The 288358-nt window shown below is 32.7% G+C and overlaps 1 protein-coding gene and 1 long non-coding RNA gene across 6 annotated transcripts; one reads left to right on the top strand and one right to left on the bottom strand.

Moving 5' to 3' along the window:
• Window positions 1-47422: 47422 nt before the first annotated feature.
• On the bottom strand, window positions 47423-221217 carry HNF4G (hepatocyte nuclear factor 4 gamma). Of its 5 annotated transcripts, XM_074278921.1 has the most exons (12): window positions 220876-221181; window positions 187016-187145; window positions 133781-133877; window positions 68324-68495; window positions 66247-66341; window positions 63099-63205; window positions 59034-59189; window positions 56282-56369; window positions 54598-54750; window positions 53758-53994; window positions 52647-52769; window positions 47423-49541 (listed from the first exon to the last, which is right to left on the bottom strand). In XM_074278921.1, the coding sequence occupies exons 3-12, from the start codon at window positions 133857-133859 to the stop codon at window positions 49420-49422; spliced, it is 1332 nt and encodes a 443-aa protein (XP_074135022.1). In that variant the 5' UTR covers window positions 133860-133877; window positions 187016-187145; window positions 220876-221181; the 3' UTR covers window positions 47423-49419. The 5 variants fall into 5 exon arrangements, with proteins under 5 accessions (XP_074135022.1, XP_074135021.1, XP_074135024.1 ...); XM_074278920.1 differs by lacking the exon at window positions 187016-187145 and having other exon boundaries at window positions 220876-221217; XM_074278923.1 differs by lacking the exons at window positions 133781-133877; window positions 187016-187145 and having other exon boundaries at window positions 220876-220991.
• A 42599-nt stretch (window positions 221218-263816) lies between these two features.
• Window positions 263817-271941, top strand: LOC141553998 (uncharacterized). The gene is made up of 3 exons (XR_012485756.1): window positions 263817-263935; window positions 264648-264717; window positions 271688-271941. It is a non-coding gene; the product is annotated as an uncharacterized LOC141553998 (long non-coding RNA).
• Window positions 271942-288358: the final 16417 nt, after the last annotated feature.

Below are 288358 nucleotides of genomic sequence, written 5' to 3'. Positions count from 1 at the left end.
TAAATGTGTATTGGGAGATTGCTGGTCAACAAAAAACCATTATTTAGGAATATATGCAGTGTACAATGCTTGATGCAGTAATGACATAAACTTTTTCACATATACATTCTGTGATAGTTTGCTGCCAACTCACTGTGTGGTGAAAAAGAACATTATTTTTATTAAAGCTTTTTATTTACAAAACATATACATGGCTAATTTTTTAACATTGACTCTTTTAAAACCTTCTGTTCTAACTTTTCCCTTCCTTCCCCCCATCTCCTCCCCTAGGTAGTCCAATACATGTTAAATATGTTAAAGTATATTTATACAGTTATCTTGCTGCACAAGAAAAATTGGATCTAGATAGAAAGAAAAAAAACTGATAAGGAAAACATATGCAAGCAAAAGCAAACAATAACAGAAAGAGTGAAAATGCTATGTTGTGGTCCCCACATAACTTCCACGGTCCTCTCTTTGGGTGTAGATGGCTCTCTTCATCACTGAACAAGTGGAACTGGTTTGAATCATCTCATTGTTGAGTAGATGAATACATCAGAATTGATCATTGTATAATCTTATTGTTGCTGTGTATAATGATATCCTGTTTCAGATCATTTTACTTTGCATCAATTCATGTAAGTCTCTCCAGACTTCTCTGAAATCATCTTGTTGGTCATTTCTTACAGAGCAATAATATCCCATAACATTTATATACCAAAATTTATTCAACCATTCTCTGATTGACGGGCATCCATGCAATTTCCATTTTCTAGCCACTACAAAAAGACTGCCACAAACATTTTTACATATGTGGATCCCTTTCTCTTCTTTAAGATCTCTTTGGAATATAAGCCCAGTAGTAACACTTCTGGGTCAAAAGGTATGCTCAGTTTGATAACTTTTTGAGCATCGTTCCAAATTACTCTCCAGAATGGTTGGATCAATTTCCCCACATCCCCTCCAACATTTGTCATTATCTTTTCTTGTCATCTTAGCCAATTTGACAGGTATATATTGGTTGTCTTAATTTGCATTTCTCTAATCAATAATGATTTGGAGCACCTTTTCATATGACTAGAAATAGTTTTAATTTCTCCATCTGAAAATCGTCTGTTCATTATCCTTTGATCATTTATCAATTAGAGAATGGGTTGATTTCTTATAAATTTGAGTCAATTTTCTATATATATTGGAAATGAGGTCTTTATCAGAATCCATGCTTGGTAAACCATAGGACCTTGATGACATATTGAAAGAAGGGACAGCTAGAGACCCAGTAACTGAAGCAAAAATGATTAACTAGCATCTATATCTGGTGATATACCAGTACCTGACTGATCCAGTGTGGTAAAATATCTATAGCAAACAATACACTGTACATTCTAGTAAACACTTATTTTCCATTGTTAAGTCATATTTAGAGATGAGCTTGTTAAGCCAAATTCTTTGTAGTAATCTCTTAAAGTTTGTAATGACCTCTTAAAAGAACCAAACTAGTACATGGAAATGTCTCCTTAGCTAAATGGATGATATTGGTACTTCCATTCTTGCTTTATCTTCTCAGAAACATCCCTATTTTGAAGGCTAATTTGTGTCAATTCATTAAATATAACAAGAAGTTAATCACCGTGGAAGTTAAATGGGGACCACAACATAGCATTTTCACTCTTTCTGTTATTGTTTGCTTGCATATGTTTTCCTTATCAGTTTTTTTTTCTTTCTATGTAGTTCTAATTTTTCTTGTGCAGTAAAATAACTGTACAAATATACTTTAACATATTTAAGTTAGAGTTAAGAAGCAATTTGTAACAACAGGAAGTTACTATTTGTAACTGGCTATTAATTTAGAGGACTACACACTAGAATGGAATCTCAAATTATTCAAATTAGAGAAATCATCACTACCTTTTACTGGTTACTCATAAATTTCTAAAGAGGAGATGATATTACTTAATCCTCTGAGAATCCAATTTGTTCATGTAAATACCAGTTGGGATAAGGACTCCTTAGATTTTATGGGCTATAAATGTATGCACTAATGTCAAAATCTTCCAGACCTTGAATGTCTAAAGAACTCAAAAAATGACTGCTCTTAAAAGAAGGAAAATCGTTCACTTGCAACTTTAAATATTCAGTGGGTTTCAACTCCTTACAGCAAAAATACTTGTTCAGTAAGCAAAAAATCTTCAACAACCACTGCAATACAATCTTTCAATTTCTTCCTAATAGGTATGTATTAAGGAATTAAAGCACTTGACTTATTCATATCTCTTTAGACAACCAAAGACACTCCAAAGGTAGATGGAAAGGATTCCACAAGACTTCATATTCTGATCCTCATACGTAGAATGCATTTTCTCTTGTCCTCTGAATCAGAGAATCTCTAACTTCCACTAAATCTCAACTCAGGTGATCTGCTTCTGAAAGTCTATTTTGATCTTTGCTATCATCAGTGCCTCCTCAATGGATATCACTTTGACTATATTTAGAAGTAAATTTAAAAGTATATTGTAGTTCTCCCGATGGAAGGTAAGAACCTTGAAGGCAGAGAATGCTTAATCTAAATTTATATCCCCAGTACTTAGCACATTTCCTGGCACATGATAGGTACTCGGTGAATATTTGTTGAATTGAATGGAATCATTTTGTCACCAACTCTCTGTACCTTGGGCAAGTCATTTAACCTATGAGCCTGACTAAGTTATTCTTAAAATGATAAGGTTTCACATGATGGTTTCTGATCTCCCTTTTGGAACTTTGGATTCTCTGATTTTTTAAATTTTATATCACCCTATGGTTCTGTATATGTTATGGCAGTCCTAAAACAATAGTCATTATTTGAGGGATATTAAAAGTTAATGATCTTTCCTAATCTTCTCTACTGAGGAGATGCTTTCGTTCTTTCTGAATCATTCCTTGAAACTAGGAGAAAGGGGAAAAAAAAGTAAGAGGAGGGGTGATAGAAGATAGGACAAATAGAGGGCAGGGTGGATTAGCACATAAATATTACTAAAAAAGGACAGAGTGGGAAGAGAGAACACAATAATATATAGGGGAGAAAATACAATGGAGGGAAATACAGAGGTGATAACCATAATTGTGAATATGAATGGGATGGATTCTCCCATAAAACAGAAATGATTAGCAGATTGGATCAAAAATCACACCTATAGTCACATTCTATTCCTATACCTGGTCAAATTCTAATTAACTAGAAACTGATTTCTTTTATTTAAATACTTGTGTATGGCACATTAATATACAGCTGAACAATTGCTATTCTTCAAAAATCTTCCTACTCTCTGATTTAATAAATCACAGCTCAGCTCCTTGTATAATTCTGGGCAAAGTAGTTAAAGCTTGGACCTCCGTTTCCTCATTTATAAAATGAGAAATTGGATGAGATCAAGGATTTTGAAATTTTTTTTTGTTATTTTCCTCAAAGAGGATTAAATTGACAACACTACATTAGAGTGAAGTTACATTGTGTCTGACTGGTTGATTAGACCAATCCAATACAGTCTTGGAAATGTTGTATCACAGGTGAGCTACAAAAAGTCTATGTGAATATTTTGGGTGGATTCTTTAAATTTGTGCATATTGTGTTTCTTTTAAGCTACTTAACTTTGCTCATAAAGTACAGTATTTTCTCTGATGAGTGCGTACCATCCTGAGAAGCTCTGTACCAATGCATCCCATATCCCAAAATCAATTCTGAAGTTCTTGAGACTTTGAGTGTCCTTATATGACTTTTTCTGACTACCATGTGAGTGCTTCCCCTCTGGAAGTTCTCTATAAAGTAATCTTTTTCTCAAGTTTTTGTTTGGCATTTGAACAATGTGGTCAATCAGTGGAGTTATGCTCTCTGCAGAAAACTGAATGTTTGGCAACTTATTTTGAGAAAGTACCTTATCTGGTACCTTATTCTGCCAGTTAACCTTCAGAATCTTGCTAAGATAATTCAAATGGAAGTGATTCAATTTCCTGGCATGGTACTAGTATAATGAACACAGGTTTCACAGGTTTATAACAATAATCTCAGCATAATGGTTCTGTGGGTCACAGATAATGTTTTAAATATAAAGGAAAATATATGATTACAAAGAAAACTAAATCCATTGGTATACACATATGCATATATATACATATACAAATATATATGCACATGTCTACATATATGTATAAATACAGAGGTGTATGTGCATTTATATTCATATAAATTTATATACATAAACATTTATTTATTTCAACATTTTATGTATATCAACTTTTGCTTCATTAGTACCATACACTAGTATGTTGTGGTCTTCTCAAAGAATTACGGAGTCAATGTATAGTGTGTCCTATTGTGGCTGATCAGATCAATATGAGCTCAAAAGGCTCTACCACATGTCAAGAAACAAATATCCCTTATGTGGACTATACCACATAAAGAGCTTCCTGAACAGTGTTTTTTGTTTGGATTGATGGTATATTGATAGTATAGTTGTCTTTGATAATCACTCCTTGAAACTAGGAAAAAGGGAAAGAAGAATACAACCTAACTAAAACTTCTTAGTGACAACATCCCATTTTCTCCTTTTATAATCACTACTTTATGATGCTTTTTAAGGAACTATAAATCCCTTGTAACTTTGTTCAATGTAATCCATAGTGTCAATACATAGTACTCTATGGAATTCAATTTAATTGAATTCATCAACCAGTAAATATTTATAAAGAATTCACTATGTATCAGGCATGCTTTTTATTTGACCCTGGATTAAGTATGAGGGATACAAAGGCAGAAATAAAAAAAAAAAATAGTCCCTACACCTGAAACGTTTATATTCTAATAGGGCAACTTATATCTGTCTTATGTAAGGAAAAGGAAATTCAAATCAATTTAATAAAGCTTTAGTAACTGAAGTTTTAAGCAGAAATTAGACCTAACCTGATTTTCTTCTGGTTTTCTTGATCAGCTCATGTCACACTAAGACCTCTTCATTGTTGGCTAATTTATTTATTTTGTCCTGAGGCAATACTATCATTTTGGACCCTCTATCCCTCCCCCAATCTGAAATTGCTGATTACATTGAAGAGCAGCTATAACTCTAATTTAAAAAAAAAAAAAAAAAAAACAGAACATAGAAATTGTGTTCTTTGCGTGGCAGAAAAAAAATTAATGATCACTTATTATATTCTGCTGTCTGACTTTCCACATTTGAAATCTGAAAATAACATTCTGAAACTTCCAAAAATATTTTTCCCATTTGTTAATCTTACAGTTTGGTTATCACCTCTTTCCTGTATTTGGACAAAAGCTCATATCTAACTGCTCTTATGAAAATGAGAATTCTTTTCCTTGAAAACATTATCCCTTTACAAGGTCTCACGGGATATATCCTTAGGTACCTCATTTTACAAATGAGAAACCTGAGTCCTAGAAAGATTTAATGGCTTGCTCAAGATTATACAAATAGTAAACAACAAAGCAGTATTTGCATTCAGATCTTCTAACTGATATCCAGTGCTTTTTTCATTGTGGAGCATGGACTACAGACCCTTTCTTAGTATTTTGATGTGTAGTATCACTAAACTATGTTAAAGTTCTGGTAGAGATACCCTGTTCTAATCAATAATCTGCATTGTTTTCTTGGTTAAATGTATTTTAGCATTATTACTGGCATTATTACTGGCATTACTGAATAAGAAACACTCAGAGAATGCATAGTAGAAAAGAAAGTGAAGGAAAGACTTTCCTACTTCATTGCTTTGAAATTATTATCAATATGTACATGATTTATTCACTGCTACCATATAAACCCTTTTCATCAATATAAGAACAATGAATGGTAGCTACATTTTTTCAATGACAATATCATGGAGTATGTTTTTTTTTCCATTAGAACATATGCCATTAAATGCATTAACCATTCTTGTTTCTTTGTCAAAACAATCTGTCTCTTTGCTTTGCCACTATTAATGCCATGTTGAAAAATTGAATATGTTCCTCAGTTAGTCTCTAAACTCCTTTTTCTTTTATTTGAAGGAGAACTTAATGTTTTTGGATGGTCTCAGGGAAAATGAATTTTTACAGGGTTCATACCAATGGCCCAGAGTTCTTAACAAAATTCTTCATCCTATTTGAGAAGGTTCTTGGTGTGAGACTTCATAGTAGTCCAGGTCTTTGATTATCTCATTAAAGATATATTGCATATACAATTATAAATATAGAGATTAAAAGTACTGTGGTTATCTTCTTATCCATTCTCCTTATTGTACAACTAAGGAAACTGAATTCCAGAAAAGCAAAAGGTCTTACCCTATTTCACTTAGACAGAACACTGCAGAGGCTGGATTTGAATGAATTCTCTGACTCCAAGACTGAAATTATTTCTATTTTTCTACTAGGAAAAGATGAGGAAGAATAAGACAGCTTATGATCATACCTATTAGACTAGTAGAAGAGAGGGCAAAAAACTAGAAGAAAGGGATAAAAGAAGTGAGAGGAGGAGTGATAGAAGGTAGGGTAAGTAGATAGGAGGGTGGATTAGAAAAGAAACACTACTAAAAAAGGGACATAGTGGAAAAAGAGAACAAAAGAATATACAGGGGAGAAAATATAATTGAAGGAAATACGGAGCTGGTAACCATAACTGTGAATATGAATGGGATGGTCTCCTATAAAACAGAAATGATTAGCAGAGTGGATCAAAAAACAGAACCTTACAATATGCTGTTTACAAGAAACACATTTGAAATAGAGAAATACATAGTGAAAAAGAAAAAAAAAAGGCTAGAGAAGAACTTATTATGAAAGGACCCAAATGTGCAAAAATATTTGCAACAACTCTTTTTGTGTTAGCAAAGAAGTGAAAAATGAGTAGATGCCCATCAATTGGGAAATAGCTGAATAAGTTGTGATATATGGAGTTAATGATACATTATTGATTTACAAAATATGATGAACAAGATGATTTTATAAAGGCCTGGGAAGATTTATGTCAATTGATGCAAATACAAAATTGTGCAATGATCAACTATGAAAGATTTGGTTTTGCTCAGTGCTTCAGTGATCCAAACCAATTTCAACAAACTTTGGATAGAAAACACCATCTGCATCTGCCCAGACTTTTTCACAGGAAAACTTTGGTATCAGCTTGAGTCACTCAGTCACTCATGGGTGAGGAGTGATGAGGCAGAACTCATGAGGAAAGTCAAACAGGAGTCCATTTATTCAAAACATCTTCAGCCTTATAAATCTTATGATTACATAATACACTTAAATAACTATAGGATACTGTGCATGTGGGACCACATAAACAACTTGCTATTGAATGCAGATGTTTCCTTGCCATATTGGCATAACTCTGCTTCAAGTACAGCACAGGTTGTCATGCCCCCTGACTTCTCAGGAAGGTTGAGACAACCTTAAGGGGGAAGCCAAACCAGACATGTCAGCAGGATTTCTTATGAGACTAAAGGGTCTAATGTCTCACCCAGGGTTCCCCAATATCTGTGGCCCTCTACATGCATCCAGAAAAAAGAATTATGGAGACTGAATATAAATCAACACATGCTATGATAATTTCTTTTTTCTGTTTTTGATTTTCACTTTCATGGTTTTTCCTTTTTGTTCTGATTTTTTCTTCCAAGATGATTCATACAGAAATGTGTATTTAAAAAGTTAATATACATAGATAATCAGAACAATTAAAACAATTCAAAGAGAGAAAGAGAAAAAGAATATATTATGCTTTAGCTGAAGGGGAAAAAAAAGGCAGGGGTAGCAATTCTGATCTTAGAGGAAGAAAAAAATAAAAAATAAATATAATTAAAAGATATAAGGAAGAAAAATGTAACTTGATAATGAGTACCATAAAAAAGTCATGTTAGAAGTAATATATGTGTGCCAAATGGCACAGCATCCAAACTCTTACAGAAGATGTTAAACCAGTACAGGATGAAATAGACAACAAAACTATGATAGTGGGGGGGGGGTCTAACCTTTCCCTCTAAGATTTAGAGAAATCTAACTACAGAATTAACAAAAAACTAGGGAGATTAATATAATCCTTGAAAACTTAGATATGATAGATCTCTGGAGAAGAGTGAATAAGAAGAGAAAGAAATACACCCTTTTCTCAGAAGTACATGGCACCTACAAAAAATTGACTATGTATTAGGGCATGAAAACCTCAAAATCAAATGTAGAAAGGCAGAAGTAGTAAATGCTTCCTTTTCAGATCACAATGCAATATATATATATATATATATATATATATATATATATATATATATATATATATATATATATATATATTTTTTTTTTTTTTTCAATAAAGGACCAGGGAAAGCAAGACTAAAAACCACCTGGAAATTACATAATCTAATTCTAAATAATGAGTGAGTCAAACAACAAATCACAGAAACAATATATAATTTCATCAAAGAGAATGACAAGGATTAAACAATATACCAAAACCTATGGGATGCAGTCAAAGTGGTCCTTTAGACAGATTTTATATCTCTATAATTACATAAATTAAATAGAGAAAGAGCAGAATCAATAAATTGAGCATGCAATTAAAAAGTCTGGAAAAAGAATAAATTTTAAACCCCCAATGAATATCAAATTAGGACTTCTAAAACTCAAAGGAGAAATTAATAAAACTGAAACTAAGAAAACTATTAAAGCGTTGGTTCAGTATCAGGAAAATATTGCCATCATTGATCATATCAATTACAAAGCCAACAGAAATAATTTGATAATCTTAATAGATACATAAAAATATTTTGACAAATTACAGCACCCATTCACATTAAAAACCCTAGTGAGCATGGGTATAAAGAAATTTTTCCTTAAAATAATGAGCAATATCTATCTAAAACATTAAACAAGCATTATTTGCAATGGAAAGAAGCTGGGCACATTCCCAATAAGATTGAGGAAACAAGGATGTCCATTATCACACTATTATTCAACATTATACTAGAAATTTTGGCTTTAGCAATAAAAAAAGAAATTAAAGAAATTAGAATAAACAGTGAGGAGACAAAGTTATCACTCTTTTCAGATAATATGGTGATGTATTTAGGGAATCCTAGAGAGTCATTCAAAAACATTCTTGAAGCAATTAACAGCTTTAGCAAAGTTGCAGGATATAAAATAAAATCACACAAATCATCATCATTTTTAAATATTACTGATAAATCCCAGAAGTAAGATAGAAGGATAAATTCGATTTAAAATAACTATGAACAAAATAATATGTTTCAGTATCTAGAGCAGGGGTCCTCAAACTACGGCCTGTGGGCCAGATGCGGAGGGCTGAGGATGTTTATGCCATCAGAAGGGTTATGGCAAATGGGCTGAAGGGCAGAGACAGAGTGTGAGGTTTTGTATTTACTATAGCCCCGCCCTCCCACAGTCTGAGGGACAATGAACTGGCCCCCTATTTAAAAAGCTTGAGGACCACTGATCTAGAGTATCTACTAAGACAAAACCAAGAAGGGAGGAATTTATTAGTAAAGAAGAACTAGAGAGCATTATGAAATGCAAAAATGGACAACTTTGATTCCATTGAACTAAAAAGTTTTTGCACAAACCAACACAAACAAGATTAAAGAGAAAGTACAAATCTGGAGAGGGGTGAAATTTATAGCTATTGATTCTAATAAAGGCCTCATTTCTAAAATATTCTGAAGAATTGTGTCAGATTTTAATAATAATGTAATTTCCAAATTTATAAATGGTTAATGGATAGGAATAGACAATTTTCAGATGCTGAAATTAAAGGCATATATAATCACATGAAAAAATGCTATAAATCACTACTCATTAGAGAAATGCATATAAAACAACTCTGAGGTACCACATTGTAACTCTCATATTGGCTAAGATGACAGGAAAAGATAATGATAAATGTGTTGGAAAACTGGAATACTCAGTAGAGTTGTGAAATGATCTGATCTGACCATTCTTAAGAGCAACTTGGAACTATACCCACAGGACTATAAAATTGTATATATGCCCTTTGTCCAAAGCAGTGCCAGTACAAGGAAATCATAAAGGAGGGAAAATAATGCACATGTGCAAAAATATTTGTATCAGTTTTTTTTTTTTTTAATGGTGGCAAAGAATTGAAAAATAACTAAGTGCCCATCAATTGGAATAAGTTATGATATATAAAAGTAATGGAATGTTATTGTTCTATAAAAATAATTAACAAACTGATTTTAGAAAAGCCTGGAAAAAATTACATGAACTGATGCTGAGGGAAACAAACAGAAAGAGAAATTCATTGTACACAGCAACAAAGACTGGGCAATTATCAATTATGAAAAGCTTGGTTCTTCTCAATGGTTCAGTGATCCAAGGTAATCCCAATGAACTTTAGATAGAAAATGTTATCTACATCTATGAAGAGAAATACAGAGATGATTAAACGTAAATGAACACATTCTATGTTCACTTTTCCTGTTTTTTGTCTCTCATAATTTTTCCCTTTTGTTCTGATTTTTTCTTTCCCAACATGATTCATAAATAAGTTAAAAGGTTAATATGTATGTATAGTCAGAAAAAGAAAATGATGATTTTTTTTAAAATAGTAGTCTTTTTTAGACTAGTAGTTTTTATTATGTTATATTATATATTTTATTATATTCCGATTATATTTTACTTTTTCTTCTGCTGAAAATGAGGAGACAAATAACAATTTATCCAAGGGTATAGTTGGGGACTTTCCTAAAGTTTAAGAAAAAACATTTACCCTGTCAGAAGTCAATTGATGGACTTGTTTGATTACTATGTTGGGTATATAAAGGGAACTAGTGAGATAAAACTACATGACTAGAACAGAGACAATGTAATATAATGACTCTGTAACAAAATCAGATTGTGTGGACCCCATGTAACTGGAATTCACCAATAGATATTGGTGAGACACTGAAGTTCCACCTTTATGAGGAGTATGATGTTTGGCCATCAACTCCTTATTTTCTTATATGTGGGGAGCAGAATATGACAATCGGAATCAGAACAACCAATCACAAGCAAATATTTGCACCCTAGGCAAATGATCTAATTTGTAAGTTCAAGGATTAAAAAACCCACATCATCTAGGCATTAAAAGGTGGAAAGGAGAGTATTTCTACCTTAGACTTAGAGGTTAATGGTTAACTTTATCTTGATAGTTTAGCTTCAGCTTCCCTAATAAACTCATTATACAAAATCACAGGTAGATAGTGAGTAAATATATTTATCAAAGCAAAAAGAAAAACAATAATTTGAGAAAACATAAGATTAGGTTATAGGATACACAAAAGTGAGAGAACTCTGGTATTTAAGAACATGATAAAATCTCAGGGCAAACAAGGAGAGAATAATGTCACCCTCACTCTTAATAGTATCTGGGATTGTTGATGCTGAAAATCAAGATATAGCATGCCAAAATTAGCATCCTCCTATTCACCAAAGTTTCCTCCTCTCTTAACCAATCTCCTATTTCATCTCTGCATCTCTTTCCAAAGTCTCTCAAGCAGTTAGAAATTAAAATTCTACATGTCCACAGCTTGATAGAAATATCCAGAGGGTATCCAATAAATTAGCCTGATTTTAAAGAGAGTTGAAAGGAAGAGATAGGTAAAAAAGATATTATGGAGGCAGAATCAAAAGAATTTTATCACTGATTGGACTCTGAGCTTTAAAACATTAATGATTAAGGGTGAAATAATGTCTAAAGAAAAAAAAAGCATTGCTTAGACATATTGAATTTAAGGTGACTATGGAGCAATAAATGAATTTATATAAGAATACCAGACCTGGCATCAGGAGGATCTGAGTTCAAATCCAGATTTGGATACCTGACACTTATTAGTTAGTGGGCACGTCACATAACCCTAATTGCTTCAAAAAACATTATGAAGATGATAGTTCAAGATAACGGACTAAAATTCAGGGGAAGAACAAATGTTTAAAATTTTAGACAGTTGTAGTTGGCAACACTGGACTGCAAGAAATGGAGAATAATCAAATCATAGATTTAGAAGAAACCTGAGATGCCATGGAGTACACTTTTCCCTCATTTTAAGAGATAAAGGATATGAGGTACTTAATACATGCTTGTTGATTGATTGAAATCATGTAGAAATGGATAATTGAGCCCAATTATTAACTGAGACACTGGATAATTTTCATCTCTGCAGATTTTAAATGCTGGATTTGGAATTAGGAAGAACTAGATTTCAATCCTCCCTCAGATATTTACTTGTTCTTTGACCCTAGCAAACTTATTAGCTCCTCTGGGACTCATATCCTTCATCTGTTGGTGCTAATCTTGATGCACTGGCTTATTTGGTCTTTACTTTTCTTCTCTTTCCAACTCATCTTCTCCCTAGAAGCCAAAATGATTTTCCCAAACCACAATTATGCTATGTTGAATAATACTCAATGCTGAGAACTCTTAGAGTCTAGTTTCAAAGTAAAGAAATTTGAAAGTTAGAAGGGACCTTAAAGATCATTTAGTTCAATTTCTTGATTGTACAATTGAGGAAATATAGGAGATCCTAGAAAACTTTTGTAATTCATCTAAGGTCACACAGTTTGCCCATTTGGTTAACAATCATTTTACTTAGATTCAGTTTACCAGTTCTTTCCTTTTTTTTTAAACAATCTGTGACATAGCTGTAAGTTAACTAAATTATATTCAACACAACATGAAGGTTAATGTTGATGCTGAAGTAGTATGGGAAAATCAATATAAAAAAGAAAAAGCCTCCTGGCATCAAGGGTCTCTCTATTTGGGAAACTAAAGACAAACTTGCCACATATATTTAACTTCTTTTCTTCTAAAAATAACTTTACTGGTGTTTCTGTCTTGGAAAAAAAGATTAGACTAGGTCTCTAAGACCAGGAGTAGAATGCAATTAGAATTAATTTCTATTATTTAAATGTGGAATTTTTTGTATCTGTAAGCTCATGTATGTTGGTGATTTCTGAGTACTAGCTGTGCTACAAATTCATTGGAGTAGCAATATTCTTATTTATATAGTGACAGAATACTGTGAGAATTATTATCTCAATTTTCATTGAAAGTGGCCAATCACATTTTCAGAACAAGCTAAGCTAAAGCTTCTCATGTGCGATTTTATCAGTAACACTAAAGGGTTAGTTAAAGCAGTTTTAATCACCATTTGACCTAATGAGTCTTGTTGTTTTTACAATTTATTTGTTACATAACTGCATTGCTCCTTTGCTAAAGGATATTACATCTGAACTACAGCAATTATAGACTCCTAGCTCAATCAAACATTGTTTTTTAAGATTATAGGAAAATCATGATCTGGGCTCCCATCACTGAGTCACTGCTCTCCCTATCTTTTTAAGTAAATAAGGCCCTATACAAAAGAAGGTATACAGAAAAGAGGTGGTAGACTACCCTACTGAAGCTTATCTACAAACTATACACTTACAGTTTGGCCCATTGGGAGGTAAGAAAATCCCCCTCCCCAACAGCCCTATAGTTCAGAGACCAATTCTTACACTTTATGAACAAGAGAAAGAGTAACATTTCTCTATTTGGTGGGCCGTTTTCATTGCAATTTCATCATTTCATGCTCAGATGGATACTGAACATTCTCAGTTCTATCTCAGTAACCAAATCAAAAGCCTATTTTTTCCACTAAGCAGGAAGAGAACAGAAAACAGTTAGGAAATACCTGTTCATATTTTGAAGTGACAAGCCATTCCAGTTATCACATATTTCTGGAAATAGGATCACCAAACATCCATATGGGTTGGTGACTGTCAAAGTCCCCTTCACATGTTCAAAGGACTGGACTCCTATTACCCAGATCCTCCTTTACACAAACATTGTTCTTTCTCTTGAATAAAATGTAAACTCTTTGAGAATAGGAACTGTTTTCATGGTATTATTTATTTGTTTTTGTATCTGATATCTTGGATATAACTAGGGCTTGATAAAAGTTTGATAAATAAAATGGAATAACTTTATTGAAGATCTAAAATAGCAGTCATATTAATTAAAGAACATTATTCAAACTCATACTACTAATTGAATTTTTATTTATAAATATTAATAAACTATATTATAAATTTGCTATGTTTAGTAACACATTCTTGTATTATGGAAATGCATAGGAAATTAAAAGTTTCACAAGGTCTACTCTACCTCCTTCTGCTAAGTTTCCCTGGGAAGAGACAATAGGAGCACAGTGTTCTGCATATAGTAAGTGATTAATTAATGTTTTAGTAAAGAATACTTTGTCTGTATATAAGTAAGACTTCTTCAACATTTTCTTCAGTTCAATCTTGGTATGGAAACTGCCTCCAATGATGTAAATTAGGAACTGGTCTACAATTTCTCATGAAGAATTTGGAGGCAGGAGAATAATAGGAAGTTAATTACTTGCCCAAGTTCATACAAGTGAACTTACAAATCTTTCTAACTCTCAGACTAATCATTTATATATTACATGAGTCAGACTAATCCTTTATATATTACATGATACAAGTTCTATGAAAATAATAATTTGGTTATGAAGAGATATAGTTTGATAGTGAATTCCTTGAATCATTAATATTGACCTTTCTACTGCATTTTTAGAAATATACAATTATTTAAGCCAACAATGATTTGTTTAGTTTTTGAACTATATTTTATTTTATATTATCTTTGTAAACTTGTGAATGCATTTAGGTTAGAAAAACACACATTACAAGTTTTAATGACTTTTATTTGCATGTTTATTCTCTTTCCATAGGCTGACAACCCAATTTACTTATATCAAGTTCTTCTAAGTGACTTTTGACCTTTAGCCTTTGTGTTACACACAGATGCACTGACTATAAGGGTCAACCAAGTGACAGATAGGAAGACATTGGAAGTGAAGTAACTCAGAACATTGCAAAACACCCAGAATACCTTGCTAATGCATGGAAGCATTGTGACATACAACTTGGGAAAAACAATATCCAACATTTCTGTGGGAATATTACTATCCTCTCTTCTATAATAACCATGCTCTGGTAGTAATAGATCTTAATAAGAATCTGTCCAATGCCTTAAATCTGGTTATCTTCAAGAACATTAGTACTGGTGATTCTTGTGTCTTTAATGATCCATTTTATTCATAGAGAATGCTGATAAAATATATTCCAAAAACTGAAATACTAAATCTCTGTTTCAACATCAAAAATAAATAAACAAAAATAGAAGGGTTTTCTGTTAGGCAGCTTTTACCAGTGTTAGGCAAATTATCATAAGTATTACATAGTAAACAATCTGCTATATTACTCTGGTCTAGGTGAGGAAGAAAGTCTCTTTACTACACATAGCAGAGGTAGGAATAGAGAATAGAATTTGCAAGGTATAGGTTTGATGTAAGAAAAAAAAAAGCTTCCTAAGAATTGTAGGTAACCAAAAGAGTAGAGTTGCCTCTCAATTTGGTGAGTTCTACTTTTAATTGAGTATTCTACTAAAAGGATATTAATGCTCAGATGTCTATTATATTATATAGCAGATTTTTTCCACATATGAATTGAACTAGGTGTAACTCTGAACCTTTGATTCTGTGAATTGTCAAGATTTTTGTGCACAATTCACTCCATAGTTAGTAAATGAAGATACAATCTCAGTGTCCTAGGAAATTACCTTTGCATACATAACAAAAAATAATCTTGTATTTATATAATGCTTTACATGATATCTCAGAGTTGTTTATAGCCATAAATAAAATGTATAACTGAAATGAATACTATATAATTCACTGGTTTGGTACTAGGATACACCCAAGTCCCAAGTCCATATCAGTCAAATTAGTCATTACAAGTTCCAGTGACATCTCTCAAAGGCATTGGCAAACAAATTGACTCTATACTTTATTTCCTAATGTGCTAACATTTACCTCCCCAAAACTACTTTTCTAATATATTGTATCTAATATTATATATATATATATATATGTATATATACTATCTGTCCTTCCCCATGTCTGCAAAAGCAAAATGCCTAACTAAAGGAATTACATGAATTATTAAAGATTAAAACAACAAAAATAATAACCTTGATTTATCTCTATATTTTTAAAAAGTTATTTTCAAACAAAAATATCAAAACAACCTCAATTTTTCACTTTAATTTTCATTTTGATTTGAATGATACTCACAAAGTGAGTTTCTTTTGAATTAATTTTGTGATTTAGAACCTTAAAATGACTTGTTTAATAGTTTGCTGTAACCTTCATTTCCATAAGCATTTAACATAGTGAAATCAAATGTTCTTTCTCAAAATAATGTAAAACATAATAAGTAATTGCTATGAAGAAATAAAAAAATCTAATCATTCAGAAGGAAGAAATGCAGTAGGATCCTTTTTTTGAAATTATCACTTCTTATGTTCCTTGTACAATTTCCTTTTTCCTCAAATATTATATAAAACATCTACAGAAAAAAAATAAACAAAATAAAGCTAAAATAGAAACCACTGACTCAGACAAGCTGAAGAATGTCAGTGATTGATGGGAACTCAAAATTATATCAAATAAGAATATATAGAAATGGACCAAATGCTTGTGACAATGACTTTTTTTTCAGGAATATTAAGAAAAAAGGAGAGGTATAGTCTGATAGAACTGGAGACAGGAGCAGGGTTCAACCTGTTTATAAGCAGTATAGAAAGAGCCAATGAATATAGAGAGATTGGAGATTATAGTGAAGAAGGGAATGATTGAAAAAGAAAGCTCCTGTAGAAGATGAAAGTGGAGGAGATGAAATCATTTGCAGAGATCTAAGGGCTGTCTTTAGCAAACAAAAGAACCACTTTTTTTCCTTGAGACTAACAAAAAAGTCAAATATATTGAAATTATTTGAAAGGCAAGAGTAGGTCAAAGAGAACTCCTAATGGATAGCATTAATTTTCTTCATAAATTGTGAGTATGAAAGTGCATTGAATTAATTGTTCTATTCCAATCAAATGAGAACAATTATATTTAATCAATCAAAAATTTTATATACTAGGTATAAAAATCATAAATTAAGAGGTCTTTAGAAGCTATCAGACAAAATGGGGCAACTTGAGAGAGGTAGGTGATGCATTCAGATTGATTGAGGATATTTTGTCACCCTTTGTGAGCTTTGTATAATTTAGCAATCTATTTTAGATCTTGAGGATTTCAGTAATTTTTGGGGAGGGCAATTCCAAAAAGTCTCTCATGAGAATTCACTTTTTTTGCAAGGCAACAGAAAATCTTAGTCTCAGACTTGGTCTCTACCTCCTTCTCCCCTCCACATTTGGTCTGAAGAAGACATTGTAAACTTCATAAAGTGAGAGGATTTGGGACTTCTAATATCTTCCTTATTATTAACATACTCCTTGGAACAGCTAATGAGGCAGCTGTATCAGGAACAAAAAAAATAAGTAAGAATATGTTTTGGAAAGATGGTTCTAAGATTCTAAAAGGCAAAAACTTTACCAAAGTGCAATTTATTGAAATCCCCAAAAAAAGCACTTTTGACAACTAATGACAGAGAGTTATTCCATGTTCATACATGATCTCTGAATTTGAGCTCACTTTCCCTTGACTCTGTATATGACAGGAGAAGAATTTGATATGGATTTTGGGAAGTGGGATAAGGGACATTTTGTATTATGTGTTTGTGCCTTAAAGCAGTTAAATGTTAAATGGGCACAGTACTGGGCCCAAAGTCAGGAAGAGAAGTTCAAATCCAGACTCCAACATTTACTAGCTATGTCATTCTTAGTAAATCATTTCACCTTTATCTTTCTCAATTTCTTCATCTGTAAAAATGAGGAAATAATAGCACCTACCTCCAAGCATTATTGTAAGCATCCAATTATTCTTACTAAAGGGCTGTCACATTTTTATATCAGTTGGTCCTATTATATGGACAAAAATTTTTATTAATAATCAGTTTTGGAGGGATATAGGCTTTTTCTTCATTCTATTTTCTTTTTGGAAGCCTGGCCTTTGAAGGATATTACTGACCTCTGCCAAAATTTTATTCCTCCTAGATCATCTTATCTAAAGTGAATTCCTGTTCATTTTGTTCCACCCAAGCAAGTTTGGATGGAGGTAGATCTTTCTTCTAGATTGCCAAGGGCTGGGGATTCTTTGATTGTAGAGGTAGTCTCTTTGTACAAAAATTACTTGATGTCCCTCTCAGGGACCCTACTTCTCATTGTAATATTCATTTTTTCATTAATTTTTTTAATGTAAAAATGATTTCCCAATTTATTGCTTGCTTTCTGATCTTGTCTGCATTAGTTTTGTTTGTACAAAAGCTTTTTTGCTTAATGTAGTAAAATTATCTGTCTGGTATTCAATTATGAGTTCTAGTTCTTCTTTGGATACAAATTCCTTTTTTCTCCACAGATCTGAGTAGTAAACTATCCTATGTTCTTTTTAAAATTCTTTTATTAATTTTATAATTATAACATTTTTGACAGTACATGAGTAATTTTGTATAACATTATCCCTTGCACTCACTTCTGTTCCAAATTTTCTCCTCCTTCCCTCTACCCCCTTTTCTAGATGGCAGGCAGTCCCATACATGTTAAATGTGTTATAGTATATCCTAGATACAATATATGTGTGCAGAACTGAATTATTTTGTGGCACAGGAAGAATTGGATTCAGAAGGTAAAAATAACCTGGGAAGAAAAACAAAAATGCAAACAGTTTACACTCATTTCCCAGTGTTCCTTTTCTGGGTGTAGCTGATTCTGTCCATCATTGATCAATTGGAAGTGAATTAGATCTTCTCTTTGTTGAAGATAGGAAAATCCATCAGAATACATCCTCATGCAGTATTGTTGTTGAAGTGTATAATGATCTCCTGGCTCTGCTCATTTCACTCAGCATCAGTTCATGTAAGTCTCTCCAAGCTTCTCTATATTCATCCTGCTGCTCATTTCTTACAGAACAATACTATTGCATAACATTCATATATCACAATTTACCCAACCATTCTCTAATTGATGGACATCTATTCATTTTCTAGTTTCTAGACACTACAAAAAGAGCTGCCATAAACATTTTGGCACATACAGGTCCGTTTCCTTTCTTTAGTATTTCTTTGGGATATAAGCCCAGTAGTAGCACTGCTGGATCAAAGGGTATAACTTTTTGGGCATAATTCCAGATTGCTCTCCAGAATGGTTGGATTCTTTCACAAATCCACCAACATGCATCAGTGTCCCAGTTTCCCCACATCCCCTCCAACATTCTGCATTATTTTTTTCCTGTCATCTTAGCTAATCTGACAGGTGTGTAGTGGTATCTCAGAGTTGTCTTAATTTGCATTTCTCTGATCAATAGTGATTTGGAACATTCTTTCATATGAGTGGAAATAGTTCCAATTTCATCATCTGAAAATTGTCTGGTCATATCCTTTGACCATTTATCAATTGGAGAATGGCTTCATTTCTTATAATTTAGAGTCAGTTCTCTATATATTTTGGAAATGAGGTCTTTATCAGAACCTTTAATAGTAAAAATGTTTTCCCAGTTTGTTACTTCCATTCTAATCTTGTTTGCATTAGTTTTGTTTGTACAAAAGCTTTTTAATTTGATGTAATCAAATTTTTCTATTCTGTGATCAATAATGATCTCTAGTTCTCCTTTGGTCACAAATTCCTTCCTCCTCCACAAGTCTGAGAGGTAAACTATCCTATGCTCCTCTAATTTATTTTTGATCAACCAAAAGTTTAAGATTAAATTATTTAGTCTCCAATTAGTTTTAATCAGTAGTCTTATTTTTTGGTGTAAAAAATGAATTCATTAGTTTTACTTTGCTTCATTCTTTGAGATTTTTAAGCTCGAATACATAGGCAGATATTATAAAGGTGCTATGCATAGCTTATATATATAAATATATACATAAACACATGTTGATAAACTTATATATGTATATGTAAATATGTACATATATATACACACACACATATATATATTCCTTTCTATTTTCATTCAATAATTGCTAAAATCTATTATATTCCATTTTGTAAAATTCTATTTGTCTTTAACTTATTTTAAAAATTCATTTAGAAAAGCATGTAATGATGCTTCCCATAATCATAGTCTTACTATTTATTTCTTCTTTTAACTCCTAGCTTTTATTTAGATGCTATGACATCTGGGTTTGGCGATTATATGTTAAATATTTATATTTGGTTTTCCATCTATTATACCTTTTAGAATAATGAATAAATATGTTATATATTTTATTTCATTCTTTTTCTAATGCTGTCTCATCCAATATCATGATTTGAAACTTTTCTCTTCTCTTTAAGCTGATGCTTATTGTTTTCCCTAATTCTATATTTCAAATATATTTCTTTTAAACAATATATCATTACATTTAACTTCCTGAACAACTATCTCATTTCAATTTATTAGTGAGTTCATTTCCTCAACACTCACAATTATGACCAGTAATTTTCTATTTCTCTTCACTTATTAGTTCATGCTTTTTTCTATATGATAATGACTTTGTCTATTACTTCTTCCCATTTTTCCACAGTGTCTCCTTTTCTCTCCCTTTTTTGTTTTTTTCTTCTTATCATAAAATATTATTTACATGTCTTCTATATGCTGTGATTATCTCCATGACCATTTATTACAACAAAAGAGACTACAAAACAATCAAATAGATAGGAAGAAAAAAGTAATGCCATGAAAACCTAGAGAAAAAAAAATCATCACAAAAAAGAGTAGTCAATAGTTTCAAAGACAGGACAGGATGAGGACTTAGAGAAGACCATTGGATTTTCCATTTAAAAGTTATTGATATTTTTGGAAAGAGCAGTTTCATTTGAATGTTGAGGTCTGAAGCAGAGATTTAAATGAAAATAAATGTTAATATCAGTTGTAGATGTCATTCTCATGATACTTAGCTATATCTCTTCAACAGTAAGATGATTGAAACCAGTTCTACTTGTTCAGTGATTTTACAAGGGTCAGTGTTGAAAAATTACCCATGCATATGTTTTGTAAATAAAAAGCTTTAATAAAAAAAGGTAATTTACCACAAAATAGATAGTGCTATAGGATGATAACTACTGGGAATGTTTGGATCAAATGTTTTATTTGAGAATGAGGGAAACATGTTCATGTTTGTGGGCAATAGGGAATAAACCAGTAGATAAAAGCAGACTGAAAGTAATATGTAGAGAAAAAGTGACAGGGGTCAAATCTAGAAAAAAAAAGACTAGAAGGAGTTCACTTTTATATCATTTGGAATTTGCCTTGGAAAAGAGGAAGGCAAGAAGTCCTTTTTCTGAGATTGAGGTGAAGGAGGAGATAGTGGATGATATCTTAATGGTGTGGAAAAAAGAAATTCTTGGCAAATAGATCCAGTTTTCCCCAAATGATTGTAAATAAAAGATTTCAGCTGGGGGGGGGGGGGTTGGGGCAAGGGCGATTTGAAAAGAAATGAAAAATTTTGGAAGAAATTCTGAGGCAAGTAGGATAATGAACTGATTATGGAAATATACAGAATTGCCTTGCTTAACGAGGATCCAGTTGATATTATATAACAATTAATGTATATCCAGTTAGCACAGTTGCATTATTTTCCCCTGTTTTATTCAGCAGCATGTAAATAGGACTGAAAGCAGCAGATTGTAGAAGTTACCCAAGAATTAGGGTTAGCAAAGATATTACTTGGTGAATTATTGATATTGAATAAAATATACACTTGTTGTACATATAATCTAAAGAGTTCCATGATTTTATTTTTTCCATTTCATTCAGCAACTCAAGAATAGGTGTAAAGGAGGAAGACCATGGGAACAATCCATGTCCAGGGATTTTCAGGTTGTGATTATCTGTCTGACAACAGCCCAAGGGATTTGACTGTGGAACATAATGTAAAGTTGAATTGGCTGAAAAATGGATCAAGATCAGGGAAAAACAAAAAACAAGGAGACGAGAGATTGGGGTTCATGGTGAGAGAAGGAAAATCAAATTACTTTATAAACCACAGAGGAAAATTAAATTTTAAAAAGATTACAATCAGGTTTTACCTGAGAGTTTACAAACTTGAAAGTATTACATTTGTGGGTTAATGCAAGATCAAGAGTATCACCATCTCCATACCTAATGAAGTTGCACTGAAGAAGTAAGTCATGAAAATCATGTAGATTAAAATTTGAAGAAATTAGGGTCATTGAAGAACATCAATAATTATATTGGAGTTGTCTACTATAAGGGCAGGAGTTTTAGTGAGGAAAACTAAACTAGGTACTGAATTCATTAGAAGAGAAAGAGATTATCCCATGGGATAATAATGGCCACTGAAATCTGTATTAATTAATATATTTGGGTATTGTGAACTTCAAGGAAAAGGATGTTGGTGAGTGGCGGGATAATCTTAAATCAACCAAAGGAAACATGGAGTAATCCAATTCTATCATTATAAGCAATAAGTCAGGGGTATAAGTAAAAGTGTAAGTTATATTTTTTAAAATTGGGTGCAATCAAACATATAGTGAAGTCAAAAGGAAACTAGGTCTTAGTGAGTCTCTAACTATAGAAGAAATGAAAAAGAAAAAGAAATGCAAATAGCTATGGACTAGACAGTCCAAAGAGCACAGATAAGATCAGTCATATCTGAATTAGAACACTGAAGAGTGGGGAGAATAGGAGCGAGGCAACACACAGTTGGACACGGAAGTGAGGCTTTAAATTGAGAATCAGATGTTCAAAATCTCTGTAATTGAGGGAATATGAGGGGAAAAGAATATATTCACCATTGAGATATGAGTTTTAGTGGTTAAAAAGATGCCTGTTGAGGAGCCAAAAGATTAGCTTTTTTACAGTCATTCCTAAAGTTAACAGCCTGTGACAAATGGTGAAATTTTGTTCTGTAATACCTTGGGAAGCCTTCCTCAAAGGAATAGATATGGTCTAGATGAGTCAAGTCTGAAGGAAGGAGGTGGAAACACTTGGCTTATAATATTGAGTTGGTAAAGTCTGGTCCATGAGATGGTGTCAAGAGTAATGAAATGGGTCCTGGTATTATGTCAGTGGATAACAGGTTTCTGGGATACCAGGCTGGTGCTGGGCTTTGGAGCAAAGACTGAGGCTTATGATCCTAAGATAAATTGTCTTCTTCTATAAGATTATCAAAGTTTCTTAAGAGTGACAACAATCTTACTTTGTATTTAGGTCCCTGGTACTTAGCATGTTTCCAGCACATGGTAAGTATTTAATGAATTATTTTTAATTTATTTCTTTCATTTATTCCAATTGTATTGGAATAGATGACTGTTGAGTTCCATTCTTATTGAGTGATCTCTAAAAGATGCAATTGTTGAATCATCTCTATAGGTAAAAATATGAATAAGAGATAAAAGTAATTTTGTTTGGAAACTGCATGATTTTGTGTACAATGAAATTGCCATTATTGACCCTTCTCAGAAAGGGAAAATAAAGTAAATGAGCATTTATTAACATATACTATGTGCACTGTGCTAAGCATTTTATAGATGTTATCTTATTTGATATTTACAACTCTGTGAGGTAGACACTAATATATGTTCATCTTATAGCTGAGGAAACTGAGGCAAACAGAAATTAAATGAGTTATCCAAGGTTATATACCTAGTAAAAATTTTAGTCCAAATTTGAACTTAGTTCTTCCTTAACCCAGATCTAGCACTCTCTTGACTGCCATATCTACTGACTTTTTTTCTCTAGACAGAAAAAAAATTGAAATTGTCTGTCTCTCTCACTCAATGGAATAATTGGAAATCAGAGAATGACCCAAACGATTGCCACTAAAGAGGCTTAGGTTCTAAAATAGTGGTTATGGCATCAAAGTGATAACTTAAGTTTTAGCATAAAAGAGGGGGAACCATTGACTTCTGGAGCTTTGTAGAAAACATTTCTTATATACTAGTTTAGTATTGTCATTTGTGATTATGTTTTCCCAAGATAGCCCATAACTCAACTTTCAGAGGATCCTGAGATGTTAGGTATATATTTCTCCATTACTCCCAACCCACAACTTTTGCTCTTAGGCCTATCATATTTATTTCCTTTCACCCTAGCCCATTGTTTATATTCTATCAGGACTTTTCCAAAAATCTATGTTTTGCATATGACAGGACATCATATTAGGACAGTTAATTCCTGCTAGAATAAATTTCAAGTTAACTTTCAGCAATGAGTAGAAAAATAACAGTGATTGATTTACAACCTTTACTCCAACAAAAGGTTTGGGACTTTTAGCTACAAGCATACTTGAAAAGATTACATATGTGTATATGTATATATATAAGTATGTATACATATACATGATAATTATGTGTGCATACATAATATATAGATATACGGACATATACCTATATGTATATACATATATACACATTATGCATATTATACATATATGTATAGTGCATTTAACTACATTATAAACCGTAGCAAAAATTTATAAACTTACTGTTGACTCACAAAAAAGTACTTGCTATGTATCAATGAAAGAGTATGTAGCTCAAAATCTGCTTGTTATTTCCTATTCTAGAGACAAGGAAGAACTGAAAATGAAAGTCCTGATATTCACACAAGAGAGAACAATAAACCAGTACAGTGGTGGAAAGTGGGCACAAGAGAATAATGACAAGTAAATGTCTTTGGGGATAGTTAAAGAGCAGCCAAAGATATGCAAATATTCCATTGATGGTATTTTTAAAATATCCTACTCAAGAGGGTTTTCTTACTTCCTGGACCAAAGTCATGGTTCAAAGTTTCAAATCTCTCTCTCCAAACTTAGCTATCACCATTTCCCTATTTTCTTCACTCATCCACTGCTTTTCAGTATGTCTATCAAGAAACTTGAAAGTGCCAGTCATCATTGGCACCATTTCTTTGTTATAAGAAGTATGCTTTCTTTGCCTTTTATACTCAGACAATTTTTATTGTGCTGAGTGTTCAATACCTTGGGGGCTTTACTAGTTGGAGGGCTTATATTCTTACCTTTAAGATTAATGTTACAGTTACCATGGATCCTGACACTTTAAAAACAAGCAAACAAACAAACAAAACCAACTATATACCACTCTCATGGGAGATTAAGCTAAAGGAGATGAAAAGTGATCTGTTATCCTATTTTGAGTGTATTATGCATCTTTAAAGTATTTTTTTTTTTATTTTAGAAACATAATTTTACATCAGAAAGAGAAAAAATGAATAATAATGCAACCTCTAGACATCAGGCCTAAGTCCATTAACAATTCCAAATTCCTTGTGGTATTGATTACCATAAAATTAAAATAAGAGGCCAGTGGCATTCAAAGTGAAACTAATTTTCAGGATCATTTCTTCCCCCTAGCTTTCATTTTTAAGTTCTAAGACATTGCTATATGTACTTCTACTTGATGGGCTGCTAGAAGCCTGACTTAATGAAGCTAACACAAATATGTTTTTGACATGGTGCTTATACGACAAAGTTGTTTTATTTACAAAAAAAAAAAAAAAAAAAACTAAAAAGTTATAGGTTCCCTACAAAGGTATGAATATTAATTGATATATACTAAATATATATTAGATAACTTCAAAGCTACCTTCAAAATTATAAGGTGACAATATTAAAAGACCAAAATTATGGCAATACACCAGATTCTCTATGAAATATTTTAAAGACATTATTATCAGGAAATGCTGCTAATAATTAAGGGAGAGAATAGCCTTTAAATGAATTTGCCTTGCATTTTGTGCAATATTTTTTGAAACTCATGAATACTATTAGAATGTTGTATAGAGAAGAAGAATAAAAAGAATTTGAATCAGACTAGAAATCAATCAGTTTATAAGCAAGTATTTATTGTATATACTATTCATTCTTCTCCAAGCTGTAGTAAAGATGGTCTCTACAACGCCTCAGATCTTCATTCAGAAACCTCATTCCAAGCATGGAATTCATACATGGACCCTTTTGCCCCAGTGAACTCTTTTTTCTGATTAGGTGGCTCCTCAGAGAATTTCCATTTAAGAAGAGTCCCCATGTCAGCCATGCCTCATTCATTTCCAGGCTTTCCTCCAAATTTCTCTACCAAGCTGGGTACCTTCTCTCAGACACCACACCTTTTCCATATTTATTTTTTCTCTATTCTTTCTCTATTAAAAGGTAATTATTTGGAAGAAGGGGCTATCTTTTTACTTGTATTTTTATTTCCAGTGCTTAGCACAACGTCTGTTAAATAGTAAGTATTTAATAGAATAGTTTTGTTTGTTTCTATGTGTGAGACACTACACTAAATCTATAGACACAAATACAGTTTTCTTTCAAGAAGTTTACATTCTTGCTCAAGATTGAACTATTAATAGAAACATAGGTGACACAATGAAATGAGTGGCAGACCTGTAGTCAGAAAGCCCAGAGTTTAAATTTAAATTCAGACACTGATTAGTTGTATGACTTTAGGCAATTCATTTGACTTTCTTTTGTCTCAGTCTCCTTTATGCAAAGTAGAGATAATACTATCTACAAGGGCAGCTGTGAGGATAAGCTGAGATCATCAGAAGAATATTGAAATGTTCAAAAAGCAAAACAGAAAAAAAATCACTCAGATTTCTTTAACCTGGCTTAAAATTCAGAACCTCTTGAACTGCATAAAACTGTTTTTGTGCTTTAAGTCTCTCAAAGATAAAAGATTATCTCCCAGTAAAGAGACCTCTCATCACATGTAGCCTTATGAACTTAAGTGACAACACTCTGATCCATGGGGCAAGAAGCTTGTGAAAGACCTATACGTAACCTTAGTTGGCTTATATTGGTTTAGCAGAGGTGAGAAAGTCAATTCTTTTAGGAGACACTTTCAAAGGAATTTGCCAGTAAGTGTAAATTAGAGAGAGGGCAATAATTAGCACCTTGAACTGGAAAAATCCAATGGTACTCTTGATAAAGACTATACCATTTCCCTTGGAAGACAGTTTCAGATTATCCTCTTTTATTGTGATCAGACACACTGAACACCCAGAGTAGAAAAATGTCTCCTCTGCAGAGTGTTCATCTAATGAGCATCTTATGAATGCTTTAGTTTTCTGATTGTACACATTTTGGACAAAAGGGATGCAATAATAGCTCTTAATTTCTACCATATGCATCTTCTCTCACATATTTTTCTTAATTTAATTTTAAAGTTTTTTTGAGATAGTTTTCAATTTTCACCCTTGCAAAATCTTGTGTTCTAATTTTTTTCTCCCTTCCTACCTCCCACCTCCTCCTCACCTGTAGTGTTCTGGTTGATTTTCTGGAGGTCTCTGGAAGGCTTCATTTCAGTTGATTAATCACCTGAGAATAACCAGGTGCTAAAGTCAAAATCCTTTATTATGTCTTTCACAATCTAGTTTCCTTGCCTGGGGCCCAGACCAGATTTCTTGAAGTCCTCTGGAATGTGTCTTGGTTTCTGTGGGGGAGGCAGGAGGACCACCATGATGGTCTCTGTCTTGAAGTCTATCTCAGTCCAAGAGCTTGTGCTCCAGCCTCCAGTCTTTTGTCATCTCTGAGTATGTCTCTGAGCCCTTTCCAATTCTGTGCCTGGCCCTTCTGAGTCTCTCTCCAAGCCCTTCTGAGAGCCAGTCTGTCTCTGAGTCTCTCTCCAAGCCTTTCTGAGAGCCAGTCTGTCTCTGGCTCAGATAGGCCTCGGTCTTAGTGCAGAAATGAAGGAGGACAGGCTTGCCACCACAGTGGTGTGAGATGGAACGAATCTGTCTGGCTGGATTTGTCCCATTTTATAAGCTCTATTATAATTACATCATCATAGGTGTGAATCTTGTAGAATAGGTGTCAGTCTTGTAGAACTATATTGGGTACTAAGTATATGTACTGAACTAGAGAACTATTAATCACCATGTTAAACTAGATAACTATTGAATTTACCAATTCCACTGAGTTAGCACTTTGTAAGAATCCTTGTTTCAAGTATGGGGTTCTGGCCCATAACACTCACCTAGATATCAAGTAATCCAATATATGTTAAACATATACAAATCTTCTACACATATTTCCACATTTACCATGCTGTATGAGGAAAATCAGATCAAAAAGGGAAAAAAATGGGAAAGAAAACAAAATGCAAGCAAACAACAAAAAAGTGAAAATACTGTGGTGATCCACACTCAGTCTATATATACTCTCTCCAGGTGTAAATGGTTCTCTCCATTAGAAATATATTGGACTAATCTAAATCACCTCGCTGCTGAAAAGAGTCACATCCATCAGAATTGATCTTCATATAATCTTGTTATTGCTGTGTAAAATGCTCTATTGGATTTACTCACTTCACTTTGCATATTTTCTTTTTTTAAATTAAGCCTGTTTATTTTTTAAAACATAGTCGTGGATAATTTCTTCAACATTAACCTTTGCAAAATCTTGTGTTCCAATTTTCCCTCACTTCCTCCATCCCCTCCCCTAGATGGCAAGTAGCCCAATATATGTTAAACATGGTAGAAATAGATGCTAAATCTAATGTATGCATACATATTTATACAATTATTGTACTGCAAAAGAAAAATCAAATCACACCAGTTACAAAAAAAAAAAAAAGAAGCAAAATAAAATGAAAGTGAGCAACAAAAAAAGACTGAAAGTGCTATGTTGTGAACCACAGTCTGTTCCCACAGATATAGAAATAGATCTATCTCTGGATATAAATGGCTCTTTTTAATAATGAATAATTAGAACTGATTTCAATCATCTCATTGTTGAAGAGAGCCATGTCCATTAAAGTTGATCTTCATATAGTCTTGTTATTGCCATGTATAATGATCTCCTGGTTCTGCTCATTTCACTCATTTCTTTTGGGTCTCTCTAGGCTTCTCTGAAATCATCCTGCTGGTCGTTTCTTACAGAATGATAATATTTCATAATTTTCACATACCATAACTTATTTAGCCATTCTTCAATTGATGGGCATCTACTCAGTTTCCAGTTTCTTGCCACTACAAAAAGGGCTGCCACACAGAAACTAGGCATTCACCCACACTTAACACCGGACACCAAGATAAGGTCAAAATGGGTTTATGACCTAGGAATAAAGAATGGGATTATAAAAAAATATATATATAGGAACATAGGATAGTTTATCCCTCAGACATGTGGAAGAGGAAGGAATTTATGTCCAAAGAAGAACTAGAGATCATTATTGATTACAAAATAGAAAATTTTGATTATATCAAATTGAAAGGTTTTTGAACAAACAAAACTAATGAAGACAAGATTATAAGGGAAGCAATAAACTGGGAAAATATTTTTATAGTCAAAGGTTCTGATAAAAGCCTCATTTCCAAAATATATAGAAAATTAACTCTAATTTATAAGAAGTCAAGCCAATTGATAAATGGTCAAAGGATATGAATAGATAATTCTCAGATGAAGAAAGTGAAACTATTTCTAGCCATATGAAAAGATGCTCCAAGTCATTATTAATCAGAGAAATGTAAATTATGACACCTCTGAGATACCACTACACACCTGTCAGATTGGCTAGAATGACAGGGAAAGATAATGCAGAATGTTGGAGGGGGTGTGGGAAAACAGGGACACTGATATATCGTTGGTGGAATTGTGAATACATCCAGCCATTCTGGAAATCGATTTGGAACTATGCTCAAAAAGTTATCAAACTGTGCATATCCTTTGATACAGCAGTATTATTACTGGGCTTATATCCCAAAGAGATTTTAAAGAAGAGAAAGGGACCTGTATGTGCAAGAATGTTTGTGGCAGCCCTCTTTGTAGTGACCAGAAACTGGAAACTGAGTGGATGCCCATCAATTGGAGAATGGCTGAATAAGTTGTGGTATATGCATATTATGGAATATTATTGTTCTGTAAGAAATGACCAGCAGGATCATTTCAGAAAGGCCTGGAGAGACTTATATAAACTGATGCTGAGTGAAATATATTTCAATGACAATACTATATGATGAGCAATTCTGATGGCCACCAATAGAACAGTAATTATTTGAACCAGCTATACCCAGCGAAAGAACTCTGGTAATGACTATGAACCCAATCCCTCTAATTTTTGTCCTCCTGCATTTTTGATTTCCTTCACAGGCTAGTTGTACACTATTTGAAAGTCTGATTCTTTTTGTACAGCAAAATAACTGTTTGGATGTGTATACATATATTGTATTTAATTTATACTTTAACATATTTAACTTGTATTGGTCAAGCTGCCATCTAGGGGAAGGGGTGGGGGGAAGGAGGAGAAAAGTTGGAAAAAAAGGTTTTGCAATTGTCAATGCTGAAAAATTACCCATGCATATATCTTGTAAATAAAAAAAAAGCCATAAAAAAAGGACTACCACAAACATTTTTGCACACGTGGGTCCCTTTCCCAACTTTTAGGTTTCTTTGCAATATAATTTGAGTAGAAATCTACATATCAAAGGATATGAACAGTTTGATAAATTTTGACCATAGTTCCAAATTGCTCTCCAGAATGGTTGGATCCATTCACAGTTCCACCAACAATGTATCAGTGTCCAATTTTCCCACATCCTCCCCAATATTCTTCATTACCTTTTCCTGTCATCTTAGCTAATCTGAGAGATGTGTAGTGGTATATCAGAGTTGTCTTAATTTGTATTTCTCATTATTGGGCCAGAACTCTGTACTTGAAACAAGGATTCTTACAAGGTGCTAACTTAATGCAATTGATGAGACAATGGTAATCTAATTTAGCATGGTGATTAATAGTTCTCTAGTTCAGTATGATTGATTTAATCTTACAACAAATAATGGTTCCCTAGCAATATAATGATTGGTTTATACTCAATATACTACATATAAACTGGGACAAACTCAGCCATAGAGATTCACTCCATCTCATAAATGCTGGCCTATACTCCTGCATTTCTCCACTGAGACAAAGGCCTGTCTGAAAGACCTCAGAAAGCTAGCCTGGGCCCCCAGCAACAAAACTAGATTGTGAAGGATATAATAAAGAATTTGGACTTTAACCTCTGGCTATTCTTGTGGTGATTCCTCTGCTGAAATGAAGGCTGGTCTAGGAACCTTGTGAAAACCAACCAGAACACTACAATTTGGCATCTGAAGCTGGGTGTAAGTCCATACTGGCACAATCTTAAGTTCAGTGGAAAAGTCTCCTTAATCCAGAAATTAGGGTAAATACAAAAATAGACAAGAAGGGCTTGTCTATTTGTTAAAGGTTAAACTAGTGTTTCAGCTTAAATGGTACAAATATTTAGAAAGAAGCCTTGTCCATCTCAAAGAAAATGTGTAGAAAGCATAGTTAGGCTGATAAAATACAAGGTTTGATTGTAACTCAAGAGCAGATCACTGGACTTTTAGAAACAGTACAGTACTTGTCTCCTTGGTTCTCAAAAGAACAAGAATTAGAGCCAGAAGCAGAAATTAGTAGTAGAGCAACTAAGTGAATATTACAATTATAATGGTTCTGATTCAATTCCTAAAAAAACAAAACAAACAAACAAACAAAAAATTCTATACATATACCTTTACAATTGGCTTTAGGAAATAATATTAGTCATAGAATCAGGAAAAAGAAGAAAGTACAGGAGGGGGAGGATACTAACAAACTAGGTGAAGAAAGAAAAATTAAATAAAAATGGAGTTAAGTACAAGGCTGATGAAATTAAGGAGTATGATGTTTCACAGCAGGAGCATTCCCCATCCTCTGACATATCCCCCTCAATTAACTCTTCATGGGTGGAAGGAGAAGGAGGAGGGGGAGGGACAGTGACACAATCAGCACCAGGTGTGAAGAGCCTATTATAAAAGGCACTAGTTTAAGCTAAAAAGAAGGACAGGATATATTTAATTTAATAGAAGCATATCCTGTTATTCAAGAGTTTGACTCTTCAGGTCAAGAAAGGAGAAGATATACTCCTTTTGATCTGGAAATTATTAAAGATTTTAAAAAGGCTTTCACTCTTTATGGAGCTACATCATCTTACGTTAAAATAATATTAGAGAATTTGGCTTATGAAACTTTAACTCCTAATGATTGGAAATCTATATTTAGAATATGTTTAGAACCTGGACAAAACTTTTTGTGGCTTTTGGAGTCCAATAATCCTTAAATTGTCTCTCCTAAATCTATTTTCCAGGTCACTTGTTTTCCCAAAGAGGAATTTTACATTTTTTTTTCTATTTCTTTTCATTTTGGGGGGTTTGCTTGACTGATTCATGGTGCCTCATTGTGTCATTTACATTTGTTCAGTTCTGATTTTTAGTGAGGTATGTTTTCATTCATTTTATTTTTACTTCTTTTTGCACTTGTCCAGTTGAATTTTTAAATGAGTTGTTTTGTTCTATGCATTTTTGTTTCCATCTATTTTTCAGGGAGTTTTTTTTTTTTTTTGTTTTTCCATTTTATCAAATCTATCTTTTAATGAGTTATATGCTTTTTTCATTTCACTAAGTCTATTCTGTAGTGAATTTTATTCAGATAATTTCTGTGTTGCCTTTTGCAAACCCTCTTGAAGTTTTCATTTCCTTTCCCCATTTCTCTTCTAGCTCTCAATTAAAATCCTTTTTAATTTCTTCTAGCAGAGCCTTGTGTGATAGGGGCCAATTTGTATCACTCTTTGGGGCTTTATCTGGACACAATCTGCTTTTATTCTCCTCAGGGTTTGAAATCTGTTCTTCTCTTTTACTGTAAAAAACTGGCAATGGTCAGCATTCTTTTTGCCTTTTTTACTCTTTTTTTTTTTCCACTTTTTTTTTTTTTTTTTTTTTTTTTTTTTTTTAGTTTGAGATCTATTTTTAGGGCAAGGGAGATTGTCCAAGATTCCTCTATAATGGCAGTGGCTGTGCTGGATCAGTGCTTACTTTTTTCTGATGCTTGGTGGGCGTGGCCAGGTCCCATGAAATTCTGACATTTTGGGGTTTACTATTTACTTTTTTTGTGTTTGTGTGGGATGTCTTATAACTTCTCTGTTGATCTACTGGCTTGCAACCAGGGCAGAGTAGCCAACACCATATAGATTCCTCCCCGTGGATTCTCCATTGTGGGAAGTCCCCACTGCCCTAGGTTTGTGTGCTGCCTGCACTCAGCATCTGTGCTCAGCCTGCTTGTGTTTGTTCCACCTCCCTCTGTCCTGATTGAAACAGACCTTTTTCTGGAGACCTTTGAAATTATCATCTGCTGGTTATTTGTTGCACTCCCAATGTTTATGGGTTCTGCCATTCTAGAACTAATTCAGAGGCTGGATTTGGTAATTAACTTTAGGAACATGAGATGAGATCAGAAAGAAATGTGTGTGTTGTTCACCATCTTGGCTCTGCTCTTCTTTACATGTGTTATTTTCAGTTCAAAAAGTTATTTGTTGGGTTTTTTCTCATTATCTCATGCATATATATATATATATATATATATATATATACACACATATATGTATGTATATATATATGATTTATTTTTAATTTCATTTTTTCCTTTAAAAATATAGAAAATTTAATGGCCAAGTAGCATTATATGTAAATGAACTTTGCCTCTTTCTATCTTCAACCTTTCAAGCCATGTAATGTGCCTCTTTAGGTTTAGAGTTATCACAGTGTCTGACCAATTGTTTTCCTTTGTTAGAGAAATTAAAATAGGTAATCTAATATCAGATCAGTCCCAGTGCTTCTCCCATTCCCAATATTCATCTGGACAATCTGTATTATTAACTTTTGAGAAAACAAGCATGTGACTTGAACTCCATATCTAGAAGGTATGGACCTCTCCTTGATTCTTTCTCTGGTCCTGTTCCTAGGGGTTCTGTTCCTTGAGATATGCCTTCTTGATCCTCACTCAATAATCTTTCAGAGAATGGAGTCATCCTTTTGATCATAACTTCAAATCTAGAGTTTTGCTCCCTGTTGGCAGACCTCCATGATGTATATACTGACCAGACTAAATTTCCTAGTACCAGAGCTTCCTGATACTCTGTTACCTTTTCCATTGAACTCTAATCATTTTATTTCACATTACTTCTCTTCAGGGAGGAACAATTTAGTTTAGTAGAAAGAATGCTGAATTTGGAGTCAGGAAAGCCTTGCTCAAATACTGCCTTAGTAACTTATTAACTATGCTATCATGAACAAATCACTTAACCTCTCTGAGTTCAGGTAACTCTCAAGACTTATCTATTCTTATATACAGGTTATAATCTGCATTTTGACTAATTTTCCAGCCCAACTAACCAATTTGCTGTTCCTTAAACTCTTCATTCAGTCTTCTACATGCTTGCTTTTGTATAGAAAAGTTTTCTCATCCTTTCATAATCTTTAGCTTCCTTCAGATTGCCATAAAGCTGCAATTGTTTTGATGGAGGAAACTGGCTCAAAAATCAAAGGAATTGGCCTCCTATCCAACCTCTGGTATATTTGTAAGACCTTGGGCAAGTCATAAAACCAGGCCTGGGTTTCCTCATTCACAAAATAAATGAAGTGGACAAATCTGACCCTGAGGTTCTATTCAAATCTAGATCTATCTCCCTATATTGCAAATGTTTGTCCTTGGTTCTCAAAGAGGACCATGACATGAGGGAAGCGATGCCATGTAAGTGAATTGGATTTAAGTGAGAGAGGACTATCTTTGTTAAATCTTCCTATCTCTTAGTACTCTGTCTCTGTATATCTTTCTCTTTCTCTGTCTCTCTTTGTCTCTTTCTCTTCAAATTATCTTTAATTTTACTTTTCTGTATGAATGAAGAATTTAAGCAACATGAATGCAAAATGTTTTCCATTTTTATATTTCTACAATATAGTATGATACTTTATAAACTGATTGATAAATAATTGTTGGACTGAATTAATTTATATACTCTGGACCACAGTGTTGAATACTTATTAGGAGCCAACAGCCTGACCTATCCCTTTACAAATAAAAGAAAAACCCCACTGGCCCTTCAAAACAGTTGCAGACAGAGGCCTGCTTTCAACACTCATTGACTTCTGATACTTTCTAACTGGTTTCCTGACTATTAACCTTTATACTTCAATTTTGTCTGATACAATTTTTCTCTTAACTCATCATCTAGTAAACTCTATGACACCTCATTGTGTTAATAAACCATATACAATCAAATTATAAATATTATAATTATTAATTGAGAATACCCTATTAGAAAAGGGCTAGACAATTATATGAGAGATATCTTAAATTTTCTATGATGTTCAGGCATATTTTTATTTTATTATCAGATTTCTTTTGAACCCGAGGTACTTTAATCTCATATAAGCTCTTTGAGCATCAACATGATGAAAGGAAGGGACTAAACTACTCAGGTAGCTGAAGCATCATCTCTCAGAGAAACAATAGAATGTATCCACTAGCCCCATCTAAATGTCTGAACAACCCTGCTGTTCTCTATCAGAACAGTAATCAAAAGAATAAAAAAGGAGCAGATAAGCACTTTGTTGCATGTACCTATAGAATTCATACCACTGGAACCACCTATTATATTAATTTCTATGATTCTTTTTCCCATAGAATGTAAATTACTTGGTAGCAGGGATGTCTCATTTTAAATTTTGTTCCTTCAATTGGTTGGAATCCAATGATTCCTGGCATGTAGATTTTTTAATACAAATTTGTTTTATTTATGGACTATAGCTTTCCTCTGAAATTTCATAACAATGGAATAATCATCAGTTATATGAATGGACTTTCTTTCATAACTTCTACATGAACAATTGCAAATTGTATTGTTCTTTAATTAAAATTGTGAAATTTAACCACTAAATTTTTTGAAATTTCAAATGTAGAAATTTGGGGAATTAATTATTATCAAATTATATATGATTAGCACTTCAAGGTCTATATGCAAAATTCATGGAAATATTTTCCCATATTATTTTTGCAGTAAAATCTTCAATTTTAATTCATCTTTTAAAACACTATATCTTCACAAGCAATTGCTTTTGCTTGCATTTAATGCATTTGCTCTTTCAAAGATTTTATCTCTGGCTTCTCTTTGCTGAAATTTTCATTTTCTCTAGTGTTTTTGCATCTGAAATATATTCACTTTCTCAAGGCATTTACAACTTTGGAGTGATTCTATAGTGAGTATTCTCAGTTGTCTATTGTACTGTTTAGCTCATTTAATTTCTGCCATGAGAGTTTTAATGTTATATTTAATTTCCATACTCATATCTTCTTAGTAAAAGTTATATTTTTTTCTTTATAGAGCTATGAAATGTTTTAAATGCTGCTATTATTTATAACTAAGGAAATCAGAGAATTGTTCTTCATTAAGGATTTTTGTTTCATTTTCCTTCAGTATATAACATTTATTCAATGTGTTCTAGCATAATACAAAAATTCATATTCATTTCAACTTCCATCTATATGAATCTTATTATTAATATATCTGTCTAGGATTGAAGTTTACATCTATCTTTTCTCTCTTAGATGTATCAAGTCTAGTTTTTCCTAAATATTCCCAATATGATTTTTTTTATTTTCTATTCTCACTTTTTGTTACTTCTCCTTTATCTATTATGATTCATACCTTTTCACTTGTGGAGACTACAGTGAATTACTATTTTTTTATATTCCCTATTTAGATTTACTTTCCTCCTAAGAATAAAATGTGTGAGAAGATTACTGACTGAAGGTCAATTTCTAATTACATATATCTTCTCTTTTGCTCCCCTTCTTCATAGGTAGAAATACAGTGTTTTCCTTCTTTTGAAGGATTAGATGGATTCAGATTCAGTGACTAAACTTTGGGATGGAGGGAATGAAAAGGAATTTTCCATAGTTAGATCCTAAAACTAAATGTTGTGAGATGACTTGTTCTAGCAGATCCTAGTTCATAAAAAGAGTGGATTAGTATAGTAAAAGTGAGGGAAATTTTTCAATATTAATTTCTGTTGGGGGCAGCTAGGTGCCACAGTGGATAGAACACCAGTCCTGAAGTCAGGAGGATCTGAGTTCAAATCTGGATTCAAATATTTAACACTTCCTATCTGTATTATGTTGGTCAATCATTTAACCCCAATTGCCTTCCAAAAAAAAAGAAACTTAATTTCTATTCAATTATTCAGAAGTTGGTTTTTTTCCCTCTTTCTGGGATGTTTCTGTCTTTTTCTTCTGGCTGATACAGCTTCAACTATTATAAATTTGTTATATATTTCTTTTTGGATGTTATGATCTAGAAACATTAGAGAAAATATTTCATTTCTTGAGAAATTTATTTATACCTTTATTATATTTAAGTCATTTAGAATATTTCCAAGGCAGATGTTCTGCTTGTTTCTTTTATTGTGGTTGTGATTGTTTTATTACACTTTTTGTTTTTAGACATGGCTCAAGTGATTCTAGTTTATTGAAAATTCATGCTTTTGTGTTGTTTTAACTGATAGGGAAGATGATTAATCTGACACATTGAGAAATATATGACCTTCAAGCAACTTTCTCAGCATTATGCACTATAAGAAGGAAACCTGGGATTATAATGAAAGTCTTTTGACTCTGTATCAATTGCTCTTTCTACCATGTTATGGAGTATTTCTGTAAATATACACTGGAGATAAGCTGGTATAGTTAAACATAAAAGACATTGAGAATTTTGTGGGAAATGAAGGTAAACCCATGGTCTTCTAAGCATTGGAATTGTAAAAATAAAAAAAAAAACACTGCCTAATACACATTTTTTTCATGAATTTTAAAATTAAATTCAAAATGTAACTGATATCTATTAAGTCCCTGCTTAATGATCATCCCAGGGCCAGCTAGATAGCACAGTGGATAGAGCACTGCTCCTGAAGTCAGAAGGACCTGAGTTCAAATCCAAATCTGGCCTCAGACACTTAACACTTCCCAGCTGTGTGACCTGGGCAAGTCACTTAACCCCAATTGCCTCAGAAAATAAAATGATCATCCCACATTGGAAATGAGGACATCTCTTGCTGAGATTTTATGATCAGGTAGACAAGGAATAATTTTGTGTTCTTTCTCATATTAGTTCAATATCATTGAATGAATCCTATTCTGGCTCCTCAATGTCCTATCCCTTTCAGATGAGAAAAATACCAGTATTGTAAGAATTTGGCAAAGAATTTAGCAAATCACTCATATTAACATATTAACATATTAATAAATAACTCATTATTCTCATGGTCAAGATAGAAACAGGATAAAAAATGCAAAGTTGAATTTGTTGAATTTGAACTGTTTAGATGATATAACCAAAGAATAGACCTGCATATAATTTTGATATAAACATTGTGGGAGGTCTCTAATATACTGCTTATATTCTTGCCCTTGGTCTCATACTATTGAACATCTTTTATCCATAATTTGGATAAATTAAGCAAATTTAATGGTAACATGGGGCAATTCTGTATCACTCAAAATTATGAAAAATGTCTCCAGATATGAATGGATGAATCAAATATGATAAAATTTTAATGAGGGAAATGTTAATGTTATATCAATTAAAAGTCTTAAGCTTAACACAGGAAAGTCTTTCTTGAAGAACACCGAGGAAATAAAAAGAATGGGTAATTAGTAATTTGGTAATTCATGGTTAATGCTATATGGAAAGGCAACAGAGACTTTAGGAAAAGGGCCCCTTAGTTTTATGATCTATTATGGAAGTAAGGTGATAAAAGAATGAGGGTTTGGTTTTATAAATATGTGCATGCACATGTGTAGATAAAGAACCTAGGTCCAAATGACACCTATTACCTATGTATTCTTGGAGAAATTATTTAGCCTCTCTGGGCCTCAACTTCCTCACCTAAAAATGAGGGGATTGAATTAAATGGTTTCCAAAGATCCAAATAATTTGTTGCTATAACTAGATAACTATGTTAACATGTAAAGGAGCACTGAAAAGCATGAGAAATTGCGAAGAAGAGTAACATAGAGAAGAAATTCAGCAGGCAAGAAGGTTATAGTCTACAGGGAGAATAATGGGAAGCACAGCTCGAGTTTTCTCCAAAAATACTGTTAGCCATCATGGAAGTAGTTATACATGTCAGGGGATGAAAATGGACAGAAGGTGATGATGTTGATGATGCTGATGAAGTGGGTAAGGAGAAAGAAGAGTGGCAGAGAGAGAGAAAAAGAGATGGGGGGAAAGGAGAGAGGAAGAGAGAGATGGGATAACAGAGACAGACAGAAACAGAGAAATTTGAACCTACAGGGTTCTAGGAAGAGATGGAAAGAAGGAATGAACAATTAATGATTCCAAATATAGACTTTAGGATGCATTAAATATCCTTGTTCACTTGGAGGGTGAATGCCAATGATATCTTTTTGTTTTAATGAATTTTAAGAATTTTCCAAGAAAATTAATTTTTTTTAAAAGAAAAATTCTGATGCAGATGACCATATTGAGACATCTCTAAATGGAAACTTTATTGTCATGCATTTACTCCATTATGTAGATTTCTGGCATCCTGCTAATCCAACAAATTCATATAATCACCTTGTACTGTATAAATTAGATTTTAGGCAAAACTAAATATTTCTCATAATTGATTTATATTATTCATATACTAAACATACAGATTTTAGTAAATATCTTAATTTCAATGGTTATTATAATTCAAACAATCTTTCCAATTTCTTGTTCTTAAGATATTTAGTTATAACATTTAGTTTGTATGGGTAAATTCTCTAATTATGGTAGATTACTTTCATGACCAATTTTATACCTATCTAGGCTAATCAACATATTCTTGAGATCTAATATGTCTGATATCTATGTCACTATGTACATAAAGCAAGTGATCTACAAATTGTACACATCATAATTCAAGCTCTTTGAAAATACCATTAAGCACCCAAAGTTCAACTTAAAATGATTCAAAGTATAACTTTACATTGTTGAGAGAAGTGATGTCGAGCTCAAATAGAAACAGATTCCTAGAAGCTGTTGTTATTGTTTGTCTGACATTTTCAAAGAGAACTATGATATAAGGGAAGTGATACCATGACATGGAAGTAAATTGGATCTGAGTGAGGGAGGGCTGTGATAGGTCCCTTACTTGCCTCATTTTCTCTTCTAGAGCCATCTGGGTTCAGTGGCAAGTTATAGATCAAGATGACTGAAGATGACCCTGGATGAAATGGGAGACCTTGGCCTTTTTAGCTATGGTCTTCAACAAGTCTTACCAATTAAAGTTAGGTAGCAATTGAGGCAAATAATTTCCTCTTTCATCTAATCAAATATAATCTGAATGAATGAACTAGAGAGAGGAAGACCTTTAGGAATTCTGGCCAATTCATTCTAAATCAATCAGGAGCCAAACAATGACTACTTAGGATCCATTGGTGGCCAATGAGAATCAGATTGGTTTTTCATTTAAGATGTGGTGCTGAAGAAAGAAATCTAGAGGGTAAACCAAAATATCCTGGGATGGTCTAGAGGTACAAAAGAAAAAAAATAAATGATTTTAATAGCATCTATAGATAAGAATATGATGCTCTATGGTGGAAAGAAAGATGATGTGTATATATTGACAAATGATCAATTAATATGACTAAACACTTCTCAAAAAAAAGTTGTTCACAGTCGTAAGCAAGAATGTTCCAAATTTCTAATAATAAGAGAAAGGAAAATCAAAACAATCCTGGCACAATTGGTCACTATTGGATGGGTGATGGGAAGAAATCTACACTATTATATTGTTGTTAGAGCTGTGAATTGCTTTTTGGAAAAACAATGTGATATTATGTAAATAAGATGTCTAAAATTTCCAGACTCTTTGATCCAAATATTCTAAAACTGTATTTATAACAGATGGAGGATCTGGATAAAAAGAAAATCCCTATATAAATCAAAATATTTACATTGACACTTTTAGTGATAGCAAAATAGTTGGAAACAATGTAAATCAACACACACATACATAACAACTCAAAAAGGAATATTGTAGGATGATAAAGAATAAGCATGATTTTTTAAAGTATAAGAATATACTCCCTTGCTACTGTTTTGCAAAAAATATAGTCAATATGTATAATACTTTGCACATATTTTTGAACTTTTTTCATATACTAATTGGTTGTACTATTTTTTTTTCTTTTTCTTTTGTTTTATGAGATGATTATGTAGAAAACGGATAGAGCTGAATATTGAAGGAAAATTTAATGAAGAAAACCATTATTCATAATATTTGTTTAAAATATCAAATGAGGAAAAATAAGTTCACATTCACTATTTAAGAAAGTTATTTTTTATTTGCTAATGAATTTTTGTATAAGTTAGGTATCACAACTTACATCTGCTACATTAATGTACACATAAGCATATATATATATATACATATATATTATAGAATAGATTACTAATGATATACTATACCATTATGTGTGTGTGTGTTTTGTGTATAGGTGTATATCAAAAAGTTCTTATCTTTCCTTCTGTCATATATCCCTTTGGCCTTAGGATAAAGCATTTAAACCCCCTGAAATAATATTTTTAAAATATACAAAATAAAATAGATTTACAAAATTATATTGAAATCTTATTATTAAAATATTTTAAAACACAATTTATGGATCCCAAGTTAAGAATTCTTGGTATGTGTATTTTAATTTTCTGAATTTGGGAACATTGATGTTGGGCAATTCCTGTTTGGAAATTCCCTTTCAAAGACATAGATTATCATTATAATATTAAAAATAATGTTAGGAATCCCAAGAGTTTCAGTCATGCATCCATGATCATATAGATAATAAATGTCAGAGACAGCTATTTTTCTTTCTATGTGTGTAATTTTATGCCATAAAGCTTCATTCATTTAATATTCATTAATTTCTAATGTTGACATTTAGAACTAAACTGATTTGAAGCTCGTCTTTATATTATCTGTGAAAAAATTATTTTCTAAGCAAATCAACAATGTCAAGAGAATAAACAAGAGAGATAATTAATCTACTAAAGAAAATAAATGTTTCAAGTGTGTTCACAATATTGATCTCCATGTAAATGATTAATGGGGTAATTATGACTGAGTCTTATCCACTTGTTTTTATAGTTATTGCATGTTTTGCTTCCTCTATTATTACAAAACATCTCTTCTATTTGATAGATCTCAAACTTAGAATGTTCAGAGCAAGACTCATTATCTTCCCTCCCAAACTCTCAGAGCTTCCAAAATTTTTTATTCCTGTCAAAAACATGACCCTTCTTTTTGGTCAGTTCTTAACTCAGAATAATCCCATCCCCATTTTCCCTCACTATAAATCCAGTTATTTGTTGAATGTTTTCATTTTCTCTGTACATATAGCACTGTCACGTTAGTTCATCTCACCTCTCACCTTGATAACTATAATGAATGGCTCCCAAATTAGTATCCCTACCTTAAGCTCTCTGTTCATTCAATTTCATCTTCCACTTATTTGCCAAAGCAATTTACATTAAGGCCAATTCTTACCCTGTGATTCCTTTAACTCTCCTGCATAGCTATTCTCCCTCAAATAAAGAGACCTTTCATCACTATACTCTGCCCAGTATTTACAATCTCATTATACTATACTCTGCTTCTAGAATTTTAAACTTCTGCCAAAATGGACTTTTTGAAATGTTTCACTCAGTGTACTACTGACATGATGTCTTTGCACTGATCCTTATAACTAAAATTTACTCCCTCCTCACTTTAACTTCATTGATTTCCCACTTTTCTAGAGATATAGTATAAGTACTACCATTTACATGAAACTTTGACTGAATCATCCAACTACCAGTCGTCTTCTCCACCTACCTTGGACTTAAGTATTTTATAGTCATTATATTATACTATTTTCTTTTTCTTTGTGCTTCACTCACAAAAAAAGACCAATTCATGCAGCTGACAGATACTGCCCCATAACAAAATCCCCTTCATTCCAAATTATGCAGCCCTCCCTCTTTAATATCCCTCACTCCTCCCTTTAAATCCCTTTCCCTTTCTTATTCCCTTTCCTTATTGCTCTTTTCCTTTTCCCTTTTCCTTTCCCTCTTTTTAATGAGATGAGAAAGAATTTTCTGTAAAACTACTATGTTAATTATTTTCTCTTTGAGCCAATTCTAATGGGAGTAAGGTTCACACAATGTTTCTCCCCTTTCTAACTTCTCTCAGATGTGATAGGTTTTCTTTGCCCCTTTGTGGGATGTGGTTTCCCTCTTTTTATCTCCCCTTTCCCCTTTTTCTTACACTATCCCCTTTCCATTTCTACTTCCCTCCCTTTTTTTGTTATATCCTTAAAATCAAATTATACATGTAATCTTAATGTATATCCATAACAGAAATACAGTTCTCTTTTTCTGCTTCTCTTGAGTCCTACGATTGGAGATCCAATTTTTTCTTTAAATCTTGTTTTTTCCTTAGAAACATATGGAATTAATCTGTTTCATTAACTGTCCATCTTCTTCCATGAAAGGAAATGCTCAAATTAGTTGGGTAGTTTATTCTTGGCTGCATTCCAAGTTCTTTTGCCTTTTGGAATATCAGATTCCAGGCCCTTTGATCCTTTAATGTAGAAGCAGCCAGATCTTGAGTGACCCTTATTGTGGCACCTTGGTATTTGAATTGTTTTTTCCTGGCTGCTTGTAATATTTTTTCCTTAGTCTGATAGTTCTGAAATTTGGCCACAATGTTGCCTGGAGTTTTTTTGTTTGTTTGTTTGTTTTTAGGATCTTTTTCAGAAGGTGTTTGATGAATTCTTTCAATGTCTATTTTCCCTTCTGTTTCTATTATCTCTGGGCAGTTCTCTTTGATAATTTCTTGTAAAATAGTATCTAGGCTCTTTTTTTCATCATAATTTTCAGGAAGTCCAATAATCCTCAGATTGTCTCTCCTAGATATATTTTCCAGGTCTGTCATTTTGGAAGTAGATAGATACCTGACATTTTTCTGCAGATTTTAATTTTTTTGGCTTTGCTTGACTGATTCTTGATGTCTCAGTGAATCATTCATTTCTATTTGTTCTGTTCTGATTTTTAATGAGTTATTTTCTTCATTAACTTTTTAAACTTCTTTTTGTATGTGTCCAATTCATTTTTTAAATGAGTTGTTTTGCTCCATGGAATATTTTTTCCATTTCATTAAATTTGTTTTTAAGTGAGTTATTTTCTTTTTCCAATTCACAAATCCTACTTTCTTGGGAATTCTTTATCTTTTCCAATTCACTGATCCTAATTTCCTGTGATTTCTTTACCTTTTCCAATTCCTTAATCCTGTTTTCCTGCATTTCCTATGAATTCTTTACCTTTTCCACCTCCTTAATTCTGTTTCCCTGCACTTCCTGTGAATTCTTTACCTTTTCCAATTCACATTTCAGAAAGTTGTTTACCTTTTCTAATTCACATTTCAGGACATTGTTACTCTCTAGCATAGCTTCTCTTTCCTTTCCCCATTTTTCTTCTAATTCTCTCTTCAGATTTTTAAGTTTCTTCTAGGAGAGAGATATTTGGAGAATTGGAGGCTGTCTGCTATTAGCCTCCTCAGGTTTGGAAACCAGCTGTTTTTCTCCATAGAAGCCTTCAATCGTTGTCTTCATTTTTTTGCTTTTTTTTTTTTTTTTTTTTAAGCCTTCAGGGTCTACCTTCAGGGCAAGGAGATTACCAGCTTCCTCTGCAGAGGGAGGATGGGTTTATGAGCAGAATTTGCCCTCTCAATGGGCTGCAAGGAATGGCCAAGCTGGGGAAAGGCTCTGGGAAGAGCTCCACTCGGAAGTGACTAGGCCTGGGTATTCTGGGCAGGGCTATGTAAGTGCCCTACTAGGAGCCCTGCTGTGAGGATTAGTGACTGCCTTGGGGCTAGTGGTTAAGAAGCAAAGGTATCACTGCCCCCAATCCTCCTATTCCTCACCCTAAGGAAGTGTCCCTGCCTGGGGGAGAGCAGTTGGGCTGGGGAAATTCCACTATCCCCAGTCAGCCCCTCACTATACAGATGAAAGGCTGCCCTGGGTTATGCCCCTGCTGTGTGTGACTGACCCCCACGAGCCCCTCACTGCCCGAATGCCCCGAAGAGCTGTGTTAAGGTCTACAATAGGTCACTTCTGGTCCTGGGTGGGCACAGCCAGAGCCTCTCCGGCTTTGGCGTCCCTAAGAGTACCCACTACCCCAGGCTCCAACTTCTCTGCTGGTCCCCTACTCCGCCACCAAAGCAAAGCAGTCAGGCTACAGCAGAGAGCGCTGTGTATACCTTCCAACCACAGATGCCTCCCCGCTCCCGTTTCTCTCTGTACTCTGTGCTGGTCTGCTCCCTCCACTCAGGACAAACCTTTTCTGGTGATATTCCAGATTGTCTTCCGCTGGTAAGTTTTTGTATTTCCTATCTTCGTGGGTTTTACCAGTCAAGCGCTGTTTTTGGGGCTGAATTAAATATTTGGTAGAAAGGGAATTAGAAAGCTTAGAAAGTTCCATCTAGCTTCTCCACCATTTTGGCTCCGCCCACCCCCACCCCCCCCAGTTCTTTTCTTATGGGAAGCTTGTGAAATAATTGAAAGTTGCATTTGTCTCTGATCTTTTATGAGCTTTTGCAAGTTCTTTGCATCTTCTGTATTTTGGCACAATGAAATAAAGGCTCTATTTTATCCTTACACATTCCTACCCTGAGGGCTTGATTGGGAATTTAGGACTTTGTCACCCACATCTGGATCAGCCTAGGACATTCCATACTTACTTGTTTCCTGGTAGTGGCAATTAGATAAAAAGTAAAAAAAACAAAAAAAAAACAAAAAAAAAACTGATGATTAAGCAGCCTTTCTTCCTCTTGGCAGAAAGGTAATAAGATTAGGGTTTTGTCTCTGTATTTATTGGTGTTTGTTATGTTTATAACAATAACACATTTAAAAAGTTAAGATCTCTAACTAGTGGCTTGATAATCCCTGTTGTATATTATGGTAGGGATTATTTCCAGATATAGGTTAAAATAGCTGTTGTGGTTTCTTCCAATACTAATATTTTATAATCAATTATTTTGTTCTAATTTTCACAAAATTACAATGAGAAGACTCAGACCATCCATTGAGCATCTTGTGACTTGACAAGAATGAACTTTATTAGATTCCTAACAGATGGTCATCCAATCTGTGTTTAAAGATCTGTAATAAGGACAAATCTCTTTCTTCCCAAGATAGTACATTCTGGTTTTAGATAGGTCTGTTAAAATACTTATTAAGTTATAGGATCAACAAATGATAAACTCATGAAACAAATTCTTTTGCAATAAAAGATATGTGAACCAAAACATCTAGTTTCATTTGCTTATACTAATCAATTTGTGCTAACCCAAATCAGTAATCCATATATGATATGCTTATTAGAACAAAACAAGAGCTTCCAGTCTTTCTACTATTGCTCAATTCTTTCATTTTTTTTTTTTCCTTCCTCAAAGTCTATGCTGAGTCACTTAATTATCTAGTGGAAAGGCCATTTGGTGGTGTTGCAACTGATAACAAAGGAAGATTTTCTGGTAGGCCAAACAGTTATTGAATTGACAATTTGAATAATAGTTTAAATGACATCTTCATTGTGTTTACAGATGACATAAAAATGCTTACTAGGGCTTTGATCTTGAACAAGTCACTTTATGTCCTGTATTCCCAGTTTCTCCTTATATCAAATGAGAGATACTGATCACAGCAAAAGCTGTCATATCATCCCAACTACTTATTAATGCTTTCTTAGGTGTCAAATAAAGCATATGAGCTTGAGGGCAGGTGCTGTTTTATTTTGTCTTTGGTGTGTGTGTGTGTGTGTGTGTGTGTGTGTGTGTGTGTGTATATGTTTTTTTTTTTTTTTACTTATAAGATTTTGGCATCTACTCTTTGGTCGAAATGCTAGAAATCAAGGGTCTTAACTAACTTTTAGCAAGACATTGCTGAATAATGAGATTTTTCAAGTAAAACATTTTTAAAGGTATATTATTTTTTACCTTCTCCCATTACCTGTTAGCCACAGGAAAACAAAAGAAGACACAGGGACTGGAGGAATCTTGTATCAGTGAAACAACTAAAGAAAAAAGTATGCTCATTTTAACAAGAGGTAAAGTCTAAACATGTGTTAATATTTTTTAACAGTAGAAAGAATTGTTAAAAGTGGGGTCAAGCAGGATACTGTTTGAGTAAAGAGGAAACTGACCAATTAACCAATTAAATTCATGATGCTTCAACCATTTAGAAGCAAAGTATTTCTTGGTTATTAATTCAAAAAGGTTAAATTCTTTTAAAATATAAGCCAAAATTATAGGCTTTGCAGAATGACATTTAAAAGGAATACTGAAATACATATGCATGCATATGTGTTTTCTTTAGATATTTCTAAATGTGATGTAGAATTTGCTAATTCATTTTCTTCATACATAACAAAACTAATATCAGATATCATGAAATATATATCTATATGTGGGTGCATAAAAAGTGATTAAAATTTGTGTACTAATAACACAATTTATTACTAGCTGAAAAATAGCCCTTTTGAGACATTTATTTTTTGTTTGTTTTTTTAATTTATTTTGAAAGCCTAGTGAAACAACATTGTATCACAGTTGGGGAAAATGTTTTAATTTCACTATAATTTAACATTTAACAAATCTAGTCATTTTTGATTTTAACAAGTAATTTATAAAAATAATTTTACATTTATAAAATAAATCAATATGTCACAATAAATTATTCATTTTAATTATACGAAAAGGGTTTTTGCACTGTATAAAATAGATAACTTTATAAATTGAAAATATCCTGAAACTTTTAATATACCTATACCTACCACTTTTATTTCGGCAGTTCAGTATATAAAAATATTCTATCATTTGTATTCCCTGATGATATTGAGTTGTGAAAACCCAATATTTTAAGTTCAATAGTTTAGCTGCTTGGTAAATGTATCTGAGTATATTTATACAACATACTAAAAATTATTTCCATATTACATATTTAAGTCATATTCCAATGTATCTTAAAAGTAGAGCAATATAAAAAGAATCAAAAGTTAACAAAAAGGCATAGTCACCTACATAGATCAAAGATTCCTTACACATATAAAAAGAAAACACTCTAAAACAAATATCCAAAAATTATAAATTTAGATAATTTTTCTCTTCTCATCCTTACAGGTATATTTAGCAATCCACAAAGAAGGACACAACATTTAAAGGCATTTTGTTGTTTTTCTATGAAATCTCTCTGAGCTTTTAAGGTTTTTGTTTCTCAGAATTTAATTTCACTTAAAGAGCCATATATATATATATTCACTTAAAGACATGTAAATGAAACCATTCAGAGAATTATAGCATTGGAATGGCCAGAGTCCCTTCTGTAACATTCAGGGCACATGCTAACCCAAACTAGGTTTGAGAACTGACAGGTAGAAAATTTTGGGGCCACTCAATAATATCTTCTTATCCTTTATTGCGGTCATGACAATGACTAAATGCTAGTAATTGCTAAGTGCACAATATAAGAATTTTGGACTGTCTGATTAAAGGGCAAGTATATTCCTTTTTTCCAAATAAAAGAAAAGCACAATTACCTCTAGAAACTATACTATGGCTTGGTATGATAGGTTAGGCTATCACTTTGGCTCCTTGCCATGTGCTTTCTGAAAATCTACTGAACTGAATGAATGGGTTTCTCTATGAACATTTCTCAAAGCATTGTAGATAGTCCCTTCTTTTGTTTTTATTAAAAATTTAAGATTTTTTTTTCCCAGAGAGGAAAGTGTGTTGTTGTTGTTGTTGTTGTTTTAAGTATGTTTAAAAAGTACAAATAATACTATGGGCCAATCATTTATTAGTGAACATATTTACCCATTCATGTGCAGATATACATACTAATAGAGTGTAGTTTAAGTGTTTCATGTTCCCTATGCTTCTTTGAAAATTTTAGGTGAATGAAGTAGGTTTCTTGAATCGTCCAAACAAGTTAAAGGTAGCAAAAGATGTTTTTTGGATCAAATGCATGGAACTGTTGTGTGAAAGATAGGCTTCAAGGTCAAGCAATGCCCCAAAGTTATATGATATTGGTTCCATTATACAATAACTGCTATATTTGTTAATCTAGAAGTTTATAATTTATCAAGCCTTGTTTCATGTTTTAACTGAGGCTTTCTAGTCAACTATTCACCACAAAAAGTACACTTAGTTACGCATCTTCTCTCTATGAAGAAATTATTTACAGATTTTAAAGAATATTAAGAAGGTATCTGCAAATAGTATATCAGACTTAACTGGTCCAAAACAGTGCAAAGGCACCTTAGAACAAGTTAAAACATTACATCCAAATTCAGAGTTGTATTATTACTTTATCTCTTAAAGCTTTCAAAGATTTTTTTAAAAAATAGATAATAGGAAACCCTTTTAAAACAGCACCATAATCCCTTGCCTAAGGGTTAACCTTAATCACTATTCTAAAATATTTCTAATATTACCTATTATTCACATTTAAGCAGTGCATGTTTAAAAAAAAGCAATAAGTATTATCACAATTGCTTTTGTTTGGGAATAGACTGATGTGAAATGACTGAAGCCTGGTTTGTGGGTATTTTGTACGGTTCTTGTCCAGAGCCTTGCGGTGGGGAAGGTAACGGGGTTTCAGGAGTTGCTGTAAAAATAAATAGAAATTTTATTTAAGAAAACTGATTGGAAATATTAATAACATTTTAGCACATATCATAACATTGTACATTGTCCAGATCCTATGCCAGTATATGTTGCTTTATGCTGTGCAAACATGATTTTGCATAACGTAGAAATTTTAAAAATGAAAGCTATTTGTCTTTTGCTTGCCTTAGATTTTTAGAGACAAATAACTACAAAAAAGTTTCCAAGTCAAAATAAAATCAAGTTAAAAATGTTAACATTCATCTTCTTTATAAATATGTATTTAAGGAAGCAGCTAGTTGTGCAGTGAATAGAACACCAGCCCTGAAGAAGTCAAATTTAGCCTCAGATGCATAACACTTCCTAGCTATGTGACCCTGGGCAAGTCAACTAACCCCAATTGCCTGAGTAAAATAATAATAATAATAATAATAATAATAATAAGTAATAATAAATGTGTATTTAATTCTCCAAGTACTACATGTAGAAAAAGCTTGGATCATAGACACTTATAATCTTAACTATTTATCATCTTCTCATTTATCATCTATAATCAAATTTTATTAAAAAAATAAAGAATCTAAATTTAGATTATGTATTCCTGAATTTTTAATAGTTCAGACATGATTTATCTTTGATAAGTAAGCTGACAATGCAAATGGGAAATGACTGTCTACAATAAACATATTGTCATATTTCTATACTGCTTTAAGATTTGCAAAGTACTTCCTCAAAACCTACTAGTTAAATAGTATGCATTTTATTATCTTCATTTTATAAATGAGGAAATTAAGCCCCTCAAAGTTTACATTATTTACTTAGTCATGCAACCATTGTGTATCTGAGGCAGAATTTAAGCCCAGATCTTTTAAATGAAAGCTCCTCTTTCATTCTATTATTTATTTGTTTCAGTCACATCCAACTTTTTGTGACCCTAGTTGATATTTTCTTGGTAAAAATAATACAGTGGTTTGCAATTTCTTTCCCCAACTCATTTTTACAGATGAAGGAATTGAGGCTAATAAGTTTCTCAGGCTGGATTTTAACCCAGGTTTGGATTATTCTGATAGACCCCACAGTTTTTCCAGTCCCAAGAAGCAATTTTGGAAGAAAACTCTTTGGCTAAGCCACAAGTGATTTCTGCCTATTTGTTAATGCATTTAAAAAGAATGACATTATTCTTTTCTCTCCTCATCTTTTTGGATGTTTCTTTTGAAACTGTCTATAACTGATTTTTCCATTGTATTATTCTTCTATAGTTACGATGAAGTAAGTGAGACTTTAATATAAAACTAAATCATTGTAACTTAAAATGAATTTCTCCTAGTCATTTATTGTCATTGTTCATAGGTAACATTAAGTACAGATTCTTTCACCTGGAATAGGCCACTCTTTGACAGAGAACAGAACTTGGAACCGTTGAGAAAACATGGGCTCTACAGGGAGAGAACCTGCCTCTGCTCCTTTATTCCTAATTGAGTGTGATTGTGGGTTAAATCCTTTTCCTTCAGCTCAACTGTAAAACGAGTAGATTATGCTACATAACTTCAAAAGTGTCTTCCAAACCCAAGATGATAAAAAATGAATTTAAAATCTGTAAAAACTATAGCTTGATACTTTGTTGCCAAAGACAGAATTTAAATCAGCTATGTGCTACTTAAAAAAAAAAAGATGGTTCTCATTCTTTAACAAAGTTTTTGTTAACTTTAGTAACTTTAGAATTCCTTATTTTTAAAGTGTCATTATTGACTATTAAAAAAACCTGCAGATTCGCTCAGAAAGATGTTATTGACCTTATTTTTTTCTTCTGTTTTTTTTCTGTGGATTTATGTCTGGAGGCAATATGATGTCTAATAGAGTAACATGTATATGTAGGAAATTTAGGTGTTATAAATTAAATCCCTTTCTTAATTTGTCAAATACACAAAACCAAAAATGTTGCAAGTGAAAAAATATGATATAAAGTGATCTTTTAATTAAATATTAGTGTATAAGAAAAGAAAAAGAAAAAGGGAATATGATGAGGCTTAAATGTTATTTTGAATACCAGATCTAGTTTTCAGAAGATACAAGATAGATTTTTTAATTATATGGAAAATATCGATTTTTTTAGTTAATGGTAAGGTACACCTGTAATATTAGTTGCCATTTTATGTTTATGAATATGTTGGCATGATTTATTTTCGAAGTTAACAAATAACCCAGATCATTTAAGAATAGCTTTGCCTTAATCTCCTATGTAGATTTTGTTTAGTTAGAAAAATTCTCTTTTTCAGTCCTACACTCAAAAGGCAGAAACTGATTTCATCTTTGGAGATATGAAACAAAACTAATGTTTCTAAGTTATCCTAAAGAACTGTTTATGTCATATAAGTGTTAAGTGTCTAAGACCAGATTTGAATTCAAGTCTCACTGAATTCAGGGCTGGTGGTCTATCCACTATACCAACTAGCTGCCCCTGACATATAATTTCTTAAATTGCTATCTTTTAAGAATTGTGATTAAATTATATTGAAATTGACTACTTAGTACCATGAATTAGAAGTAATAATACTTATATAAATGGAAACATTAAAATGAATCATTTATCTCATTGACTGCAGTAGTTTGATATATACAGGTTGGATGTTTTAAGGAATTCAGAATTAGTCATATCTTGGCACTGATTCAGAAAAGGATACTTCTTAGTATATCTGTCATAAAATTAAATGATCATTCTCCCATCAATAGATAAATGTATGTGGTGGATACCTGTAGCTTATATAGATTTTATGTGTTTGGATCAGATGAAAATATAAAAAATGAATCATTATATTGATGGAGTACTTTTAGCTTCGAAGTATTTTCATATTGTCTCATTTTTTTTCTCATAATAAATATGTCAGTTAGTTAGAAAAGGGCAGGCTGCCTCATTATCATCTTATAATAGACAAATTCAGATGTCAGGAGGTTACCCAATTTGCTGCATGACCCAATCCTTAAAGAGAGACAAGAAAGCAAGTTGTTGTTTTTTTTCCTTCTAGCTTATGAGATTTTCACCAAATGCAAAGGATTATCAAGTCAAAGCTTAAAAGATATCATGATGGAACGTTTATTTAGTACTTACAGATCTGCTCTGTATGCACTGGAGTTGACATAGAGTTTACAAGTATAGTTTGTCCAGTTAGTGGATCCTGGGATAAATGAGGATGCATAGGATGATGAAGATGGCTAGTATCATTAGAAGCACCTAAACATATAATGAATATTCTGGTGTTAGTAATAATTGGAATAGCAAGTTTACTTTGGATTAAGTTTTCTTTTTGGTATCTCAAATATTGATGTTATTGCAATCTGCCTTTTGAGAATTCAATAGCAAATTAGGAAGTACACTACCATTTTAAGTACAATACCTATTTGTACACTTCTATAAGTACACTGCTTAAATTAATATTATATTTTATAATGCTTTATATTTATAAAAGGCCTTGTATATCTCTTCCTAGAATCATCATGGAGCTTACTTGCCATTATGGGAATTCTAAGAAGCACTTTCCTCTGGTTAGTAATATCTGACATAATAATAATAATAATATTACTCCTTTATATTTTGGAATAAGGGCACAAGAATATACAGTAAGCATCACATAAAGTTGTGTAAAATTATAAGGGGGAGAAATTTTATATTGAACTTAATCTAGATAAAAGTAAATATTTTAAAATAATTTTAACTAAATTCCTTTCATTAAACTTATTGATAGAATGTTTTATATTTTTCTCTTTCAGTATTTTTAAATAATTATTGCTTCTATTGCACAATTTTAAAAGATATTTATAATAAATTGTTATGTGGCATTGTAATTTCAATGCCCTTAATGTTGTGAATTAACAGAGCAGAAATTAAATAAAACACTATAACAGTCTTGGCAGTAGTATCAAAAAAAGTTAATCATGTGCACAATGTTTTGAAGGGTCTATCTCTGTAAAAACAGTTCATGTAGAACAAATATGACATAACTATATATGTATTCATCTGAATATATTTCAAGTATCTTTATATCTACACAATCACAACATTTTCTTCCAAACATATGGAAATTAAATTATAGCTATCACTTAAAAAGGAGACTTCAAAAAGTAAAATAAATATTGCCAAAAGATGAGGGCAAACTAATTCATAAATACTTAATGTAGCATTAATGAATGTTATAGAAATCCTTATGTTTATACATGTTTACCTCCCAGTAACATTTCCTGAAGTAAGTTGTCAATTTTAACCATTCCGAGGAGTTTGACAAACTGTATTTGCTCAATCATTTGCCAAGTGATACTCTGCAATGTAGGCAGGAGCAAGAGCAACTCGCCAAACCTTCCCCTTGAATCATATTGTCTGTCATTGATGTAGTCCTCTAAACTGATCTGGACTTGAAATCGCATGTTCTTTATTTTCATTGGGTCACTTAAACCTTTTGCATCTGGAGGAACAAAAGAAATGAAATTACCAATTGGATTTGTAGCAAGAAAGTCAGTATGGCAGATAGAATGCAGAAATTTTAAGCAGGAAGTCCTGAGTTAAAATTTTGCTGGAGGTCCTTAGTCAAATCTGTTTACTTCATGACCCTGTTTTCTTCTCTGTATGATGAAAGAGTTGAACATAATGGCCACTTAGGTCCCCTTTAAATCTATTATTACAATATATTTTAGGCATTTGAATTGAGGTAAAATAAAGTATAGCATGACAAAATATTATATCATAATAAAATCAACTTAATAAATAACTTCATTTGATTTACTTTAAAAAGAAGGTTTTATATTTTTCTCTTTCAGTATTTTAAAGTATTTCTTGCTACTACTGCACAATTTAAAAACGTATTTATAATAAATTGTTATGTAGCATTGTAATTTCAATGTCCTCAATATTGTGAATTAACGGAGCAGAAATTAAATAAAACATTATTAACAGTCTTGGGAGTAGTATCAAAAAAAAGTCAATCATGTTCACTATGTTTTGAAGAGAGGAAGAGGAAGAGGAAAAGGAGGAGGAGGAGGAGGAAGAAGAAGAAGAAGAAAATACAAACCTGGATCAAAAAATACAATTGCCTTCAGACAAGCGTATTCATTGTCATCAATTTGAATTTCCTGAAATGGGCGGACTAGTTCATCTAGAACACGATTGGCCACACGACTGATCTCTACTTCACAGCTGTTGCGATGAATGATGTGGTTGTTACCTAGAGAGGGAAAACATATTGGAAACAATATATTATCATCAAGTATTTTTTTTAAGTCCAAAATATTTTTAATATGGCTAAACTTTGGAAGAACCCAGCAAACAGTTCCAACTACTAGCATACACACACACACACACACACACACACACAATCAGCGTAAAAAATACTCAGACCACATCATAGGTCAATAATATTTATAATGTGATCACATGTATTTAAATAATTTTAGTCACTGGTGATAACACTGGAGAAAAGTAATAATTAGCTAAGAACTTGAAAAGAAAAGCAAATCATAATGATTAACTTTCAGTTCTATCAGTTATCTCTCAGTGTCTAAATCATTAATGAAAAATATATAAAAACTAAAAAGCCCTTATAGGTTACACTGAAGGAAACTAAGGGCTGAGACTGCTTTGGGTATTAGATGTGCTTCCAAATAATCACTACTGCCTGATGATTCTTAGAAGCCAAAGAAAATAGTTTTAACTTTCAAAGACTAACATGATACTTAGCATAGTTAAATTGAATGCTCCCTGTGTACTTTTTAATTCTCCCATTCTGTAACTATAAGTGATGTATTTTATTATGCAATAACCATTGAAATGTTAACATCAGGTAATCATTATCAATAAAATAAGAAGAAATGGAGGTTTTCATCCATATGAAGTACATCTATATAAAGTATATCAATGGGAGAATATGTTACATACTTCCTTTTATGTATGCTGTAAAAAGTCACTTACACAAAAATGGCAGGGTAAAGCAATTTACAAAGGTATAATGACAATTTCTCTCTCTCCCAACAGTATACTTAGCTTCACGATTATACAATTTTATTGATGTTCAATGTTGCTTTTAATATTTAACAACTGGCTTTCCAAAACTGCACACCACTCTTTTAAGTTTAATTTTTATTAGTAATACATCCTTCATTATTTTCTTAAATTGATACAATCAACAAAAATAAAGTCTTGATTTGTAGTGTCTGCAAACTTTTGAGGTATAAATGCTTACACTGAATATTTAACAATCAGGCTCCATGAATTGATATGAGCTGAGATATAGCAGGACATTTCTGCAGTTCTAAGCATTAATTTATATTTAGTGCTTTAGTCATAGTGGGTGACAAAACAGCTATTGAATCACAATAACTAATAACATATTAAAGACACTGCACAAATGCAAGGAGGGAAGATTAATAAAACAAGTGTAGCATTCTTAGATAACTCTACAATAATCCATTACATGAGTTATAAAGTACCTTAGAGGACATCAACCAAATAAAACTATACATTTAGCAATAAAGCAAAACTTGGATATAAAATCATTCATTGTGTCTGCTGTTATTATTTGCAGCATTTGTAGTATTAGAGTAATCATCTCCATTTTCAAGACTCAAAATAAATACATTAATCATAGTAAGATATTTGGGAACTTTTATTAATTAATCACACAAAAAATTATTTAATCCAAAACATACACAAGAAAATGTGCCAGGACTTGTGTATGATGGCACTCACTAGATTCTTACCCAAAAGTAAAATGTCTTTATACATCATGGATCTCTTTGTGGCACCAAGCAACAGGTGCTCTCCTGCATGTGCTCTTAAAAGTGCAACCTTAATGAAAAAGACAAAGTTTATTGTTATTAATTATCATTATTATATGATACTTTAGAGCTTAATTTTTATCACCAAAAATATCCTATCAATTAGATGCTCTTATTATTCCCATTTACATATGAAGGAACAAGCTGAGAGAAACTAATTTACTTACTTACAGTAAATAGCTAGCAAGTGTTAGTATTTGAACCTAGGCCTTCCTGGCTTCAAACCTAACACTCTATCCACTATGTCTTCTAGCTCCTTAATAATAATATTTAGTAATAAATAAAACATGTAGTATAATAGTAAGCTGATTATAGACTTTTTTGTTCAGGGTGGGCCACTAGTTTTTTTGTTTTTTTTGTTTTTTTTTAACTGACTATAATAATCAAAATGTTGTGGGATTCTAGTCTTAAAATCAGGACCTTGGGACTCCCAATCTCCCAATCACAATTTTTAATATCTACCTTTTATATTCATATTAATAATTATTTATTCACATCTTTAGCCACTTAGGAAACATTTATTAAGCACTCACCCTATGTTGAGTTATTGTGTGAGGCATAGGGCAAGTGGTTATAAATTGTTTTTATGAGATCATACTTGCTGTACATTTAATGAGGAAGCCTACTAGTAAATGGAAGCTACTTTTAGGATATGGCTTATTTCTACCTTTAAAGAAAATGAGTCAGCATGATAAATATAGAAATATGTATAGAAGAACTGTACATGTTCAACATATATTAGATTATTTGCTGTCTAGGGGAGAAGGCAGGAGGAAGGGGAAAAACCAAATAAGTTATATATTTTATTTCCCTGTACACATATCAGAAATTATTCTTATGAAAAATATCAATGAAAAACATTGTATTTAAATGTTAAAATCCTGTTCGTGTTATTTAGGTTATGATATTGGCATGTCTCAGCATTTTCACTATCCAAACTCTAAAAAAACTTATAGAACAAAGTTATCTTTATGACAGGTCAATAAATGTGATTCATACCAGGAAGGTAGTTATGAGGAACGTTTTTAAAATCATTACAATTTTGTTGTTTTTACTACTTGGTGAGACAATCTCTTCAAAATTTAAGTTAAACTTCCCATGCAAATTTATTTTTTAGGTATGTAAATAATATATTATTCTATCTGTAATTTTAAAGGCTTTAGACTATTTTTTTTAAATTTTCCTTAATTCTGGACCACAAAGATAAAGATCATTTGTAAAGGGGTGTGGATATATCACTACACTGGGTGTGACATATTACTTGGTGATATTAAATATAGGAGAATAAGGAAAGCATAGATTTTTTTTTCATCTATATCATGTAAGAGAAATGATTAACTTATTAGAAACAGGATATGGAGGGTTTTTAAATATATGTGAAACTAAATATCTAACTTGAATTGCTCAACAGATTTTATAAATCCATCAACTTCAGTTCAAAAACTTAGTGCACAACACTTAGAGGAAAAATATTTTCAAATTTGATACTTCATACATTCTTTATTTTCTGGAAGTTAAGTTAATTTGACATCTTTAAAAGACTCACACAAAAGCCAATAAATCATTAACACCAATGACTATCAGGAAAGAAGTATCTATGTGCTAGAAGAGCACAAGAATAAGCATGTGTTACTGAAACACAGGACACTCATGATGTTTTTTAATAATATCCTGGAGTGGGTTTTACATCAGACTGACAAGCCTTTCTAAGTTATCCTCATAGCCTTATAACTTGAAATCTATATTGAATAGCGACATTTTGAGAGTGTTTCTTTCCACTATTCATTTCTCCCTCACTGAGAACTACAATGTTTATATTTTGGAGAAGAGACTCATTGGGGCAGTTTAGTGTTTCACATTGTGGATAAGGAACCAAGTCAAAGAGAAATCCAAGAGTGCATTTGCTCATGATGAGCCATTTGGGTGGAAACAGAATCAGGACTTCAAGTCTAGTATTGACCTAGTACTCTTTCCAGTCTGCTTTGAAGTCTCCTCATCCTAATTATTTAAATAGAATCTCAAAATCTGAAGGCTTATCAAAAGTCAGCTAGTTCAACCTTCATCTAAAACATGAATTTCCTTATATTCCTGACAAACCCATTTTATTTAGCATACTCACAGATATTAAAACAATCTCTAGGATTTCTTTTGCATAAGAAATTTCAGAGTTCTCCAAAATGTACATTTAATAAATAATGACATTGTGGTCTTTACTCAGACATTTCTTTTACAAGTTTTAACCCAAGTAATTCTTTGACTTACTAGAAAAAAAATAAGAGATATCCCCCAGAGCCTTAGGAATAACCAATAGCACTATTCAATTACATACACACCCACAGAATATTTATTTATAGTGATCAAATAGGGGCAGCTAGGTGGCTTACTGGATAGAGCACCACCCCTGAAGTCAGGAGCGCCTGAGTTCAAATCGGCCCTCAGACACTTGTACTTTCTTGCTGTGTGATTTTGGGCAACTCAACCCCAATTACCTCAGCAAAATAAAAAAAAAAAGGCAGAATAAAGTGATCAAACAAATGTCTGATCGTTGGCTCTAGAAAAAGCCTTTAAACCTTATCAGAAATAATAAAAGCTACTTGTCAATCCAACAGAAAGAACAGAAACGTTTTAACCCAATAGTTCACATGTGGTTTTTCATGATTGGCTTAATGTATACCTGATCATCCAATGGTAACTCACAAAAGGCAGGGATATATTTAGCCCACTCCACCAGGACTAATAGCTGCTGCTTCATAGATTCACAGACATCACTGATACTTGCAATTTTCTTAACATTAATGTCAGTATTTGCACTGGGACTTGAAACTGGAATCTAATAAGAAGAACATTATAGTCAGCAGTTATATAAAACACTTTAAAACTTAATATTGTCAATTTCTATTTGTAAATTTAAACAGAAGTCACCTAAGTTATGATCATCAAAATACACTGAAATTATGTAATGTTTCTTCTTTGACTTCATGAGTGAAGTTATTGAAAAGTGAAATTCAATTTAACAAATAATAAATCAGTAGTGCCAAATCCTCTGTTATGTCTTGTATATCTGTACATTTGTAAGATCATTTTATAGTGCACCATACATATTTTGGTTATAGTTTTTGGTATTTTGTTCCTCATGTGTTACCCAACTTATTTTTCTAGCCTCATTGTAATTAATTCCCTGTTCACATTCTGCTCTCCATCTAACAAGATTCCCAATCTATTATCTCCCATCTCTATTCTTTTGCAATGGCATCCTGCATGACTTAAATCTATTCTCTCCTTTGGTTCTTCTACCTCAGAGAATTCTCATCCTATAAAAGAGTAGATCAAGTAACATTTTCTGAACATTTCTGAATTCTTTTCTAATTCCCAAAACTACTAGTCTTCACCCTCTTAAACCATCTTGCATGAGATAATTTTGCATTTGTTCTTTTTATGTTTATTCCATTGTACTGGCTTCATTGTGTATGACTGTGAAACCTAGGTAATCTACCAGTGTCATGCCTGAAAACTGAATTGTAGGAAGATTCTGAAGATTATCTGGCAAGATAGATTACCCAATATTAAGGTCCTCTCTTGTGCTGAACTGCCAAGTATTCATACTCTATTACAGAAAGCACAACTCTGATGGGTTGTATGTGAAGTCTCAATCAAATAGACATTTATCTAAAAACTTTTTTACAGAGCTCCCACAAGGCAAGTACTCTTGTAAAGGTCAGAAGAAGCAATAAAAGGATGCTCTCATAGTCTTTGTCAGGAACTTTAACATTGATTTTAAGACATGGGATATTAGCAAAGGATTGCCTAGCATGACATGCCTACGTCACAGAAGGTGCTGAGCTCTGTGAGCAAAGGAGAATCATAGTAAGACGAAGGAAATATAAGATGTGCAAATCTAAAGACATCTTCATCCCAAATGTTCAACAGAACTATCTGTGCTCAACCTGTGGTAGAGTCTTCCAAGCTTGTATTTGGACTGATCAGCCACAGCTGGGGTCAGAGCTCTCCAATGTATACATTTAACAAATAATGACATTGTTATCTTTATCCTGTGATGTTTCTTTTAAAAGTTAATATCCAAGTAATTCCTTAAAAAATAACTCATATCTCTCTATGCCCAGAAACAACCAGTAGCAGCACTATTCAATCACACACAGACACTATTAATTTAAAGTGATCAAATAACCATGTATTTTTTAGGATATCAGAGAAAAAATTAATGTCTGCTCGTTGGCTTTGACCCCAACATCATGATGTTATTGATCCTCTTCAAGAACAAAGGATAAGCAACACAACATTTATTATATACTTGGTTATATACGTAATTGTGGTCTCCTCTCTAAGAACATCATCTCCATACAAGTAAAGAATGTTTGAGTCATTATTTGTATCCCTAGACCCTAGCCAACTGTCTGAAACATACTCAACTGATACTTACTGATTTGTAATATTGGGCATTTACAATTTGGGGGGAAGGGAGTTCAAGGTGGTGAGGGATGACAGGTTACTATTCATGCAAAAATAGCTTTTTACCTAGACTTATGGTCCAGGAATAATTAAAAACTAAAATTTTCTTTCTGAATAAGTAAAAAAAAGTTCCAACTACATAAATTTAATAAGAAATTGTTAAAGTTTCTGAGAGAAAATTGTTTCAGTAAGCAAAATATATCAAAGGGACAAGTAAAGTTTCAGAAACAATGTTAGCGTTCCTACAAGTCCAGTAGATATACTGGCAGCTTGGTGTAACACTCAGAGTTATTTTGATATGAATATTATGACATGAATTCAAATCCTAACTCAGGCACTTAGTAAGCTTTGTGAACTAGGCAAGTCACTTAACCACTGTCTGTTTCAGTTTCTTCATGTGTACAATAGGAATAATAACAGTACCTCTCAGGGTGGGTTTGAAGATCAAATGAGACAATATTTGTAAAGGATTCTGTAAATATTAAATCACTGTATAATTTTGCCAACACTGTTGGCCTATTTTGGGCCTATGTCTGAAAGAGGTACAGCAATTTAAATTTAACAAATATTTATTAACACTTTCTGTATATTATGGAGATAAAACTTACATTAACCATAATTAAAGATGTGATTAAGGTAGAGTAATTATAAAACTCTAGAATGCTGGCATTTGAAGGGTAAAAATATTTAATAACTGAATGGTAAAAATCTTTAATAACTGAGATTAATAATTAGAAAAATAACTGAAGAAAATAGTAAGACACCATTTTAAATAATACCCATCTGGGAACCTGTACCACAACTAATCTTCCATCCTGTTAACAAAATTTGTCATTAAGTGCTATTTTATATTAATTCATTACAAAGTTCAATTTGGGGAGTAATTCATGCTGCCATGATCATCAGTTATAACTTTAGCCTTAAAATTGTGCATTGCTGCACTTATTGTTTTTGAGAGAGCAATACAACAACTAACTTATAGGGGGGAAATAAATGGTGGGTTTCAACTTAATTCAATAATTATTTCTGAGAATTTATTATGTTCCAGATAGTAAATAGCATTGGGACTCTGAGAACCCCTTTGCTATTCCTCAAGCAAGAAACTCCATCTTTCACCCCTTCTAGCATTTTCACTGGTTGTCTCCCTTGCCTGAAATACTCCCTTTCTTCATCTCTGGATTCCCCGGTTTCTTTCAAGTGTCAACAATTTATAGCTCTTGTTTAGATAACTGCCTGTATATATTAATTAATCATGTTTTTATCTATGCCCGAGGATAAAAAGTGTCTCCTGGCATATGCTTCATTCTAGATATTCCAATTCATTAAATGTAGGAGCACAACTGATTCTATCCTAGATTGCTGAGAAATATTTCCTAATGGAGGTACTTCTCTTTGAATTTCTAGTTCTAAATTCTACTCAAGTTAGAAATAATAATTACTAAGTTTATCAGGCTAAATAAACATAGAAGATGGAAGTTAAAATGATATTTACAGAAACAGAATCATTTATTTATTTCTTTTACTCCCAAGTAAAAATATTATGAATCAAGAATTACAAGGCTTCCAGGGAAACTTGTATCCAACTTCATGATTCCTCAAAAAAAAGATACCTTCTTCTTTTCTTTCAATTGATTCACCCACAAACTATTTTAAGCATTTTAAATAACTCGCTCCCCCTCAATATAAAAATCAGTTGCAGAAAACCCTGCTGATTCTCATTCTGCAACCCCACAGAAATAAGATTTAGGTCTTAAAGGAAGACCAAAGAATTTATGAGGAAAAATTCATAGAAGTTCATGGTCAAGCTCTCAATAAGACACCAACATATTATATCCCAAGAAAGTCTAAGTGTTTGTACTGATTAGTCAGTTTGAATTTCTTTCTATCTTCACTCCCTTCTAAATAAAGACAGCCAGGATAGAAAACCAATGCCTTCACCTGAAACTGAATTCATCCCTTCTACTTTCTACCTTTTTTCCCCTCCTTCAATTTCTGAGAATACTAGACCCTAGAACTCCAGCTTTTTCCTAGTTTCATCATGACCTGCAACTTGACACCAAAATAATTTCAAATAAGCTTATTTTGAGTGACTCCTTCAACCTGGCAGTTTATCTTCAAATAAAAGTACCTTAATTTCTAAGAAACCCCAGACTCCATCATATCAACCTTACATCTGGCTTACTCTGCAACCTTCCAAATGAAACATTTTCATGGTGACAAAAGATTTGTTTCCTTCGAAACAAGATAATGATAACATGTATCCAGCACATACCTGACGAGAAAGAGCTTCAGCTTGTGCCAATGTATTAATAGAAGGAATGTTGCTGCCTTCAAAGTTATTTCTCCTTGTGCTTATCCTGTCTCGTTCATTTTGCACAGCTAGAATGCAACAAACATATGATTTAATTACTAGAAATTTATATATACAAAAGTATGTGGCAGGGATATGGGAATATGGAAATAATAATAGTTTAAACTTATATAGTGTTAAAAAGTTTACCAAACTTGCATTACTTCATTTGATTCTAAAGCAACCTTGGGAATAGATTTTCAAGTAGATAATTTATTTAGTAGATAATATATTATCCACATTTTACAGAAAAGGAAATTGAAACACATAGAAGTTAATTTACTTGCCCAAAGTCACAAAGTTAATGAGTAGTAGAATTAGAACAAGAATTTGGAACAAGATATTTCGATTTACAAGTGGAATCTTCTTTTTTTTCCCCCCCAATACTATATTGCTAAGATGTTAAAAGCCCTAAGTAGGGCAACCCAGGAATGTGGGAAGGTATGACATGTTCTTTCAGCTAGTATATGTTGCATTAAAAGTAATAGTAGACAATCCTGTCTCTAGAGATAATGAAACATTGGGGTTTAAGGTGTTTCATGTCACCACACACTACAAAAATGTTGGGTCAGCCAATTGTGCCCTGCTATATTTTGAATAGTCTGCATTCTACTTTTTTCTAAGTTAATAAAACTATAAGATAACTAGAGAAAGGGAATAGTTTGTGATTCTGACTAGGTCAAAGAGTAGAACATATTCACTGTCAGAAGATGAGTCATGGAAATTCTATTTTTTTTTCTTCCTGTGAAAAATACTAGAGCAAGAATAGGAAATGAACTAAATATATTATTATGGTCATTTTAAGTCTACAATCTAATGGTTCTCCTACAACTCCTGAATCCTTAAGGAGTTGTCTAAATATTAATGAAAGATATGGTTTCAAGCAGATGACTTTTCCCCCTCTGGAGTCCAGAAAAATAAAGAAAGTAAAGAATTCTTGAAAGCTAAGGAAACTCAGTGACTCCACCTGGATTGAAAGAAACCAAGCTTACTTCATTCAACTGAAGAGAGGGGAAGACAAATTATATAAAATTACATTTCCCATAACTGCTTATCCATTTTTAGATACAGAAGGAGAAAGAAACATGAAGAATGGTTATATTAAGTCATATAAGATAGCAGAAAAAAATGAGTACTGACATCTTTTGTTTGAAATGTACACAATTATATATGCTTTATTCAGGATGATACCCTTCAGTCTCCAAGAAGCCTTTCACTTGAATCACCTATGTTAACAATTCTGGAAACTTAGGTTATATAGATTAACTGACTATATTGCAGAAGACAGATGAGAAATGAAAGGGGAAGAGTGAGAGAGAGAGAGAGAGAGAGAGAGAGAGAGAGAGAGAGAGAGAGAGAGAGAGAGAGAGAGAAGAGAGAGAGAGAGAGAGAGAGAGAGAGAGAGAGAGAGAGAGAGAGAGAGAAACAGAGAGAAACAGAGATAGAGAGACAGAGAGACAGAGACAGAGAGAGGAAGGGAGAGAGGGAGAGACAGAAAGACAGAGACAGAGACAAAGAGACAGACATACACAGACCCAGAGAGAGACAGAGAGACATAGAGAGATAAAGACAAAGAGAGACATATGTATATTTTATCTTTGCTATGAAGATCTAGTTAGATGATGAGGTCATTCGATTTGAATAAACTTGCTTATGTAGCAGAATTTACAAGAAGCATGCCCAAAACTAACAGTCAACGTTAACATTGTTAGAAAAAGCATTGGCTGTACCATCAGAGGGGCCTGAGTTTGAATCTTGATTCTGCTACTTATTATATAAGCTTGGGTAAATTCCTTAACTCACCTAGGTCTTCTTATCTGTAAAATATAGTGCTCAGATTAGATAATCACTGAGCTCCCTTACAACTCTGCATTCTACCATATATTAATAATAAATTATGTGAGCTAAGAAGAGAACCTATGGTTCTTAAAAGACTTTTACATTGGAAAGATTCTGAAATTATATTATATTTAAATAATATTTTGCCTGTAAATTCCAGCTTTTTTCCTTCTAAAGTAATGCATAATTTGCAGAGGAAAATATTCATGTAACAAAAATAAATGAGGTGTTAGATAATAACATTCTGAGTTTCATTTAAGTGAAATCTTTAGATCAAATTTTTAAAATCTAATATTGTCAAAAACTATTCAGTTTTTTTTCATCTTCTGAATTAATTCCTGTTCACCTTATGTTTACATGAAGTAATTTTTATGTGACTCTAAGTTATGTTAAGTATTACTATTTTTAAAACTTTCTCATTGGAATTAATACTTAAAAATTCTAAGTAAAATAGAAGCTATGATTTCCATATTATTGTAACACAAAAGTAATCATTTACATTTAATATGTTCTTAATATACATTTACAAATCCACATAATATAAATGTACATTAAAAAGTCAAGCACCTCAACTGTTTTTTTTTTTTAATTCATTTTTCCAAATTATCCCCTCCCTCCCTCGACTCCCTCCCCCCGATGGCAGGTAATCCCATACATTTTACATGTGTTACAATATAACCTAGATACAATATATGTGTGTAAATACCTTTTTCTTGTTGCACATTAATTATTAGCTTCCGAAGGTATAAGTAACCTGGGTAGATAGACAGTAGTGCTAACAATTTACATTCGCTTCCCAGTGTTCCTTCTCTGGGTATAGTTATTTCTGTCCATCATTGATCAACTGGAAGTGATCAACTTTTTTTTAAGGAATCAAGGTGAAGAATTAAGATTGGTGGTAAGGCTGGATGAGAATCATTTACAAAATCACCAGTTAATCTTATAAACTAGTAAGATCTTTTATAAAGAGTTTGTTCTTACACATGATCTACTTAGAACGTAGATTAATACTTCAAACAGATCATTTCAAATGTATTATTTAGTCAAAGTGAATTTATATAATACAATTATTTGAAATAAAAATAGATGATTCATTTTTAAAAGCATCTTGATAAAGTCACTATTACCTACTTACTGAGAGTTTTGTCTTTTCTTTTATCAACACTAAATCTGAGACCTCATTTGAGTGATGATTATGTTTCTAGGCATATTCTGACAAAAGAACCATTACCTTCTTTCTTCATTCCTGCTCGAAAACACTTTTTTAAACGACAGTATCTACATTGATTCCTCTTGTCTTTGTCAACAACACACTGTCGGCTGAACCTATTTCATTAAGAAAAAAGACAAATTATTTTTTCTTTTGTTAAGTTCTATGTGTAACAGAAACAGACTTCTTAGGCTACAATATATATGTGATATGTATATGTGTATATGTATATGTTTCATATACATATACACACATACCTATGAAATATATATTAAAATTAAACACATTAAATATATTATTAAATGTATAATGTATAGTATATCCATATATGTTAAATACTGTGTTTAAAGATGTATAATTAAGTAGGATGCAATGAAAAAACTTAGTTATTCCTATTAACTCTGATCTATCTATAGCATACCATGACCATCCCAGACCTAGAAAATATAAGTTCCAACCTTCATGGAGCCATTATAATGAGTTATAACCATCATCCTGTTTATATAGTTATTTCACATAGACATGGTAATAGCCCTCATGCGTCATTAAAGGTCCTAAGCTTCCTCTACCATGATAGTTACATGACAAAGAAACAGTGTAGGGAAGAGCAAGCAATAAACTGGTAATAAAAGATTTTTCCTTCAAGTTTTAACCCCACTTCTCATTATGTCAGCTGGATGATAATGACTAAATCACTTAACTTCACTAAATGATTTGTGAGAAGGTGGAATACACACACACACACACACACACACACACACACAATGTGTGTGTGTGTGTGTGTGTGTGTGTGTATATATATATATATATATATATATATATACACATACATATACATATATATGTTATTTTCCTCATTTTTCTAATCATATTCCTACAATCAATTACAAATCAAAAGAAATTAAAACCAACTTGAAGAAGTTTAAAGAAATTTAACTTAAATGCAAAAGCATACATGTATTTAATCATAATAGTTTGAAGTGGTAATCTTCATAATTGTTTTTCCTCTATGACTTCATTAGTCATTTCCCATGAGAATAAGAGTATACTACATTCTAGAACTCAAAAGAAATTGCTTTGCCACTTAAAATAAATATGGTTTGAGACTGAGAGGCAAAGGTACTGTTAAATAATTCAAGAAAATAAAGGTGGTTTTGTCTCAAACCACGAAGAAGAAAGCTATTTCATTCAATTGGGTTATACCCTAATAAGATTTTTTAAAAACCCCACAAATTAGGAAATTCAGATGAGTAAATTCTAGGTAACCAATAACACTAACTAGAGAAAGAGACAAATTATCATTTTATGACTCTAGAAGTAGAAAAACTATGTATGATGGGATGGGAATTTAAAGTGAAAAGCTAAGGAAATGAATTTGAAATGAGAAGAAATTAATCTTTAAACACAATAGATATTACTAATAGTTAATAATAATATAGTAGTTTTGTTTTCCTCACAAAATTCGTGTGAGTTAAGTACATGAATGTTATTAGTATCCTTGTTTTACAAAGGACATCAAGACCTAGATAATTTAAGGATACATTTTGTGGGTGGTAAGAATCTTATTATTCTTTCCACAACAATACACTATTTCTCACATACAAGAAAAAGAAAATGTGACAGTATCAGTTACATAAGACTTTCAAGGGGGCAGCTAGGTGGCACCAGCCTTGAATTCAGGAGGACCGGAGTTCAAATCTGATCTCAGACACTTAACATTCCTAGCTGTGTGACCCTGGGCAAGTCACTTAACCCCTGCCTCAGGGGAGGGCGGGGGAAAGACTTTCAAAAATTAATCTGTGAATTTTATTTCCTGTGGTCATTATCTAATTTGAATAACATCAATTTGCTTGAGGAAAAATATGGTAGAAAGTAATTTTACTTTTTAGTACTAAAAGTTAGTATGTTTTCCTAAATACTAACAAACCACAAGAATAATTTATGCCTTTACATCCTTTACAATTTAGTTAGAAAATGCTACTGAGTTTGTAACACAATATTACAGAAGTGTTTCTGTTATAAACCTAGGAACCTCCAAAACTTTTCTAGAAAACTGTTATATTAAACTTAATTCTGCAAAATGGGCCATTTAAAGTACCTGCAGGAATAAACATGACTCTTTCGAATACTCCGCCTGAAAAAACCTTTGCACCCATCACAACTCGAGGCACCATAATGCTTTCCAGTTGCTCGATCTCCACATATGGCACAAAGACTGTTGACCCCGTTGTCTGGAGTATTCATGCTGGTTTGTTCAGTAGCAGAACCGTCTTTTGGGGAAGAACATAACATACTGTAATTGAAGTACATTACTTAAACTGATTTCTTCAGTAAATTTATCTCCCATATTCTTCATTTTTGGATCTAATATTCATTGGTATCTACAACGATTCCAGAGCTATTTTTATGTATGTAACAATAAACCAAAAAAAATTTACATAGTTTTGGAACTAGAAAGATTCTTAGAGATTTTCTTTACAAGTCTTTCATTTTGCATATAATTAAAATAAAACCTAGAATAGTTCAATGACTATTCCAAAGTCACACAATTAGTTAGGAACAGAGAAGAAAATTGGAACTCAGGTTTCTCAGATCTCATTTCAATTTTCAATCCACTATATTGTATATTGCATACTTGAAATCATTTTTAAAAATTTTAAATATATAAGACAATATATCATTCACAATAAATTAAATTTTGTCTAAGTTGCTTTAAAAAGTCATAAGTGGAAGAAATTAAAACATAAGAAATTAGACATTTCCAAATATATTCTATATAACCTCATAATTCCTTTTTTTCAACTGAATTAATCTGACAATGGCTTATGGTATGGTTTGTGAAAGTATGAAAATGAAGCATTTTGCTATTTCCTAACAACTTTTTGTGTCATTAATGTATGTTTTCTTTAGATATAAAATACTATACAAGTGGAATAGGAAATTTTACTCATTGCTGTTGCTAATTAATCATATGTAAATTATAGCATCATTTATATTATTCATCACTGCATGTATTGACACATAGTAAGGAGACAAAATTTAAATAAAGAACTTCAGTACAAGCTTAATTAAGCTACATCATTTTTCTTACTGAAGAAAAATATGGAATTCTTCAATGAAAAAAAGATAATTTTAGGGAAAAAAATTTACTTGAGAATATATATAAGAAATATATTTCAGATTATTGATTTATACATGATACTAGATTTATTTCCAGATAACTTCATGAATCATAATTAGATAATACAGTCAACAGAATTATAATTTCAAAATCCTTCTCAACAGGATTGTTTATTTGATAAAGTATTTTATCAATTTAAAAGATAATGGCAAACTAAATTCCATAAAAGACATTTACCATTACTAACTACAATCTGATTTATAGTTAAAATGTTACATTAGAAAAATACCAAGAGCTTCTTTTGGCTAAACATTAGCTTGTAAAGAGCTATTTTGATAAAAACTTCAATCCCTACCATATTATTGATCTATAGAAAAAAATAAATAACATATTTGTGTGTATAGTATTTTCTCATTAATAGCAAATGAGACTTCCAAGAATGATAACTAATGGGACCAAGTAATCAGCAAAATTACCAAAATATCTATGAACTTTTGTTTTACCTATAAAGTCTTACATTGCCCCAAAAATATTCAGCTATAGTCAATAATAATTATTTTTTGCTATATAATTCACAATCGATCAAATAGCTCCTGAAAGCCTCCTCTCCCTAACCCCCATATAATTAGCTATGACAAGGCACTGTAGTTACTTCATTACCTGGACCAAAGATTTTCTTTTTTACATAAACCTGTGCTTAATGCTGTTAACTTGGATTCTGTGGTGAAATGTAAAGAACCTAATTTGTTATTATAAAAGAAGTTCCCACATTCTCCACTAACATAACATGTTACTACCAAGTTGTTTTGCCCAATATAACTTTTTCCTATTAATGTCTTCCTTTATGACATATCAGTGAGGAAATAAGAACTCACCACCTGAACTGTAGAGAATCTGCATAGTTTCAAACTCCAAAGTTGTATAAGTTGGGTCTAAGACTTCACTGTAATTTGCTATCTCCATGTCCAGAATTGGTTCCGATCCCCTCATCATTGAATTGGGAAAATCACAGCAAATGGCTCAGCAGCTCTAGGGTAGATAGTGTGAGATTCCTGTTTTGCTTGCAATGAATTGATCATCCAAAGTTAACTGTAACTTAGTGACTTATGTGCTGCAATGGGAGGAGCTGTAAAACTGTAAACTGTTTCTGCCAGGCATTTTCTGCTTGCTGGGTTTTTTTCCCTTCTTTTATGGTCTATGAAAGCAATTTCTTGTGATAATCTTGGAATGTTTCATGGAACAACTGCCCTTATCAGAAATACTTAGTGGGCCAGCAAGATTTCTTAAATTGATTTATAGCAAAAGATAACTAATGTCATTGACAGCGAGGTTAAAAAAAAAAAAAAAAAAAAAAACTTTGGGGCTTTAAACTGCAGTTTGAAATTCTGCAGTTTGAAAAATTCTGAAATGAACCAAATTAGTTTTAGTGCTGAAGGAGTAATTGATACTTGATAATAATTACAAATGGCCTTATTTATCCCATACATAAATATAAGAAATCTTTATCAGGGATTATTAAGGCCCCAGGATAAGGGTAACTGTCAAACAACCTAAATTTATTTCTCCATGGTTCTCTTGCTAGGGTAAAGCTCAGTATCAAATGTTCCAATCTATAAAGTGAGGATAATGTTTTTTAGGCTTTTAGAAAAGGATTTGAGATTTAAATGAAAGGAATCACAGTGTAAATGATATATTTCTATGTGTTGATCTGGATGACATGATTTTCATTATGAGAAGCAAGATGGAAGAGTAGAAAATGTACCAGATTTGGAATCAAAGAACAAGGGTTCAAATCTTGCCCTGTTACTACCAGAATCACTTATACAATCCAGTTGTTATATGTAAAATAAGGGGATTGGTGTAGATGGCACATAAGCTCCTAAATTTTATTCTGTTATGACAAAATGAATTATGTTTCCACAGAAATGCAAAGTTTTCAAAATTTCATAATTTTAAGTTATGTACAAAAGAACAATGGTGGATTTGGGGACCATCTAAGTTATTAATAATAGTATCTAAGAATAATAGTAGGTTGTATTTATTTTTTCTTCTATATAATTCAAATTAATGAAGATTTAAATTGCCCAAGATCTTTAAAGTACTGTCTTTTAGGCAATGGGAATATAATGACAAAATAGTTCTTGATCTTAAGGGGCCTATGTAAATCAAGATGAGGCATATTTTATCAAATATTTAGTTAATTTGTTAGATTAGTTGGCACTTCAATTGTCTTTATTAAATTGTCCTGTACTATGGGTCTAATGAAAATACTAGTTCTGTCTATTAATTTTTTTTATAGCACTGCCTTAATTCTGGTAGCAACCTTTCAATTCAAATACATAATTAAATTTAAAGTCATAAGAATTTTTTAAGCCCATATAAATAAAAGTCTGTCATATATAAATAGATTTTTAAAACATCTTTTTCTTGCTTTGTGGAATATTAATGAATTCCATTGCCCTTATCTATAAACAGAAGGAAATTCATAAAATGTGAACATGGTCTAAGAGCTCACAATAGCAATAGTGTCAAATCCTTTTTGTTATGCTTATGTATAAAAACAGAGTACCTCAGTTACATGGGTCTTAGAATTATACAAATTATTAGGCATTTTGAAATCTGATTATTTTTAAAGAGTTGACAGCTATCTTTAAGAGAACAAATTTAACCAAATTTAAACTTTTTTTGATAAAGAATTCTGAAATTGGAAGAATCCAAAAACTTCTCCAAATTCTCCAAATACCCAATATTTAGCAAAGTTGGAAACATCCATTTATTCCACATTCTAAAACAGTGTTCTTCCCACTGAAGGTACTGTGATATTTAGGAATTATATTAAATCCATTTTAGAGGAGGTTATAGATCATTTATATACATTTTAATATTCCCCTTTCAATTAATATTAATATTATTTATATTCTTTAAATTTGATTCTTATTTCTTCTCACTAAACTCAATTAAACTCACTTCAAAATATTTTCTATATATACAAGAGAAAATGAAAGAGTAAAATAAAGCATGCAGAAAATTTACCATTTTACAACTCATCTCCTTGCAGCACATAAGTTACTCAGTTACAGTTAACTTTAAATTATTAAGAACAGATTGAAAACAAAACAAACATCACATGCCATTTTAGATCTCCCCTGGGCCACTTGCCTGTGAATTTCTCAGTTCTCACTTTAGAGCAAGAACTAAGTATAGATATGAAAATGATAAACTACAATGAATTTTTAGATCAAATGATACCAACTTTAGAGCAATTATATTTTTCATGTATATCTATTTCCAGACTGAAAGTTGTAATGATTAAAAAAACATCTTAAGAATTATTTAACAATTATTTTCCATCTTTATTAACTTCAAAAAAGAATATAATGCAATATAGCAATGTCAAAAATTATTTCCAAATCTATCTAAATAATAGTAAACACATTCCAGACAAGCAGCAAACAAATAAAAAACATAACTAGTATTATTTATTTATAAACATTCACTTAGGCTCTACATGTCCAATGTTTTAACCATTAATTTCTCCTGAAATTGACCTTTCTTCAATTTTCTGATACCTTCTTATGGTCCTCCCATTCTCCTTACCATCTCAGGCTCCAAATGATAAAGTTGCATTTGACTATTTCTTTTATCTCATTCTAAAAATCAAATCAGTTACTAAGTCCTATTGATTATACAATACAATCTGGCTCACATCAAATTTTCTTTTTACTCACAAAGATAACAATCTAGTTGGAACTCATAGACATACCAAAAAGATTTTCATATAACCAACTTGTTAACAACCACCTATATTCAAAAACCCACTATGGCTATCTATAGCCAACAGGGGAAAAAAAAAAGAAAATATATACTGTGACAAACATGGACAGCTTAAATAACATGAAGATTAGTTCACTGTTTGCATATGCCCTCCCACACATACCAGGTTTTATTTTTTTTAAGATTTATATTCATTGAATCAAAAAACATTTATACTCCTGCTAATTATAGTAGTAATTCACTGTGAGAAACATGCTTTGTAAATTGTCTATATGAAGAAGGTATGCTTATATGAATCACAGAATCATAGAGTTTCAGGAACAGAAAGGACCATAGAGGGTATCTAGTTTATACAATAAGTCAATAATTCCCTCTACAATATATATGCCTGATGAATAGTCCCATTCAGGACTTTTAAAAAATTCCATTTAAGAGGGAACCTACTATCTTCTGACATAGCTCATTCCATTTCAGCATTGATACAATTATTATCAACCCATCACCATCTATTACATCTAGCCTATTTCTGCTTCTTGGAGTTTCCTAGCTAGGACCATGCCTTAATCTTAAATCACTCTAGTTCTCATTGTCTGATCAACAACAGATCCCATGTCAAAACCCACCTAGTTTGAGTAGACTGGCTCAGAGTGAATGTAATAGTAATTTTTCTATTTTGGTCAGAGACTCAGATTGTTCCCCAACCAGGATGATTTTTTAACTTTGTAAAATGCCATTCTCTACCTTATTTCTTACCTAGCCCTAATCACAGATTGAGTGTTGCTTCAGTCAAATTGAAGCCAGTTAAAGATGTTGACTTAAAAATGTGAAGGTCTTCCACTTCCAGGGTCATCTTCAAGTGATTCTGATCTACATATTGCCAATGGGCCCAAAATGTGGGGGGAAAATTGAGAGGCAGGTGACTTTGCCCAGCTCTCCCTCATTTAAATCCAATACACTTGAGTGTCATATTTAATAACCAAGATGTTAATATTAAGTTCAATATATTTGCCAGGAATTAAGTAAAGCTAAGGTTAATGTTTGCAGTATGTAAAATCTCTTTTCTTTTTTGTGTGAAGTAGGATATATGTGTGTGTGTGTATGTATGTATGTATTTTAAAGAAGTATAAAAGAAATGGAAAGAAATGTTTGTATTTTACTTATTTAGAAAGGAAATAGAAAGAGCTTGAATAAACTTGGGAAAATTATAAGGCAACTAGACATTTGATGACTAAAGGATTAGCCTTACACTTCTTTGGACCTTTAAAAAGAAAGCCATCCAACTTTACAGAAACTCTCTATAGAGTTACAGCTGACAGTTAAGCCAACTATGGAAGAAGAACTCAGTTTTTGAGAGAGGATTACTGTTTTCCTTTGAGCCTCATTTGACGTGCAAGAAGGTTGAGGGAGGATTTCTCTTTCTTTCCGATTTCTATGAGCAATTCCATCAAAGTAGAGAAACTTTGCACTTATGAGACGATGTGTACTGAGAGAATAATCATGAGAGCACAATGGAAAGAAAAAGAACGTAAATTCCCTTATGATAGTTGCTGTGAGTAGTTTTGGCCATGGGTAAGATAGTAATAGTACCAAGAAAATAGCACTGTCTCTGGAACTAGAAGAACCAGATTCAAATCTTGCCTCTGATGTTTAATATCTGTGTCTAGGAAGTCTAAGAGACTTGGGATAAGCCAGTTATCTTTCTCAACTTCAATTTCTTCATCTATAAAATGAAGGAGTTGGAATAGATTGCCTTTTGGGTCTATGATAGCTCTATGCACATGATCTGATTATCTCTGAGTGTAACTTTCTATTAGTGTACTAATTTTGCATACCAATTCTTCCCACTGATGCTTTATGTGTGGGGGTATGTGAAATTTGCAAAACGATTTTTCTAGAGCTTGGGATACATTCTATTTTTTATTCTTATCTGTCATTTTGATAAAACTTTTATTCTAACTAATTAACAATAATCTGTACACTATAGTTTTAGGAATGACATCCTATCTAGAACCTGTTATAATGGTTACTCAGATCCTGAGAACCAAATTGGAAGGTATGAGGTGGTCTATGGAAGGGATACTACAGAAATGTTTATTTTCACACATGTTTGTGCACAGCTTTCTCTCTCTCTCTCTCTCTCTCTCTCTCTCTCTCTCTCTCTCTCTCTCTCTCTCTCTGTATATATATATATATATATATATATAAATTCCTAAAATAGCAGATTTCAAGTGGGAAGAAACTTTGGAAACTTGGAAACTGATTCCAAGCCCTGGAGTTTACAAGTGAGTAAACTACTTGCCCAGAATCATAAGTCTCTAGAGGGGGGTATGATTCCAGGTCTTTCTGACTTCAAGAATTGTATCTTACTGCATCTGACATATTTCCTAACATAATTTAAAATAGAGGTGCTTTGGAGTTTGGGGATGGAGTGGGAAGAGACCAGCATCAATGTTCTGTTAAATTGCTACTTTTATTTTGCTGTGAAATGCGTTTTAAGGAGATTTTGGAAGTTAGATTGTCTCTTTTTATAATGTATCTCCTATGTGGTAGGAAAAAGGCAATACAATAGTTGCAAAATGTACTAGAATTTGGATCCCTAAGTGGCCCTCCACTATGGTCAGTTTGCAGAAGACTTTCATGAACAAAATGTCATTTTAAACTAACTGTGACCTCATGAATTATAGGAGATGTATTCTTAAGAGTCTGTCAGGTCAACTGCCTTAAACTCCAAGGAAATATTACTTCCAGCCAAGCACTTGATTTCAAATGGAATAACCAGCCAACCTGAAAGATGTTCCTCCGGGAGAAATGATTCTGTTAAGTGACATACAAAATATCATGTTACTTTAAAATTATTTTGAGTAATTCAGCAAGGGATGAAAATGGCATGATAGTTAAAGAAAACAACAACTCAGTTCATTATTGACTATTCCAGATAATAGCAGAAACATTCCTATCTTATCTTTAGGACTATTAAGCTTGTTAACTTGCTCTATACTTTATATTAGATTTAATCATTCCATCAAAGCATGATTTAAAATAGAACACAAGCTAATAAAAATCAAGGTTACTTCAATAAAAGTCTTTTCATGGAAAATAATATTAAAAATTTTCAGATTCATTTTTAAGCCATCATTTTGAAATGCATGGAAGCTTGCCTCTGGTTCCAACCCTTTTTATTCCATTGAGGGAAAACTAGCACAAATCCCAAAGGTAGTTCTATTATTTTCATTTATATACTTTCTCCATTTTGTAAATGTGAAATATAACCCAAGCTTAAATGTCAAAAACTACATGGTGAAGAACAAAAATCTAAATTCACTTAAGTCTACTTAAGTGTATGATAAGAAGCAAATGAAATATAAACAATTCTACTCCTCACAAAGATAATCATTCATATCAATCACAAACTGTCTTCTTTTTTTCCAAGTATCCATTAATTTTCTGAAAACCCTTTCCTGTTTCTCTACTTACCAAAACACCACTATTATCCTGAAATTAAAATGCCCTGGATTATTCTTCTTAGAAACATTGAGATGTTTAAAACAACAATATTAGCACTAACAAATTCTAGTCTTCAGTTGATGGCACTTCCATTATTTAATATTAATTCCTTATACTGCTAAGTATTTACTAAGAAAGATATCAAAATGACATTATAGAATAATTTCTTATGTATAGAAGAATTGCACATGTTTAATACATATTGGAGGACTTGCTGTCTAGGAGTGGGAATAGGGGGAAAGGAGGGAAAAATTGGAATACAAGGTGAATGTTGAAAATTATCTATGCATGTTTTGAAAATAAACTTTAATAAAAAATAAAATAATTTCTGTTTGCAATAGGATTCATAATTTTCTATCTAAAATCAAGAGTACTGATTGCATTGAGAATGTAGTATTTGTTAAGATGTTTGGAGCTAGAAATTCATCCATCATTCCTTTTTCTTATCTCTATCTCTGACTCTCTCTCTCAACACCCCATCTCCCCATGATCAGATCCTACAGTTGACTGGCGCATTTTGATATGCTCTGTTTCTGATCTTCATCTATTGTTCTTAAGCAACCTGGTAGCTCCACATTTCCAGGTTATAGGGATTAGAGTGCCCATTATATTCATTGCAAACTTAATATGGACATTCAATTAGATTTTGTCCTCTCCAGTATCAGAGAATAACAGACATGCACCAATATGTCCTGTTTAATTTTATTTTTTAATCCACACAGATCCACTCCATGTAGAAAGGTTAGATAAAATGTATTTAAGGTAGAATTTAAATAAATTTTGAGATTTTTATAACTCCTGTATATAATTCAATAACTCATTCTAGAACATAAATTATCTTCAAAATCCTAATTTATTCAACTTATTTCTTCATTTATAAATACAATTCATAGAATAACACAAAAGCAAAATGTTTTAATACATTTATATCTATGATTCCAATTCAAATTATTACTTCTTTATAATATAATAAATAATATTTTTATTAGACAATAGCAGTTGATAGTTGTGTTTAAGGTCCCAGCTCTACATCTTTACCACACCAAATTCTGAACTCAGTTTCTCACTTGCAAAAATGAAGGTCTATATACTAAATGATTTCAAATGTGCCACTCAGTTCCTAATCTATGTTTTCATATTTCGTAACATTTTTTGAAAAATTTAAAGTGCAGACTTAAAAAGTTCCAATTTAAATTTAAGGGAATAAAAACCATTAGAGAATAATTACAACAAATATCAAAAGAGAAACCAGAAGACATATCATCCCAGCTGATCTTTTCATGGATCAAGAGAAATTATGCATAGGAACCAAGAGGTGATACATGAAAGCTCAAGAGTACACTGTATATATTAAATCTCCCCTCAAGGTCAGGTGCCTCATGATTCAAAACAGACTCTCCTTTTCAGAAGATAAGGTGGTGATTAGGACTAAATTATTAACTGAAATCAAAAAGATTATATGGGGTTGAAAAAAAAAAGGGCATCAGTAGCAGGTCTGAATGTGATAGTATATTTGCATTTCCTATAGGGCTTTTTACAATGGGCATTATCATTATAGCCACTGCAATTCAGCACTGCTGGTGAGATCATTTATGACAGCTGGTGCTAGCTGGATACTTCACACTGCTTAATTTAAAATGGAAGAAAAGAAACAATTTCTGATTTAGAGCATCAATGCTATCACAGAGGATAAAGTCAGTGAAGGATATAGCAATGAGTAGATAGATGTTTTTGTATAACATTCAGAGATGATCAATTTGAGCAAGTATAATTACAACTCAATTTTGAATTTAAAAACATAAACTCTCTCTCTTATCACTGTGTGTGTACATACATGTGTATGTGTATTAATCCAAATGAAATCCCACTTATACAAATGACCAACTTTGCTAGAAGAGTTGCTGTTATTTTTCTTCTACACTTTGGATTACTAGAGAATAAAATTTCAGTGTTACCTCTGAATGCCAAAGGCAAACCAGTATGTATATCTTCATGTCACATGGCATGATTTTAGAGGTTCAAAGGGTCAATAAAAGCAGGAGTTTGGTTGACTATTAATTTGGTATGATGGATGTTTCACATCAAATGCTGATAAATTGTTCAAGCAAATTCAATTTTATATTCTTGACATTCAATAATTTTATAAGACAATATGTTTCAAATAAAATAAATGTAATATCATTTATAACTGAGCAATATGAATTCTAAGAAAACCAAACAAGACATAAGACAGGACATTATTAGCAAAATATGAAGGCAAAAATTCTCCTTCATCATTGTCAAAATGTTTTAAATATTCACCAAATCAAATAATTGTGCCAAATAGATCTAGACAAATACGATTAGATTTAGAGATAGAATGATTTTAGTAAGGACACTTGTCCTTCCAAAGAGTACACTTTAAGAGAATTAATATCTATAAAATCTATTATTAGAAGTGGCATTATAGATTTATTTATGAAACAAAAATATCTCAAGGTTAAAACAAACCAACAAGATTAGAAGAGTTTTTGTTAAATTGTCTTGTAATAAAAACTTCTAAGTTAAGCATTTCCTAGTGATGGGAAAGGTTTCCTTTAACTTTTCTCCAATATTCTCAAAAGGTTTCAGCAATTAGAGTGATGGTGGGAGTTGGGGTGGAGGTATTCTACATTCTGTTGCTTATTCTTATATTTTTGAAACTATGATTATAGTGGAAAGAGTGCTGAGTTTCAATTTAGGCCTGGCTTCTACTCTGAGCTTTAGTAGTTACAGTCTGTTGAAACAGTTCAGACCTCCACTGATGTGAACCTGCACCAAAGTGGTTGTCAGTGTTAGAGGAGAGAGGAGGGTATATTAGAGAGAGGTTGAAAAGGGGAGATAGACTTTGGTAGCAGATTGGATATGAAAGGTAAAAGACAGTCGTAAATCAAGGATGTCAGTTGAGAGTTTGAGAGACTGGAAGGATGGTGTCACCTGAGAAAGTAATAGGAAAGTTAAAAGTGTATGTTGGGGAGGAAGGTAAAAGAAAAGATAATAACTTTGGTTTGAGATATGTTTAGTTTAAGCTGTTTATGGGACATTCAATTCAATACATCTTAAAAGAAGTTGAAAATTTGAGACTGGGGGTAAACAGAAAGGATAGGATAGAATGGGTAGATTTGGGAATTATCAGCATAAATATGGTAATTAAACCCATTAGAGATAATTATATCACCAATTGAAGCAATATAGAGCTAGAAAAGGTTTTAGGACAGAATCCTATGTCACACCTGTGCTTAAAAGCATGATTGGAACAGGGATCCGGCAAAGGAGACTAAATAGAAGCAATCTGATAGGGAAGTGATTTAAAAGAGAGTATCAAAGAGAAGCTATCATATGAATGGAAAGCTATGAAGAGATCAAGAAAAATAAGGATAACTAAAGGGATAATGGATTTGGCAATTAAGAGATCATTGATAATGTTGAAGAAAGCAGTTTTGATTGAATGATGAGGTTTTAAGCCAAATTGTGAAAGAAGAGAAAGTAGAAGAATACATTGTAGAAAGCATTTTTTTTTTTTAATTTTGGCTGAGGCAGGATTAAGTGACTTTCCCAGGGTCACACAGCTAGGAAGTGTTAAGTATCTGAGGTCACATTTTAACTCAAGTCTTTCTGGTTTCACAGCTGGTATTGTAATCACTGTGCAACCTAGCTGCCCCTGTAAATGACATTTTCAAGGAGTTTGGCCATAAATGGCAGGAGAGATATAGAATAATAGTTTAACAGAGATAGAAGTTTTTGATCAGTTTGAATGTTTTTGATTATAGAGTACACATAAGCCTGTTTTCAGGAAGTATGGAAGTGCCAGTTAACTGGAGGAAACTGAAGATAGCTTACAGAATGGAATAATCTATTGAAAGAGACATTTCCTTGTTCAGTTAGAGGGGTTATCCCTGATAAGGAGTAAGGCAGAATAAAAATAGGTTACAGAAAAGTACTTTCTGGTTCAGAATAAGGAGAAAAAATATAAACAATTAAAGCTGATAAAAAAAAAAAAGTAAGCCTCATTATAGAGTACTAAATTAGTCATAACTGGAAGACTTCAAGCAGAGGCTGTATAAAAATTAATCATTGTGAGACTTCCGGGGGCGGAGCCAAGATGGAGGAAACAACACACATTTCTCTCTGACCTTCTTTACAACCCTCACAATAATTATGAAATCCAGCCTCTGAATTAGCTCTGGACTGGCAGAACCCACAAATATTTGGAGTGCAACAAATTATCAGCAGAAGATAATTTCAAAGATGGCCAGAAAAGGTCTGTTTCAATTGGAAACGAGAAGGAAGCAGCCAGGGCAATCAGTACAAATGCCAATGCAGACAATACAGAGTTCCAGGGCAGTGCAGAGTCCAAGTAGCAGAGAATTTACAGGAGGAAACAGACCAGCTCAGACAGCAGAGACCCTGGGGCATTCCTGACTCCCTCAGCACTGTAGACTCCACATTGCAGAGAATCTCCATGGGGAGGAATCTACAGGAATCTACAGCAGTGTGGGCCACTGTGCTCTGGTTAGTAGCCAGTAGATCAGCAGAAAAGTTACAAAGCATCCAACACAAACCCAAAATATTAATAGTGAACGCCACAAGGCCAGAATTTAGGGGACCTGGCTAACCCAGCACTGGGATTGAACCAGCACTGACCCAGCCCTGCAGTGACTTGGAAAACCTCTCTAGCCTTAAAGGCAGACCTTAATTTAAAAAAAAAGAAAGAAATGAGTAAAAAAGTAAAGAGGGCTCTATCAACTATTTTATGGCTTTTATGGTGAAACAGAAGAACAGATTTCAAATCCTGAGGAGACTAAAGACAGACTGTCTCCAGATAAAGCCCCACAAGGTGATATAAATTGGTCCCCATCACACAAGGCTCTCCTAGAAGAAATTTAAAATGGATCTTACAAGAGAGCTAGAAGAACAATGGGGAAAGGAAATGAAAACTTTGCAAGAGGGTTTGGAAAAGGCAATACAGAAACTATTTGAAGAAAATTCACTACAAAATAGACTTAGTGAAATGGGAAAAACTCATTAAAAGACAGATTTGATAAAATGGAAAAACAAAACAACTCCAAAAAAATGGAACTATGAAACAGAAAAAGAAAATAACTTCTTAAAAAACAGAATTTCTGAAAAGGAAAATGAAAATAACACCTAAAAAACAGAATTTGCAAAATGGAAAAAAATTCCATAGAACAAAACAATTCATTTAAAAATTTAAGCAAAAACAAAAATTGATCTGATTAAAAGAGAAAATGAAGGAAACTATATTTTGCTAAAGTGTACCCTAGAAAATGAAGCAATATCAATACTAAATTTAATAAGTATATTCCTTTCTGTCTCCATTTAGTTTCTCCAAGAATCTCTCATATGTAATTTTTTCTAGTATTCTATTAACCTCTTTAACTTCTTTCTTATTTTGTGGTTTGATTTATCTAGTTTTGAGAGAGCAAGTTGAGATCTCCCATAATTATAGTTTTGCTGACGGTTTCTTTTTGCAATTCTCTTAACTTCTCCTTTAGGAATTTAATGCTATACCATTTAGTGCATATATGTTTAATATTTATTTGCAGCAGTTCATGGAACCTATACAAAAATTGGCCATATATTAGGACATAAAGACTTCAAAATCAAATGCAGAAATAATAAATGCATTTTTTCAGATCATGAAGCAACAAAAATTGCATTCAATAAGGGCTAGGAAAAAATAGAGCAAAAAGAAATTAGAAACTAAATAATCTCATCTTAAAAAATGAATGGGTGAAACAGCAAAGCATTGATACAATTAATAATTTCATCCAAGAGAATGACAATAATGAGACAACATACCAAAATTTGTGGGATGAAGCCAAAGTGATAATAAGGAGGAATTTTATATATCTAGAGAGGCTTATTTGCATAAAATAGAGAAAGAGAAGATCAATACACTGGGCCTGCAACTAAAAAAGCTAGAAAAAAAGAACAAATTTAAAAACCCCAATCAAATACCAAACTTGGAATTCTAAAAATAAAAGGAGAGATCAATAAAACTGAAACTAAAAAATCTCTTGAATTAATAAATAAAACTAAGAGTTGGTTCTATGGAAAAAAAAACAACAAAATAGATAAACCTTTCATTAATTTGATTAGAATACAGAAAGAATATCAAATTATTTGTCTCGAAAATGAAAAGGGAGAACTTTCCACCAATGAAAAGGAAACTAGGGCAATTATCAGGAGATAATTTACTCAACTTTATACCCATAAATTTGACAACCTAAGTGAAATGGAGGAATACTTACAAAAATATAGATTGCCAAGATTAACAGAAGAAGAAAAAATTACTTAAATAATTCCATTTTAGAAAAAGAAATAGAACAAGCTATTAATCAATTCCCTAAGAAAAAATCCCCAGAACCACATGGGTTTAGATGTAAATTCTACCAAACATTTAAAAAACAATTAACTCCAATATTATATAAACTACTTGAAAAACTAGGGAATGAAGGACTCCTACCAAATTCCTTTTATGACACAGGCATGGTACTGATACTTAAATCAGGTAGGATGAAAACAGAGAAAGAAAATGATAGACCATCTCCCTAATGAATGTTGATGCAAAAATCTTAAATTATTATCAAAGAGATTACACATAATCACTCCAGGATAATACACCATGACCAATTAGTATTTATACCAGGAATGTAGAGCTGGTTCAATATTAGGAAAACTATTTGAATAATTGACTATACCAATAACCAAATTAACATAAATGATTATCTCAAGAGATGCAGAAAAAAGCATTTGATAATATGCAACACCCATTCCTATTAAAAACACTAGCAAGTATAGTAATAAATGTTCTTTTCCTTAAAATAGTCAGTAGTGTTTATTTGAAACCATCAGCAAGCATCATATGTAATGGGAATAAACCAGAACCATTCCCAATAAATTTATGGGTAAAACAAGGTTGCCCACTATCACCACTGTTATTCAATATTGTATTAGAAATGCTAGCTTTGATTTTTCGTTTTTCTCGCCAGGTTATTTTTACTTTCCGAATCCAATTCTTCCTTTGCAGCAGCAACAACAACAACAACAACAAAATTCAGTTCTGCATATATACATATATATATATATATATATATATATATATATATATATATATATATATATACATATATATATATATATATATATATATATATATATATATATATGTATATATATATATATATATATATATGTATATATATATATATATACATATATATATATATATATATATATACATATATATATATATATATATATATATATATATACATATATATATATATATATATATATACATATATATATATATATATATATATATATATACATATATATATATTGTACCTAGGATATACTATAACATATTTAATATGTATGCCTGCCATCTAGAGAAGAGGGTGGAGGGAAGGAGGGGGAAAATTCGGAACAGAAGGGAGTACAAGGGATAATGTAGTAAAAAAAAAATTACCTATGCATATGTACTTTCAAAAATGTTATAATTATAAAATTAGTTTTAAAAAAATTTACAAAAAAGAAATGCTAGCTTTGACAATAAGAGATGAAAAAGAAATTAAAGGAATTAGGTTAGGTAATGAAGAAACCAAATTATCATTCTTTGCAGATGATATGATGGTATACTTAGAGATTCTACAGAAAAGCTATTAGAAATAATCCACAACTTTAACAAAGTTGAAGGATACAAAATAAATCCACATAAATCATCAGTATTCTAATACATCACTAACAAAATCCAACAGCAAGACATACAAAGAGAAATTCTACTGAAAAAAAAAAAAACTCTTGATAATATAAAATACTTGGGAATTTATCTGCCAAGGGAAACTTGGGAACTATATAAGCAAAACTACAAACCACTTTCTAAACAAATAAAGTCAGATCTAAACTGTTGGAAAAATATCAAGTGCTCGTGGATACGTCAAGCAAATATAATAAAGATGATAATACTCCCTAAACTAATCTATTTATTTAGATTAATCTCCTAAGAAACAATTTTACTGAACTAGAAAAAATAACAAAATTCATCTGGAAGAACAAAAGGTCAAGAATTTCAAAGGAATTAATGAAGAGAAAAGCTAATGAAGTTGGCCTAGCTATACCAGATCTAAAACTATATTATAAAGCAGCAGTAATCAAAACCATTTGGTACTGGCTAAGAAATAGACTACTTGAAATAGGTGGAATAGGTTAGGCTCACAGAATAAAATAGCTAATGACTATAACAATCTAGTATTTGATAAACTGAAAAGCCCTACTTTTTGGAATAAGAATTCACTATTTGACAAAAATTGCTGGGAAAATTGGAAACTTGTATGGCAGAAAGTAGGCATAGACCCACACCTAACACTGTATATCAAGATGAGGTCAAAATGGTTCATGATCTAGACATAAAGAAGGATACTAGAAGAACATAGGATAGTTTATCTCTCAAATTTGTGGAGGAAGAAGGAATTTGTGACCAAAAAAGAACTAGAGATCATTATTGATCATAAAATAGATAATTTTGATTATATTAAGCTAAAAAGTTTTTGTACAAACAAAACTAATGCAGACAATATTATAAGGGAAGCAATAAACTGGGAAAACATTTTTATATCCAAAACATCTAATAAAGGCCTCACTTCTAAAATATATAGAGAATTATCTCAAATTTATAATAGTTCAAGCCATTTTCCAATTGATAAATGGTCAAAGGATATGAACAGACAGTTTTGAGATGAAGAAATTGAAACTATTTGTAGACACATGAAAATGTCCTCCAAATCACCACTGATCAGAGAAATACAAATTAATACAACTCTGAGATATCACTGCACACCTGTCAGACTGGCTAAGATGACAGGAAAAGATAATGACGAATATTGGAGGGGAGTGGGAAAACTGGGACACTGATACATCGTTGGTGGAAGATCCAACCATTCTAGAGAGCATTTTGGAACTATGCTCAAAAAGTTATCAAACCGTGAGCCAGCAATGTTTCCACTGGGATTATATTCCTAAGAGATCTTAAAATGTACAAAATTCATGTACAAAAATATTTGTGGCAGCCATCTTTGTAGAGGCAAGAAACTGGAAATTGAATGGATACCCATCAATTGGAGAATGGCTGAATAATTCAATTATGGTATATGAATGCTATGGAATACTATTTTTCTGTAAAAACAACCAGCAGGATGATTTCAGAGAGGCCTGGAGAGACTCACATGAACTAATGCTAAGTAAAATGAGCAGCACCAAGAGATCATTGTGAATGGCAACAACAAGACTATATGATGATCAACTCTGACCTACGTGGTTCTCTTCAACATTTTGATGATTCAAACCAGTGCCATTTGTGCAGTGATGAAGAGAACCATCTACACCCAGAGAGAGAACCATTGGAACAGAGGGTGGAACACAAAATATCATTTTCACTCTGTTATTTGCTTGCATTTTTTTCTTTTTTCTTTTTCTTCCTTCTTGATCTGATTTTTTTCCTGCGCAACCAGATAACTGTATAAATATGTATACACATATTGGATGTAACATGTATTTCAACATATTTAACTTGTATTGGACTACCTGCCAGATGGGGGAGGGGGTGAGGAGAAGAAAGGGAAAATTTGTAACAAAAGGTCATGCAAGGATCAATGTTGGAAAAATTACCCATGCATATACTTTGTACATAACAAGCTTTAATAAAAAAAAGAAAAGAAAAAAGAAATAATCATTGTTATTTTAAATCATTTTTGTTCTGTCTGACTCTTCATGACCCTGTGTGAGGTTTTTCTAGCCATTTCCTTCTCCAGATAATTTTATGTATGAGGAAACTGAGGCAAACAGGGTTAAGTGATTTGCCCAGAGTTAAACAGTTAGTATGTGTCTCAGATTTAAATTTAGGATGTCTTCCTTTTACCCTAGACATAGCACTCTATTCACTGTACTATCTACCTGTCCTTAACAATTTCTTTGGATGTTATAAATGCTTTTTTTTTCTACCTTATCCTTAAGCTCCCTATGACTTTGATATTCTATCATTTTATTTCTAGTTTATTCTTAATCCCACTGTAATACCATTTTAGCTTAAGTTCTTTTTTCCATCACTGAAGCGACAGAGTTCTCCAAAAGATTCAACAATGCATCAATAGCATGCAAGGTACCTTGGAAAATATATATCACGATACTGGCATCATGGTGTTCATAATGGCATCTAAGAACTTATTTTGGAAACATATGGAAACACAGAAGCAAATAAATAAAACAACAAATATACTGTTCTCACATCTTCAAACACATCTTCATCCAAATATCTCTTTCCCACAATGCCTGTAGTTGGAAATTAGCAGGCAAACAATTTATAAAGAAACTAATCATTACACCTTTCCACATTGACTAGGTTAAAGATAAAGACACCCATGAGAAGTTTAAAGCTTTCATTCAAGAGTTTAGAAAGAAAAAATATAAACTGTTCATGTACAGAAGTCTGCATTGATTTCTCTAAGCTGCTAAATCCTTGCCAAATAACAGAGGATCAAAAGGGCTTTCTTTTGGACAAAGTAAAAAGAGGAAATATTGAATTCTACCTAGTCCATAAAGAGTAGAAAAAGTCTTAGAATGACTCAATATTAAATTCCATAAATAACAAAACCATCATTGTACACACTATAAGATATGTTATCAATCCAAATTCATAATAATATATTGCTAAATAATAAAAACCCCACTAAAATTTATGATATTCCTCTTTGGCTAAATTATAAAGGAGCATCCAGAGAAAGGCATAATTTTTTCTAGGAACTACTAATACCATACTATTAAAAACATTTAATTATCTTATCCTTAGATAACACAATTAAAATGTTTAAGTGTTTGTAGTAATAAAGAATCATGCTTACACAAATGGATATCTCGGATAGAACTTGGAAAGTATCTTAGTGGCATAATAAATAAACACTTTTGGAATTATCTTCCAAGAAACTTCTTTAAAGACATACAATAATATTTTTATATTTATTATGTGAGGGAATAAGAATAAATAATTCAATATCAGTCCAAAACTACATATAAACTCTGAGAGGCAAATAAGAAAGAAATGTCTCCTAATGAGGATGCAGAAAATTTCTGATCATTATGTGACTGCAAGAAGTTTTACACAATAAAGTTAAATGAGAAAAAAAAAACTTGCTGATCACATAATGAACAATTAAAAAAATATGAAGAAAAGTAACTGAAACTGTTGCTTCCACGCAAAACCAGAAAAAGTGCCAGATTAATTTCATAATTGTTTCAGAGTGTGGCATCATTTACAGGAAAAAAAAACAACAACCTCTCTAACGATAATCCTAATTTGTTAATTGAAAATATCATATGTCTAATATTAAAAATTAAGGACCCAGTTCCAAATATAGGACAAATATATATTTATATATCTGTGCAAAACACCAACAACTTTTATCTCTCTGTCCCTCTGTCTCTTACACACACACACACACACACACACACACACACACAAACTATAAATACTTAAGAGCACAAAATACAAAAGAAGAGCACAAAAAAGTGGCAAAAAGTCGTAGAGATATAAAAGTACTATCAATTATTAATTACTGAATTAACCATCCCCAAATAATTGTCAACATAATACTACCTTTATAACTGAAAAACTCTTGACTTGATTGGGTACTCATGTCTTTGTGATATATCATAAATATATAAAATAGATCAAAAAGGGTGAAAATGTTGCAGTATTTGATACACACATGACAAGATTTCTACTACTTAAAGCATACCATCAATTCAATAATATCACGAAAAACTCATAAAATATCATATTATTCAGAAAGACAGTTTAAATCCATTATGATCCTACTCAACTACAAATCCATTATCACTTCTCTTAAACTAAAAATCCTTCCAAGGATAACAGGCATGCAAATTTAACCAACAGTACTTAGACAAAACAAAAACAAAACAAACAACAAAAAACAAACAAACATCTTACTGAACCATGTGAATTTATTTACAAAAACTGGTATGTCTAAGATCATTCAGTCAACAAGCATTTATTAGGTACTTATTATGTGTCAAGAATTTAATTATTACTAAAAATACAACTAAAACCAAACAAAAACAAAAGATTGGGCTTTCAAAGATCTTACATTCTACATAAATGAAGGCCACACATAAAAGGAAAGAAAAGGTAGTATGGGTGAATAGTTAGGGAGCATGGTTTAAAAAGTCCAAGTGAAGTCTGGAAAAGAAGGAGGACATAACAAGCTAGGCATCCTTCTTCAGTAGAAAGTCTATGAAAAGCTTTCAAATCAAAGGGAGAAGTCACAGGAATGGAGAGTCAGTGTGTCAATTCCAGAGTTGGAGAAAGCTTCCAGGATAGAGAGATTTCTGGGGCATGATGGAAAAAATTTAGAGTGAATTCCAGGCAAGATTATTGACAATTCAAAACAAGGCCCCAATCGCAAGAAAATCATCACAAAAAAAATTTCCTTTAAAAATTATTAAGTGACAGATTAGAAATTGATCAACACAAAATTTCAGGCAGAAAAAGTAATTAAAGAACCAGCTAAGATAGAGTAAGGGAGGAGTATAGCATAGCTCTTCCCTGCAACTACTCCTCAAAGACCTAGAAAACTCATTTGACCAAGTGCTGATCAAAATTCAAAGAAAAATCAGTAATTTTGCTAGTTCTAGTCTACCTAGGGAACCAGATAAAGTTCTGAAGACCTTAAGGACTAAATCTACCCAAGAGAACTGGATCCCTTCTGAGTAGCATCTTCCAGTGCAGGAACTGAGTAAGGGCTTGAAGTTATGAACTAGGGCAAGAAGATGTCTAAATCCAAAACAGGAAAGATTTCTGCTGTTCAGAGAGAAATAACAAGCATCTCTGTCACACATGCCTCCAATCTGGGTCAAATATAGAGTAAGGAGAGGATCTTTAACAAGAGTAAAGGATAAAGAAAGGGATATGAATTTGAAATTTGAGACTAGGCAAGGAACAGGAACAAAAGCAAGAAGTAGCTGAATGATTGAGATATTGGAATCCAGTCTCCAATCTAGGTCTCATGAAACTAATCTACCAACTAAATCATAGGTCAGTGACTTTTAAGGAGAAAAAGTACTTGAAATTCTGCCTCTCTGAATTTGCTGAGCTTTTCAGCAAGTTGATGGTGATTGGTGTTTGGGCAACAGTTTATCATAGCAAAATTTCTTGGATCTGGACCCCAATTGGGGTCAATCAGTCAAATATTAGGGTCATGAAAAATTTGGTAACAGTAAAAAGTATGAAATATTCTACTAAGATTTAATTCTTTATGTAAAAATAACCAAGCACTTCATTTCATTGGAATGCAAACTTGCTTTTGTCTTTAATAAATGGCAAAATTATATTTATACCAAATAATTTTTTAATATTTTGCCTAACTTCACATGTTTTCTTAATTGTGGCTGGGGATAAGAGAGAGAATCTAGAAGCCAAAAATCATAAAAACAAATGGGAAAAATCATTTTGAGTGTAAATAAGGGAAAATATTAAATACTTTAAATTTCTATATGTTTTATTATCAATAAATGTTTTATTTGTTTTATATACATATACCCCAGAATTACATAACAATTTCTCAGGCAAAAAGGGGTAACAAAAAAGTGGGAAAAGTTTAAAAAACCCTGTAATATATCAACAACCAAGAGCAAACCCAAACTCTAATCAAGAATTTTCAAAGCTTAGAATCTAAAGCCACCATCAGCATTCAGTACACAAAGAAAGGAATAGTAAGACCCAGGAGAATACCAAACTCTAGGTAAGACACAGACATTCCTTCCAGAAAGAAGGAAACCTAGAAACAAAATCTGAAATTAGGAAGACTAGAGGAAAAAATAGACAAAAAGAAAAGAGAATGACTCCAAAAATGCTTCAAATGAACCTCACAGGGAAAAAAAATACAGAAATAAACAACAAACACAAAAATTGCTAGAAGAAATGAAGAGTTAAAATAATTTTTAAAATTAATAAGAGTGTTAGAGGGATGAATTGGAAAATAAATGAAATTATGGGTGAAAGACTAGAAAAATGAATTAATAACTTAAGGTTTTCTAAAAAGTTTACTCTATTAATAGATTCCTTGAGTCAGTTATATTGTAGAGGAAAATCCTTTTTAGATTTTGTTTATACTAAAATACCTTGCAGACTCTTCCATTTGTTATTTCTATTTCTGTGCCTTCTCTTTTCCAAGTATCACCTCTTCTTGCCTTTCATGGCTTTATGTACTAGCTTTTTAACTGATTAAAAGCTGTTTTGCTCCTTTAGAGGAGAATGCAAGATAGAATGGAATCAAATGGCAAAGCTGTAGTTACATTTTTATAATAAATAAATTACATGTATTTTCCCTTGCCTTACCCTTCTTCTCTCCCTTTCCTTCTCTTCTTCTCCTCCCTCCTTTCTCTCTCTCTCTCTCTCTCTCTCTCTCTCTCTCTCTCTCTCTCTCTCTCTCTCTCTCTCTCTCTCTCTCTCTCTCTCTCTCTCTCCTCTTGTCTATGTTTTAATTTAAAGGCAAATAGCAATGCTGGGCCAAGGAGCATATGAGTATATTTACCTAGGTTGCTTCTGTTGCAAAGAAGGACGTTTATCTACTACATTAAAAAGTTTCTAAACTGCTGAAGGAGATAGAATCATTTCCAGGAAGTAGACACCAACAATTCTACAGAGTCATAGTTAGACAAGGGAGGAAATACTACAAAGGGTGGTGCTGCCATGGCCCTCTAAATTACAACCTTAAGAGGAGCCCCATTGCCCCACCCTACTTAGGATTCTTTCAATAATGTGGGTAGAAAAATCAGGCATAGTGTCACTAGGGATACCTCTTGTGACCAAAGGAAAGTGGAATAGAAAGTTAGGGTTCCAAGATATTTTGAGGAATGGAGGAAAGTTCATTGAGGGAGCTCAGATTTTAGAACCTCAATCTTCTCTATAAAATAGGGGTTTAAATAATTTCTTCTAAGTTTAATATCATGGTATGGTAGGTGAGAATTTGAGGAAGGAGAAAAAGTTAAGAATATGACAATAGGGGAAAAAGATAAGGGGTCAAGAAGAATAGCTACTCTTATCTTATTTCTTCAAATACACTTAAGAGCTAACAATCACAGTGGTTTTTCACCTAATATTTAAATATATTCCTGGTTCAATTGAAGTACTGCCTCTGGCATGTACTGGCAGTGTGAAAAGAGTCATGTCACTTAATCTCTTAATGCCTTAGGCGACTCCCTAACACAGTAAATTGCTAAATAGTTGTGGATCTACATTCACAGAGGAAGTTCCCTCACTGAGTGCCCTAAATCTGTATCTCTAGTCCAAAACATAAAAATAACAAGAAGTCTGAATCATAGTGACCTCTGGGGGAAATTTGTGGCTAGCTGTTAGGACAAAACTAAGACAGATTAATGCATAAAGTGAACTTAGATCATATTTAAATATTTATCATAACAAGTACTGAACTAGAAGTTTACTTGAACCATTCTTTCAAGAGGTATACACCTTGAGACTGAATATGGAAAGTGGTACATATAATAATGTATCAGAAGAAAAGAATGGAATAGCATTAGTTGAAAGTTTCTTTCTTCCTACTTCTGTTTCTGTACAAAACCTCAAGTTTAAAAATATTTAAAATTATTCAAATTTCAATAATGAATGCACAGTCAAAACTGCTAATATAATAGAGCATTCTTTTGTGAATACTGTCGTCAGAGCACGTTAAAGACATAGTTGAATGAAAATTTTTATAATAGAATAATGCTGAAAACACAATTTTTATAGTTCATTTAATAATAAAAAATATAAAATAACAAACTATTTAGTTTTCTCAGAAATATTAATGAAAGTTCAAACTTGACAAAGTGATTTTGTTAATCACATAACTAGTATATTTAACATCTCTGATTTAAAGTGAGTTTATATTGACACAGTAAATAGAACATTTATACAAAGTTCATAGCTTTAAAAAAAAAAAAAAAAAAAAAAAGTAAAATCTTTACATGGATGAAACCAAGCAGACATTCGCAATTCTGTGAACAATCTTTTCTGCCAAAATACTTTTTGTGAAATGGCATATCTACAATTATACACAGAAGATGAAGGTGATAGCATTGTATCTTCCCTTCTTCTCTCCAGGAGGGCTGGCGGTACACAACAATAAAGGCTCTGTTTTTGAGCATCACTCATTGACAGTTTGGTCTCCACTTTGGGTGAGGAAAAAAGCATGTGAGATTTCATGTTAACTTTGTTCTTGCAGCTCTCGAAGCTCTCATTGCCCACTCAGGGTTTTTTGAGGCGAGGCTTGTTATCTTTTCAGCTGTCACCACCACAGCACCATTATGAACATGCCTGAACTGTGTCTGTTCAGTCAGAAAATGAACAGTGTGACTTCACATCAGAGCAATTCACATTAGAATTTCATTGAGCTTGTGAGAAAGAATGTATTCTTGTTAGGATATATTGTTCCCACATCACAAAAATAATATTTAAATGCCCAGAAATATCCTTCATTGTGGACCTTTTTTAAAAAAAATTATAACAGATCAAATATTTTTGCTAAAAACCCAAGTCTAGTACATGTTTACTTTTAGTTCAGTATATGTTTATTTCTCCTGTTATTTCCAAGGAGGCTACAAGATGGCTCCTATCATTCTCAAAGTCATTCTATATGGCACTCTACTAATATTCGGTGACTTCAAGAAATGATTAATGAGAATAGACATTTAATTTCTGTAAATTCATGGAGAATTCACAACCTGAAGCATTTCAGTCAGGCAACACTGCATACTGTAGAATTTGTACCAAATGCATTTTATGAAAATTGATTGAATTGCATTCACATGAATTTCATTTCTTGATGAATATTTGAGGGGTGTGCTATGAGTAGTTGGGAATACTGCAAAAAGCAGTTTGAGGTAAAATATATTTGGATTAATAATACTTTTCTTGGATGATCTGACACATTTTACTTTTTAAAACTCATTTTTATTTATTTTGTTTTTTGTTTAAAAAGGATAAAAAAACAAAGAAATACAAACAAAAGACATTGCCATGTACCCAGCAGAATATCAGGAAAGATTCAAAATATATAACAAATTACCAGATCAAGAAAATATTTATATTAGTAGAAGAAATTATATTCATGAATGATCATTTTTCTTAGTTGTAAATTGTTCTTTGTTTCTCTGCTTATGCAGATATAAAATAAATCCATATAAATCATCAGCATTTTTACATATTTTTGTTTTCCCCCTTTCATGCTCCTTACCACTCCAAAGCAAGCTGTATTTAAGAAAAGATATATTTATGTATACATATATAGATATGTAGCTACATAGACAACTCACATCCATACCCACCCCACATATACAAACCTCTTTCCTATCCTTGCTGCTTCTTTAATTAAATTCTGCTCTATAACTTACCTTGGTATAATTTAACCTCCCTTCAACCTTGGATCCTTCCCTTGTCTTCCCTAATTCTTTGTTTTCCCATCTAGCCATTCTTCCACACCTGATTTATGTTTTAAAATTATTAAAGCTTTTTATTTTCAAAACATAGACATTTTCAACATTCACCCTTGCAAAACTTTGTGTTCCAAATTATTCTTCCTCCCTTTCCCCCAACTCCCTCCCAAAATGCAAGTAATCCAATATATTTTAAACATGTGGAATTCTTCTATACATATTTCCACAATTATCATTCTGTATGAGAAAAATCAGATATTGTAATCTTGTCTGCATTGGTTTTGTTGTACAGAACCTTTTAATTTAATATAATCAAAATTATCCATTTTGCATTCAATAATGTACTCCACTTCTTCTTTGGCCACAAATTCTTTCCTTCTCCACAGATCTGAGAAGTAAATCATCCTTTATTCTTCTAATTTGCTTAAATATCACTATGTCTAAATCATCAACCATTTTGAACTTATTAATAGCATGTTAAGTGTGAATCAAATCTTAATTTCTGCCATACAAATTTCCAATTTTCTCAATAGTTTTTGTCAAATAGTGAGATCTTATCCCAGAAACTGGGTTCTTGGAGTTTGTCAAAAACTAGATTATTATAATCATCAACTATTGTGTCTTGGGATTAACCTATTTCACTAATTGACTACTCTATTTCTCAGGCAGTACCAAATGGGTTTGATGACTGCTGCTTTATAATAGCTTTAGGTCTGGTACAGTTAGGTCACCTTCATTTGCATTTTTTTCATTAATTCCTTTGAATTCTTCACTGTTTATTCTTCCAGATGAACTTAGTTATTATTTTTTTCTAGTTCTGTAAAATAATTTATTGGGAGTTTGATTGGTATGACACTGAATAAATATATTAACTTAGGAAGAATTGTCATTCTTATTATATTAGCTTGATCTACACAAAAGCATTTGAATTGTTTCAATTGATTAGCTCTGACTTTATCTTGATAGACAGAATCCCAGATATTTTGTATTACTTAAAGTTATTTTAAATTGAAATTCTTTTTGTATCTCTTGCTGTGGGACTTTGTTGATAATATGTAAAAATACTGATGATTTACATGGATTTATTTTACATCTTCAACTTTGCTAAAGTTGTAAATTATTTTTTTAAATAATGTTTTAGTTGATTCTCTGGAATTCTCTAAACATACCATTATATCATCTGCAAAAAATGATAATTTGGTTTCCTCATGACCTACTCTAAATTCTTTCATTTATTTTTTTCTCTTATTTCTAAAACTAACATTTCTAATACAATATTGAATAGGAATAGTCATTATGGGCTATCAATGTTTAATCCCTGATCTTATTGGGAATGGTTATAGTTTATCCCCCTTACATATAATGCTTTCTCATGGTTTTAAATAGATGCTAATGATAGTTTAAAAGACAAATCCATGTATTCCTATATTCTCTAGTGTTTTTAATAAGAATACATGTTGAATTTTCTCAAATGCTTTTTCTACATCTACTGAGATAATCATATGATTTTTGTTAGTTTGGTTACTGATATAATCAATTAAGCAAATAGTTCTCCTAATATTGAACCAGCCCTGCATTCCTGGTATAAACCCTACTTGGTCATGGTGTACTACCCTGGGGATAATTTCTTTGCTGCAATATCTTTGCTAATATTTTTATTTAATATTTTTGCATCAATATTCATTAGGGAAATTGGTCTATCATTTTTTTTATGTTTTACCCTACCTGGTTTGCATATTAGCACATATCTGTATCATAAAAGGAATTTGGTAAAGCTCCTTCTTTCCCTATTTTTCCAAATAGTTTGCATAATATTAGAACTGATTGTTCTTTAAATGTTGGTAGAATTCACATGTAAATCCATCTGACCCAGGAGATTTTTCTTAGGGAGTTGATTAATAGCGTTTTTTTTTTTTTTTAATGGAACTTTTTAAATAATTTATTTCCTCTTCTATTAACCTGAGCAAACTATATTTTTGTAAGTATTCATCCATTTTACTTAGATTATCTCATTTATTGATATAAAGTTGGACAAAATAGCCCTTAATTAATATTGGCTTTTAATCTAGAGTGCTATCTGGCTACAAGTGACAGTTTTATGAGATAGTTTATCCCATTCACAGTTAAAATTACTAACTCTGTTTCCAGCCATGTAGTTTTCCCCAAAATGTACTTTTTTCTTTGCTCTCCCCTTTTTTCTCTTCCCAAGTATTATGCTGCTGACCACCATCTCCCTCAAATAGTCCTTCCTTTTAAGCCCCTCCCTCTTTCTTATATTTTCCCCCTCTTCTACTTCATTTCTTTCTTCTATTAGATTCCTCCTTTCCTTTTCCTTTTACCCTCCTATTTCCCTTTAGGGTGAGACAAATTTCTCTGTGAAGCTACATATGTTTGATATTCTCTCTTTGAGCCAAATCTGATGAGAGCAAGATCCATACAATGCTCACCCTTCTTCTTTCCCTCAATTTTAATAGGTCTTTTTCATCTCTTCACGAAATGCAATTTACCCTATTTTAACTTCATTTTCTTTTTCCTCTAGTATAATACCCTTTCCACCTCTAGTTCTTTTTTATATTGTCACTATAATATCAAATTATGCCTGTAGCCTTTTAGTATACCCATAACAAAGATACAGTTCTCAAAAGTTAAACATATCATCTTCCCATATAGGGATGTAAACTTAACTTTTAAAAGAAAGTTGTTGTTTTTCCCTTTCCTTTTTACCTTTTTATGCTTTTCTTAAGAATTCCATTTTTAAAGATCAAATTTTCTACTCTACTCTGATCTTTTCATCAGAAATAAATGAAATTTACTTGTTTCACTCAATGTCCATCTTTTACCCTGAAAGATAATGCTCAGTTTTGCTGGATAGTTCAATTCAATTCCCTTTGACTTTCAGAATATCAGATTTCAGGCCCTTTGATCTTTAAAGTGGAACCTGCTAGGTTCTGAGTAATCCTGATGGTGGTTCCTCAATATTTGAAATGTTTCTTTCTGCCTCCTTGCAATATTTTTTTCCTTGATCTGATAATTCTGAAATTTAGCTACAATATTCCTTGGAGTTTTCGTTTTGGAATCTCTTTAGGAGGTAATTGGTGAATCCTTTCAATGGTTATTTTATCTTCTTGTTCTAGGACATCAGAGTAATTTTTTTTTGAAAATTCCCTGAAAGATGATGTCTAGGCTCTTTTTTTTCCATCATTTTTTCCCTTTATTTGTTTGCTTGTTGAGGCAACTGGAATTAAGTGACTTGCCTAAGGTCACACAGCTAGGAAGACTTACATGTCTGAGATCTGAGGCCAGATTTGAATTCAGGTCCTCCTGACATCAGGGCTGGTGCTCTGTCCACTGCACCATCTAGCTGTTCCTTCATCTCGGTTTTCAGGTAGTCCAATAATTCTTAGATTGTCTCTCTTGGATCTATTTTCTCTTGTATCAAGTCAATTGTTTTTCCAATGAGGTATTTTACATTTCCTTTTTTTCCCACTTTTTTTTTGTTTCATTTGACTGATTCTTGATGTTTAACTGATTCAGTTACTTCCATTTGTTCAATTCTCATTTTTTAGTGAATTATTTTCTTCAGTTAGCATTTTTATCTCTTTTTGCATTTGGCCAATTGTACTTTTAAATAAAGTGTTTTATTCATTGGATTTTCTCCCCATTTCACAAATTCTGTTTTTTAGCAAATTGATTTTTCTTAATTTATTTTATAAGGAATTATGTGCTTTTTTCCATTTCATCAAATGTATTTTGTATTTTACATTGCACAAAATCCATTTTTAAGAAATTTTCTTTCAATAATTTTTGCGTCATTTTCCAAGCTCTCCTGCATAGTTCTCATTTTCTTTCACAAATTTTCTTCTGTCTTTTAAGGTTCATTTTTAATTCTTCAAGGAGAGCCTTGTGATTTGGGGACTAATTCACATCACCCATTGGGGTTTCATCTGGAAAGGATTGTCTTTAGTGTCTCAAGATTTGAGATCTGTTCCCTGTCTCCATCAAAGCTATTTATGATAAGAGTACTTTTTTTTGCTCTCTTTTTAAAGGCTGAAATCTGCTGTAAGAGCAAGGGGGAGATTGTTCCAAGCCTCTTCTGCAAGTGACAGTGACTTTATGTTGCTCTGGGCTGGTGCCACTTCCTTCCTTCCTGTACTGAGTAGGCATTGACAAGTCTCATGTGATTCTGGGGTTCAGAAGCTCACCATTTGCCTTTTATATTTCCATTGGATATCTCATAGTTAATCTGCTAATCTAATGACTTTTAAATCAGGACAGAGTAGCCAATGTTGTTATATTTTGGTTAAGAACCTCCCAGTAGATTTCCCAGTGTGTAGATACCACACTGCCATGGTCCCTATGTTTGGCCACCTCCCCTGTGCCCAATTGAAACAGATTTTTTCTGAAGTATTTTTTCCAAAAATATCTTCTTCTGGATATTTTTTACACTCCAAATTTTTGTGGGTTCTGTCACTTCAAAACCAGTTCTGAAGCTTGATGTGGTGTTGATCTGAAGGATGCCAGGAAGAGCTCTTATAAAGACCTGTCTACTCTCTTCCATCTTTGCTCCACTACCCTCCTTATTTCTTTTTTTTTTAAATAGCTTTTTATTGACAGAACATATGTATGGGTAATTTTTACATCATTATCCCTTGCCTTCACTTCTTTTCCAACTTTTCCCTTCCCTCCCTCAAATCCCTCCCCTAGATGGCAGGCAGTCTCATACATGTTAAAAATGTTAAAGTATATCTTAAATACAACATGTATGTACATATTTATACAGTTCTCTTGTTGCACAAGAAAAATTGAAGTTAGAAAGGTAAAAATAACCTGAGAAGAAAAAGAAAAGTGCAATCAGTCCACATTCATTTCCCAGGGTTCTTTCTCTGGATATAGCTGGTTCTGTTTATCACTGATCAATTGGAATTGAATTGGATCATCTCATTGCTGAAGATATCCACTTCCATCAGAATTTATTCTCATATAGTATTGTTGTTGAAGTATATAATGATCTCTTGTTTCTTCTCATTTCATTTAGTATCAGTTCATGTAACTCTCCAAGCCTCTCTGTGTTCATTTTGCTGGTCATTTCTTACAGAACAATAATATTCCATAACATTCACATACCATAATTTACTCAGCCATAATCCAATTGTTGGGCCTCCATTCAGTTTCCAGTTTCTAACCACTACCAAAAAGGCTGCCACAAACATTTTGGCATATATGGGTCTCTTTCCCTTCTTTAATATATCTTTGGGATATAAGCCCAATAGTAACACTGCTGGATCAAAGACTAAGCACAATTTGATAACTTTTTGAGCATATTTCTACCTTATTCTCCAGAATGGTGGGATCCATTCACAATTCCACAAACAATGTATCAGTGTTCCAGGTTTCCCCCATCCCCTCCAAAATTCGTCATTATCTTTTCCTTTCATCTTAGTCAATCTGAAAGGTGTGTAGTAGTATCTCAGAGTTGTCTTAATTTGCATTTCTCTGATCAATAATGATTTGGAACACTTTCATATGAGTAGAAATACTTTCAATTTCATCATCTGAAAATTGTCTGTTCATATCCTTTGACTATCAATTGGAGAATGTCTTGATTTCTTATAAATTAGAGTTAATTCGCTATATATTTTAGAAATGAAGACTTTATCAGAATCTTTAACTGTAAAAATGTTTTCCCAGTTTATTTCTTCTCTTCTAATCTTGTCTGCATTAGTTTTGTTTGTACAAAAGCTTTTTAACTTGATATAATTAAATTTTTCTATTTTGAGATCAATAATGATCTCTAGTTCTTCTTTGATCATAAATTCCTTCTTCCACAAGTCTGAGAGGTAAACTATTCTATGTTCTTCTAATTTATTTATAATTTCATTCTTTATGCCTAAATCATGAACCAATTTTGATCTTATCTTGGTGTACCGTGTTAGGTGTGGGTCCATGCCTAGTTTCTGCCATACTAATTTCCAGTTTTTGTCAAACAGTGAATTCTTATCCCAAAAGTTGGGGTCTTTGGGTTTGTCAAACACTAAATTGCTATAGTTATTGACTATTTTGTCCAGTGAACTTAACCTATTCCACTGATCAACTCGTCTTGAGCCAATACCAAATGATTTTGGTGATCACTGCTTTATAATATAGTTTTAGATCAGATACAGCTAGGCCACCTTCATTTGATTTTTTTTTTTCATTTGTTCCCTTGATATTCTTGAGCTTTGTTCTTCCATTTGAATTTTGTTATATTTTCTTGGTTATTAAAATAGTTACTTGGGAGTCTGATTGGTCTAGCACTTAATAAATAGATTAGTGTAGGTAGCCTCGTATTTACTATTTCTGCCTTTCTGTATCTGAATTTGGGGTCTTTATGTCTTAATATATGGTCAATTTTTGTATAGGTTCCATGAACTGCCGAAAAGAAAGTGTGGTCCTTTCTGTCTCCATTTAGTTTTTTTTTCAAAGATCTATCACACCTACGTTTTCTAGTATTCTATTTACCTATTTAACTTCTTATTAATTTTGTGATATGATTTATCTAGCTCTGAAAGTGCCAGGTTGAGATCAGTTTTTGCTTTTGCTTGATCTGACATCAGGATGGCTACCCCTGCTTTTCTGACTTCACCTGAAGCATATTAGATTCCACTCTAGCCTTTTACCTTTACTCTATATTTATTGCCCTTCTTCAAGTGTATTTCCTGTAAACAACATATTGTAGGATTCTGACTTTTAATTCAGTCTGTTATCTGCCTCTGCTTCACATTTATGGTTAAAATTACTAATTCTGTATTTCTTGTCATTTTGTAAACCCCAGATTATGATTTTAACCCTTCCCCGGTATTAAACTTGTGAGCACCACTTGCCTCACACAACTCTCCCTCTTTAGGATCCCTCCCCCAGCCTTAGAGGTCCCCCCTTTTCTTACACCTTTTCCTTATAATTTCTGTATTCCCTTCTATTTAGCTTAATCTTTCCCTTTTCACTTTTCTCCTTCCACTTTTCAGTTTGGTGGGAAAAGTTTCTCTATAAATTGAATATGTCTAATATTTTTCTCTTTGAGCCAATTCTGATGAGAGTAAGATACAGATTATGTTCATCCCCCTTCCTTCTTCCCCTCAGATATAATAGATTTCCTTTGCCTATTTGTGAAATGTAGTACCTCCACTTTTCCCTTTTTCTGATACAATTTCCTTTCCACCTCTAGCTTCTTTTTTATATTATAACAGTAAAACCAAATTATGCATATATTCTTTATGTATCCTCATAACAGAAATATAGTTTCCAAGATTTCTTCTTTCCTTTTTATGTTTCTTTTGAGTCAAACTTTTTGGTTTGTTCTGGGTTTTTCTTCAGAAATGGATGGAATTCACCTATTACACTTAATGTCCATTTTCTTCCCTAGGGAAAAAAAAAAAGCTCATTTTGGCTGGGTAAGTTACTCTTGGCTGCATACCAAGTTCCTTAGCCTTTTAGCATATCAGATTCCAGGCCCTTTGATCCTTTAATGTGAATACTGCCAAATACTGAGTAATCCTTATTGTGGATCCTCTGTATTTGATTTTTTTTTCCTAGCCATTTGTAATATTTTTTCCTTGGTTTGATAGTTCTGGAATTTAGCCACAATATTTCTTGGAATTTTGATTTTGAGATCTCTTTCAGTAGGTGATAGATGAATTCTTTCAATAGCTATTTTGCCCTCTGTTTCTATAATATCTGGGCAGTTATCTTTGATGATTTCCTGAAAAATAGTGTCTAGGCTCTTATTTTCATCATAATTTTCAGAATGTCCAATAATCCTCAGGTTATCTCTCCTAGCTCTATTTTTCAGGTCTGTTGCCTTCCCAAGTAGATATTTAACTTTTTTTTTTTCTTTCTATTTTTTCATTTTTGGTTTTCCTTGATTGATTCTTGGTGTCTCTTCGAGCCATTCGTTTCCATTTGTTCAATTCTGATTTTTAATGTATTATTTTCTTTACTTACTTTTTAAAATTTCTTTTTGTAATTGTCCAATCGAAGTTTTAAATTAGTTGTTTTGGTCTATGGAATTTTTTCTATTTTACCTATTTTATTTTTTAAGGAGTTTTTTTTTTTTCCAATTCATTAATTATGTTTTTTGGGGAGTTCATTTATTTATCTACTCTATCTGTTAATGAGTAGGATGACTTATTCATACACTTTTGCAAAGCTTCCCTTTCCTTTCCCCATTTTTCTTCTAGCTTTCTTGTAAGAGCCTTTTTAATTTTTTTCTATGAAAGCCTTATGTTATGGGGATCAGATCATATGCCCTTTTGGGGTTTCATCTTGAGACAATCTGCTTATAGTCTCCTCAGGATTTGAAGTCTGCTCTCTATCGGTATAGAAGCTATCTATAGTTAGAGCTCGCTTTACCTTTTGAACTCATTTTGACAAAAAAAAAAAAAAGGCAACTGCAATCTGTTTGTATGTTACTACACTTCTTCCTCTAAAGACAACAGGAAGTAGCAATGAAGCAGTAGTAGGACAGCAGTGACTCTGCAGGGATCAGTGCATGCTGAATCCCTCCTGGTGTTGGGTGGATGTGGCCAGGTCCCAAGAGACCCTAGCTTTTGGGGTTAGGTCTTTACCCCCTGTGTTTATAGCTTCTCTACTGATCTACTGGCTTGCTGACAGCACAAAGAAGATCACACTGTGGTAAAGTTCTCCCCCTAAATTTTCTGCAGGCTGAGACTACCCCCCACCCCACTATGGTCTTGTTCAGTGTGAGCTGCCTTCTGTGCTCTCACTGCTAACTTTCCTATGCTGCACTTGGTCTAACCATCTCCTGCCGCAAGCAAAAACAGGCCTTTTCTGGTGAATTTCAAGAACATCTTCTGTTGGTAATGTGTTGTACTCCCAATATTCTGTCAGTGAGTTCTGTAAGTCAATCACTAATTCCCAGGTTGTTCCATAAAAGAAGTAGTCTGAGGGAAAGGAAGAGCTTAGATAGACGCCTGTGTCCTCTCCACCATCTTGGCTCTGCTTCCCTACTTATTTCTTTATAGATTTTGGAGGGCTCTATACCCTTCATAATATATATGCAGTGTTTCCCATTGAACTCATTCTTGATGTGAGTAGGTTTTCAGAACTATGAGCCCTCGTCCCCCATCTAATGTCTATGTCTATTCTTCCTCTGCACTTCATTTGTATAATATGATTGCTATTTTTACCTTAACTCTGCCAGTCTTTCTGTTGAGTTACCCTATTGTTGATGTGAATCTTATATACATACGTGTGTGTATATATATATATATATACACACACATATATAAAAATATAAAAAATAATCTATAAATATTTTGTTCATATCAAGTTCCTTAAAACTCATCTTTCAAATTGGCTATTATATGTTAAATTTTCTGCTAAGTTTGGGTTTGGTTGATAGAAAGTCCTAAAAATTTGCAAGTTCATTGACTGTCCATTTTTTCTCATTCAGAATTATGATATTTTTGGCAGTAGGCCTGGTCTTTTGATTGTAAGTAGATATGGTTCCAGTACCTGTGATCTTTTACTGTCACTGCTGATAATTCCTGTATAATTCTAATTGTAGCTCCAGCATATTTGAATTGTTTTTTGTTTGTTTGTTTTTTTGTTTTTGTTTTTCTTTTTTTTTCAATAAAATTTCTCTTTAATCTGAGGGTTTCAAAATTTGGCAATAATATTCCTTTGTGTTTTCCACAAAGGTGGTGATCAGTGAATATAAATTACATATGTGTGTGTGTGTATTTTTATTTCTACCTCCCCCTCATGTTATATCACTCCAGAATCCACAAGGTTCTTGGATTATTTCCTGCATTATTATTTCAAGGTTCCCTTTTTGGTCACAACTTTCTGACAGTTCAATTATTCCTATATTTTCTCTTCTTGATTTGTTGTCCAGATGTATCATTTTTCTTATATTCTGTCCTATTTTCTCATTCTTTATAATCTGTCCTATTATTTCTTAGTCTCTCAAACTTTCACTGGCTTCCCCTTGCCCAATTCTAATTTTCAAAGCATTATTTTAATCTTTGAGGCTCTGTACCTCTTTTTCTAGTTGTTTAATTTTTCATAAGTTTCTTGTTTCTCTAGAATGTTTTTTTATTTTTATTTTTTAGTTTTTCCTCAGTATCTCTCATTTGACTTTTTAATTCTTTTTTGAGTTACAGTATAAATTATCTCTAGGCAGGGAGCCATTTCACATTTATCTTTGGGACAGAAACTTTTTTTTTTTTTTTTTACTACAATGTCCTCCTCTGAAGATGAACTCTGTTCTTCCCTGTTCTTTCTTCTTTGCAATTCACCTCTAATCACAGGGTGGTGGAATGGTGCCTCAAGCTTCCCTTCAGTTCTCCACTCTGGCCAGAAACCCCAAACCAAGAGCTATACCCTCCTGCAAGTGCTCACAGCCAGCATTGTCCCTGCCCCTCCATTTCTGCACTCACTAGGCATTGGTTCCTTTTCATGCAGAGTATCTCAGTAGTTCAGCTGGATCTGGCATTCCTAATCAGCAGAGGTTCTCTTGGTATTCCCAGACTCAAACCTGGAATCTACAAACAGTCAGTCAGAAGGTGAAAATCTCTGTTTCCTGCTGAGGCTCCAGCCACACCCAGCTAGCCCCAGGGGGCCTCACTTGAAGTTCCTGAGGAGCTACCCTGGAGTTGTTTGCACTTCAGGCACATTAATGTTTCAGCCTCCAGCCTTTCTTCTCAGGTTATATCAGGAGAACCTGGACTTCTTGATTCACACCCCCCCCCCCAATCCCACTCCTGCCTATGTTTACCCTGAAGCACAAATGTAGGGGAAATCAGAAGAGCTTGAAATTTACCATTCTCCTATGCCACCTTTCCAGGATCTTCTGGCACTTGTTTTACAAAGGAAAAAAAACAAAAAAAAAACAAAAAAAAAAAAAAACAAAACCAAAAACAAAACAAAAACAAAACAAAACAAAACAAAACAAACAAACAAACAAACAAAAAAACCTGATGAAATGACCTGCTAAATACTTATTTAATTGTGTTTTTAATTATCCTAAAAAGTAAGACATGGTACTAATCAAAATCTAACCATTACCAATTAAAAAATAACGATCAAAAGGTCAAAAGGTTTTAAAATGTTTCTTAAAATATCTCTTATAAGCCCCTTTAATTCCTCTGACAATGGGACCATTTAGATGCAGATCTTCATTATCCCACACCTAGACAAGCTTCTAGTTGAACTCTCCATATTGTCTCTCCCTATGCTATATTACAAATATTCAGCTATTAAATTTCTTTTCTTTAAGCCAGATCACATCACCGCTTTTTTTCAATAAACTTCCAGGATCAGATATAAAATCCTCTGACTTTCTTAGGCCTATGCCTAAGTGAAGAGTCAGGTCAATTCTCCAAGAGCCTCCACAGGTGTGAATCATAACACTTGAAGAAGTGGCTATAGTATAATATATATTAAATAATAAAATATAATATTGTGGATTAGGAATGAAATAAATTGGAGGCAGAGGGAAGAGGAAAGAGGTCATAGAACGCAACTGCCTCTTAGTCTCCTGGTATCATCATCATTATCCTCTCACATGAAGAGATCCATTCTACAGGTCTAAGTTAGACCTCTAGCAGCCACTGGCAGGTGGCTCCTGTATCACAACAATAACCTGTACCTTTCCCATCCTTTTGGTCATTTACACTTTACATACCATTAAATATTCTGCTCAATGACATGATTTTCTCTGAACTATATGCTTAAGCCGTTTACAAACTCAAAACATTGTCACTGGCTTTCCCCTATGCCTGGAACACTCTTGATCTTTATCTCTTCCTTCCTTCAGCTCTTAGCCAAAGACTTACTTTCTACAAGAAGCTTTTCAAAGTCTTGCTTAATTTTAATACATTCCTACTGAGAATATCCCCAATTAGTCCTAGAGCTGTTTGCATGTTGTCACTCCAATTAAGTATAAATATTGAAACTAAGGAAGGCTTTTCACATCAAGTGATATATAATCAGAGGTGATGGAAAACAGAAAAGGTTGGAAGTGTAGATGGGAAAGAAGAGACCCACCTTGCAGGGCAGCAGGTAAAAATGCCCAGATTCAGAAAATAGAATGCCTAGTTCCAAAATATAAAGGTTAGTGTCACTACACTAATTCTTTGTTTTATGGAGGTGGGCAGTTGATAAGAAAGGATTATACATATATATATACTTGATATAAACAAGTATTACAAACACCTCCATAACAACTAGAATCAGGTATTCCAAGGCAAAAAAAAAAAAAAAATCAAAAGGAATATGTGATTTCCTAAAAGAAATGAAGCAAGTGATTTTTAAAATTACATAAAAACTCTAAAGAAAATAATTAGAAAGAAAATAAGTAACTTTAACATGCTAAAATTTTATAAATGCCATCTCTAAAATTAGAACACAACAAATAGAAATCAATGATTTCATGAGACATCAAAATATTAAAACAAATTCAAAATATTGAAAGATAGAGGAAAACATAACACATAATATACAAAAATTAGGACTTCTGTGTTTTCATTGTGATAATTTTCTTAAGAGGGATAATAAACAAGTGTTCCTTAAGAACCTTAATGCCATTAATGGGTAATAAAAGAGTTAAAGATGAAAGAATAAACTTCTAAGGGTACATTGATTCTTTATTATGTAAATTAAAAATAAAATTGAATAAAATGAAAGGAAAAAAAATATATATATATACCTCAGTATAGAAATGAGGAAGAAAGAAGTAGCATTTACTAGACCTAGTGATCAGGGTATGTAATATATATATGTAATATATAAAAAAAGATGTTGGTCAAAATTTTAAAAAATTAAAAACAAAAAACCTAAGTAACTACATTAATAATACACTAATAAATTTCTTTCCATTTTTCCAACAGATGTTTTATAGGATTAAGATTAAAAATGTTTTATAAATAATAAATCCCCTTCTATTTAGTCTATCAGATTAGAAAAGCATTCAGTGCTGAAAGCTGTAAAGCAATGTTACTCTTTTTTCCTGGTCCAGAGAAGTATATTACTGACTGCCAAAATAGCTTTCCTACATTCCTTCATTATATTTACTATTTCACCCTATTTACTTTTCCATGAAAGCACAAAATCAGTAGCTGTCACTTAGCCCAGAAAGAATTCTTGCCTCTATTTGGCTTCAGAAAAATCTTGAGTAAGAGCTCTATGGAAACAGCATCTCCATACAGCAGCAATGCTTGGCTATATTATGGAAAGGGAAAAAGAGGTAGGGATGGGGCTAATATAAAAAGTACTCTCAAGTTCAGACTATGATCAATTTGCAGTAATTATAATTAAACTTCATGGATTTATTTTCAGTTATGAAATTAATGAGGATCTGAATAAAGAAAACATGGTTACAACCAGGAAATGTATGTTTCTGAAGGAATTAAAGGACATGAGAATGCAGTGGTTTGTTAATTATTTCCTCAGATAAGGTAACTTATTTCTGTCATGCACATTCAAAAATTAATCAGAATCACTAGCAGAGTTATGCAGAGGAGAGAAATGAGGGAAGAGTTCAAGAGCAAGATAAAAACAACTATTTACAACTCAAGATAAAACTTTCTGCTTATTAAAGTCAACATTTAGTAATAAGAATTTCACTTTGTAAATCTACTGATAATATTCTACTCAAGTTAATTTGTAAACAAAATCTTTACATCTTAAAAGTTAAGTTGGACATAGTAAAGCCCAAAATTGGGCTTATATAAAGTGGCCTTTAGACCTCTATAGAGAGAGTTATCTGAGTCCGAGGCAGGGCTGTGACTGGTATCTATATTACAAAGCTGAGGAAATGTATTTACCTATGTGAATCAACTAAATTTAAATTGTCCTTTAAATTTTCTTTGTCAACTTAATAGAAATGTATAGGTTTTATGAATGAAAATATGTTTGCCTTAGTAGAAAAATTAAAATTCATTATAATGAATGGGGGCAGGGCTTAAATATACAGCTTGTTCAAAGGATCTTAAATGTTCATTGATATTTGGTTTATTAGTTCTTTTTTCATTAATTTATTTTTGATTCATTAAAGTTAAATGAGTTGTGTCAGGGATTATAAACAGCCTGATATGGGTCACTCAACACATCATTGAGTGTTAAGCAGAGTTAATTATTCAAAGTTACTATATCTAGAAAATATTTAAAATTTAACTAATGGTTTGACAGACTCATCACATTCTTCCTTGAAAGATTTTATACTAAGTAAACTACAAGGAACAAGAATTCTCAAGCTTGTACATGCCACAGTGAATATCTTTTCTGCTTTCCAGTTACAGAAGCTTGCAGTATAACCTGGACTGAAAATTTAAAGGTAAAACATTCTTCTCTCTAATAGGTTGCAAATTTGAATTTATTTGGGAGCAGGATGAAATGAACCTGAGATTGGGACACTGAGAATTTGAAAGACATAGACTGACTATAGATATACTTTTTAAATTTTTTTCTTATTTTTTAGGGAAACATACATTTTTCATTTTTAGTATATATAAGACATTTCTTTTAGAAGAAAATTATTTCAAATTTTATAGTTTTGTTTGGTTTTAGCCTTTCTCCTTTCTGTATTGTTTTTTACAGAGCTAGAGGGAATATGAAAGCTAAGGTAAGGTGCTAAATTTACCAGAACTAAACCATCAATACCCATACACAAGAGTTTTGTTCAAAAGAATCTCCCTTCAATAAGACAAGTAATTATTCAGAACAAGGATTTAATAAAAGCATAAAGTATTTTGAAAAAATACTTAGAAATTTATCCCAACCTCAATATTACTTGGAAGAAACTAAGATATATCACATTTCTCTACCCCCTATTTGGTTGTACATTCTGCCCTAAACTCTAGTCAAATCTACAGATCTATTCTATCTGCTAGCCATCTCTCTATAAATGTTCTTTTTGCTCAGATTTTAGAGGGGAAAAAGTCAATTTGCCTTTTCCCTCTATCCTCCAAACTTATCCTTTGTCCTAAAATTTCTAAACTGTTTTTCCTTTATTTAATTATGTTATGGTATTCCTAAAATATCCACAAAGTGCTCTTCATCTCTCACATAATCTATTGCAAAGGCATTCCAAATGGTATCTCAAATTTCTTCCCAACTCTTCACCTAATCTTCCACACACCTACAAAGAGATTCTTCTGAAGTCCAGATATTAACCATGTCATTCCCCCTACTCAACAACTCCCAGGAATATATTACTTCTGGAATCAAAGGTAAGTCCCTCCAATATTTAAATTTCATTCCATTTTATGATTATAATTATTTTATAATTATTTCGCAATATTGCCCTCTTTGCACTCTATTATTCAGTAATACTGTTTCACTGGCTGTTCCTCATGAAAATCATTTCATCTTTCATCTCTATACTAGGAACACTCTCTTCAGTATAACCTGGATTGAAAATTTAAAGGTAAAATTCTTCTATCTAGTAGATTACAAATTTGAATTTATTCTGGGAGTATATAAAAAATGCTTGCCTTCCTTCAAGACTCAGTTCAAATTACAATTTTCACAAGAGGCCAAACTCAGTCACTACACCATCACTACTACCACCACCCTACTCTATACCGCTCTAGTTAGAAATTTCCCTCTACGCCATTTATTTACTCCTATGGATCTCATTTTATTCAGTAAATGTCAGACCATTTGACACCATTTGAAATTTTCTTGCCATAACTACTAAAGTGATTGCTATTTCCTTCTTTACCAGATTTTACAGATGAGGAGCTGAATCATACAATTACTAAGTACTGAAGGCCATATCTGAATTCAAGAAGATGAAACTTCCTGGGTTTTTTTGACTATTTACTTGACTATCCCAAGTATCACATATGTACCTATTAATGTGCACATTTGTCTTCTTATTAAATTTAAGTTATCTAAGAGAAAGGATTGTTTTTGTTTTTTCTTTGTATCTCCACTATTTAGAAAATCATCGAATATAAGTGCTTTTAAAATGGGTTAGGTTTTTGTTTGTTTGTTTCAGATTAATTGAGATTGTAAAGCAAATCATAATCAATACTGGAGAGGGAATTCTCTATATACTAATGAAATCCAGTCAAAAAACAAAAGGAAAATCATACATTTGTATGTAATTTGCCTTTCCATGCCCCTATGGCTGCCACAAAGATGAGCTATACCATGCACAATGGCCACACTCCAATATACCATTCAAAACTCAGGGAGAGTTAGGGGGGTATCTGTCACAAATATGTGAAGACTTCCCCTGGTGGAATGGGTGGATGAAAATAATTCTCTTCAATAACCACGAAGACAAGTAAAGAGGGTATGGTGAAATGCTTAGAGCTTAGGAAGACACTGAATACATCAAGGAAAACCACTGCATCTTGAGTCATCATTAGTCTCCTTGATTCTGTCCTACCACAGAACACTGACGACTCTGGAAGAAAAAATGAGGTTGACAACTTTGAGTGTGCCTCAATTAAATTTAATTTATGTAGGAATAAAAAGACCAAAAAAAAAAAAAAAAAGGTGGAGTGGGGGAATTATTCCTCCTACACTTAAACTTCTTATTAGTTGTCTTATCCCATAAGAATTTAAGCTTTTGGAGGACAGGGATTGTCTTTCTTCTGGTGGTATTTTAGCCCTGAACATACTGCCAAGAATTTAGAAACTGTTTTTTGACAGTCTCTTCCCTTCACATAGAGATCACAAAGGTTTTAGTTTAGGCTCTTCTTATCTCTCACATTGACTACAACAATAATAGCCAAATTCATTCTGCATATAGTTATGTTTCTTAAATATAGGTGGATAACCATGTCACTTCTGAATAAATTCCAACATCTCTTTCCATATTTAATATACATGATCCTACTTTGCATGCTCTATGCATCATTTGAACTGGATTTCTTGCTATTCCTCATACATGGTGTTGTTTTATCTACTGCCATAGGCTCAAAATGCATTAACTTCTGCATCCTAGAATTCCTCACATCCTTCAAAGTTCAATTCAAATGACACTTTCAAGAATAATAATAGTGATGGTGATAATGATGACAATAGTACTTTTTATAGCACATTAAAAGTTTACAAAGCCATCTATAAATATCCCCACAACTATGAAGAAGTTTTTATTATTATCCTCACCTTACAGATTAGGAAACAGAAAAGTGTTAAGTAAATAGTCCAGGATCACAACTAGTGGCTGGGTATTAATTTTACCTCATGTCTGTCTACCTAATTTCACTTTTTTGTTGTTGTTGTTATTGTCTGGTTCCTCTTTGGTGGAGTTTGTTGTTGTTGTTTGTTTGTTTGTGTTTGTTTTTCCTCCTAGAGGCAAGAGAGGTTTAGTGACTTGCCCTACAGTCCTACAGTTAGGAAGTGTTAAGTGCTCAGATCCTCAAGATTTCTGAGTTAGTGCTCTATCCAAGGCATTATCCTAGTTGCCCCTAGGCTCAGTACTTTAAATACTATACTATCTAAAAGCCTTCTAGATAAGACAAGCCCTAATTCTCCTCCCTAAATTGCTAGTGCTTCCATCCAAAATTAACTTTCACTCATTTGGCAAATAATCATTTATGTACCTACCATCTCCCTTAATAAAATATAAGCTCCTTGAGGGTAAGGGTTATTTCATTTTACTGTCTTATTATCCCCAACAGTTTCTGCTTCTATTTATCAATTGACAGATTACCATCACCCAGGTTAAAAGTTCTTTCATTTTATTTCTTGGCATGTAAAATTATGACTCCTTTTATTTGTATTAGATAGATGCATATCTATCAAGGGTTCAAGGGCTGTTCATTAATTTTAACATTCTAAGATTTGATGAACAAATCTGTATTTGTCTTACCCATGTCCTTTCTTAAAAATATATATGCATATACATATAAGCATGTACATGTATACACATGTGTGTATACATCTAAGTGTCAATAAAGATTTGTTAAGGACTTACTTTGTTCCAGGCTTTGTGCCAAGTACAGATCATACAAAATAAATAAATAAATTAAAACACTGCCTTTCCTCAAGGAGTCTGCATTTTGATAGGTAAGACAACATGCATATAAATACATACAACTCTAGATATATGCAGGATAAATAGAAACTATTTAATAGAAAGGTGGTCTTGGAATTAAAATGGATTGTGGGAAGCTTCTTGTAGAAGATGAGCTTTTGCTTGGGAATTAAATGAAGTCAGGAAGTTGTGGGAGCAAAAGGAGGGAAAGTATTCTTGCTAGACATGCAGGACAGAGAGAGTGCAGAAGCTGAGAGACTTAATTGTCTTCTTCATGGAATAACAAGTAGGCCAGTTTCACTGGATTGAAGATTGTTTATTAGGAGTAATGTTTAAGACTAGAAAGGTAGGAAAGTGTCATGAAGGTTATGAAAGGCTTTGAGTATCAAACAAAGCATTCTGTATTTGATTCTAAGGACAACGGGAACCAGTGGAATTTATTGAGTAGGGGAGTATCATGATCAACACGTACCTTAGTGTATTTTGGACATATTAAATTTAAGATGTTTACGGGATATCTAATTAGAGATATCTGAAAGGAAATTAGAGATGTGAGAATTCTGAAGGTCAGCAGAGAGTTTGGGGCAGAAGCAGATTTGGCAATCATCAGATACAAATGATAAATGAATCCATAGGAACTGATGAGATCACTAAGTGAAGTATTACAGACTGAGAAAAGGATCCAGGACACCCTGAAAGACGCCTATGGCCATAAATATATACATAAACAGAATAGACAATATAGATATTGATTTATGCAATCTGAGAAAATATATCATAGTGATGGGCTTGATGCCACTAAGATCTAGATTCAAATCTTGTTGACAAGGATATCATGCTAGCCTTTCCTTTAATTCATGCATATATTATACATGCATTCTCCTAATATATCATAAAAGAGAAATGAATTTTCATTACTATGATTTCATCCTAATGATCTGATTATGATTGCTAATAAATAATGCTATCTTTTCAAGCATTTAAGAAAAAACAATTAAATGATTTTCTCTATATTTTTTTCCCAGAAATTGATGTCAACATCATGAATTAAAATTGGTCGGTTCTGCTTTTATCCTCATTTTAACAACTAGCAAAAAATGTTTATACCTTCTCTCATTCTGCATGAAAATCATATCTCTAGATATTTTTACATTCTTCATAGCTAAGAGATCTTGAACTAAAGAAGTTAATTCATTTAAAATAGCTAATGGCTTTCAACCTTTCCCACTTTTTTTTCAATCATTACATTTTTTGAAGCATTAATCATTTCATAACAAAAATCCCCTATCTCCAAAATGAATAATAGGGAAGGGACTAGTAGGATTTTGCCAAAAAAAACTTACAGGTCATAGCAAATATTATTTTTCAACAATCCCAGAAGTGACTCATCATGAGTATATCACCAGATGATCAAAAAGAACAAAAAAAGATTGATTGTGTGTATACTTTGCTTCCAAAGGTAGAGAAGCTCCATACACTCAGTTAAAACAATACCTGAAACTATGAATTAAATCATGAATATATTAGTGCAAAATTCAGACTTGAATTGAAGGAATGGGGAAAACCAACATATAGGCAAAAACTAAATAAGATCTCTTATGAATATGAAGTTGATATAATAGATTTAAGGGATCAGATCTAGTAGACAGAATGATTGAAGAACTATGGACAAAAATTTACTATATTATACAAAAACAGAACAAAATCTAATCCAAAGAAAAAGAAGAGCAAGAAAACAAAATGGCTTTCTGCTCAGACTTTATAAATAGCTAAGCAAAGAAGGAACTAGAAAGGAGAAACAGAAAGATATACTTAACTTAATGAAGAACTCCAGAGAATAGCAAGAAGAGATAAGAAAGTATTCTTAGATGAGCAATACAATGAAATGTAAGAAAACAGTTACATGAGACTAACAAGAAAATTAGAAATATCAAAGGAATATTTTATGCAAAAATGAGTATTATAAAAGAGAATATTAGGAGAGATTTAATTATAATTTTAAAAATTAAAAAACATGGCAAGAACATACAAAAGAACTATATAAGAAAAAATTTACATAATTTATAACAATGAAGAAGCAGTTATTAATTTAATGTCAGACATCTGGGAGAATGAAGTCAAGTGGGTCTTAGGAAGCATCCTGAGCATTAATATTAGTGCAGGTGGCAAAATTCCAGCTAAGCTATTTAAAATCTTAAGGGATGATTTGTTAAAGTGCTGTATTAAATGTCAGCAAATTTGGAAAACACAATAATGACCACTGGAAGAAAAAACAAACAAACAAACAAAAACAGTTTGCATCCCAAACATGAAGAAAGGCAATGACAAAAAATAATCAAATTACCAAATAACTGCTCATTTTCAATACCAACAAAGTCATTCTTAAGATTTTGTAAGCTAGGTTTTAGCTGTATATGAACTGAGAACTACCAAAAGGGCAGATTGGTATCTGAAGAAGCAAAGCAACTAGAGACCAAATTGCCAACATTTTTTAGATTATTTAAGTTAGGGAATAAAAAAAAAAAAAAACTTACTCTGATCAGCTAAGGAAAGACACTGACTGTGTGGATTACAACAAAATGTTGCAAGGCCTCAAAGAGATAGAAGTATAAAATAATATTACTTGTCTCCTGGAAAAATGTTATGTGGTTTAAGAAGAAACAGAGCTAACCATGAAAGAACTGATTTTTTTTTTAATGGAAAAGGAGTATAAAGAACTATATAATTGTTGCCTTATCTATTTATACAGAATATATCGTGCACAATATCAGGTTGGTTGAATCAAAGAATTAACATTGGCAGGAGAAACTGTGTTTTAACTTTGGTCATCCATAACCAATATAGACTACATCAATCCTCTCATAATTAGAATTATTCCAAATTTTTCCAGTGAAATATCTTTCTTGAAGGAAAAGATGAAATGGAAAATAGGAATTGAATTAAACTACTTTCTATCATCTAGGAGCATTCATAACATTTGCCCACTAACAACAATGGATCTCTATCCCAAATATTCTTATTCTGAATATAATTAGCAAGGATGTCAATACAAGTGATTCAATAAAATATTTTTACAGAGAATATTACAGGGAAAACAGGGAATAGAAATACATTTTGTGTGCATGTATGTGTTCTGTAAATCAAAAAATATTGTTATGTTTACAATGAAGTAAAAGGTATTTGGGTGGCCTCTTACAATTAATATACTGTTCCAAAGTCTTAAATATAATAGAGTATATATGTCTAAAAAAATCTAAATTTTGTTTTTAATTGTTGAGTGTAAATTTAGATGATTATTACATTTATCACATATAACTACACTTTAATTACATAGCACAGTAAATGTTGACTTGCCCTATATATATTTTTAAAAAATTGAAAATATTAAATGCTGTTTAATTTAAAATCTTATTTGAAACTGAATGAATTAGAATATTCACAAATAAGAGATACTTTTTTCCCAAAAACAAACCATAAAAGTCCTGTGAATGTATGTTAGCAAAAAATAAAAGAACAGTGATGAATACAGGAACATCTAGGAATCCAGAGGAAATAAATGGGACAATAAATGATCAAGACATCTAGGGAGTATCAGGGAGCAATTCTGAGAAAAACAGGAAGAACCTGATGATGTTTATTAAGATGAAATAAAGATTTCCTGTCCTGAATTAATAATACTGTACTTCATTTAAGCTGTACTGTTAGACAAATTGTTATTTTTCCCAATAGATTATTTGTTAGATGTACCGTTTCCTGTGATTTACACCTCTTTCAATTTCTCCATTATGATTAGCATTCCATGCTCAGTCAATGGTTAGAACTTGATTTTTAAGCATGGTTATGTAATAAGACGTATCATTTAACTAATGACAAAATGTCCTTCCAGTCACAGCTTTTGACTTTTCACCAGTATACAGAATGGATACAATTAAAGACAGATTTTTTTTTCGTATGTCAAACAACACTTCTGAACAGAATTCCAGAATTCTAGAATCCAATGGAACTTTAGCCATTTAATCCAACCAATAAAAGAAACTTGCTATATCATATGCTATAAATAGTCATGCATCATTTCTGACTTCAATAAGGGAAAATCATACCTCTTCATGGATTCCACTTCAGTTTTAGAAAAAAAAATTGGTATGTTTTGTTGTATTTTGTTTTGTTTTTGCAACAAAAAGAAAGGAAGAGAGAGAGAGAGAGAGAGAGAGAGAGAGAGAGAGAGAGAGAGAGAGAGAGAGAGAGAGAGAGAGAGAGAGATTGGTATTGTGGAGTAGAACAGAGCAAGAAGGGGAGGAGGAACTTTGAGGGGAAAAAAAGGATTTTTTTTCCTGAAGGAGGTAGATACCCTAAAGAAGAAGTAGCTACTTGTAATCCAAAGAAAAATAAATCTGCATGTAATTTCAAATGAAAAATAATTTAGTTAGGATCAAAAGTGGGGAAAAAAGAAAAGATTAGTGATGGAGAAAAGTATAGCAATTCAAGGATAAATGAAAAATGAAGAAGTAATTGGCACTAGTTGGTCATTCTATCTTATCTTATGCTATATATAGTTGGTGGAGCTTTAGGCAAAAGCTTTGTTATTCTCTAAAAGAAATAAATTATTCTACAAGAAAGGATGAAATCCCCTAAATTTGCTTTCAAGCTAATAAAAAAGAAAAGTTTCATAAATAAATACAGCTTGAGGACAAATTCAACAATAAAATATATCCTTGGTAAGAATAGTATAATGGATAAAGTACTAGACTTGAATTAAGAAAACCTATGTTTAAAACAGGTAGTAGTGAATATAAAGTGTTATAAACTTTACAAAGATAGCTAAAAAGATAGCTGTGATTATTAATACTAAATACATTATTAATAACATGTAATCAAAAAAGTAAGTTGCCTAGTCATGGAATAAGAAAGAATGAGAAGTAATAGAAAGACAAACCAAGAGTTACATTGGAAACTCAAAGATATTAAACTAATGAAAAGGGACAATTTCAGGAATAACATCAACAATATAAGATCCATATCTACACCAAAATAGTGAAGGGAATAGTTAAGTATATTTCAGTATCTAGGTGAAGATTTAAATAATTCTAATATGCCAGGAATTAGGAACAGTGTGAACCAAGATTCCAGGATGTATAGCATTTTTATATTAAAGAGGAAAGAAGTGGTGGTTTGTTGTTATTATTTTCCTTTGGAAGCATACAGTACATAAAGAGGAATTATGCTGAAAAGGAAGAGTAGAAATTTTTGAACATCAGGCATTTGAAATTGGTTTGGTGGATAAGAATAAGTTATTGACATTTTTGAGTAGATGACTTATGTGACTGAATTCATGTATAAGAAAAACAATATAACAACTTTAACTAAGCAACTTAAAGATGGGTTTCAAGGATGAAGGTATGAATAGAAGTAAAGACTAATTAGAATGGGTGTTGCAATAATCTCAATAAGTAGCAATATGGACCTTCATTTGGATGGTGGCTCTGAAAATAGAGGAAAAAGGATGCCAAGGATATTGAAAGGTAGGATTTTTTTATTGTACTTTAAGTTATTAAATGTGTGAAGTAGTGAGAAATGGGAAATATAAATATAATATTTTAAACATTCAAGATGAAGTAAATGATAGGGGCATTGGAAGAAATAAGAAAGCCTGAAGAAAAAGCAAGATTGAAGTGCTAAGTATTCATAAAATGAACAACATTTTATGATTTTTTTTAAAAGTCACATAAATATAATTATATGTAATCTTCATTTCCAAATACATTCCTCTCTTGGAGGGATTATGACAAAGAAATGGGGAGAAAAACATCAACCAAACTATCATATCAAGCAGACTGAAAACACAAAGTGATGTCATAAAAACTTCTAAAGAAAAGAGTGGTAAAGATTAATAATGAATATTTATAGAAGAAGATTTCAATTAATTTAATTTCTTGACTCTAAATATGAGAAAAATATATTTGCAGACTAAGAGAGAAGCCTTTCCTGTGCAATAACATGTAGAATTTCCAATTTATACTTACTATTTGCATAGTCCTTGACAAGTCACTTTAGCTCACTAGACCTCAATTTTCTTATGTGTAGAATGAGGAAGTTGTAGTCACTGACCTCTAACAGTCTCTTTCAGCTCCAAATATAATCAGTAAATGGGGATGATCAAGATGAACAGCAAGAATATGTAGGCTTTTTAAAACCTGAAAATTCCAATACAACTTGGAATTTCTGTCTTGCATTGTCGTAATGAAAATAGCATTAACTTATTATGGCTATAGACAATTTATTTCTAAGATTTTGTCAATTAAAGGATAGAAAAATATATAGCATGATGGTTTGAGGGAAGAAATAAATATAAATAATTGTAAGAAAGGAGGAATAGACATGAAGGCAAGTTTCTCCCACCAAAGAGTTGGGAGAAAATGGACACAAGAGGACAAAAGTAGAGATACTGGCCTCAATGTTGAGAATAATCCCCTCTTCCACTCAGAACAAAAATTAATAAGACTGGTGAAAATATTGAGACTATTTGAGATAGAGAAATGGAAAGAAAAGGAATCATGTCAAATTTCTTGGTGAATATTACCATGTGATAGGAAATGGTAGGACTAGATAAAGGTAGCCAAAAGAAAGAAGAGAATGTCGAACCAGGTTGCCATAGAGAGCAATCCTGAAAGAGTAAAAGAATTCTCATGAAACAGTAATGGTCCAGTTAAGATTAGACAGTGTAAATTTACAAAATTTCCAGTCAGTATATTTACATGACTTCCTCCAGCAAAATTCCACAGCTTAAGAGTAGGATCACCAGAAGTAGATAGTGGAGGGTTATCTAAGACTCAGAATGAAAAGAATAAGTGGGATTCAAACAAGGATTCAAAGGCAGAGACTATGTTGAACTGATTCATTAGTGTTAAGATATGAAAAAGATGATGAAGAGTCCAGGACTATAAGAATGAATTTAGGCATGAGTAAGGCACAGAGTAAAGTCAAAAGGGAAATATGATATATAAGATTCTAGGTGAAGTATGTCAAACTAGATAGAAAGCCTCTTAGATCCCTACTGGCTGAGATTCTTTAGTCCTTAAATAGTTGACAAGTTTCAAATTTAAAATAATGTTTCTTGTATTATGGTAGAATTACAACTTACCTATCTTATTGTTATTTTGTTTAATAAATCAACATTTTCCCCCATCATTTATTTCACTTTTTTGAATTTTATATATATATATATATATATATATATATATATATATATATATATATATATATATATATGTATGTATGTATAAGTAATCTATGTATGGGCCAGAACTCTGTATTTTTAACAAGGATTTTTACAAGGTGTCAAGTTAGTGGAATTGATAAGATATCTAGTTCAGTACAGTGATTAATAGTTCTCTAGTTCAGTATGATTGATTTAATCTTACAACAAATAATGGTTCCCTAGTGATATAATGATTGGTTTATTCTCAGTATACCGCATATAAGCTGGACAAACTCAGCCAGACAAATTAATTCTATCTCCCACATTTGTGGTGGCTGGAGGTTGGAGCACAAGTCCTTGGACTGAGAGAGACTTCAAGACAGAGACCGTTTTGGTGGTCCTCCTGCCTCCCCCAGAGAAATCAAGACACATTCAGGAGGACCTCCAGGCTGGCCTGGGCCCTAGGCAAGGAAAATAGATTGTGAAGGAGATAATAAAGAATTTGGACTTTAATACCTGGCTATTTTTGTGGTGATTACTCTGCTGAAAAGAAGGCTGCCAAATCAAACCATTCTCCAATTGATAAATAGTCAAAGGATATGAACAGACAATTCTCAGATGATGAAATTGAAATTATATTCACTCATATGAAAGAGTGTTCCAAATCACTACTGATCAGAGAAATGCAAATTAAGACAACTCTGAGATACCACTACACACCTGTCAGATTGGCTAAGATGACAGGAACAAATAATGATGAATGTTGGAGGGGCTGTGGGAAAACTGGGACACTGATGCATTGTTGGTGGAGTTGCAAAGAATCCAACCATTCTGGAAAGCAATTTGGAACTATGCCCCAAAAGTTATCAAACTGTGCATACCTTTTGATCCAGCAGTGCTACTACTGGACTTATATCCCAAAGAAATACTAAAGAGGGGAAAGGGGCCTGTATATGCCAAAAGGTTTGTGGCAGCCCTTTTTGTAGTGGCTAGAAACTGGAAGATGAATGGATGTCCATCAATTGGAAAATGGTTGGGTAAATTATGGTGTATGAAGGTTATGGAATATTATTGCTCTGTAAGAAATGACCAGCAGGAGGAATACAGAAAGGTTTGGAAAGACTTACATCAACTGATGCTGAGTGAAATGAATAGAACCAGAAGATCGCTGTACATTTCAATGCTGTATGAAGATGTATTCTGATGGAAGTGGATATCTTCAACATAAAGAAGACCCAACTCACTTCCAGTTGATCAATGATGGACAGAAACAACTACACCCAGAGAAGGAACACTGGGAAGTGAATATAAATTGTTAGCACTACTGTCTATCTACCCAGGTTACTTATACCTTCGGAATCTAATACTTAACGTGCAACAAGAAAATTGGATTTACACACATATATTGTATCTAGGTTATACTGTAACACATGTAAAATGTATGGGATTGCCTGTCATCTAGGGGAGGGAGTAGAAGGAGGGAGGGGATAATTTGGAAACATGATTACAAGGGATAATGTTATTTAAAAAATACTCATGTATATATACTGTCCAAAAAATTATAATAAAGTGACTGTTAAAAAAAAAGAACTCAAAGACCTTCAAGAACAAAAAAATAAATAAATAAATAAATAAAAAAGAAAAGAAGGCTGCCCCACAGACCTCTGGAAAACCAGAATACTACAAAACTATATAATTTTAAAAAAAGAGGGGCACTGTTGTATAGTAGAAAGGAATATGAATTGAGAATCTTGACTCTGCCAATAGCCAGGACCTCCAGGGCTTATCACAATGTCTGACATCAATGTAATGCCTCTAGTAATGAATTCTTCTCTTAAAGTCCAATTTCACTGGGCCTCAGCTGACTCATCTGTAAAATGAGATGACTACCCTAGATGGTCTCCAGGTTCCCTTACAGCTCTGAATTCTATAATTTCAAATTGAGGTTTTGTTTTGATATAACATCCTACAAAATATAGCAGACTAAAACACAAATCATCCTGTTTAATATAAAGTAGAAGGAAGAGAAAAGAATTCCAGGATATTACATAGGAATAGGACGACAGCTCGCAACAAAAGAAAACTTCTGCAAAGCTTTTGATATAACCTGAGACACCAGTAATAGGCACAGGCCAACAAGAAGAAAATAAGTCTTTATCCCAGTCATAAATAACTTACAAAGACAATGTATATAACCTTGGCAGTGACCACTTACAAGACTGTGGTAGTGAGCTGTACTTGGATTTGTCTGGAATCAATACAGAGACTAAGCTGTCAGCTTTTTCTACAGAGTCAATATCTCAGGTTGGCTGCTTCCACTGAAACTCCTGAGGAAACAATTTCCAAAAATATACTACCAAATGACATGTCACACAGATTAAATGATTGACTTGGATCCAATAGATATATGGAGAGAGACAGGAAAAGGCAACATTAAACCACTTTGAAGAGAGAGGCATCATGATATAGTGGATAAGGAAAGAGCCTTGGAGGCAGGAAGCACTGGATTCAAGTCTGATATCTGATACATACTGAATATGAGATCCTAAGCAAGTCAACTAAACTTTCAGCATTCTAGGTACCTGTTTAAAACTATGAGAAGCAGAGATGTTATTGGCCTGGAAGGTGAGTTCCCACATTTAGAATTTCATATACAAATTAAATTGCAGGTCCAAACTCAAAATGTTGACATACTTTATACATCATAAAAAATAAATAAATAAGACAAACAAGCTTATATGTTAAGTGCACATGATGAAATAATAAGATTTAGATACCAGAAAGGCAAGTTCTAAGATGCCAAAACTGAAGGATGCACTAAATTTCAAAGCCTTCTACAATCTCTCATCTATCTTTTCCATGCTGATTCCACACTACTTCTCACATTCTCATCTACATTCTATCCAAATTGACCTATTTACTCTTCCCCGTATATGACATTCCATCTATCTTTCTGGATTCTCTCACAGGCTCTCTTCTATATATATGGAATTTTCTCCTTTTTCATCTCTAACTCTTGAAATTCCTCTCTTGGGTCAGGATTATGTCATACATGAGGCCTTTTCTGAACACCAGAGTGAAGCAGCACTATGCTTAACTCCTACTTATTGAAATTAATTTATATTTACTTGGTAGAGATTTAATTTTTGTTGTCCATTCTTCCTTTTTGTCTTCTCTTTGTTTTTGCAAAGAAATTGGAATGATGTGACTTGTCCAGAGTCACACAGCTACTAAAGTGTTAAATGTGTGAGGCCAGATTTGAACTCAAGCCTTCCTAATTTCAGGGACGGTACTCTATCCACTGTACCATCTAATTGTCCTTCATCCTTCTTTTTTTGAAGAAGCCCAATGACAACATTTTGGATTTATTTACTGGTATACACATTTCTTCTCTTTAGTAGATTGTTGGGTGTTATTTCACTTAATAAAGTTTGCTAAGTGAATCTATTAAGCGACAAATTGGTTTCCATATTTATTAGTGTTAAATTAAAAATATATATAGAGATGTGATATAATAAGAATGCACCAAATTTAATTTTTGAAATGACTTAGAACCTATTAAAATATTTTTGGAGAGTAAGATAATATTTAGAGTGAATACTTAATTAAAGATAAAGATAACAAATTTACACTGGCTACTTGATATTTTGTATGTAGAACTCCACTGGAGTTATGAAACATGAATTTTACTATTAATCCTATCACTACTAAAATAACTTTGGGCAACTTAATGCATATCTCTGGATTTCAGTTTCAATATATTTAATATACAAATTGGATTAAACAGTGGCTAAGATCTTTTTCAGCTCTTTCAGTCTATACTTTTTAGATTTTCTATATTAGTAGTACCATAAAAAAAAAAAACTTGAATCAAAAGTAATACATATATCTGAATGTCCTACAATTTAGGTTTGAAATTGTTTATAATAGGTAAGAGGAGAAAAAAAGTCAGGTGATCAGCAAGATAATACTTCCCTGGACTTCATTATTTCCAGAAATACATCATTATGCAAAATTTAACAAATTCAGAAACTCATACAATTTTAGATCATTACCCTTCCCCTATGATAGCATAATGCCATACAACATTCTCCCAACAACCCACATCAGATTTTTCAGTTTCTTTTTATGTGCAATCTTCTTTAGTAAGAATAGGGTCTTTTATTTTTTGTCCCCAGCCATTAACAAAACTTCAGGTACACAGCAGACATTTAATAAAAGTTCACTGACTATGATTGAATTAATATAGGAGAAATATGATAGGAACAATAATTTATATGAAAACTACAGTTATGAATTTTAGAATTAGAAAGATGACATATATACATATAATAATAAACACATACACACAGTGTATGTGTGTAAATACACACAGTGTCTCATTTTACAGGTCAAGCATTCTCACAAAGATCAAGTAGATAAAGTGCTGGATCTTGAATCAGGAAAACATAAATTCTAATCAATCATCAGCCACTTACTTGCTATGTAACCCTGTGTAAGTCACCTAACCTCTATCTCAATTGCCTCAACTATAAAATGGAGAAATGGAGAAATTAATTTAAGTCTCAAACAATTTCTAATTTTACATGAATATGTGTCTTCCTTAGCCCATAATAAAATATTTTCTATTTTCTAATTTTTTTAAATTTCTTAGATATCACACACTTAGAAAAGAATAGTTATTAAGAGAGAGAAATTTTATGAAAATGAATATAATCATCCTTATACATGATTTTCAAAATCAAAGTTTATAATTTAGACCAAACTCACTGGAGATAATCCATGAGTCCAAAATATTCTCAATGGTTTAGACTTCATGCAAAAATTCACATTCATTTTAATGGTAGTTCAGAGGAAATAAATCTATTGACATGTGTTCCCTATCTTTCCCAACTTCTAGTAAACAAACCACCTAGATTCTAAAGTAAGGGCTAAAATTCCTAGTTCAATAATGGGGAAAAAAATTAAAAGTCCCATAAGCTAGGTTACAGTTAACCAAGTAAAACTATTATTTTTTTATTACTATATATATATATATATATATATAATTATAATTAATTTCAAAATACTAAACTACATTTTCCAACTCATGAAAAGTACATTTTTCACTTCTGTTGGAGAAATGCAAATAACCTCCTTGGATTATTAAAACTAAGAATATTGAGTTTCTGCTATGCTTTCAAGTTTTAAAGGTTCTACTTGAGATAAAAAGAAACCTTAAAGAAAATGCTTAACTCATGTTGTTGGATTTTTTTCCCTCATTGCTTGGAAGGGGGAAAAAAAGAAACTGCTGAATTTCTGCCATTTCTTGAAATACTATCTTCAAGTTAATGTGGAAGGATAATATGTGAGAATGAAGAGACAAAAAAGAATCAAAAAATTGCTGAACAGTGGGCATAGAAGCGACTATGAAAAAATATCCTTTTTCTCGAAGACAATAGTACTCAGGTGAAGTGTAATCTGCATTTTAAAATAGAACTTGTATCAGCAAAGTATGAAAACGGGGTTGATTTAATTCGTATTAGGCAAGTCATTATCAGATATATGAATCTGTTACCAGTTCAAGGGCAAAGAGTCATTATCATTTTAGATAATAAAATCATATTCCTTTGTTTAAGAGATTAATGTAAATTGCATTGGTGAGTGCATACCTACATGCACAGGCATGCACACACACACACACACACACACACACACACACACACACAGATGCAGCAATGACAATGAGTCTCAATTTTGCAGACCAATTGTTTTAGACTAGACCAATGAATTTGTGGCCCTAAACTAAGGGAACTTTGGGCAATCCTAATAAGTAGGACCTGAGGAAGACAAACACTGACTAAATATAATCAAATAAGGTGGACCCTCAGAGTATATAGACAAACATTACCTCAGAACTCACAAATAAATTTCTATCCTGGGTCACTCAACTAAATGAAATCTTTACACCTAAGACTATATGAAATTAATATAATCAGGTATTATCTTGATTTTCCCTTATACCAAGAAAAAAATATTCTGAAACATCTATCTATATCTGGAACTGTAGTATCAAACCAACACCACTTTTCCTAAGGCCCACAGCCCTGGAAGGACTGTGTTTCATGAACTGAGAGGTAGAAATTGATTTCTGTCATATTTGGGACTTTTGAACTACATTGCAGTAGGCAAGAGAATAATTTTTTTGGTTTCCCATTTTAGAGAGAGACAGTTAAAAAGGCAGATTCTGATAAAGGAGAAAGCACGTCAAATGAGCAGAAGACATACTGTTTTGAATAAGAATCAAGATACAGCATTAGAGTAGTAATTTTAAGAACCAAAACACATTTGCCTAGTCAGCTTTCTGATTAAGAAGTGTAATGATTGTTTTCTCCATGAGAAAGAGATGAAACACTGAAGCGCTTCAATGTTTTAACTGCTTTTCTCGCTAGTTGAGAAAAAACACAGTCAAAAGTTTGTCTAATAAAAGTTGTTTTTCCTTTTGATTTGTTTTTTGAAAACTATAGCATAACTATGTTTATAACATAAAACTATGATTAATTGAAACTGTCTTGCAAGGTATGTATGAATATTAATTATGTGTGGTGTTTGATGGAGTAAGGGGAGGAAGTGAAATAAATACTGGAAATATACAGAAGTAGGACAAAGGGAAGGGAGAGGGAACAAGTACTTATTAAGTACCAATTATGTGTCTGGCACAGTACTTAATTAGCATTTTGCAAATATTTCCTTTGATCCTCACAACCCACTGAGGTGAGTACCATTGTGATCTCCATTTTACAATTGAGGAAACTGAAGCAGAATTATGTGACTTGCCTGGTCACACAGCTAGTAAGAATATGGGCTCATTTTTTACTTCAGATCTTCCTAACTACAGATTCTATCTATTCAACTACCAACAACCTTCCCCAAGAATAGCAGTTACTACAAATACCTAGGCTAATGAGGTCACTATAAAACCAAATTCTAAGATAGCTTATATAGCTTTTAGGGAATCTCTAGATCTTGAGGATGGGAGGAAATAGAAAAGTGGACCAAAGGAAAATTATATCTCCTGGGAGGAGGAGAAAGGTAGTCTGAAAAAAATCTCCCTTACCCATTTGCCAAATGGGAAGCTGAAAGTCAGAAGAGTGAGTATATTACCTTTGGTTTTGCTTTCAATTCTAAATGTTTAAACCTGTTCCAGTGGAAACACCTGCTGGCTGCATTATCAAAACTTTTTCTTACTATTTAATTTATTTTGCAAAAGACTATCTCTTTGAGAATCAAAAGGCATATCTTTTGACCAGTGCTATTTATTGAATAATGAAGTGTATTTGCAAATGGTTATGAAATATTATTTGATAACTAATATAAATATGGAAAAAAGTTAAGTGACAGAAACCAATTTTGTTTGAAAGGGAAATGTTCATCTGTACTGGTTAAGTATGGCAAAACAGTTCTGTTGATATGCAGCTGTGTGACCTCCCATTTCATATGCTAGAACTGTTTATTCCAGTACACACAAGCAAAGAAAAAAATGGGATTTTCACTTTGGGCATTTGGAAACTTCACCCTCAACATAGTGATTACAGACAGCATTAGAATATATAGAAGATGAGACAGATAAGAGCCAATATTATTGGTTTTTCTTCCCTTTGCAGTCTATAGTTAACAAAAAGAAGACTCTCTTGTAAGCAGACACTTTTTTTTTACACCTTCCACTTTTGAAAACTGGGTATTTTCATGACTCATTAACAAAGCTAATCCTGAAACCATTAGTAGAGTCATAAAATGAAAGAACAAGAGCAAAATAATGATAACCCTGCATGGTGATTTAGTTGTGAGACTTAAATGAGAGACCTTTGAACCTGCTCATATCTGGAACCAGAGAGTAGCCTGTGTATCAATGATTATTGCATGTGTGGGTACATGCATGCCCCTAAACATATCCTTTAACTTTTAAAAAAAATAATGGGATAAGTGAAGAGGAGAGAGAGAGAAGTAAAATGGTGTAAAAGGACTAAGAGATGTTACATTGCTATAAGTTTTTCCTCAAAGAGCTACAACGTAGGGTAGGTGATTTTTCCTCTTTTTTTTGGCAAGAGGCTTTCTTTAGGAAATAGTTTCTTAAAGCTTCAAACAGTAATGTCAAATAAATGAATAGTTCTTCTTGATCCAATTCCCCTCTTGTTTTCTACAGTAGTCGGTTTCATCAAAAATTAAAATATTTGAAGAACAGGTAAAATTTTAACTGAAATCTCAGGTCAAATAAAACTAATTGGGCTTTTATAATAAACTCCTACTTTGATCTTTCTTGGCTTCCTCTGTAATTTAATTATCCATTTAAATTCAACTTTCCAAAACAACAGCAATTTTTAAAAAATCTAGATTTTCACAAATCACTGAAATGCATAGGTTCTTTCTATAATTTTATCTGATTCACTAATATTTGAATCTGTATTACCTTTAAGACAGTGAGGACATCACATGCCATGGAAATGACTCAGGAATTAAACTTTATTGAGGCCATGATCTACTCTTCCACTAAAATGTCTTCTATTACAATGTCTATCTCAGCAAGAGACTTAGGTTGGATTCTAAAAAGCCCATACAGGGAAGTACAAAATTTGCCAAATCCTGCCAGTTTGGTAAAACTTCAAATGTGAACACAATCACAAATTGTATTTGTTTTCCAACTACCAGTCTAGCTAAGTTCAGGGAGAATAATCACTAGGTTGACTAGGATAACAAAATTTGGCATGGAATCCCCCAAAGACTAATGACTAAGTACTAAAGGAGTTATGTTCAATGTCAGGAAGTGAATGCCTAATACAAAGTTATCAAATACTTTAAAAGATAGGGATAAATATAAAGAAAAGCTATAAGGGTAGAAATAGGGTTAAGGGTAAGGACAGAAAAATAATGGTAAGGATAGAGATAAGAACTGGGATAGAAATAATGGTGGAGATATACATAAGGACCTAGATCTGTGATATCATTTGTAACTTACACCTTAGAGGGTTACCTATCACAGAGCTTCTTAAATTTTTTCTACTGGCAACCCTAGGTAGATAGTTATATAAAATAGATATACAAATCAAATCTCACGAATAATAAATCATAATTTCATGACCCCTACATTTAGTTATAAGACTCCATATGGGCTCATGAACCACAGCTTAAAATATTGAGGTCTAAAGCACTGAAAAGTTCAGTGAATGTTTCCAGATCACAGAGATAATATGTATTAGAATCAGCTCTGAAAACTCTGGAAACATTTCTCTTTCAACTAACTTATATGTATATAGATACATGTAATTAATATTGTTATAATATATGTTATATAATAACAGTAATGCATGTGTAATTTTTGTCTTGAAAAAAACTAATAGAATATAATCTTGGCAGAGTGATTTAAAAATTATCTGTGGCTTTAAAAGAGCTCTTATCAATTTACACAAAATTAACCAGGCTCAAAAGCCTAATGTCAATTATTTTGTTTCATTTTTTGATAACTTTAGCCAATAGATGTGATGCAGGCTAACCCAACCCTCACCATCTCAAAATAATACTATGTCTACACATATTCTTTCTTACACATGTCATGTCTTAAAGTTGAGATATCTTTTCACAAGGAAGTATATGTCACTTAGTAGCTCATTGTAAAGGGAGATTAGGTTCTCTTTCACCACAAGTTTCATCTCCTACATGTTATTACTATTCCCCCAAGACCATACTGCTGCCCCCAGAGATATCTTGGCTATGACCATGGCTATAAACGAATCTACCTCATTAATGGCTGAAGAAGATACGTTTTCTTCCAATTTTCTGGAAGCTAAATCTAAAGTCATGGAATAGATATAATTTAAACCCTATACAGAATTATATAGGTGTGTATATATGTTACCTGCCTTATCAAATTAAAAGCTTCTTCCAGATATGAAAAGTACTATTTTTCCTCTTTATTTAATAGGAATTTGTACATAGTAAACACTAAATTAATGTTGCTTTGAAAATTATCATTGCAAATAATTCAATGCAATGTTTACTCCATAAAAGTAATTCCAGGGTATAATCCAAATAGTGGAATAAAGTGAGCACTTTTCCCGATCTCAACCAATATTCTTCTCAAAACAACTTTAAAAAGCATATCAAAACAGATTGTAAGCAGGAATACCAACAACAACAACAAAATCACAATGAATCATTTTTTTAATAACTCAAAGCAGTTTATGTAGACAGGAAGAAGGATCCATGATCAGTCAGATGAGGGCTAGTCAAGAGTTTGGATCAGCAAAAGGTACATCTGCTGTGGGCTTTGTAGGATGCTACAGTGATAGCAGCAAAAGCAATGGTATTAGGAACACTTAGAACTCAGAGATAATTAAAGTATCCTATATTAGATTAAAAAGTGATTATAGGATGATTCTGGGAAGGGGTATCACAGGTTGGTAAATTTCAAGCTCTCCAGATTTTTCCCACAAAAAGGGCGAATTTGCATTTCAGGGCGAAGATAAACTAGTGAAAAAACAAGATTTGGGGCAGAACAGGTGTCCTTCTGAAGAAAGCCTCCCCCCCCTCACCCCAGCTGGGATTAACCCCTGTAAAGTGCAAAAACCTCCCAGGCTAACTGGACAGAAACACCTAGTTAAGTGGGGACCCCTCAGGCTAGCTAGGTCTGGTTCTCAGCAGGAACCACAGAGACTATGACTTCTCAGACTTTTCTGCAGTCTGGGTTAGAGTAGGGGAAGACTGAGAAAACCTCAACTGATTGTAATGCCAGGCCCAGCTGCGCTGTAGGGATGGCCTTGGATGAGAAGGAACAAAAACACCCATGAGTAAAGTAGCAGCAGGGCACAGTATGCTGTTGGCTGTGGCCACTTGCAGGAGGGTGGAGCTCCTCGTTTGGGATTCTTGGTCAGAGGGGTGAGTTGAAAGAAAGCTTGAGGCACTATCTCCACTCCACAATTAGAGATATTTACACTAATAATTCTTATTTAAAAAACTGAACTTGCAAAGAAGAAAGAATCCCACTACTGAAATATACTATGGGAGCAAGGAAGACGGGGGTTAATCTTCAGAGGAGGACAGTTTAGTAAAAAAAAAAAAAAAAAAAAAGTTTCTATCCCAAAGAGTAATGTGAAATGTTTCCCTATCCAAAAAAGAATTTGTAAAAGAAATTTTAAAAATAATTTAAAAATCAAATGCAAGATATTGAGGAAATAAAAAATAAGTTAAAACCAAGAAAAACAAGATTATGAAAAAAAAAGTTAATCAACTAGAAAAGAAGATACAGAGTCTCAGAGATGAAAAAAATTCTTTGAAAATTTAGAATTAGGCAAGGAGAAGCCAGTGAAGCTCTGATTGACCAAGAAATAACAAAACTGATTATAAAAAATGAGAAAATAAAAAAAGAATGTGAAATGTTTTATAAGAAAAAACAACAGATCTGGAGAACAGATCTAGAAGAGTAAATATGAGAAATATTGGACTGCTAGAAAATTGTGACCAAAAAGAGAACCTTGACATAATAATACAGGCAATAATCCAAGAAAATTGTCCTAAAGTTGTAGAACACGAGAGAAAAGTAGAAATAGAAAAAATCCACCAATCACCACTTCAAAGAAGTCCTATGTGGAAAATACATAAGAATATTATTTCCAAATTAAAAAAAAAAAACCCAGATCAAAGAGAAAATTTTGTAAGAAACAAGAAAAAATACCAATTCAAATATGCTGGAACTATAATTAGAATTGTACAAGACTTATGAGCAGCAACAGTAAAAGATTGCAGGTCCTGGAATCATATCTATGACAACTAAAAGATCTAGACCTGTGACCAAAAATATCATATCCACTAATTAATGATCTATATAATTCTGAATGAGAAAAAATGGACCTTCAATAATCTTGCAAATTTTCAGGACTTTCTATATCCAAACCTGAACTTAATGGAAAACTGAACATATAAGAGCCAATATCAAAGATCAATTTTAAGATACTCAACATGGACAAACTGTTTAAATATGGCTTTTGTTGTTGTTGTTGTTGTTGTTGTTGTTTTTTAATGTTTAAGACTCACATAACAGGGTTGCTCAAAAGAAAGATTGGCAGAATTAAGGTAAAAAAAGTAATATGTAGAGGGCTAGAACTGAGCAGATGCAAGGTAACCTGGCACTTGAGGCTAATTACCAATTGGACAATTCTCTATTACCACATGTTTGGAGGATGACCCTACTTAACTATTCTGTTCTGGCTCAATAGGTGGGTGTGGACAAAGAAGGGGAAGTGAGATGAGTGGGTGGAGTAGGAAGAGGGGGAGGAGGGGTCCTTCTCTAGGCAATAGAGAGAGAGGAAGGAGGTGGGGAGATTGCTAGATCTAATCCCCTTACTAGACCGCAAAAGACCAAGAATAAAGACTTGTGTTATCCTGCCTCTTGACTCTGGCTGATTCTAAGAGATCCAGGCTTTCAACAGTAATGTTATACAAATGAGGTGCAGAAGAATAGACATACAGACATTAGATGGGGAAGGAGGACTCATAGTTTTAAAACTAGTCACATCGGGAATGGGTTCAATAGACAACACTACATATATATCATGAAGGGTATAGCATCCTCCAAAATCAATAAAGAAATAAGGGACACATACAGAGTAAAGATAAAAGGCTGGAGCAGAATATATTATGCTTCAGTTGAAATAAAAAAGTAGGGATAATGATACTGATCTCAGATCAAGCAAAAGCAAAAATGGATCTAATAAAAAGAGATAAGGAAGGCAACTATATTTTGCTAAAGGGTACCATAAATAATGAAGTAATAGCAATATTAAATATATATGCACCAAGTGACACAGATACAACATACAAATTCCTAGAGGAAGTTATGAGTGCTGCAAGAAAAAATAGCAAAACTATAATAGTGGGGGATCTTCAACCTTGATCTCTAGATAAATCAAACTACAAAATAAATGTTAAAAAACAGTTAAGGAGGTAAATAGAATTTTAGGAAAGTTAGGTATGATACACTTTTGGAGAAATTGAATGGAGACACAAAGGAGTACACCTTTTTTTTAGTGGTTCATGCATACATAAAATTTGACCATATATTAGGACATAAAACCCTCAAAATCAAATACAGAAATGCAGAAATAGTAAATGCATCTTTTTCAGACATGCTGCAATAAAAATTACATGTAATAAAAGGCCAGGGAAAATAGATCAAAAATAATTGGAAATTAAATAATTTGATCCTAAAGAATAACTGGATGGAACAACAAATCATAGACACAATGGACAATTTCTCCAAGAGAATGACAATAATGAGACAACATACCAAAATTTGGAGAATGAAGCCAAAGAAAAAAGTTCTTAGGGGGAGTTTTATATTACTAGATGTTTACTTGCATAAAATAAAAAAAGAGAAGATCAATGAATTGTGCATGCAACTAAAAAAGTAAGAAAAATAACAAATTAAAAACCTCCAATTAAATACCAAATTTTAATTCTGAAAATAAAAGGGGGAAATCAATAAAACTGAAAGCCAAAAAACTATTGTACAAATAAATAAATAAGAGGGGAGGGACGGGCAGATGGAGAAGCCAAGGGTTAGGGAAGAAGACATGGGAAGGATCCTTAAAGGGAGGTAAAATAACAGCAAGGTAAGGTATGGAGCAGAATTTAAGCAGTGTCAGCAGGAATAGGAAAGGCATGTGTATATAAGGTGTTGTGTGGGAATATGTGAATGTATATATCTACATATGTATATATGTATACATTTATATTTTCTTAACTGTAGCTTCCTTGGGGATGGTGGGAGGAATAAAAAGGGGGAAAAGAAATAAAATCAATAAGGTGCCTAGCAGAGAACTAAAGAATAATTTATAAGGAAGTAAAGAAAAAAAGGATATTTATGAATATAATATGTCTTCCACTAACATCTATCTATCTATCTATCTATCTATCTATCTATCTATCTATCTATATAGAGAGAGAGAGAGAGTTCCTTCATCTGGTAATTTGTTGTTATACATTTTTAATCCTCTCTCTGTTTTGCTGAGCACAATACAATGCTCTCTTTTGTTTTGATTTATTTGCTTTTTTATCCCTTTTCTGTTTTTCTTTTTTTATTGTGTTTTTTTCAAATAAAATAAGAAAAAATAGAAAAAAAGTGATTACAGGGTTCCCTTAGACTAGTATTGGAAACCAAAAAGGGTGCCATTTGATAATTTTATTGCCCATTGTCAAAGTCTCTGAATAGAGCTCCAAAGTGGAAAGATGGGAGCAATTACAAAGGAGCAAGAGTCTTAACCATGGAGGGGTCTCAGTTCCAAACTGGAAAGGAGTGTTTGCGGACACAGGGAGTAAGAGTACTATATGGGAACCATTTATAGTTCAAGAACAAAGAAAGACTATGAATGCCAGAGAAGATGGACCTTACCTGAAGAAGAACCAGAACACAGATGAGGAAAACAGCAGATTTCTCCCCAAATCGCACCACTTTTGATGACTGAAAGCATATAGGCCCTTTGACCTCGCTGTGAAAATAACAGGAAATTAAAGGCTGAAATACAGTACAGTTGCCATCTCTCCCTTGTCTTTCTAATACTGCAGAGGTAAGGATTACTCAAATTTAATATAAAGTCCAAATTCAAGAAGTTACCTGGGAAAATAAAAAACAACAATAATACTATCTGTGGGTATGAAACTCAATACACATACTTAAAAAACAATAACCTAAAAATATATATATAAATAAAGTTTCAAAGGAAAATATAAACTGAAATATCCCAAAGAGATCATAAAAGGAAAAAAGGACCCAGATGTACAAAAATATTCATAGCAGTTCTTTTTATAGTGGCAAAAAACTAGAAATAGGGTGGATGATATCAATTATATATATGAAATCACATAAAATATATTTTCATATTAGTCATATTCAAAAAAATCAAGAAAAATAAAGACAGTAAGAAAATTACACTCCAATTAACATTCATAGTTCATGAATTCTCTCTTTGGAGATAGACTATTTTTTATCATGAGTTCTTTGGAATCATTTTAGATCATTGTACTGATCAAAATCATCAAATCTTTCAGTTGATCATCAATACAAATATTTCTATTGTGCACAATGATCTCTCAGCACTGTGTTCTTTGCATCAGTTGACATGGGTCTTCCCTTGTTTTTCTAAACTACCTGTCTCCTCATTTCCCACTAGGATATTAATATACTATTAATGGAACTATGAACTCAGTCAATCATTTTGGAGAACAATTATGGAATTATGGCCAAGGAGTTATAAAACTGTGACCCAACAACAGCACTATTAGGTCTATTTCCCAAGGTGATCAGAAAAAAGAAAAGTAAGGAACGTATATATTCTCAAATATTTATAGCAACTCTCTTTGTGACAGCATTGTGGGGATATCCATCAATTGGGAAATGACTAAACAAGTTTGGATACATGATTGCAGTGGAATCTGTAAGAAATTAGTAGATTGATTAGAAAAACATGGAAAAACGTGCATGAAAGAGTGAAATGAGCAAAACTAAGATAAAAATGTATATAGTGACAGCATTATTGTTTGAAAAATAACTGTAAGAACTAGGCTATTCTAAGTAATATAAATATTCAAATCAATTACAAAATGCTTATGAAGATGTTATGCATTTCCAGAGACAAAACTGGAAACAGAAGCATGCATAATATAGTTTCACATGTCACCATTTTCATACTCACAGAAGAGCTTCTATTTATCTACGTAAAATGTACACATAGATATATGTATGTAAGTCCAAGGAAACATAAGTGTGTGCATGGATATATGTGTGTATATATGTGTTATATAAATATAAATATGCATGAATGCATATGTGTTTTGATCTATTGCTCTTTCTCTCTTCCCACCCAAACACACATAAAGATATGTGTGCGAGTCATATGGTCACAAAACATCACCATTTAAAACATCTAGAGACAGACAGATGATAGATAGAGGGTGTGTATGGTGTGTGTGAGAGAGAAAATGAGAGAGAGGAAAGGGAGAGGGAGAGGGAGAGGGAGAAGGAGAGGGAGAGGGAGAGGGAGAAGGAGAGGGAGAGGGAGAGGGAGAAGAAGAGGGAGAGGGAGAGGGAGAGGGAGAGGGAGAGGGAGAGGGAGAGGGAGAGGGAGAGGGAGAGGGAGAGGGAGAGGTAGGGAGGGAGGAGAGAGAGGGAGGGAGGGAGGGAGGAGAGAGGGAGAGGGGGAGGGAGGGAGGGAGGGAGGAGAGAGAGAGAGAGAGAGAGAGAGAGAGGGAGGGAGGGAGGGAGGGAGGGAGGAGAGAGAGAGAGAGAGAGAGAGAGAGAGAGAGAGAGAGAGAGAGAGAGAGAGAGAGAGGTAGCCTTCTTTACTGCACAATGAGGAGTTAAGGAAGAAGACACTGGGAATTAAAATTCAGGAAAAAATAAATTAAATTTTAAAAGAGTACTGCCTCACAGGCATATGCCACAACTTGTTCAGTCATTTCCCTATTGATGGGCATACCCTCAATTTCCAATTGTTTGCTACCACCAAAAAATTAATTTCTATAAATATTTTTGTACAAATAGATCCTTTTCCTTTTCCTTTTATATATTTGGGATATAGACCTAGTATTGATATTACTGATTCAAAGGTAATGTAGAGTTTTTTAGCCTTGTGGGTATAGTTCAATTATTCTCCAAAATAGCTACTTCTATACAATTCCACCAATAATTTATTAGTGTACCTATTTTCCCTTATCCCCTCCAACATCTATCATTTCTTTGAGGTGTGAGGTAGTATCTCAGATCTACATTTCTTCAGTCAATATATTTTATGGCATTTTATATGCTTTTTGATAGTTTTGACTTCTCTTTCTGAAAACTGTATCCTCTAACCACTTACTGATTGAAGAAATTATTTTATTTTATTATATTAATTAAATTTTTCTATACCCAGTATATATTTGAGAAATGAGCCCTTTTCAAAACAACTTACTATATATATATATATATATATATATATATATATATATATATATATATATATTTTTTTTTTTTTTACTCCAATGGCTTTAGTATGTTTTATCAAAATATAGTTTCCCTGATCATCTCTACTAATTAAGCCTATTTTTACTTTTGCTTTATCTAAGGTCATAATTGCTACCCCTGTCTTTTTTGTTTCAGCTAAAACATAGTAGATTCTCTTTTAATTCTTTTATTTTAACTCTGTCTTTATGGTTTTTTTGACTGAATAGTATTTTTTCACTTACATGTAAAGATATTTTTCATCATTCACTTTTATAAAATTTTAAGTTCCAAACCTTTCTGATTTTCTCCCTTCTCTCCCCTCTCCCTAAGATAGCAAGTAATCTGATATAGGTTATACTTGCACAATTATATTAATTGTATTTCCACATTAGTCTTATTGTGAAAGAAAAATCAGAACAAGGGAGGAAAAATGAGAAAGAAAAAAAACAAAGAAAAGTGAAAACAGCTTCAATCTAAATTCAGACTCTAATAGTTCTTTCTCTGGATGTGGATACCATTTCCATCTTAAATCTTTTTAAATTGTCTTGGATATTTGCATTGCTTAGAAAAGCTAAGTCTATCAAACTTGATTCCCAAAAAATATTGCTACTGCTGCATACAATGTTTTCCTAGTTCTGTTCAATTCATCAGCATCATTCCATGTATTTTCAGTTTTTCTGAAGTCAATCAGTTTATCATTTTTAATAGAATTGTTTTACATCATATTCTTATGTCACAATTTGTTCAGCCAGTCTCCATGTGATGGACAATTACTTAATTTTCAATTCTTTGCCACCAAAAATAGCTATTATTCATACTTTTATGCATGGTTATTTTCCCTTTTTATGATCTCTTCAGGACACAGAACTAGTAGTGGTATTGCTGGATCAAACTGTATGCACATTTTTAGCCCTTTGGATATAGTTCAAAATTACTCTCCAGAATAAATGCATCAGTTCAGGATTCCACCAACAATGTATTAACATTACAATTTTTCTTATGTGTGCATTTCTACTTCAAGTATGTCTCTTCCAAGCAACATATTATTGGATTCCAGTTCTTAAACCATTCTTCCTGCTTCCATTTTAAGGGTAAACTTATTCTATTAACATTCACATTTATAATTACTATATATTATTTCCTTCTATTCTATTTTCTTGTTTCTTCCTTTCTATTTTTATCTTGTTCCTCCAAAAATATTTATCTGGTTTGTAACAACTGCTTTCCTTAATCTGCTCCTTCCTTTTATCATACTCCCTCTTTCTCTTATTCCCTTTCCCACCTATTTCCCTAATGGGTATGTTACATTTCTATAACAAGGGATGTGTGTATGTGTGTAAATGTGTGTGTGTTTTTGTGTGTGTATATATGTGTGTGTGTATATATATATGTATATATATATACATACATATAGATAGATATAGATAGATATAGATATATACGTATACTTTTTTTCTTCCCATGTTGAACAAATTTTAATGAGAGTGAGGTTCAAGCACCATGTACCATCACCCATTTTCATCTCCATTGTAAAAGCTCTTCATTGAATGCCATTTTCATGAGGTAATCTTCCTCAATGTAACACTCCCTTATTCTCCCAGAGCATCTCTCTTTTTCATGATTTCCTTGTTTTTTAGATCATTTCCATATAAGAAAATCATATCCATGCCTTCTATGTAAACTCTTTTAACAGCCATAATAATAGTAAAATACTTAGGAGCTATACATATATATGATCTTCATATAAAAGAATGTAAACTGTTTAACTTTATTGACATATTTATAATTAGTCTTGCATATTTAAATTGTAATTTTTCTTTTGCACCTTGTGCTTAAATGTCATATTTCCATTTCATTCTGGTCTTTTCATCAAGAATGCTTTAAAACTCTCTATCTCATTAAAGATCTACTTTTTTCCTTCTGAAGAATAATACTCAAGTTTTAAAAAAGCTTTTTATTTTTATAACATATGCAAAGAAAGTTTTTGACATTGACCCTCGCAAAGCCTTGTGCTTCAAATTTTTTCTCCCTCCATTCCACCCACCCTCTCCCTTAGACAGCAAGTAATCCAATATATGTTAAATATGTGCAAATTTATTTTATACATAGTTTCCACAATTATCATGCTGCACAAGAAAAATAAGATCAAAAAGGGGGAAAAAAAGCAAGCAAAGAACAAAAAAATAAATAAATAAAATACTATCTTGTGATCTGCACTGAGCCCCATAGTCAGATGGGTCAGATGGCCTTTGGAACTAGCCTGAATCATCTTACTGTTGAAATCAGACACATTCATCAGAATTGATAGAATATAATATTGTGGCTGTGTACAATGTTCTCTTGGTTCTACTCACTTCACTTAGCACCAGTTCATATCTCTCCAGGCCTTTCTGAAATTATCCTGCTGACTGCTTCTTATAGAACAACAATATTAAATAACATTCATATACCATAATTTATTCAGCCATTCTCCAACTGATGGGCATCAACTTAGTTTTCAGTATCCAATCACTACAAAAAGGGCTGCTACAAATGTTTGAGCACATGTAGATTCTTTTCATTTTGTATGATCTTTTTTTTTTTTTAAATACAGGCCTAGTAGAGACACTGCTGGATCAAAAGGTATACACAATTTGATAGTCCTTTGGACATAGAACCATATTGTTCTCCACAATGGTTGGATCAGGTAATGACACCAACAACAATGTATTAGTGTCCCAGTTTTTGCACATCCCCTCTAACATTTATCATTTCTTTCCATCTTTGCCTATCTGAGAGGCATATAGTGGTACCTCAGAGTTGCCTAAAGTTATATTTCTCTGACCAATAATGATTTAGAACATTTTATCATGTGACCAGAAAAGGTTTCAATTTGAAGAAATTTAAAATGTGTTTCTTGTAAGCAACACATATTGTTGGATTCTGGCTTTTAATCCAGTTGCTATCTGCTTCCATTTTAGGAGAGAGCTCATCTCATTCACATTCACAGATAAAAATGACTAATTCTGTATTTTCCCATTACCTTATAATTTCCCCAAGTTATATTATTGTTTCCCCCTTTCCCTCCTCATCAATATTTTGCTTCTGACCACCACCTCCCTCATTCTGTCCTTCCCTTTTACAGCCTCTCTTCCTTTCTTATTCCTTTCCCTTTCTACCTATTATCCTTTCTTTTACCTTCTCCTTTCCCTTTTCCTTTTTCCTCCTACTTCCCTATGAGATAAATTTCTGTATTAAACTAAATATGTCTGATGTTCTCTCTTTGAGTCAAATCCAATAAATTTAAGGTTTGCACAATACTCATGTCCCTACCTTTCTCTCAACTGTAACAGATCTTTTTTGCTGCTTCATGTGATGTAATTTACCTCATTTTTCTCCCCTTCCTCTTCTTCCAGTACAATCCCTTTTCCACCTGTAGCTTCTTTTTTATATCATCACAGTAAAGTGAAAGTATACATATACTCTCTAAGTATTATTTTTGTTTATTAACTTTTAAATCTTAATAACTTTGTGGACCATACTATTCATAAGAGTTTTCTTGACAATGATACTGAAGTGTTTTGTTATTTCTTTTCCCACTTGACTAAGGCAATAGTTAAATGACTTGCTCAGCATCACACTGCTAGTAAGTGTCTGAGACTAGATTTAAAGTCAGGTCTCCAGATACAGCACTTAGCCAGTTAGACATTACAGAACTTAGGAACACTTTTATATTCTTCAACACTTATACTTAGAGAGAAAAAAAAACTGAAAAATTGGGGCATGCAACTTAAGAAATCACAACTAGAAAAATACAATATGAAAACCTACAATTAAATGCACGCAGAAATTCTGAACATCAAAGAAAAGATTTAAAAATTTTACATAAAAAACAGCCAACTGATAAATGAAATTGGGAATTTGTTTTATCCAAAAAAAAGCAATAAAATAAATAATTGGTTAAGATGACTTTTAAATTTGACACAAATATGGTTTTAATCCTAAAGCAGAGAGAGAAAAATCAGAGAAAAATACTATAGATCAATTTCACAAATGAATTTCAACCAAAAAAATTTAAGTAAAATATTAACAAGCAAATTACAACAATGCATCACAAAGATCATATGAGAAGGTGGTATTTATACCAGAAATACAGGACTGGAACATTTTGTCTTTGTTGTTGAGTCATTTCAGTCATCTCTAACTTTTCGCAAACCCATCAATTTAAACATAAAAAATGGTTAACATAAATAAATAAATAAATTAGAGAAGCAAGGTGAAAATTATCTTCAGATCTATGAATTAAGGAAAAACTCATGATTAAATAAAACATAAAAAGAGTCACAGGAGGTTCAAAAAAAATTTAATTACATTAAATTGAAAAGTTTTTTCACAAACAAAAGCAATACAATTGAACCTAGAAAGAAAGCATGACACTGAGGGAAATTATAGCAAATATCTCTGATAAAAATCTCATTTCTTAAATATATATGGAACTCAGCCAAAGTTAGAAAAATAAGATCCACTTTCCAAATGATAAATGGTCAAAGGATATAAATAGATGGTTTTCAGAAGAAAAAAATCAAAGTTATAAATTGCCATTTTTAAAATGCTCTAAAATGTTTTTAAAATGTAAATTAAAACATCTTTCAGATACTATTTCATGCCTACCAGATTGGCTAACAAGAAAAATGACAAATGTTGAAAGACATTTGAAAAATTAGGTACACTTCTAGAGAACAATTTGTAACTATACCCAAAGGGTCATAAACTCTGCATATCCTTTGACCCAGCAATACTCCTATACCTCAAAGAGATCAAAGAAAAAGAAAAAAATATGTATCAAAATATTTATAGCTCATTTTTGTGGAGACAAAGAATTAGAATCCCAGGGGATGCCCATCAAGTGGGAGATAGCTAAACAAATTGTTGTATTATAAATTGTGGTATATGATTGTAATGGAAGACAATTCTACTATAGGAAATGAAAAGTAAGATAATTTCAAAAATTGTAGCTTGTGTCATTCTCTTTTTTTTCTTCTCTTCTCCTTCCTTCTTCACTCCCTTGGTTCCTTCTTTCCTTTCTTTCTACTTTCCTCTTTGTACTCATTTATTGTTATTATCCATATTTATTTACTACATATTCTAAAATTTTAATATAATGCAAAATATCAATAGAACTTTGGGACATGCTTATTATGTATTCACAAACATTTAAAAAACACAAAAAAGAAATTATTGATGTAAATAGTAGAAAAAAGCATCATTACTGTCACTGAGAATGTACAAAAATATGCTGAATAGCTAATTCCCTTAACCTGTGATTAGAATGTGTACATGTGTATGTACATCTTACCCATAGTTACATATGTATATCTATATGTGTAGATATAAATAGATATAAACATGCACATATATATATATATATATATATGCACACCTACAAATCCATACTTATATATGTGTTTGTTCATGCATACACACACATACCCTTTCAGTAATACATCTATTGAATAAAAGTAGATATGGTTATATTTGCTTTATTTAACAATTTTCCTTGTTTTGATAGCAAAGGAGCTATATAAGAAATTAATGACATGGATGTAGCATAGAACTTGATAGAAAAGGACAAGTTGACAATTTTATGATTAGAACAAGGACTAGTTACATATGTTTCTTTGCTCTCATGATATATAGTAGTTACTATCACTATAATAATTTCAAATTCCAAATCTCCTTGATTTTCATCACAAACTTGATAAAAGAAAAAGATGAAAAATCAGTATTTTAATGTTTTTTATACTGTGTGAAAAATAATAGTATGCCAAACTACTTTGACCCTGAGAACATCCTTTATTTTGAGTGTTTCACAATTCCTTGAAAGATTGTCAGGTCTTTATCGGGGAGATCCTCCAAACAAACTAGCACATTATTAAAGTTGCAGCAGCACAGTAACTCATGGAATGTATGAGTGATTAAAAGTCATGCAATTGTGACAAGGACCATAAGGAGAGCTGAAAGTGAAGTAATATATCTTTTGATAAAAAAGAAAATACTGAAACTGGAATGATTTAACCCATTTTCATTTTAAATCTGATTTTTCAACTATAATCCAAGGGACCTTGAATGTTGGTGGATTTGAGGAAAATGTAATTACAAATGTATAACTCAATCAAATTTTCAAGGGAGGGGGGATTTATTGATAGTTGATGTATATGACAAAGACGTTTATGTGCTAATCTTAAATATCTGTATATATAAAGGTATATATGCACACATTTCTCTTTGTCTTTCTCTTTCTCTCTCATTTATACATACATTGTTTCTATGTCACTCTTCCTAGCTCTCTCTGGCTCTCTTATTGTCGTTCTGTTACACTTTATCTCTTTATCTCAGTGGGTCTTTCTCCTCTACCATAGTAAATTCATAGTCTACTACAGAAAATGTATTTTTATTGTAGAGTATGTAAGGGTTAGAGTTTTACCACATATGTTAGAGAGAATCAAAGCATAAGATTTTTGTCTTCTCACTATATCATATATCTAAAGGAAATAATTACATCAATGTTTCAAAGATCTGTGATTTTTCCCATGATGATGTTTCCTTTACTGATGCAGAACACAACTTCTCCATGCTTTAATAGATGGCCTGCATGAGTTGCTGTGGTTAAACACATTGATCACCTAGTAGCCAATTAATGTAACAAAATGCTCTGGCACAAGCTAGGCAGTAATTTCTACATTTACATGTGGCTATAGATTGTAATTTCAATTAACTAGCTATTTGCAGGACCCATGAACTAACAGGCATTATAAGATCATCTTTTCCGTTTATTCAATTTTTCTTTATAAACATAGATTGATTTTGTTTCCTGGATGTCTAAAAAGTTGGGGTAATTTAGTTGGTAATTGTTTTATAAAAGTTTTTTGATGGTTTTCTCAAAGTTGTCCATGAAAGGGGAATATTGTCCCCGGCAACACAGAGACCCAATTCTGTATAATTCCCTGATAATATAAGAAAACTACATATTAGTGAATGAACAAAGTATAAAACAGAAAAATCTCAGCAAATGTATAATCATATATCCAAGCAGGTTGTTCTTTTCAATTTATCTTCACATTTCTAGATATTTAGGCTATTTAAGACTATCAGAAAATATCAAAATCACAAAGCAACCTAAAATTCACTGAAAAGGAATACTTAAATATCACTTGTTCTATATAGCAGGCATGTAGAAAGTTCAGGATAGCAGTTTATATTCATCCTCATGGTGCAAACTTCCATTAAACAAATGGTCCCTTTCCAGTTAATTGAGTTGTAAACAATTAAAAATCTATATTAAAGATTTTGATATTAGCAAACTTTCCATACAAATAAAGTCAGATCTAACCTCTTGGAAAAATATCAAGTACTCATCAATCAAATAATAAAAATGACAATACTACCTAAATAAATCTACTTATTCAGTGTCATACCAATTAAGCTCCCAAGAAATTACTTCACAGAGCTAGAAAAAATAATAATAAAATTCATCTGGGAGAACAAAAGGTCAAGAATTTCAAGGAAATTAATGAAAAAAAATGCAAATAAAGCTGGCCTAGCTGTGCCAGACCTAGAACTATATTATAAAGCAGCAGTCATCAAAACCATTTGGTAGCGGCTAAAAAATAAAGTATTTGATCAGTGGAGTAGGTTAGGTTCACAGGACAAAATAGTCAATAACTATAATAATCTACTGTTTGAAAAACCCAAAGACCCCAGTTTTGGGGATAAGAATTCACCCATCAGTTGAATAGCATTGACAAAACCTGCTGGGAAAACTGGAAACTAGTATGGCAGAAACTAGGCATTGACTCACACCTAACACCTAAATAAGAAGCTAAGGTCAAAATGATTCATGATTTAGATATAAAGAGTGATATTATAAGCAAATTAGAAGAACATTGGATAGTTTACCTCTCAGATCTGTGGAGGAGGAAGGAATTTGTGACCAAAGAAGAACTAGAGATCATTACTGAACACAAAATAGATCACTTTGATTATACTAAGTTAAAAAAGATTTTGTACAAACAAAACTACTGCAGACAAGATTAAAAGGGAAGTAATAAACTGGGAAAAATTTTTTTTACATTTAAGGTTTCTAATAAAGGCCTCATTTCTAAAATATATAGAGAATGGAATAAAATTTATAAGAATTCAAGCTATTCTCCAATTGATAAATGATGAAAGTGTACGAATAATTTTCAAATGAAATTGAAGCTATTTCTAATCATATGAGAAGGTGCTCTAAATCACTATTAATCAGAGAAATGAAAATTAAGACAATTCTGAAATATCCCTACACACCTCTTGGATTGGCTAAAATAACAGGAAAAGATAATGACAACTGTTGGAGGGAATGTGGGAAACCTGGAATATAATACTTTGTTGGTGAAATTGTGAACTGATTCTTGAGAGCAATTTGCAACTATGCCCAAAGGGTTATCAAACTGTGCATACCCTTTGACTCAGCAATGTTTCTACTGGGCTTGTATCCCAAAGAGATCTTAAAGGAAGGAAAAGGATTCCCATGTGAAAAAACATTTGAGATAGCCCTTTTTGTAGTGGCTAGAAACTGGAAACTTAGTAGATGCCCATCAGTTGAATAGCATGTGAATAAGTTATGGTATATGAATGTTATGGGAATATTATGTAAGAAACAATTAGCAGATCATTTCAGAGAGGCTGGAGAGACTTATATGAATTGATGCTAAGTGAAGTGAGCAGAACTAGGAGATCATTGTACATGGCAACAACAATATTATAGGATGATCAATTCTGATGGATCTTCAACAATAAGATGATTCAGGCCAGTTCCAAAGATCTTGTGATGATGAGAGCCATTTACACCCAGAGAGAGGACTGTGGGAACTGTCCCTTAGCATTTCACTTTTTGTGATTTACTTGAATTTTATTTTCTCTCTCTCTCTCTCTCTCTCTCTCTCTCTCTCTCTCTCTCTCTCTCTCTCTTTTTACTTTTTGATCTTATTTGTCTTGAGCAGCAAAATAATTGTATAAATATGTTATGCCTACTTTTAATTTAAAAAAGAAAAAATTCTGACTGAATTTCAGTCCAGGTTAGGAAGTATTTTGTTTCATTTTCTATTTTAATCTCTTTGATTTATTTTTCTTATTGTAATACTAGCATTTATAGTACCTTAAATAATAATGGTGATAGTGGATAGCCTTGTTGATATCTTATGATATATATAATCTTATTGGGAAGGCTTCTAACTCACCCCTGTTACAGATAATGTTTGATCTTGGTTTTAAATGGATACTGCTTATTTTAAGAAAGGTTCCCTTGTTTCTATACTCTCCAGTGTTTTTGTTATTTAGTTATTTTTTTTTAAATTAGGGATGGGTATTTTCTTTTGTCAAAAGCCTTTTCTGTATCTATTAATATAATCATATAATTTTTATTATTTTTGTTAATGATGTGGTCAACTCATAATTTTCTTAATATTGATGCAACTCTGCATTCCTGGTATAAAACCACCCAATTATAGTGTGTGATAGTGATGATATATCGTCATCTCCTTGCCAGTATTTTGTTCAGATTTGGGGGGGGGTGGGGGGGAGTGGAAGGGGGATAATCCTCTTTAGAAAAATTGGCCTATTGTTTTCTTTCTCTGTTTTTCCTCTTCCAGCATTAGGCATCAAAATTTTATTTGCATAATAAAATGAATTTGGATGGTTTCCTTTTTAACTATTATTTTTAAATAGTTAAAATAGCATTATAGTTAGTTGTTATTTAAATATTTGGTATAGTCCATCTGAAGTTAGGGACAATTTATTTTAAAGAACACATTTATGGTTTATTTAATTTTTTTCTAAGATAGGGTTTTTAATATTCCACTTCCTGAAGATGGCGGCGTGGAGGCAGACAGCTGCTTGAGCTCCTCGTTTTCTCTCAGAACTTACTTCATGACAAGCCTCTGACTTAATGCTTGACCCAGAAAGAAATCCACAAATTATCACCAAGAGAAGACATCCTTGAGAGTCGCCAGAAAAGGTCTGTGTTTGTTCAGGGGAGGGTCAATCAGACTGGGCGCAGACTGAGGGCAGACAGCCAGAGCAAGACAGGCAGCTCACACAGCTCAGACCAGAGGGGGAGGGGTGTGATCTCTGCAGTTTCTGCGAAAGGGCTTTTGCCCAGTGTGGATGCTCCGTCTTGGCAGCAAGCCAGGAGCAGCAGAGAGGGTGTAAACACCGGAGGTGAAGATTAAAACCCCAGAAAGCCAGCGTCTCTTAGAGCCCGGCCACCCCCAACCCCCACCTGGACTGACTCGGTGCGTTCTCAGAGCCTCAGAGCGCAGACTCAGTACAGTCATTGCTGTTCTGTTAGTGGCTCTCTGCTGCCCTACCCCCAGTCTGTAGAGGAAGCCCATTAATACCATCCAGCCCCATCCCCCGCAAAACAGACCAATTGTTTCTCGTGTCAGTTTGTTTTCTTTGATTCCTACTCTGACAAAATGAACAAAAAATTCAAAAGGGCTCTAACCATTGACAGCTTCTGTGTGGAGAGGGAGCAGACTTCAAATGCTGAGGAGACTAGGAACAGAATGTCCCCAGATGTATCCCCTGGGAGGGATATAAGCTGCTCCTCAATACAAAAGAACCTCATAAAGGAAATCAAAAAGGCTCTCACAAGAGAGCTGGAAGAGAAATGGGAAAAGGAAAGGGAAGCTTGGCAAGAGAGCCTGGAGAAGTCATCACATGCATTCAAAGAAAGAATGGATAAAGAAATCAAATCATTGAGAAACAAGATTAGTGAGCTGGAAAAGGTAAACAACTCCAAGGAAAACAGGATTAGTGAGCTGGAAAAGGTAAACAACTCCAAGGAAAACAGGATTAGAGAGCTGGAAAAAGAAATCAGCTCTCTAAAAAATAAAATGGATAAAATGGAAAAAAATTCCATAGAAGATAAAAACTCAATTGGACAATTACAAAGAGATATAAAAAAAGTGAGTGAAGAAAATACATCATTGAAAATTAGACTGGAACAAGTAGAAATGAATGACTCAAGGAGAAACCAAGAGGGAGTCAAGCAAAACCAGAGAAATGAAACAATTGAAAAGACTGTCAAGTACCTTACCAGAAAGACAACAGACCTGGAAAACAGATCCAGGAGAGACAATTTGAGAATAATCGGACTCCCTGAAAAATGGGAGGAAAAAAAGAGCTTGGACACCATTTTCGAGGAAATTATCAAAGAGAACTGCCCAAACGTTTTGGAAACAGAGGGTAAAATAGACATTGAGAAAATTCATCGATCACCTACTGAAAGGGACCCTAAAATCAAAACGCCAAGAAATATAGTGGCCAAGTTCAAGAACCATCAGACAAAGGAAAAGATATTGGAAGCTGCTAGAAAAAAACAATTCAGATATGGAGGATCCACAATAAGGATAACACAGGATCTAGCAGCGTCCACATTAAAAGAACGCAGGGCCTGGAACATGATATTCCGAAAGGCTAAGGAACTTGGTATGCAGCCAAGAATAACTTACCCAGCAAGAATGAGCATCGTTTTCCAGGGAAGAAGATGGACATTTAACGAAATAAATGAATTCCATCTATTTTTGATGAAAAAACCAGACCTACATAAGAGGTTTGATCTTCAAATACAGAACTCAAGAGACTTCTAAAAAAGGTAAAAAGAAATCTTGAGAACTATACTTCTGTCAAAAAAATATGTAAAGAACATATGTACAATTTGTCTTAGAAACTAGAGGTGGAAAGGAGATTATATCATAAAAAAGTATAAAGTGGTGGTACTACATCTCATGAAGAGGCAAAGGTAACCTATTATATCTGAGAGAAAGAAAGGAGGGAGATGAACATAGCGTGTATCAATAGACATATTCGATTTATGGTGAAACTTCTTCCACTTCATTGAAAAGTGAAAGGGAAGAAGTAAGCTAAGGGGAAGGGAATACAGTAATTTCGAGGAAAAGGGGTAAAATAAGGGGAGGATCTTTAAGGTGGGGGAGGGATCCTAAAAAGGGAGGGCTGTGAAAAGCAAGTGGTGTTTACCAGTTTAATACTGGATAGGAGGGTAAAAGGGAAGGAAAGGGGAAAAGCATAAGCAGGGGTTAATAGGATGGCAAGCAATATAGAATTAGTCCTTCTAACCATAAATGTGAATGGGGCAAACTGCCTCATAAAGAGGAAGCAGTTAGCAGACTGGATTAAAAGTCAGAATCCTACTATATGTTGTTTACAGGAAACACACCTGAAACAGGATGAGACATTCAAACTAAAAGTAAAAGGGTGGAGCAGAATCTATTATGCTTCAGGCAAAACCAAAAAAGCAGGAGTAGCCATCCTCATCTCAGATCAAGCAAAAACAAAAATTGATCTAATTAAAAGAGATAAGGAAGGGCATTATATCCTGCTAAAGGGAAGCATCAATAATGAAGCAGTATCAATATTAAACATGTATGCACCAAGTGGTGCAGCATCTAAATTCTTAAAAGAGAAATTAAGAGAGCTGCAAGAGGAAATAGATAGCAAAACTATAATAGCGGGAGATCTCAACCTTGCACTATCAGAATTAGATAAATCAAACCACAAAATAAATAAGAAAGAAGTCAAAGAGGTAAATAGAATACTAGAAAAGTTTGATATGATAGATCTTTGGCGAAAGCTAAATGGAGACAGAAAGGAATATACTTTCTTCTCAGCAGTTCATGGAACCTATACAAAAATTGATCATATACTAGGGCATAAAAATCTCAAAATCAAATGCAGTAAGGCAGAAATAGTAAATGCATCCTTTTCAGACCATAATGCAATCAAAATAACATTTAATAAAAAGCCAGGGGAAAATAGACCAAAAAATAATTGGAAACTAAATAATCTTATACTAAAGAATGATTGGGTAAAACAGCAAATCATAGACATAATTAATAACTTCACCCAAGAAAATGACAATAATGAGACATCATACCAAAATGTGTGGGATACAGCCAAAGCAGTAATTAGGGGAAGTTTTATATCTCTACAGGCCTACCTGCATAAAATAGAGAAAGAGAGGGCCAACGAATTGGGTTTACAACTAAAATTGCTAGAAAAGGAACAAATTAAAAACCCCCAGACAAACACAAAACTTGAAATTCAAAAAATAAAAGGTGAGATTAATAAAATTGAAAGTAAAAAAACTATTGAATTAATTAATAAAACTAAGAGTTGGTTTTATGAAAAAACCAACAAAATAGACAAACCCTTAGTAAACCTGATTAAAAAAAGGAAAGAGAAAAAGCAAATTGATAGTCTTGAAAATGAAAAGGGTGAACTCACCACTAATGAAGAGGAAATTAGAACAATAGTTAGGAGCTACTTTGCTCAACTTTATGCCGATAAATTCGATAACTTAAATGAAATGGAAGAATACCTTCAAAAATATAGCTTGCCCAGATTAACAGAGGAAGAAGTAAGTAGTTTAAATAGTCCCATCTCAGAAAAAGAAATAGACCAAGCTATTAACCAACTTCCTAAGAAAAAATCCCCAGGACCAGATGGATTTACAGGTGAATTCTACCAAACATTTAAAGAACAACTAACTCCAATGCTATGTAAACTATTTGAAAAAATAGGGATTGAAGGAGTCCTACCAAATTCCTTCTATGACACAGACATGGTACTGATACCTAAACCAGGTAGATCGAAAACTGAGAAAGAAAACTATAGACCAATTTCCTTAATGAATATTGATGCTAAAATCTTAAATAAGATATTAGCAAATAGACTTCAGAAAATCATCCCCAGGATAATACACTATGACCAAGTGGGATTTATACCAGGAATGCAGGGCTGGTTTAATATTAGGAAAACTATTAGTATAATTGACCATATTAATAATCAAATTAATAAAAACCATATGATCATCTCAATAGATGCAGAAAAGGCATTTGATAAAATCCAACATCCATTCCTACTAAAAACGCTTGAGAGTATAGGAATAAATGGACTATTCCTTAAAATAATAAGGAGCATATATTTAAAACCTTCAGTAAACATCATATGTAATGGTGATAAACTAGAACCTTTCCCTGTAAGATCAGGAGTGAAACAAGGTTGCCCACTATCACCATTACTATTCAATATAGTACTAGAAACTCTAGCCTTGGCAATAAGAGCCGAGAAAGAGATCCAAGGAATTAGAGTAGGAAATGAAGAAATCAAATTGTCACTTTTCGCAGATGACATGATGGTATACTTAGAGAACCCCAAAGACTCTGCTAAAAAGCTATTAGAAATAATTCAGAATTTTAGCAAAGTCGCAGGATACAAAATAAATCCACATAAATCCTCAGCATTTTTATACATTAACAACACAATCCAACAGCAAGAGATACAAAGAGAAATTCCATTCAAAATAACAGTCGATAGTATCAAATATTTGGGAATATATCTACCAAAGGAGAGTCAGGAATTATATGAGCAAAATTATAAAACACTTGCCACAAAAATAAAGTCAGATTTAAATAATTGGAAAGACATTCAATGTTCTTGGATAGGCCGAGCGAATATAATAAAGATGACAATACTCCCCAAACTAATCTATTTATTTAGTGCTATACCAATCAGACTCCCAAGAAACTATTTTAATGACCTAGAAAAAATAACAACAAAATTCATATGGAAGAATAAAAGGTCGAGAATTGCAAGGGAACTAATGAAAAAAAAGTCAGAGGAAGGTGGTCTAAGTGTACCTGATTTAAAGCTATATTATAAAGCAACAGTCACCAAAACCATTTGGTATTGGCTAAGAAATAGACTAGTTGATCAGTGGCATAGGTTAGGTTCACAGGACAAGATAGTGAATAAAAATAGCAATCTAATCTTTGACAAACCCAAAGATCCCAAATTTTGGGATAAGAATTCATTATTTGACAAAAACTGCTGGGAAAACTGGAAATTAGTATGGCAGAAATTAGGCATAGACCCACATTTAACACCACATACTAAGATTAGATCAAAATGGGTCCAAGATTTAGGCATAAAGAACGAAATCATAAATAAATTGGAGGAACATGGGATGGTTTACCTCTCAGACTTGTGGAGGAGGAAGGAGTTTGTGTCCAAGGGAGAACTAGAGACCATTATTGATCACAAAATAGAACATTTTGATTACACCAAATTAAAAAGTTTCTGCACAAACAAAACTAATGCAAACAAGATTAGAAGGGAAGTAACAAATTGGGAAAAAATTTTTACAGTTAAAGGTTCTGATAAAGGCCTCATCTCCAAAATATACAGAGAATTGACTTTAATTTATAAGAAATCAAGCCATTCTCCAATTGATAAATGGTCAAAGGATATGAACAGACAATTTTCAGATGATGAAATTAAAACTATTTCCACTCATATGAAAGAGTGTTCCAAATCACTATTGATCAGAGAAATGCAAATTAAGACAACTCTGAGGTATCATTACACACCTGTCAGATTGGCTAAGATGACAGGAACAAATAACGATGAATGTTGGAGGGGCTGTGGGAAAACTGGGACACTGATGCATTGTTGGTGGAGTTGTGAAAGAATCCAACCATTCTGGAGAGCAATCTTGAATTATGCCCAAAAAGTTATCAAAATGTGCATACCCTTTGACCCAGCCATACTACTACTGGGCTTATACCCCAAGGAACTACTAGAGAAGGGAAAGGGTCCTGTATGTGCCAAAATGTTTGTGGCAGCCCTTTTCATAGTGGCTAGAAGCTGGAAGATGAATGGATGTCCATCAATTGGAGAATGGTTGGGTAAACTATGGTATATGAATGTTATGGAATATTATTGTTCTATAAGAAATGACCAACAGGAGAAATACAGAGAGGCTTGGAGAGACTTACATCAACTGATGCTGAGTGAAACGAGCAGAACCAGAAGATCATTATACACTTCAACAATGATACTGTACGAGGATGTATGCTGATGGAAGTGGATTTCTTCAACATAGAGAAGAGCTAATCCAATTCCAATTGATTAATGATGGACAGAACCAGCTACATCCAGAAAAGGAACACTGGGAAATGAATGTAAACTGTTATTTTTACCTTCTGAATCCAATTCTTCCTGTGCAACAAAAAATTCGGTTCTACACACATATATTGTATCTAAATTATACTGTAATATATTTAACATATATAAGACTGCTTGCCATCTGGGGGAGGGGGTTGGGGGAGGAAGGGAAAAAATCTGAATAGAAGTAAGTGCAAGGGATAATGTTGTAAAAAATTACCCATGCATATGTACTATCAAAAAATGTTATAATTATAAAATAAAATAAAAAAATTAAAAAAAAAAATATTCCACTTCCTGTTCTGTTAACCTAGGCAACTGAGATACTTAAAAATATTCAAACATTTCACAGGTTGATTTAAAAATTTACATCATTTGTTTACTGGTATGAACATGAATTAAATAATTTAACAAATGTTTTAATTTTATCTTCTCCAAAGATATGGTTATCCTTTTCATTTTTGGTATTGGTAATTTGATTTTCTTCTTTATTTTTAATCAATCAGCCCATAATTTTTCTATTTTGTTGTTTTATTTTATTATTTCATAAAATGAGCTCCTAGTTTTATACATTAGTTCTTTTTTTTAACTTTCAATTTTAATCATTTCTCCCTAGATTTTCAGGATTTCTATCTTGATGTTTAATTAAAATATTTAATTTGTTCTTTTTTCTAATTTTTTTAGTTGCATGTCCAATTTGTTAATCTGTTCTTTCTCTTTTTTAAGGTTAAGAATTTAGAGATTTAGATTTTCCATAAGTACTTACTGCTTTGACTGCATCTCACGAATTTTGGTATGCTGCCTTAATGTTGTTATTCTTTTTAATGAAATTTTTGAAATTTTTCTCTGATTTATTCTTTGACTCACTCATTCTTAAGTATTAGATTATTTAGTTTCCAATTAACTTTTAACATTGAATGGCCCTTTATTGAATGTAATTTTTATTGCATTGTGGTTTGAAAAGGCCCATGTGACATTTCTACTTTTATAAATTTGTTTCTGAGATGTTTACTCCCTAATACATTATCAGTTTTTGTGAAGGTGCCATCTAAATGTGAGAAAAAGGAAATATTTCCTTCTATTCCTATTCAGTTTTCTCAATAAATCTATTCTAACTAAATTTTCTAAAATTATTTTTATCTCTTCAATTTTCTATTTATTTTACAATTAGATTTATCTAACTCAAAGAGGGGAAAGTTCATACGAACACACACACACACACACATATAATAGTGTTTTTATCCTCTGACTCATTTAACTTTTCCTTTAAGAAATCTTATGATTTAATATTTACTATTTGCTTTACTATTTATATATTTACTATATATATACTATGTATATATGTTTAACATTGATCTTAATTCACTGATTATGATGCAATTTGGAAAATGTAACTTTCCTGCTTATCTTTTAATAAGATCTATTTTCATCTTCGCTTTGTCTGAAATCATGAATGCTACTCTTCACATTTTAAACTAAGCTAAAAATATAATAGATTCTGCAGAAGCATTTTTATTTTAACTCTATGTGTGTCTCTTTCAAATATATTCTAAGCAGCATATGGCTGAATTCTGGTTTTAAATCCATTCTACTATCTGTTTCAATTATAAGATCATCCCATTCATATTCATGATTGTGATCCCTAACTGTACATTCTATTTATCTTTCTCTTTTTTTACCCTCTCCCTCCTCAAATATCCATTTTATTCTGACCACTGCCTCCCTTATTTGCCTTCCTTTAATCCTTCTTTCTCTTATTCTCTTTTCCTTCTACTTCCTTGCTGTATAAGAGAAATTTCTTGAGCATATATAAATATTATTTTCTCTTTGAACCAATTCAATTGAAAGTAAAACTTAATTTTAATTTTTCAATTTCAATTTCGCGCTCTGGAGCTAAATTATTGGAGAAATTTTCTATTAAGAGATCTTGAAATATGATCTCTAGGCTCTTTTTTAAATGATGGTTTTAAGGCATTCTAATAATTATAAAATTATCTCTATTCTATCTAAATTCCAGGCCAGTTGATTTTCCAAGGAAATAGTTCCTATTTTTCTTTTTTTTATTATTTTGATTTTGTTTGTTTCTTGATGTTTTATGGAGTCATCAGCTTCCACCTGTCCAATTCTAATTCTTATGGAATTAATTTCTTCAATAAGCTTTTATTCCTTTTTCATCATTAGGTCAAATCTGTTTCTCAAGGTGATTTATTTCAGTGTTTTCTGTGCCTCTTTTACCAACCTATTGTTTTTCATAATTTTCTTTCATCAATTTCTTTATCTGATTTTTCATCTACCACTATTATTTGATTTTAAAGATTATTTCTCAGTATTTGCAAGAATTCTCATTGGCTCTGTACCCAATTCACATTTTTCTTTGAGATTTTGTTTGTGACTGTTTAGACATAATTTCTTCTGAGTTTGTGCCTTGAATCTCCCAATAGCTTTTTATGGTCAAGTTCTCTTTTTCCCACACTATATCTTGACTTGGAACTTTATGCTAAAACTAAGTTCCATTCCTAAGGTAGGGATTTTTCAAACTGCTGTTTTCAGAGTTAATTCAGGAGGGTGGAAATGGAAGGTTACTAAGTGGCATGATCTACAGAGATTTGTGGTTTCTGCTCCTTTGCAATCTCAAGCTATCTCTGCAAGACTATTATTGTTCCCCTGTGATTGTAAGTGCTCCATGTTGCCCTGTGACTGTAAGTCTATAGGCATCTGGTAGATATAGGCATGGGATTGCCAGATGTCACCATGTTTTGTACCTCATGTTAGCACAGAGGTTTGGAATAGTCTCTATAGAGTTGCCAGTGCCCCTTACAATCTCTGATGTAAGTGCTTTCCAAAACTGATGCTGTTGCTTTCGTTACCTCCAATATTTTTATTGGAATTGCCACCACATTCACTCTCAACTGGTCCCCACACTATTGCAACAAAAATCTCTTTCCAGCCTCCTAAATTGTCTTGAGCTGGAGAAATGTCTCACCCTGATTCTCTGTAAGGGTCTGCAGAATTCAATTTGAGGCACAGTTTTTAAAGTTTCTTAGTGGGGAATGTTAGAAGAACTCAACTATAGTGCTTCTTCCACAGTGCCATTTTGGATAGTGCTTTATATGGTTTTGGTTTTAGTTTTTTACAAATTAAAGCAATAGTCATGAGACTTAAATATAGTCACTATCTAGGCTCATAAAGCATTTCCAATGTGAGAAAGTTAACATGTTTGGGCTCCACCAGGAGAGTCTTTGGGAATATAGGATACCTTTTTTATCTCAGTAAAGTATCAGTACAATTTAAATTTAAGAAGGGGTAGAAAGTATCATGCTGCCAAAAGAATAATATGTATTTTTTTTAACAAATTAGTCTATAAATATTCCATTGTTTCCTTTGTTTCTGCTTCCCTCATGTGAAAATGATTCTGTTTTACACTATACAAGAACATCATGTAGTGATTCCATGCTCTCTTACAAATCCACAGGGTGTTCTGCCTCATCAGGTTTCGATTCATTTTTATTTGTCTTAAAATATTGTTCTTAAATCACAGCTTTTTTCCCTGATGTGGAACCATTTTTTGTTCTTTATTATTATCTTTCCTGTTGCTTTTTCTGCTTATGCTCTTTTAGTGAGTATTCAACCTCTTGAAAACTTAGGCAATTTCAATATTTTTCCTCTTTATATTCCTCCACTGCATACTTTCTGACTGTCACCTAGGATGGTAGTTTTCCTGGGGGCTGGATCTCAAAGATCTCTCCAGTCCCCCCCCCCCCAATTCCACTAACCTTAGTCTCTGATCAGATACAATCTGGAGGGAGGAGGAGTGAGAATGGGGATGGGGGAGGAATGGAACCAGCTTTAGCTTTTTTTCTTACTTCTGTATCTAAATAAAATTGCAGCATAATCCTGTAATAACAGAGCAAGCTTCTTTCTTTTGGTTTCTAGAAGTAGAAAGAAGTGCATTTGAATTCTGTTGCAAGTTTATAGTCAAACTTTTTTAGTCCTGCCAAATTGCAATGGTCAGAGAAAGACAGAATGACGAAGGATTAAATTTTTGTCCATTTATCAGGCTTAACTCATTAGGCTTTCTGATGTTCCAGACAGTACAGACATCTAAAATTCTTTTTCTAATTAAATTTTCAATAGTACTTTATTTTTCAAATGCATACGAAATAGTTTTTAATATTCACTTTTGTAAGACTTTGTATTCCAAATTTTTCTTCCTCTCTCCCCTAGTTCCTCCCTCCACAAGACAGCAAGTAAGTTGATATAAATTAAATATATGCAATTCTTTTAAAGATAATTTCATATTAGTCATGTTATGAAAGAAAAAACAGAATGAAGGGAAAAACTACAAGAGGAAAAAATCAAACAAAAAAGGTAAAAATAATATGTTTTGATTCACATTTAATTTCCATAATACTCTCTCTGAATATGGATGACATTTTCTATGTTAAATCTATTGGAATTGTCTTAGTTCACTGTATTGCTGAGAAGAGCTAAGTCTGTCATAGTTGATCGTAACATAAACTTACTATTACTCTATACAATGTTCTTCTGGTTCTGCATACTCCACTCAGTATCAGTTAATGTAAGATTCTTCAGGCCTTTCTGAATTCAGCCTGTTCATCTTTTCTTACAGAACAATCAAATTCCACAACATTTTTATATCATAACTATTTAGCAATACCCCAACTGTGGGCATAGACTCAATTTCCACTTCATTACTACTACAAAAAGAGCTGCTACAATATTTTTGCACATTTGGGTGCTTTTCCCTATGTTATGATTTCTTTGGGATACAGACCCAATGACATCTGAAATTATTTATATCATATATAATTTTCATTTTAGATAGGTTTGAGAGGCTATAAGAACAGTCAAAATATCTACTCCTCTTTTTACTTGATGATAAGGAGCCACTTTTCTTTTAAGCAGAAAAGTTACATAGTCAGACTACTTTCTAGCTCAGAATTTATGGTCAGTTATGCAGGGACAGCTAGGTGGTGCAGGAGACAATGTGCCAGGCCTGCAGTCAAGAAGACTCATCTTCCTGAATTTAAATCTGACTTCAGAAACTTACTAGTGTGTGACCTGGGAAAGTCATTTAATCCTGAATAATCAATATCCTCATTTATAAAATAAACTGAAAAAGGAAATGGAAAATTATTTCAGTTATCATCTTTGCCAAGAAAATTCGGAATGGAAGTCATGAAGACTTAAGTAAATCTGAAAAGTCACTGACCAATTATGACGGAATGATTGAAAAGAATCTCAGATGATTTTGTGGGCCTATAATTATCCTAAGTTTCTCTAGAAAATTATGGAAGTCAGTTGTGAACTTTGCCTTGATTTTTATCTACATACCAGTATGTGGATGCACCAAACTAAAGTAACACATGTCATGCAGTAAAGGTTCCTTATTCAACATTAGCAGAAAGAATAAAGCAGGTTCTGAGGGAAATCTGGCTAAATTGTTATTATAGGATCAAAAGAAATAAAAGCTCTTTGCAAACCTTAAAGTGCTATGTTAGACTTAGAAATTCTGCTCTCACTAATGATGATAATCATAAAAGTGAGGCAAACTTCCTTTATTAATATCATATTCTGATACTTCCTTAGAATGTAAAATAATTTTTAGGTCTGATAGGCTAATGAGGCACAGTAACATACAGGTTCTTACAAGCTAGAAGGATATGGACCAATCCAAATAAATTTGTATAGGCTTAACTCTAAGTTTAACTGTGGTAGTTTTCAATTGTAATCTCAAAGCAAAACTATTGAATCATAGAGTGGTTGCAAACTCAAGGTTTTTCTAAACTGAGGAAATCCTGATAATTAATTTATTGTCATGATTTATGTGCACTATAATGTATAAATATTATTCATTATGATATTTTACTGACTAGAATAGTCAGTCCCTTAGTTGTGTTGCCTCATGAATTTACTTTGTTCAGTGTTATGATAATATGCAATGCATAACAGAATATATAAATGAATATGTGACATATGAATAGTACCTTTAAATATACAACACATGCAAAACATGTCAAAAATGCCTGGAACTCAAGTGCTCTGAAAGAGTCTCCATATTTTCTTAACCTAATGAGAACACAAATTACTATCAGTGCTTGGGTTCAATATAATTTTTTTTCTCTTTTTTGTAGTTATGTCCTATGTTCTTAACTCTGAGTCTATTTACTTGTATTATGTAATATTAGAAGAAGGGAGAAATTGTCTAACTATTAAATTTTTTTAGTAAGAAATATTAAGAATTAGGCTACAATGTATAGAGAGCTAGATGCAGAAACAGGAAGACTTGAGTGCAAAAGCTAACATCTGTGACCTTAAGCAAGAAACTTAATTTTTCAATGCTCTATGAAGCTCTACCTAATTATAATCTATAGAAAAGGTACTGACATACATTTGGAGAGAGTTTATTCATACAGAAGTTTATTGTATCAATGAAATAAGGTCTGATTTGATGCTAATTTGTGTAGCACCTACCCATTTAGAGACTGAGATAATTAAATAAAATAATGTGTAGACATAATAAACAACTCTTTAACATCAATAACAACAAATACTATTTATTACTTTAAATGCAAGAAAGTCTACACTGGTATTCTTTAAAAAAAATGAACTTATTCACTTCAATGAACCACCTCTAAAGTTAACTGAAGGTTCTTCAAAATTATGTTATCTACTCAAGAGGTTAAAAAAAGTTACTTAAATACAAGTGTCACTAGGAATAATAATGTGTTTCTAATAGATACACTTCATATGAAACAGTTACCCTCCTTCCCCTCATCCCCTCCCTCAGATGGCAATACATGGTCAACAAGTATTTTTGTAGTACCTGCTATGTACCAGGTACCCTGTCTTCATGAAATTTCAGATTCTGCTTCCTCTATAAAGTTTTACCCAATATGACTCTCAAGTCATTAGTGTATTCTCTGCACTCAAATTATTTCATATTTACTTATCTATGTACATACTCCATAACCCTAGGAAAAAGCTTTATATTTACTGCATATACCCAGAATGGCACCTTACGTATAGTATTCCCTTAACACATATAAGATGACTTTCCAAAGGCTTAAACTGTTAAAATACAACAGAATTTTCATACATTTGACTAAAAAGGCAATAGAGCTATGTATTCAAATGCATCTTCTGGTATTTACTGGCTATATGACCCACAGTCAAAGTAGTCAAACACTCTGAGTGTCCATTTCCACATCTTAAAAAAAAAAAAAAGATAATATTTTTATAAGCTACTCCACAATGTGTTATGTGAATTTAATAAAATAAATTATGTATGTGAGGAATTTTGCTAACCTTAAAGTGTTGTCTTAATGTCAATTAGCTAAGACATGAAGTTTGTATATCTGGAAAATTGGCAAATAGAATTAATGGAAAGTCTTAATAACATTATTAATGTAGTGTTTAAGAGTAAATTTGTTTCTGATTCATCCTTCCTTAATTGGAATCATTACCAAAACAGAAAATTTTCAATAAGCATACCCACTTCTAAAGGAGATAACCCTTTATTATGTATCTATTCTTTTATTGACTTTTATTTTATTCTCTTCCCAATACTGTTTTTTTCAGATTTACATCATATTAATTTATTTTTCATTTAATTTTACCCTTAGCATTTTAATTTATTCTTCTGAATTTGAGAAATATCAATAAATAAATCAAAAGTGAATATTAGTACTTAAAAAGAAGAAAAATATTTTATAGAAAATGATTTGAAATTGTCTAATGTTCAATACGTAATAGTGCATAATAAATTCAATATGCTAAATTCAAAGATGGCTTGCCTATCCCCCTCTGAAATTTCTTCTGTTTTCTCCTGTGTATTTTTTAAAAATTTATTTATTTGTTACATTTTAAGTTCAAAACTATCTCCATCCCTCATTCCCCAACTTAAACACACACACACAGAGCATATATATGTAAAAACATACTATACATACTTTTATTTATCAGTTCTTTTTCTGGAGATGAATAAAAATCTTCCCTCATAAGACCTTTGTAATTGTTTTAAATATATCAAATATTCAGAATAACACAGTCATTCAAAATTGTTCTTCCCAGATTATTGCTGTTAATGTGTTGTCTTGGCTCTATTCATTTCATTCTTCATTAGTTCATGCAAGTCTTTCATGCAAGTATGTCTAAAATCAAACTTTTCATCATTTCTTAATAGCACTGTAGTATTCCATCACAATATTATATCACAACCTGTTTTGCCATTCCTTAATTGATAGGTTTTCAAGCAATTTTCAGTTCTTTCCCAGCACAAAGAAAGTCTGTTATAAATATTTTAAAACATATAGTTTATTTTTCCTTAGTTCTCTGATCACCTTGCTAAACAAACTAATAGTAATATGGCTGGGCAAATTATAAAATATATATGTATAATATATAAAATGTACATATTTTATAGTTCTTTTGAGCATAAGTACTGATGGCTTGCCAAAACAAATGAATCAGCTCAGTTCTATCAATTATTATGAACGTCCCAATATTGGTTTCTTGCACTGAAAATTTCAACAGTTTATGCCCTTAGTTCCAAAAAATGAGAAATTCATTATTATTTAAGTTATACATTCCCCCTGTTAATTAAACTAATATCTATCAGCATTTCTCCATAATATGAGCCAATCCCACCTCTTCTCTTTCTCTCCCACAGTAGGAATGAGTTCTCTAGAAGAAAACAAAGTAACTTCTGGCATCTCATTGCATGGTCAACCCAGCAAAATGGAATCTAGAATCTTCCAACTTCATGAAATTCTGAAGATTAGGTGAGCTTCCATGTCCTTCACAATATTCTGCCCTAATAACTGGAATTATTTCCATTTGGTGATGAAAGAGATTACTGTTTCTTTCTTGGAAATATTTGCTATTGGGAAAAAGTAAAACGTCTTTTTGTTAATTTTTCAATGACTTAGAAGTATTTTGTTTCTATCTAAAGTCACACCTGAATTAAGAGTATTGGTTAGAACTGCCTTCAATATCCTCCCAATATCTATTACAATATTCTGTTCATAAGAGATACTTGATAATTATTTGTTAAATTAAATTTTTGTCTTATTTTATTTATTGTAAATACTAATAAAATCATATTTAGTATAATTAGGCAAAGTATAATTAAGGTAATTTTAAGTTATTATGATTTATTTTAGGATATACTATATAGTTGTTCTATAGACTATAGTTGTCCTTTAGACTAAACTTGAAAAATCTGAGCCAACCAATTTTAGGTAGATATAAAACATATTTCATCAGAACTTATATAATGCAGACACTTAATGTCTATTTCCTTATCATCAAAGAATTTTATTTTTATATGATATTAATAAATATTGAGGATTTATTAAACAATTCTATTTTAGGTGGAAAAGATTATTACTAGGTGATAGATGCAAAGAAGGGAAGAGAGAGAGAGATTAAACAACATTAACAATTGACTGTTCATCAAAGGATGTGAACAATCCTCAAAAGAGTTATCAAAAGGCAGATAGATGGGGCAGTGAGTAGAATAGTGAACTTCAAGTAATGAGGACCTGAATTCAGACACCTAATTTACTAATTATGTGACCCTGGACAAATCACTTATTGCCTTACCAAAAAAAAAAAGTTCTCAAATTTTTCTACAACCATACTGACAAGTACTCCAAATTACTAAAATTAAAAGAACTACAAATTAAAACAACTCTGAGGTTTTGCCTCACACTCAGCAAAACATAAGCAAGACATAAGATGAAAATGTTTTGTGTTGGAGGGGGGAGTAGAAATTAGGCATACACATACACTGTTTGTTGGTGAAGCTGTGAATTAGTATAATCATTCTCAAAAGTAAACTGGAATTATCCAAATAAATTAAGAGCCTTTGACCCAGAAATTCTAACCAAGTAATTAAAACAAAAGAAAGTATCCAATTACATCAAATATTTATAGCAACATTTAAATGAAGAATGCAAAAAAAATTAAATTAAATAAATTATCATGCAGTATTGCTTTGGGGAAAGAAATGATAAGCATGATAAATACACATAAACACAGAAAAAGATTACATGAACTAATATAAAGTGAAGTAAATAGAGTCAGTAAAACAACATGCACAATAACTAAAACAATGAGAATGGGGGGGAAAACTCCACAAAACCATCAATAATAAATATTGCAGTGAGAAGCTATGATGTTCGAAGACAAAAAATAGTGCTCATGGTCATTCATAGAACAGATCATAGAACACAAACATGATAAACAGCCATTTCCTTTGAACATACTTGGAAGAACCGAAAACTTACAGACCCCCATACCCAGCTCTGAAAACACTTGCACAAAAAGACTTGGGGCTTTGAATATTGCCCTCTCAATCCCAAGGTGAACAGATGCCAAATTTAACATGAATTTAAAAGTCAGTAAACAGACTAAAAAAACAAGCAACCAGGAAAAAAATCACTCATTGAAAAGTTACTATGTTTAAAAAACAAAGTCAAAGCTAATACATCAAAAGTCTCAGAAAAATGAATTGGTCTCAAAAAGTATTCTTAGGGCTCAAAAAATTTTAAAATCTTAAAATAAGAGAGATGGTAGAAAATCAGAAAAAGTAATGAAAGTGAAATAAAAAGGAGACAATAACTTGGTAAAAGAGGCACGACAAAGTATCAGAAGAAATATGAAGAAGAAAGAAGAAGAAGGAGGAGGAGGAGGAAGAGGAGGAAGGAGGGAGGAGGAAGAAGAAAAGGAGAAGGAGCAAAATAAGGAAGAAGGAGGAGGAGAAAAAAGAGGAGGAAGGAGAAGAAAAAGAAAGAAAAAAGGAAGAAGGAGGAATAAAAAGATAGAAAATAGGAAGAAGGAAAGAAAAGAAAAAGAAAGAAGCAGAAGAAAAAAAGGAAGCAGAAGAAGAAGAAGCAGAAGAAGAAGCAGAAGAAGAAGAAGAAGAAGAAGAAGAAGAAGAAGAAGAAGAAGAAGAAGAAGAAGAAGAAAAAAGCAGAAGAAGAAGAAGAAGAAGAAGAAGAAGAAGAAGAAGAAGAAGAAGAAGAAGAAGAAAAAAGCAGAAGAAGAAGAAGAAGAAGAAGAAGAAGAAGAAGAAGAAGAAGAAGAAGAAGAAGAAGAAGAAGAAGAAGAAGAAGAAGAAATCCACTGAAGAGAAGGATTCTTTAAAAAGCAGAACTAGCCAAATGGAAAAGGAAATCCAAAAATTTGCAGAACAGAAATCCTTAAAATGCAGTACTGGCCACATGAAAAAAAATTGTACAAAAATTCACTGAAGAAAAATAGAATTAGTCAAAAAGAAAAAAAAATAGTGCTAAATATCACTGAAGAAATAATTCTTAAAAAGTACAATTGGTCAAGTGAAAACTAACAACTCAGTAAGACATCAAGAAACAATCAAATAAATTCAAAAGAATGAAATAAAAGAAGAAAACTTGAAATATTATTAGGAAAAAAAACTGTCCTTGAAAATGGATTGAGGAGATAAATTAAGAATTACTGAATTGCCTGAAAGCCATGATCAAAAAAGAGTTTATATAAAATCTTTCCAGAAATGTCAAGGAAAACTTCCCAGATACTCTAAAACAGAGACTAAAACTGATAGTGAGAAAATCCATAAATCAATTACCTCCTGAAAAAGATTCCCAAATGAAAACTGCTAGCAATAGCCAAATTCCAGAGCTCCCAAGTTAAAACAAAATATTGCAAGCAATCAGAAACTATTCAGTCCAAGGTCAGGATAACATAAAACTTAGTATCTTCTATATTAAAGGGTCATAGAGTTTGGGAGATTTTCTTCATAGGACAAAGGAGCCAGAATTAAAAACCAAGAATTATCTTCCCAAAAAAAGTGAATATAATTCTTCAGGGGGGGGGGGGAAATCACATTCAATGAAATAAGACTTTCAAATATTTCTGATTAAAAGACCAGAGCTGAATTTTTTTTTAATGACTTTGAAACACAAGACTTAAAACCTTAAAAATGTAAACAGGAAAGAAAAACCATAAGGGATTCAATGAGGGTAAACTGTTACATTCCTGGGAAGATGATACTTATAACTAACTGCTAAGGACTTTCTCATTGGTAGGGCAATTAGGAGTCTATGTAAACTGAAGCCACAGATGTGACTTAGATATGAATAATAAAATTCAGGAGTGAGAAAGAGGAATGTCCTAGGATAAGGAGGAATGGATGTTAGGAGGAAGGTAAATTATATTACATAAAAGAGACACAGAAGAGCTTTTACAATGATGGAGAATGTGAAGGGTATGTGATTTAAGTTCTTAGACCCTACTCTCATCAGAATTGGCTCAAAGAAGGAATAACATACACACTCAATTGGGTATAGAAACTTACCTTCCACCACAAGAAAGTAGGAGGGGAAGAGAAAGAAAAGGGAATAGCTATATAATAGAAGGGAGACCAAATTAGGAGAAGTGGTACACAAACAAAACACTTGAGGTTAGACAGAATGAAAAGACATAATAGAAAGTTGAATAAATGGGGAGGGGGAGAATAGGATGGAGAAAAATACACAATAAACATAACTTGAAACTTTTTACAAGTTTCTCTAAAACTATATAGATACTTGAGTCACATTTATTAGAATTCATATCATTATCCAATTGATAAATGGTCAAAGGATGTGATCAATCAGTTCCCAATCAAAATAATCAAAGCTATCTATGGTCACATAAAAAATGTAGTGTAAATATAAATGCTCTTAATCAGAGAACTACAAATTAAAGCCACTCTAATATACTACGTATATACTACCATCCCCTCCTTATCAGGTTGGCTAATACAAAAGAAAAAAAATGACAAATATTGGAAGGCATATGGTAAAACTGAGACGCTAATTCACTGTTGGTGGAGTTGTAAATTCAGTCATTTTGGAGAGCAATTTGGAACTATGGATAAAGGGCTTTAAAACCATGCATACCTTTTGACCAAGAGTATTAGTTCTGTATCCCAAAGAGATTTTTAAAAAAAGAAAAAAGGAATGGTAACAACAATATTGTATGATGATCAGTTGGGAATGTCTTAGCTGTTCTCAGAAATACCATGATCGAAGACAATTTTAAAGGACTTAAAATGAAAAATACTATCCCCATCTCCAAGAATCAATGAAGTCTTAATGCAGATCAAAACATCATTTTTTAAAATTTATTTTTTGTGGATTTTGGCAGGGGGTGGTCTATGTTTTCTTTTGTAATATGTTTTGAAATTGGAAAATTTCATTAAAATTTGGAAATTTAATTTAATTTAAAATTTAAATGGTACATACATAAGCTATACCAAATCAGTTGTATTCTCAATCAAATGGGAGGGAAAGAAGAAACTTTGAAACTTGAATTTTCTTTAAATGACTATTAAAATTCATTTTTACATATAATCAGGAAAAACATTACACTAAAAAAGGATAATGAATATTGCATAATTATATATATCAAGCTTTGTTCCAAAAAGGTATATGTAAAAGTATCTCCCCTATTTCTTTGTGGAAGTAGGAGTGGAGGTCCACAGGTATGCAACATAATGTCAAATTTCTGTGTGAAATGTTTGATTTGGCCAAATTCTATTTCTACTTTTTGTTTTGCTTTTCTTTTTTTCTAATTCTTTATTATACGAGATGGCTTTCTAGAAGAGAGCAAAGTGAGATCAGGAAATCTATGCAATGCAAAAACTAAAAATATTAGTAAAATCTATTTTTCAAATTGTAATAAATGATTTAGTAACATGATATAAAGTATATAATTAACATGTAGAAGTTAAAATATGGTAAAATACCAAAGTTTAACATATGCATATTTATTAAAAAGATGATGATGATATCATTAATAATTAAAATAGAACTGATTAATAATGATGATAGGGGAAATACTAAGGTTTACAAGGAAGCAATGTGATAGTCCAGGCAGATATAGTTCTGGCCTGGACTCAGGATTATCTAAATACAATTCTGGCCTCAGACATTTACTATGTAACCTAGGGCAAGTTACTTAACCTTGGTTTGCCTTAAAAGCAATTGGGTAATTCAATGACTAGAATGCTGGTTCTGGAGTCAGGAAGAGCTGAGTTCAAATATGGCTTCAGATACTAACAATGTGGCCTTGGGCAAATCATTTAATTTATATTTTAATCTACTGGAAAAGGAAATAGTATACCTCTCCTGTAACTTTGCCAAGAAAACTCCATAGGCAGTACTGACATGATAGGTTAAGAAGAATCTAGACAACACTGAACTATTAAACAACAAAGGATTACAGTACCCTTCACACACATTGGTTTATTTGTTTCCTATCACAATTCTATGAAATACAAAATATAGAGAATAGATAATACACATGTTAACAGAATATTTATGTAGCTATTTATAAATCTATAGTTTACAGAGTATCTCGTAAACATATCATTTATCTTCATAATTATTACTTGAAGTTAGGTGCTATTATCCCTAATTTTACATATGAGGAAGCTGAAAGGGCAAAAGCAAAATAACAGGCTCAAAGTTACAAAACTATCATTCGGTATATTCTGATGGAAGTGGATATCTTCAACATAAAGAAAATGCAACTCACTTCCAGTTGATCAATGATGGACAGAAACAAGTACACCCAGAGAAGGAACACTGGGAATTGAATGTAAACTGTTAGCACTACTGTCTATCTACCCAGGTTACTTATATCTTCGGAATCCAATTCTTAACGTGCAACAAGAAAATTGGATTTACACACATATATTGTATCTAGGTTATACTGTAACACATTTAATATGTATGGGATTGCCTGTCATGTAAGGGAGGGAATAGAAGGAGAGAGGGGAAATTTTGGAAAAATGAATACAAGGGATAATGTTATAAAAAATTACTCATGCATATGTACTGTCAAAATTTTTTAAATATAAAATTAATAAAAAATAAAAATAAAAAACTATCATTCAGACACTTGTCTGAAATATGATTTGATCAGGTTTTTATGATTTATTTTACTTGTGAAAAACTGAATGGCTTGCCTATGGTTATACATAGTATAGTATGTCTCATAATGGAGTACTCTATCCACCACATGATATTCATTCATTCATTCTTCATAAAATGTTAATTGAGTATATACTACAAATAAACCCTCTAGTTAATGCTCTGCATGATACAGCTTGATACAAATTGTTAAAAAGTAAATCCAGTTTATAAAAATGATGATCATAGCTAGACTCGCTCTGTATAGTTATTTTGGAGCTAACAATATTCATGAGTACTTTCTGACTGATAGTTATCAACTGTAAAAGTCTATGATAAAGGACAGACATGAACCAAAACATCTTTCCCAGGAAGTATAAGTAGGATTCTTAAAGAAAAGTCCTTTAGCACAATTTGAAAAAATGATTGTTGGTTCCTAAGTTATAACTTAGAGAAACAACTTATAAAAGAAACCACTATGCAGTATATTTTTCCAAATTTATTACCTTATTTCTTCCTCTTGATCATTCTATCTAGACTCTTCTGACAAAGATTCAATTTTCTGTTATTTTCTCAAATCCTAATATATTCAATAAGTCATTGCTGAATGGTGTGCTGTACATCTGAAAGGATGCTTATAGCAGTCAAAAGACCTAGCTTTAAATATCAACTTTATCTATTTGTTGTGAGCCCTTTGGTAAAGCTCTATGACTCAGTTTCTTTGACTATAAAATGAGAAATCAACTGGATATCTTTTACAGGTTTAAAGATTCTTTGTCACTAAGCCTTATAACAATATCTCATTCTTTGGGAAAATGTTTTGCTATCATAGGCTATAGAGTAAAAACAAAAGCAAACAATTATAAATCTTTCAAACATATGTTCTCCCTCTCTTATCTCAGTTTAAGACACCATATACAAAAAAATATGAAACTATGATAATCCCAAAACTTTGATCCAACATTCTTATTCTACTTCATATTTTATTTCCTATATATAATATCAAAATTACAATTCAGTCACGCATTCTGACATATGATCTCCCAAGTTAAGTAATTTAAAAAGAGTTACAGAAAATTATCAAGTATCTTTCCAGACTGAATATAAATTAGTCTTTAATACATATTCTACTTTAGAACCAAACCGGACTGCTTGCTATTCTCTATTCCATATTGATTTCCTAACTCTATGCTTTTTATACGGTACCCTGAAAGACTGGAATGCTCTCCCTCTTGAACTCTAGTAACCCCAACCTCCTTTCCAGGATGCACTTAATCATCAGTTTCTCTAAGAGATTTTTCCTGATTCTCCTAGTTGTCATTGTCATTTTTTCCCCTGAAAAATGAAAAACAACAAAAACTTTCAGCCTACCAATGCTAAAAATAGCTACACAAAAAATCCTGAAGCTTGAGACAGTGCCTCTTCACCTAAGGTGAACAGAGAACAACTTAAATATAAAGTTCAATAGGCTGGACAAACAGAACAAGCAAGCAATAACAACAACTTGTCCATAGAAAGTTATTGTGGTGACAGGAGGATCAAAACTCAGAAAACTCATCAACTCAAAAGAAGACAATAAAATAAAAACTGCTACATCCAAAGGTTTAAAGAAAAAGTGAACTGGTATCAAGCCCAAAAAGAATTCTTGTAAAAGTTAAAGAGGTAAGGATAGCAACAGAGAAACTGAAAAAAAGAAATGATATTGATTAAAGAAAATTATGAAGAGAAAATTAGCAGCTTGTTAAAAGAGGCACAAAAATACTGGAAAAGATAACACTCTAAAAATAAAAATTATCCAATGGTAAAAAAAGGCACAAAAGTTCATTGAAGGAAAGAACTCTTTACAAACATAGAACTGATCAAATGTAAAAAGAGATACAAAATCTCATTGGAGAATTTTTTTTAATTAGAACTAGGTTAGTAAGACATCAATAAACAATAAAACAAAGAAAAAATAAAAGAAAATGTTAAATACCTCAATTAAAAATTGACTTGAAAAATATGAGCTGATTCAACTATTCTGGAGAGCACTCTAGAACTCTGCTCAAATGGCTGTCAAACTGTGCATGCCTTTTTGATCTAGTAGTGCCCTACTGGGTCTGTATTCCAAGGAAGTCATAAAGGAGGGAAAAGAATCCACATGTGCAAAATTGTTTGTTGTAGCCACTTTTTTTGGTAGCAAAGAATTGAAAAATAAGTAGATGTCCCAGATATCAATGGGAAAATGGCTTAATAAATTGTGGTAAATAATGAATAAAATTATTTTTAAAAGGCCTGGAAGGATTTACATGAACTAATGCTGAGCAAAACAAGCATAATCAGGAATATTTTGTACACAATATCTGTAAGAATGTGCAATGATCAACTATAAAAAGTTAGTTCTTCTCAGTGGTTCAGTAACCCAAAAAAATCCCAATAGATTTTGGACAGAAAATGTCATCTGTTGATCAATTCTAATGGATGTGGCCATTTTCAACAATGAGATGAACCAAATCAGTTCCAATAGTGAACTGAACCAGCTACACCCAGCAAAAGAACTCTAGGAAATGATTATGAACCACTACATAGAATTCCCAATCCCTCTATTTCTGTCCGCCTGCATTTTGGATTTCCTTCACAGGTTAATTGTACACTATTTCAAAGTCCGATTCTTTTTGTACAGCAAAACAACTGTTTGGCCATGTATACATATATTATATTTAATTTATACTCTAACATATTTAACATGTATTGGTCAATCTGCCACCTGGGGGGGAGAAGGAGGGGGAAAATTAGAACAAAAGGTTTGGCAATTGTTAATGTTGTAAAACTACCCATGCATATATCTGGTAAATAAAAACTATTAAAATATTAAAAAAAAGAAGAAGAAAATATTATCTGTGTCCATAAAAAGAACTATGAAGTTTGAATGTCAATCAATACATGTTATGTTTATTTCATTTTTCTTTTTTTCTCTCTCCCATGGCTTTTCCCTTTTTGCTCTGTTTTTTCTCTCCCAACAAGATTCATAAAAACAATGTGTATCAAAAATCAATTTTAAAAAATAGAAAAATAAAGGAGAGATTATTTAAGAATTGTTAAACAACTGAAAGCCATGATCACAAAAGGAACCTAGACAACATAATTAAGAAATTATCAAGGAAAATGGTCCCAATAAATTTGATCCAGAGGTAAAAATGTACCCAATCATCTCCCAGAGATCCCAAAATGAAAATTCCCAGGAATATTTTAGCAAATTCCAGAACTCCCAAGTCAAAGAGAAAATAATGAAAAAATCCAGAAAGAAACAATTCAAATATCATGGAGCCACAGTCAAAATCACACAAAATTTAAATATTTCCACATTAAAGGAGCAAAGGGCTTGGAATATGATATTCTGGAGGGCAAAGAAGCTAGGAATACAACAAAGAATCATTTACACAGCAAAACTAAGTATGTTCTTTTGATGGGAAAAATATATACTGAAGGACATAGATGACTTTCAAGCATTATTGACAAAACGACCAGAGCTGAATAGAAAATTTGACTTTCAAAAAGGACTCAAGAAAGGCATAAAAAGGTAAACATGAAAGAATAATTGTAAGTCTCAATAAAATTAAATTGTTTGCATTCCTGTATGGAAAAGATGATACATGTGATTCCTAATAACTTTATAATTATTAGTTAAAAGAAGTTTACATAGAGATCATGGGTGTGAATTGATCATGTTAGAATGATCTCCAAAAAAATTGAAAGGGTAAGAAAATGAGATGCACAAAGAAAAGGGGGAAGGGAGAGGTAAAAAGAGGAAACTTTTCTCAATAAAATAGCATTCAATAAATAGCTATTACAATGAAGGGAAAAAATGGGGTGATGGCACATGATTCTTGAACACACATGCATATGCACACACATTCTGCTGTGACTACAAATGTGACTTAAAATCATAAAGAAAATAGGAGTGGAAGGGAAAAGGAAAAAAGAAGGAGTATAGTAAAGGAGAGGGCAGAGTAAAGTAAACTATGTTTACAATCAAAATAAACTTTTGAGTAAAAACAGGATAATGGAGAGAGGGGGAAAAAAAAACAGAAGAAAATGGGATAGAGGGAATTACACAGCAATCATAATTATGAGTAGGAATGTAATGATCTCAGCCATAAAACAGCAGTAGATAGCAGAATGGATTAGCAACCAAGATCCAACACTATTATTTACTAGAGACAATCCAAAACAGAAAGATGTACAGAATTAAAATGAAGGGCTGAAGAAAAAGCTAATATACATTAGCTGAGGAAAAAAGGCAAAGATGATTTCATACAAAGCAAAAGTAAAAATAGATCTAATTTATAGAGATAACCAGGGAATTACATTTTGATAAAAACTATCATAGACAATTAAGTAATATAAAAATTTATTGGATTTTTGTCTAATAAAGACCTCATTTCTCAAACATATACTTAAAAAAACTGAGTCAAATTTATTTTTAAAAATAAGTGCTATTCCCCAAATGATAGTCAAAGGATACAAATAGACAATTTGTAGAAGAAGAAATTAAAGCTCTCTATAGGCATATGAAAATAAATACTCTAAGTCACTATTGCTTGAAGAAATGGAAGTTGAAACAATTCTGAGGTACAAACATTAAATCTATCTGAAATGACAAATTCTAGAAGATATAAACAAATACAGCTACACTAATGAACTATTGAGAGAGTTGTATGTAGATTCAGTCATTATAGAAAATAATTTGGAAGTATGCATGAAAGACTACAAAAGTATGTGTATTCTTTGAACTAGAAATATCATTACTGATTTGTCTACCAAAGAAATCAAAGAAAAAGTAAAAGGACCTATGTATAAAAAAATATTTACAGGAGTTATTTTTGTGGTGACAGAGAATTAGAAATCAAAGTTGTGGTATATAATTGTGATGGAATAGTACTCTGCTGTAAGAAATTATGAGAGGGGTAGTTTCATAAAAAAAATCTTGGTAACACCTATATGAATTGATACAAATCAAAGTTACATGAGTAAAACCAGAAATCACAGTGTACAGTAACAAGAATATTGTAATGATGACCAAATGTGAAAGATCTGGCTACTCTTGTTGATACAGTAATTCAAGACAATTCAGATGAAAAAAATGTTATTCACCTCCAGAAAGAGAACTGATGAACGTTGAGGCAAACTAAAGTATACGTCACTCATTTATTTATTTATGTATTTTGCTTTTAAAAATTATTAATATAGAAATATGGTTTGCATAACTTGTTATGGATAATTGGCATCATACTGTTTGCCTTCTCAGTGATTAGTAGAGGGTTGGGAGAGAGGGAGAAGAATTCTGTATAATATGAACTGATGAAGTATGCAGAACCAGCAAAACAATTTAAATAAAGCCAATGATAATGTTTTTTAAAATGTGTTGAGAAATGTAAGAATACTGTTCAAAAGTATAGTTTTATGTGGGTATTGTTGGTGATGAGCAAATCATAGGTTTTCAAAGGATTTACTGATAAAGCATATTACCCACCTCCTGATAGAGGGAAGATGGACATGAGATGCAGAGATAAATATTGTTGGACAGAACCATGGTGTGAATGTATTTTACAAATAAGTATTACACTTTTCATAGTTTAAGTAAACATATTCCTATCTATCCTCCCTACATTTTTTCAATCGTATTTACTTTTCCACAAAAATAGTCATTATTGATTAAAACACACAAACACACAGACACACACACAAAAAAACATTTTAAGAAATATGCATCAAAGAACAGATGGAAGCTCAAAAAGAAACACAAAAAGGACAGATATGAAATCAATATGTATAATGTATTATGTGCTTTAAAACAAGCTGTCTGAAATAAAGATTCATATTCTCATATACAATTTTCATTTTTGTCTTCTGCTTTCTTATGAAAATGTTATTTTTGGTATCTAATTTCTCTGTCCTTTTCCTTAACTCTGATCTCACTGATTCTTCTTTGTTTTTTTTTTTTAATAATGGTTTATATATATACATATATATATATTTCCAAATAATATACTAAGACATTAGAACTGGGCACAATTCTACACTGGATGTTCTTGATTTACCCATATTGATGAATGTGCCCAATTCTAATACTAATTTTAAAAAATTTGCCTATTTCACTTTCAAGTTGGGATGGTTTATTCTTCCTTAAACAGCCTGTTAGTTCTCTTTTCTTGGTGACTCATCATATTATAGCATGAGCTACCATGAACACTTGATCAGGTCTAGCTTTACTGTAGTTTAGAATTTTTGAGTTCAGTTGAACACCGTCTTAGCTTTCTACAGTATCAAGAAATACAGTTACACACAGTAAGTAAATACTACTTCCACCACTCCAAGCTGGAAGAGGAAGAAGAGAATGAGGAGGATGGGGAGGCAGAAGGAGAAGAGGAGGAAGAAAAGAAGTAGACAAATAAGCTAGCACTCTTGTCTACTTTTCTATTATTATGCACATGTCCATTACCAAAATCTTTTGATCTAAGCTCATATGTCCTCTAACCAGGAAGAAGTATTTCAGTAATAATCCTTGTCATAGCTGACTGAATTTAACCCATTTCTATCGTAAGCAAATATTGCAGACTTCAAACTATTCTTACCTGAAAAATGGAAGTGGGCTAGTCCTGATAACCCAAGAGGGTTGGATCAAAAGCCTCTGGTTTAAGGCTCAACTCTAACACCCACTAATTACTTACTATGGATAAAGCACAGGTATTTACTTTAATCCACTTTGGATGAAAAAGATTTGATCCATCTTACAAAGGTGCTATGAGGAAAACAGTTTTGTTGTTTCATTCATTCATAAAATAAATACTAACTGACATATATAATGTGAAGTAATCAATAAACATGTATTAAGCATCTACTAATTGCCAAGCACTAGGAAATATAATGGTAAAATTTGAACTGTCATCAAGAAACAAATTTGTGGAGCTATAGTGACAACTCTGGAAGCAGAGAAATAATACTTGACCTGAAATTGTAGCCACTGCATTTGAATCATCTGTCTTTTGCTTTAAGGAGTATAACTATTGCTATTTATATAAAATAGAACAATGAAAAAGTTAAGGATTTTCTTACCCTAGTATAAAGGAAGTTTGAGTTCTGGAGACACTTGCCTGACCAGAGTTTCATTAAAGTTTCAATGAAATAAGATAAGATTTGTGATCAAAAGTTAGATTACATTTAAATAAAGTAGAAGACATTAGATGAGAGAATAGTCAAAAAATTCAATTCAGATGTATGTGGAATTGATGAATTCTAACAGTTATATAGCAGAATTCATCTTAGATTTTCTCCTTTCTAGTGTAAGCTAGATAAGAGAAATACCCCTTTAACTGTAAGCTGAGAAGGCTGACTAAGGAAAGTTCCAATACAGAAAGAGGATTATCCAATATAGAAGGAGTCATCATTCCTCCAGTAGACTATCAGTGAGTTAAGTGTTTATGGGGAAATGACCTCTTCCCCTAAAGCTCTCTCTCCCACAATCTAGAAAATATAACTAACAAGTGACCATCCAGCATAATAAAAATAATAATTATAATAATAGCTAATATCTGTATAATGCTTACTGTGCATGTGTCAGGCACTAGACTGAACATTTTACTATTATGTCACATGATTTTCACAACAACCCTCAGAAGTACAGGTTAAATTATTATTTTAGAGATGAGAAACAGGTAAATTAGTATTAAGTGGCTCACTCAGGATCACACAGCTAGTAAATATCAAAGGCAAATTTTAAACTCAGGTCTTCCTGACTATAGACCCTGCAACCTATTCTCTGTGTCACCTAGTTTCAAACAAATGCTCCAAGAAAAATAAAATAAAAGCAAATATGCTGCTACAGGATTTTGAACTATAGTTTATAGAATATTTTGACCCACAAAATACCTTTAGCATATGATAGCTACCATCGTCAAAGGGCCTTCAAACTACCATTTCATAATTTAATGCACATAAACATATAAAAATGCCTTTCTATACATCTACTATAATGCTTAGAAACATACAATATACAATATACTGTCAAAATGCAATATATTCTCAATAGATCCTATAAATTTAGATTAATAAAAATTTAATTCATTCAATTTTTCATTCATTCACTTAAATAGCTTCTCTCAGATAGCTGTATTCTATATTATACATGTGAGATTATTATTCTCTTTAAAACATACAAAACCAGAATTCAAAATTCACATGAGCAAAAATAGTTGAGATCTTTCTATCTTTTAATGGAAAATTTCTAAGATTCTTTCCTATGAAATCTTGAAAATAGGACTGGTCTTTTAAAAAATAGTCCCAGATATGCTAACATGTATAACATAAACCATAGTGACAACCAAATGTATAAAGAGAAATATCTTCTCTCTTTCACATAGTGATATTATATCAGGAAAATGTACTTCAAGAGGAAAATGATAAAAAATAAAATTATACATATATATATATAGTGCCATAAAAATATTTTTTCAGTGGTCCAATGTCTATTTTTCAGATGCTTCTTCCTCATCCCCAGTTTAAACTTCAATTTCATTAGACTGGTAGTTTAAAGAATATTATTAAATTGGGAGTTAAAAGACCATGGTTTTAGAATGAGTTCTGATATGTTCTACCTGTATGAATTTGGGAAAAAAGCATTCTATCTCTCTGAAACCCTATTTCTGCACCTGCAAAATAGAGGTTGTAATAGTGATACTACCTAATAAGTGTTCATACACGTATGACTAAAGCTCTTTGCAAACTGCAAGAGACTGCTTAAATACGAACTATTATTTTTACTTTTAGAAAGCACTTAATAAATACTCATTTGATTTTCTCTGTACCTCATTATATGATAAATCTACATAACTTCTACAAAACTCAATATTATTATTAGTTCTATGTGATTACATTAAGTGATATGAAGGATACGATCTCAGACTTATAGATAATGGGCACACAGAAAGTTCAGAAAGATTTGTACTTCTGAACAGAGCCTTCATCTATGGTCAGATAAGGAGTGTACTTTATAGTCTTATACACCACTTACCTGCTGTAATCATAAGGTGGGAAAGTTCATATAACCTGTTGAAACCAGTTCTAGTTTCAGAAGACACTCCCTTCAGAGTGGCTGTGATATTGCCACTCTTAATATGTCTTTAGCTCAATAACTAACAGAAAGATGGGTAACAGCACTGATGACAGGAGGAGATAAGAAAACTATACAACTGCTATTGTTGTTTTGTTTGTTTGTTTTTCCAGTTTATTTTACTTGGGGTTTTGTATTTTCTTTTGCACCAAGGCTAATATGGAAATATATTTTGCATGACCACATATATATTCATATTTCTTGCCTCCTCAAGGGTTGGGGGAAGGATAGGAGAAAGATAGAGAATTTGGAATTCAATCTTTAAAAAATGAATGTCAAAAAATGTAATGTAACTGAAAAATATGTAATGAAATAAACTATTTAAAATCCATATATTTTCTAGAACTTTAATAAGAAGTTCAAAGTCACTGATAAATATTTCAATTAACTTTCCCAACAATTTGAAGAAAAATTAAGACAAATATAAAAGAAATAAATCCCAAAAAAGATCATGTAACTTTCAAGAGATCACAAAAAAAGTTGGTGGCAGAGATGGAAGTAGCTTAGTGATCTATTTAGCGTTATATGAGATTTTCAGATATCCTGCCACCAGGATATTTATTTTGGACTAGAAACCATAAGTAAAAGCATAGGATTCCTCAAGCTCCATGTTCCCACCTCTGCAGCCGCAAATCTGTCCATGGTAGTCTTATAGAGCTATCTGATCAAGCAGTTGAAACACATTGCGTCTAGTATAATGAGGAAGTTTGTAAATATTGAACAGGAATAAAAGGAAAACTGTGAGACGGAAAAGTAAAACTGACTGCCTTACTTCCTGATTCACACACTTTTGTGTGTGACAAAACTTTGCCAACTCCCCATTTGAAAACAAAAAATCAATTTTTATATACTATTGTGTAATCTTCAATGTCAAGTTTTAAAACTAATATTAAATGCTGGCTATAAACAACTATGAAAACAGTATTGAGTTGTCAGTTGTTTTGAATGTAATTTTGCTATGTTTACATAATATACAGAACATTAGTTTAAAAAAAGAAATAAATACATACAGAGGAGAGAGAGAGAGACAGCGTACAATTATCCAGTTTTCCCAGCATAACTCTAAAAAATTTCTACAGAAGGATAGGAATTTTTTATGTTCTTATTTTTTAAGTTCCTTAAAGAGCTACTGTTCTAATATTCTGGTCATGCTCTCCCTTCTTGAACACTTTCATTGACAGAGAGTTCATTACTATTAAAAACTTACTCCAATGTAAAACAGATCTATTGATTAAAATATGTTCTTGTGTGAAATCTCTATCTAGCATCTTTAGGTTCTGCTCATTGTTTAGCATGCTTTCTTCTCACCCTACTCCCCAAGGAAAATAACCAGTTGCTTTTACATGATGTAATTGCTATTTAGACTCAAATTCTGACAAAATAACTGGAGATTAAAGTGTATTTATATTAATGGGTCTTTTGAGGCCACCCACTAACAGTATGATTATGGATGTAATCTCAAATGCAGAATTGAAATAATAAATAAATAGTCAAATACTTCAAATGTTTCCTTCAGAGATGATATATTTCATATAACTTCTAAGTTAACCAGAATTATCAAGAGTTAGGACTTAGATTCAAACACTGAAGCTGTTTAACGAGAGGAGCCATTTAAACTCAGTTTTTAACAGCATAAATGAGAAAGGGGGATAACAGTTATACTTCCTATCTCATAGAAAAATACTTTACAAATGTTTATATATATATATATATATATATATATATATATATATATATATATATATATATATATATATATATATATATATATATATATATATATATATACACATATATATATATATACACACATATATATAGGTACATGTGAAGTTATGCAAAATATTTCCATAAAAGTCATGTTGCAAAACAAACAAAAAATACCCCCAAAAAACCCTCAAGAAAAATAAAATTTTAAAAATCAAAGTGTACTTCAACCTGTATTTAGCCTCAATCAGTTCTTTCTCTGAGCATGGATAGCATTTTTCATTTTAAGCACTTCAGAATAGTCTTAGATTGTTGTATTACGAGAATAACAAAATCATTCATAGTGGATCATTCTACAACATTACTATTACTTTGTATACAGTGCAAATTACTTTGCATGAGCTCATAGAGGGCTTTCAGGTTTTTCTGAAAGCATCCTGCTCATTATTTCTTATAGAACAATAGTATTCCATCAAAGTCACATAACACATTTATTCATCTATTCCCCAATTAATGGAAATCCCCTCAATTTTCAATTCTTTCTCTGAGAAAAGAGCAGCTATAAATATTTTTGTACATATAAGTCATTTTCTTTTTAAAAAATATTTTGGGGATGTTTGCCTATGAGAGGTATTATTGGGTCTAAATATATGTATGATTTAATAGCCTTTTAGACATAGATCATATCTTTTCATCATTTATCAACTGGGGAATGGACCTTTTTTTTATAAATTGATTCAGTTCCCTAAACATTTGAGAAATGAGGCCTTCATCAAAGAAACTTGCTTCAAAATTATTTTCAAAATTCCTATAGCTTTTCTCATCCATGTAGTATTATTTTCTCTCTCCTTCCTCAAAAGTGTATTGCTTCTGACTTCTCCCTCACTCACTATGTCCTCTCCTCTATCACCTTCCTCCCTTTTTGTATCCCTTTCCTCTCTTACTTTCCTGCAGGGAAAGATAAGATTTCTATGCCCATATTGACTGAATATTTCCTCTTTGAGCCAAATCTGATGAGAGTAAGATTCACTGACTCCCCTTGCTTTCTTCTCCTTCTTCTCCACTATAAAAGCTTTTTCTTGCCTTTTTTGTGGCAGATAATTTACACCATTCCATTTCTCTCTTTCTCTTTCTTCCAGTACATTGCCCCCTCACTCCTTAATTTTTTTAGATATCATCTCATATTCAATTTACAACTGTGCCCTCTGTCTATATATACTCCTCATTGCAATAAAAATGAGTTTTTATGAGTTTCAAGTATCTTCCTCCCATGTAGGAATGAACATGATTAACCTATACTTTTTGGTCCCTTAGGATTTCCTTTTACTAATTACTTCCCTTATCTCCTAAGTCCTATATTTGAAAGTAAAATTTTCTATTCAGCTCTGGTCTTTTTTATCACAAATGCTTCAGCATCTTCTATTTCCTTTGAAGGATTACACTCAGTTTTGCTGGATAGGTAATTCTTGGTTGTGATCTTAGCTCTATTGCTTTCTGGAATAAACTTTATGTTATCCTTATTATGGTTCCACTATACTTGAAATATTTCTTTCTGGATGCTTGAAATATTTTCTCCTTGACCTGAGAGTTCCAGAATTTGACTATCATATTGCTAGGGATTTTTTTCTAGGCATTTCACAAATCTTAAAAAAATATGAGTTATTAATAATATCACATACTTCATAATGCTCACAAACCTGATGAAAAACATACTATCAAAAGGGAAGTCAACTCTGTTAATTGAGTGTTTGCTCTTTGAAACCTTACCCTATCTTTTTTTTAATGATAGCCTTTTTATTTCAAAATATATGCAAAGATAGTTTCAGCATTCACTCTTGCAAAACCTGTGTTCCAAATTTTTTCTATCTTTCCCCTACCCTCTCCCCTAAATAGCAAGTAATACAATATATGTTAAACATGTACAATTATTTTATGCAAATTTCCACAATTATCATGTTGTACCAAAAAAATCCGATCAAAAAAGAGATAAAATGAGAAAAAAAAAACAAGGAAACAATAACAAAAAAGTGAAGATACTATATTGTGATTCATATCCAGTACCCATTGTCCTTCCGGATGCAAATGACTCTCTCCATCACAAATCTATTGGAATTTGCCTGAATCATCTCATTATTGAAAAGAACCACATCCATCAGAATTTATCATACATAATTTTGTTGTTCCTATATACAATGTTCTTTTGGTTCTACTCACTTCACTTGGCATCAGTTCATTTAAGTCTCTCCAGGCCTTTCTAAAATCACCCTGTTAATTGTTTCTTAAAGAACAGTAATATTCCATAATATTTATATGCCATAGCTAATTCAGCCATTCTCCAACTGATGGGTATGCACTCAGTTTCCAGTTCCTAGCCACTACAAAAAGTTTTTGCACATGTGAATCCTTTTTCCTTTTTAATGATTTTTTTGGTAAATAGGCCCATTGCTGGATCAAAGGGTATGCGCAGTTGGATAACCCTTTGAGTATAAGTTCATATTGATCTCCAGAATGATTGAATAAGTTCACAGCTCCACTAATAATCTATGTGTTCCAATTTTCTCACATCCTCTCCAATACTTGTCATTATCTTTTCCTGTCATCTTAGTCAATCTGAGAAGTGTGTAGTATGGTACCTCAGAGTTGTCTTAATTTGAATTTCTCTGATCAATAGTGATTTAGGGCATTTTTTAGTAAGGCTAGAAATAGTTTTTAATTTCTTCATCTGAAAATTGTGTTCATATCCTTTGACCATTTGTCAATACAGGCTTGAATTTTTATAAATTTGAGTAGATTATATATTTGAGAAATGGGGCTTTTATCAGAACCCTTAATCAGAAAAAATGTAAACATTTTCCTCAGTTTTCTGCTTCCCTTCTAATCTTGTCTGCATTGGTTTTATTTGTACAAAAAGATTTAATTTAATTTAATCAAAATTAGATATTTTGCATTTCATAATGTACTCTAGTTCTTCTTTGGCCACATTTTTTTTCCTTCTCCACAGATATGAAAGGTAGACTATCCTTTGTTTTTTTTTTTTCTAATTTGCTTATAATATTACTCTTTATATCTAAATCATGAACCCATTTCAAACTTATCTTAGCAATTAGTCAATGCCTAGTTTCTACCATACTATTTTCCAATTTTCCCAGAACCTTAACCTATCTAAATATGTTTGATATATAGCATATTGAATATACTACATTAATTCACAGCATTTCTCATTTGTATATGCCTATGTGTCATTACTATTAGTAATGAGAAATCACTATTATCATTGAGTTTCAAACAGTATCTGGAACATTCCCTTTCATACTTAGAACTCCTAAAGTAGTACTCAAAGTGGAAATAAATTTTAAGTCCATGTCTATTCAAAATCATAGGTCCCAACATGTTGACTTTTTCTCTGTTCTGTCAGAGGACACTTACTATCTTATTCACAAAGCTTAGGTTGGTTCTCATCACCTCTCACATGGACTTACTAATAGTCAATTACTGACTTTCTAATTACTATTGCTTTGTCAACATTTTAATTCTCATTAATCCATCCTCTTTATATCTCATCAAAAGAACCTTCCTAAAGAAGTCTCACTTTGTAACTTTCCTTTCTCAATAAAAGCAATGGCTCACTGTCTCTCTAAGTTTAAAATAAAAAAAATTCTGCATGACATTTAAAGCCCTTTATAAACTGTCTCTAACTTGTCTTTCTAATCTTTTTATTCAATATTCTCCTTCATGCATTCTACTCTACAATCCAAGTATATTTATTGACATGATTAACAAACAATACTCATCTCTTCTCTCTATGCCTTTGCACAAATTGTCCACCTTCCTTGAAAAACATCCTGCCTTCTAAATTTCATCGGAAGTTTCCTTCAAAGATTACTTCAAACATTACCTTTTACATTAATATTTACTTAGCCACCTAATCTATGTATGCCTCCCCCGCAAAAAAAGAGGGAAAAACTAATTCAACATTTAGATGTCAAAAAATTCATTATCTAATTGAAATAGATCATGTCTTCAAAAAATACAAAGATCACTAATCCCTGTTTCCTCCATGGGTGATATTTTTGAGCTGTTTTACCTGAGAAACTAATTGCCCTGCTGCCCCCAGAGTGACAACAATATCTGAATTCACTAAGGCTCATCATTAGACAACACATCATATCAGTAACCAAGAAATGTAAGGTTCTTAAGATAATGTATTGTTTTGTTTTTAATCTTTGTATGTACACTATCTAATACAACCTCTGGACAGAATAGTCACGTAATAAAATCTTCTTGAGAAACTGATTAAATAACATAGCATTTTACAAATTACTGATATTTATTTTTTTTCAATTCATACAATGAAGTATGTATTAGCTGAAGGATATCAACTTGTCTAAAAATTAGATACTTCTTTGCTGTAAACTATGCAAACAAGGAGTCAAAATGACAAAGTAGAAATAAGTGTAAACTAGCTCTCTCAACAAAGCTCCCTACAAAAATATAAAAGATGTACCACACCAAATTCTGATCAATAAATCTAAAAGGAAAAAGTCAGTGAGGCTTTTTTTTTTTGCCTTTTTGCTATAGTTAGCATTTCTAGAACAATATAGAATACTAATGGTGGGGGAAAAAAAGACATCCTTGCTTTACCCCAATATTCTTGGAAAAGTATCTAGCTTATTCTCATAACAGATAATGTTGACTCTTTGTATTTTAGACGGGTACTGCTAATTAATTTTAAATTTTTTTTCAATAATAACCCCTATTTTAATTAACTAACGCAAAAAAAAAACATAGTTGAACCCAAGGCTCGTGACTGTTAAGCAATTCTCTTTTTGATAAGGCTCCCATTGCCTTGGAAGATATAGAGTCCATATGTCTTTTTTATTTTATAATTATAAATTTTTTGACAATACATATGCATAGGTAATTTTTTACAACATTATCCCTTACACTCACTTCTTTTCCGGTTTTTTTCCTTCCTTCCCTCACCCTTTCCCCTAGATGGCAGGCAGTCTTAGACATGTTAAATATGTTATAGTATATCCTAGATACAATATATGGGTGAAGAACTGAATTTCTTGTTGCACAGGAAGAATTGGATTTAGAAGGTAAAAATAACCTGGGAAGAAAAATGAAAATTACTGCTAATCATTTAAAAAAAGTTTCATTTATTCCCATGTTTTTTATTATATTGTTTTTAATATGAATGGGTATTGTATATTGTTAATAGTTTTTTTCCTGCATTTATTGTAACAATCATATTATTTTTATTAATATTGTCAATCATATTGACAGGTTTCCTAATTTAGAAGCAGCCCTGCATTTCTTGTATAAAATAGCCTTGTCATTTTATATGATCTATGTAATATGTTGTTATAGTCTGATTAATAAAATTTGATTTAAAACTTTTGCATCAATACTCATTAAGGATATTGATTTATAGTTTCCCTTATGTGTTTTGAAACTCCTTAATATCAAACTCTCATATATGCATTAGAAGGAATTTAATAGGACCCTATCTTCTATTTTCCAAAAGTTTATGTAATATTGGAATTAACTATTCTTTAAAAATTTAGTAGAAGAAATAACCACAGGCAAGGAGAAACTTATTTAAAGAACCCCAGAGTTAAGTAAAAATTTAATGGAAACAATTACTTCAACAAAATTTTAACTTTTAAAAATAAATCCACATAAATCATCATCCTTTCTGTACATTATTAACAAAATACAACAGGAAAAGACAAAGGAAATCCATTTAAATAGCTTGCAGACAGCATAAACTACTTGGGAGTCTACTTCCTAATACAAATACAGGAACTATATGAGCATAATTATAAAGCATTCTTTATACAAAGAGAGATTTAAATAATTAGAGAAATAGTAATTCTTTCTGGTTAGATTGACTCAATATGATAAAGTACAATACTAACTAAAGTAATTTACTTGTTCAATGTCATACCAGTTAAGCTACCAAAGGATTGCTTTATAGACTGAGAAAAAAATAAAATAATTCATCTACATAAATAAATTATGGAAAATATCAAATAATTAATGAAAAATAACAAAAATGAAGAGGTTTAACAGTACCAGAACTCAAACTGTTCCTCAAGGCCATGATGGCTAAAAAATACAGTACTGGGAAGGAAACAGAATGATTTGATCCGTGGAATAGATTAGGTATACAATATATAAAAGCAAACAAGCAAAGCTGTATCCTACAACTTATAAACCCAAAGATCCTTGCTATCAAGTCAAAAACTCTACTATTTTTTTTAAAATTAGGAAAATAGAAACTATTCTTGCAGAAACTTAAATTTAAAACCTTACACCAAGATATGCACCAAATGGGTAAATTTGGATACAGTCATTATTACTGTATTTAATGATGTCATAGAGAATCATTCATAAACAGATTAGAGGAACATATAAGAAAATATGTCACAAATATGAAGGAGAGAGTTTTATACCACACAAAAGATAGAATAAGTTCTCAGTAGGTTGAATGGGCAAGTTCAATTAATTTTTAAAAGATCTATGTACAAACAAAACTAACAGAGACAAAATGTAAAACACAGCAGGAAAATAGAAGAAAAAAAAAACCCTTATACCAAGTTTCTCTGATAAAAGTTTAATTCTAAAATAATGTACAGAATAGAGTAAATTTATAAGAATAAGACCCATTCCCAAAATGATATAACTATGAAGTGTTCAGAAGAAATCCAAGCTATCAATAGCCGTATATATTTATATATAAAACAACTTTAAGTCAACTTAGAGAAATGCACATTAAAATAGCTATTAAAATACTATCTGGTATTTATTAGATTGGCTAAGATGACCAAAAAAGGGGAAATATTCAATACTAGAGAGTGAGTGGGAAAACACATACACTGGGGCAATTTTGGAGGAACTTTCAGTTGTCTAGGTATTCTTTTAACGCTATTTGGAACTATACCCCCAAACCTATAAATTGTGCATATTCTTTGGTACAGTAATACACGTAGTTGGGCTGACTTTTAGAAATCAAAGAAAGAATAAAAGGACTCTTAAGTACAAAAAGTAGTTTATATATATATATATATATAATTTTTTTTTTTAATGTCAGCAAAGAATTAGAATCTGAGGAGATTTTCCTCGATCAGGGAGGGTCCGAACAAGTTAGGATATATAAATATTATTGAGTACAGTTGTGCTATATGAAAAGATAAATGAAATGATTTCAAAAAAAACTGAGAAAATCTGAATAAACTGATATAAAATGAGCAGAATCAGTAGAAAAAAATTTACAATAACATTATAAAATAAATGATTTTGAAAGCCTTAGAAGCTCTTGATCAACACAAAGTCCATAAGATTCCAAATGACTCGATGAAACATACTATCCATCTCCAGATAGAAAACTGATGCACTAGAGTGCAAATTTATGTATATTTTATTCAGTAGGTTGAATGGGCAATTTCAAATAATTTTTTAAAATTTGAACATATCTAATGCAGAATTTATTTTGTTTTAACTTGCCTTCTCAATAGGTGAAGGACATAGGAGGAATATGATTTGGAATTGAAATTAAATAAAATGGAATATATTTTAAAAACTACAAACTATTCAGTCAATGGTTAAGAATTTAGAGAATTTAATAAAAAGGATAATGCTAAATCCTCAACATTTAAATGGTTTAACTTTCGCAACATTAAGCACTCACATTTTATTAGTAATTTCATTTTTACTTTCACATTGTCAACCACATACATTTGTGGCTATGTGCAGCAGAGGAAAAAATGAAACATGAGATATGCACGTTTATGGAATAGCTGATATCCTACAAGGAGCTTCACTGGTCTTGTATGGCCATTTATTACAGCATATTTTCATTGTTTACTGCTAAAACTTCAGCTTTTTGTAACAATTATGCCTCCAAAGTATATGCAATTCTTTCACACTCTAAGCCCACTGAAAAGATAGTAATCGGGTTTAGCATTAGATAAGCTTCCTGCTGGCATGATTGCAGCCACTATTACCCTAGCCAGACCAGCTGACTAGAGAGGTCAAGGCTGCTAATCACATACTCAATTGTTACCTCAATATGTGAGATCTGAAATTGTCCTATCTGGAACAAAAATCACTGAGGCAGAACTCCAAATCAATAGCAATTAAAGTGTCCTTGGACCTTTCTAATGAAGTGATCTTTACATTTTCCTCATGATCTGAGATGCTCTTGGTCCCCAAGACCTTGTTTTGACAGGATTTGATGTCATATTCAATACCAGAATGGTCTGGAGTGGCTACAAAAAATACAAAATCTCATTGGTTGACATATCTTCTTTTGAGAACTAAAAATGCATTAGCTAAACAATGGCAAATTATCTAGGGAGTCAAGAGTTGGATGAAAGAAGACTAACTGGTCAGAAGATGGACAAAGCAGGAGTTATTCTCTGGTGACTAAGTGCTGATAAGGTGGTCATAAGATGATGTTCTTATTATCCTAGAGCGGGTAATCTAGAGGTACAAAAATAAGTTGGGGGACTTTACAAGGAATAAAGACATCCAACTCATGCTGAGTTTGGACATAGAATTTGAGCACAACAGTATGAAGATATTTTTGTCCGCATTCTTGTGGCTGGTAAACACATAATAATTGTTGGGATTAAAGTTTGAGGCCTACTAAAATTACCTGTTTTACCTAATCATCTTTATATGATTTATATAAAATATAAAAATGATTAATATTGATTGAAATAGAATAGGGATCCAAATGGATCATTTCTCAAAAAAGGTTACATATCAACTCACCTCTTCTATGCTCCCATACTCAGAGATCCTTAATAATCTCAAACAGTTCAGGAAGCAGACATCACTGACAGATTATTTCATGGGTATTTCACAGGTATGTCCTTCACTATCTCCAACGCCATCCATCAGCCTTGAAAGACAGAGTTTAAGATGTGATGTTGAGACCTTTTCAGTCTTTGTGTCTTCTAATAGCAGCAAATAAAATTCCATCAATCTCTCCTTTGTTTCTTTGTCTCTTAGTTTCAAAAAAAACTAGAGAGCCTTACAAAAGTATACAGTATAGTATAACACCCTCATATAACTATCTAACATAACAAAAGTCAACATTCAAATTTTAAAATATTTTAATAGTTTTATTTGCTGTACAGTATTTATGTTATGGCAAATTTTATATTTTGTGAAAAGTGAATATGGTCTGAAATTGATTTTTTTATCAAGATGTTAGCACAAAAAGTCAAAGAAATTCTAGGGAACTACTAGCAAGGAAAATGTTTTGCAAGTTACCAATTTTATTTTAAATACTGTATTTTTATGGATTATTTCATAGTTTCTATGTTAGAAAAATTATATATTATCAAAATTAATATTTTATTATAAAGAATTTTATACAGAAAAGTATATATTTAGCAACCTCTAGCAAAAGATTTTTATTTGAGGTAACCATGCAAATCTAACCCCTTATTTTCTATAAGTTCAACATATAGACATTTAAACTGTTTTCTCTCATGTAATTTTCTAGGAATGTTATCCTGACAAAAGTTGAAGACTGACTGTATTTTAAAAGCAGGACTGTTCAAATAAAGCCATAGGACTTGTTGCTATCCATGGTCCTGAGTCAGTTAGCTTCTTATGAATCAGTACCTGGGCACTAATGGAAAACATGTCTTTTCTCTACCTGTCAGTCATGATTTCCCCCCCTCTACCCTTTGACCAACATCAAAAGCATTCATACTGCAATCTAAAGTCTATAAGAATCAACATGGGAACCATTTATATATGGTCATTATCCATAACTTGCTCCTCAGAAAGATTCAGTTGGAAGCCATTCAGCTCTCTGTGTATTGGCTTAAAGTTATCTAAAATGAAATGGTTGATAATAGCATTATAGCCTTAGAGCTACATGGTACCATCTAGCCATACCTATTACTTTAATGGATCAGGAAATGAGACCAAGAGAGGTTAAGTGACTACATGAAGAAAATATATGTACACCATGTAACAGAAATGGAATTCAAACCCTATCTTTGGACTGCAAACCCGATGCTTTTTACCAGTTAGTCTTTAAAAAAAAAAATTCCCATGTTGTTTTGTGATTTGAATCTTTAGTCTCACCATTATCAATACTATATGTCTGTTTAAGAAAGGGGGTATTTCTGTTTAAGAAAGGAGTTTGCTTTTTTCACTACTTCTGGACAATTGTTTGGACACCATTGTCCAAGAAGCTATTAATAGAAAACATGTCAATTAAACTTGGCACTAAAGTTTTAATTCAAATTTCTGCTAGCAAGAGTATATGTGTATGTCTGTATGGATGGATGTGTATTTGTGTGTGCAAGAGAAGGAGGGGAGGAAGTGACAGAGAAACACAGACACAGATATAGACACAGACTAAGACAGAGACCGAAAGACAGAGAGAGACAGAAAGACAGAGACAGAGATCAAAACAGAGACTATGGAGATGAAAAGGAAGAGAATTAAGCATAAGGACTGAAATGTCTGGTAACTTTGGATTAATTTCTTAACCTTTCTATAAAATATGTACTATTAATATTAGCATTATTTCCCCTGGATTTAGTGAAGAAAGGACTTTGTGAACTTTAAAGCACTATATAAATATTATGTAATTGTTAATAATAATGTAAAAGCTAAAATTAGCTCAATTTTAGAAAAAAAAATTTTCATGTTTAACTTTTAAAAAATCAGCCAGATCAAGATAAAATGTCAAATACATGGTTTTAAATATAAGTCTGAATCTCTGGAGAAAAGTAGTAACTGTATATGTACATATGCACAAATGCCCATGGTACACATGTATTTTGTCTCTATGTATAGGTACATACACAGTACATATTCAAGCATCAAGTCCAATGTCTATTTCCATCACTTTTAGCAGGTAACCTGGCACCATGACTTACTAAAATGCTTAATATTAATTGGTTTGGCCTCTTTAATTTTCCTCCATTTCAACCAATTATTGATACTATGAATTTTCTCTGTGAATTTGCCTTGTCAAATTCTTCTTTGTTCTTCTGACAACTTTCAACTTCAATGATCCTTCTCTTTCCAATTACTAATTTTTACTTTCTTCCTAATATTTTTTTAAGCAAATCTTTTTATTTTTAAAAAATCTTAGGGGGCGGAGCCAAGATGGCGGAGAAGAAACACACAACTCAGTGAACGTCCTCACTCCCTCACAACCAATTAGATAAATTAAGTCTCAAAATTAACTCAGGACTGATAGATACCACAAGGACTGGAAGCACGACTTACCAGCTGAAGAGAATCTGGAGTTTCAACAGGAAAGGTCAGTTCTCAGGGGAGGAATAAGAAAGACCAGCACAGACGGTGGGGTAGGGGCACACTGCGCCCATTGCGCTGGGAAGGGCTCTGGGATCAGAGAAGCCACTGAGGTAAAGGAATCTGGCACAGGCTGTTATCTCTTCTCTGCTAATTATTTAGCAGTTCAGAGGAGAAAGCCAAAATATTTTAAAACTCAAATTGGATTTTCCCCGATCCTGGGGGTGACTTGGCAGACTCGGCACCAGGGGGTGTGGCCTCAGCTCCCACCTGAGAATAGTTAAGAGATTGACAAGTGGGTGGATACGGCCCAAGGCAACACACACTGCCTAGCTTAGCTGGAGGGAGTGGAACTCAGCTCCAGGAAGTCCCAGAGAAGCGGAACCTTTGAACTAGGGACCGCGGTTTCTGGCAGACACTTCCAGTTTGAGCACAGGGGCTTCTCACGTCACCTGCTGCAGACATCCACTCCCCACCCAGACACATAGGCTGGGCTTCGTGCTGTCTTTACTATTCTACGCCCTCGAAGCACAGTAGTGCTAATCACCTCTGAAGCACCTCCAGGGAGGGGGTGGGGAACTCTCTCCCAGAGCTCTCTCTTAGCTCAGGCGCAGGGGCCGCTGCATCCATCCTATCTGGGAGGAAGCTGGTAAAGAAGTAAATAATTTCCTACACCAGGGACAGACCCCAAAATATTTTTTTAAATATGAGCAAAAAAGCTAGAAAAACTATAGATTCCTTCTACACAGAGAAAGAGCGGGTATCCAACCCCGAGGAAGTTGACAGTAGAGAATCAACAGATAACAACCTAAAGGGGAACGATCCCTGCCCCCCATCACATAACTCTCTCCTAGAAGAAGCTCTTAAAAAATTGAGGGAGATCAAAGAAAAATGGGGAAAGGAAAGGGAAGTTATGATAGAGAATAACAATGTTCTGAAATTGGAGTTGGAAAAAATAAAGAATTCACAGGAGATGCAGGGAAACAAAATTAGTGAATTAGAAAAGGTTAAAAAAACACAGGAAAGTAGGATTTCTGAATTGGAAAAGATAAAAAAGTCTCAAGAAAATAGAATTTCTGAATTGGAAAAAGAAAATAATTCTCAAAAAAAAAAATTAGGGAAATGGAAAAAAATTCAATAGAGCAAAATAATTCATTTAAAAACGAAATTGGGCATTTACAAAAAGAACTAAAAACTGTGAAAGAAGAAAATAACTCCTTAAAAGTCAGGATGGAACAAATAGAAATGAATGATTCACAGAGAACCCAAGAATCAGTCAAACAAAACAAAAAAAATGAGAAGCTGGAGAACAACGTCAAATACTTACTGGGAAAATCTATAGACCTGGAAAATAGATCTAGGAGAGATAATCTGCGGATTATTGGACTTCCAGAAAACTATGACCAAAAAAAGAGCCTAGATTCTATTTTACAGGAAATTATCAAAGAGAACTGTCCAGAGATAATAGAAACAGAAGGGAAAGTAGATGTGGAAAGAATTCATCGAACTCCTTCTGAAATAGACCCTAAAAAAAGAACACCACGGAATATTGTGGCTAAGCTGCAGAATTACCACACAAAGGAGAAAATCCTGCAAGCAGCTAGAAAAAAACAATTTAAATACCAAGGTGCCACAATAAGGGTCACCCAAGATCTGGCTGCCTCCACATTAAAAGATAGAAGGGCCTGGAACCTGATATTCCGTAAGGCAAAAGATCAAGGACTGCAACCACGAATGAACTACCCAGCTAAGTTTAGCATCTTTTTCCATGGAAGAAGATGGTCATTCAATGAAACAGAGGAATTCTATATGTTTCTAAGAAAAAAACCAGACTTAAACAAAAAATTTGATCTACATCCACAAGACTGAAGAGAAACAGAAAAAGGTACACAGAACCCTTGAGAACTGTAACTCTGTTGTGGGTATATAAAAAATACTCAAGGATAATTTGATTTTACTGATATAAAAGAAAAAAAGGGGGGGTGTAGTAAAGGGAAGGAGGTCGGTTCAGAAAAAGGGGAAGGAATGATAAAAAGAGGGAAACTACATCCCAGGAAGAGGCATAGAAAATAAACCATATCTGAGGGAACTTAGTGAGGGGGAGAATCATTGTGTGAATCTTACTCTCATTAGAAGAGGCTCAAAGAGTAATTAATTAACATATTTGTTTTTCAGAGAATTTTCTCTCACCTCATTAAAAGGGGGGAGAGGAAAAGGGAAAAGGAAAAGGAGAATAAGTGAAGGGACTAGGAGGGAGGGGGGAGGGATCCTAAAAAAAAAAAAAAAAAAAGAGGGAGGGTTGCGCGTCACAAGGGGGGGTCTGTAAATTAAATATCGGGGAGGGGGATCAGGGGGGTCAAGGGAAAAAAGCATAATCTGGGGATAATACGATGGCAGGAAATACAGAATTAGTAATTTTAACTGTAAATGTAAATGGGATGAACGATCCCATCAAACGGAGACGGATAGCAGATTGGATCAAAAAGCAGAACCCTACAATATGTTGCCTACAGGAAACACACTTAAAGCAGGGAGATACATACAGAGTAAAGGTAAAAGGTTGGAACAGAGCCTATTATGCTTCAGGTAAAGCCAAAAAAGCAGGGGTAGCTATCCTTATCTCAGATCAAGCAAAAGCAGAAGTAGATCTTGTTAAAAAAGATAAGGAAGGAAACTATATCCTGCTGAAAGGTAGCATAAATAATGAAGCCATATCAATACTAAACATATATGCACCAAGTGGTATAGCATCTAACTTTCTAAACGAAAAGTTAAGAGAACTGCAAGAAGAAATAGACAGTAAAACTATAATAGTGGGAGATCTCAACCTTGCACTCTCAGATTTAGACAAATCAAACCACAAAACAAACAAGAAAGAAATTAAAAAAGTAAATAGAACATTAGAAAAACTAGGTATGATAGACCTTTGGAGAAAACTGAATGGCAATAGGAAGGAATACACTTTCTTCTCAGCAATTCATGGATCCTATACAAAAATTGACCATATATTAGGACATAAAGATCTCAAAATTAAATGTAGGAAGGCAGAAATAATAAATGCCTTCTTCTCAGATCACAATGCAATAAAAGCTACATTCAGTAAAAGGTTAGGGGTAAATAGACCAAAAAGTAATTGGAAATTGAATAATCTCATCTTAAAGAATGACTGGGTGAAAGAGCAAATTATAGAAACAATTAACAATTTCACCCAAGATAATGATAATGATGAGACATCATATCAAAATCTTTGGGATGCAGCTAAAGCAGTAATAAGGGGAAATTTTATATCTTTAGAGGCTTATTTGAAGAAAATTGAGAAAGAGAAGATTAACGAATTGGGCTTACAACTTAAAAGGCTAGAAAAAGACCAAATTATAAACCCCCAAACAAAAATTAAACTCGAAATACAAAAATTAAAAGGAGAAATCAATAAAATTGAAAGTAAAAAAACTATTGAATTAATAAATAAAACCAAGAGTTGGTTTTATGAAAAAGCCAATAAAATAGATAAACCTTTGGTAAATTTGATCAAAAAAAAAGAAAGAGGAAAATCAAATTGATAGTCTTACAAATGAAAAGGGGGATCTTTCCACCAATGAAGAGGAAATTAGAGAAATAATAAGGAATTACTTTGCTCAACTTTATGCCAATAAATTTGATAACTTAAGTGAAATGGATGACTTCCTCCAAAAATATAGGCTCCCTAGATTAACAGAGGAGGAGATAAATTGCTTAAATAGTCCCATTTCAGAAAAAGAAATAGAACAAGCTATTAATCAACTCCCCAGGAAAAAATCCCCAGGGCCAGATGGATTCACATGTGAATTCTACCAAACATTTAAAGAACAATTAGCCCCAATGTTATATAAATTATTTGAAAAAATAGGGGATGAAGGAGTCCTACCAAACTCCTTTTATGACACAGACATGGTACTGATACCTAAACCTGGTAGATCGAAAACTGAGAAAGAAAATTATAGACCAATCTCCTTAATGAATATTGATGCTAAAATCTTAAATAAGATATTAGCAAAAAGACTTCAGAAAATCATCTCCAAGATAATACACTATGATCAAGTAGGATTTATTCCAGGAATGCAGGGCTGGTTTAATATTAGGAAAACTATTAATATAATTGACCATATTAATAATCAAATTAATAAGAACCATATGATCATCTCAATAGATGCAGAAAAAGCATTTGACAAAATCCAACATCCATTCCTACTAAAAACTCTTGAGAGTATAGGAATAAATGGATTATTCCTTAGAATAATCAGGAGTATATATTTAAGACCGTCAGTAAGCATAATATGCAATAGAAATAAACTGCAACCTTTCCCAGTAAGATCAGGAGTGAAACAAGGTTGCCCACTATCACCATTACTATTCAATATAGTACTAGAAACGCTAGCCTAGGCAATAAGAGCCGAGAAAGAGATTCAAGGAATTAGAGTAGGAAATGAGGAAATTAAACTATCACTTTTTGCAGATGACATGATGGTATACTTAGAGAACCCCAAAGACTCTGCTAAAAAGCTACTAGAAATAATTCAAAATTTCAGCAAAGTGGCAGGATACAAAATAAATCCACATAAATCCTCGGCATTTTTATATATCACTAACAAAATGCAACAGCAAGAGATACAAAGAGAAATTCCATTCCAAACAAATGTTGAGAGTATAAAATATTTGGGAATCCATCTACCAAAGAAAAGTCAGGAATTATATGAGAAAAATTACAAAACACTTGCCACAAAAATAAAATCAGATTTAAATAATTGGAAAGACATTCAGTGCTCTTGGATAGGCCGAGCGAATATAATAAAGATGACAATACTCCCCAAACTAATCTATTTATTTAGTGCTATACCAATCAGACTCCCAAGAAACTATTTTAATGACCTAGAAAAAATAACAACAAAATTCATATGGAAGAATCAAAGGTCAAGAATTGCAAGGGAACTAATGAAAAAAAACTCAGAGAAAGGTGGTCTAAGTGTACCTGATCTAAACCTATATTATATAGCAGCAGTCACCAAAACCATTTGGTATTGGCTAAGAAATAGACCGGTAGATCAGTGGAACAGATTAGATACAAAGGACAAAAAAGGGTACATCTATAGCAATCTAATCTTTGACAAACCCAAAGATTCCAACATTAGGGATAAAAATTCATTATTCGGAAAAAACTGTTGGGAAAACTGGAAATTAGTATGGCAGAAATTAGATATGGATCCACACTTAACACCATATACCAAGATAAGATCAAAATGGGTCCATGATTTAGGCATAAAGAGGGAGATAATAAATAGATTAGAGGAACAGAGGATAATCTACCTCTCAGACTTGTGGAGGAGGAAGGAATTTATGACCAGAAGAGAACTAGAGATCATTATTGATCACAAAATAGAAGATTTTGATTACATCAAACTAAAAAGTTTCTGTACAAATAATACTAATGCAAACAAGATTAGAAGGGAAGTAACAAATTGGGAAAATATTTTTAAAAACAAAGGTTCTGACAAAGGTCTCATTTCCAAAATATATAGAGAACTGACCATAATTTATAAGAAACCGAACCATTCTCCAATTGATAAATGGTCAAAGGATATGAACAGACAATTCTCAGAGGAAGAAATTGAAACTATATCCACTCACATGAAAGAGTGTTCCAAATCACTACTGATCAGAGAAATGCAAATTAAGACCACTCTGAGATACCACTACACACCTGTCAGATTGGCTAAGATGACAGGAACAAATAATGACAAATGTTGGAGGGGATGTGGGAAAACTGGGACATTGATACATTGTTGGTGGAGTTGTGAAAAAATCCAGCCATTCTGGAGAGAAATCTGGAATTATGCCCAAAAAGTTATCAAACTGTGCATACCCTTTGACCCAGCAGTGCTACTACTGGGATTATATCCCAAAGAAATACTAAAGAGCGGAAAGAAACATATATGTGCCAAAATGTTTGTGGCAGCTCTTTTTGTTGTAGCTAGAAACTGGAAGATGAATGGATGTCCATCAGTTGGAGAATGGTTGGGTAAATTGTGGTATATGAAGGTTATGGAATATTATTGCTCTGTAAGAAATGACCAGCAGGAGGAATATAGAGAGGCCTGGAGAGACTTAAATCAACTGATGCTGAGTGAAATGAGCAGAACCAGAAGATCACTGTACACTTCAACAACAATACTGTATGAGGATGTATTCTGATGGAAGTGGAAATCTTCAACATAAAGAAGATCCAACTCACTTCCAGTTGATCAATGATGGACAGAGGTAGCTACACCCAGAGAAGAAACACTGGGAGGGGAATGTAAATTGTTAGCACTAATATCTGTCTGCCCAGGTTGCATGTACCTTCGGATTCTAATGTTTATTGTGCAACAAGAAAATGATATTCACACACATGTATTGTACCTAGACTATATTGTAACACATGTAAAATGTATGGTATTGCCTGTCGTCGGGGGGAGGGAATAGAGGGAGGGGGGGGTAATTTGGAAAAATGAATACAAGGGATAATATTATAAAATATATATATATATATAATTAAAAAAATATAAAAAAAAAAATCTTGCAATGTATTGGGGACATAAAAACAAATTTTCAAAAGTTTCTACCCTCAGGAAACATACATTCTTTTTTAAAAATTATTGTTGAGAGTTTTTAATTACCAGATATATGCATGGGTAATTTTACAGCATTGACAATTGCCAAACCTTTTGTTCTAATCTTTCCCCTCCTTCCCCTTCCCACAAGATGGCAGGTTGAACAATACATGTTAAATATGTTAAAGTATAAATTAAATACAATATATGTATACATGTCCAAACAGTTGTTTTGCTATACAAAAAGAATCAGACTTTGAAATAGTGTACAAATGGCCTGTGAAGGAAATAAAAAATGCAGGCTTTCTTCCTAATAATTAGCTAATTCTCACCAACAGAGATACATATATAGATAAAGATATGTAGATAAAACTACTTTCCCAGGTTTTGCTTTATTTTCTCATTATTACACTTATTTAAACTATAATCACTTCATATTTAAACTATTTCAATAATCTTCCACAGGGTCTCCTGGTATCTGGACCACATCCTCTCTTCTCATCTCAGAATCCAAATATATGCATGTGTATGTTTGTATATACATATGTATGCATGTGCATGTATCCAGAATAATTCGTGCTGCTCTGAATGTCACTCCTCCACTCAAAAAAAAAAAAAAAAAAAGAAAAAGAAAAATCTCTGATATCTCCTCAACTTCCCTGAAAAATATCTAGACTCCTTACCCTGTCTTCCAAGACCTTCTGCAATTTGGCCCCTGTCTAATCTAAGGTTCTAGTCTTAATATACTAAATTCCCAAGAAAGGGCCCTACATCATTCATTATTCCCTGAATATGCACTGTCCTTTCCAGCCTCAAAACTTTGTCCATGTTATTCCCTTAAACTTAAAGCCTATCTTCTCTCATTCATCTCCATCTAACAATCTTCTACAAGTAACTTCAAGGACTAATGCATAAACCATTTTTCATTACATGTTCCCTAATTTATATGACCAGAAGTGTTCACTGAATCACATAATTTTTTAATAGATCCCTTCCTCTTTAGGGAGCAAGAAAATGATATATAAAACAGTTAAGTAGTATTATCTTCCTCTATGGTCCTGTATCTTGTAGTTTATGTTATTTATATGTTTATTATATACTGATTAATATGGAAAACAATCTTAGTTTACTTGCATAATCCTTTACTAAGGATTAAGCTACTAGAGTGCAGGGACTTTGTCTTGTTCATCTTTGTATTCTAGACAATACCAAATACTGTAACTTTTTATTATAGATGTTCAATAAATTTAGTTTATTTAGTTCAATAAAAATAAATATTTTATCACAGAGCTTTTTAAAAAGGAAACTCAACTTAGTATCTAGAAAATGAATGTAGAAAAAAAAATGTACGAGGGAGTTAGTTGACTGTACATGATACCCATGAGGATTATTTTTGGATTACAAAAAAAGAAAAAATAGAAATTTATGCTACAGCTCAGTTCCTTTTTCTACATTTTATTGTAAACACTCACAGAAATCTAGAAAAGCCTAATAGAACAGTTTGACATCCAAATGGAGGAAATGATGTAGAGGGAGTTCAATTAATAACCTGAAGGTTATTAGTAAGGAGTTTGTATGCTTTAAATTTTGTTCTATGTTGTACTTCATATTAGTAACATTCAAAATTTATATTCATAATGTTCAATGAAATCGATGAAATGAACTCTTGAGCTCAAAAGATATGAAAAATCTTGGCATTAATATAATACATGGCTAAAAAGAGATGCCAAAATTCACTTGATATCAAGGACAGAGGGGACAGAAACAATAATAGGCCCCTACAATGCTTCAAGACAGTTAATTTATTTCTATGGTAAGCCTTGCGAACCTCTTTGTTAAGTACTACAAAGTTCTATCAGCATGTAAATGACAGCTGAATAAATAAGACAAAATTCAGGAGAGAAGTATAAGTTATACTAGGAGAACAAAAACAGGACACTATCATGCAAAATATGGGAAATTATCTTCAAAGTGTCAGAACTCTTACAAAGATTTGAGAGCATAGACTAAAGATACTAGAGTTCTATTTTCTCTCTTTTTTGGGGAGTGGTCTAGGTGCTGTAGTGGATAGAGTACTAGTCTTGGAGTCAGAATCAATAGAGTTCAAATCTAGCCTTTTACACTTACCTCGCTTCGTCTTCTCTTGCTTTTATCATCTTCTTCATTTCTTTAGTCTCTTCCCTTCTACTTTCCAAATGGGGTAAGATAAATTTCTAAAACCAACTGTATGTTTATGTATACTTGTATGTTTATATATACTTTTTTTTTCTTGAATCAATTCAAAATGAGAATGAGACTCAAGAATTGCTCACTTACTCTATCTCTCCTACGTAAAAGACCTTCCCAGCATGTCTTTTTTAGTGTGGAATCAATTTTTCCGATTCTTCTTCTTCCTTCCCTCTTCTCTAAGTGCATCCTTCTTTTTTTAGCTTCCATTCTTCTTCTTCTGAGATTATCAAACACAATAGATTATATGCCCTCTGAATAGAATCTTTCTAAATATGCTAACAATAATAATATACTTAAGTTAAATTTATCATCTTACCATTTGGGAATATTAATAGTTTAATATTGTGCTATCATTATAATTTACCTTTTTGTGCTTCTTTTGAACTGTGTTTGAATATCAAATTTTCCATTCAAGCTCTGGTCTTCCAATTATAAATGTTTAAAAGTCTTCTATTTCATTAAATATAAATTTTTCCCTTTATAAGTTTATAGTCAGTTTTACAGGGTAGATAATTCTTAGCTGCACTCCTATATCATTACCTTTCCAGAAAATCATGTTCTAAACATCCTGGTCCTTGCCTATAGTAGAGCTATTTAGCTCTGTGATCCTGACTGGGGCTCCATGGTATTAAAATTACTTTTTCTGCTATTTACCATATTCTGTCTTTGAACTTTGAGAATGAAGAGGATTATATTGAGGTTAGGATAAATAGTGAAGTTATAGGTATGGGTAACAGGGAGGATGGTGATATTTTTGATAGTAATAGGGAAATTAAAAATAGTGAAATATATGGTGGGGGGAAGAATAATTAATCATGTTTTAGATATGATGAGCTTGAGATGCCCCTTTATGAGTTAGCTAATTTTAGATGTTCAAGAGGCAACTAGAGATGCATTTTAACTCAGAAGATAAGAGCTAGATATATAGGTTTGGAATTCATTCATTCATAGGTAATAGGGGAACTGTTGAGTTTACTAAGCAAAGTAACACATAGCAAGCAAAAAGGGAAAGCATCCAGGAAAGGCCTTCGAGAAACATTCATTGTTAGTCTACATGATATGGATGAAGAATGAGAAAGGGAACCTGATGAAAAACATTCAGGCAGATTGGAGAAAACCCAGAAGAGAACAGTGTTATAAAAATCTTAAGAAAAGAAAGTATACAGTAGAAGGTTAACTGGCCATGCTTGATATTGCCAGGAGTATAAGGAAGATGAAGTTTGAGAAAAGGTCAGATTGGGAATTAAGTGAACTTTGAAGAGATCCATTTCACTTGAATTTTAAAAAAAGTTAAAAACCTAGTTACAGAGATTTTTAGTTAAGAGTTAGAGAAGAAATCAAGTCACTAATTGTATGTGGCTTTCTAATGGGGATTTTTTATTTGTATATTTTACTTAACTACCCCTTTTTACATATCCAAGACCTAGCCTGGTTTAGTCATAAGGTACAAAATACCCTAGAGATGTAGCAGAGAGTTGGAAGAGGAGATGTTAAAATGTGATTCTAAATTCAAAACTGCTCATCCAAGTCCCTCCACATTAACAATCCTATTGCCTTTATATACAAAGGAAAAGAAAATAAGTAAGGTATCTTGGTTTATATAGAGAGTACTACTGCTATTAAGAAAAACAGATAAATTTGAAGTCATTTTAAAGTATCAAGAAATAAATTTCCTCAGGAAAAAAGTAAAGAGAAATACAAAATATATTTTCAATCTTATTAAAAAGAATAAAAACAAATATTAATTTTAATAGCCTAATTGTCTATAACAATTGTTAATAACAATTGTTAATAGCAAATAAATTGTTTCCTATCCTACTCCAAATACAATATGTTATTTTAAAGAAGCTGAAGCTCTTACATGATTATACTTCTGTAACTTGAAAATATATTCCTCATAGAAATAACTTTATAAAAATACTTATTATTTTCAACTTTTGTCATAAGACTGGGTTGGGGGTATTTTTGAGTAATTTTTTTAAAAGTGTGAAAACCTTAATACTTTTTTTACTGCATTCCTTGTTAAGATTCTACTTGGAAAATTCTAAATAAATAGGAATAATGTGAAAGTTTCTAGTAAAGATATTGTACTTTGTACCTTAATATCTGTGTGTGTTTGTGGTTTTACAGAAGTTGAGAAGGGACAAGACCATGGCAAAAAGTTATCTTCATATATTATCTGACACTGTGCTAACTTTACTATCAAGGCAGATACTACATTCATTTCAAAATCTCTTTGCCCTACAATCTAAGAAGAATTATGTCCTGTTATCCCTAAAATAATAAACTTTTTTCTGCATTAGTTAGTCAATTACTTAGTCAATTTATTCAAACCCAATCATGGAACTACTCAGGTAAAAAGACGTTAGATGGAGGGCCTTGAGGCATCTTAAGAGTAGTATAATAAAACAGAAATTAAAAAGTATTTCTACAAAATGAAAGATGGTTCATGATTTTGGAGTATCACTTGAATTTTCACTATTTTCTAATTCCAAAAGAACTTGATGGCACAATACTTTTTCTCTCTCCTCTTCTGCATGAACAAAAAAGTCTTTTTTCAACAACAAAGATCTAGAAAGAATAATGTACCTATCACAATCAATCTGAAATACTTAATTGAACTTACATAGTCAATTCTAGGTGATCCTCATCACTACAATAATATGTGGCAACCAGTTTCTTCTCAAATACCACAATAAGATTTTGTACCTAAGATAGTATGCTATAATTAGAAAGGCATAGGTTAAAGAATCAAGGGTGGATGGAGAAAATAAAGAAAGAGAGAGAGAATTGCACTTATCTAACTAGTAAAAATTAGCATCTTTTTATATAGAGATATATTTATTTGGTCATTTCTTAGATGATCTGGGATTAAGGTTATAGTTATATAGTAATATTAAAAACCATTAAGGATCTCAGTTTTGTCTAAATTAAAGATAATGATCAAAAATTAAGAAATATTTCTCCCATATGTTTCTATCATTGAAAAATTATCTAAATAAAATTCTTCCTGATTAATAACTCCTAGTTATTATTACCCCTATTTTTATTTCTGCCTTTTGAAATTGTACCTATCCTCAAAATACAAGCCGAATGAAACCCACTTCTTTGAAAGCATCAATGAAACTATTGCCTTACGTGATGATGCTATCCTCTTAATCATCCCATCACATGACACTAGAGGCAGTTAGGTAGCTAGTAAATAAAGTACTGGACTCTGACTCAGGATTATCTAAAAGTTTAAATCTGGACTCTAATATTTACTAGTTATAGGATCCTGGTTAAGTCAGGACAGCTGAATGGCACAATGATAGACTTCTGAGTGTAAAGTCAGGAAGACTCATATTCCTGAGTTCAAATATGGCCCCAGACAATTAGTAGATACATGACTCTGTGCAAATGATTTAACCCTGTTTGTGTAAATTAACTCATCTATAAAAAGAACTGGAGGAAAAAAAAAAAGCAAACCAAATTATCTCTACCAGGAAATGGTTTCATTAGTTGACATGATTTCCTCTCCACCAAAGGAAAAAAAGTCATTATATAATAGCAAACCTTTTGGAAATGACTCTCTACTTCACTAGGCTAGTCCTCATACAACAGAGCTAATCCATTGTTAAGCTTATGTATTTTTAGTTTTTCCTTATTTGGTAGGCTATAACAGAATATGTGCGTCATGTTCATACATTTCAAGAATCTGGGATTACCTCTGGTGCACAAGATTTCAAAATAGGACGTTAGTAAGGCTTTCCATTTGGAAGAGATAATAAAAACTATACTAAACCTCATGTCTACCAAACTAATGTTTTTTGTTTTTTTGGTTTTGGATTTTTTTAAAGATTGTTTTGGATGCTTCCTCAGGAAATTATAAAGAAAGTTAGACTAAACCTGATTTTCTCAATTTACATATTTCCTTTATCCCTTAGAACTCCTTACCTTAATTGATATATTTCATTATTTGTGGATGATCACAAGTCATTCCTAAAGGTCCTCAGGAAGAACCTTTTTAACTGATTTCCTTGGATGTGGTATAAAAGATTTCTGGTTGACCCATGAGATTGCTTCCAACAATAGATAATTGGTAAATGGTAATCCAATTAATGTTTTGAATATATTGTCTTAGATTTTGAGGTTAATTGACTAGATGGGACCTAGTTTGTAGTAAGTAAATAATGTTTGTTGGATGACTTATTAAACTTGTCTTTTTTTTCATTTCCTTTATGCCACTATTCAAAATTATTTTTCTATAAAACAATTTCTACTTTTATGAAATATTGACACAAATTATAACATCTTGAATATGAATATGCTAGACAGTTAATATCTTGGTGAGTTTTGTCAAAAGTTTTTCTTCTCTACTTTTTAAATCTCAGTAAATAGCAGAATGCTACATTTAGAAATAAATGTGATATAAAAACTAAAGGTATCAGTAAAAATTACAATTTAAAAAAAATACTTTGATTAAATAAGGCAAGAAAAGTCACAGTAACTCTCATAAGCAATAAGATACTCTTAAAAGTCAACATTTATTCATTTTTCATTAACATTTTCTTATGTTTCAATAGGTTTTGTAGGGAAATGAAGCTCATCCTAACATCCTTCTTTGGACACTACTTATCCAAAGAGAAAAGTATATATTTTATTCTATTATATTTTTTCCTTTTTTTATTGAAACTTTTTATTTTCAAAACATATGCAATGATATTTTTTTTTACCATTGACCTTTGCAAAACCTTGTGTCCCAATTTCTCCCCATTCTCCATGCCCCATCTTCTAGATGGCAAGTAATCCTATATATGTTAAACATGGAAAATAAGTAAGTAAATGCAATATAGGCATACATATTTATACAATTATCTTGCTGCACAAGAAAAATCAAATCAGAAAGAAAAAAATGAGAAAAAATAAAATTCTGGGAAACAACAACAAAAGAAGTGAAAAATGCTATGTTGTGATTCACATTCAGTTCCCACAGTCCTCTCTCTGGGTGTAAATGACTCTTCACAAGATCATTGGAACTGGCCTGAATTGTCTCATTATTTAAAAGAGCCATGTCCATCAGAACTGATCACTGAAGAATCTTATTGTTGCCATGTACCACAGTGATCTCCTGGTTCTGCTCATTTTATTTAGCATCTGTTCATGCAAGTCTCTCCGGGCCTTTCTGAAATCAACCCACTGATTGTTTTATATAAAAATAACATTCATATACCATAATTTATTCAGCCATTCTCCAATTGATGGGCATCCATTCAGTTTTCAGTTTTTAGCCACTACAAAAAGGGCTGCCACAGACATTTTTTCCCATGTGGGTCCCTTTCTCTCTTTTAACATCTACTTTGGATACAAGCCCAATAGAAACACTATGGGATCACAGGGTATGCATAATTTGATAACTTTTTAAGCACAGTTGCAAACCGCTCTCCAGAATAGTTAGTTCAGTTCATAATTCCACCAACAATATATCAGTGTCCCAGTTTTCCTACATTCCCCCTCCAATATTTAATTTTTTCCTGTCATCTTAGATAATCTGAAAGGTGTGTAGTGGTATCTCAGAGTTCTTTTAATTTGCATTTCTCGGATCAATAGTAATTTAGAGCACATTTTCATATGACTAGAAAAGGTTTTAATTTCTTCAATATCACTTTTTATGTCTAAATCATTAACCCATTTCAACCTTACCTTGGTATATGATGTTAGGTGTGGATCAATGCCAAGTTTCTGCCATACTAGTTTCCAATTTTCCCAGCAGTTTTTGTCAAATAGGGAATTCTTATCTCAAAAGTTGGGGTCTTTGAGCTTGTCAAACACTAGATTTCTAGTTGTTGACTATTTTGTCCTGTGAACCTAAACTATTTCACTGATAAGACTACTCTATTTCTTAGCCACTAAATGATTTTGATGACCACTGTTTTATAATACAGTGTTAGGTCTGGCACAGATAGGTCATCTTCATGGCATTATTTTTAATTCATTCCCTTAAAATTCTTGACCTTTTGTTCTTCCAGATGAACTTTGTTATCTATTATACTTTAATGCTAATAATAACATTGATACATAGATGGAAAGGTAACATTTATATAGCTCTTTGAGGCTGGCAAATCACCACACAAATATCTCATTTGATCCTAAAAATCCTTCCTGGGAAAAAGATACTATTATTATGATATTTTAAATGTTAAATGCTTTAGAAAATCTTTATTATTATTGCATACTGTGCAATATTTTAAATTGAATCTATTGTGCCACCTCAAAGCTACAGGAGCAAGATATTAATCTCTGTACTATTTTATTATTTCAATAACTTTTTCTTAAAATCTTCATGATATCTTAAGTGTTAATAAGTTTAATTTCTTATTTTGCTCATTTAATCACATCCATCCTTGATAAAAGGTTACTATAATCATTTTTTTCCCCTGAGGCTGGGGTTAAGTGACTTGCCCAGGGTCACAGGTAGGAAGTGTTAAATGTCTGAGACCAAATTTGAACTCGCATCCTCCTAAATTCAAGGCTGGTGCTCTATCCACTGCACCACCTAGCTGCCCCTATAATAATTTTCTAATATGTATTGCATCTCTGCTCTGTTCAACTGATTCCACCTTTCTATTTGTTAGCTGGTAGTTTTGATATACTGCCTTATAATACAGTTTAAGATCTCATACTGCTAAACCTCCTTTCTTTACCTTTTTGTTCATTAATTCTTTTAATATTCTTGACCTTTTGTTCTTACAAGTGTATTTTACTATTTTAGCTCAATAAAATAATTTTTGATAGCTTAATTGGGATGTCATTGGATATGTGGATTAATGTAGATGGAATTATCATTTTCCTTATATTGGCTCTGCTCTCCAATGTACAACTATTAATATTTCTCTAATTATTTAAATCTAACTTTATTTGTATCAAAAATGTTTTATAATTAAATTCATATAATTCTGGCCTTTTCTTAGCAATATACTCCCAGATATTTTATATAGTCTATAATTATTTAAAATGGGATATCTCTTGCTATCTCTTCTTACAGGGATTTGTTGGTGTTATATGTAAAAATGTTGGTGATTTGTGTAGGTTTATTTTATATTCTGCTACTATGATAAAATTGTTATTCCAATTAACTTTTTAAGTGAAATTTTAAAGATTTTCCAAGTATATCATCATATTGTGAGCAAAAAGAGATCTGTTGTATTACCTCACTGACCATTCTGATTCCTTCCATTTCTTCACATTCTTTCATTGCTACTGTTAGGATTTCTAGTGCAATAGTAAAAGTACTATTGGTGATAATGGGCATCTTTGTTGCATTCTTGATCTTATGGGAAGGCTTCTAGCTTATCCCCATTACAAATAATACTTGCTGATAGTGTTCAGTATATAACACTTTTCATTTTAAATAAAAATCCACTTATCCCTCTGCTTTCAAGTGTTTTTAATAAAAATGAATTTTATCAAATTAATAATAAGTAATAAAAATGAAATTTTATCAAAAACTTTTTCTACCTCTATTGATATAAGTATATGATTTTGTTACTTTTGTTCTTTACATTATCAATTATGCCAATGGTGTTTCTTTTCTTAAACCATCCCTGGATTATTGGTTTGAAGCTACTTGGCTACCATTTATCTTTGTGACATATTATTTTAGTCTCCTGGCTAGTGTTTTATTTAGAATTTTTGCATGCATATTCATTAATGAAATTGGTGTCTAATTTTCTTTCTATTTTTTCTGTTCCTGGTTTATTTGTTACCTTTCCTTTAATAAAAAAAATTGTTATATAATTGTTAGATCATTGTGTCATTTTCCAGTTATAAATAATACTAAAATAGAAATTACTAATAAAGAAAATAATGAAAATTTTAAATTAAATGTAATTTTGAGTGTTAAAGTATTTTTAACTATTTCAAGGTTTCCCACAGAGTTCAGCAAAATGAGGTGGGAGAAGAAGGAAAGGGAATAATATTTTCTAATGCCTAGTATGTGCCAAGAATTTTATTAAGAGGTTTAAAAATATTATCTCATTTAATCCTCACCCTGTGACCATTTTACAGTTGAAGAGGCTGAGGTTAAGTGATTTTCCCAAACTCCCACAGCTAGTAAATATATGAGACCAGATTTAAACTCATATCATCCTGAATCCAGACCCCAGTGCTCTATCAAAGTGTGTTATATTACCAGACCTAAGCAAAAATGCATATTGAAAAATGCTGACATAAGATACTTATTAGGAAATTTTATTTTCAGAGTTACTATTTTGAACATTTAAAATGTATTTTCAATCTATAAGTTATGTTTGATAGGAACAAATTCCAACTCTTAGTCTCATGCATCAGACAACTGACAAAAAAAAAAAAGGAAAAAAAAAAGTTTTTTTCAGACAAGGTGGAAGGACATTTAATAGGAATATTTTATACAGGAGAGATGTATCACAGAGAGCACTGAATTAGCTAATCACCAAGTCTCTTTGAAATGCTAGGTTCAATTAAATAAGTATATATTCATATATATGATACATTAAAGTTTAAGTTCCCCAAAAAAGATATTATGCCATCAGTACATATATAAATGCATGCATACATACAATGATTTTTCTTATCCATGAATTAATGGACTTTTCAATTAATTTTTCTACTTTTTAACCAAGTATTCCAATATGTCTCAAAGATCACAATTCTCTTTAGAAGTTGTTTTATATGGGAAATTTCATGAATACTAATTTTCTAGCAATAAAAATTGACATTTGATTTTAGTGAAATTCTAACATGATTCACAGAAGAACAAATGATTCCCAAAGATAGATCTAAATGAATGGTTCTAATTTCTCTGTAATTTTATCCAAAAAATTGGTGAAAATTAAACCTTTATACCATGATAACTTTAAAATGTGGAAATAATTTATATATGTTATTTGCCAGTATGTTATTTCAAAATGACAATGAGTAATGTGAAACTACTAACCTTTATGCTGCTCACAAGTATGAGAATTATTATTATGTCAGTGCTCATATTTAAAATCTAGATAACTCTGGTAAACTAAACTCATAGAAAATGATGCAGCATAGTATGGACGAAACAAAGCAGGATTCTGAATCAAAAGACCAGGGTTCAAATTTTAGCTTTTCCAGTTCTTATGTGCAGCATCTTGAGAAAACCATTTAAATTATTTAAGAGTAAGTTGCCTTGGAAATAAAGTGAATGATAAAACTTGATGATTCCTAAAGTACTTTCTGGACTTAAATCTAAACCTATAAGGCTAAGATCCTTCTTCCTCTACATATACCTCCAGAATTCACTATTTCTTTAAGGAACATCATTATCCTTTCAATCAACAAAAGTTGTATTCTCAGTGTCATCCTTAACTCTTCCTTCTTCCTCACTCCCTAAATACCAGTCCTGATTTTTACACATTTTTCTCCCTTTTTCTCCATTCATACATCTAATACCTATTTCCAGCCCTCCTTAACAATTTTTTAACCTGGATAAGTAGAACAGTATATTCATAAGATACAATTTTTTTTCATACAGCTGTCAAATCATCATCATCATCATCATCATCATCATCATCATCATCATCATCATCATCATCATCATCATCATTCTTGGGCATAGGTCTATGCCTATGCTACTCCAAAACAGTCAGAGACTCCAGAAAAATAGTGCTTATCTAATTTTAAAGCCTTTTTCAACTCACCTTCACAAAGGTGACTTTTTTCCAATAAAAGTGGCCTTTTTGTTCTGCCTTCTAACTTTATACTTTGTGAAAACTCTCCCCTATTTCTAGAGGTACATATTTACCTTTCCAAGTATCTAACTTCTTTCAAGGTTTGTTAGTTCACATCCTAGGTCCTGAATCAAGTCTTCCCTGATCACTCAACCTATTAGTGGTTTCTTCTTGAAATATTCCTAGAGGTCTTTGTCTGTTTTCTTCTTTGCTCCCTCAACCCCTTACTTTGAATTATACATACCTATACTCATGTTGTAACTCATTAAAATGTAAGTTCTCTAAAATATATGCCTTTTTTGTATTTTGTATTTATGCCATCCATATAAGAAGTAATGAGTAAAAATTTTTGAATTGATTTAATTGAATAATTATATGCCAATAGATAAATGAGTGATGGAATATCAATAAACTTATTTCCAAACTAAAACACTGTTGCCAAGTAGGATGCATAAGATAACTAGCAATAAAAATCAAGGTATTCACATGGGCAATTTTTTTTAATTTGATTGACCAATATCTATTATTATATTTGCTTATAAGGAGACTATACTATTTTACTTTAAATCTTAGAGTTAAAAATGCAAACATTCAAACATTCTGAATTAGAATGAGATTTGCCAATACATTAAACTTTTATTTTAGAATGATTAAAAATGGTGAAAAGAAGTAAAATAGGAAATTTCAAATCTTCCAGCATAGCCACAAAAAAGAAGAAGAAGAAGAAGAGTACATTCAGGAGATCAATGAATGATGATCTTGTTCTGCCCATGATTTTTTTTTCATGTTACTGAAGTCAGCCTGAGGCAGGGTTGGTGTGCATCAGTGAGACAGGAAGAAGAAAAAGTCAGAGTACTGAAGACCAGACAAAAATAAAATAAAATACAAAGCACTTTTAAGTCTTTTTTCTTCTTCTTCTTCCTTGAACACTCCAGAGAGGGCAAAGGACATGGAAACATATTGTGTCTGAACAGAGAATTTAAGTGCTTTCTACCTCCCACAGCAACAAAAGAAAGCAAGAAAGCACATGAAATGATCATCATGAATTTTTTTAATATCCTAGTGATGGCAATTATTGATTTTATTTTTAATAAAAGAGAACTAGCCCCTATTTACCAATTTTTAATTTGTTTTTGGTATATATCAGGTCTAAGTGAATGCAGGGTAGAATGAGGATACCTACAAAGGTTCTTTAGAGAATCTAGGCAAAGGTCTGGATTTGTAAAATCCCAAGTGTATTTCCCCAAATTGAGACAAATTCCCTATTTTTTACTTTTTTTCATTTTATGCATGAGCACTAATAAATACTATGAGCACTATAAACCAATATTCACCACTATTTTTCAGTCCATAAAATACCCATGAATCTGTGAGGATGTTTTATTTCCAATTCCTCCAAGTCTGTCATCCATTTTCAAGAACATAAGTGTAGTCACAAATACAATCTAACAGAATTCCTTCTTCTCCGCACTGATCTTAATTCTATTAAATCTTCCACTCATTAGAAAATAGTAGTAAGGAAATCCAGACAAAAATTGTTTATGAGGTAGATATTTGTATCCAAAAATAAAATTAAATTAATGCTACAAAGTCCAATTGATGAAAATGAGCAGGAAACCATGTATTTATTTATACCTAAGAAAATACTGTACTATCAATGTAATGCAATAACTATAGATTAAGATATAAAAATATGTCACTACTAAAATTTGGTTTTTGATACATATAGGTAAAAAATATGTGTGTGGCTATTAATCTGAAATTAAAAAAAAATCAGAAATTCATTACAGACCACCTTAAATTTAAATACATTATTACATATAATTTTGAATATATACAATATATACATGTAATATATTTAAATATGAAAGTAGTTTGTAAATGGGTGTATGTGTATGTATATTTGTGTATATAGTTATATATTATATATATATTGTGTATTTTTCTTAACTATAGAGATGAGTATACCAATGACTACTTAAGCAGTTCAGAAAAAAATATGTAGTAATAATAGCTCACATGTATAAAGAACTTTAAATTTTACAGTATTTTACATACAATATCTCATCTCATTCATATGATAACCCTGTGAGTTGAATAACAAGGACACTTCAGTGATCTCTTAACAACCTGAAAACTCAAAGAGCACAAAGAAAGTACAATATAATAGACATCATCATTCAGCAGTGAGGAACATTATCTGTTATGCCTAGAATCATAAGAAAATTGTTATTTAAGCTCATGACTTGATGGCATGCATGCCAAGATTTACAAATTAGATAAAAAGATGACTTTTTTCCCACACTAGCTATGATTATGATTCTTCCATTGTTTGAGTGGTAAGTACTATAATCGAATGTATTCTTATTACTATCAAAATAAAGGGAAAGACAAATGTAGGGACTGCCTTGAGGACATAGCTAAGCATCAGAATTAGTATTCAAATTAATATTAATACTTTAGCAAGACTAGGGGCAGTTACTTCATGTAGTTGAGAGAGCACCAGCCCTGAAGTCAGGAGAATCTGAGTTCAAATCTGGCCTCAGTCTCTTAACACTTGCAGACCCTATGACCCTGGGCAAGTTACTTAACCCTAATTGCCTCAGCAAAAAAAAAAGCAGTAAGACTGCCATTACAATCTATTGCCTTTCATTCAGTCTGTTGTCAGTTGAGATCCTGCAATAATAGTGTACCAGAGTAGCACAGAAGATGGATATGAGATGTATAAGATAGTTTCAAAATGTCTACATATCGACCTAATAAAAATATTGATCATCAGCAATTTCTCACAGTTACCAAATTCTTTACCTAAAAAAAAAATCACAACAATTTTAATATTGATTCTTGGTATTATTCAAGACATAATTTATGGCATCCCATCTAGAATATCCATGTATGATTAAGTCAAGACTGCTTAAATTCATTTTGCTATAATTTTATTTTTAAAGTTCAAGTTAATGTAAAAGTTATGTTAGGAGATTACTGTAGTAATGTTTGATAAACACAAAGATCTAAGCTTTTAGAACAACAACTCAATATCTGACAAAAATTGTTTAGAAAAAAACTGGAAAGCAGAAATTAGGCACAGATCAGCATCTCATGTATCAAGATAAGGTCAAAATGGGTACATGATCTAGACAAAAGAGTGATGGATACCATAAGTAAACTAGAGAGTTTTATGCATAAGGGAAAAGTTTATAACAATTAAAACTAAGGGAAAGACAAATGAAGGGACTGGTTCAAGGACATAGCTAAGTATCAGAATTAATATTCAAATTAACTTCAAAAGCAGCAAGACTAGGGGTAAACAAAAACAACCAAAAAAAAAAACAAAAAGAGAGAGAGAGAGATAGAAAACCACGGAAAGTAATATAATATTGATTACGTGAAATTAAAAAGCTTCTGCAAAAATAAAATCAGTGCAGTCAAAATTAAAAGGAAAACTGGAAATTGATGTGGGGGTAGGATTTTAGAACGTGTTTCTTTGATAAAAACCTCATTTCTCAAACATAAAGGGAACTGAGAAAAATGTATAAAAATAAGAACTATTCCCCAGCTGATAAATGGTCAAAAGATGATATGACCAAGCAATTTTCAGAAGAAATCCAAGTTATTAATAGTCACATGAAATAATGCACTAAATTACTACTTATTAAAGAAATGTCAATTAAAACAATTCTATTATACCACTTCTTATCTATCAGATTGGCTCACATGACAGAAAATAAAAAAATACAAAGTTAAAAGGAATGTGGAAAAATTAGGCCACAAATGCAGCGATGGTGGAGTTGTGAATTGGCTCAACCATTGTGGAAAAGTATTTTCAACTATGCCCAAAGAACTAACAAATTGTGCCAATTCTTTGACTAACAATATCACTACAAAGTGACCATTCCAAAGAGATCGTAGAAAAGGGAAAATATTTACCACAGTTTTTTTAGTGATTAAAAAAAAAAAACAATTGGAGATTGAGTTCATCAATTGAGGAATGACTTGACAAGTTATGATACAAAATTATGATTGAATCTTATTGTGCTCTAAGAAATGAAGAGCACAATGGTTTCAGAACAACCTGAAAAAAACGTACACAAAATCATGTACAATGAAATGAGAATAATCAAGAAATAATTGCTAGGACATTGTTAGGATGATTCCCTGTGAAACACTTAGCTATTCTGATCAAGACAATGAATGAAGACAAATCCAAAGAACTCATGTTAAAAATTTTATCTAGTCTAGAGAGAGAATAAATCATTTCTGAATGCAGTATAAAGCATAATTTTTTTATTTTACTTTCTTTTGGGTTTTTGTCTGTTTTCTTTTTCAATATGGCTAAAATGAAGATGTTTTACATTAAATTACATGCATAATTTATATCAAATTGCTTATTGTCTTAAGAAGGGAGTACAGACAGAAGAGAAAGAAAGAATTTGGAACTCAAAAAAATTTAAATGATTATTCAAGGTATTTTTAAACATATAATTGGTAAATATTTGATGAAAGAAATAAAAATGTAGTGAATGAACAAGTAAATAACTTTTGCACATCAAATAATTTGAATCATAAAATGGTTAGAGTAGTTAAAGAGTAATTCTAGTTCAATCTCTTAGCCACAAATGAATCCCAACTAAACTATCCTCAGTAATGAATTCTAATAGAACATCACCAATTATGAGGAACTCATTACTTCATAAGCCATTCCATTGCTTTTTGGAAAATCTTTTTTAAAAGATTTTCCCACAGATGGAGCCTCATCCTTCTCCCCTGGAGAGAGTTGCCCCTCTGAAGGGGCAGCACAACCGCCTTGAGCCCTGCTGCTCTGTAAACAGAAGCTGAATTAAATGCACAAATGACCACAGACCTAACTCACAGTGAACTGTCCATATGCTCCCCAACTGGAGAGGACTTGACATGATTGCAATAAGGAACTTTGTGTATTGCTGATTAACTCTAGGCTTATCAGGGAGAGATCTGTCCTTGCCATAAATACATGCATTGTTCTAGCTTTATTTTGTATTTTATTTGGTCTCTTTACTTCACATAGGGTTGGTCAAAATTATGGTGCTAAAACCTTCTAGAGGAAGGTAATTCAAAGATTTAAATAGAAGAGAGAGAGTGTGGATTTAATGTCTGATCCTAATTGTTTCCCTAATTGCCCTATTCAGTTATAATCATTCCCTCTTAATGTTAGGATAAAGGTCTTATATCTTAGACCTTAGGCTATACTTATTCCCTCTTAATGTTTGATGGAATAAAGGTCTTTATCCATTTTAGACATCATTAGAATATTAGGAGCCTCTCCAGTACCTCCATCCATCCATCATGTTATCCTAGGTGCCTCCCTCCATTAGGTCAGGCCCATACAGGTACCTCCCCCATTATGTCATTGTTCTTGTTAACCTATAAAAAATCTTGTATCCGATATTTAGTGCTAGATTCTTTGAGACAATAGTCTTGTTCAACCCTGGGACCAACCATGGATCTCTCCATTTAATAAATTCTGTATTGAATACTCTCTAACAACAACAACAACAACAACAACAACAACAACAACAACAACAACAACAATAACAACAACAACAACAACAAAATGATTTTCCCATATATTGAAAAGAAAGTTGTTTTCCTATAACACTCAATTTTTTGGTCTTAGTTTTGTGCTGTAGGCAGATGAAAAAATAAATGTAATTGTTCTTCTCTGTGAGAAGACCTGAAATAAATGAAGACAGCTATCGTCTACCTCATCTATCTTTTCTTCATGTTAAACACTTCCATATTGTTCATTCAACCTTCACATTGCTAAGATTTTTAGTTCCTTGCTCATCCTGCTTCATGACCTAGACATAGATTATTGTTTTCACTATTCCCACTAAAATATTTCATGCAAAATACTCCAGATATGATCTAACTAGGTTAAAAGACAATAGAATTACAATTTCTCGTCTATAAAACTTCATTTCTATCAATGTGGTCCCCTCAAAAAATTATACTTTTTAAAAGCTGTTTTATTACACTATTCAAAGTGAATTTAGAGTATGACCTGTCCTTGCTCCCCTACCCCAATCTCACCATGAATTTTATCTGATGATATCTCTATTGTGCCATTATAAACTTAATTATAAGTCTTAATATTCATTCCTTTAAAATTTCATCAAATTAAATTCAGTCCCTTCATTTGTTTGCTGAGATCTTAACCAAACCAGATTATTTTAAATTACTAATTATCCAACATGGATTTGTGGACTCTATAGATTTAACAGTTTTCAATCTATGTCCACATTCATATTACTAGGAAGCATGTTGAACAGGATGGTCCAAAAAACAAGATTCTGCAGTATAACACGAGAGAATTATTATTATTTGTCCTTCTAGGTTGACATCACTATGAATCCAGTCCTTCAAACAGCTATGGAACACCTAAACTTTAGAATACAGCAACATTTATCTATCCTCCCCTAAATATATTCTAAATGGCTACTGTCAACTTCCTTCCCTAAATTGTTATATTATACTTACAGACATTCTCTCATATGCCAGTCTTGTAAACAAGTTAAAAAAGGAATTAGGTTAAAATGTCATAACTAGTTCCTAGTGAATATGTGTTGACTACAAGAGATTACCCCGTTTCCTTTCTAAGGACTCACAAACGGAAAAAAAAAAAAAAAAAAAAAAAAAAAAAAAAAAAAAAAGAAAGAAAGAAAGAAAGAAAGAAAGAATTCATTCTAAAATTTTGTTAGAGAAGGAAAACATACTAATAGTAAAACATTTCTTCTTTTTTTGGAAAATCAGGAAATTATTGATCATTCTCTAATCCCATAGCACACCTCCTCCTTTGTTCTATTCTTTCTTACTATAACTTAAAACAGTTCAGCAAATATATCTGAAAACTTTTGCTGCAACCTAGAATGTAATTCATTTGTGATATAAACTCATTTGATGTTTTTAGCTGTCTTGGACTTCAATTGTTTTTTAATCACTGTCATTACAGGACTTTTGGTGTAAATATTTTACTCTATAACCAAGAAAATGTATGCAAAATAGGACATTTGTAGTTTCCTGTTGTTGTTGTTTTTAGTCTATTATTTACAGTGAGCCATCTGCTCCAAGAAGTAGGTTTTTCTATTGCTTGTTCACAATGAGGGAGTCGTGCTTAGACAAATAGTTTGTTAGGCTCAATGAATCAGTAATATGATGTGGCACCCAATAACCTAATGTGAAAGATGTCATCCCAAGAATAAGAAAGTGATAATTCTTACTGTATTTTGTGTTAGTTAGATGGTATCTGGAGTGTTATGTTTATTTTTAAGCACTACAATTTAGAAAGCCCTTGATAAAATGGAGAATATCCAGAAAAAGGTAATTCAAGATGGTGAAGCACCTGGAATCCATGTCATAGGAGAATCAATTTAAATAAAAAGAGATGTTTAATCTGGAGAAGAAAAAATTCATGAGGAATATGATGACTATATTTAGTTTACTAAAAGACTATCAGGTAGAAGAGTAATTTAGGCTTACTCTTTTTTAAAGCAAAAAGTTTTCTATTAGATTACTCAGAAAGTGTGATAGGGTGGTATATGAGTATATACTGGGTACTTCATTATAGTATGTCTTCACTAAGAACTGCTACTGCAACTTGCTACTGGTTGAATGTGTTTTTGCAATGATTTTTTTGGGAGGGAAAGAGATGCTATTACTAGGTGATTATTTAGGTGCCACCCAACATGAGGAATCTGTGGTTCTATGAATTCTTCTTGAGTGGTTCACAAAGTGTGAATAATCAGATCCAGCAGATCAAAACTATTTTCATTATAATTCTAATATATTTTTATTTCTAATATGTATAAATAGCTATAGATAAAACCTACATAAACTAAAGCTCTTTGGGGAGCTTTTAAAATTTTGCGATTGTATAGGGTTTCTGAATGCAAAAAAGTTGAGAAACTATTTTATATAACACTAATTATTTGTTGAATTGAATTGACATTACATTTTCAGAACTGTTCAAAAATTAGAATCATACAAAATACAAAAAAAAAAAAAAACTAACAAAAAAAGAAAACTGACAAGAAAAGGAGCCAGTATTCGCTAAGACTGAGAAAAATAGATTCTTAAAGTTTCAGCTCAAGCAGGCATGGTGACAGACACCTGGCACATAATAAGCATGTAATAAATGTTTATTGATTCAATGTTTACTGACTATTAGGGAAACTATAGTTGGTAGATTGCTTGAATTTGGGGGTTCTGAGCTGCAGTAAGACTAAAGTCAATCACATGCCAATTCCAGAATATGATAAGGTCCCAACATTCCTAAAAAAGAATAAATTGATCTAAGTTGAAAAAATGTCTCAGGTCAAAGCTTCCATACTAATCAGTAGTGGAATCAGATTTATAAATGGCCATGGTATTTCCATCATAGGAGATCCATTCTTAAAACTATAAAATAAAATTCTGGATCAAAACACCAGCGGCCACAAGCTGCATTTTATATAAAGTAATGATCCTTGAACCTACAACAGATATAATTCAATATAACCATAATGAAGCCAGTCTTTTGTAGGATTAAGTATAGACCACTGCAACTGGAATCAGGAAGACTTGAGTTCAAATTTGGCCTAGAAGCTTATAGAAATACCCTTAATTTCAGCATCTGTAAAATGGAGACAATAATAATATTTATTTCCAAAGTTATTGTAAGAATAAAATAAGCTATTTGCCAAGCCCTGTGCAAAATTTAAAGTGCTACATAAATGTTAGCTATTATTATACTAATAGGCTACTTAACTAGCTCCTATAAAGAAAAGAATTGAAAAAATACAAAAGGGCTCGTTATTGTATGCCAGGTTAACAGAATCACAGAAAATCAGAGGGCTAGGCGCTTTAAAATCTCTAGAATCCACTTTGAAACACCTTACCAAGATGAGCATCCAGTTCTAACTCAAAAACCTGAAGATTAATCTCTGTTTCTATAGAGATCCAACATTCCACAGTTGTGTATCATCTTATTTGAAGCTGTTTTTCAAATGACAGTGGAGTGATTCATTCTACACAAAAACATCAAAAATACGTAGAACCACAGACTAATCACAGAAGCAGCAAATGGCAACTACAACTATAATCAGGGATCCTCAGATATTTATAAATGCAAAGGACTTCTAGTAAGGCATTAATACTTTCAGGCTGGCCTTCAATAAAATTCATATTGTTCAAATATGAAAGGTTATATTTAAGGAAGGACATGTTAAAATATGTATAATAAAAGACTATTTCATGGCTATTTTTATTTTCTTCCTATTTGGTATATGTTTTATGCTATTAGTTATATTAGTTGTAAGAGCCATATAAATTAAGCTATCCATCAATAGGAAAGGGGAAAAGGAATCAGCATTTATTTAGTACCTACTATGTTTCAAGCACCTGTGCTAAGCACATTTACAAATATTACCTCATTTTTTTCTCAAAGAAACATGTAAGATAAATGTTATTGTTTCCTTTTGCTGCTAAGGCTGAGACAGTCTTTACTCGAGTCACACAGCTATTAAGCATTAGACATCAACTTTGAACTCAGAACTTCTTACTTCAGGTCAGGCACTCTATTCCCTGCCAAATTGCCTCTAAAAACATGAATGCAATATACCATAGATGTATCATATTTAAATAGATTGCAAGAAAACATTTCATATTGTACTCCACTTCCTCTGACTTCCATTTCTACATGGGATCCATGTATGTTTTGCTACACCAAGTTGCATCGGCCAATTTTAAAGGGCTACTCAGAATCGGGAAGCTGATTCTAATACAGGCAAGGAGAGGCAAATATCCTTACTGCTGTGATCCACTGCCTCTCTCCAACTTAAGTGGATTAAAGCAAAAAGGAATGAAGGGGGGGGGGCATTTACCTCAGCAACACTTCTAGTTTCTAGTGTAAGGAAGCAATTTGATCCAGCACCACTATTCCTATAGAAGAAACAAAAAGGGGCAATAGGGCCTCTATGATCAAGTATGGAAAAATATCATACTATAAGGAATACCTGGAAAATGCTTCTTGATAATAACATCATAGATTCATAGATCAGAGGGAACCTGGAGATCATTGAGTCTATACCCTTTATTTTGCAAATAAAGAAATTTAGTTCTCCAAGAAGACTGTGACTTCCTCTCTGTCACAAACGTACTAAATAGCACAAAATAATTGTAAGAAAACAGGGTTGTTGTTTTGTTGTTGTTGTTGTTGTTGTTGAACTAACTGTGAATGTGAGTAGCAGAACACTAGGCTATCCTGTAATGTGAATTTCTCTGGTTCCTAGATTGATGTTCCAGGAGGAGAAGCATGATAAATTGCCAAGAGGTTGGGGTCTTAAGGATATATGGATAAATAAATTCCTAGAGACCAGGTAAAAGCTAATAAGAAGGCTCTATAGTTATACCAGAGTTGGTATATGTGCCACTAACAGCAAGAGGGGATTAGTATGTCTGAAGGTAATTAAATTCATCAGTTAGGGTCAAGGTCAGATACCAAAAACACTCTGTAAATTCCTAAATTTCCAGACTATTAAGCAGTTTTACAGAATGACAGATCATTGCCATTCCCCTTTTAGTTCTAAAAGTATACCTCGTGTGTGTATGTCTCACACACAGGAATAGAGAAAAAGAGGGAAAGAGAGGGGTGTGTGTGTGTGTGAGTGTGTGGATGGGTGTGTGTGTGGGTGTGTTGTATATAACAGGTAAATGCTTTCTGTGAGTAATCCAGCTTTAGTTAAAACTGAGTCCTGACAAGGTTGATTGGAAAAGATGTAAGACAAACATTTGTATTGATTAGGGATGATGACTGATGATTTAGGATCAAATCCTATCTGGTTTTTACTATTTGTATAGTTATGGGCAAGTCACTTAAACTCTGGGCATCCAAATTCCTCATCTATTAAATGCAAATATATGCAGAATTTACCTCACAACTTATTTTGGGAATGAATAAGGTAAATGGATATAAACTAGTAAATAAAAGCCAGTCATAATAATTATTGCTACTATTGTCTTTGTCTCATCTTTACTTATCATTATTAATCTAACCACCAATGAAAAAGAAAAGAAATATGCAGTCATCCATATTTGATTTGTAAAGAAAGCATGGAATTATGTATGTAAATATATATATATATATATATATAATTTATAAATACATAGGAAGAAACAATTCTTAGCAAAGGTATCAAAAATCAAATAAGAAGGAGATAATAGATTGTAACTTAGAAGAGAAAGGTAACAAAAGAACAAAGGGTAGCAACTACATAATTTTTAAGACGTCCCATTAACATTAAAGGTTTCTGTGATTCTGCATCTTCCATTCCTGGTTGATAAAATCCATCTTGGCAGTGAATTTTACTTTTTAAAGAAATATGGACATAAGCCTTCCTGCCAATGGACAGTGAGTTCACTGGAGCTATGCCTTAAACGGTCCATGTATCAACACACAGAGACATACATTCTTCTCATGGAATCCTAACATTTGGTCACATGTTGATTTACATCCAGGTAAACATGTGATCACTATCCATATATCCGTGTTTAAATTTTTAAAAGGTGTGCCAAACTATGAGAAACTAAAGTATCATAAACATATCACATATATATTTGACATACATACATATGGGAAAAGTTACATACAACCATGAAATGATCTAGTGGAAAGAAAATCAGGAAACAGATTTTGGTTGCTCTCAATTAGCCATGTTACTTCACACAAACAAATGGATTTCTTTGTACCCCAATTCCATTATACATAAAAGGAGGAGATTGTAGTAAATGCTATGGAGGCAGATGGTGCCATAGTGGCCCTGTATTCAGAAAAACCTAAGCTGGAATTAGGCCTTAGACACTTAATAGCTATATAACCATTGGGGAGTCATGGAACATTGTCTACCTTAGTTTCTTTAATTGTAAAATGGGGAATAATAACAGCACCTGCTTCACAATATTTCTATGAGGATCAAATAAGTTATTTGTAAAGCATTAAGTATTTAATAAATATTGGTTCCCTTCTTCTAATTAACCTCTTTTGTCTCTGCAAAATTTAGCATCTACAGGAAATTTTAGGAAATGTCTGTATTCATATTCAAGTCCATTAAAGTCCACATATACATATGTGTGCATAAAGTATGATACATTATAAGTGGTACTCTTCCCAAAAGCTCTTCCAAGAGCATTTCTAGGAGCTACTTGTGAGATGATAAAAATGCTTAGTGAAAGGAAAGGCAACTCTTGTCTTGAAAAACGGGCCCACCTGGTTAGTATCCGTGGGCCCCATAGCTCTCGCATATGCACCACCACAACCAACGCCCCCAACCAGGCCCAGGCACCCACGTGCCCCTGCTCCTCCCCTAGACCAAAGAACTCCCCCAGCTACCCGAATGACACGTGACTCACCTGCAGATACCTTTGTTCTTACCTCCACCCAAACAACCCAACTTTTTCTTTGCTCTGTTTTGCTCTGGAAACATCTCTCCTCCCCACTCCCTTCCCCAAACCTGCTTCTTCCTCAGGGCCAGTCATGGGAGGGAACAAGGGTAGGCTCTAGTTACTGCCCTCACATTTGCGGATGGATCTGAAGCACACTGTGTAAACGTTCAGCCCCTCTTAGTAGGCTTCCCTTTCCCAAGTCCCCAGGAGGCAGACTGGGAGCGCCACGCAAGGCACGTGGGCTCAGCCCCCAGACTAGGGGAGAGCTACTAAAGCTCCTCAGTCTGCTGCTACTGCAGTCCGATGTCCGGAGGAAACTCACCTGAACTGAGGAGTCGCTCGTTCCTTGGGGTTCAGGCGTCTCAATCAGCAAGGCAATAGCAGCGGCATCTCCCAAGAGTAGATTCCCCTACCCACCCCCGCTCCAACTGTGTCCAGCACAGTTTTTCTGGGTGGAACAGTTTGCAGAAACCTGGGGTGGGGGGATGGATTTGCGCTGAGGAAAAGAGCTAAGAGGGAAGGTTAAGTTGTTTCGTTCTTTCTCCTTTCCTTTTTCTTTCTGTCTTTCTTTTTTTTCCTTTTTTTTTTTTAAGTCTTTAGAAAAGACTTTACCATATGCTCTAGTGAGTATTAGCTTTGTTCAATGGCGACAGGGCTGCAGCCCGAGTCCTACGGACCGATCGATTTACTAAACAAACTGAAACGTGGGTGGGGATGTTAAACAGTAACTAGCAGTCTCAATGAAAACTGAAAGCTGCCGCAGTGGCCACGACCGGCTCATTTCCCTGTTCCCTAGGCCCCTGGGCAAGTAGCGGGCGGATCGGGCAGTTCCAACCCCTGCCTTCTTTGAAGGCTACAGCTCCCCGGGACCCCAAGTGCTGTTAGTTTCCCTTTGCCAAATGCATGGAATGAGCTTGTCCTGGAATTGCTCCTCCCTGCTGCACCTGCCACCGAACATCGCGGGTCACTCCAGAATTCCCAAAAGAACCGAAGTATGTGTCTGCTAGGGCATTCCAGAGCGACATTTTCCCATCACCACTCCAAACTCCCCCACCTGGGTAAAATGCTCTCACTCCCTGAGGGCAACCATCTCAGGCACGCCTCCAGGTTCAGCCCAGAAGTAGTGGCCCTAGGTGCATTATACGCTCGCCACTGCCCAGCCCACGTGAATCATCGCTAATCGAGTGATGCATTCGAAATTCTCTCGGAACTCTAGAGTGGTAGGGAAGTGTCCTTCGTCCTCTCTCCTGAGGCTGTGGGGGGAAAAGGGGTGTTTGACATTTCCTCCCAGCTAACTTTTTAATCCCAATTCAATAAAGTCTATCACTGTGGGACAGGATTTGTCAATAAAAGGTATCAAGTGGGGGCCCCTGGAGACTAATCTATGATCTGACCCCACTGTTGAAGCTGAAGCAAGGTAGTCCAAATCCATCTTGGGCCCGCAGAATCGTCATTCAGCAAACATGCAAGCAGTCATTTCTGACAAGAATGGGTGGAGATTTTCCTGGGCCCATTCAGTCTTCTGAGTCAGATTATTTTGCAGTCTCTCTTGCCTATTCGGCTAATTACATGCCTGTTCTCTTTGTTCCGAGTTATCCTATTCTCAAGGAACCAAAGAAGTCCAGAAGGATTGCTCAGTACCAATAAGAGATACAGATAGACTTTCCCATACTGTATATAAAATGCCAAGAACATTGAGAAAACTTCACTATTTAAATGCGTGTTTGCAAGAATGAGTGACTTTAGGTCAAACGCGTAATTATCTTCATGAGATAAATAGTAACAAAATCCTCCAGATTTGTTTGGTTCCCCCCACACCCCCAATTTCGGAGGTGGATATTATTTTAAGTCGAATATAACAATGCCAAGTAGATCAAAGGATCAGAGGATTTTCTTTTTCATTTTCTTTTTAGATCAGGTTTACTAAACTTTCTCAGTTTCCTCCATTGAATCTCTTGCTGAAAGACTCTTAAAAACAAGTTGTTGGCTGTTTTTGAAATCAGAACAAAGGGGAGAGATCATATTAAGAACATCTGAACTCCCTAAACAAAACACATTCTTTGGTCCTTCATAACTAATACCTCCATGTGTATGAACTGTGATGCAATAGGGGCGGCTTTTCCATTTCGAGACGCCTAGTAGTCGGAGAAGGGAAGTTGCAATCTTCAATGAAAATTAGCAACTTATAATTATGGAGATTTTTAGCTTTTATTTTTATGTAAATGTTGATTAAATATCTCTTGTAGACATTTTAGGTTTGCTTGTGTTGTTGTTAGATTTGCTATTTCTTGTCTATTTGATAATGAAATTAATGATTGGATAAATCCCAAAACGCAAAGGATAAAGTTTCCTATACCAAAGCTACAAATCTAAAATCCATTCTCACAATTTCAGTCTGATATATATTTAAATGCTAGAAGTCTGATTTATCCAGCAAAGAAATAGTTTTGTATTCGGATTGTTTCCATATTAGCATTTTGCTACCCGACTTTGGAACACTAATTTTAAAATGTATATTAGTATAATCTTGTTTGAGATCTGTATCCATGCCATCTCACGTTCAATTTGGCGTCAATAGTTATATATATATATATATATATATATATACATATATATATATGTATATATATATATATAGAATCTAACTCTCCTATTAGATTATAAACCCCTTGAGGGGGGGGAACAGTGATGTTTTAAACTTTAAATATGTCGGGAACTTAATTTTTAAAAAGTGTTTAACTTATTTAAATTAGAGGCTCACCCTCAGCTTCTAGCACACTATTCTTCACATGAACCGCTTAATAAAGCATTTTGTTGTTGAATGAACGTATTGATCCTCTTCAAAAAGAAACACAATTTTGTTTGGTTAAAATTATTTTGATAAAACAATACAAACTTCACCCAATAAATTTACTGTAAGAATTTTAATTATCAGAAAACAAAATTTAAGATGTAATGTGCATAGAGAATTAATTAATACTTAAAGCGTTTACATTTCTTTAAAAGGCTAGTTTTTTTTTTTTTTTAAGTAATTAAAAAGGATTAACTATTAGAGCCATCCACTATTCGGGTGTAGCAATAAAAAAAATAATTTTTATTTTTTAAAAAAGGTGAGGGAAGTACGGAGATCATAGAATTGACACTGTGACAATTGGGGAAGCTGTAGGATGATCAGAGAAGCAGCTGTTGTTTGCTGGATTTGGCAATTTCCAGTAAATAAACTAAGACCAACTCACCCGCTGCCGATCATCACTTATTTCCAACCTTACAGTAATTTATTACCACTCTAGATGGGCATGGGTGTAAACTGCAGAAGATGAAAAATCTTGTTCCCTAGAGAACGCTGCACCTTGATTCATTTTCTTTAGGGAAGGGAAAAGGGGCTGATTATTAACGGGAAAGATTTCCTTGAGGAAAAAAAAAATAGTTTCTGGTTAGTACTGGAGTTATAGGGGGATAACAAAAATAAGCGAGTCAAAATTTTTGAGTCAAAATTGATAGAATCAAAATTTTCTATTATTAAAAAAAAAACAAACACCTTGCAACTATACTATTCATTTCAACCTTTTTAGCCTATTAAATTTTTTCCTACTTCAGTTAGTCTTTCAAAAAGAGTAGTCCAAGGGTCATCTCTTTTGATGAGTGCTTTTAATTATTCTAAGAACAATTGAGATGTTAATTAAAATAAGATAAAGGGGAAAGGGAGTGTTGCTCAGGTAATGAGACTCCAGGTGTGGAAAGGAGAGCGAAGGCATGATATACTCCTCGCCCTCCCACACACACATATTTGAAACTTAATTTCCAATGTATTTAAAATGTCTAGGACTATTGCCGCTTTATAAAACCGAAACATCGCAATCTTCCGAAGATCTCAGCACGATATGCCCCACCCCCATCCAAATAAATAAATAAAAGCACTGCAAGGAATGATTATACCTTGCCTGACCTTTCTCTGAAAGTGCATCTTAACATTTGATATCAGACTAACGGAAGGGTCAGTCACTGACTGACTTGCTCAGTCTCAGATTATGTGAATTACCGAGAACGTTTGTTTGGTACAGACACTGTCCTCTCCCGCGGGCGGGCTGGCTACTAAAGAGGTTTTCTCTGGACCACTTCAAAGGGACTTCGGTTTAATAGACTGTGAGAGGGGAAAGCCGCAGTGGGGACCAGATTGAAATTAACTAAATCGTAAGAGGTCTAGCATCAGGCGGTTCCGTAATGTAACGAATGGGGTCGTGTTTTGACCCTGGGGGCAAAGCGCCTGGTGAAGCAGCTTCCGCGTGAATTTCGAAAACCCTCCAGAGGCCTCTGGATGTTTTATTCATCAGAGGGAAGTCAGAGATATCAAGCCACTAGGGGGGTGTGCTTTTGTTTCCCGAGTGAGGCTTTTGGGGGATGGGGGAACAGTCAAAGACCACTTGCAGTCACGTTAAAACCAGATTACTTCGAATCTGGGCCGACCGCCCTTTTCTTGGTTGCTGTAAACAACTTTGTGACTCCCCTCATTCGCCTTCCCATACACAACCACTGCGTACGTGCACAAGACACATGCATACACACAAAAAACATGTACACATACATACAACATACATGCTACATGTGCACCCGCTTTTCAAAAAATGATTGCGACTTTAACTTGAGAACACAGCCCAACTCGAAGCCTCTATAAAGCTCTACTCGCATTATAAAACTGTCTGGCGCCTTCCACATCTCTCCAGCACCTTGGTGACGAGGGCCTTGGGGCCATTTCCTAGGATCGGAATCCGCTGTAGTGCAGGGGCTCTCTGATCAATTGCCTCCAGCGAGCTCTTTATAGCCAGGTAGCAAGAGCCTGAGGCCGAAATCTGTGACTTGTGCCCAGGTCCTCTGGATTTCCCTTTTCCTGCCTCTCGTCAATCATTGATCTGGAGAGCCTTTCCCAGCTTGGTCACTTTTCTCTCATTAAATTGTATAATGTGGCAGAAGAGGTCTCGTTCCCATTGTTACGCACCGATCGCTTACAGAACTGTGCCCTGACCTAGTGAGGCCTTAACAAGACGGGTAAACAGGAGTGGTCATGGCCTCCTAGGCGAGGATTCTTCAGCCAGGGCTTTAGCCCTACTCCACACCCGTTAAACACCCATCCTTAGCAAGCATACAAATAGAGCAGGAATCATCATGATAAGGACTGCCTAAGGCCACACAAATGTCCTTGATATAGTGTATCTGTGAACATGAATTCATAACCAGTACCGGAAATCGTTCCCGGAAACAATTTTGAATAGAAACTCTAAAAGGTTTTCTACATCAAACATAAGGAAAATGGACCATCAGTATCGGTGAGAAATTCTAATACCCCAAACATATTTTTAAAAGCTTACAGTTGGAAAATATGGGTTGAGGAGGGGGGAGGCTTCTGGTAGGTTTCCTGCCTAAGAATTAATTGCCAAGGTCTTTCTGAAAGATTTGCAAACTTTTACAGTCATTTATGATACGTGCAATAAAAATGAGGTGATATGAATACGCTGGCTCAAGGTGTAATGCAAAGATGTATTGTGTGCCCTAGGCAACTATCTGAGGGTGCTGTTTGTATTTGCAGAACACACCCTTCTCTGAAATGAACACTTTTTACAATAGAAATTGGGACTTTACATTTCCCATTCTCTAGTCCCCCAAAAGAAAGTCAAAAAGCCTCGAGGGGAGACTAGACATTTAAAGCCACATTTTAAAGCAGAAAACATAAAATGATAATCAAAATAGTACAGGTGAAAGAATAAACACAAATGTGTGTATTTCACGCAGTTTTTTTTTTTTTCCGTTGTCATTAAAAAAAAAAAAAAAAAAAAAGGAATCGATTATCAAGTTACAATGTAATCTCCAACCTTCCCTTGCTTACCAGGGCTCCCCAGGACCTTACACTATGAAAAGATAAGAAAAAAGAGATTAGGTGAATTATAAGCACAAATTTGGAGTAATCTTCCTCATGAAAAAAAAAAAGTTTTCAAGTCCAATAGGGAAATTATTCGTTATAGGATTTCAAGCTACAAATTTAGTGATGGAGAACAATATTCCCAGGAGCTGTTTTTGCTCTTCTTCCACCCCCATATACATATAATGTGAACTTAAAAGCTTTATTAGAAACCATAGCTTTAAAATGTAGAGAAGTTAGAAAAGAGGATGGTGATTTCTAAAGTTACTTTGAAAAACTTTGAAAACTCTAATTTTTATGAATTTATTTAACCAAATCAGTTCTCACGTAAAATTCTGGCAAAGCCAAGGTGACATGAACTCTTACTTGTAAAGGTATTTGGAAACCTATACATGCCATCTAGTGGGCATAAGGGAAAACACTAATACCATCCTTCTCAAGTTACTCAATATCCTTTCCATGCTTTCACATGCACAAATCAAAGCAAGTCTGGGAAATGAAAGGGAGGGGGAAAAATGTCTTCTGAAGCTTCAGTAAAAGAAATTAAAAAGGTATTAAAAAGGCATTATAGCTCTATTATCCTTAGAATCTAAACTTTCATTGTAAACATTTTCAGACTCACTTAGGCTCTTTCTCTTGAACTCTTTATGATTATTGGGATAACTAACATTTCATTCAATTTCACAAACATTTATTATCCACATATTATAAACCAGGCAGCAAAGGTTCAGAAAATGTCAAAGGTGGAAGGATCCCCTCCCCCATGGGTAGGTTAATTTCCTCTTTACATTGATGAATGTCTTAATGACATTAATAATGTATAGTATCAGGCCAAAGAATTAACCTTATGCTTATAAATGGTAATACTAAAACTAATCCTTCTTTTTACCAAATTTAACATACTCTAACTTGTTTTCAAGGGCTTTGCTATATCTATAATTTACTTCATTTCAAAAAGGCTTCAAAAAATCCTTGAAACTATAGTGGATAAAATTCTTTCTCATCAGAATTAAAAATTCCATTTATAGGTAGCTCATGTTAAAGATAATCCAAGGTAATGTAGTAAGGTTGTTATATGAAGCCATTTAATTTATTGACTATGTAAACAAATAATATAAAAAAAATAACGTGGCTTTGTAGAAATGCTAAAAATCATTCCAATCTGATCACCAGGTAATGAGTACAAGAATTTTTAGTTTGCTAAGGAATTATTTTCAAAAGGACTAGATTACCTGAAAAGAGTCTTGACCTCTTCTCTCTTGGTTATACGTCCTTCCTTAGTTTGGTCTCTTCTTCAAATGACATATTTTTTTTTTATTATTATTTATGATGAGAAACAATACTAAAAAGGAGAAGCCTCAGGTCTTTTCCCCATCTGATGTCAACATATGTACCCCTGTATAATCTCTCAGTTTTTTGTCTAACTTGACCTTCATGCTTACATTTTAGGTGAAGGAAGTTGAAGGTTTTAACCTTGTGAGTTTCAGAAAATCAGGAAAAAAAAAACAAAAACAAAACTGTCATTTGGGATTTGAGGAGTCTGGATTTCTGACAGTCTTATCTTTCTAAATATTGGAGCTAGCTCAGCATCAATGACCAAGGAGCAAAGAGTACACTTTCGAATGGAGCCCAGGTTAGCTGAGACAAGGACTTACTCAAGCAGTGATATTGGTTTTAGACATGACTTGGTTGAAAAAATGGTATGTAGAAACTCTCTTTTTTGAGCCCACTCTCACTAGGGACCAAAAAAACCAAAAACAAACCACAACTATTTCTCAAAGTGTAAATAGGAATAATGTTTATACTTCTGTTATTATTATCTATCTAAATTAAATATCCTTTTATGGAATTATGAAAGTAGATAAATGTAGCTAACACATAGGGTTTCTTGTCATTCAAGCATATCCAACTTTTTATGATTCCATTTGGGATTTTCTTGACAAAGATACTGGGATGATTTGCCATTTCTTTTTCCAGCTCATTTTATAAATGAGAAACTGAGACAAATAGAATTAAGCAATTTGAAATCCAGGCTCACACAGCTAGTATATATCTGAGGCCAGATTTGATCTTAGGAAGAAATCTTCCTGACTTCAGGCCTGACCCTCACCCACTGTGTCACCTAGCACATTTAGGTGCTTAGCACATTAGGTAGCACATTTAGACAAAGCCAAAAGCATTAGAGAAAACCCACTGCTTCTCTTCATGGAAATTTCTAAGATATTTATGAAGAAATGTAGCTGACCTTACTCTGGGAAAGAGAGGTGCCAGAGAATACTCAATAGCCCAGAATTCGACTGGTGTTTTGTGATTACAAGATTGAAAAATCAGTCTCCAAAGAACTTTAAATGACAATGAAAAGACTGGTGGTGATTTTAAGTGAACTCTTCTGACAAAGAAAGGATATTGAAAAAAAAATCAGAGTTGTCATCAAGGAGATGTATAATGTATAGAGAAGATGGTGTGTGGCAAGGTAAAAGGCTAATAAGTGGAGAATCCACATTCTTCACTGGCATATTCACCATGTCAGAAGGAATCAAGGAAGGACATAGTACTTTGGATGTAAGCCCATGTTGAAATTATAGGAGGATAAAGACAAGACTCCAACAGACTGGACAGCTGTATGTGAATTGTGCTGTATATCTTTAGAGAGAACATCCAAATTAATGATAGAGATCTATTTGAATATCCCTGACCTGTGAGAACTAGTGTGTTAGTAAAAGAGTGAGATAGCAATAATCTCAGAAAGAAATGGATTCAAAACTTGCTTCTGACAATACTATGGGACTCCAAGTAGTTCATCTAACCTCTCAGAACTTCCACATAACTTCTAACACCCAAAACCGTAGAACAATCTGCATTTGTAAGAGGCAGTCTTTTCTCCAGGAGCTCCTATGAGTAAAATCAGAAAAATTAGGCATGAATTATCCTAATTTTAAAATTAAAAGCAAAGTAAAAATTTTAATATTCTGTTGAAAAGTAAAATATTTAGGTATATAATTAGAGCAAGTATATAATTGGAAATACTGCTTTTACATTCATCTATTTGTCCCTAATTTTTATCAGCATTTAAAAAACTCATAATTCTCTTCATTCAAATTTGACTTACAATTTTTGTCTAGATATAATTCAGCTATGAATAGTTATCTTTTTGTTGATACTAATCCAATAATTTACTTCTGCTATAGGCTCCTAGTTTTCTAATTATTCAGAAATATTTTCTCTCTGAATAAAATTAGCTTAGTCAGTCCAGGAATGTTTTCTCCTTGAATGATGCATATCCAATGTTTATTTGTTTATTTCTTATGCAAATTCTCCTATCTTGCTACTACAACTCACAAATCAAAGGTACAAAGTCTAGATCTTTTATTTTTTTTCCATATTTTCTGCTAATATTATAGTATGACATTTTTTCCACTTAAGTAAAAGAATGCCATATAACAAAATTGAATTTCATTGAAGAAAAAAAAATTTTGTACCTATTTGAAGGACAATTGTTTTATACATATGAATTTTCTTAAATGTAGAGATCTTAAATAAGAACAAAAGGTTTCCAAAATTTCAAGGCTAATTTGTGGAACATTTGTAAAACAAGAATTTTCCCTTCTAGATACAAATTTAGATAAAGAACTTTGTCCTTACTTTTCAATTTAGGTTCTTCTTTTAAATGACTAATATTCAGTCTCTTCAATCATCATGTTCCCTGAATCCAAAATATCATTGTTGTATGAAAAATATATTACTGGAGAAAGAGGTGATTGAAAAATTTCTGGTGATTTGTTGAGAGGTTTGCTATAGCACTATACTTTTTACTGTAACCACTGCCACTGTTGTGACTTTTGTTTTTAGCCTGCTACTTTGTTTTATTTAAATCATTTAAGAAAGTTATATAGATTCCTTCTTCATAATTCCACATACAGACATCATACTACTTGGAATTCATAAGCTAGATACTAAAATTTTGCAATAACCTCTTTATTTTTCTCTTCCAATTTTCCCCCTCTTTATTCCATTCTTTCTGATGAATGCAAAATTATTATTCTTTTTTTTTCAAAATTATTATTCTTAAAATACAAGTCTAATTCTGTCATCCACTGTCTCAAAAAGATTCTAAGGCTCCTTGTTGCCTCTGGGTTAAAATACAAAATATTCTGACAAATAAAAGTCCTTCAGGATTTAGCTCTAACTCATCCTTCTTGATTTCACACTACTCCCTGACCTTCCCCCCCTTTTTTCCCTAAAGTGAACTATGGAATTATGATCTGTTTTCTAATATGACATTCTATCTCCTATCTTTTTCACACCCTCTTCCTTTTGCACAAGTTGTAGAAAATATAAAGAATTATCTTCCTCCTTATTTCTTAGAATCCATTTATCTTTACAAGATCCAAATCAAGGATCTTTTCTTTTGCCAGGCCTTTTCCATACCTCTTCCTCTCCTCCCTATTTGATCTATCAACCTGAAATGACTGCTTTTGTTTTATATTTATTTATCTTTGTGCAAATTGTCATATACACCCTTCTCCCCATTATATAAGGCACTATGTAACGTTATGAGTCTGAAGTCAAGAAGACCTGAGTTCAAATCTTGTCTCAGGCATTTATTGTATGATTCTAACCAAGTCACTCAACTTCTATCTGCCTCAGTTTCCTTGATTGTAAAATGATGATAATAAAGTTTTATTGTGAAAATTAATGAGATAATATGTGTAAAGCACTTAACATATAATGGGCACTAAATATATGCTTGTCTTTTTCCTTGAAAAAAATATGGTCTTTCAGAATAGAATTGTTTTGTATCTATATATCTCTCTCTCTATCCAACTATGGAGGTATTACTTTCTTACTAAAAAAGAGTGTGTCTTTTTCAGTCTAAACTTCCCCAGTTCCTTCAGTTAATCATCATATATCACAAACTCAGGGCCCTTAATCCTCCTAGTTGTCTTTGTTAAATATTTGACATACAATTTATCTTTTAACACTATGATACTCAAAACCAAATAAGATACTGCAGGTGTCTGATGGGGCAAAAGAGTGAAATTATCACTTCCTTAATTTTGAAAGTTGTGACTCTCCTAATATAACTCAATTTTCCTGACATTTTTAACTCCCACATTGTTCTTTTTACCCATATTGAACTTGTAGTCCTCTAATATTTACAAATTATTTTTATAATACTTGCTGCTTATCTGTGGTTCCTTCTTTTTTTTTTTTTTTTTGTTTAGTTGATTTTTTGGTAACCAATTGAAGGACTATCCATAATGAATTTATTATATTAAATTCAGTTCAATACCGGAACTTGTCAAGAACCTTTTGCATATTGACTATCATCTAATGAGTCAGTTATTCTTCTCAGTTTTGTGTCATTTCATAAGAATATCATCTATATCCCCATCCAAGTCATTGATTTAAAATGTTGAGTAACACAAGATCAAATACAGAATCCCTTGGCATTACACTGTAGAACTTCTTCAGTGTTGATACTTCAAACCATTAACAACTTATTCTTTGGGCTCACCTCAACCATTTTTAATCCATCTAATTTTATTATCATGGAATGTTTGTTTTTCCACTTTCTCCATAAGAATAGCAGGAGTTCCTTTATTGAAAGCTTTGTTAAATTCAAAATATTGTATATCATTTCCATAGAATTCTGCTCATCTACTAATTCAGGAGATAAAATTATCTGGTTTGAAAATTATCATGATCAAGCCAAGTTCAAAATCTTAATAAGTGGCCTGTAGTTTGTAGGTTCTTTTTCAAAAAGCTTTTTAACTTTTACCCTTTTCCATTTTGGGGAATGACTTCCATTTTCTAGGATATTTCCAAATATCACTGACAATGACTTAACTATCATGTATGCTAGTATTTTGGGGGCCTAAGAAGGTACTTCGTCTGGGCCAAGTGACTTGTATTTATCAAGGGCAGATAAATGCTTTCTTACTATTTACTTAATATTATTAGAATCAACTCTTGCCACTTATTTTTCTTCTTCTTTTTCAAATGTAAAATTCTTTGCAGAGAATAAATAGAAAAGGAACTGACCAACCAGGAGTTGCTTCCTTTTTTTTTTTTTTTTTGGTCAGCTATTATCATCTTGTCTCTTTGACTTCTTTTTCTTCTAATAGGGGCCATTGCCAACAGTCTTGACATATCTTGTCACTGGCCCCCAAAAAGTCAGGAGGAGAAACTAAGGCTGATAACTTTCCACAGTTCTGCCTCATTTAAATTCATTTCACTTGTAAATCAAGGCATAAGCCACCTTATGTCTTTGGACCTCTGAGAATAAAGTACAAATAACAATCTTTCAATGTAGTTCCACACACATCCGCACCCCCCCCACACACACACAATACAACTCTTAATTTAAATTATTTCAACAGTTGCCAAACTGCTTGTTTCCAGTTTTTCTTTTCTATTTTTTGTTGTTCATTAGATTCCTGAAAAGCATATATATTTTAGAGGAAAGTATTGAGGACTTTCATGGAACTAAGCTATGCTGATCTTTTCCTCCACTCTCAATGCAAAAACACTTTTTCAAAACAAATCTTTTCACCAGTGCTTTCCCTTGCATGGAATATTAATTTGTATGGGAATTGACTTTCTCTGGAACACATATTAAATACCTTGTTCTCTAAAGACTCTTTCACTTTTTCTACAAATATAAATAAGACATAGTATTTTGGGCAGCCACATGGTACACTGGCTAGGAGTACCAGGACTGGAGTCAGAAGATCTGAGTCCAAATTTGGCCTCAGACACTTATTAGTTGTGTTATTCTGGGCAAGTTTCTTTCAGCAGCAACATTTTGGAGAAAACAACAGGAACAACAACTTTGTTATGACCCTGATACTAGATGGCTTCCATTTTGTTTCTTTTCTTCCTTTTATTGCCTAATTTCTTTAACAAGGAATGAACTACTTTAATTTTGTCATTAACTCTTTAAATGTCTTATGTCTGACTTTTTCTCCACCTTTCCAGCAAAACTGAATATTTGAAGACCACAAGTGACTTCATTTGTATTTTACAAATCAACAATATTATTTGAGAGTCAGCATAGTGTGGTTAAAAGATTACTTGGCAACTCTACTGTCAGAAGATCCAGGTTCAGATCCTGACACTTTTGCTTACTATCTGTATGAATTTAGACAATGAATTTCCTTCTCTGAGTCTGTTTTCTCATCTGTAACAAGAAAGAGTTGGATTCTCTCAATGCCAATTATAAATACTATAATATATATAAATACAATTACTGGCTCTTCCATTATATACCATCAAAGCATCTATATCTCCTATATTCTGGTATAGAGGCTTTGAAGTCTAATTCTATCAAACAGTTTAGTGTCTTAAGTCACTTGTATTTGAATAACCTGGGTTACATGATCAATATAATCTTTTTTACCTTCAAACTTTAAAAAAAATAATAGCCTTTTATTTTGAAAATATATGCAAAGATACTTTTCAACATTCATCCTTGCAAAACCTTGTGTTCCAAATTTTTCTCCCTGAGGGATATCTCACAGAGATCCCTTTCCCCCATTCCCTCTGCTAGAAGCAAATAATCCAATGTGTGTATATATATATACATACATGTGTCTTCTATACATATTTCCACAATTATCATGCTGTATAATAAAAATTTATCAAAAAGGGAAAAAATAAGAAAGGAAACAAAAAGCAAGCAAACAACAATAAAAAGGTGAAAATACTGTTGTGATACACATTCAGTTCCCACAGTCCTCTTTCTGGATGCAGACAAATCTATTGGAATTAGCCTAAATCACCTAATTGTTGAAAAAAAGTCATGTCCATTGATCATTGTATAATTTTGTTTTTGCTATATACAAAGTTTTCTTGATTCTACTAACTTCACTTAACATCAATTTATGTAAGTCTCTCCAAGCCTTACTAAAATCATCTTGCTGATCATTTCTTATAGAACAATAATATTTTATAACATTCATGTACCATAGTTTATTTAGCCATTCTTTGACTGATGATAATCCACCAGTGGCAGTTCCTTGCCACTACAAAAAGGACTGCTACAAAATTTTTTTGCATAAGTGTATCCTTTTCCCCTTTTTTATGACATTTCTGGGATATAGGCCCAGTAGAGACATTGCTGGACCAAAGGATATGCACAGTTTCATAGCCCATAGCAATATGCATAATTGCATATTGCTCTCCAGAATGGTTAGATCAGTTCACAACTCCAACAAAGTATTAGTGTCCCACTTTACCTACATCCCCTCCAATTTTATCATTATCTTTTCCTGTCATGTTAGCCAATCTGAGAGGTAAGCAATGTTATCGCAGTGTTGTCTTAATTTGAATTTCTCTGGAATTTGGAAATAATTTGAATTCCCAAATAGTGTAATTTTACTTCTAAAAAGTTTGCAGCTATTCCCATTGAGATCAAGGGTAAAACAAGGTTGCCCACTATCACCATTACTTTTCAATATTGCATTTAGCAATAAGAGAAAAAAAAAAGAAATTAAAGTAATTAGAGAAGATGAGGAAACCAAATTATCACTCTTTGCAGATTATGTGATGGCATACTTAGAGAATACTAGAGATTCAAGTAAAAAGTACTAGGAACAATTAACAACTTTAGCAAAGTTGCAGGATACAAAATAAATCCACATACATTATCAGCATCTCTATATGTTACCAACAAAGTCTAGCAGCAAGAGATACAGAAAGAAATTCCACTTAAAATAACTGTAGATAACATAAAATATTTGGGATTCTACCTGCCAACACAATTATAAAACACTTTCCACACAATTTGAACAATTGGAAAAATGTCAAGTGTTCGTGGGTAGGCCAAACTAAAATAATAAAAATGAAAATTCTATCTAAATTAATCTACTTAATTTAGTGCCATATCAATTAAACTGCCAAGAAAGTGCTATTTTATAGAGTTGGAAAAAATGATGGCAAAATTTATCTGGACAAATAAGCCAAGAATTTCAAGGAAATTATTGGAAAAAATGCAAATAAAGGTGGCCTAGCTGTATCAGACCTAAAACTATATTATAAAGCAGTGGTTATCAATACAATTTTGTATTGGCTAAGAAATATAGTAGTAGATCAGTGGAATAGGTTAGGTTCACAAAACATAATAATCAATGACTTTAGTAATCTGGTATTTGATGGATCCAGATTTCAGCTATGGAAAAAATAACTTGCTATTTGATAAAAAGTGTTGGGAAATTTAGAAAATTGTATGGCAGCAACAAGATATCAACCCAGACCTAATACTCTATGCCAAAATAAGGCAAACTGATTTAAACATAAAGCAAATTAGGAGAACAAAGGATAGTTTACCTGTCACATCTGTGAAGAAGGAAGGAATTTAAGGCCTTAGAAACCTTAGAGAATATTCTGAAATACAAAATGGATAATTTAATTATATTAAGTTAAAAAGTTTTTGTACAAACAAAACCGATGTAGCCACAATTAGAAGGGAAGTAGAAAATTGGGAGGGGAAATTTTATATCCAAGGGTTCTGATAATGGCCTCATTTCTAAAATATATAGAAAATCGATTCAAATGTATAAGAATAAAAACCATTCTCTAATTGATAAATGGTTAAAAGATATGAACAGACCACTTTTAGATGAAGAAATTAAAGCCATTTCTAGTTATATGAAAAAGTCACTTTGATTAGAGAAATGCAAATTGAGACAACTTCACACTTCTCAGATTGACTAAAATGATAGGAAAGATAAAGATAAATATTGGTCTGAGATACTACTACACACCTCTCAGATTGGCTAAGATGACAGGAAATGACAATGACCAATGTGGAGAGAATGTGGGAAAACTGGGACACTGATAGATTATTGGTGGAGTTGTGAACGGATCCAACCATTCTGGAGAGCATTTTGGAACTATACTCAAAAAGTTATCAAACTATGCATACCCTTTAATCTACAAACCCTTTAATCAGTATTTCTATTGGGATTACATCCCAAAGAGATCTTAAAGGAGGGAAATGGACCCACATGTTCAAAAATGTTTGTGGCAGCCCTGTTTGTAGTTGAAAGAAATTGGAAACTGAATGGATGCCCATCAATTAAAGAATGGCTGAATAAATTATGGTATATAAATGCTATGGAATATTATTGTTCTGTAAGATTAGGATGATTTCAGAGAGGACTGGAGAGTCTTACATGAACTGGTGCTAAGTGAAATGAGCAGAACCAGGAGATTATTATACATGGCAACAACAAGATTATAAGATGATCAATTCTGATGGACATGGCTCTTTTCAACAATGAGATGATTCAAACCAGTTCCACTTGTTCAGTGAAGAAGAGAGCCATCTACAATCAGGGAGAGAACTGTGGAAACAGAGTGTGAAACACAGCATAGAATTTTCACTCTCTCTGTTGTTATTTGGTTGCATTTTCTTTTCTTTCTCAGTTTTTCTTTTTCTTCCTTCTTGAACTGATTTTTCTTGTGCAGAAAGATAATTGTATCAATATGTATACATATATTGGATTTAACATGTATTTTAACATATTTAACATATATTGGACTACCTGCCAGTTAAGAAAAGTGGTGGAGGAAAGGAGGGGAAAATTTGAACAAAAGGTTTTGCAAGGGTCAATGTTGTAAAAATTACCCATGCATATGTTTTGTAAATAAAAAAACTAATAAAAATAAAAATAAAAAAGATAAATGTTGGAAGTGATGTGAGAAGACTGGGAATGTGGAAATATCTTTAGAAAAATTGCACATTTAACCTATATTGCCCTACTTCTTGTCAAGGGGAGAGGAGAGATGGGGAGGGAGAAAAATATGGAACACAAGGTTTTGCAAGGGTAAATGCTTAAAACTATCTTTATATTTTGAAAATTAAAAAGGTATTATTAAAATAAATAAAAAGTAAAATTAGTTTCTTAATTAAAAAAGTTTTTCTATCAAAAAGAAATAATTGACCAAATCTTATCTTTATATATGGAGATTCATTTATTTAAAAAATCATTTATTTCAATACACACTGCTTTATGAATCATGTCAGGAGAGAAAAATCAGAACAAAAGGGAAAAATCATGGGAGAGAAAAAAACCACACAGAATAAAGAAGTGAACATAGAATATATTTATTTACATTCAATATCCATAGCTCTTTTTCTGTATGCACATGGCATTTTCTGTCCAAAATCTATTGGGATTGCTTTGGATCATTGAACCACTGAGAAGAACCAAGGCTTTCATAGTTGATCAATCCACATTCTTGCTTTTATGTACAAAACATTGTCCCATGTTTTACTCAGCATCAATTTATATAATTTTTTCCAGGATATTCTAAAATCAGGTTATTCATCATTTTTTCATTGATAATTCATCATTATAGAACAATAATATTCCATTACCTTCATATACCACAGTTTATTCAGCCATTTGCCAATTCTGGGCACCTACTCATTTTCCAATTCTTTGTTGCCATAAAAAGAACTGCTGTTTTTGCACATGTAGGTCCTTTTCCCTCTTTTATGATTTCCTTGGGATACCTGTACCCAATAGTGGTCAAAGGGTATGCACAGTTTTATAGCCCTTTGAACATAGTTCCAGCTTGATCTCCAAAATAGTTGGATCCACCAACAATGCATTAGTATCCCATATCCTCTCCAGCATTTATCATTGTCTTTTCCTATCATTTTAGACAGTCTGAGAGGTGTGAGGTGGTACCTCAGAATTGTTTTAATTTTCATTTTTCTAATCAATAGTGATTTAGAACATTTTTTCTTATGGCTATTGATGGCTTTAATTTCATCACATGAAAGTTTTCTCTTCATACATATCCATACATTTCAACTGGGAATGTGAAGACTCATTTTGGATGAATTAATAGAATTATATTGATCTATAAAAAAATCAAAAAAATTCTAACTTGCTTCAATTAATCCTTCTTTAGTACTCAATTTTTTATTATAATGTAATTTTCCAGAATATTCAATGATCTTATTTCCAAATAAACAAAAAATTATAGTAATAAAACAGTGCAATTTTTGTATTTTACCCAATAAAAATACTTTGAAAGATTCAGGGCTTTGAAAATGATTTTGCCTCACTATAGATTTCTTTTGTGAGTATTTTCTTGTCTTACTACTAATTCAAACTTCATCTTCTTAAGTACAATTTCCTCTTCTTCATATAGCATATCAAGTACTGAAATGTTAGATGATGACTCTAGTATGTCTGATGTTACTTATAATGACAATATATAACTGTGAAACACTTATGTATCTGTTTTAGGTTTGTTCCCTTTGTTGTCTTCCAATTTCATCTAGAAATCTTATTTAAATTCTCTAAGTTGAGTCTCAGGGAGTGGAAAGAGCCCTTTGCCTGGAGTCAGGAAGACTTATCTTCCTGTGTTCAAATTCAGCCTTATACACTTACATTTATATGACTTAACTCTGCTTGCCATGGTTTCCTCATCTGTAAAATAACCTGGAGAAGACAATAGCAAATATCTCCAGAATTTATGTCAAGAAAATCCCAAATGAGTTTAGGAAGAGTTGGACACAATTAAAAATAACTGAACAAGTTAAGTCTCATATTAATTTTTTCAGCAGATTCATTTTTTTTCTTGCCCATTTTCTTTTTCTGTTTTATGAAATAATACTGCTTATAATAATCTACATTCCCTCAATATTTGTAGGTGGGTATGTAATATATAAACTTGTATTATCCTTCATTAAGCCATGACAGCAGTTTTCTTAAAGTTCCTTTCCAGGTAAACTGGATCACATGTTTTTACTAGCTTGATAAAAATGGAGTTACCCTTCCCTTGTCATTCTTAAGGCATTGATGTTTTGGTGAAAAATCTGTGGTAAAGTTTATAAAACCTTCATGCAATGGCATACATACTTCTTGAAAAGTAGACTAGTAGAATATCGGGCACAACAAAGGAAAGGTTTCCCTAATTAGTGATCTAAGTGAAGAAAAAAATCAATAGAGCTAAAGAGAACACCCTAATAGTGTCATTATATCGGCTCCAAAGTATTTGTAATTCAGAGCACAAGTCATTTAATATTCCAATCTTTTAGGGACTCATCTTCAGAGGGAAATGGGGATAGTGGAAATGGCCAGGAAAGAGCAGACCAATATCTCCAATCTCCAAGTTGTAGCTTTTAGGGACAAGGTCAGTGCCTGTCTTAAAAATGGGGAGATAGGAGGTTGGCAGCTTGGTATAGACAGCACACCTCTTTTCTTAGTAGAGGATTCTCAGATCAGGAGTCATGACTTTCTTCTCCTCATACATACTTTTTTCATGTGTTGGCTACATATATTGTTCCCCTCCATAAACTCCACATTTCAATCATTTTGATTAACTTGCTGTGCTTCACTTTCAACATTTCATTTCCTATCTCCTTGCCTTTGCCCTTACTGTTCTTCCTGCCTGGAATGTTTTCCCTCTTCATCCTCTCTAAAGTTATCTTGTATGTACTTTGGAGATAGTACCTTCCATTTTGTCTCTAAAAAATGAAAGCCCAGAGATGGGGAGAAACTTGACCTCTTATTTTTCCCCAAACACGGGTGTTCCTCATGCCTGAAATCTTCTCCTTCCTCATGTTTATGTCCTGGCTTCCTCTAAATTTTATTTAAAATCCTGTCTTCTACATGGTACCTTTCCTGATCAATAAAAAACAAAAACAAAAACAAAACAAAACAAAAAACATTTTTAAGAACCTACTGTGACAAACACATGGTAGCATCACTCAGCATTATAGCATTCCAGAAAATTGCACTGGTATAGTATTCCTATAAATTGTACCACATTACAATTGTCCCACATCAGGAGCAGGAAGAGAAAGAGGAGAAAAAGGGGTTTATGACACAATAGCAGCAGCTTGTTTCTACATAGTTGTTGTATGTTACCTTCCCACTTTAGACTGAAAGCTACTTGAAAGCAGTAACAATCTTCTGAGTTTTCATCTTCAGCATTTAGCACAGTGTCTGAGAGGTTCTTAATAGATGGATATATCTTTCTTTGTTTTTCTTTTTTCTTTCTTTTTTTTTTTTGTTAGGCAATTAGAGTCAAATGGCTTGCCCAAGGTTGTATAGCTTGCAAGTATTCCTCCTGACTCTATACACTACATCATCTCTTGCCCCTATGGGAAGTGTTTAATAAATTAAAGACTTGTTGACTGATTACCTCTTTTCTCTTCTATGTCATCAGACTATTCAGGTATTATTTCCCTATTTAGACATAATTCAGGGCTCAAATTTATTCGATTTTTCAATTGCATTTTTCAGGGCTGTACCCAGAATGCATTTTGGCAAATTCGGCCTCACAAGAGGGAAGAGACTATAGTCCAATTACCCCAAACTTAGTCAAGGCTAATGATGCAGTTCCATATAAAGACATTTATCAAAACAAAAGAAGCAGCAAAACCTTGATTACCCTCATTAACATAGGTTTATAAAAGATACAAATGAATGTAAACCAATGCTCAAAGTCCATTTGCAAAAGAGCCTCTTCAGTAGTGAAGATAGATTACTCAATGCACTGGGCTTTTTTAAGGGGAGGAATTGGGGAAAGCTTTGTTGAAGAAGGTCCTCTTAATCTTCTGGCTTTCACTTTTAGAGAGAAGATGAAAGATACTATCTACAAAGTACATACAAGGTATGATTAGAATTCTGATTCCTGGTTGTTTGGATGTAGTTCTACATATTCCAAGTGCAAAGAGTAGAGAAAGGACAGTAAATTGAGGTTTCAGTTTGAGAGAAAGCTTTCAAAGTAACCTAAATCAGAGGGTGATACGGAACATGTCATGTTGCACACTAATGATTTGTGAATGTGTCCAGTTGTATTCCAAAAGCTTTGGTTTGTTGATGTATCCAGGTGTCGTTCCCTAGTAGCTTTGTGTTCGTTTCCAAGTCCCATTCCTGGGAAGTTTGGAATTTCCCTCAGGATGAGATTGGAGGATTAAAGTAAATAATCTGAGTCTGCACATCCATTTAATAAAGATAAATGTGCATTAGTCTCTCTCCAGAGAGATTTTCATGTTCTGGGGACAGAAATGATAGAACACTAATTTATACAGAATTTGTATAAAATGGTTATGAGACCCTACTAGTTATTTGCATACGAAAGAAAATTCTTGGATAAGCTAAATGGTGGGAGAGAGGTGAAAGAAGATAGATTCATAGTCTTAAATTAAATGAAATAATAATTGTAAAATGTTTAGCATAATGACTGGCACATAGTAAGTGCTAAATAAATGTTAGGTATTTCTTACTAGAGATGGGGTCAAAGACTCCAAAAATGTTGGGGCCCCCAGATCAGTGTCCCTGGTATAGTGAAAGAATTCTCAGGCTCAAATCATCTCTAAGTTAAGAGGCAAAGGTTATTTACAGTATTAACAATTGACTAAATTTCAAAAGAATTTACCAAGCAAGGAGTAAGCAGTTAAATTTATACCCCAAAGTGTGAAATACCAGGTCTTTAGTCACTGATATGCTAATATAATTGCTTAGAGGAGGAGCTGAAGAGTGATCAGGTTCTTACTTTGTGCTCAGATGCATTACTCATAGTTTCTTGGGCAGAACTGGGGGGGCTGGAGGAACCACCCCCAAATGTGCTTTGAGTCTGAAATGTTACTAGGTCAAGAGAGCATCCAATTTTATAATGCACCTGCATCAACTTTGGATACCTCATTATTGATACTCCTTTGTTTCATAAACCAGGTTATCACTGACCAGCTGGCTGGTATCTTGACAGCTGACATTCTTTTGGGTTTAGCAACCTGATCATGCAAGGTAATCTGAGCAAGATAAACTAAATAGTTTGTAGTCTGCTTTACATCATTCCCAAGATCTGGCAGGACCTGGCATTCTGGGGCTTTAAATACCTGGGCCCATCAGCATAGCATTCCAGAAAATTGCATTAGTATAGTATTCCTAAAAATTGTACCACATTACAATTATCCCATATCAGGAGGAGAAGAAAGAAGAGGAGAAAGGAGTTTATGATATAGTAGCAGGAGCCACTTTTTAATCTCTTCTGAATCCATTTTTCAGAAAACAATTTATTAAATTTTATCTTTCATTTTTGAATTTGTTTGACCACAGGCAAATTGCTTAGTCCTTATGGACCTCAGTTTACTTATTTGTAAAATGAATAGATTGTACTAGATTACATATAAAGTTCCTTCTAATTCAGATCTATTATCCTTTTCAATATTATTTTTTCCTTTTGTATGAAATAGGAACACAAAAATTATATAAGTCTAATAGGGCTTTCCTGCTGTACCCGTGGGAAAGCCCATGTTAGGGCTATATTCACTAAAAAAGAAAAAAAAAATATCCTCATCTCAAAGCTCCATCCATTGTAGAATCTATTTGAAAATTAGACAAATCTTCAGAAATCAGATAGTAAAGGATTTAATGCTATCTTAAAATAATGTAGCTAACAAGAAAAATGCAAACAAACAAAAAAAAACCTCAATCCCCCCACAACCAGTGAAAAAGAATTCCACTCAGAGAATCCTTTCCCCCTCTCTCCAATATGGAAAAAGCAACATTTTCCAGTGTTAAGAGTAGAGAAGGGATTCAGGCTACAAAGATAAACAAGCAGTCCAGTATGAGAAATGGGCCTGGATAGTCTCTGAAATTCCTACCAAGTCGAAACCTATGAGGATATGGCATTATATCTCAGAGAGTCATATTGAGTTTCTAGAGACATTGCTCTCTGGGCATCTTCTTGTCTCCTCAGCTGTCACTCTCACTGGGCAAGGCTAGGTGGCCATTGATCATAATGCTCCACCTTCTAGCTTTCAGCCACTTCAGCTTTCCTGGTGACAATGTTAATCACAGTCTAGCTAAGCCCTGCAGCCATAGTTCAGTCCTAAAGCCACTTCTTCCATTTCCCTCAGGCTTCTTTTGAAGCTGGCTGGAGAATACTCATTCTACTTTTCTAGGCTTCAGGCTAGTGCTCTTTTAAATTCTTATCTCCCAGGCTATGTACCCGGGGATAATGCTCACCCAGACCACATGCCTGGGGGCTATTCATCTCAGGTTTTGTTAGTTCTTTTTCTGCAATTCTCCTAGTTGAATGAATGAAAGGGCAAAAACCAAAACATTTTTCCTGTGTACATTTTGTTTGTATACACATGTTACAAAGTACTTTTTTTACCTTTTATTTTTAGAAGGTAAGTTCCTTAAGACCAGGGACAATATGTTTCTTTTCTTTAAATCCTTATAATTTATTGTATATCTAATCTATAATAGTAGTGACCTATGTGAAAAACAGTGCTATGTGAAAAAGTGAAGCAGTATACTCAGCTTTTTCGCAGCTCACATTATAACCAAGGGAAATTCAAGTACATGTAGATTTCAGTTGCAAGCTAAAAGAAAAGGCAATAATGTTCTTAAGATTCAGTGTGGAAGCAATTAGTAACCTTCTTTAATATTATTTTTATACATGAAATTATATCCATTTCTGATGTTGACAGGACTTTGATGGGAAAAGGCAATATATGGTGATTGTTTTAAGATAGATCCTCATTTCCTTCCACAGAGGGTCTCTAGCTCCATTTTTTTTTTCATTGTGTATCTTGAATGACTTATTTTTAACAGCTTCTCCTGCTTAGTGGATGGCATGTCATCCATCCGCTGTCTCCCTCTCTTGCATATATTCTTACATTGAGGGCAAACCATGATCCTTTGGGCTACTCCCAAGATTGTACTTGCAAATAAAGGCAAGCCCAGGCTCTAGTGTTCTATGGTTTTGCTACTCTTATAAAGATTGTTCATAAATGACTCCTGACGTCTTTTGACATTTAAAGTAAAGACATTTACTTAATGACAAATTAGGAAAAGTAGCAATAAAACATCTGCCTCCCATCAAAACAAAACAAGACACAACCAAAAACTCAGAAAATCTTGGGACAATTTTCCTAACAATAAACATAGAGACTATAAGAAGTACAGTTGTTCATTGCATTCACAAATGGAAAATCACATAATGAGGTCGAATGGTGTGTTGGACAGAGAGAAATAAAGAAGTGATGCCTGAGGCATATAGGGAGAAGGCATTGATAGCCTTCAATTCCCATCTTCTGGGGAGGTTGTCCAGTCAGAAAACCAAGTTATGTCAAACCCCTGAGTCCCACTCTCTGTAGGAGTCTCAGAGCTGCCTCACCTTGCCATGCCTTGTCAGAAATCCCAGTCATGTCCCTGAGGCTATATTTTCCCTATAAATCTACTTATGAGCCATCCCATGGCTGCTGTCTTCCTTTAGGTTAGTCTACCACAGCATTCTGCCTCATGGTGTCTTTCTCCTTACCTCCCCCATGCCATGTAGTTATCTCCCATAATTCCTTTATGCTTCCCAACCCCACTTCTCCTTACAGTTAACTTTTAGGGTGATAAGTCCCTTTCATATTTAGCCTTCCAGCTAAAGGCATGCTCCAACCTCATGGAATGTTCCCTTTCTACTGGGAAATTGTGAGTTCCACTTGTTTTGGAACTTGTTTTTCATATGCTTCCCTATTCTATTTCATACTGATGGGAATGGGAAAAGTTTGATATTTCTTCAAACGGAAACTATAATCTAACCAAGCTATGTTCTTGTATTCCCCTGCCTTTCCTCCCTGGCAAATAATTCCCAGGGTATTGGAGGACAGAACAATTCTGGGAATGTGTAGAACAAACTGACCTAACCCTTATCTACCCAGCCTATACATCGAGAACACTTAGAATGTATCTCAGAGGTTAGGCTTATGCTCAGGGCCATGGTGAGAATGACACCCGCTTCTCATGAGAAATGAATACAATTTTTTCTTTATACCTTGAGAGATCTCTGAAATTTATGGGGTGGGTTACCTATTACACAATGTTTACCTTCTCTGGTGTCTATTGTATCCCTTCAGTTTGTCTGTAACCTCTTCCCCTAAATAAGTTTACCTTTTGCTTAAGAGAATGGCCATTATGATCCAACCCCAAACTTTTGTAACTTTTGCTGCTTACTGTTATCTGTGTCTACATCATCCACATCAGCACATATAGTCAATCAGTAAGCATGTATCAAACACCTATTGCATGCTAGGCACAGAACTAAATAATGGAGGCACAGAGAAAGGCAAAAACTATCCCTGCCATCAAGGAGCACACATTTAATGGGATATTTAACAAATATCAGCGAACTCTATATGGGATAAGTAGGAAATATTCAGCAAAGAGAAAGCACTAGAATTAAAAGTGAATGGGAAACACTTTCTGCAGAAAGTGGGTTTTAGCTGGTATTTGAAGGAATCCAGGGAATCCAAGAAGAAAACATGAGGAGGGAGAAAATTCCAAGGTAAAGGGGAAAGCCATTGAAAATGCCTTAGGGAGAAAGATAGGGCATCTTATTCAAGAAGATATATGTAGGTCAGTTCACTGTATCTGAGAATATGTGAAAATTTTAATTGTGAAGTTAAGACTGGAAAGGTAAAACAATGGGAGGACTAGATTATGAAAGAGTTTGAATGCTAATGTGAGAAGGAGCCACTGGAATTTATTGAATATGAAAGTGTCACATCTCAGCTTTTGGAAAATCCCTTTGGTAGCTCAATAGAGAATGCAGTGGAGTAGGGAGAGACTTATGGCAAGTAGAACAATCAATGGATTATTGTAGTAGTCCAGTGTTGGGGCTGGCAGTCTCAGAGGAAAGAAGGCACAAGATAAAATCTATAAGCTTTAATAATAGATTGGATATGAGGTAAAAGAATGGGTGTGAAGAGTCAAGTGGGAAACCTAGGCTGGGGACTTGGGAAAATTCTGGTGGTGACTTCCCTCAGTGTAGTAAATGAAAGGAAGACACAAAGTCAAGGTAACTTACATCTATGTAGCTTTTTGAAGTCTTGAGCTCATTAATCTTCCTGAGATGTCCAGTTTGCTGAGCACATTGTTTTATTGATCTCCTAAGAGAGATATGAGCTAATCCTTCAGATAGCAAAAGAAAGTTCCCTGTATTCTGTCAAAGTCCTCTGGCCCCCTCGGCTTTTTAAAAAAAGTAACTATATAAACTTTTATGTTAATTTTGGGATATTTGAGGAAAAAATTCCTAATCATCCTTTATACATATAGAACCCTATTTGTTGGTCTTTTGCACCCCTTTGATTCATTGACATGCAAATGTTCATGAAGATATTATACATCAAAATGTTATTAGACTGAATAGACATTTCTATAAGAACATTCAGTAAAGTAAAAAAAAAAGAAGAAAATCTTAAAAAATGAAGTAAAGACATTTACTAATTAAGATACTACTAATAGAATAGTAGCATAAGTATCACATTCTCATAGTAATAAATAAACCTCATATTCATTTTCCGAAGCTCTTGACATCAAACTTTATTTTAAATATTAATTTTCCATATTTCCATCTAAGAAAACTTATTCAAGAAGACTTGTGAGTTGCCCTAAATCCTGTATGTAATAATTGTTAGAGAAGGGATCCTAAATAATTTTTCTGACTTTAGAATTTGTGCTTTTTGTCAAAAAATAAAGTCAAAAAATTCAAACAAAAAAATAAAAATCTCAAACTCTTGACTGCTATTGTACCCTCAAAAATGCAAATTCCCATAAAATACACACACACACACACACACACACACACACACACACACACACACACACATACATGCATAGCGTTAAAGTATTTTGTTACTTTAGAAATGAGTTCATAGTTCAAGTACCATGGAGACAGAGAGCTATAAAACCATAAAGTTTTGAGTTCATTTTAAATATTATCAGGACCAACCCCAATTATTTTGCAATGCAACAACAGAGGCCCAGAGTTGTAGAATCTCTTTTTCTAGGTCATAGAGGGCTAGTATTTCTAAATATGAATATATATGTTTCTACGCCTCCCAAAAGTGATTGTAATTATTGTTTTTTAATAATTAAAAAATAATAATCTCAAATATTAACCAATAGTTTTACAAAAATGTTTTTTAAACATGGTACTTCATTTTTTATTTATCTTTCTTAATTAACTAATTATAGTATTTGGGACAAATTCAGCTGAGGGGTAAGAAGATTGGAGACAGAAGTCTTGTTGAAGAGGACAATCTTTGAGGCCAAGGTTTTTGAAGGAAACAGATATGATAGTGGTGAAGAAATTGATCCTAGAATCAAACATGTTAGGGAGGGTGGAAAATGCTTATGGGCCCATAAATTATAACTACATAGAACTTAAGACAATAGAACTAACTCTGAATGAGAAAAGGGCATGGATGAGTGATAATGGCATCATCTGAACATAGAAAGTAGAAGCCAGAAGTTGCTATTTACTCTTCTCTGAAGATGTCGGGGTGTTATGACAGGAGAAAGAAAGAGCAACCAGCATGGAAGAGGATACCAAGTGATGTGGTGTCTTCAGGGAAAATAATCTAAATTTCAATGAAAAGGGAAAATGAAATGTGATACTCATGCAAAAGCAAGGAGGCCAATATTGACCACTCTATTCTATTTTTTTTATTTCTCTGAAATGCCTTCTTTCTTTTTTTAATTATTAAAAAAGTTATTTTCAATACTATGTAAATTTTTTACTTTTTAATAACATATAAAAATTTTTAACCTTTATTTATAATATTTTAAGGTTCAAATTTTCTTCTCTTTCTCCTTTCCCTCCCCACTTATTGAGAGACCAAGTGATTTGATTAAGGTTATAAATGGGCAGCCATTCAAAACATATTTTCATGTTAGTCATGTGGTAGGGAAAAACATTAAAAAAATAAGATTGAAATTAAAAAAAAACATTATTGTTCAATCTGCATTCAGATTCCATTACATTAGTCTTTTTTCTGGAAGTGAATAGCACTTTTCATCTTAAGTCCTTCAGAATTGTCTTGAATCTTTGTATTATTGAGATTAGCTAAGTCACTCACAATTAATCATTATATTATATTGGTGTTACTGTGCACAGTGTTCTAATTCTACTCACTTCACTTAGCATCAGTTCATGTAAGTCTTTTTAGGTTTTTCTGAAAGCATCCTGCTCATCATTTTTTTATAGATATATTCCATCCCAATAATATACCACAACTTGTTCAGCCATCCCTCAATTAATGAGTATTCCCTCAATTTCCAATTCTTTGCCATGTTATAAACATTTTTATACATATAGATGCTTTTCCTTTTTTATTTTATTTTTGGGATACAGACCTATTTGTGGTATTCCTGGACCAAGGGGTATACATAGTTTTATGACCTTTTGAGAACAATTCCAAATTTCTCTCCAGAATATCGGGATGAGTTCACAATTCCATTAACAATGCTTAGTGTTTTAATTTTCTTACATGCCCTTCAACATTTGTCATTTTCCTTTTCTGTTTCATTAGCCAATATAAGAATTGTGAAGTAGCTCAGATTTGTTTTAATTTCTATTTATCTAGTCAGTAGTTGTTTAGGGCATTTTTTCATATGACTACAGAGAACTTTAGTTTCTCCATCTGAAAACTACCAGTTTCATATCCTTTAGTCATTTATCAGTTGGGAAATGACTTATATTCTTATACATTTTACTCAGTTCTCTATATATTTGAGAAATGAGGGCTTTATTAAAAAAACTTTCAGATTTCTGTTTTCCTTCTAATCTTGGTTGCACTGATTTTGTTTATGCATAAACTTTTTAATTTAATATAATAAAAACTATCCATTTTATATCATTTTATATTCCATAATGCTTGCTAACTCTTGTTTGATAATAAATTCTTCCATTGTTTATACACCTGACAGGTAAACTATTTTGTGCTACCCTAATTTGATAATGGTATCATCTTTTATGTAAAATCATGTACTAATTTTGACCTTGGTTTTATATTTAGTTTCTGCCAAATTCGCTTTCTAGGTTTCCCAGAAGCTTTTCAAATAGTGAGTTCTTGTCCAATAGTTTGGACCTCTGTGTTTATCAAATACAAGATTGCTAAGGTCACATCTCTAGTGCATATTATACCTTATCTGTTCCACTGATTTACCATTTTATTTTTTAACCAGTACCAGATTGTTTTGATGATGACAATTTGCATATAATTTGATATCTAGTACAACTTGGCTGTTTTCCTTTACATTATTTCACTAATTCTGTTGAAATTCAGGATATTTTACTCTTCCATATGAATTTTGTTATTTTTCTCTACCTGTATAAAATAATTTTTGTAGTTTGATTGGTATGGCACAGAAATAAGTATATTACATTAGGTAGAATTGTCATTTTTATTATACTGGCTCAGTCTTCTACCCTAGAGAAATTAATTTTCTAGCCATTTAAATATGATTTTACTTGTAGGAAAGTGTTACAGTTGTTTTTATATAGATCCTGGGTTTGGCAGATAGACTTTAATGTATTTTATATTGTTTACAATTATTTTAAATGGAATGTTTCTTTCTGGTTTTGGCTGGTAGACCTTGTTGGTAATATGTAGAGATGCTGATTATTTACATAGGTTTATTTTATATCTTTCAACTTTGCTGCCACTTTATTCTTAGAGTACTTATCTTTTTTTGTCTTGTATTGTGACTATTAAAATTCCTAGGCTATAAGCTCTATAATTATGATTTATCTCTTGTGCCAGAAGAAGAGCAATGGAAGGAAAGGATCTAGGATGAAGGGGCATTTATTAATAATAAAGTAGGGTGTCAGAGGGCACAGTAGCAATGGAGAGCAGAAGCATATAACACTTAGAGAATGCAAGGGCTGATAGGGACTTCTGGGAATTTGGAAAGAGAGAGAAAAAGAGAGGGAGAGAGAGAGAGAGAGAGAGAGAGAGAGAGAGAGAGAGAGAGAGAGAGAGAGAGAGAGAGAGAGAGAGAGAGAGAGAGAGAGAGAGCAGGGAAAGGAGATTTTCACCTAGGTAGAAGGAAATTATGAATCATAAAGATCAGAGGAGCAAGAGGTAGGAATTAGCTAGCCATGGTACATGCTAAAGATCAATTACACGTAAACTAAAAAGATTCCAATGCCCTAATTGGGACAGTGGGCAAGCACTTCTCCTGGTCTTTGACTCCAGACTTCATATGATTGCTTTGAGAATTAAAAGAAAGTAATCAGAGTGTGGGGGTTATTTCTTTCTCAGGAAAGATTTCAAATCTTGAAAATAATGAACCAAAACTATGTTGTGCTCACTCTGCAGGTAACTGTGCTCAATACTATGAGGAATAAAGAAGTGTGAGACACAGTTTCCTCCCATCTTAAAGAGTTGATTGAGAGAGACAGTGAGTGGGTGGGTCATTGATGATTGGAGTTGGTGAGTGTTCCTTTGCCACTGATTCCTGATATCAAACCCAGTTAAGTAAAGTCATAAAGCATTTATTAAGCTTCTATTTGTGTCAGGTACTGTACTAAGTGCTAGGTATAGGAAGAAAGGGGGGGAAGTCCTTGCTCTCAAGGAACTCACATTTATAATGAGGGAAAATACGAACAACTATATACACAAAGGATTCCAGGATACATTAGGAATAATATCAGAGGGAAGACATAAAAATTAGGGAGGACTTTAAAAGACTATTTTCAGAAGGTGACACTTTAGCTGAGACTCAAAGGAAATCAAGGAGATAGAGATGATAAGGGAGAAAGTTCCAGGAATGGGAGAGAACCATTTGAAACACTTGAAGTGGGAGGATAGGATAATATTCAAAGAACAATAAGGAGGCCAGTGTCACTGACCACTCTTATTTTTAATGTACCTATCATCTTCTGTTTTGAATTGTGGTTTTCACACAATGTTATTTAAGCTTCATGAAGCCATAGACTATAATTTATCTCTATATACTGTACGCATACTACAATACTTGGCATAGTGTGGTGCTCACACTGAAAAATTTCTTTAAATGTCTTGAATAAAAGGATAAATTAAAGCTTTCTATAGTGCAACAAAAGACTTGAACTTTTTCTAGAGACTGGTCATTGTATGCCTGAATTATGAACAACAGCTGAATATTGATAGAGTACTTTATCTCATACAAGTTCAACAATCTGTGAAGTTCGCATCACTACGCCCATTTAACAAATGAGCTAAATAATGGAAACTGAGAATGATTACATAACTTCTCCATGGTCATACTATTACCAGGTTTCAATAGTAGATTGGGTAACAATGGTAGAATGAGGACTTAGATCTTTCCTGACTTGAGGTTCTACATTCTCTCCTCTATAACATTTAATCTCTCAGAATATAATTGTACGATTCACAATGAATTGCCCAGGAAAAATCAGGAAATATGTAATTCTGTTCTTGATGCAGTAGCATTAGAAAGACAATAAATAAGAGAAAGTTTATACTTTTATAATTCTCTATTGATGCAAATAAATATGTTAATAAAGATGACACATTCTGCATAGCACTATTCAATATTATACTTTGTCATACACAGCATTCAGTGTATATCATGGGAGCTTGATTCTCCTCTCATCAAACATCAGCAGAGCATAAATTGGTAATTGTGTGGTAACTATATAATTAACTCATGTCACCACTGTACCTTTTCATTAACATCACCAAGACTGGTATTACCTTCTCAGTGACCTCAGTAAAAGTGATAACATCCTTTGCTGTTAAAATGAAGAGGAAAAAAATTAATTTAATGTTGTAAAGGAGGATGGACTGACAGCCTTGGAAAACAAAAGACCTCTTTCCACCAATACAGCAGAAGTAGTAAGAAACTAAGACTATCCTTACAAACTCTTTAATCTTGTATGTTTCTGCAAAAGCAAAGATAGATGATCTTTCCTTTTACAACTCTCCTTTCTCTTCTTCTTTCCCTACCCTTTCTATCCCATCAATGTGGGAGCTTTGAACCACTACATTTTTCAGCTTTTACTTCTACTTCCCAAACACTCACCAGTTTGATGTCTTAGTTCAAACATGCTATTAACCCATTACTTGAATTATCTTTTGGTTGTATCCAACTTCTTCTGAGTCCAGTTAGGATTGTCTTGCCAAATATACTGCAGTGGTTTGCCTTTTCCTGCTCTAACTCATTTTATTAATGATATTCTCTTTCCCTTCTCCTTATGGAAAGAATTGGGTTTGAGCACCTTCTGAAAAAGAAGAAAAAAAAATAATAGGTTTATGACCAAAGGCAATTCTTAACCTCAGTTTCCTTATATGTAAAATGGCAGTTAGACAATTTCCATTACTTACCTTTCAGTCTCACCATAGAGAAAAAAGCTTTGCCAACCTGCAAAACACTATAAAAGCATATGCTATTACCACCTGAAAATTCATCCTTCTATTCAACTTAAACCATTCTTGTGGAAAGTCCTTTTCAATTTATAAGATTTAAGAATAGAAGGCACATTAAAAATCATCTAGTTAAATTCTTCTATTTTACAGTAAGAACACTGAAGCTAAGAAAAAATGATGAAGGCAAAAATGATGAAGGCAATGCTGCAGAGAATTTGTATCTGAATTGGAAAAGACCTTATGTGACATCTAGTCCAATTCATATCTACATTTAAATCTTCTCTATGCTATGTCCAAAAAGTCTTCAAAAAGCTTTTGAATATCTCCAGGGAGGGTGATATCACTTACCCTGGAAAAATTATTTCCATTTTTGAGTCACTAATTGTTAAGAATTTTTTCTTTATATCAAATTTAAATTTACCTCTTTGAAAAATATACTGAATTTGTTCCTGGGGAGCCAAACAGAACAATTTATGTCCTCTTTCGTATTAATATATGAATCTTAATAATTTCAGATAATTGCAGGGTATCATTTCCCACTAAGGGTTCTCCAGTTAAACATCCCTACTTCTATATATCAATTTTATATGGCATGATCTTGAGGATATTCATCTCATACCACCATGACCACTATCATCTGGACATTTCCCAGTGATATATGTCCCAAACCATAATTATTGGTTTTGATACCACAGCACAAAACCTGCACTCAAATCAAATTTTAAGACAAATTTACTGAATAATGGGAAGACGGAAGAAAGCGAAAGAGTGACGGAAAACAGAAATAGAGAGTGAGGGAAGGAAGGAGAGGAGAGAAGAGGAAGAGAGAAGTAGAGGAGGAAGAAGGGAGAGAGAAACATACAGACAGGGAGATGCAGAGAGATAGATAGAAAAATAAAGAGACACAGAGATAAAGGAGTGAGAATGAGAATAAAATACATAATGAGGCAACTAGGAAATTATTTCCTTGGAGGTTGGAGGAAACAAATGTCCTACCTTATACATAATGACTCCAGACAAATCATTTACTCTCTCAGTACTCTAGGCAACTTGAATACAATCTGCTTAATAATATGTTCCTACTTTATGCAAAACATTATGTTCAATTTGGGGAATACAAAGATGAAAATATGACATTTACTGCCAACAAGAAACTTATATTCTACTGCAACTGGTCTCATCCTAAAATCAATGATTCTGTGATGTTATGACAAAGGCAAAGTATGTTGGGACTATTATATACATGGTCCCAGTAATTCTGCCTCTTTTAAGATTAAGAGCAAGCTATTTGGCTACTATGTCATAGAGCTGGAAGAGAAGCAACATTTTATACTTGCAGGAAAGCCAGCCTAGAAATATGGAAACTTGGGTTTGAGTCTCATTTCAGACACATATGGACTGCTTTGAGCCTCATTTCAGATACATATTGGCCTGTACAGATCACTTAATCTTCTTGTGCTAGAGTCAACTCTTAAATTATAGAAATGGTGTCACATTGCATCATTAGGAGGAGTTTCCTCAACTGAAAATTACTATACAGGTCAAATCACAAGTTCTATCCTTATCTTATTTTAAAGGTGACCCATATTGAGCTTGTGGTCAACTAAAATTGACAGTTTTTTTTTTTTTAACTGATGATCAGGCATGTTTTGTTCATCTTGCATTTGGAAAGCTGAATTTTTGACCCCAATTGTAAGAGTTTACATTTTTTCTTAATTTTAATTTATTATAGTTATTTCCACATTCTAGTCTGTCAAGATTTTTTTGGATGATATCTTTCCAATCTAATATCTTAAATTATTTCAGTTTAGTAGAATTTATGGATTTCATAAGCACGAAGTCTGCCTATTTAGAATTTATCATTGAATAAGAGACTTAGAGCTGAAAGAGTTCTCAGAATCTGTCTAGTTAAAGACCTTCATTTCACAAATGAAGTGAGAGTAAAGGAGGTTAAGTAACTTGTTCTATGTCAATTAGATAATAAACCTCAAAGATGGAAGTTGAACTCATAACCTCTGACTTCAGAGAAAAGATTATTTTGTTCTTTACAAGAATAATATGAATTCAATATGAACAATAAGAAAAGATGTCAATGGCAGAGAATTGATAACTATACCTGGCAAAAATTTGGCACCCAAGTTATATAATTTTATATATAAATATATATGTGTTTATTATGTACACATATATAACTATATATGTGTATTTTATATATAAATATACAATTTACACATATATGTGTGTACATGAATGTATATATTTATACATACACATATGTATGAATGTATTTGCATATGTGTATATTCAACATTACATATAAACATTACATAAGTTCACACATAAAAAAACAAAATAGAAGACAAGACCTATTGTCCAATAAATAAATGGAAAATGAATATGAATAGTATTTAAAAGATTTGCAAGTTATAACCAAATTTTTCTTTTGTTTATTGTGCATGCATTATTATAATGGCATTCATATTTGCATATAATGAAGCAGCCCTTTCTAAGGCCCTTGTTCAGGCATGTAAACATACATACATGCACTCCCATTTAGATATGCAGACACATATACCGAGCTCTTGCCATACAACCAGCCCCTTCCCGCTTCATATCTAGGAAAACACAAGGGCTGGGCACCTTTTTGTGTATTTGTTTTTTAAAAAGATTTTTTAAAAAATAGATCATGGAGTGTTCATTTGGCCATTGCAATGTTATTTAAGTTCATATGTGTTAACATATAGGGCCTAACATTAAAAGTTCCTTTTACATTCTGTAGATTCCATGCACACAGAATGACATAAAGGTTTTCAGTCAAAACAACATTCCTAGCTTCAGTCATGTAGTGGCTTTTGACATCATCACTAGGGTTCTCCCTTAAAACAATTAAAGTCCCTGTAAGGGAAGGGAGGCACAATTGATGTTGGTAGAATTTGAAAAAAGGGATAAAGACAGGCTTTAGGGTTCTTGATGCTAGGAAAATAGTTTTGAACTAAATCCACCTGGAGAAAAGACAACCTGATAACCCCCTTCTAATCTGCTTAGGACTTTGTTTTTTTCTTTTTTTTATTTATTTTTGCCATATCTAATAACATTTCTACTAAAAAGTTGGCAAATTCACATTTTAAAGTTCCATAGCTCAACTACTTAAAGGAACATTTAAGAGAGTTTCCCCTCAAGCTGAAACAAATACAGCACTTAAAACAACACTGCTGCTTTTTCAGAGAGACTGCTCTTGCAAATGCATGCTGGATGTTTGTGACTCAAACAAAGAGGAAATGCTGTATGATTTTGTGGCACTTTCGGAATCCTTGCCCCATCGTTTTCATGACTACAGCAGTACTGGATATCACAACTCCAACACATGTTTGGCAGTTCCAATGCTGGATAATAGTCAAGTCTTTGTGGCAAGACATTTTCTTGTGCAAAATTGTACACATTTTGCACGTTTTCTTGTACATTTTTTTTTTCTTGCAGCAGATGAACCAATACCAAAGATTCAGGGCATTCTCTAAAAAGAAATTTAAAGGAGGTGGAGTTTTAAAGGCCCTTGGCTTTGGTTGTTTAATAGTTTGATGCTGTATGTCATGATCCTCGATGACACAATCTGGATACTCTGATGGTTCGTCCCGGTATTAGGAGTCTGTCAGCATTATCGCATTTTTCTTTAAATTACATTTTTCACTCTTAACACTCTCCATCTATGTAATGTTCAAGCGGTTGAGATCATCATAGACGTCTTTGACCGCCTCTTTTTCTAGTGGTTAGTCCTCTGAAAGCATCTCCACTAGCAAATACTCCATAGGCTACCATGGGTCAGTACAACTAGCAAGATGGTCACGTGCAACACTTGCCAGTGAAGGCGAGCAGAATGCGCGGCGTTCGCGCGACCCCCATGCACTGGCGCGGTTGTTCCAGGGTGAAGTCCCTATGGGCTAAAGCGCGGCTGACCAATCTGCCCAGGATCGCGCCTGCGCAAACTCTGCACTGTCTGAGGCTCAGACATAGCTCTTAGACCTTGAGCAGCATGATTAGGGCAGTTCATTCCCGGGTTCCAGCGCCCATGCATTGTAGCTGTGGCTGCTGTTAACAATCCCTCCTCAGCTCTGACCCTCCTACTGCTACCGAAATCACCAATTTTAAGATAAATGAAAATTAGAACAAATCTGAGATTTACTTCACACCAAACAAAGATGAAAATAATTAAGGGTGACTAAAGGATAAACACGCACACTATTGCATGACTTCTGAATTGGCCCAACCACTTAGGAAAATAATTTAAAATTATGTAAGAAAAGTAACTTAGTTGCCCATACTTTTAGGCTTAAAGATTCCATTTCTGATATATACTCTTAAGAAGATAAAATAATTAAAATACACATTCACACCATTTTTTATGTTAGCAAATAGAAAAATGGGAACAAAATTAATCATGGGAAAATAAACAGTATAAAGTGAGGTCTCACGCCTGGAATACTTCATGTCCATCATATTATAAGATCATTGAGGGCATAGATTTGTCTTTTGCTTCTTTTTTGTATCATTATCCCTTAGCATAATGCTTGGCACATATTAACTATTTAATACATGTTTATTGATTATTAATATTGATAGCTTGGCTACTTCTATTTTCTTCCATCAAATGGATTATGGGAGAGAAAATAGAGATCAATTGCCTTGGAAGTTATGAATGCTGTAAAAAAGTTCTTGGTTGAAATCCTTGACAATGATATATATTCCTTTATGTTTGGGGCAAACTTAATTTCTTTTAGTGAACAATTAAAATAAATTTTTAAAAAATAAACTTTTGGAAAAAAAAAAAAAACCTAGCTTCATTCTGCTCCTCAGCTTTACTATGCTTATACCAAAACTACGTAAATTGTGAGTTGCATCCCCATATAGGGTTGCATAACTGAATATGGGTGTTATGAAATTATAATTTATTATCAGTAAATGATTGCTATATCTATTTTATATATCTGTATACCCAGGATCAAATAAAAATTTCTTGGGTGAAAAGAGATCTTGAGTGGCAAAAGTTTAAGAAGCCCTGCTCTATCATATAAAAAGTGCTTATATTCATATTAGATAAGCTATCAGCTTCAGAAAAAAATTAAGATTCAAAAAGATTAGAAAAATGATTCTATGTGAATTTAGGTTGCTTGCTTTATTAAAAAAATCTTTCTCATGCAAATTGGTGTAAAAACATTTAACAATTTACAACTGTTACTTTAAATTTTGTATATTTGTTTAATTAATTTTATTTTTTTAATGCACTTGATCTTATGAACTTAGTTCCAAGATATTAAAAGAATATAAATCTAGTTACTAAAGTTCAATTTGAGAATAAAGATAAATTTTGACATTTAACTCAAGGGCTAACAGAAGTGAGCTAGGACTGTAAGGGGAAGAGAAAATCTCTGTCTTTCTGGAGGTTTTATGTGGGTTCCTACCAGCCGGAATCTTTCATATTGATTTTACAACCATTTTCACCTTCCTATTCACACAGTGGCCACTACAGTTTAGGTCTTGTTAATAATCTCTTTCCTAATGTGATAACCTCCTAAATTGCCTCTCTGACTTCAGCCTCTACCCTCTTATATTCATCTTCCATGTGTCTGCAAAATGAACTTCCTAATTTATGTCTGATAATGCTGAAGTTCAAAAACTATTGATTCTTCTCCATTGTCAGCTGATTAAGTGAAGATTTCTTTGCAAGGCTATCTGGAAAATTAGGTCCAACATATATGTACAGCTTTATGTGACAGAAGTCCTCTTATCCACTCTCTTCCTTGATATCATTCTTTCTTTTTTTCTGCATCTATAAAAATCATAAAGGCAGCATAGAGACAGAATGATGGACTTGAAGTCAGGGATCTATAAAATCAAATTCTTAGTAGCTATGTGATTTGGCAAATTAGATAAACCCTAAGAATTTTGTTTTTTCTCATTTATTCATTCATTCATTAGTTCAGTTAATAAATATATGTTAAGTACCTACTATGTGCCAAGTTCTGGCCATGCAAAAAAGAAAAGAAAAGAAAGTAGTCTGCTTTCAGAGAGCTTACCATTTAACAGAGGGAAGACAACAACAACAACGAAATAAAGAGAAGGTAGTAGGTGAAAGGGATGGTGGCAATGGAGCAATACAGATGATGGGAACTGAAGAGCTGTTTTCTCTGTGAGGCTTTTTAAAATAAAAACTTTGAGGGGAGTTATTTGCCCTATTCTTCAGCTAACAAGAGAAGCAGAAAGTGTTGAATAAGTATGAATACCAAAGCTGAAGCAATCTTATATGCAAAAAAGGAATAATAATACCTTTGACTTTGTTTAGGCTCATAGATTGTGATGATGCAGAAATGAGATTAATGTGTTCCTAGGGGCTGGAATGCACTATCTCTTTATGTGTACTTATTGAATTATGTCTTTTCTTTTAAGTTTTACCATGATGTCTTTTCTGATCATCTCAGCAGAAAGTGGCCTGTCCTTCCTCATGATCAATGAATTATAAATAAGAAAACTTTGCTTTTTACTGCTTATATGATCATGGATAATCCTTAGTGTAAAATGAAATAATTAAACCAGATAATCTATAGGGAACTTTCTAATTCTAACTCCTATGAAATTTTTCATATATCTATAACAGAGATTTACTGTTAAGCAAGTCACTTCCAAAAAGAGGAGATATTGTTCCCATCTGGTGGAATTTTTAAATAATATTTTATTTTTTCCCAATTTGAATGGAAAAAATTTTAAACATTCTTTTTTAAAGTTTTGAGTTACAAAGTCTATTTTTCTCTCCCCTTTTCTTTTTCTAAGCCCGGTCTGCTCATTTTAAAGATTCAACCCATTTTCTCTATGCATCCAAGGAAAAGAGGCTGCTGCCATCTAAAGGAACACAAAACATCTTCCCACAAAAGCATATTCTTACTGTCTCCTACACCAGTCCCTCCATCTTAGATGATCTGTTACTAAGTCCTATCTAGGTATATAGAGAGTCAATTTTACTGGTTTACAAGAACGGACTATTAAATTTTCACTGTGTGCAATTATATCAGAAAATCATCAAATACTACAAATAAGGGATTCAGTTATATTATTTAATTGTATAAATGTAAGAAAGGTTAGCAAATTAAACATAAAAGCATATTGTACATATATTTTTCTTTCTAGAACCAATTGTTAAACATTTATCAGCACACTTTTTGCTCTATCTTGCCTTTTCTTTTACACATTCTACATTCTGTCTTGTATCATCTGTTTTGTGTTTATATGGTCTCCCTTGTATTAGATTTAAGTTCTGTGAAAAGAGAAACTGTAGTTTTTAATTAAAAAAAGAAATTCTAGCATCAAGCACAGGTCTTTGCACATAATGGATAATTCATATTTCTTGAACTTGGGTAAGGGCTAATTCTATCTTGTCTTTGTATTCCCCCCAATTCAATACATAGTAATTATTTTTATAAGTACTTTTAAAGTTGTCCCAATATCAATAGTCAGTGTTAATCTCCCAAGTAACTATCAAGGGTCACAGAGTTTATATATTAAGGTTTTCTTAGATTTCATTCAATTTAATTATTCTTTAAATGTAAAGAAGCTCTTGATACTAAGTAGAAGATCTAGTGATTATTTTTAGATCACACTTCCAAATTACAGCTACATCCTATATAAAGCTGCCTTAGATTTACTGAGCTGTGTAAGGGTTTCAGATCTTCCAAGCATATCACAGACATTATAAATCACATAACTCTTTTTTTTTTTAATTTTTTAAAAATTTCTTTATATCATCCTCATTATATATTGTAGTGTACTACAGAAATAGTAATTAATATAGCTATATCACTCTGGGAATACATATGATTCAGTGCTAGATATGCAGTGGTAATATCTGGATTCAAATCCCACCTCTGCCACTTGCTACCTGTGTGAACTCAGACAAGTAATTTACCATTTCTTAGTCTCAGTTTCCTCATTTATAGAATAAGGGGAACCTCTATGGATCCTTCTTGATCGATTTTTGTGAAATAAGGAGCTTAATTGTTTTAGGTGTTTTTCTACATTATTTGATCTAATTTCTTATTTGATCTAATTTCTTTTGTCCTATAAACTCATCCCACAATGCCTAAAAAAACCCCCAAACCTTGTCATTTGACATTTTATTACTCCAAAGTGTGATTCTTGTCCAATCATAACATGTTTATTATCATAACTAAGAACTGAGCTAGTTATCTAATTTGCCAAAGATAAAACCATGTTCAATATAGTTTCAGTGTTAATTATATTTTATTGTATTTTAATCTCCCCAAACTGGTAAACCATGTTAAAATGTTTATGACATTTCTCTTAAATAGAATCAATAAGCCAAAAAAATAAGCCAAAAAAGTTTGTGTCTTTTTAATGAACATGTATGTTGATTTTTTTTCTTTGTTTCAAATCTAAAACAGGATTCATATTGCTCTGACATGTATCTAAACAATGACAAATTTCTTTCATGAATATAACCCTGGCTTATGTTCTAGGACTAAAACTGTGAAATCTGATGGTATATGGATATTGTCCAAATTGACTTTTTCCCTAATTGGTCTGCTTGAAAATTAAAACTATATACACATTCAAGTTACACAGATATCCAAACAGACATTATGTTAATTCCAGCACCAATTACTATTGTTAGATATTAATGCAAAATTATCTTACCAACTATAAACACATTTTAACTTTAAAGCTAAAAAACTATTTGATGACAGTATAGTGATTTAATTCAACTTTGGAAAAGTTGAAGCTTGTCCAAAAGTCAATCTTTTTTTTTTTTTTTTTTTTTTTGTGTGAATATCATTTTCTTGTTGCACAATAAACATTAGATTCCGAAGGTACATGCAACCTGGGCAGACAGATATTAGTGCTAACAATTTACATTCACTTCCCAGTGTTTCTTCTCTGGGTGTAGTTACCTCTGTCCATCATTGATCAACTGGAAGTGAGTTGGTTTTTCTTTATGTTGAAGATTTCCACTTCCATCAGAATACATCCTCATACAGTATTGTTGTTGAAGTGTACAGTGATCTTCTGGTTCTGCTCATTTCACTCAGCATCAGTTGATTTCAGTCTCTCCAGGCCTCTCTGTATTCCTCCTGCTGGTCATTTCTTTTTTTTTTCTTTTTTTTTTTTTTGTTTTGTTTTGTTTTTGTTGTTGTTTTTTATTATATATATATATATATATTTTATAATATTATCCCTTGTATTCATTTTTCCAAATTATCCCCCCCTCCCTCTATTCCCTCCCCCCGATGACAGGCAATCCCATACATTTTACATGTGTTACAATATAGTCTAGGTACAATACATGTGTGTGAATATCATTTTCTTGTTGCACAATAAACATTAGAATCCGAAGGTACATGCAACCTGGGCAGACAGATATTAGTGCTAACAATTTACATTCCCCTCCCAGTGTTTCTTCTCTGGGTGTAGCTACCTCTGTCCATCATTGATCAACTGGAAGTGAGTTGGATCTTCTTTATGTTGAAGATTTCCACTTCCATCAGAATACATCCTCATACAGTATTGTTGTTGAAGTGTACAGTGATCTTCTGGTTCTGCTCATTTCACTCAGCATCAGTTGATTTAAGTCTCTCCAGGCCTCTCTATATTCCTCCTGCTGGTCATTTCTTACCGAGCAATAATATTCCATAACCTTCATATACCACAATTTACCCAACCATTCTCCAACTGATGGACATCCATTCATCTTCCAGTTTCTAGCTACAACAAAAAGAGCTGCCACAAACATTTTGGCACATATATGTTTCTTTCCGCTCTTTAGTATTTCTTTGGGATATAATCCCAGTAGTAGCGCTGCTGGGTCAAAGGGTATGCACAGTTTGATAACTTTTTGGGCATAATTCCAGATTGCTCTCCAGAATGGCTGGATTCTTTCACAACTCCACCAGCAATGTATTAGTGTCCCAATTTCCCCACATCCCCTCCAACATTTGTCATTATTTGTTCCTGTCATCTTAGCCAATCTGACAGGTGTGTAGTGGTATCTCAGAGTGGTCTTAATTTGCATTTCTCTGATCAGTAGTGATTTGGAACACTCTTTCATGTGAGTGGATATAGTTTCAATTTCTTCCTGTGAGAATTGTCTGTTCATATCCTTTGACCATTTATCAATTGGAGAATGGTTCGGTTTCTTATAAATTATGGTCAGTTCTCTATATATTTTGGAAATGAGACCTTTGTCAGAACCTTTGTTTTTAAAAATATTTTCCCAATTTGTTACTTCCCTTCTAATCTTGTTTGCATTAGTATTATTTATACAGAAACTTTTTAGTTTGATGTAATCAAAATCTTCTATTTTGAATCACATAACTCTTTAAAACAACTATATGAAGTAGATTGTGCAAATATTATTCTTACTTTGTTTATGAGTACAGTAAGGCTTAGAGAGGTTAGAATATTGTTAAAGGTCAAATTATTAGTGATAGATTCAAACTTTATTCCCAGGGACTCAGATTATAAATCCAGAAATTTGTCTCTATTTCATATTGTTATTGTTGTAGTTTGATTACTTTCAGTTGTGCATAATTCTACATGAGCTCATTTGGATATTCATGGCAAAGATGCTTAAGTGGTTTGCTATTTCCTTCTCCAAATCATTTTACAGATGAAGAAACTGAGACAAACAGCATTAAGTGACTTGCCTGGGGTCACATAGCTAGCTAGTAAGTGTTTGAGTTCATATTTGAACTCAGTTTTTCTTGTCTCAGGTTTCAGACCTCTATCCATTGCACTAAGTGCCTCAAAACATCACACTCTTTTCCTTTGACAAAGACATTATGCTTTAGCCAGTCCCAGAGTCTAGCTGAGCTTAGTCCTAGTATCTATTTTGAATCATTGATTTTAAAAGCCATTAAATATCATTGACAGAAACTAAGCTTTCTATATAAACATTTCAAGTGTAAGGGTTTTGCTCTTATTAAAAAAAAAACAAAAAACAAAAAAACAAAACAAACAAAAAAACCAGTTCCTTCCATCCACAAATTAAAGGGCCAGATAGTTGATTGTTATACCTAGATATTTGTGAAATAGAAAGAGGAAAGATTAGATTGATTTCCTTCTAAATCCTTACCTTCTCCTTTTTCCTCTTTTTCTCCCTCACAGACAAATAACAAAGAATTTTTTAAAAAGAAAAGAAATCAACATCAATAAGTATATGCAGTGTCTCACACCTGTAGTCATCAATCTCTACAAAGAAGTGGAGCAGAGGGAAAGGGAGAGGTATTTTCTCATATCTCATCTTTGGAGCCAAGTATGATCTTTATAATTTTGCAATATTGAGTTTCAATTGTTTTGTGGTTTTCTTTTCCATTTACACTGTTGAAGTCAGAGACTATTTTTTCTCTATAGTCTCTATTTACTTCACCCTGCATCAAGGCATTTAAAATCTTTCCATCCTTCTCTATACCCATCATATCCATTATTTCTTATATAGTGCAGTGATATTCTATTATTTGTATGCATGCCAATTTGTTTACCTATTCTTCAGTTGATGAGTATCTATTCTGTTTACAATTATTTACTAGCACAAAAAGTGTGGCTATAAATATTTTGATGTATATGGAGACTTTTTTATTGTCTGCTTGAACAACTAAATCGAAGTACTAAGGAGTTTCAAGCAGGTAGACAATAAGACTCGTCAATAGAACCACCCTTTCAAACACACACACACACACACACACACACACACACACACACACACACACACACACGATTCCCTCTCCCACTTTTCTTTCCTCAACATTCCTGATACTATTTTTTTAAAAACTGCATTATATATGTCCGTATTTCTATTCTGTTACCTGTTCTCCTATCTTTTTTTTTTTTTAGCATATTTCTTTTTCAAGCTAATTTGGTAAATTATGCATCTACATCTCTAGACAATTCCTTTTTTCCATGAAAGATGAAAATTGTTTCTTTTTGTGTCTTTCAGATACTTCATACTTGTAATAAGTTGGATAAACAAACGTATTATGCAAAGAAAAGTGAGCCATCTGGGGGAGGTGAGTGGGGAAAAGGAGGGGAAAAATTGGAACAAAACGCTTGGCAATTGTCAGTTTGTAAAATTACCCATGCATATATCTTGTAAATAAAAAGCTATAATAATAAAATTTAAAAAAAAGAAAAGAAAAGTGAGCAGGTGTACTTACATTCAAAATCCACTTCAAGTAAGTCCAATATTATTCAAGTGCACAAAGCATCTCAGATAATATAAATATGAACTCACTTAAATGCACTGATTTTAGTATTCCTGATGGACAGAGTTCCTTACAAGTCATGTAGCCATTAAAAACAAAAAACAAAAACCATTTCTAATTTAAATATTTTCAACATGTTACTAAAAACAACAATAAAAAAATTAGGCCCCACATAAAATTAAGTCTGTCTTTAAGTCTGTCTCCTAATATAATCTTATCATTTATTTATTTTTTTGTAATTTCCTCATTTCAATGAGCCCATTATAGATTTCCTCAAGGTAAAGTTAACCTGGTATAGTTTATATGTCCCAACGTTTTATTTTTTTTTTTATTTTTTAATTTTAATTTTTATTTATTTATTTATTTATTTTTTAAGGCTGGGGTTAAGTGACTTGCCCAGGGTCACACAGCTAGGAAGTGTTAAGTGTCTGAGATCAGATATGAACTTGGGTCCTCCTGAATTCAAGGCTGGTGCTCTATCCACTGTGCCACCTAGCTGCCCCTGTCTTTTTTCTTTCTTTTTTTTATGGCCCAATGTTTTTTTTAAAAAAAGGTGATAGAAACATTTATCAAGAGTTCTTAATTCCACTGTTAGTCAAAACTCCAAGTACTAGAAGAAGAGCTGAAGAGAAAAGGAAGTGTTCATGGTTACAGTGGAAATTCACAGCAAAAGTAACTTTGGTGGCAGAGACAAGAGTTGGGATATTTATGTCCCTGCAATAAGAGGGAAGATCAGAGAAATTTCTCTTTTTCCCTCTTCTTGTTTTGTTCACTGATTAGTAGCTTTCTCTTCCCCTCTCTATTTAGGGATAATGAAATGATCTTTATATTCCAGGGTCTACTAATTTCACTTCCTAAAGTACAGGCGAATGACCAGAGACATAAGGAGCAGTATTTTCAAGGCTGAATTTAAGCAAGAGAATTTCAAAACTAAGCCCCAGGCAGTAATATCAATGAAAGGGCACCCTTTCTTCCTCTCTTGAGAGCACCTTGTGACTTCAACTCTCTCTCTCTTTCAAATCAGTACCCTACCTCAAATCCTAGAGTGCAGTACACTTTCTGCAGTCTTCTGAGATTTACTTCAAAAGCATCATTTCATCCCCTAACCTGGGGATCTGAGTCATATTGAAATATCAGGGATCAGAACAGTCTGAAGTTAGGGAGGAACAACAGGGACAGGTGAGATCAGTGAGAAATCAGCTACTGATAGGGAATCAGTGTTGAAGTCCTTGCCCTCATAGTAACATATTAATTAATTTAGTTTTAACTTAATTAAATTGTAATTTAATTAATTAATTAATAAAACAAAGACAATATCCTAATACAATATTAGTTGTGATTAATTGTGTTTGGGAAGAAACTATTTTGCAAATTGTAAGAAGCTAAAAGTATGACTCTAATGTATCATGATCTCATCTGGTGCCAGAAATCCTACTGAGTTCTAAAGAGTAGCATAAGTTGAAGAGATATATGAGTTGTTTGAAAAAGGACACAATAAGGTTTTCTAGAAAAGTATTTGCTAGTTTCATAAGGATCAGGAAATATCCTTAGATATTATGGTTGGACTTTGAGGCAACTAGGTGGCATACTGGGTAAGCTCTGGATCCTGACTCAGGAAAACTGAGTTCAAATCCAGTCCCAGACACTATGACCTTAATAGTTTGTTATTCCAAGGGGAATAACTTAAGTGTTTCCCTCAATCTTTTCCAAGAAAACTTCAAATGGCGTCCCAAAAAGTCAAAAATGAATGAACAGTAATGATTATCATTTAGAAAGCATTTATTTATTTATTTGAGATGTGGGCAAACTGGGGCTGTTAATAATTATATTTGTTCATTATCATGGAATTTGATCAGGATTCTAATCTCAGATGTTTCATTATTAATTATCTTAACTGAATGTAATGTTCTTATGAGACATAATCCGGATTGAATTGTCTTTTGATTATTCTCTGTAGGTTTTCTTCTGTATTGAATACTAATTAATATAATAACTCATATTTTTATAATGTTTTAACACACTTTACAAATATTATTTCATTGTATCCTCAGAACAATCTTGTATTGGAAGTATTTATTATTAATAATTACCCCCATTTTTCAGATTAGTATTGTCAAGGAGGCAAAAGTTAAATGATTTGTCCAGAATCATGCGGTTGATAAGTTTCTGAGAGAAGATGAGTTGAGGTTTGCTTGATGCTAAGTCCACCTGTTCCACCTATCTAATTATAATAATGATATGAAGAGAAGCAAAGCTTGACAATTACTATATTCTTACTAAATAATTTTTATAATAAAGAAAATGGGTGCATAATTAAAAAAAAGTATTGTCCAAAAAGATAGTGATGTTTGGAGAATCTGAAATAAAGATCATCATTCCATATTATTAGGACAAGGATATGAGATTGACAGAAGAATGACTAGTTTTAATTGTCAATTGTGAGGGAAGAATGGAACTTTTAGTGATTCTATTGTGTAAATCTTTAGAAACTACTCTCATTAAGAGGGCTTGCAGTCAATTTACTATTTGGGGCCAAAATCTTTTTTGATCTCTCTCTCTATATATATTATCTTCTTTTTCTTCTTTAGACATGACTACAATTGTGTTCATCTCTTAGCCACTGGAATATGGGAAGAGAAAATTATATCTATGTAACTAAATAATAAGAAATTATGCTAGACTTATCAGAAGGAATATTTACTTTCATATTTGAAGGGTCTGTTACTTTGTTAATGAGGGCAAACTGCCCACAACTGACTAGATTATAATCTCTCTACCTTTATCTCCCTATTAGTTTTTCTCTGAGAGTTATTATGGTGTAAAAAATTTGACTGAGAACCCTACATTTTGGTAGACTTAGTTCTGAAAACAAGACCTCTTGAAAACTGTTCATTTTTATGTAATGCTTTTAATACCCAAATTAATTAGAAGCAACTTAAAAATATCTCATTTCCAGGGGCAATATGCAAACATATTGTTTCCCTGTAGAAGCTTACCTCCTTTGTGGCAGGAGCTGGTTTTCCCTGATGGTTAGCAAAGTACCTGGCACATATACAAAACTTAATGAATGATTGTTGATTAATTGTTTGATACAGGTGATGAGTTTCTTGAATTTAGTAGCAGTCCTTGGGCAACAGATCTATCACTGGCCCACTATTGTCAAGTCTTTGATGTTTCATTGTAACATGGAGGTGACCTAGCTCCTCCCCATAAATCTTATGCATATGCCCATCCTCTGAAAATGGATTTGCCTTAAGTGCTGACATTGCTACTTATGACTAGTAGCAGTTATGACAAGTAGCCTGTAAGTTGAGGGAAAAAAAATAGGCCTTGGAAAGCACTGATAGATAGAAGATATGTCTTCCCTAAGAATAAGTAGCGTATAATGTGGCTGATGGGCACAAAGTGGATTATGTCTTGTTAGAGAATAAGATTTGTGGTGTAAGAGGTACGTTTGAACTGGAGAGTCAATAATGAGAATATCCAGAAGCAGATACCTTAGGATAGAGGAGAAAAGAGTCTCATTGATGAGAGAGAGAGAGAGAGAGAGAGAGAGAGAGAGAGAGAGAGAGAGAGAGAGAGAGAGAGAGAGACAGAGAGAGAGAGAGAGAGACAGAGAGACAGAGAGACAGAGAGACAGAGAGAATTGGAAACTAGAATCTCTCAGATGAGGTTGAGCCAAGGAATAATTGCAAAGTATATTTAATCTTGCATTTCTTAAAAACGGGCAAAAAGCTACTTGGATTTCTTTTCTATACAGGGAAACAGTTACAATCTAGTATCCTAAAATGTCTTTAGCTATCATTCCTAACTTCAATCATATGTTCATTTACTTTTATTACAATATCCAACTGAAGGCAGTCATTATCTTATTAATTTTGCTTGTGAGCATACCAATATAAATTGAAATTGGTCATAATCACGTGATATTAAAAGAAGTGTTGAATCATTGTTATTCTTTGAACAAAGTCAGTATCTTTTGGTTTTAAAATCAAGAGTCAGGATAATCTCAAGGAGTATTAATTGCTATTATTTTATTTTAATAAGCTACTGGTTCTTTCTACTAGCATTTAGGTCAGGGTAAAGGTTTCCTTAATCTCTTTCATTTTGTTTTCTTTTTCTAATTCTCTGAGCTTAAGAATGATTTTTTTTACTCTTGGAATTGAGAACACTACTCTTTTCTTTTAACCATAGACTGGATCCATTTAAAAATAGTAATTCAATTTTCAAAGGACATTGTATTTATCTATGATAGGAATTACACACACACACACACACACTATATATATATATATATTAGAATTCAACATTTCTGTTCCAGATTTATGGCAATATATTCTTAGAATAATGCAGGGAACAAAAGAAGATAGGACATATTGTTAGTAAGAGGTATGTAGGCTATAATAAATATGGGTTTGAACTTTTTTCTATTTAACCACATTCTGGGAACACTTGGGGAATAATTTAAATGAGGAAAAGATACTTTATAACAACCTTTTATTCTATTGTATCTCATTTGTACAAAGGTCATAATATATGTTTAATAAAGCATTTTACTAACGACATTTTATCAGGAGAATATATTAATCAAAATATAAGCATTTATTAAGTGAATAGCACATGCCAGTTATTTGTGTTAGGTTTCGGGGATATAAAGACAATTCAAAAATCGTTCATCTCTTTGGTAACTTATAGTTTATCTGGGAAATCAATGAGTATATATGAAAATGTATACACACCACACACACACACACACACACACACACACACACACACACATATGTATGTATATCAGAAATTCCAAAGACCATAAATGTGAGAGTCTCTCCTCAATGGTGGAAATCAATATCCCATACCTTTATGAAGGGAAAGACAGAGTTGTTGAGAAGTGCAGAACGGAGAAATTTATTTCTTCATACTCTTTGGGCTCTGCCATTTTTTCAGGTATTTTTGACTTTCAGAGAGAGAGAACAGAATATAACAAATGTAATTTAGGTTATTGAAGAAAAAGACTCTGGGAAGAAGCCAACATGAGAAGAATTGGCAGATTCTGTCATATTTGTATCTCCAGCTTGCTTCACTAGAAGCTTTGAGGAACTTCTCCTTGGGGGAAAAATCTAAGAAAAAGAAACAAGAAGACATATACTGAAGAGAGTATATACTATACAATACAAAATAAATGAACATTTCTATTGTATGTACAGTAACCTAACTCAACAAAGAGATGAAGGCAGTAAGCTCACCCAAGGATAGAGATTTGATTCTGGATCACTATTTCACCAATGTTCTTGAATTTGTTTATCAGTCACCTTTTCTTGTCATTGTGCATACACAGACAAAAAAAAAAAAAGTCATATTTTCCTTAGTGGGTGGTCTCTAGAATCAGAGAAGATAATAGAACACTCACCTAATCAGTCTTGGCAATAGTGATTTGTAGGTGCTTTATTTCTATAATAGTTATTTTAAAAATACTCTTGCCAGGTTCTGCCAGAGAGCTCAAATTAGAAAGAGACCTTATTGTTAAATTTTCAGCTGTTAATTGGCAAACATTATGGATCAGGGCTTAATTTATTGTTTTGCTGATTGTCTACACTTAAGGAAGGGATGGATAAAATATTCAAAATTAAATTAAACTTAAAAATATGTTGTGAATTTTTTTGGGGGAACTCAGTTAATCATTTGCCAGTATAACTGTTTTTATAAATATATTAAATAAAATTTGCTATCCCAGATTTCTCTTAAAGGGGGAGTTATTACTGTTTAGCAGCTAACATTTCTAAAAAAAATATATTAAATGCATTTAAAAATTATACAAAGCTACTTTTTCATACCATCTAACTGATTCAAATATATCTAGAAAAATAATATTTTTACTTTCAAGGTTTTCATTCATTGTTCTTTGTTATATTTACTAATTTTTTTTCCATCAGGTTGTATGATTAAACTTCATCAAAATTGTATATACCTTCAGTTGGCCAAAAAATATGTTCTCCATTAGCTGCCATAAGTTGACAATGAACTTCACTAGAAATACTTTTTTTATTTTTGAATTTAAATATCAAATCAGTGCACATTTTGACTGGTATCATCTTTCTAGGAAAATAGCCATTTTTAACTAATAGCACATAAAGTCCTGGGTGCTCATAGAGGATTAACTCAGCATTTGTAATACTGTAAAATTGTATTATTAATAAAATGTGTAATATATAACACTTAAATGTTTTACCATCTTATTACAATTCTTCATTACAGAATAGAGGTAGCCCTGGACTCCTAAGGCTAGAAGGACAAAGTGGAAAACAAACTAGCATTTCTACGAATCTGAAAAGGAACCTACCCAGAAAGCCTTTAGATACAGGCTTTACTATTTCGGTATGCCTCTTATCTGAACATCAGTGTGGTTAGTTGGTGAAGTTCCTGAGCCTAAGGCACATGGGGAAACATTGTATAGTGAAATGGAAAGCACTAATATGGAATCAAATGGCCTGGATTCAAAACTCAATTTTTTCATTTTTTCTCTCTCTTCCCATATACATACATGCATACATGTATGTGTGTGCATGTGTAACCTTAAATGAATCAATCTTTCCGAATTTTAGTTTCCTTATCTATAAAATGAAAGAGTTGGATTAAATGACTTCTAAGATCCTGTTTAACTCTGTATCTGTGATTGGTGATTCTACAAACTCAATTTCCTTTGTGGGATTAGGATATCTTTAAATTTCCTTCAAGTACAAAAATCTATGTTTTGTTTTATTTTTTTTTTTTGACAAAGCCCCTTCTGGAAATGATAGAAGATACAGTAAGGATGGAATTTGTGACTGAAGAAACTACCTGCAGCACAGAAATCAGAGATCCTTGAAGATCCATGTAACAGTAATTAATTTATAGTCTTTAAAAAAATTGTTTATATATATCAGGGTGATCACTTCCTTTTAGAAAACTGGAGCATTCTGTTGACTTAAATTTGGCCCATCATTTACAATAACCCCTCAATCCCTTTCTCCATATGTTGACATGCATGCATTACTCAGGCATTTCCTTTCTAGATTTATACAGCATGCTTTTCCTCCCAACGTTTATTCCTCTATGCTTTTCCCTTCAAATTTTGTTCAGTATTATCCCAATTTTTTCTTCAATTCATTATGGTCATATTCCTTGCATTATGGGCATATTCCTTAAAGCTTTTTGGTAGGGATGTCAGTTTTTAGTACAACAGCAATGTAATTTTTTTTGAAAATTACATGTATAGTATAGCATTTCATAGTAATATAAAACACGTCTTATCCTGTGTAGTTATATTTATTTAGTATCATATGTGATTATAATTTTCTTTTTGGGCTGATTTCTGATGCTTTTCAGCAGCCAATTTTAACTATGTTAGTTTATGTTTAGGTTCTTTTATTGTTATGCCTCTTTGTCTCCTCTACAAAACTTAACATGGTTCCTTGCCCATGGTGTGCACTCAGAGACATCTTAATTGATTAATTTCAGGGAAATATATGCCACTTTAAAATGTTAGCCTACAAATGTCAAAATTTTAAATTCTTAGTAAATCACAAGTTCAACTATCTCAGAATATATTTTACATATATATAATGCAAAGATTATGTGTACTCATTCACATGATATAAATATGGTTTAAGTAGCTGCAAAATACCCCTCTACAAACTCTATCTTTAAAATAGGGCATTAAATAGAATTCTTTATATTGACATATATTTCTGGCTTGCCTTTAAAAAATTCAGCATTCAAGGTAATAATTCACAAAATTCAATTACAAATTTTAAAATCTTTTGGCCTCAATTTCCCCATTTGTAAAATGATGGTTTGGCTTATTTTTCATTCTAGCCAAAAAATTACATATTAGATTTGAAAATGTTTTCTAATACATTTGAATGGAATGAAGATAAAATTCAGAAGTATTTCCTCCAGTAACCACCAGATGGCCACAAGTGTCCTTTTTTTTTTATAGAAGTATCTACTAAAAGGACACATTTTAATTCCTTCCACAGTATTTATGAAGTTCTAAAAGATTTTATGTAGTCCTGCCTTTGAAAACTGCTCTGAAAAAATGTAATGGATTTTCGGGTAAGGTCAATTTGGTATGAAAATGTGTAATAGTTATAAACACTCAACATGCCCTCTGTTTTATATCATATTTCATGGAATCACCCTGGAGAAAATCTGGAACAGACCCTTTCATTTTACAGATGAGGAAATGAAGGTCCATCAAAAACTGTTTCTTGTTTTAGGCTGTATTTGTATGAGTGAAGTGAACTGTTAAGAACTGATGGGAATAATTGTAATGGGACTGGGCTTAAGGGACAAAGCGAAGGCTGGAAGGAGAGGAAAATAGGTTGTTAAAGAAAAAGGAGAAATCTTTATTCTGAATTATCATGACAAGTCTATTTGCATTAATCAAATATTTTTAACAATTGTTTAATTTTCCATTTTATCTATTTGACATATTTTTCCTGTTGACAAAACTATAGGGAGAAAGAGCAAAAATAAAAAGAAGACTGGGGAAATTTTCATGATTAAACATTCTGGCAGGTACTATAATAGAATATAATTTTCTATGAAGAATAATCAAAATATTACTACCAAGTGATTTATTATTAAATGATAAGTAAAATATAATAAGAGTAATGCAACTTTATTAGATTAATTTCAAAATTAAGGACATTGTTAACTGAACCTCATGCTTATTGTAATGAGATATAATGTATAATGTAATCAGTCCATATAACTTACCTGACAAAATGAAAATTGATTTTAATTGGAACTTTTAAAAATGAATACATTTGATTAGAAATTTTTTTTCTGATTTTATTTTTAATTTCATGAGTGTGTATTCATTGATATCCCCCCCCACATTGAGATGGTTTTGAATGCGGTTTCAAATCATTATCAATATAATTTTATCCAGTGATCCTTGATTCAACATTTTTTAAAAGAAAAGGCTCTTTATAAGACCTTTGACTTTTATAAGTAAGGAGGAAATACTTCTCATTTCTGGAGTATAGAACTGCCACATGGTAATGATACCCAATACCTTCTTGTAAAGCTATGAGACTGGCTGTGTCAGACAGATATAAATCATACTCTTAAGAGTGATCTGGTAACAATGCTCTTATATAAAGGCTACACTTACCAATAAATAGTTTTTCTGTCACTAAACTGTCATGAGTTTCCAGATTGCTTTTTGTCCCTATTAGGGAGGAAGAATGATGACATTCTAGGTCCTAGAATTCAGAAACATATGAAATAAAGATGATAATTTATTTTAAAAATATATTATATTCATTTTTAAAAATTCATTAAAATATAATGAACATAAACGATGTTTATATATAAAGTAGAACAGAAGAGGATCATATGCTAGTATGTGAAGCTGAATCTTATGAAGAGTTTGTTTTAATACTCAAAAATATATCTTAACATATTACTTTCAAAGTTATTCTCATTGTTTGTATTCCCTTTTGAATTCCTTTTGCTGGGCATTTAAAATGCTTCAATGACTTCTTTCTTCCTCCCCTGAAATATATAACATTATTGCACTACTGCTAGCTCCCTTCTAACTGTCCCTCTAAATAAAACCATAATCTTTATGGCAAATAAGAATAGCCAAGAAAAACAAATCCACATATTTGCCAGATATATGCATTCACACATATTTATATGTGAATATTTGTATACATATATATGTGTATATCTCAAGCTGTAGCTTGAGTCTGTCAAACATTTATTAGAAGTAGGATAACGTATATCATCAATGTTTTCTTGGAGTTGAGAGTGTAGTCCATCTTCACTAATCACGGCCATGTAGGACTATAAATATAAGGAAATAGAGATAACCTATCATATTATTTTAAGGGTTCTGTGTAGAACCACTAGAAAATAATGGTGAAAAAAAAATTCCCCAGTGGTGGATTCAAATTTTATATCTATAATTAACTGGACCACACACACTGTACCTATTTATGTGGTCTTAGGTATATCATTGGGCCTCTCTAGACCAATCTCCTCATCAATATTATAAAATGCTTGGGTGATATGTAAACTCTTTCTAGCTCTAAACCTATTTTCCTAATTAAAACTGGCAGAGACTGACTCAGTAGGTAGTTGTTCTCTATCACTGAAGAAAATTTCAGGCCAAAGCTGAATGACTATGTAAGGAGTATTCTAATGGGGATTCTTGTTCAGAGAGGAGGTATTCTTAAAACTTTGACATTTGGTAACATTATGTGGCCTGGATTTGAATTTCATCTCTGACACTTATACTACTTGGATAACATTGAGCAAGACACTATAAAATGAAAAGGCAGACTAGATTACTTTTATGATTCTTTTTCAACCTAAAATCTATGATCCTCTTTAGTAAATAAGGCCAACAAATAGAAAAAAAATTAATTGTCTTTGTGTTACTATTGAGAAAAGAAATTAAAGTTGCATGATTTAATCCTTCCCTCTTCCCAATATAGAGGGTTAAGTCAAAACAAAACAACAACTTCTCCCCCCACTATGGTCTAACCTTCTCCAGTGTGTTAGCAAATCCTTAAGATGTTAATAAAGCACACTCAGTCTTCTAGTTTAGGGTTTATTTTTTCTTGGTGTAACTGAACTCAAGGGAATCCCCAGGGAAAGAAATTGGTTCTGTTCCTCTAGCTGTTTCTTTTATAATCAGGACATGAAACCTCATAAAGTGCCATGACTTTGACCTCATACTGGCCAACAGTTTGGTGGCTCCAATTAAACAGTGAATGTTCCCGATGTCTTACAGAATAAAGCTCTTTTATAACAAATAACCTTTTGATGGAGAAACCACACTATTTGTTCACCAAAAAGTAATTTTAAGGCTTATTTTGAGCTGATGCCAGGGTAAATAAAAGCAGAATCATCTTGCCCTTCTTTTCTCTTTACCAGTGAATCAAAGGAGATATATTTCAGCAATCAGTTTTTACAAATATTCACCTATAAGTCAGACTGTAGGGACAAATACCCTTTCAGTGACATTTCAAAAAGAGAAATGAAAATTTTGGATCGAGGTTTATGTGATGACTATATTTTAACAATTTGAATGGAAGAAACTTTGCCACAAGAGAAACCAAATTTACTATTAGAGAGTTCCAAAGGCTTGTCAACAGTTCATTTAAGGAAACATTAAGGCAACATCTCACTTTTGAAATGTAATTTTGACCTGTTTTATAAAAACTGGAAAGTCACAGTAATTATAGCTCATAGTTAAAGAAAAACTACTGAGCTTATCACCATAGTTTGAAATATTGTTGGAGCTTATAGTACCTTAGAAAGGATCATTTAATTTTTGTGTTCACTTCCACAAAAATTCATAAAGCACCTACTATGTACAAGGCACTGTGCTGGATATGTATGTTTTAATCTGACAATATAAAAACAGTTCACATTTAGGTATCATTTTAGGGTTTTAGTTTCCTTACAGCCTCATGAGGTAGATTGCATGCATATTATTCCCATTCTACCTATAAGGAAACTAAGACTTTGAGAGGACAAGTGACTTGTTCATGTCCATGCAGGCAATGGAATTGTTAATTGAATCTGAATCTCTGGATTTGAATTTTTTTTTCCCTTACAGCAAACTGCCTCCCAAGGTTAAAGAACCTTGAGGTAGAGACTAAAAAATGCTTGCATATTTTTCTTGGGAAAATAAAGGATATAAATGGATAAATGGAAATAAAATAAATAAATGGGAAATAAAAAGGAAAGAATCCAAACTAGTAAGATAATTTTGAGAAACTAATGATGAGCTAATTTTTATGATAAATCAAAGGGGAGCCAGAAGGCAAGTAGAGAACTAATATTGAACTTGGGGACAGAAGATAAAAATTCAAGCTCTTTCTATGATATTTTACTATAGGACTATGGGTAAATAACCACTCTGAGACTGAGTTTCCTTATCTATTAAATGGGTAATATCATATTTATATTAACCTATTAAACCGTAGGATATTATATAATATTAGGCTACCCTAAAATTCTGTTTACAGAATTATAAATCACCATTTGAGAGCTGGAAGGGATTTCATTAGCTATAAATTCAACTCATTCAGAAAAAGAAACTGTCTTTCATACTGTGAGTGTCCTCTAAAGTTTTGTCTTTTGCCTTTTCTCTCTTCATAAATTTGCTTGGAGATTCCCTCAGCTTTCATGGATTTAATTGTCATCTCTATAATGATTTCTATATATCCAATCTTAATCTCTGTCCATGACCTCACCAATTGTCCTTTGAACACCTCAAAGTAGATGTCCCATAACTATCTCAAAATCAACATGTCCAAAATAGAGCCTATTTCCCCCAAAACCTCAATTTTTCCCAATTTTAGTATTACCATCAAGAACACCATCATCTTCCTGTCACTACATGTTCCTAGTCATCCAAGATCTATATATTAGCATCATCCTTAATTTGTCATTTGCACATATCTTATCTAAATAATTTGGTCAAATTTTATAGTTTCTACCTTCCCAATATATGTATGTACATAAATATATATGTTTATACATATATATATATATAGGTGTGTGAATATAACTACATATATACATACATATACATTATATGCACACACATACACATTCACAAACACATACACATTCCCTTCATCATTTCCAAAACTACTATTCATGTACCTTATTATTTCATCCCTTGGCTATTGCAGTAGTCTTGCAATTGATCTCTCTGACTCAAGCCTCACCTCACTCCAACTTATCCTCTACTCAGCTGCTAAAATGACTTTTCTAAAATGTAGGTCTGACTACATATCCCATCTACTTAATAAACTGAGTGACTCCCTATTACCTTCACCACAGTCATTTTAGCACTCTTTATTTAGCTAGATGGGAATATATCGATCAATTAAAATAACTTAGAAAAGATTTTGAATTTGAAAGCTGTTTTCACAATAATAATGTTCAGAAAGACAGAGAAATCTTGACCAAGTTCCAGAGACTGTCTTTACAAAAATACACAAGCTGAGAAGGGATTAAATTCCAGAAATTGGAACAAATGTGGATTTTTAATACACTACTGAGGAGGAACCACTAGGAAAGGGGATTTGATGGCCTTTTTGGCCTTGGACAGATCCCTTTCTTCCTCCCCTTTGACCGGAGAATGGCCTTTCCAATTTGAAGAGTATAATGGAAAAAGTTGGGTTTTCCGTCTTCCCCTCAGTGCCCTAATTGGAAGTCCTACATCACCTGGCAACAATATATGAATTGAGAGAAAAGGACAAAGCTGCATGATTAAGGGGAACTTCTCCCATAAATGGGAGAAAAAGTCTTCTACAGCAAGGAGATAAGAATTTCAGTTCACCATTTGTTGTTTCTAAACTTGAACCTACAATTCCCTAAACTCAATATATACTTGTGGGAAAATGTGTCGTAGGCCTTTGAGGAATGTGTCTGTTTTATATCAATTATTGTTATTGTACCACCTTAAAACTCTTTTCTAAAAGCTACTTAAAAATATTTGGCTAGATTTACTGTCAAATGCTAACATTTAAAGGCGGCACACTGCTGGGGGATTGAGCCAGTGGGATTAAAGATTTACTCCCAACCTCAGAAGTAACTCCTGGTAAAGACATAGCTAAACTCTTGAGTTCACATGAACTACATTTGCTTATCTGGTTCTTTTTAGCTTCAGATCAAATCAGAGGGTGTGGGTGTACAAGAGTTTTTCTTTTAAGAGTCCTTCTTTTAACATTTCTCCCACCCTCTTCTATTACTAAACCTTAATCTCAGAGATAACTTTCTATTTACACTTTTTCTATCTTTTATATACATAGTTATCTTCATGTCTCTTCTATTTGGATGTAACTTCCTTGATAGAAGGAATCACATTGCATTTTAACTGTTCTTTCTATGCCCAACACTTAGTAATAGTTGATTCACTATGTTTGAGATGTTCTAAGTGAACTAGCACCACTTGGGTGAGGGCTTGCTGGGCCCTTTACAGGGCAGCTCATCGATCTTTGGTGTTTATTAGCCATTCAACTTTTACCTGTAACTCCAGCATGTTGTATAAGTGTAGCATTCACATCCTGGCAAACCATCTCTGCAGATAGTGTAAAGCAGGTTGAGATTTGACAGATCTCAAATCTCTTGGTGAATTTAGAGGAATGTCTGTCCCAAGCATACGAAGACTTGCCTCAGTCTAATGAGACTGGGGCATCTAATCAATGAGAGATGAAAACAATTTATTCTGAGGGCCATGAAGGCATTTGAAGCAGCTGATATAAAGCTCTTAGAGCTTGGACAAACATTAAAAATGCCAAGGTCATCCACTGTATCCCAGGTCATCACCAGGTGTCTTGACTTTTAACTTGCCACTGTACTTAAATTTCATGACTCTGTAAGAGAGAGTTAGAATGATGACTTTGTGTAATTCTCACTCAATCACTTAAATCCAATTCATATGTGACTCAAGATATTACCCTATGATAACATCAGTTCCCTTTTGAAAATGAAAGACAAACAACAATACTTGATACAAAGGAAGTGCATATAATGAATGTAGTTTGAATGACTAACCAACTGGTTTATTTATGGAGATAACTTCATTAGAGCACAACCCCTGAGAGCTTCTATTGTGTGTTAAAAATGATCAATAACTGCTAATATATATCTATATCTATATCTATATCTATATCTATATCTATATCTATCTATCTATCTATCTATCTATCTATCTATCTATCTATCTATCTACCTATCTATCTATACAGAGAGAGAGAGCTAGATTTAGAATATTATTGCTAGGCAATAATGAATAACTAATTTTTCATACACAGTAATTTTTAGAACCTACTAAATAAGTCAGGAAAATCTACATTGATAGAAGGATTACCTCTACTTTAAGGTTAATGATTATTGTCTTAAATTGGCAACTTTGATGACTTCTAATATGTGAAGTGATAAAAGTTTAAGAAGCTTCAAGAAAGGGACAATTGCAAAAAAAAATGGCTTTAGAAAGTTAAAAAAAAAAGAAATAGAAAATAAGGAGAAAAGGGAAGAGGAGGAAAAAGGAGGAAAACCGTTTAACTGAATTTGCTCTCAATGGCCACATTCAATAAGTTCTTGGACTTTTTGCTGTGTTCCACAGATATAAAATCTGATGACTTGTTATGTAATAAGGATTTTTATGCAATATGATTTGGCCTCATGCAAGCATTTCAAATAGATTGCCGTGATGATAAATGTTCAAAGCCTACTCACGGGGTAGAATTAGATCAGAGAATAGCAGTCTTAAGCCTAGGATGGTATATATGCCCTTTAGATAATATCTCCCAGCAAATCAGAGGAAGTTTCTCTTTTGGTTGTACACATTCCCCTCTAGGATGGACTTCTTGCACTTCGGGGAAATATTATTTTCTTTTAATGTAATGTAAAGGAAACTAGAATTAGCTACCACAAATATGCTAAAAAGATTGATGGATGCTGGAAATAATCAGTGGACTTTGTTATGCCAGATGTGTCTTTAATAGTTTACCTTTCTGCATGATAAGGAAAAGAAAAAATGGTACCTGTTATTCTCTGGTTTCCATTATCATTCACAGTGATCACATTGTGAGTATTGAATAGATGAATATGTGAGGGACATTCATATTTCCAATAACAAAGCATCTGAAAAATTTTCATTATCTGGATATCTCATCTTTTTAATAAGGATAACTATCATTAAAGGGTCTGCTTAGTGATTTTAATAAAAACCTGATTATTTTTATTTACTAACACATTGCCTTTATGTGATGCTTCTTAAAAACAATCTAATAAACTTGATAGTAAATATAAGCCTATATCTTTGCTACTGTATGACTAGATTGAAGGAGAACCAGCAGGATACCAGTAAGCAAAGTTTCTTGATGCTCAGTAGATCAACAGATGCAAGCAAGTCAAAGTCTGTGATCCCTTAAAAAGCATAAACACTGCACAAGAAAAAGAGATAATAGCAAGAAAGCCACGAAGCACCATGTAAATAAATATGAAATATTTATTTTTTAGTCATGATATTGCATATCTATGAACCCAACTATCAGGGAAAATCAGGTTGTGAATTTCTTGAGCTTTGGAGGTTATGCTGCAATAGGTTATTTTATATATATTTATAAATCAGGTGTCAAGGAGTTGAAGAATGAAATAAATAGAAGTAGTGAATGCAGGTGCTTCTTCTTGTTCTTGTTCTTTTCTTCTTCTTCTTCTTCTTCTTCTTCTTCTTCTTCTTCTTCTTCTTCTTCTTCTTCTTCTTCTTCTTCTTCTTCTTCTTCTTCTTCTTCTTCTTCTTCTTCTTCTTCTTCTTCTTCTTCTTCTTCTTCTTCTTCTTTTCTTCTTCTTTTTTATAAGCCTAGCAAGTGAAAGGAAAGAAATACTCAAAAGAGCAGAAATTGAGAATATTTGTAAACTATGGAAGAGGAGCCAGTGGAAAAGAAGAAATTGAAAAGGAAAAGGAAGGAAGGTTCAATAGGTCAGGCTCCCCAAAATAGGATGAGATGGGATCAAGGGTCCAAGTAGAAGGATTAGCATTGACATAGAGAAGAGTAACTTAATTCATTGAGGCTAGAATAATGGTAGAGAATAATTGGTGAGGCTGAGAAGTAGAAGGGAATTCATAATAGATGTTTGATACATAATATATAAAATTATAGTTTGCAAGGAATTTTCTTCATAATAGTACTGGAAAATAGTATTATTATTTCCAATTCAGTGATGAGGAGATTAAAGAGTCTGAGAGGTTTAGTGTCTTGTCATTGACTACACAGCTAGAAGATAGTGGAAGACAATTCAAATGCAGGGCCTATACTGAAAAGCCTAGAAATCATTAAACTTTATCACTGGATATCTACTAATACAATAGGTAAGTAGTTAAGTTGTGCCAGTAAGGAAAGAAGAAAAGATTTGAAACCACAGCAGGGGAGATAAGGTAATAGGAAGAATTTAAGAGAGAAACAAAAGTTTTTACTTTTCATTGAGGGCCAAGTTGAGGTGGTTTAATTAATTTGCTAAGAACGATTTTTTTAGATTCATGATTAAATAATCTTCTAGTTAGGAGATAAGATTATGGAAGGTGGATGGTTTGAGCTATTAAAGCAAAGACAAATTTTGTGTATGTTTGTGTATGTTTGTATGTTTAAAGGATAGTATCAGAGGACAATTTAGTTTAGTTTGGCTTGGGGAGGAAACTTCATAAACATCCATAAACAATAAGGTAACCCTGATACTGTGAAGTAAATTATATTGTCAGCATTGACCCAGAATCTCCAAAAAAGTTAAATGATTTTCAGTATAATTTGTTTATTCCTATCTTCTCATATAAGAAATTAAAGAATTATATAATACATTTTAGAAATATATCCATCTATAATAGTTAGTAGGCAGAAAAAAAGGTACTGGACATGTGACTTCACTTGTATAGGGAATTTCCTTCTGGCTGAGGAAAACTCTCCCACAAATGCATATTGGCACCTTCAGAGCCATTTAGTCTCAGAGAGCTGAATTGAGTACATTGAGCATTCAGAAAGTAAATGATTTAACAAGGGCAACAGTCAAAGAGAGGATTTGGAGCTATGTTCAGTCTGGCGCCAATGAAGGCTCTATCCACTCTGCAGTCCTGCTTCTCTATAATGGTTATGTTAATAAAAACAAACAAACACATTTTGTCATTTTAATGGGCTTCACTTATTTCAAAATTTTATCCATGTTAAAAAGAGGAAGTTTTGTTAAAGAGACAGCATTGTATAGCAAACATCTTTCCTTGAAGTCAGGAATTGCTGTTTAGTCATTTTAGTCATGTCTGACTCTATGATCTCACTTGGGATTTTCTTGGCAGAGATACTGGAGTGCTTTGCCATTTTGCTTCTCTAGTTCATTTTATAAATGAGGAAACTAAGGGTTAAATACAGGGTTAATAGTACCTAAAGCCAAATTTGAACTAATTTTTTTTTTTTTCTGGTTTTAAGTCATGTGTTAAGCCTCTGAACCACCCAAATGCCCAAAGTCAAAAAGACCTGTGTTCAAGTCTTATCTTTGACACATATTAACTGTTGTCTTCTCAAGCAAAGCTCTTAACTCTTTATTGACATCTCAACAACTCTAAGAATGTAAATTATAGATTAGTTAGTTAGTAACCTGAATTTCTAGGTATCTTTTGGGGAATTTCTTATCCAAAAAAAAGTCATAGGGAAGAAAAAAAAAAAGAGGAAGGCTTTAGATGCTAGGAAATTTCATTCATGCTGAAAACATAATTCTCTTATGCCAAATAAGCAAGGTATTATTGACCTATCTTATCACAACTTCTCATTGTCTTCTGTGACACTGAATAAGCATTTATGTTCTATTGAGTTCCAGACACTGTGCTAAGAACTGGGGGCACCAAAAAAAAAAAAAAAAAAAAAAAAAAAAAAAGACTATCTCAAACCTTGACAAACTAACAACATAATGGAGAAGAGAACATACAAATCACTATGTACAAACAAATTATATAAAGAATCAATAGGAAATAATCAATGTAGAGAAGGCTGTAGAATTAAGCTGTCTTCTCAAGTAGATTAGAAGCATCCTGCCCATAGTAACTTTGTCTTCTTTTTCACACCTCATTCTCCACCCTAGCACTGGACTGTAGAATTAATTGATTACATAATTATTTGATTAGCACTTTACAAGTATGGTTTAATAAACGCAGCAATGAGAATCTGGGTCCAGAGAATAAAGTCAAACAGCATGTATTCCAACCTACTTATGCATTATATTAATGTGAGGCTCTTAATTAAGATGACCAATGAGGTAAATGCAATAAATGAAAAAAAAATTAATATCGAGGAAATTGACAATGTAACAGAGATTTTACATTAATCATAGGCACTAAGTAAAAGTTATTTGAATTATATCTCAGATAAAGTTATATATATATATATGCATATATATATGTGAAACTGTAAAAATGTATCATCATCATCATAATTAACATTTTAAAAGAAACATTTTGATCTGAATTTCTCTTTCTTCATCACACCATATGGGTAATTTCTAAAGGTGTCATGGCCAAAATAATTCACTTCTTAGGGACCAAATCTTTGGGGATAAGCCTCTTCATATTTACTTTACATTTTGCATACTATATATGAAGACATATATATAAATTATATATGTATATATATAATATATATAATATATTTATATACATGTATATATAACTCTATAAAATGTCATATATAAGATTATATATTTATATGATAATATAAAAACACTGTCTTTTTTTCTGAGAATCCTTTCAGGGAATGTTTGCTTATTTTTTATTATAATGCATAAATTCTCTCTCCTTCCCTACCTCCATTCTTCTCTTTAGGTCTGTGTCTCTTTTTCTGCATGCATATATGTATGTTTGCATATATTTACATATACACATTATAAATGATAATTGTAGCTTCTAAGTATAGATATACTGGAACTAGATCAAACTGGTTAGTGAGAGCCAGGTAAAATTATCTTGGTACTGTCAGTTGTCAAATTTTCAGTTTGAACATTTAAGCCTTAAAAGTCTTTTTTTTTTTTTTTAATTGTGTGTCTTACAGTTTGATAAAGATGTTTAGCTCTTATAGGGTTACTTAATTGGTCCTGAATTTTGTTGGTCTTGAAGGAAAAAGTGAGACTTATGAGTATGTTAGACATTTTTTTATTTTTAGTACTTCAGTCTTTGCAATGTTTTACCCATGACACTTTTTTCTTACAAAAATGATTAGCAGCTTTAAAAATATGTGAAAAAAACTTCTCCTAAAATTAATCTTTCCACTGTTCCTCCAACTTCAAAAGAACTATCTAAATAAAAAGGAAAAGAAAAAAATACATAAATCTTCCAGGATTTAGGATTTTTTGTTTGTTAAGGATTGAGTTGTTTTATAAATATAATTTTCTAAATTTTTAGTGTTATTTTTCCATTTTTAATCAGACATTCATTTTGACTTAGATCCGACTATTTTTTTAACGATACTTGAATTTTTTCATATGTTCACACCAACAGCTGCTATAATATTTATAAGTCATTGGAGTGTACTCTTTAAGAACTATAACTTGGGGGGGGGGGTTGGAGAGGCAATTGGGGTTAATTGACTTGTCCATGGTACACAACTAGTATGCATTAAGTGTATGAGTCTATTATGGAACTCAGGTCCCCTAGTATCCAGGGCTAGTGCTCTATCTACTGCACCATCTAGCTGCCCCGAGACCTATAACTTTGTTATATTTCCTTGAAGAAATATCCATTCTTGAAAACCACAGAATCAAAAAATACAGTATAAGATGGAAATAAAGTAATAAACTCTGTGTTTGTGTGTGTGTGTGTGTGTGTGTGTGTGTGTGTGTGTGTGTCTGTGTGTGTGTGTGTGGGTGTGGGTGTGGGTGTGCATAAGAAAATTCAGAACTGAAACAAGAGAAATTAAGTAAATATTAGGAAATAGGTTCAATTTGATTTCATTTCATCAGACTTATGCATTAGCCCATTGTCAGCAAGATCACATATTCATCACCATTAGAGTCACAAAATTATATCAAAGTTAATTCTTGTACCAAGTAATTTGCATAGTTGTATACAAAAGGTTCCATTTACTTAAACTTTCAAGTGAAATTCTGGAGGCCTTTTCTGCTATATATTTCTTTTTCCAAGTAAGCAATTGAACATTAATCTTGAAACAAATGTTTCCAGTCTTAGATGTAACTTGAAGTTTGAGAGCTCTACAAATCTTGGATTCCTGGCTAGATTTGACTGAAATCAGAAGCACCAACAAGAGGATAAGTGCATATTTTCATATGGATTGACAAACGATGTTTAAAATTTGCTTGAACAGTACAGAGCCAAGATGAAGTGTAAAATGCCTAGTCAACAGGCATGCAAATTATTTTGGATATAGATAGTTTTAGATACTGATGTCCTGGAAGAATATTATGGTAGTTAATACTGCTGTTTAAATTTATTTGTAAAATTTGTGCTTATTATCATTATATTTTTAGCATTTCTCTTATGTTTAGGAAGTAAATATTAATCTCACAACTAATTACTATTATACATTGAGAATCTTTCTACTACCTCTTTTTGATGGAGACCTTGGACATGAGTACAAGCTGTAGACATTCTGGGAAAATTGTGAGGAATTTAAAAAGCAAAAAAGTGACAGTAAATGAACCTAGATCCCCCTAGTAGAGGACAGGCCTCTTTGGGATTCAACCTATTATAAACTGCTTACTTAAGTTTAGAGTAGAGTCAAATCAAATGAATATCTCTAGTACTGTGCTGAGGATCCCTTAGTGAATAGGGAAAGAGATTATCTCAGATCGCTGGGCTCATCACAGTTTTCAATCACATATCAGAAAAATGAATTTATAATATCTTAATAGGCAGGAAATAACTATTTACCAGTAAGATAATCATTGTTTTATCAACTCTTTCCATTCAATCAGACCTTTGACCTTTTATAACAAAGATAAAAATCAATACCAAGTCTAAATGAAAAATAAAATTAAAAAAGAGACAGAGATGATATGGTATGCAATTCAGATAACTCCAAACTGAGGTGTTTGAATGAAATATTAAAGTTAATAGATGGCAAACAGATAACAATATTCTATAAAGCATAGATTATTACCATTTCCTAAGACTTTAGTAAACATAAATCAATTATCACAATGAAGAGACCAAAATAATTTAGAAACTGTCATAGTCAGCAAATATTTCATTTCCTTGCTAATTGGAAAGAGAAAGCAGCCAGAGGCAACACCAATTTGGATTTATACACTTGTATGGAAAATCAGATGGGAGTTGAAGATTACAAATGGTCCTGTTGCATGAAATGACAAGGAAAAAGGAATTAAAAAATATATAGTTTACTGAAAGCTTGACAAGAGACCTGGTAAAGTCACATCATCCTAAGAACATTTTAAGATAGAATTGAAAAAATCAATAATCAAAGATGAAAAGTGGAAAAATTATTTGTTGAGATAGCAAACTAAGTAACTTCATTAATGACAATAGAACAAGAATATTTTGATTCAGTATCACAGTGTCTAATGTACAAAACTAAATAAATGAGAAGAGTATCTGGATTAGAACAAATGTAAAGAGAAAAAAATCCCAACCTTCCTGGATTTCAGTTCTCTTAACTCTAAAATATGGGGAGGAGTTATCCTTTATGGTCTTTCTAGATACAGATGTATGAATTCATGGTAATAATAATAATATTATGTAAAAGATATAACCAGATAAATGTTTTCCTGGAAAAAAAGAAGTTAAAGCAAGAGGGAAATGAAAGATAGCTCTCTTGGTATTCATATTATGGCAAGAACTCTAGAAGAACATCCTCAAGTGGTCCTCAAACTTTTTAAATAGGGGGCCAGTTCACTGTCCCTCAGACTGTTGGAGGGCCGGACTGTAGTAAAAACAAAACCTCACACTCTGTTTCTGCCCCTCAGCCCATTTGCCATAACCCAGCAGGCTGCATAAGCTTCCTCAGCAGTGCCATTTGGCCCACAGGCCGTAATTTGAGAACCCCTGTTAGACTATAGGAAGTTTACACTATGGAAGAATTACCTATTAAATGATGTGTTTATGTATTCATAAATTATGCTTCATAAAAGTTAATGTTATGTACCTGATAATATGTTTATTTTTATTATTTTGCATATAACAATATCATGTATTCTATGTGTAATCACATAAAATTGTATTATTACTACTATGTTTACATTAGAAAGATTTCAGTGGAAGGCATTCTCATTGCTAAGGTAATATTTTAGTGCTGTCATCATTTTTAGATTGTATCAAATATAGGTATTGCACCCATCATCCACACTAGGAAAACAAAGTAGTTGAAAAATATTTATCAATGAGATTATAACATGATTCTGGATGCTTAGCTTGGTGAGTTAACATATACGAATACATACAATACATGCATATATACAATCATACAAATAATATATGCATGTGTATGCATGTTTAACTATATAAAGTGTATATGTAGATATATGTGTATCTATAGAGAGAGTGTCTGTTTACACATACAAACATATATACTATATGTGTTTATATACATGTGTGTCCTCTGTGGTTAATGGATAATAGAATGAGTTCAGAATTTTATAGGGAGAAAATGTTGAACTGGATTACATGTGAGAAATTGACTTCCATTTTAAATGATGTAAAATTGTTCACTGAAAAAAAAGTCCATGTCTTTAATACCATGATTCTCACTGTGCTGCTATATGACTTCAAATCATGACAGCATAATCTCAGCAGAATCAGAATTATACTTAATCCTCAAAGCCCTGAAAATCCATATGGTGCACATTAGTGAGTTGCATTATCTTATCAACAACTGAGTTTAAAGAACTGTATAAAAGATAGAACCAAGGGCATAAATAGGAA

Source organism: Sminthopsis crassicaudata, chromosome 1 (genome assembly GCF_048593235.1).
Source record: "Sminthopsis crassicaudata isolate SCR6 chromosome 1, ASM4859323v1, whole genome shotgun sequence".
Classification (NCBI taxonomy): domain Eukaryota; kingdom Metazoa; phylum Chordata; class Mammalia; order Dasyuromorphia; family Dasyuridae; genus Sminthopsis; species Sminthopsis crassicaudata.
The sequence above is the reverse complement of the archived record's forward strand: the minus strand, read 5'-3'. Positions and strand labels throughout refer to the sequence as shown.

Bases quoted from the DNA above. Each gene is read 5' to 3' on its own strand.
- HNF4G (XM_074278919.1), bottom strand. From the start codon at position 70,339: ATGATGAGGGGATCGGAACCAATTCTGGACATGGAGATAGCAAATTAC. The intron at 68,496-70,221 runs GTGAGTTCTTAT...CTTCCCCAAAAG, and splicing joins GATTCTCTACAGTTCAGGTG to ACGGTTCTGCTACTGAACAA. The intron at 56,370-59,033 runs GTATACATTAAG...TTTTTCATTAAG, and splicing joins AGTTACCATTGGATGATCAG to GTTGCACTTTTAAGAGCACA.